Here is a 288,358-nt window from a genome sequence, read left to right as displayed (position 1 = left end):
CTTTTAGTCATAATTATAAAATATTATGATGAACTTGGTATGATAAATGTTCATACAAGTCGTTAATTTCTTTCGTGAACTGGAGAAATATGCTTACGTTCACGCTATGAATTTCTGTCGTCCAATGATGCTGTAGACAACTGGAAGATAAATGATCAGTAGAATAGCCAAAAGGTAATTAGTTCCTTCTCGTGCTCCGTTGTGGCAGCAAAACTTCTACATAAAGTTTGGGGCCTGCTTTTCACTGGTGGTCTAAACCTTGTCGCTAAAGGCAGATATTTTAATGTGATTGCCTCTAGTTTGCTTGACTTCAGTAAACCACACAGGAAATACAATTAATTGAGTTGGCTAGTCTACTGTCAGGCCCTAAGGAAGTTGTCAACACCTACGTGCTGTTTAAACCCCAAGAGGTTGTTCCTATCGATTCACCACAGTTAACCACAAGAGCAGCAGTCTTAACATCTCACCATATATCAGTTATTCTAATGCCATGAATCTCAAGAAAAGCGCCAAACTTTGATGGCTTGACTCTACAAAGAGCTCTAGGTATTTCATTACACGTGGAGACCTTTTGTTCCAGCACAACTGTAACTGAAGACCAATTTAACATTCACAAGCCACATATTTACGTACCACTATTACACAAAGTTTTCACGATTTGACAAGGCACGTCAGTTTTCTTCACTGTAATTTTATTCCTTGCGGTAAGTTACTAGAAATCGAAATCTGCAAGTAATACAGAACGATTTTAAGAAAGCAGTAATTCATTACGGTTTATTTTGTTTGTTTTGAATTTCGCGCAAAGTTACCCGAGGGCTATCTGCGCTAGCCGTTTCTAATTTAGCAGTGTAAAACTACATGTAAGGCAGCTAGTCATCACCAACCACCGCCAACTCTTGGGCTACTCTTTAACCAACAAATAGTAGGATTGACCGTTACATTAGAACGCCCACACGGCTGAAAGGACGAGCATGTTTGGTGCAATGGGAATTCGAACCCGCGATCCTCATCAGATTACAAGTCGAACTCCCTAACCACCTGGCCATAAAAAAATATGCACAAAATAATGTTCTAACCTCGATGTTTAATATAGTGGATAATAAGTGAATCATGTTTAATATATCACATTATTAATTAATTAATAATTACTAAATACTACATGCACATATATGTATAACTGCAGATAGTTACGATGATTTCAAATTACGGACGCTAGGTGCCATACTACCCACATTCGCAATGAAAAACGTGCTGAGAAAGGATTCCATAACTAAATGAAGGAGAGTCTGTGCTAATAAAAAACCTCCTCCATAGTTTAATGAGCTTAATATGTCTCTGAGTCATTGCTCATTTCAAAAATAACAAGTAAAAGGTTTGGTACATTATGCTATTCCTCTAGCACAAAACTGCCTATTGTGAGTTATATTCTTCAAAGAACGTTACATCAGTTACAACTGGTTGATCTTATAGTAATATTTGATGTGAACGAAAATAATAATGATGCGTGTGACATTCAAAGGATCTCCATGGTTGACAGAGAAAAGGTAACCTATTGTTTAACTTTACAGTAAAACAAGAAATCAAATAAACATAAACATACTGAAGAATTAAACATATCATCCTAAGCGTCAATAATAATGTTGTATTCAACAATATGTAACAACATGCGAAAAATAAACAACATGAAAGATGTCAAACGAAGATTTTTATGTGTATGTTACAAGTGTCTATAAAGTAGAACAAAGTGAGCACAACGTGTATCAGTAGTTTTGAGAACTTAAAGAATGAACAGCTGCATCAAAATATGATTAAGACATTATGTAAACTTGTACAATATATATAAACATATTTAATGCATAATCTATTCAAATTTAATTTATGTGTTACTTCAAGTTACCATTGTTGTTTCTTTGGTAACGTTAAAAACACAGAATACAGTTGCAAATGATTAGATCTTTGATCTGAAGTGTGAGCTCCCTCTACAAAAAAATATAACAATCTGGATGATGGATCAGTGTCATTCACCTAATGTGTTTGTTAACCAAGCAATGTAGTACACGTTAAAGCTACAGTGTATTCTTTACAAAGACATACCAGGGTCATCAGCAATTGAACACTGCAGACGAAAATCTTTATCTGCACCCATTGGTCAATGTGTTTCTTTCTGTCCACTTGGATCTTCTATATGGTCTAAAAAAATTACACATGAGGTGTTACTATTGTTACAACCTGCAAAAATTACTTTAAATGTATATATATATAATATTCATTTACACATCATATGTGAGAACAAAGCAGAAAAGTATTCAAACACAAAACAAAGTAAAAAAATTCGCATAATTCGCTGTCTGTCTCACAAAAGAGGATTCATCAGGACTGAGCTTCTGACTGTTTTATGAGAGGATTCATCAGGACAGCTTCTTACTGTTTTATGAGAGGATTCATCAGGACTGAGCTTCTGACTGTTTTATGAAAGGATTCATCAGGACTGAGCTTCTTACTGGTTTATGAGAGAATTCATCAGGACTGAGCTTCTTACTGTTTTATGACAGGATTCATCAGGACTGAGCTTCTTACTGATTTATAAGAGGATTCATCAGGACTGAGCTTCTTACTGATTTGTGACAGGATTTTTCAGGACTGAGCTTCTTACTGATTTATGAGAGGATTCGTTAGGAATGAAGTTCTTACTGATTTATGACAGGATTCATCAGGAATGAGCTTCTTACTGTTTTATGAGAGGATTCATCAGGACTGAGCTTCTTACTGATTTATAAGAGGATTCATCAGGACTGAGCTTCTTACTGATTTATGACAGGATTTATCAGGACTGAGCTTCTTACTGATTTATGACAGGATTTATCAGGACTGAGCTTCTGACTGTTTTATGAAAGGATTCATCAGGACTGAGCTTCTTACTGATTTATGAAAGGATTCATCAGGACTGAGCTTCTTACTGATTTATGAGAGGATTCGTTAGGAATGAAGTTCTTACTGATTTATGACAGGATTCATCAGGACTGAGCTTCTTACTGATTTATGAAATTTCGTTTTTCCCCTAACCAGAATGGAAATATTTGTGCAGCAAAACATAAGAAAACAATACAATAAACCTGCCCCTACGTGTATATAATGTTGCTCTTTAGTTACTTATTTATTTATTGTGACATTCAAGAGTATTTGAAAACAACAACTTGTTAGACCAGACGCTCATGTGTGAGCGAGATATTTCCTTGGATTTATCTCGATAACAACCGGGTTCCGATATCCGCGATAAGCAGAGCACAAAGAGCCCTTTGTGTAGTTTTGCGCATAATAAGAAATAAACAAACTAAACAAAAATCTAAAACTTGTAATGTCTGTGTAAGAAGTGCTAACTTTACGTATCGCTGGCCAAAAATTAAAGTGTGCTTTCATTCTAACTTAATTAAAGTCCCCTACTGATTACTTATCTTTTTCTTTATTTTAAAATACGCAAAGCACCATTCTGTAAGATAAAATAAGTTATGTTATTGACTTCTTTATTGCTAATTTTATACATCTTTGGTGACAAATCTAAAAATCCATTAATTGCTAAAAATCGTATGGATACATTAAATAACCTACATTGTCCAGTAGAAATTAAAATAAAACTTAGCGAAAACTAGCTGCGAATATAGTCAACAGAATGCTCGTGTACACGTGAATACAGCCTTCATACATTCCGTTAAGAATCAAACCGATTGCTTTATTTTTACTATTCAATTATGCAAATGATCAAGGTAAGGGCTGTTGGTCTTGTTGGTAGATTAGGCTTAAGTGATTGAAAACACACAGAAACAGACTCACTCGTATGCATGCAATACTTCGCTTTACTATCTTTTTACGAGATTAGATGTGATGTTATGAAATATTTAAGAAGACGCGTAATTTACTTAGCAGTTACTAAAATATACGGCAATGAATAGTTTATTAATAATTGAAGAAAGGCATTTACTGTTGGAAAAAAATTAAAAACTTTCAACAAATAAAACACCATGAAAAATACAGTTTTCAAAATAACAAACAAATGAATGTAAACTACCAATAATATACATTCTTGTGTGCAGTGTTCCTCAGTTCTATTATTTAGTTTTTATTCATTTTTCTTTATTTTTCCACAGTTGAAATTGTTATATAATTGTCGTCTTCAGCTATTCAACAACAACAAATTATAACTAAAAAACACGTGTTGCGTCATTAAAGCTGAACGTTATCGAACCATGAATTCTAACAAGCTAAAAAACAGTATGATGAACCAGCCTAGCGAAGATTAATAATAAACATTTGACATTTTGTATTCCTCGACATCCTAGGCAGTATAGTGCATTAATAACATTTCAAGTGCTCTTTGTTAGTTATGGATTACAAACTCATCCTAATTGGAACGCGATTTGAAACAATCCTAAGGCATTATATATCATATACATTAAGGGAGCATATGCTGCATTGTTGAAAAGGCTCTTAAACCTTGATCACCTGGCGGAGAAAACTATAACTAAAATTATTTGGTTTTGTTTAATCTCGTGCAAAACTATGTGATGGTTATCTGGGGCTAAGACAGCTTGTCATCAACACAGCTAAGTTTTTTTGCTGCTCTTTTGCTAACGATTAGTAGGACTGGCCGAAACTTTATAACGCCCCCACTGTATGTAACTAAAATATAGTTACCTTCTTTAACGATGGCCTGTTAGCAACATCTTGATCACAGAAAGACGGATGTGTTAACATACATTACAAAATTGCATGCTGTTTAAGTTCAGAGAATGGTACATTTTTGACATATTTATAAGAATTTTTAAATTAGAAATAATTTAAAAGTTTAGGACTTAAGATAAATGTTGTAACCACATTTATCAGAGACCTTGTTATTGCGTTACTCATGAAAAGCGCTAAGCGTAACTCATTTAAAGGGGAACCTACAACATATGATGGGGGGAGTTTGTTTGTTTATTTTAAATTTCGTGCAAAGCTACACAAGGGCTATCTGCGCTATTCGTCCCTAATTTAGCAGTGTAAGACTAGATGGAAGGCACCACCAACTCTTGGGCTACTCTTTTGCCAACGAATGGTGAGACTGACCGTCACATTAAAAGGGCTGAAAGGGCGAGGATGTTTGATGCGACGGGGATTCGAACCCGCGCCCCTCGGATCACGAGTCGAAGTCCTTAACCCACTTGGTCATGCTGGGCCGAAGGGGGGAGAAAAGCACGCTTTTTGATAAATTTAACCACATGCCTTCACTTAAAACATACCCCAAAGTTTGACTTTTCCAGTCATTTAATTTTTAGTCATCAAAATAAAAACAGATAATAGAACAAAAAAAAGACTTTTCAATCTAAAATAAAAAATTATAAATAGCCAAATTTATAGAATAAAAATATGTTATAAATAATGCTTTGAAGTGCACCATTATTATTTGCATAACCTAAAACAGTTACTTGCACAGTGTTAAGTTAATTTTGTATCAAAAATCAAAGTACTAATTACAGTTTCATTTTTTATTTTTGTAGTTAAGCGCAAAATTACCAAATGGGCTATCAATGTTGTGCCTGCCATAAATATCGAAACTGTTTGCTTTTAACGTTACAAGCCTTCAAACTTATCACTGAGCGACTGGAGAAGAAGTGTTTTGTTAGTTCAATATACTAGAGGGCAAAATCCAAAGTGTCTTGGAAAATGTTAATTTGTCAAAAGTTACTTTTACAAAGAGATTTAAAAAAAACTTATTTTTATATATTATCTAAACAAAACATTCAATTTGTAAGATATTTTCGGGTAGTTTGAATAAGTCTGATAATCAGTTGTTGTAATAAAATTGATATAGTTTAAGCATTGTCTGGTGGTTAAGGCGATCGACTCCCTATCTGCGGATCACGGGTTCGAATCCTACTCACCACACATGTTCGCTTTTTATCTGTAGAAATGTGACAGTCATTCTCAGTATTTGTTGTTTTAAAAAAGTAGTCAAACAGTTGGCGGTGGATGGGGTTGAATAGCTGCCTTCCATCTTGCCTATTACTGCTAAATTAGGGACGGTTGGCGCAGATAGGCTTTGAGAGAAATTCAAATCGAACTAATGGAGTTTAATTCTAATATTGCGTACACGTCTCATTCTAGCGACACCTGGTGTTTGAGTTTGGTAGGATGATATAAATTAATGATTTAGTTATTTCTTAATACTCTTCCCATATCGCTTCAAGACGAATCGAGCATAATTCCGCTAAAACTCTAAACCGCTAAATATTCAGGTGATCTTTGCAGAAAATATTTACAAATGAGAATAGTTTGCACAATCTAGGTATTGAAATAATAAAAGTATACTAACAAGGAAATATTTAAAAATAAACCTTCCTCTATTCCGTTAAAACGTATACATTATTAACCACCTGAAATATCATGTATTTGCTTTTCTAAAATGTTTATCCTACAGTAGCGAGCAGTTCAGTAATTATAGTTTACACATACACAAAGAAAATACTAAGTTATGTCAGTACTGTATATCCTTTCGAAAAAACCTTGTAAGTTTTAATTAATTCTTACTACTTGTGTAGATTTACGTAGAAATGGATTGTTAGTGGCTTTCAACGAGCGTCAGTGGACTTGTCAGTAACGTGCGGTCTTAGTTCATCGTACAACAAAACATTATTGTCTGAGCATTCAAAAAAACCGCTTTTGTCAGGCGAATATCTGATGTGTAAATTACGACTGAACAGCACACGATTCTTTTTATCTATTACATCATAAAACAAATGGCGTTTAAAGTTCCGTGAGATCTTTTGTTTGCAATGACACAAGAAAGCGTTAGGCTAATGGAGTTCCTGTTGTGAGATTTAAAGTTACATATTTTGCATTTAACATTATCTCAGTTTTAGTAGCTAGTCAAAGCTACTATAAAGTTTTGTTGACTGTTAAAAACTAAATACATATATATACCTTAAAAATTAAAAACATCGATAATATTAATACCTGTTCACGGTTTTAAAAAAAAACCTTTTACTATCGTAGGTAGTGAACGCAGAATTGTTTATTTTTGAATTTCGCGCAAAGCTACATAAGGGCTAACTGCGCTAGCTGTTCCTAAATTAGCGGAGTAAGACAAGAGGAAAAGCAGCTAGTCATCACCACCCACCGCCAGCTATTGGGCTACTCTTTTACCAACGAATAGTGAGTTTGACATGTTTGGTGTCATAGGGATTGGAACCCGCGACCCTCGGATTACAATCGAGTGCCTTAACCACCTGGCCATGCCGGGCCAACTACAAGTGAAATATCTCACTCATCTTAGTTCACCCGATCGCACCAAACATGCTTGCTCTTTCAGCCGTGGGGACGTTATAATGGGGTGGTTAATCCCACTATTCGTTGGTAAAAGAGTAGCCCAAGAGTTGGCGGTGGGTGGTGATGACTAGCTGCCCTTCTCTCTAGTCTTACACCGATAAATTATGGACGGCTAGCGTAGATAGCCCTCGAGTAGCTTTGCGCGAAATTAAAAAACAAAACAAGCAAACCAATGTCATGTAATTTCGCCCAATACCAGGAACATATTTAGCAGAGTGGATACTTCAAACGTTGCAGTGGTTGAGGCACTAGTTCTATTTGCATATCCCTTGAAAACACCTATTAAGCAATAAAGATGTGTTGTTGTTTTTCAAAAATTGCGTATTCGATTCAGAAGAATTTCTTATTGCAGAATGTTATATAAAACTGAGGAGAATATTATTAAAAATATGAGATCATAACTTCATTCTCTCAATAATACTTTATTTAGAAGTTACAGGTCTGGGACCCCTTCAAAGTACTCTCCTCCCCAACGCACACACTTATCCCAACGGTGTTTCCACTTGTTGAAACAGTCCTGGTACGTTTCTTTTGTAATGTCCTCCAGCTCCTTCGTCGCATTTGCCTTAATCTCGGGAATCGTCTCAAATCTTCTTCCTTTCAAGGGTCTTTTGTGTTTAGGGAACAAGAAAAAATCGCAAGGAGCAAGGTCAGGTGAGTAGGGGGGGTGGGGAAGAACAGTGATCGAGTGTTTGGCCAAAAAGTCACGAGTTCTGAGGCACAAATTCCGCAGCAACGCGGTGCATCTTCAATTTTTCGGTCAAAATCTCGTAACAAGATCCAACTGATATCCCACACTCTTTAGCAAGCTTCCTGACAGTCAGACGTCGATTTGCCCGCACCAGGGTGTTGATTTTGTCGACGTGTGGGTCGTCAGTTGACGTGGAAGGACGTCCAGAACGCTCATCATCTTCAATGGACTGTCGACCATCCTAAAAATGTTCATGCCACTTGAAACATGCCGTACGCTTCATAGCAACATCACCGTAAGCCGTGTTAAGCATAGCAAAAATTTCAGTCGCAGATTTTCCAAGTTTAACACAAAATTTCACACAAGTCGTTGCTCCTTCAGGTCATTCATTCTGAAATCTGTCAAACGAAAAAATCGCACTTCACTTAAAACCGCGTAGCTAATACACAAATAAAGATATCTGCAATCGGGAAATGGCGTCGTAATCAGCTGATCTGTGCGAACCCTGCGACACCAAGCGGATTCCCTGGAACCAACTGGAGCCGCGCAATTCAAACTGTCCGTGTATTTTTTGAACAGACCTCGTATGTTCCCTGGTGTGACAGTGGTAAGTTTACAGACTTATAGCGCTAAAACTCTGGGTTCGATTCCTTCCCATGGACACCATATATAGAAATCAATATGGCTTTGCTCTAAAACAAACACTGAGAAGAATATTAATCAACTAAATTCTAAGTTATTTTACTTACAAAGTTAATGAAAATAATTTTACACCTAATACAATACCCACAACTTTAACCTCTAAGAAATGGTTGAAATAAAACACACGATTTAACTTTTATAAGAAATAATTGAAATAAAAGACACTAATTAAGTTTTTATAAAAAATGGTTGGAATAAAACACACGATTTAACTCTTTATAAGAAATGGTTGAAATAAAACACACGATTCAACCTTTTATAATAAATAGTTGAAATAAAATACACGAATTAACTTTTTATAAGAAACAGTTGAAATTATACACACGACTTAAGTTTTTATAAGAAACAGTTGAAATAAAATACACGATTTCAGTTTTTATAAGAAATAGTTGAAATAAAACCCACGATTTAACCTTTTATGAGTCAACAGGCTTCCACTCAAAACTCTTTGTATACTCTAAACTAGTTATCTTAAACTCCATTAAGATTTCATATAGAAATGGAACTCGTGAATTGCTGATGTAGGTTAAAAAATTGATAAATGATCAATCCAACAAAGTTTTGCGCGTATCGGATTAAATGTAACAATAACATATTGAGAGTATTGTATCTCATGTTACAGCTTTTACAATAAGGAACATTATTGTTAGAACGTTTCGATCACTGGTGCGATCATTCTCAAGAACAAAAGTTTTAACGGTGAAGATAATTTTAGTAACAAGCGGTTTAGATTCAGTTTAGGTTTAAATCACAAAACTCTCTTTACCTTTAAAACTTGGGTAATTGAGAATTATTTTACCAGTGATTGATTGTTTGTTTTGAATTTCGCGCAAAGCAAGTCGAGGGCTATCTGTGCTAGCCGTCCCTAATTTAGTAGTGTAAGACTAGAGGGAAGGCAGCTAGTCATCACCACTCACCGTCAACTCTTGGGCTACTCTTTTACCAACGAATAGTGGGATTGACCGTCACATTATAACGCCCCCACAGCTGAAAGGGCGAGCATGTTTGGCGCAACGAGGACGCAAACCCGCGACCCTCAGATTACGAGTCGCACGCCTTAACACGCTTGGCCATGCCGGGCCCACCAGTGATCGAAACGTCGGATTACTTATTCTAAACTATATTCTTTCTCACTGTAATATCTGTAACTTATAATAAAATGACACTTATAATCAGTAAATAAAGTCAAAATAAAACTATTAATAAACATTTGGATGAATTTATTGACCACGTGGATGTTTAAAAGGTAATATTATAGTCGCACGTCACGAACACGAGCTTAACAACATGAACATTAATTGCTCATAACATCTTACGACAAAACTGCTTTATTTACGCTACGATCACTCAATCAAACATCAATGGAACAAATATTATACAATACGTATAAATACCCCTCATCGATTAGGTGTCAACTGAATTTCATAAATTGGTAAAATAAAATAATAGTTAGCTAACAATAACACCAGGTGTCACGTCGAGTCGCAGTAAAATTTCAATCTGTCGGCTTTCTCATTCTATACTGTTTTAAAGCATGTAGTTAAATCAACAACATATCTAAATTTTTAATAACCTATTAGACGATAATATTGTTTACATGATAGTAAATAGAATAAAAATGAGCAAAAAGGATGGCCATTGAAGATGCAACTCTAATATATTTGATTATCTGTTATGGTTATCCTGGACCTTGTTATTTTAATTCGCTACAGGAAAAAGCAAACTCATAACAACTAGTTTTAAAAAAAGTAAAACTCGTAAGAATAAACAGTTTCTATAATGAATCGTTCCAAGCTAGATTCAGTTTATTGTAGCGTTTTCATTGTCCGAAATTACAACTCTAACGAAGCAAAGTGACTCAAACGCCCCCTGTAACATATGGGAATAACGTTCAGTTAACTTTATTGTCAGCATCATCAACCATTGGAAGATTACTCCTTTTTCGAAACCCCCAAGACGAGACGCTAGTGTTCACGGGCCTACCAGTTCTACACCTATAGTTAACGAGTTGCAACATAGAACGTGAAAACACACATTTAAAACGTGGGTTTAAGTGGGTTGTAAGTCCGCAGACACCGCTGAGCCACTGGGGGGCCGTAACTTGGAATCACAAAAACTGTAAAGAAAGAGAATAGCTATTTAAAATATTGTTCTTTCGATACACCTCAAATCGCTCGAGAATATAATTCTGATCTGCAAAGTGAAGATTATGGTTAGAACAAAAACCCTCTAGCCCAGATGGAAAGTGAGACATCTTCTGGTGAGATTAACGAAATGATGTAGGAGAATTTGAAATTAATCAACCAAAAATCTCACAAGCTACGCCCAGGTCTCGAAATCAACAGTGGTTTTCATGGATGAAGGAAATGAACTCACAGCAATACCTTTAACCACGTCTCCAATGGACGTTTGGGCTAAGACGTGGTCTTGAAAGTTAATATACACACACAGCAGTAAATGTGTTGAAATCTTACCAAAACGTGTGATCTAAGATATATTAAATTACCGATTTGTTTTCATTACTTTGTCTCTTGAGTATTCAAGGAAACTATTCGTTGAAGTTAACTTTGGTTTGTAACACAGTTTTGTAAACTTACAAACAAATCTGTTCTTTTCAGGTAACTTCATAAACGATATTAAGAGGTTAATATATTCAAGATCTCCAGCATCAAGATGGTATTCGTACGTACGTTATTTTGTGTTCGTTTTGCGTAAATCAATAACTCTAGCATTTTACTTTTGGCTAAATTTTATGTTTTAAAATATAATAAACTTAAACTGAAACAAAGGTGAACCACAAACCTGCTACTTCAATGTTATAATTATAAACTCATGTTATTTTTCTTCGATATGGGCCTGGCATGGCCTAGCGCGTTAAGGCGTGCACTTCGTAATCTGAGGGTCGCGGGTTCGCGATAAACATGCTCGCCCTCCCAGCCGTGGGGGCGTTATAATGTGACGGTCAATCCCACTTTTCGTTGGTAAAAGAGTAGCCCAAGAGTTGACGGTGGGTGGTGATGACTAGCTGCCTTCCCTTTAGTCTTACGCTGCTAAATTAGGGACGGCTAGCACAAATAGCCCTCGAATAGCTTTGTGCGAAATTCCAAAACAAACAAACAAATTCTTCGATATATATATATATAATGAAGAATAACGTATGAAAAGCGCTTTTCTATCACATTCATTAGTTGTAATTCATATTTTATAATGCTTCATATTTGCCTAGAGGCGGAAGTTTGTTTATTGGGAGTTAATCACAAAGCTACATAATGGGCTATCGATGCTCTGTCCACCAAAGGTATCGAAACCCGATCTTTAGCTTTCTAAGACCGCAGACATGTCCCTATTCAACTGGTTAAATATGAAAGATAAAACTTTAATAACATTACTAGGCAGCACCTAAAATAAGGAACAGTCCTTTGAGAAGTCTCAACCAGTTGGTTTGTTTATTTGTTTTTTTCGCGCAAAACTACTCAAGGGCTATCTGCATCAGCTGTCCCTAATTTTATAGTATAAGACTAGATGGAAAGTAGCTAGTAATCGTCACCCACCGCCGACTCTGTATTCACTGTGAAACAACAAATTATTCGAAAACGTTTCACATCCATTGAGTTGCCCACGCAGTAACACCTCGATAGTAATCGTCACCCACCGCCCAATCTTGGGCTACTCTTTTACCAACGAATAGTGGGATTTACCATCCCGTTATAGCGCCCCCACAGCTGAAAGGGCGAGCATGTTTTGTGTAACGGGGACTCAAACCCGTGATCCTCAGATTACGAGTCAGGCGCCTTAACCATCTGGCCATGCCGGGACCAATCAATTATTATCAAAACGTTATAACACAGAAAGTAAAGAGAAAACATAGTTCAAAAGGCTTTAAGAGAAAGGGGTATTTTTTTCACTTAACTCTCTACCTAAGAATCTAGAAGGAAAAAGAAAAAACATTAGTAACTTTAAACAATCTCTATGAGAACCTGACAAGGTGTGGTGTTGTAGACAGCAAATGAGATCGGTGTCCAAATCAGATCTCTGACATGTTTGATAAATAGCCATACAGCTAGCCCTTGCCTGTTGTACAATGATAAATCATCTAAGAGTTGCGGTCAAAACTTTGTTCAAATCTGTGATTACTTTTAGGTGCTGTTCATTGTTTTTAATTGATGGGGCTATTTTTGAAACCCTTCTTATTTACATATGTATTAGAAAAATAATCTAAAGTGATAGAAGAAGGAAAATATATTAATGAAGATCTTAATAGACAAACGTGACTGTTTAGGATTTAATCAAAGCATTGGTATATAAAATAGGAACTTTGTTTTATTTAAGCTCGTTTAGTAGGTCTGTATATCAAATTTTTTGCCTATATGACACTTTATTATATACATTAGCACTGATCACCCACTGATACAACGGCAAAGCTATGGATTTACTACGTTAAAATCAGGGGTTCGATTCCCGTTGGTGAACTCAGCAGATAGTCTGATGTCGCTTTGCTATACGAAAAACATAGACTTTTGTACTGTCTTTCCAAAATAGTTGTCTCCCGTTGGAATGGAGGAAGGTTTAAAGACTTACAACGTTAAAATCAGGGGTTCGATTCCCCCGCGATAGAACAAGAGATGGCTAACTCTGACTTTGCTGTGAAACAACAAACTATTCGAAAATGTTTCACACCCATTGAGTTGTCCACGCAGTAACACCTCAATAATTGTATTATTGCAACAAACAAAAATCATCAAATGTTAATTGTCTATTAAGGTAGAGTATGTGAAACTTGCTGTGACATCTGATTATCCCATTTTATGTGTGATAGCTTAGAAACAGAAGAGGGTTTTCTATAAATCTGCCTGTACAATTCTGTACTTGAAAATAGGATCTATAAACTGAACTAAACTACGTAAATAATATTATGCTACCAAGTGATTTTAAACCCAATAACATATACAGAACTTTTATTAAATTTCGAGGCCGTAAAAAGTTTATAATAATCCAAGACTTTCCTTAATCAACAAAAAGAAATGCCAAAAATCATTTTATTTTTGTGTCCGAAGCTACGACTCCAATAGCTCGTTCATTTGGTAGCTTAAAAACTGAGGTGATGTTTAAACCTTGACATAAAATAAATGTTTATTATGTAAAACGAAACAAGGACCGATGACCCGACAAAGACAAGGTATACGTGATATTTATGTGAATGTCGTAGGAAACTATATCCAAAACCTCTCATTTATTTGATATAAGAAACAAAGGACGTCAAGACTAAATGTCTAGAGGAGACTTAGAAATCAGCCCTAATGTGTCATAAATTTGGGATAAAAATGTCTCACCTGTATCAACCCAGAAATGAAAACACAACGCAATTGTTTAAAAACTATAGGAATAATAAAATCGGTTGATTCAGCCTTAAACTCTGGAAGAAGTTCTGACTAATTTAACATTCAATGGCACAGCGATAAGCCTGAGGGCCGAATATCGGATTTCGATACCTGCGGTGAGCAGAGCGCATTCCCTCTGGCCCATTGTGTAACTTTGTGTTTAATGATAAACAAATCACGCTTGAACAACCCTCATAATTTCGTTAATTTACCATTTTTCAAGGTTCCACGTGACGACAGTCCACAGATCTATAAATCTATAAAACTAACGTATCCTTAGTTTGTACATTAACTCTTGTATACTTAGTTTTCTGTCGTACCTGAAGAAAACAGGCCAAGGTTCTATCGACATAATTACCATGCTCTCTAAAACAAATATAATTGAGCTTACTAATCGTTATTTGCTAATTTACTACCATGGTAACGTATCACTATCTCCTCTCCCCCTTAATAAATACAAATATCTAATATACACTCGAAGCATCTGTCGAGAAAAGTTTATTGTGGTTCGATGTATTAAGATACAAATTAAATGCCTATTACTTAATTCTATTAATAGACGATTTAACTTATTTACATAATTATAATTTGTTTAGTTTTCAAACATTCCATTCCTAACTAACAGTTCAATTATTGTTTAACCCTAACAATCTGAGGTCGATACCAAAGAAGCTCGTATGACTACAATGAATACGCTCTTCCTTCTTTCAACTGCATGATGAATAAGTAAAATGGTGTAATATCTAGTAGTTTCAAACAAAGATACATACAAGAACAACAATTTCTGGTATGTTTGTGTTTTGAAATAGGTGCAAAGCTACACGAGGGCTATCTGCGCTAGCAGTCCCTCATTTCGCAGTGTAAGACTAGAGGGAAGGTAGCTAGTCATCACCACCTACCGCCAAGTCTTGGGCTACTCTTTTACCAACGAATAATGAGATTGACCGTCACATTATAATACTCTTACGGCTGAAAGGGCGAGCATGTTCGGTGGGACGGGTACTCGAACCCCCGACCCTCGAATTACGAGTCCAGTGCCTTAACCACCTGGCCATACCGGGTCATGGCTGGCATAACTTACAATTAGGAACATAGTTCATTTTGACTTTAAAGATATAATTTTTGTGACGATACACGTTGCATGGATATCACCTTGTTTCCATCAACTGTAAGTTAATTTACCAGAGTATGCTTTAAAATAAAGCAGATTTTTTTTTTCCAGTTTACATTAGAATAACCATATAAAAAAGTTTGTAGTTTAAACAAATATTCATATTACTGGTTTAAGGCTTATATGTATGTGATATACTTCAATAATAAATAATTGTTTGTTTTTTTCTTTTAGTCTAGTGGTTTCCGCTAAGGTAATACTGAGGGTTCGTAAGCTATTTTCTTTAATCAAATAATGCACGTAATGATATATAATGGGATCCGTGGGGAGGGATAATAACAATAAAAGGAATTCTTGTTTGGTGAGAAGTTTGAGGACCACCGGTTTAGTCTATTTCTGTCCAGATTAGATAGGCCTAAGAACACATTTTAACCGTCTCGTTGTATTTATCTCAGTATCTTTATTTTTCTCAATAGTAATTATTTTTTCCAATGAAATACTGTAGCAGTTTTGTTCATTAATGTAAAGAAAAGAGACAATAGCAGAAACGCATTTTTACTGGATGATACTTATAGTTTCTAGCATAGGAATGAATTGCGAGAATGGTCCAAGAAGATACTTTATTCCAAATAAAGAAATCTGGGTTTCTTGTTAATATGGAGTCTTGATATTTTTTGAGTTCTATCTGTTTCGACCTTTTTGGTTGTTCTCTGCTTTATTAATAAAAGTGTTAATACCCATATCAGCCGTCCTGAGATAAATTTTTACTTCAAGTGGGTTTCTCGTCATCACGAACTAATCCAGCGAGTCTGTGATGTTGAAATAAGAACGAAACGTTGTAGCGAAAATGAAATCCAGAACCTCTAGACTTTACAAAAGCGTTTACCCACTTTCGTGGATAAACACTTTTGCCGAATTAGGAATTCCTATTACACTAAATTAGATTAACGTTTTCCAGAAGCAGATTTGTTTCTCATGTTTATTTTGATGTATAGGAACATGTCTGACACTCCCATTGTTCTATAGAATGTAATAAACAGTTTTTGTGTGTGACTATATAAGTAGCTTCAATACTAGTAATTACATTAGTTGTTAATAAACGACAAAAATCCAGCATCATAAAATAAATAATAAACTAAAGATGAAACAGGCATCATGAAATCTTTATGAGAATCCATTGTTAGTCCCAGTCATCACCTTAAAGTCATAATGGATCATGCCTGTGAAAATAGATCCTAAATGCTAAATCCCATCTACCATACAAAATCCAAAAGCTGATGTTAAAGTAGCTAGTAACCCTAGATAATCCATTGAGGGTATGGAGTTAAGTGCTTATACCACCAACTTCTCAACTCCTACTGACTTTCAGTGTCTGTACCAGTTATTGAAAGAGAGTTGAATGCTTACACCACCAACTTCTCAACTTCTATTGCCTTTCACTGTTTGTACTAGTTATTGAAAGGCAGTTGCCTTTGAAAGATTTTATAATTCTTAAATTAAGGAAGAAACCACCATAAGATATCTACTATGTACAAGTCCCAACTCCGCCCTTCCTTAATATTTTAACTCATCTCACATCCCTATCCACCTCTCTTGTTTCTTTTCTACCTTTATACATATATGTTGATCAAACAGGCGCTTCGAATATTCAATTACAGATAACTGTGTAATGTTTACAATACAGAATTGCAAGATGATTTGTTTGAAAATTGAAAATCTGGTGTTTTAAAGGTTAGCCTTGAGATTAAAATTCGGACTTCAAATTTTGCAGTGAGTACAGTGTACATGTGAATCGTTGTTTAGCTTTGTGCCCAAACATAATTAAACTTTATGTTACTGCATCATTCAAATACTTATTAACTAAAGTTATTGGAACGTTTGCAAAGAAACCAAAATAACTAAATTAGATAAAGTACAAATTCATTCACAAATCTCAAAATATACATCGTTGTTTCTAACTTTCTAGATACGTTCCCCTAATAATAAATCCACATTTAGAATTCGATGACAAATTATTATTTCAGTTAATTTATCGAACGCTCTTTTCCACATTCAGCGCTACATCATAATAAATTATTATTAGTATAACTGAAACTGCCTCTTTTTACAGCACCCACCTATGTGTTCTATACGGTAAGGTAAGCTCTAGCTGTTTTAATCTTGTTCTCTCAAGAACCCCTCTGGCACAGTGGTTAGTTTGTAGGCTTAAAACACTAAAACCCCCGTTTAGATACCCATGATGGGAAGGAAACTGACAATCCTTTGTGTAGATTATGCTTAACGAACAAACGTTATTTCAATGTGATTTTTTTTCTGTCATAAGAAGGAAAAAACGCTGTCACGTTCTGTCAGGTTGCCCAAAAATAAATGTCGGAATTCTTACGATGACATTGAGAAGCTGAATATTGAGTAACTTATTGTTGGTTTAATCCAACGCTTGTCGCTTAGAAAATGTCTCTATTGTCTACTGTTTCAACTCTACTCAGAGTAAGTTTTGCAACCCCCAAGGCAGCATGGACAAGAAGGACTTTCGTCTGATTTTCCTCTACAACTTCAAACTTTGACGAAAAGCTACAGAAACTACACGAAACATCAACCAGGCATTCGGCCATGGATCTGTTACTGAACGTACAGTTCAGCGTTGGTTCCAAAGGTTTCAACATGAAAATGAAGGTCTTGAAGACCACGAAGGTCGTGGGAGGAAGCCGTCCTTAGATGAAAACACATTAAGGGAAGCAGTTGAGACAGACCCTTGCACAACAGTACGTGAGCTTGCTGAAAAACTAAACACAAGCAAATCAAGCATTGCTAACCACCTGAGTGCAATTGTAAAGACGAAAAAATTGGATAAGTGGGTTTTTGCATGAGCTGACTGAAGATCAACAAAATCGACGTTATGAGACCTGTCAATGATGACGCTCCAAACATTTAATGAATTGAGAATCGAGGTTCTGCCTTATCCACCTTATTCTTCAGAACTTTCTCCTACAGAATTTAATTTTTTCAAGCACTTTGACAATTTTTTGAACAATAAACGCTTTTGAAACCAGGCAGCTGCAGAAGAAGCTTTCAGGGAGATCATTGACCATAGAAACTGTGACTTCTACACCAGGAGCACAAACATCATCATTTCATGTTGGCAAAAATGTGTTAAAGCAAATGGTTCATACTTTGATTAAAGCATGGTTTACAACACTGGTTTATACTTTTGCAAACTTCACAGTTCAAAAACGACATTTATTTCCAGACAACCTAACGCAAAGATGGCGTGTCTCAAAGCGGTATTTTAAGGTGTGCACATACATCCACATAAATTTGTTAAATGGCAGCTATCCACTTCTTAACCACTATCTGAAACACTTGTGCGTGTGTGTGTGTGTTTAAGTATAAAAGGTGTCATCTTCCACAAACTCATTTAATTCGATATTCTAACGTTTCTCAAAAAAAACTGAAAACATTGGAACAGTGTAAAATACAAAAAAAAAAAAAAAAAAGTGTTTTGTTACCCTTGGATAAATATAAAAAAAATAACTTTTACCACAACACGACTCCCGCTAGTACAGCGGTATGTCTCTGGATTTACAACGCTAAAATCAGGGGTTCGATTCCCCGCGGTGGGCTGAGTAGATGGCCCTTTGAGGCTTTGCTATACGAAAAACACACACCAGAGGAGACGTAGCTTTCAATATTTATTTGTTAATAGTTCATTTCTTTTATTTCTTCCACATTAGATAGCAATCAAACATTTTGCAATAGAAGAAAGAATTTTCTAAATTACAATTTAATTTGCACTTTGTTGAATACAACTTTCCCATTCCTCGTGGAATCTAAAGACTCCTGTGTATTGGATTAGTTTGAAAGACACGTGGGATCGAACCTGCCAAGTTGAAGAGCTCAATTCTTAATCAATCAACTCTTCTCTTTTCTCCCGACTCTGGGAGCTGAGAGCTATTCTATCCTCTTAATATTTCTTCCCATCTTCTATCCCTCGAACGAAAAAAAAGGCGAACAATAACTACCGCTAGAGATTAATATAAATACAGGTCAAAACAAGACTTAATAGAACGATCTAAATTAAAAGTAGTAAAACCAATTAAAAAAGCCTTATGAGTTGGCCAGGTGGTTAAGGCACTCGACTCGTAATCTAAGGATCGAGGGTTCGCATCCCCGTCGCGCCGAACATGCTCACCCTTTCAGCCATTATAATGTGACGGTTAATCCCACTATTCATTAGTAAAAGAGCAACCCAAGAGTTGGCAGTTGGAGATGATGACTACGTACCTTCCCTTTTGTCTTATACTGCTAAATTACGGCCAGCTAACGCAGATAGCCCTCGTGTAGCTTTGCGCAAAATTCAAAACAAAAAACGTCTTATTACTCAAAATCTAATCCTTGTAGTCAGAATTTAAACAGATAGAGAACTTTAATATATATATATACTGAATAGAGCAAATTGGCATGTTATAAAATATAATACTGAGGTAAATCCAACAGCAGCGTTAAACATTTAAAACGGAAACTTGCTCCACTTGGATTGTTTCGTTTCATGGAATTAGTTAAAGTTAGAATAACCTAAAACGCAATTTCAAATTGAGCCCAAATAAATATTTAGAAAAAAAAACAAAATAAACCTGCAAAATACAACAGCAAATCCATCTTTGATTAGACATACAGAGGTCTTCGAAATATTCTAGAAGGCCACATTTAATGTCTTTAATCTATTATACATATATATATATATACGAGAGCTATTCAACAAATACATGGACTGTTTGAATTGCGCGGCTCCAGTTGGTTCCAGGGGAATCCGCTTGGTGTCGCTAGGTTTGCACAGATCAGCTGATTACGACGTCATTTCCCGATTGCATTGATGAGCGTCCTGGACGTCCTTCCACGTCAACTGACGACCCACACGTCGACAAAATCAACACCCTGGTGCGGGCAAATCGACGTCTGACTGTCAGGAAGCTTGCTGAAGAGTGTGGGATATCAATTGGATCTTGTTACGAGATTTTGACCGAAATATTGAAGATGCACCGCGTTGCTGCGAAATTTGTGCCTCAGAACTCGTGAGTTTTTGGCCAAACACTCGATCACTGTTCTTCCCCACCCCCCAACCCCTACTCACCTGACCTTGCTCCTTGCGATTTTTTCTTGTTCCCTAAACACAAAAGACCCTTGAAAGGAAGAAGATTTGAGACGATTCCCGAGATTAAGGCAAATGCGACGAAGGAGCTGGAGGACATTACAAAAGAAGCGTACCAGGACTGTTTCAACAAGTGGAAACACCGTTGGGATAAGTGTGTGCGTTGGGGAGCCACAGCTCTACGGACTTGCACCGTTAACATCTTGGGTTCAAATCCATGTGGTGGACACAGCATGTAGTCTAATGTGGCTTTGCTATAAAGCAAATAAACCGGGTTGAACTAAATTCGTGTTTCAGTGTCATTTGCTAAAATTTGAAATAAATTTGTCTTAATATAGTATCACTTTATATATATGCAGGGCTCACTTATAAGACATTCTTCCCACATAAAGATTTATAAAAATCCCTCGAACGTTAATTGTACAGTTTTTATCTCTGAGTTACAGAAAAATGGAGAAAATAGGTTTGTGTTCAACGTTGGTCCCGGTGGATAGAACGCTCGACTCGTAATCTGAGGGTTGCTGGTTTGAATCCCCGTCACATACTCGACCTTTCAATCGTGGATGTGTTATAATCTGACTGCCAATCTCACTATTCGTGGGTAAAATAACAGCTCAAGAAGTAGCGATGGGTGGTGATGACTAACTGCTTTACTTCCAGTTTTACACTGTTAAATTAGAGACGACTAGTACAGATAGCCCTCGTATCGCTTTGCGTGAAATTCAAAAACAAACATAAACAAACAATACTCCACGTAATTTTCTATTTCCTCTAAAACTAAGTAGTAGCAACACTAACTAAAACATACGTGAAAGGATTCAAGGTTCTCTGTCCTGGGTCGTCTGTGAACATAGAACTGTGTTAATACTTACATGATTAATGAAAGGTTATCTTAACATGTGAAAAGTAGTTTCCTTTATATACTATTAAAAAAAAACACCCATAAAAACAGCAAAACACAAAATGTAAAACCGTAAATTTCAATATATCTCCTTATGAACCCAACAAACCTTCACGCCAGATTTGGTGAATACCCATCAACAGGGGTGAAATAGTGGTAAAAAAAACTCAAAAACACTCGTAAAATCCACAAAATGCAAAATTGAAAATTGTGTATATTTCCTTATGGACCTAATGAACTTCCATACCAATTTTGATGAAGATTCATCCACACCCTGCGACGTATTTACATTGACAAATAACATACAGTACTATTATATTTGGCCTGGCATGGCCTAGCGCGTTAAGGCGTGCGCTTCGTAATCTGAGGGTCGCGGGTTCGCGCCCAAGTCGCGCCAAACATGCTCGCCCTCCCAGCCGTGGGGGCGTTATAATGTGACGGTCAATCCCACTTTTCGTTGGTAAAAGAGTAGCCCAAGAGTTGGCGGTGGGTGGTGATGACTAGTTGCCTTCCCTCTAGTCTTACACTGCTAAATTAGGGACGGCTAGCACAGATAGCCCTCGAGTAGCTTTGTGCGAAATTCCAAAAAAAACAACAAACAAACAAACTATTATATTTATATAGATGGCTCCAGTGAATTAGATCTGTGTGTAATGTCTTCATGACGTCACATCTGCACCCTGAGAATGGAGACAGGAAACGGAGACGAAACGGGAAAATCGTGACCCCTATTGCAAATCGACATGCACACAGGATACAAATTTCGCGAAGTTGGGGGTTGCACATCGCGTAATAATTTTTGTTCCAGTACAATTCAAGCAAGGGTACCTTTATAGCACGATTTGCGTCAATAAGACCCGCGAACAGCCCGGAAAAACTGGCCAACGATCTATTGATTTACTCAGAAAAACTTTCATACGGAATTTAAATACATTTCTTCTATAAGAATAGGACACTTACAACAGACTTTCCAGTCTGAAGGAGTAACAAAAACACCACTTTCAATAAACATTGCAATCATGGTCAAGATAAACCATGAAACTGAAGCCATACTTACCACACCATAAGCCTGATGAATCATTCTCTGGCATCTGACTTATATGAGCGTTAAACTGCCATTGAGGTATCTATGTTCTATTCATCTCAGGAATCGAACTTTCAGCCTTATAAGATTTTAAATTTACTGGCTAAATTACATAAGATGTAACGCCAGTCAAAAACAACGTAGGAGCAAAATCAAAGAGACATCGTTTACTAGGGCCCCGCATGGCCAGGTGGGTTAAGACGTTCGAACCGTAATCCAAGGGTCGCGGTTTCGAATCCCCGTCGCACCAAATATGCTCGCTTTTTCAACCGTGGGTCGTTATAACGTTGCGGTCAATCCCACTATTCGTTGGTAAAAGAGTAGCCCAAGAGTTGGCGGTGGGTGGTGATGAGTAGCTGCCTTCCCTTTAGTCCTACACTGCTAAATTAGGAACGGCTAGAGCAGATAGCCCTCGTTTAGCTTTGCGCTACACTGCTAAATTAGGAACGGCTAAAGCAGATAGCCCTCGTTTAGCTTTGCGCGAAATTTAAAACAAACAAACATCGTTTACTATTAAGTGGGACTTTGATATCTCACGCGTCTCTAATAGAAGCGCAAACCAATGTCAAAGTGGTGACTAAATGAATCTGGTTTCGTGGAGTTGGTGGTTGTTGTGTTTGTCATAAAAATAGGATGTTGCCGTTCAAGTTTGCGCTAAGAAAACAACAACCTTAAAATGGAAATTATGTGATCCTAACTTTGTTTATACTGTATATACTAACATTTTGTTTAATTTTGTAGTATACTGCTTTACTTGACTTCATGTCAGAAAATTGTGTATAGTAATGTCGAGTTAATGTTCCAGACTAAAATCATGTAATTAATCTTAACAATCTTGTGGATACTTTCTCCCATTTAAACATTAAATGTGTTCATTTATTTGTGCAATTGTTCTACGTTTCACAACAATCAGCTCCCCAAATGGCTCAGCAGTAAACCTTTTCTCCACCTGTGATAATAGTTTAGTTATAATTGTTTCTTAACACAAAACAACACAAAGGACTACTTGAGAAAAGTCTTCTGCGCGGACTCAAACCCAGGATTTTGACATTGTAAGTCTGTAAACTTACCCATAAACCACTGGAACACATTTAACGAAAAACATACCAACGACTAACGTATGAAAAATTACAGTAACTTTAAACTTAATAAACATCCAGTCTGTTGGATTTGAGGACATTAATACCTGTTGAGTGAAAAATAGGACGACGTTTCAGCTTCTGTATACTAAGGCCTTTTACAGGTCATTGCAAGAACATTGAAAAGGCTAATTAAAGCTAGACAAAAAAGTAGTTAATAATAAAGCGATAGTTTGTTCGATTGTTTTATAATTTTATCACCAAAGTGCACAAGACCTATCAGTGCTAGACTAGAGGGTTTGGTTTGTTTGGGCCGCCAACTCTTGGGCTACTCTTTTACCAACGAATAATGAGATTGACCGTCACATTATAACGCCCCAACGGCTGAAATGGCGAGCATGTTTGGTGTGACAGGGATTCGAACCCTCAACCCTCAGCTTACGAGTAGAGCGCCCTAACTATCTGGTCGTCACAACTCTCGTCTTACACTGCTAAATTACGGACGACTATCGCAGGTAGCCCTCGAATAGCTTTGCTCGAAATTCAAAGCAAAACAAACCATAACTGTATCTCTTAGCAACGTTATTTGATAACATGATTATATGTTAGTTTAACAAGTATAATAAATAAAAATGTTTGAATTTTATAAAGACAAGTATGGATCGATATATGCGCAAGCTAACTAGTTATAGTAGTATAGAAAGTTTTATTGCTGCAAAAAGCATCGAAAGAAGAAAGTCAAAAATACAAAAAGTTAGTTAATTAAACATAAAATATTTTATCCCTACTTTGGCGAATCACAGTAATCATGTTAGTCTGAGCCAAAGTAGAGATTTGTTTTGTTCTTTAATTAGCTCAGTTTGTGTAGTTTTGATTTTCTTGTTTCAGTACAATTTGTAACATTCAAACTTTTTACATTACTATAACTAGCTAGGTTGTGTAATATTGATCCATAGTTGTCTTTATAAAATTTAAAAAAATATGTATTATACTTATTCTTTTTTATTAGATATATTTTTGTGCACCTGCAGAACCAAGTAGGGGGCGCGCTTGCACCTGAATCGATTTTATTACTCATCAGGATCTCTACCAACGTACCTTCAAATCTAATTATAAGCCCAAAGTAACGCCTCATTTAATATATACATACGTTCGTTTAATATATATAAGTTCATATACATATTAGCATCATTTTCGGTACAAGTAAAGAATCATTGAGACCCCAGACGGAAGAGTTCTATGAAAGATTTAGAGAAAAAAATATTCATTTTTTTCTGTACGATTATTTGAAAAACTCACCAACTTACCGCAAGGTATGGCTAAGAGATTAAGGCACTCGACTTCTAATCCGAGAGTCGCGGGTTTGAATCCCTGTCTCACCAAACAAATCTTGGGGGCGTTATAATGTTATGGTAAATCCCACTATTCGTAGGTAAAAGAGTAGCCCAAGAATTGACGATGTGTGGTAGTTGCCTTCCCTCTAGCCTTACATTATTAAATTAGGAACGACTGACACGGATAGCCCTCGAGTAGTTTCGCGCGAAATTCAAAACTAACCAAAACACTTACTTAGATGACAATTAATTCAAATACTGAATTTTTTATTCACTCCATAAACACATATATAGTGATATATGTATCTTAAAAGTACACTGAGCTTTAATTTTGCTCCGCCAATACCGTAAAATAGCTATTGTTAATATTCAGACATTTTAAAGGTAGTTTTAAACGTGTGATTTTTTTTTATGGTCGTCGTTTTGTTTCATTACGACTTTTACTCGGTGTTTAAGCTTTAAGCCTTATGACTTATAACATTAAAAATAGAGGGTATTCGATTAATGCAGTGAGCACAGAACATATTGCCCATGGTGCAGCTGTATGCTTAATAATGGGCACTGATAGCTAAAATAAATTAAACGCATGTAGTTATTATAGTTATAGTTTTACTTATTTTAACAGCGACCAAAATAAATGCTTAAAGTAACTGGTGAAAAATTGAAAATTAAAATAAAAAATTACAAAAGTATTTTGTTTTTGAATTTCGCGCAAAGCTACTCGAGGGCTATCTGCGCTAGCCGTCCCTAATTTAGCAGTGTAAGACTAGAGGTAAGACAGTTAGTCATCACCACCCACCGCCAATTCTTGAGCTACTCTTTTACCAAAGAATAGTGGGATTGACCGTCACATTATAACGCCCCCACGGCTGAAAAAGCGAGCATGTTTGATGCGACCGAGATTCGAACCCGCGGATTACGAGTCTAAGGCCTTAACGCGCTTGGCCATTACAAAAGTAATAATAATTGATATTTCAATCGCAATGCATAAATTTAAGATTTCAAACTGTAAATTTAAGTTATATTAGCTTATTTATTTATTTACTTCGATAATAGTTTAAAAATTAAAAAAGTGAAAGAAAAACATTTAATGTATTTTTTCCATGGTTTTCAAATATAACGATTGAATAAAATTTTAATTGTAAATTAAATGTGCCATAAACAAAAAAAAAAAGTTATATGATCAGCAACCATCCAGGTCACAAGCAGCTCAGTTATCCTTGTTGGTCAAAACATATTTTGTACCTCACTATACGACCCGTCCATCTCTGGGACAGTGGAAAGTCTATGGATTTACAATGCTAAAATCAGCGGTTCGATTCCTTTCGGTGGACACAGCAGATAGCCCATATTTCTTGTCGTACTTCATTTGGAAACACTTTGATTTACTATGTAGTTAAAGTGGCTTACCATACCCCACTGTAAAATGATCCAGTTGAATAAGTAACTTCTAGACACTGCATTTTTTAATCCAATATTTCTGTCGTATTTAGTCGGGAAACACTTTGGTTTACTTTTTAAAGTAACTTACAATTATTTTTGTTCCATTTTTGCAAGTGCAATATTAAATCTCACCGTTTTACAGTATGCCAAGATATTGGAAAGCCAATTATTTTTATTGGTCAAATAAGACACTTTTTAATTCAGGTTAAATCATAGCGGCACGTATGTTTGATATTCTTGTATATAGTCGAACGAGGAATTTTTATTTAAAATTTGTTCTTCGGTCCTATATCTATAATTTATTAATCATGGAAAGTGAACAGAAAAAAACAACAAAAAACGAGTGTAATTTGTTCCGTTTCTTACGCATTATTAATGGACGTTCTCCGCTGGAGATATGCAAGCGTGTAATTCATCAAGCGTGTGGCTGGAAACCATTAAGGACCCCACTCAAGATATTTTAGTTTGAAGTTATCTGCTGTTTCCTTGCTGTTGTTCCGTTAACTTGCGTAGCTAAACACTCATTCCTGAAGCACCCACCGGTCCCTCTTGAGCACCCTGCAGCTTTATCTCCATATTTCTTCAACTTTACGGTCGAATTCGAAGAAGCAGAGAACACACCGAAAGGAATAAGCTCAATAACCAGTACTATAGAGAAGCAGATTTATTGATTGACTGACAGATACAATGATTAATAGATATATTTAGGTATGAAATATTTCATATATTTAAAGCGGATTCCTCATTTCTCCAATCCTTATCCTCGAACCAGAGATAAACATGTAAAGCAAAAACTTTATAAGATGTAAATATTTTAAATATGTTATATATATGTACACGTGTGCAAATTGTTTTATGTAAGTGGATGCAGGTGTGGGATTTTTCCAGCATTTTTTGGAAATTTTATTTCCAAACAAACAGAAAATAGGTGGATCAACAACTAATTACTGAACGCATAAATTTATTAAGTCTTTCTCAAGTGTGTACCGTAATGAGACTGGAAAAAGGTGAAATAAAATGACATCAGTCTTTATTATGAAACGGACAAACAAAATAGGTTGTGTACTTACTTGCGTTCCCGAAAAGCTAGTCGCTGCAACTAGGCTGCCCTTCGCCTCGCATGTTTCTCTTTCTCCTGATCAACTCCTGCCAAAATAAACACGATGATCTTAAAAATAAGAGTTTAGACGTCGAGCTTCTAGTAACGCTACTCGGAAAAGTGCACCGGAATTCAACAGGTCAACTCGCTTTCTTTGTCCAGTCGACAGCGTCACAGCATTGGTTGGTTGTTACATTTAGCTATCGTCAAATTCAGGTATCAATGGATATTAGAATGTTAATTCTTTAAACTGAATTCTGTATATTACTCTAATATCCTCTCTGACAGAAAAGACAGCACCTACTTTACAGAACAAAGAAACAAAGCAGCTAGAACAGAGAAGTCTTAACACCTTTTGGACTGTTTTGCCGTTATTACATCTCAGAGTCTAGATAAAAGCCGAATTTTTTTAAAGTTGTTATATCACTAAAGTAGGTAGAAATCCAACGATATGCCTTTATAGAATTATATGAGCGCGATCCAACAAGGCTACAATTAATTTTGCATCAAAAAAGAAATAGTCACTCGTGGACAATCAAGTTAAAAATACAGAATGCAAGAACTAAAGCAGAATTAAAGTGACTGTATAAGTTAGACATAAATCACGTGCATGATTGGCTGGATGTTGTGTGCAAATGTTCGTTACGAATATAAAATAAATGTTAATTCTGTAAACGAACTTGGTCCCAGAAAAGCTTCTATAGATATGGTAGAACTTGAATATCAAATACCTGGCTTTTAAGGTATGAGTGAATGGATTCTAAATATATTAGGCTATACCGGGCAAAAATAACATGTAGATTTCTTTTATTTATAAATTTTATTAGTAAAGTTACGAAATATATTTACATTTAACCTCTGTCATTAAAACGCAAATTGATTTCACCGAAGGTAGAACTGTTTAATGACTTTCATAATAATAATAACGACAACAAAGCGAAATCATGTACAGCCACGGCACTTGAACTCATGTACAGCCACGGCACTTGAAATCATGTACAGCCACGGCACTTGAAATTCTTTTGGCAGAATTAGAATAAATTAATGTATGTCACCTTCGTTTCCCTTTGGGCCCGGTATGGCCAAGCGTGTTAAGGCGTTCGACTCGTAATCTGAGGGTTGCGGGTTCGAATCCCGGTCGCACAAAACATACTCAACCCTTTCAGCCGTGGGGACGTTATAATGTGACGGTCAATCCCACTATTCGTTGGTAAAAGAGTAGCCCAAGAGTTGGCGATGGGTGGTGATGTATAGTTGCCTTCCCTCTAGTCTTACACTGCAAAATTAGGGACAGCTAGCGCAGATAGCCCTCAAGTAGCTTTGCGCAAAATTAAAAAAAAAAAACTATCGCTACTTGTGCTTTAGAAGAATGCGCATTTTGAATTTTGCACTTCAAGTAAAAACACTGGAACAAATGAATATTTAACTTACTATCCAGAATGTGTGTTCGTAATTACGACCAAAGCTACACCGTAGGTTAAATGTAATCTGCCCATCAGAAGGATCGAAACCCAGTTTCTAGCGTTGACTACAAACTTTCCGCTGTGCAACTGGGGGTGGAGGCTCACAGTCCTACTTTATCATTTAAGAATCTTTTACTCATTCTTAGCGAGAAAAGCATTATGTACCACTCAATAATATTCATCTACGTGACAAACTTCACGTTTCGAAACTTATAGTGAGTTTTCTGTGTTAATATATTGTTCTTACAAACTGTAACTGGTCTTTGTTTGTTTTGTAGGTTTTCACTTTCATTTATATATATAAGAAAACAATATCACTTTTAACGATCAGTGTTAAAGAGAATGCAGTGTCTTCTGCAAGTGATTTATTCGATCTTGTTGCATGGCCAAGCGCGTTAAGGCGTGCGACTCGTAATCTGAGGGTCGCGGGTTCGCATCCCCATCGCGCCAAACATGCTCGCCCTTTCAGCCGTGGGGGTGTTAAAATGTGACGGTCAATCCCACTATTCGTTAGTAAAAGAGTAGCCCAAGAGTTGGCGGTGGGTGGTGATGACTAGCTACCTTCCCTCTAGTCTTACACTGCTAAATTAGGGACGGCTAGCACAGATAGCCTTCGAGTAGCTTTACGCGAAATTCAAAAACAAACAAATCATATCTCTTTTCTATTAGCTAAATTTTCGAGCTCCAGCAATACCAAACATAGAACACGTGTATACTCGATTCACTTTTACTACTCATCAGGATCTCTACCACACTACCTTCAAACTAAATTTTTTTTTTTTTTGGTGTAATTACTAAGACTATATTTCGGCTTTTTCTTGAGATCCAGGGATTAAAAAAAGAAGAAAAACATTATTAGTGAAGAAACCGAAACGCTGCACTTGAATTTCGCGCAAAGCTACTCAAGGGCTATCTATGCTTGCCGTCCCTAATTTTGCAATATAAGACTAGAGGGAAGGCAGCTAGTCATCAACACTTACCGCCAACTCTTGGGCTACTCTTTTACAAATGAATAGTGGGTTAGAACGTAACATTATAACGCCCCTAAAGCTGAAAAGGTGAGCATGTTTGGCGCGATGGGGATGCAAACCCGTGACCCTCAGGTTTCGAGTCGAGTGCCATACCAGTTGTAGTTCGTTATTTTCTATCGAAATTAGTTCTTCTAGGTAGTTTCAGTTAGCGCTCATTGAGTTTTCTAGATAGTTTCAGTTAGCGCTCATTCTCGAGAAGTGAAGGATGTGAAGAATATACACAATATAAATTTTATTTTCCTGGTTTTAAATTTACTAATTTCAGGGACTATTAAATTAAGTTCTATTTAATTAATCTTGATCTTAAATCTTTTTAAAAATCTATGCAATTTTATTACCGTTATTTTAGGAATCATTAAATGTTAACGTTTATAAAAGTGTCGCAATTTAGTTTCTAGATTTGAAGCCCCCCAGTAACTCAGCGGTATGTCTGCGGACTTATAACGCTAAAATGCGGGTTTCGATACCTGTGGTGGGCAAAGCACAGAAAGCCCATTATATAGCTTTATGCTTAATTCAAAACAACAACAACTTCTAGATTTGAAATAATTTACAAAAATATTAGTTCTCCTGAGAGTTAGTTAGCTTAAATAATTTCATTCTCTTTCATAGCGTCATCTAGATTTTAAAACACCATCTTGTATTGGACAAAACTTTAATAGTCATCTTGCATATATTTTTCTTTCACCATATAATAAATGATTTTTTAGAAACTTTGTTTTGTTTGTTTTTTAATTTCGCGCAAAACTACACGAGGGCTATCTGCGCTAGACGTCCCTAATTTAGCAGTGTAAGACTAGAGGGAAGGCAGCTAGTCATCACCACCCACTGCCATCTCTTAGACTACTCTTTTACCAAAGAATAGTGGGATTAACCGTCACATTATAACGCCCCCATGGCTGAAAAGGTGAGCAGTTTTGGTGTGACGGGGATTCGAACCTGCAACCCTCGGATTACGAGTCGAGTGCCTTAACCACCTGGCCATGCCGGGCATTTTGAGAAATAGAGAAACAAAATACATCGGAAAGTATTCGATATTTCCATTTTATAGAAGTACGTTGTACATATGTTTTTAATAAACTAAATGTTACGCACCTTTGTTTTCGTTTACATATAGCACAGTATCCTCCTTATAACCTCTAGTATAAGGTTTATATTTACTCTTTATGGCCTGTTCTTTAAACTTTCCAAATGTGTTTTATCCTGCGTCAAAGAAGTTTAAAGAAAAAACTGAAGAAAGACTTAGAAAATTTCCCACTTATATGCATCACTATCTTGGCAAAACGCACAGGTTTTATCACAATCTCGAGATTTGACCAGGTTGGAAAAGATTTTTAACCTCATAAATCACCATAAACGAAAGTAATTTATTTGAAATTGATCTACTTAGCTTGGTATACCTAAACAGTTTTCAATCTATAGCGATTCTCACTCTTGCGAGAAACAGAAAATGAAATATGTTATTTATTATTCTCTTTTAGGTTTAATTTTGTTTTAAAATAATAAATAAACAAAATAATTTTAACTTACGAGTATCAGAAGCTTAGTACAGATTTATTTATGTATATGTCAATCTAGAATAAGTTTTCAATTTTCTAATCTTTTTTTGCTGGAATGCATTTTGTATTTCGTTAATAATTAAGAATATAACTAAATATAACTAAAAGCTTATATTGTTAAATTACTAGGTATACTTCAGCCAACTGAAACGCCAAAATCATTCCACAATATTAGTGAAGCTCACGTGAGACATCTACACTGTCAGTGTAATTAATATGAACAATTAATTAAAGTCGGAAGTACTTTTAAAATATTTACAGAGAAACCCAACACCACTTAGGGGAGAGTTTCAGCCAAAATAAAATTGCTGAAAATACTTTGCTGCTAAAGAGAATCCGAAGATACATGAAAGAGAAGCTGACTGGAGACATTGTTAGCTCCAACTTTTACAAACACCCCATAAGTTTTGAACACCAAGAAAGATCATCTTGGCAAAGTAATATTATTATTTTTTTCAGTTTCTTTTCTGTTTAATTTCTGAGAACTTGTAGTAGCAAAATCAAAATATTAGAATATAATTATTTTTACTTCTATATGTATATAATATGTAAATAAAATTACTGAGTTAAAGACCGACACGGCTTGGTAGTTAAAACGTTCGACTTTTAATCTAAGGGTCTCGGGTTTGAATCTCCGTCACACCAAACATATTCGGCCTTTCAGCCGTGGGGGCGTTATAATGTGATAGTCAATCCTACTAGTCGTTGGTAAAAGAGTACCCCAAGAGTTGGCGGTGGGTGGTGATGACTAGCTGTCTTCCCTTTAGTCTTACAATGCTAAATTAGGGACGACTAACACAGATAGCCCTTGAGTAGCTTTGCGCAAAATTCAAACTACACAAAATTATCGTCGTGAAATGTTGATGTCTTAATGTTTTCAACTGTGATGCTGGGCAGAGTGAAAACAAACAATGTTCTAATTTTTTAATACCTGCTACGTGTTCACAAAATTAATGTTCCGAAACTGCTTTATCAATTATATAATTTTATTTATAATTTTTCTGTTGATCGTTTTAAAACACAAAGCTACATAATGGGCTATCTAGTACCTACCACCAGTATCAAAACCAAGATCTTGCAAAATAAGCCCTAATATTCACCGCTGAGCCACTGGTGGCTTATTTAGCACAATATTAAAACCATGTAATAATGGTTGCTCCCAATTGGCACGGCGATGTATCTGCGGGCTTAGAACGCTGAAATCTGGTTTCGATACCCGTGGTTGACATATCACAGATAGCCCATTGTGTGACTTTGTGCTTCATTACAAGCAAACAAAATTGTTCAGAATTTGAGGGCTAATAATTCATGAATCCCTTATTTAGATATATCGCAGATAAATTATGATAGAGCTTTTCACTTAATAACAACAGACAAAAACCGATATATTTCATACAAAAATAATATATATAGAATGTTTCGTAATATTTTTACTTTTTAATCAGATACAACTGCATTCGTTGCGTAAAACCTACAACGAACCTAAAATCTATATTGATTTCATGGCTTGGCAAGTCATTCGTAAAGCGGATGACCTGCCACCTCGTGTCAGTTACTTGAACTACTTCTTTTATCTACCTATATAAATTCTAGATTATATATTTTAAAAAGCAGATTGTTCTTTTTTCTTCTAACGGTGTTTTAACGAATACAATTAAGGATCAGTAACACAATGCAAAGAATGCGGTTATATTTCTGTAAAATACTGAAATTCTTTGGACTCTTCAGGAAGAAAATAAAAACACAAGTAACTTTTTAAAAAATCTTCACTAGTTACTGGTTGTTTTTCAATTTAATAAAGGTAATAACAGCTGAGTACTCAAAATGCATGTTTAAATAAGTTTTATTGTACTTTTTACATTTAGATTCAATAAAAGGGCTGGCGTAAATAGCTAGACAAAACTATACTTAATTTAGAACTACTAACAAAGTGGAAGACAACCAGTTAGCAGCCTTAACCATTACTCTTACACGTGTATCCGTTTGAAGCTCGAATACAAAAGGGCAAATATGCAATGGATATTTAGCATGGTTTGGCATCAAGAGAACTAAAAAAAAAAAATACATCGAACCTTCAGCTTCTGTCCTGTTGTGTATGAACAGAATTATTAGTTTAGTATCGGTAACAACATTCTTTAACTGAACTTGTACTTAGTTATCTGAAAGTTTGTATGGTTGCAAACTCAACGCTTAAAGGATAGTTTCTTGTAATTAATAATATTCCTGTAGCTTAGTTTGCACTGATTATAGTTAGTTTGATATCAAAATCCTGTTCTATATCAGATGAACAAGTACAATCAGTGCAGGTTCAGTTATAGGATAAGATTAACAATAAGAAATTAAGTGCAATTAGTCCAAGTTCGTTATAGGATAAGATTACTAATTAGAAATTAAGTACTATCAGTGTTAGCTCAATTATAGGATAAGATTACTAATTATAAATTAAGTACAATCAGTGTTAGCTCAGTTATAGGATAAGATTACTAATTCGAAATTAAGTACAATCAGCGAAAGCTCAGTTATAGGATAAGATTACTAATTAGAAATTAAGTACTATCAGTGTTAGCTCAGTTATAGATTATTATTACTGATAATAAAATATTACTTCCGTTCTTGCATAACAGGACAAAAGCTACAACTTTTATGTGTGTAGTTTTAACTAATATGCTAAATATCCACTTGCGTAAATGATAATTTGTTGTCATTAATTCTTTTCCTATAACTGTATTTGCTTAATGCTTGTTTGTTTTGTTGGTTGTTTGAAATTTTGTGCAAACAAAAAGGGGGAAAACTGCGCCAGCTGTACCTAATTCAGCAGTGGAATAATAGAGGAAAGGCAACTAGTCATCACCACCCGCCGCCAACTTTTGGCCTACTCTTTTACCAAAGAACAGTGGAAATGACCGTCACTTACACTGAAAGAGTGAGCAAGTTTGACGGATGGTGAATTAGAACCTGCGACCCTCAGACTGCCAATCAATCGCCCTAACCACCTAACCATGCTAAGTCTTGTTTAATACAATACACACTCACATACAAATAATTGCGGGAACTATTTATGCTCATGAATCCCAAAGTTGTATCTCCACATATCTACCAGACATAAAAGAAGGAAAACTCCAGTATATTAATCCACAAAATACATTCTATTTTCACAAGTTGAAAGGTAAATATAGAACACGTGGAGTTACAAAAACTTTCATGTACATTTCCAAATGCTCAAGTACTTTTTCACAGTACATGGGAACACACATATTGTCACTCTGTGTAATACTGAAAAATATTTGTCATTTCATACGCATGTGATAAAATTTCCTAAACATTCGGCAAACGAAAGTACAGACCATGTTTATAACAATTGTCGAAAGGGTGGTTTTTACATTATTCGAAACACATAACTTAAATGAAGAACTGTTGAATCTTAATTTAAAATAACTTAATATTGAAACATACTTGTGAAAAACGAATAAATTACATGAAGCAACCCGTTAGTATATAACTGCCAAAACATCCAGACGAACGTAACATTCCTTGTTCGAAATACAAATTATATAGATCAGTAAATGCCAGTTCGTATTTAGTTAAACTTCCAAAATCGACAACTCGGGCTGGGATGTAAGATGGATATCATAAGACTCGTTTTGCTTTTCCAATTTTAATTTATGCCAACATTAGGTATCGAACACATATTTTTCCGAAGAGTGTTTTTGATCGTGGCGTCGTCTGTAGACAGTCCATGTCTGTCTGAAGAATTAAAACTGATTAATGAGCGTGGTAAAACCATTATTCCCTGAGGCCAGGTGTTCTCTCTATTCATTTCATCGTATGGATTTTTATGATAATACCCGCACGCGCTTCAAAGTTTGTGTGTGTGTATACGTTCTGAAAGAAAGCAAAAAAAAACCTAGAAACTAGATAATTATTTTCACACTGAGCATTTGTTCTAACTGTGTGTTTTTTTCACTTGGAGAGAGTTCTAAATGTCTTAAAAAGTAGTTCAGTTCTCGTACAGTTAAGGATTAGAGATCTTAATTAAAATCGAAAAATTAAAACACGAGAAGCTATAAATTATAAATAAAATAATTACTGAAAGAAGTAGAATTTAAAGTAATTAGGTAGGGAATGTGTCTGAATAATCTTTTTTCTGATGTTTTGTAATAATCACAAAAAGCAGATGTTCTCTCTAATAAAGGGATTTATAGCTTTGGAAGAAAGGAAGGACTAATGGCATATAAGAATGAGAAAAACCTATGAAGTAATGTCAAAGAAAAATGTGTAACTAATGGTTCGCATAGGAGGAAACATTTAGTAAAAAGATAATCCATTTCAATGTTAATTTTCATTAATATCACGTGTACATAAAATACGGTATTTAAAAGTAAATCCGAATTATATCTTTTAAAAATATAGTAATCTCAGAATGGTGAACAATGTAAAAGGTTTGTTTGTTTTTGAATTTCGCGCAAAGCTACACCAGGACTATCTGCGCTTGCCGTCCCTAATTTAGCAGTGTAAGACTAGATGGAAGGCAGCTAGTCATCACCACCCACCGCCAACTCTTGAGCTTCTCTTTTACCAACGAATAGTAGGATTGATCGTCAAATTATAACTCTCTCACGCCTGACAGGGCGAGCATATTTGATGTGACGGATATTCGAACCCGCGACCCTCGGATTACGAGTCGAGTGCCTTAACCACCTGGCCATGCTGGACCATTCAGGAATGACCACACTCAACATCTATACTAGTATATATGTTTTGAAAGATTCTTCTTTGGAGTTGATTTTTTTTTTTTCAATTTCAAACTTGGGTTGCTGTGATGTATAATATTTTATGTCCACCTATTATAGACTGTAATATAATATATTTGTATATGTATAATATTAAATAGGTAATTGATTCACTAATTTCATCATGAAAGGCCCGGCATGGCCAGATGGGTTGAGGCGTGCGACTCATAATCTGAGGGTCGCGAGTTCGACACACATGCTCATCCTTTCAACCGGGAGGACGTTATAATGTAACAGTCAATCCCACTATTCGCTGGTAAAAGAATAGCCCAAGATCTGGCGGTGGGTGGTGATCACCAGCTGCTTTCCCTCTAGTCTGATACTAATAATTTTGTAGCTTTGTGCGAAATTCAAAACAAACAAATCTACATGTGCAAAAACAAAATTTTCGAACTTGTAAGGATTGCTCACAGTTAGAGCATACCAAAAAATAGAGGCTTGTTTCAACTTCAAAGTACTGCACAGCGTGATAACACCGTAACTCGCCTGTTTCTTCTTCTTGTTTTATTCCATCTCAGTTACAAGCCTCGTCTTTAATAAATTAACCTATAACCACAAAACAATGGCTCCGTATTATACGGACTTTTCAGTAATTATCGGTCATCACAAGGGGCGTTAACGTTATTCTGTTGTTTAACAGAACGTTGTTTAGGATGATAAAATAACAATAAAGGAAACAGTTTCATACGAGAAACCTTAGCAAAAGACAGAGGTATTAATGTCCACTTTTATTTTTGCTTATCAATCATACTTTGAAAGTGTTGTTTCTGTATAAACTATATATATATATATGATAGCTAAATATTTCATCTCATTAACTAAACGGCGAGGGTGTATGGAGTACTCGTGTTTGATCCTCAGATGTTCTTGTAGAGTTTGATTAGCCATCCATTAAAGGTACTTTTAGCAGAACATTAAAGATTAAAATCGTTTTATTACATTAATGCATTATGAGGAGGGCAATGAACACTCAGCTTTTAGAACGCCTAATTAGTAACATATAATACATTTAAAACTTTAATGTAGTGTTTACTATTATTGGTGTTATACAACTTACAACTTCTGGGGTTGTTTGTTTCTACATTATGCAGTATTTGGCTCTGTTAAATGTGTTATTTCAAAGACCAAACCCACTTCTTCAATGTGTTGCTATCCACCTAGCTAACGCGTTATTTTATATTAGTAGCAGTGTATTAGCAGCTCCTTTGTAGTTACCAATCAGCGTGTTTTCATATTCCAATTAATCAGTTCGCAAAATACTAGAGAGCTGTGTCTCGACATATTAAGCAATCTAAGCCGGCAAGTTTTAGAATTATAATTAATCCGGTTTCAACATACCACTTGGTTGATTTTAATAACTCCAACAAACAATTGTACACAAGAACAAAAATCATATTAACACACCATGAGATACATTTTTACTTCAAGTGGGTTTTTCGTCATCAAAGTAACAAGCAAGTTACATTTGTAGTTATCTGACAAACAAAGCTCATAAGTACTAACCTTGACGTTGATTGAACAAAGTAAAGTTTATTATTAAATATTTTTATTAATAAAAAAACAACCTATACATCCAAAATTTGGCTTTATTAGCTCAGTATTTTGCAATTACAACTTCGTTAGGAGCTACCGATAACCTGTAAATTCACCAATCCATTTCCTGACTTAACCTATACTATACATCTTCGCATGGAGTGACAAGAACAGCCATTTCATCCTTCAAGTGCTTCAGAAATGCGACGTTTGAACGGATATAAGTCGTGTAATAAATTTGCATATACGTGACTTGTGTCTCTGCCAGGCGGAGGTCTTTTTTGATTACATTGTTTACTGTTGCCTGAGGCAGGCGAACGTCGTTTGCCACTGCAGTTCGTGGATTCTCTCTCACCTGTTAAAAGACCCCTCATTGTCCTCGTCATGGATTTTGTGCGACTTGTTACTGATCTCTTTCTGGATTAGCCCCCTGCTAGTACAGCGGTAAGTCTACGAATTTACAACCCTGAAATCAGGGGTTCGATTCCCCTCGGTGGATTCAGCAGATTTGGCTTTGCTATAAGAAAACACACACTTTCTGGATTATTCTCGTACTTCAAGTTGGTCAAGTATTTCTTTGTTTCCAAAAGGTACAAGGGATACCTCCGTTTCGAAAAACTAAATACCCCATTTAAACGCACCTTTATAATCTGAGTCTATGAATATTTTGCGCAAAAATAGCTGGTATTTGTCTTTTCCAAGTAGATCAGTTTTCGATGGAAATAATACCACCTTCAAAACGTCGAGAAATGTCAACCTATAGCTGTTATACATCTGTTCCATTGCTACTTTATATAGGTTGCAATTGTCACGTGGCTTGTTGATAGACATAGTCAAAATAGTTTTAATATGATCTGCTACTCATGACATAATATAACCAGTCGTGTCATATGCATACAAGTTAAGCATTCATATGCTAATCATTCCTATCACATATATATATGTACCAACCAGCCATTCATATTTTAAAAAGTCCCATCATGTATATACCAACCAATCAATATGCAGACCAATCCGATCTTCATGGAATAACATAAAAAGTAAAGTAAGTAGCATTTCAAGCAGTCATTCCTGTGCTAACCTGTCACATAATGCGCATACCAACCAGTTGTTCTCATGCTAACCCTTAACGTCAGGTGCATGAAAATAGAGACTTATGATTTATCATAGCTCGTCGTACTACGAATATGCCAACTACTTACTCAGTTTTTGACAAAAAATGTTGCGCTGTGTACTTACCAACAATGCCCCCCCCCGCGCTAGTACAGTGATATGTCTACGGATTTACAACACTAAAATCAGATATTCGATTCCCCTCGGTGGGCTCAGCAGATAGTCCCATGTGGCTTTGCTATAAAAAAAACACACACTTATCAACAAGTTACTCGTTTTCTAAAGTAAATTGTTGGGTCATTTATAACACTATGTAACAAAGTTTTTACCTTTACTTGTTGCTAGACAGAAAGTGTTATTTCCCAATTTTTTATGCCTAAAATAAATGCAAAAGACCTATTTTTCTTTTCAAACTTTGCTTTTGTGACCTGGGACCGTATAACGAAAACATGATGGGAGACTATATTTGGAGGCTGATACGTGAAAGTGATTTACATTACAGTCGTAAATCTCGAAAACTAATCACTTGTAAACATTTTTGTATAACTTTAGTATAAATACACGTAAATCTTGATTCATATGTTGTTTTATTCAGATCTTATGTAAACGAAAATGTGCAAATTTGCCCGTTTTTACATAGAAAATAGGTTAATTTCTATATTTCATTATCCAGGACACAAAAGCAAAGTTTGAAGGGAATAATGGCCATTTTCTGTACCTTTACAACACAAGCAATTAAGAAATTATAACACGTACTATCCAGGAACAAAATTTGTGTTAAATAGTGTAATTTAATCATAAATAATGCTTTAACATTGTTAAGTTACAAACATACCGACCAGTATCAATAGATCAATCACCTGTCAACATTAAACGTCAAAAATTAGGTGTATCCACGAGTTATTCATGTTTTAAAATCCATGTAATTCTTGAGTTTCGTACACACTAACCAGTTAATAACGTTTAAGTAGAAACCGCAGAGTCACTTATAAGCCAACCTGTCAATGTTGTTTTAACATAATTAAACATATAATTTTAATTCCAATCGACGTAATTTCAATAGCAAACTAACAGTGTTGCCCGCGTTTTCAAAAAGACAAACTACTGTTTTCGCGTTCCATATTTCCATAGGTACAAAATTTTTGTTTGTTTAGGAATTTCGCACAAAGCTACTCGAGGGCTATCTGTGCTAGCCGTCCCTAATTTAGCAGTGTAAGACTAGAAGGAAGGCAGCTAGTCATCACCACCCACCGCCAACTCTTGGGCTACTCTTTTACCAACGAATAGTGGGATTGACCGTGACATTATAACGCCCCCACGGCTGAAAGGGCGAGCATGTTTGGCGCGACTGGGATGCGAACCCGCGACCTTCGGATTACGAGTCGCACGCCTTAACACGCTTGGCCATGCCGGGCCTAGGTTAAAAAAAATACTTGTGAAATTATGAATAAGTAAAAATAGCCAACAATTTTGATTTTTGAAAATAAACTACGAACCTGTTTTAAATCAGGACTTCCTTATGAACCACGTTTTTTTTGTTTCTCCTTCACTGGCAAAGATAAATAGGCCCTTATGAGGAACATATAGATTATCTTATGCACGTATCAGTGAGTACCTGTTCTTATGAACAGGATAACCCTGGCGCTATTATCCCGTTCCTCATTATCCATTTTAAACATAAGTGTGTGTGTGTAATATTATGTTGAATTTGCTCTTATATGAATTTAATATATTTTTATGAATGTGATACGGCATTCAAATAATCACATTCACGTATGAAATATACTAAAACCAAATTAGAATACCAAACTTCATAAGAAAAAAAAATTTCAGATATGGAACCACCAGGAGAAAAAAAAAAGCATAATAAAATACATTTGTTGACTTAATATAATTTTACACAATAAGTAATGTAGCGTAGGCCTTACGTTTTTCACGTTGCTTATTTTATGGTAAACAGGATTTGTTTGTTTGTTTTGAATTTCGCGCTACTCGAGGGCTATCTGCGCTAGCCGTCCCTAATTTAGCAGTGTAAGACTAGAGCAGTGGTTCCCAAACAAGGGTGCGAGATAACATTTGTTTTGGCCACCTTCACCTTTATTCTTAAATAAATAATTACTCTGAGGGGTGCGAGAACATATTAAAATTTTTTAGGGGTGCGGGGCATAAAAATGTTGGGAACCACTGGACTAGAGGGAAGGCAGCTAGTCATCACCACCCACCGCCAACTCTTAGGCTACTCTTTTACCAACGAATAGTGGGATTGACCGTCACGTTATAACGTCCCACGAATGAAAGGGCGAGCATGTTTGGTGCGACCGGGAGTCGAACGCCTTAACACGCTTGGCCATGCCGGGCTAACATGGTAAACAGAATAACTTTATTTTATAGGCTAGGCCAACTGTTTGCTTTTCCACCCATAACATTCTCTTTGTGTATACGTGAGGTTAAATGTACGATATGTTACTAGAACAATAATTTATCATTTACAACTAAATAGGCCTGTTTATTTTAATGGTAATAAAAGTATACAAATTCCAGGTTCGAACATTTTCCACCTGCAAGAACTCGACCTATTTCTACAGACTTGACTTTAATCTCAGTGTACGGAATAAGTACTATAACTTAAGCCTCGCTTCTTTCTTGTAGTCTCTTTTGTGGCAGACGGCCTACTGTTTGTTTTTTCACACACACGAGATTTTAATTATGCATATATTTCTTAGGTGCCCGAGGTTAAATATATGATATATTAGTTTATGTATTGTTAATGATCTATAACTAAATAAGCCTATATATTAGCTATATTCTGAATTAAGTGTTAACTCAAACTTACCAAAAACAAATTTAAAATCTGTGTAAAATTTATTCTTGTGATGTACATGTTAACGACAAAATTATCGGTTCAATTAGCAGACGACAGACGAGTATATCAACGAAAAGTTGCCGTTTTGCGCACCTCCACGTGAAGGAAGTGTCACATGCGCAGTGAATGTGGCAAACAAACAATCAAGCAGACAGAGAGTTTGAGTTTTACATATAGATACGAACACACGTTCTTTTTCAAGTAACTTTAGTTTTTTCATTACTTCGTATTTTGTTTCTCGATTTCTTCAAGGTTTTTCAAATCTAAAGATACATTACCCAAAACTGTAGTTGAATGATACATCATAAAAATATCTTTTGTATGTATGTGTGTGTGCCTTTAAAAATTTGTTGTGCACATTTGATGAAATAGTTAAGACAAAAAAATTTATACTCTAGCTAATTATAAAAAAACGTTTTCTTTTATTCTTAGATCAACATCTCGCCTTTGTACGTACAAACTCTGATGAAGCCGCAGAGGCGAAACGTTTTTACCAAATATATTATTGAAATAGTAGTCAAGTATGTGTCACTGTAGAAACTGGCCCAGCATGGCCAGGTGAGTTAAGGCGTGCGACTCTTAATCTGGGAGTCGCGCGTTCGCATTCCCGTCGCGCCAAACACGCTCGCCCTTTCAGCCGTGGGGCATTATAATGTGACGGTCAATCCCACTATTCGTTGGCAAAAGAGTAGCCCAAGAGTTGACGGTTGGTGGTCATATAACTAGCTGCCTTCCCTCTAGTCTTATACTGCTAAATTAGGGACGCAGATAGCCCTCGAGTAGCTCTGCGCGAAATTCAAAACAAAAAAAAAACTATAGAAATTAGATAATAAAGCAATTCTAAACATATCAGAAAGTTATGTTTTATAATATATGTTAATTTCGAGAAATATGTGTTGTAATATTTAATTAATTAAAAAGTAGGAATCACTCATCAACCAATGGTGAAAATTAGAACATTTTTAATATAGCATGAAATACTCTTTGAAACGTATTGTTCCCTGGTTGTTTATAGTCGGCCAGGCTCTTTCCTTTCATAGTTTTTGTACTGTTATAAATGTTAAAACCACGTTCAATAGAAATTCTTATAAGTAGACGTATCTAGCTTCTAATGTGTGGTAATGGGATTTTTTATTTTTATCTGCTACCATATATCTTTATCATCTGGTCTTTGTGGTGATGAAGGTCCTTTTGTTCTTAACAGAATAGCAAAATAAGAGATCCAAGACCAGCAAGTTTTCCTCTTCTTTTTTTTTTCCGTGACAGGAAACGGCTCCCAAGCCTAGTTTTAGATCTATTCATCAGTGTCACTCACAAAGGATATACCCTCTAAAGGTAATTATCGCCGCTTTGTTGTTTTCCTTTTCAGTGCTACTTGTATTCTCTGTACCTCAAAAAGGAGACAAATGTATAAGCCAGATTTTTGGTGTCTCAAAAAAAAATTTCTTTCTTTGCTTGTGCCTTTAGTATGAAAATATTTTTATCGATATAAAGAGACGGAGATATGCTCATCTTGTCGTACGATGTTCAAACATGGCTAAACTTATATTATATATATATTATATATTATGTGACGTTTTACGGTGTAGTAAATTAAACGAAGATAACCCTAAAATGCATCAAAAACTAAGTTATTATGTCATATTGCTCCATTCAACCCTTTGAAATTTGAAAAGCAAAAGAGATTTTTGTTCTTTATGGAGTCTTCGTATCAAGAAATTTCATTTAAAAAAGGAAAAATCCAAGGTTATAATAATATATTTAAAACTAAAACAAGTTAAAGAGAAGATTATATACTTTTATTGACGGAGTAGAACAAGATATTTTAAATAAATCTTCGAGAACTATCCATGAGTTTATAAAGTTCTGAAACGTCTTGAATGGGTAATGGAAAACATTATTATAAAGGCTGAACTTTGTAATAAAATTTTCTTCATTATCCTTTCAAGCCATCTCAGAACTTTATTATCTATAATTAGTTCCACATCAACAAATTTCTACAAATTCGATGAAGCAAAGGTTACGATTAAGACGACACGCATTATGTCGAAATCAAGCAAAATGGCGCTTGTTTAATAAAATTTATATGTCATAATTTAGGTTTAGTATCAGAGGGACGTTAGAAACTTACTGGATTTCAAGATTTTATTAGCTGCATCAGCTTAAATTATTATAATACTGTAATCATAAAAATTTCATATTCTTACTATAATAGCTTCATATGTCAATGGCCCGCATCCCCGTCGCACCAAACATGCTCGCCCTTTCAGAATTTGGGGCGTTATAATGTGACGGTCAATCCCACTATTCGTTGGTAAACGAGTAGCTCAAGAGCTGGCGGTGGGTGGTGATGACTAGCTGCCTTCCATCTAGTCTTACACTGCTGAATTAGGGACAGCTGGCGCACATAGCTGTCGTATAGCTTTACGCGAAATTCCAAAACAAATTCATGTGCCAATGAGGAAAAGTAAAAAAAAGTTGTTTATGTTCTTATTTTAAGCCTACAATTTGATAAAACAGCATTTTAAACTTTGATAACTTGTTGCATTGAAGAAGTTGAGGTACGTGCAAATAGTTTATCAATCGACAGTTTGTTTCTCTGCCCATGTTTAGTTTTCACCAGCTTCACTTCTGTAAAGTGTTATTTAAGCGAGCTCACGCGTTATTTAAAATGGGTGACTAGACAAACAGTCACATCGGATGTTTTCACCCATGATTCAGCAGATGCTAAAGGTTTGTGGCTGACGTTTTAAATATAAAAATACAGAATTTGTATTTATCATATGTTCTGTGTTTATCCGGCAGATGGCACTTGTTTTCATTTATTCTCAAAATCCTTCTCAGTTTTGTCAAACAGTTTCTTTGAACAAAATATCTCTCACGTTTGCTGTTTACTGGATAGCAGAAGGAAATTTGTTATCAGTTACATGTTCCTTCATTGGGTCAACTGAAGATGGTTGATAAGACGAAAATAACAGAGAAGTAACCTGAAACGTCTTCCTGTCGTAATTGTATTTGAAAATTTAGTAGAGAAATAACAGAAGCATTACTGGTTTCCAGTTGGTAAATACATTTTGTAGACAGTAACACAATGGTAAATTACTAAGATAAATATATGGAACTCTTAATATATATATATATATATATATAATTCGTTGTTTCTCTAAACAAGTCATTCTACTCGTAATTTTCACGTACAATGACATCTTTCCCGGTTATGAATAAAATAATTTATTTTTAAAAGCTATAACTGATACCATAGATACCTTTAGAAGATAAAGGTATTAAACAAAACAAAATTGTATACATCCGGGAAACTAAAAATATTGTTATGTTTGTGCTACATTTTTTACATCAAAAATAGTTTAGATGTTTAGGGACTTTACAAAAAAAAAAAAAAACCTTTATCATACTAATACATACATAAATATTCGTTAATCCAGCTGTAAAAGTGCTCCACCACAAGCAAAGTGTTTTATCGGGTACCGACAGAAACTTACGTTACTTTTTTAAGCCTTAAACAGAATCTCAAGAGACATGTATAATGTGCTTCACCCAAGTTGTCTGTTTTATCCAAATACGAATCAGCGAGCCTTGAACATGTGCACGAAGATGGAGATACAGCCTTGGTATTGGCTTGGTTTCTTTAGATTACGTTTTCTTCTGGAACATGCCTTGAGATTCAAATGAACTCATGTTGAATCAAACTTTCCATTTTCTGGATCGATAATTTCGTACGAGTAAAAGCATTTGTGAAAGGCTTTGTTGGTTTTAGCCCCCTCGTATGTACTGAAGTCACGCATATAAGAAATCACCAAGAAATTTAACTCCCCCCCAAAAAAAAAAAGTATAAAAGATTAGGGATCGACTCAACTTCACACACACACAGCATAACGAAATTTTGTTTTGTAATTATCATAAACACAATTCACTTATTTCCGCAACTAGCTACCGGCCACTGTCGAATTCTAAAGCCAATTAATGTGTTGGTGTAACGGATAAAATAATATATGTCAGTAAAGGGCATTTCCGCTTTGTTTTACTAAACACACGCACAACATATATAAGGCGTATGTGTCTGTATTAATTCTTTTATCTCCCATGACAGTGTTGCAATTGTATTTTTAATTTATATTGTCTATCTGTGCAAGTAGCCCATAATTTCATATAATATTAAGAAATTAATGGAATACTTTATTACAATTTACAGCTTTCGTTTGTTTTGTGTTTTTTTACATTTCGCGCAAAGCTACGCGAGGGCTATCTGCGTTAGCCGTCCCTAATATAGCAGTGTAAGACTAAAGGGAAGGCAGCTAGTCATCACCATCCACCGCCATCTCTAGGGCTACTCTTTTACAAAGAATAGTGGGATTGGCCATCATATTATAACACCCACATGGCTGAAAGGGCGAGCATATTTGACGTGACAGGTATTCGAATCCGCGACCCTCGGATTACGAGTCGAGTGCCTTAACAACCTGGCCATGCCGGGTCATTATTAATAAATAAAATTAACTTCCGGTCAGATCAGATTTCCCACTTATCGCACTTCCGAGTATCCTGATCATTGTAGAGTTGCGTTTTCTGGTTGTGAACAACAACGTCACTTCCCGTCATTGTTGTTATTATAAATCTTATGTATAAAACTTGCACCAGGATACTGTTTACACAAAATAAAATATTTATTTAAGCAATCTCTAGTAATGAATAGTTTTTACACATAAATGAAGGTCAATGATCTTTGCAAAACGTATTCAATATTTGTTCTTCGTTAGGGCTCACAAACTTTACGTAATATAGAAAACATTCACCAATACATTCAAATAACGTTTCACTTTATGGTATCGATCAAATCACTTTGTCTTTCAAAATATAAGTATCAAAACTACTCTTGCTCTTTCCAACCATGAATACATCTTGAACTATGATGAAGTTTTAAACATTTTTATCCCGATAAACATCGCTTTGTGTTCAAATAGAACTCCATGGCTTCACAGTTAGCTTGACTCATAAAAGCTCAACTAATTATAAGTGCCTTGGAAATGAGAACCACAGTTGTTATTGTTTAATAAGTTGTTGTTTATTTTCAGGTAACCTAGGATTATGAAGAAATAAATGTGCAAAATATGAATTTTGGATCGCTGATTAAGTCAACTGGCGGAGTGCAAATATCCCATTGTGTAACTTTGTGATTAAAAAAAATACAAGAACTAAACAAGCCATTCTGTTTACATAAGAAAATGACTATCAAGCATATTGTACGCACTCCAACAAATCAAGGACTCTTTTTCAGCTTAAGTGACGCCAAACAAGTGATAACAATCCACATTCACATATTTACGCATGCTTAATTATGCATCGTATTCGTTGCCGAAATTGCTAATCTTGGGAATAATTTCTAATACGTTATTTTCTACGGTAATTCGTTATCCAAACATAGCGTTATCAAGGTTTGTAGAAACTTGGAAATTAGTGTTCTTTTTATCGGAAATAAAAAACGAAAACAGGGGGTGAAAGTGGCAAATTTAATGGTTTGTTTGTTTGTCTTTGAATTTCGCACAAAGCTACTCGAGGACTATCTGTGCTAGGCCGTTTCTAATTTAGCAGTGTAAGACTAGAGGGAAGGCGGTGAGTCATCACCACCCACCGCCAAATCTTGGGCTACTCTTTTACCAACGAACAGTGGCATTGACCGTCACATTATAACGTCCCCACGGCTGAAAGGGCGAACATGTTTGACGCGATGGGGATGCGAACCCGCGACCTTGGGATTACGAGTCGCACACCTTAACACGCTTGGCCACGCAAATTTAATGGCAAAAACGCAAAAATAGGAGTTATCCCACGAAAGATCTGGGTTACTCCCTGATGAGTCTGAAAGAGTTAATCCAAGTAGCAAATGTGATGAACAACTTAATTAACAGTTTGCATCGATTTTCTGGTTCGATTGCAAATGGCCGCAAAGGGCAATACAGCCTTGCACTAATTGATAATAATTTATGATAATTATCATTGGTTGGTATCATCTGATTATGAACACATAATTCAATAATTCTCGTAAATTTGTTTTTACAACGTTACAGTAACTATAAAACAGACAGCTTTACATTAGAAACGTTTATTGCTAGCTGAAGATTGTAAGCAAACTAATGTTTCAAAAATAATTTACAAATGGCCACCGAGAGGAATCGAACTCCTAATTTTAACGATGTAAATCTGTAGACTTACGGGGAGACCAAATGTTGAAAAACTGAATCAAAGCGCCAGGTTGTGTTATGTATTAAGTGCCACCAAATTGTAGCGAAATGTTAATAAAGTAAGGCTAGTAAAAACTTACCTATAAAAAAATTGCGTAACAGTCTGAGTACATTCGTGTAGCTTCGTTTTCCCAAGACAAGATATGTTTAAAAAACGTATAACGTTAGCTACAAAATAAAAGTACGAGCTAATAACGACTCAAGAACCTACAATCGAGAAGAAATGGAACGTTACTTAAAAATACATAAGCAAAATATGATAACCACGTATATTTGGAAAAACTGGAAACACCAAACAACACATTGCATTTCAACCAACAGATGGCAATATAAATTGTATGCAAAAAGCTTTACAATGAGCTATCTGTGCTCCGCCCACCAAGATTATCGAAACCATAAGTCAAGTAGTGAGTCCTCAAATATACAGTTCGCTGCGCCACTAGGGGACTCTAAAAATTGGTTGAACATAAAATGAATAATAAAAATTTACACCTATGTAAGTTATACCCCCACCAAAAAAAAAAAAATGGATCCGACCACCAAGGTCACAAAAATGAAAAACATTCTTCACTTTCGGGTTTTTTAACATGAGTTCGATTGTTGTTAACAAGTACATAAATTTGAAAAAGTGTATACTTTTAAATATTAGACGGATCAAAAATGTAATTTTGACTTGGATACATTAAACTTTAACCTCATTACAATAGGAATTTTCATAGCTATCAACGTCTTAACTTTACATGTCCAAAACTTTAAGAACTAATAAGGGATCTATAAAAAGGCGAAACTAAAATATTATTTTAAAATACTTAAAGTTACTTTTGTAACTCGGGTGTTCGTTTTAGCTAAAAATTAACCTATACGCTATCTGCTTTCTGTTCATCGTGGGAATTCGAAGCCCAAATTTTAACCCAAATCTTTACTTTGACTCTCAAAAATATTACAACTTTTAGACATGGAGTCAAAACAAGGATTTATAGTTTGAGGAAATAATGTCGACACTATGTCTCAAACTCCCCAGTTGCACAAGGTTTCGATAACCTTGGTGGGCAAAGCACAGATAGCCCATTGTGTAGATTTGTGCTTCATTCCAAACAAACAGTGTCTCAAACCTTAAACCTTCAGCGTAATAAGCCCTCAGATCTACTGCTAAGCACCCACGGCATTAATACACGTATCTTTACTTTGGGATATTTTTATAAAAATACTTAAGCCTGACTTGTTTTTCGCAATCGTCATAAAACAGCAAAAGTATGTACTACATCTGCTCGTTGTCATCACTTTCTATAGAAAACGCCACGCAAAAATATATACAAAACATTTCTAACACATTTATTATATACTCACAAGTAGCCTCTTGTCTTTTATTTCTTCTTTAACAAAGTAGCAGAACATAAGCCTAAACATAGACGTAATCCTCAAATGCATGAAGATGTCAGTTTCAGGTAATCTTCAACGATAATATGGACAGCAATATATTTCGTTGGTACAGAGTTTTACAATGGGTTTTTTTTTCCGTAATAGAACAGTTTGCATATTCAACAGAGTAAAAAAAATCTCAAAAGCCGTCTTTGTTGTTGTTAATATTTTTTGATACACAAATACAGAAAAAAATAAACTGGCTTTCATGCCGTTATATGCCCAGAATAAATCGAAAAACTCGATAATATCTAACGAGAGGAAATCCGTCGCGGGTGGCCTTCCATCCAAATGCGAAAGTAATGTTTCCTTTCAAGCGACGAATGAAAATCAAAAGATTTCACGTAAGGTCTCTAAATATGCCAAAGTCTACCACATATCTCGCACACAAAAAATTCATGACTTTTAGAAACAATACAACGTTCTCTTCTTTAGTATTCTACCTTTCCGTTGTAACAAACCAAAGGAATAGAACGTGAAAATATAATAATATTTATTTACACACAGCTTACCCGGAAGCTTCGTCTTTTTCGCGATAAACAGCCTGTATATATAAACACAAGCCCCCCCCCGCTAGTACAGCGGTATGTCTCCGGACTTACAACGCTAAAATCAGGTGTTCGATTCTCCTCGGTGGGCTGAGCAGATAGCTATATGTGGCTTTGCTATAAAAAAAACACACACACACACATAAACACAAGTATAATTATTAATTAGTAGCTACTTCCTACGCTGGCCCGGAGTGGCCAGGTGAGTTAAGGCGTTCGACTCGCAATCTGAGGGTGGCGGGTTCGACTCCCCGTCGCACCAAAACATGCTCGCCTTTTCAGCCGTGGGGGCGTTATAATGTGACGGTCAATTCCACTATTCGTTGGTAAAAGAGCAGCCCAAGAGTTGGCGATGGGTGGTGATGTATAGTTGCCTTCCCTCTAGTCTTACACTGCAAAATTAGGGACAGCTAGCGCAGATAGCCCTCAAGTAGCTTTGCGCAAAATTAAAAAAAAAAAACTATCGCTAGTTGTGCTTTAGAAGAATGCGCATTTTGAATTTTGCACTTCAAGTAAAAACACTGGAACAAATGAATATTTAACTTACTATCCCGTATGTGTGTTCGTAATTACGACCAAAGCTACACCGTAGGTTAAATGTAATCTGCCCATCAGAAGGATCGAAACCCAGTTTCTAGCGTTGACTACAGACTTTCCGCTGTGCAACTGGGGGTGGAGGCTCAGAGTCCTAACTTTATCATTTAAGAATCTTTTACTCATTCTTAGCGAGAAAAGCATTATGTATCACTCAATAATATTCATCTACGTGACAAACTTCACGTTTCGAAACTTATAGTGAGTTTTTCTGTGTTAATATATTGTTCTTACAAACTGTAACTGGTCTGTTTGTTTTGTAGGTTTTCACTTTCATTTATATATATAAGAAAACAATATCACTTTTAACGATTAGTGTTAAAGAGAATGCAGTGTCTTTTGCAAGTGATTTATTCGATCTTGTTGCATGGCCAAGCGCGTTAAGGCGTGCGACTCGTAATCTGAGGGTCGCGGGTTCGCATCCCCATCGCGCCAAACATGCTCGCCCTTTCAGCCGTGGGGGTGTTATAATGTGACGGTCAATCCCACTATTCGTTGGTAAAAGAGTAGCCCAAGAGTTGGCGGTGGTTGGTGATGACTAGCTGCCTTCCCTCTAGTCTTACACTGCTAAATTAGGGACGGCTAGCACAGATAGCCCTCGAGTAGCTTTGTGCGAAATTCCAAAACAAACAAACAAAGCTACAAGTACTTCGACTCAAATTTAGCCTTATGTTAATAATTGCCATCCTTGAAGATAGGGGTGTTCATTATAAATAACAACCAATTTGTTTTTCTTATTATTCTGTCTTCACTACACAAAAACTCCACTGAAAAGGAATTTGCTCTGGTGTTTGTTTCTATTCCCGATCCGATAGGATTAAACAATTCAAGGCCCTGCATAGCTAGATGCTCAGTACAGTTAACTCGCAAACGTACTCGCCCTTTCAGCTGTGGGGGCGTTATAATGTTACGTTCAATCACACTGTTCATTGGTAAAGAGTATTCCACATGTTGGCGGTGGGTGGTGATAAGTAGAGGTTTTCTCTCTGGTATTTTACTGTTAAATTAACTTTGAGCTAAACTTAAAACAATTCAAAAGCGCTATTTTCAAACATGTTACAAATCAAAGTTACAAATTTACGATAAGTAAATATCTAGTCACTTAAGTGTCTTAACTTATAGATTTTAATATATTACTGAAAAGACAGAACTATTATTTGTGAAAAAAAAAACTATTGATGTATATATTACATACATAAATACATAACTGATTAAAGATGTTGGATTGGGTAAGAGAGGTGTACACGCATAAAATACAAACGTATAATTTATTTCATGTATTTCGTTTGCCCACTCTAACATCTTAGCCTTCGAGTTGCTTTACGCTATCTGCGCTAGCCGTCCCTAATTTAGCAGTGTAAGACTAGAGGGAAGGCAGCGAGTCATCACCACCCACTGCCAACTCTTGGACTAAACTTTTTCCAACGAATAGTAGGACTGACCGCAACATTATAACGCCCCCACGGCTGAAAGAACGAGCATGTTTGGTGAGACGGGGATTCGAGCCCGCGACTCTCGGATAATTATAGTTTAAATTGTAACTATAAATATTCCACTTTCAGTTTACTTGCTCTGCGAAATCGTCAATCTTACGTGAACATTAAACTGACGTAGAATACACCACTCCCACAAGTGTCGCTGTCATCTTAGTAACATTCAACTTTTACGTATATAACATGATTATGGTACATTCATCAGAGTCGTGCTTTAAATAATGTCATATCAGTTGAAACACAGTAAATGTTGCCCTCAAATGTTGTTCTAACAGAATACAAATTTAACAGGGAAACAAACAAGGAGTTTCACTTAAATAACATTCAAGTTCATCACAAATTTCGTGTTTATAAGAGGTAAACTACTATTTCTCAGACGTTATATACCATACTAAGCATGTTTCTGTATACTAACTAATTACAGAAACGCAATTAGGAGATACTAATGATCTGGTTTAAACTATGGTAAGGTCGTACGTATATAAAACACCTTATTTTTCAACTTCCTGTTGCTCATTCTTATAATTTAAAGAGTATATACTTTCTCAAGTAATATATTATAATTATCTAAGACGGAGATTGTAATTCATAATGTCATTAAACTATAAATCAAATTTTAGGTAATAAATATTAATTATTTCATATAATTATCTATAATGACAATAAATATTAATCATATAATAAGTCCGCTATGCCGTAACGGGTTCAATGCCAGAAGACAACACCACACACTTATAGTATTCAATATGGCTGCATCTCATCTGTCAATCAAGTAAACTTAATATGAGGTGTTTTCTTACTCCCACATTCATTACATTTCTTATTGTTAAAGCACTCTCCATGGGTTTACACACGTTCGTGTTGAAACCTGATCTTTATAATTTATTAGGAATAATTGCACAGAATTCTGAGGACAACACTTTATAACTAAATCGCTCAGCTTGTTTGATTGAACTGTGATCTCAGAGTGTTAATAACATTATTTATTTTATTACTCTGAGACTGAGTTCACACAGGCCTCAGGTAAGATTAAAACAATCTCAATAAACAATACACCATACTCGCGTGTTCCAGTACATTCAAACTAACAAGAGTTTTGGTATATGCAAGTTGTATGCAAGAGTTGCCCTTTCTAATGGTAATATTCTGCCTTTGCATTCATAATACACTGTTTATAAAAATATTACAGTTTAAAAAATTCACTGACTTTTTTCTAATTATCATGTACTATCCAATTTTATCCTATTAGTGGATAAAACAGTTTAGTCTTAATAAAGTACTAATAGTATCATATTCCTATGACAAATTCATAAAGATCTAGGTGGCGTCACAAGTACAATATCAAAAACATTTTTCTCAAATAACACTAGTGGCACAGCGGTATGTCTTAGAGTTTACATAACTAGAATCCCGGTTTCAATACCCGTGGTGGGTAGAGCAACCTTTGCACTTAACAACAGTGTGAACCTCGAAGTTGTATGAATTCCCTACTCCCAGGGGCACAGCGGTATGTGTGCGAACTTACAACGAGTAGCTTTGCGCGAAAATTCAAAACAAAACAAACAAATAGTTGATTCTGTTTCCGTATACTTTCCCGGATGTTTTTGCTCGCCACGGAACAAAAGTGTAGGATATCTTCCATTTTCTACACATCATTTGTTTGACGAACCCTATTTCTTTTAACCATGAAGGATAGCAAAGTTACGCCTTATTGTAATACACGATATTAGTAACCTCCTACCCTTATCCTACCCTGGTGAGATCAGGGCTCTTTACTTTTTGATGCGCTTGAATCTATGTTGAAAATGGTTAGTGTTATATCATCTTTTCTTTTTGCTTGTGCAGTTTTTATTTTTTATTCAATCCCAAGTATTTCCGGCGCTTCACGCTGTTTTTTGTTTTGGGACCCCACATTGCTGTAGTTTTAAGCTTCGAATATCATACGCTTGCCATAATATGTAACATTCTTTTTTTCAGTTTCAACACCAGCAACGTTGCATATTTGTGTAGAAAACGTACCGGTTATCCAACAAAAAATGGAGGTTTGGAATTCACAGTTCAATCTAACATTTTTTGACACATTTTTTTCATTTTTGTCGGTCCTGTGCAGTCCGAAAATCTCTACACTTGAAAAAGTAGTGGAATAAGAATTTGGTTATATTAAGAAAGACAAAAACAAACAATATACAACACGTTTTACAACACCAATGAATTATATAACACGTTTTGAGTAACCAATGAATTATATAACACGTTTTATTAAACCAATGAGCCATTCTTAATAAATTGTAAAGGTTAAAGCGAATACAAGGAGTCTCACGCAAAGATACGCGAGGATTATTTTAGTCAGCCGTCCTTAATATAGCAGTGAAAGACAGCTACTCATCACCGCCAACTCTTGGGTTACTCTTTTACCATCGACTAGTGGAATTGATCGTGAAATTTCAACGCCCCCATAGCAGAAAGGGCGAGCATGTTTGGTGTGACGGAGATTCAAACCCGCGACCCTCAGATTACGACTCGAGCGACCTAACCACCTCGCCATGCCGAGACAAAAACAATAAATCAATAAAATATGTTTTGTTATAAATTTACTTTGTGTTTCACAATTAACTTGTTTTTAACCAATGCTTGAGTACAATAAAACGAAATAAGATGAAAAGCTTTAATCAGTGTTTTGACCTCTCTTATCCTTCTTTCCTGACTTTATTATAATGCGACAAATTTTCAAAAAGTTGAAATATGAAAATTGAATATATATACACTGCTGGCCAAAATCTTAAGACCAAAGAGCATAAAGACAAAATACGCATTTTGCGTTGTTACACTCAACCACTTATTTGAGTAGAGCTTCGAAAGACGAAAATAAGAAAAGGGAAAATAAAAATTAAAAACTTTTCTAGCATTTAATAGGGAAAATGTGAACACTATGAAATTAGTCTAAATGCTAGCTGGTCAAAAGTTTAAGACCGCAATAAAACGAAGCGTTAATCGGTAAACACCTAACAATATTTAGTCATTTGTGTTCAAGCATTGGTGTTGTCATCATTTCCCACTGACATCTTCTGTGTTACATTGGGTAAAACATGGCAAAGGCTAAAAAGTTGACAGAGTTTGAACGTGGCAGAATTGTCGAGCTGCAAAAGCAAGGTTTCTCTCAACGTGCCATCACTGGTGTGATTGGGCGTAGTAAAACTGCTGTTGCAAATTTCTTAAAAGACCCTGAGTGAGATGTAACGAGAATTTCAAGTGGTTCGCCCAAGAAAATTTTGCCGGCGTTGGGCAGGAGAATTCTATGTGTTGTCCAGCAAGACACCAGCCGATCGTCGAACCAGAGTAAGACCCTCACGGAAGAAGAATGCAGCTTAAGAACAATAAGACGTCATCTACGTGAGATATGCTTTAAAAAACGTAAGCGTCTTCAAAAGCCACACCTCCTTCCAAACCACGAAACAGCTCAGTTAAACTTTGCTGAGAAGCACCAAACATGGGACGTAGAAAAGTGGACGAAGAGTTTGTTCTCTGATGAGAAAAAATTTAACCTAGATGGTCCAGATGGCTTCCAATGTTACTGGCACGATAAGGATATCCCACGGGAGACATTTTCTACATGACACAGTAGAGGAGGTTCCATCACGATCTGGGGTGCTTTCTCCTTCCATGGAACAATGGAGCAACAGAAACGTCAAACAGCAACTGGCTACATTGTCATGCTGGAGAGAGCATCCTTATTGACTGAAGGCCCTCGCTTGTGTGGAAATGACTGGATCTTTCAGCAGGACAACACTGCAGTCCACAATGCCAGCAGGACAAAGGACTTTTTTCCTGGCGAATAACGTGATTCTTTTGAACCATCCAGCGTGGTCGCCCGAACTGAACCCCATTGAAAATGTCTGGGGCTGGATGGCAAGGGAAGTCTATAGAAATGGATGTCAATTCCAAACAGTACATGATCTTCGTGAAGCCATCTTCACCACTTGAAATAACATTCCAGCCAGCCTTCTGCAAACGCTTATATCGACCATGCCAAAGCGAACGTTTGCAGTTATTCGCAATGACAGGCGTGCAACTCACTACTGAGACCTCTTGTTGGGCATTTCCTACCCTGTTTAGGACTTCTTTTTGGTATGGTCTTAAACTTTTGACCAGCTTGTATTTAGGCTAATTGCATAGTGTTCACATTTTCCCTATTAAACGCTAAACAAGTTTTTTTTTCCCCCTTTTCTTATTTTCATCTTTCGAAGCTCAACTCAAATAAGTGGTTGAGTCTAACAACGCAAAATGCATATTTTTGCCTTAAGATTTTGGCCAGCAGTGTATTTCAAACTGGATATTAACTTACATCTATAAAAATATGTTGTTTTAACAAATACTTATTTTACTAAACGGCCCCAGCATGTCTAAGTGGTTAGGGCGCTCGACCAGCAATCGGAGAGTCGTGAATTCGAATCTCTGTCCCTCTGAACATGTCGGCCTTTTCATCCGTGGAGAACATTACATGTGATGGTCAATCCACTATTCGTTGGTAAAAAGAGTACACCAAGGGTTGGCATTGGGTAGTGATGACTAGCTGCCTTCCCTTTAGTTTTACACTGCTAGATTAAAGGCGGCTATAGCAGACAGACCTCAGGTAGCTTCGCGTGAATTTTCAATCAAACAAAATCAAATTTGAAATCTATGAAATCACTGTTTTAGGCCTAAAAACACGAAACAAAAAACCAAAACTAATAAGAAACGATACACTTTCCGCTTAAACTTTCTGGACTTTTAGTGAAGTGAAATCTCGAATTATTTCCTTCAAAGCTAGTGATTTCGCTGATTGCTCTATGTAATAAAATAACAACAAAATAGTTCTTTTAGTGATAACGAGAAAACCCACTTGTAGAGAAATATATATGTAAAACGGCTGGTTTGGGTTGAGAAAATCCACCGAAAAATCACCCATAATGGACTATACATTCCTTGGGTCTCAGTACATGAAACAAAACAAAAACTCAACTTACTAAGAAACCAAATAAACACAACCATAAAACTACGCTCACCAGATAAAATTAACGACGAATTAGATAAAAATAAAACAATACTTGATCAATATAAATAAGTTTCCTCCACAAACCGTAGAAAACATTATACGCACACACCTAGACAAAAAGCAAAATCAACCAACAAAAGTAAATACATCTCATGAATCAAAAAATCACGAAACCATATACTGCTGCATAATATATATTCCCGACATCAGCAGAAAAATAACCAACATTTGGCAAAAACTAGAAAAAAATATGACATTCCAGTTAATACCAAATTTATTCAAAAACCAGGCACAAAACTGAGGTCTATACCATGTAAAAACTACACTGACAAACACCACACCAACATTATTTGTGAAATACAATGCGATAACTGCCACGACTTCTGTATTGGAGAAACAAGCAGAGAAATAAAAACCAGATTCAAAGAACACAAAAAGTCACCTTCACACGTTTATGAACACTGCAAATCAAATAAACACAACATTACCATAGAAAATACCCAAATACTGAATAAAGAAACAAACATAAACAAACGCAAAATTAAAAAGCCTTACTTAAACAGCAACTCAAGCCCAAAATAAACCAATATAAAGGAACAAAGGTATACCTATATTAATAAATATAATCAAACATCTAAGCACGCCCTCTACATTCCGACACTCAGTTACACAACCCTCTTCAAACATGTGATCAGCTATCGGTCAGTTACCTCTTTCTTTCTTTGTGAACCTGACGATGGCCGGAAGAAGTCAAAACGTTGTTCGCTCCTCTACATTTTCTCAACCCAAACCAGCCGTTTTTACATATATAAAATAGTTCTTTGTTATTGTAGACCCCGGCATGGCCAAGTGGTTAGAGCGCTCGACTAGCGATTAATCTGAGGTTTGCAGGTTTGAATCCCCTTCTCATCAAACAGCTCGCCCTTTTAGCCATGGCGGCGTTACAGTGTTATGACCAATCCCACTATTCGTTAGTAAAAGAGTAACCCAAGAGTCGGCGGTGGGTAGTGAAGACTAGATGCCTTCCCTTTAGTACTTTGCTGATATAATAGGGATGAGTAGCGCAGATTACCTTCGTATAGCTTTGCGCGAAATTGAAAACAAATCAAACCTTTCAGTAAAACGTGAGTGGATTTATGCAGCTCGTATGCTTAGCTTTTTTCTTAGCTCTTATGTTCGTTACAAAATTACTATAATAATCAATCCGTACAATGTTTAATTCAGCAGTAAGCGTGATGGCTTATGACGCTAGTAAAATTAGAGTTCGATCCCTACAGTTTCACAGCATAGGTGCACAGAAAAGAAGGTTTCTGTGCAGCTTCGTGATGAAGAAGGAAGCCGCATGTTGTTCGACTTCTCACATTTAAATTTTCCGTGCCATATTAAAGGATTTTTGCTGTTCCCAAAATGACGGATTGCTTCACCAGCGCAACCTAGCTGTAAACCTGCTGTACTTCGAATCTGATAATCACTGTTTCATGTCACACTACCACACAAATTCGCGCTTCACACTTGAGGGCGTCGCAACAGAATAAGTAAAATCCTAATGTGTGTGTTTGTGTGTTTTTCCTTTTAGCAAAGCCACAAAGGCTATTTACTCAGCCCACCGAGGGGAATCGAACCCCTGATTTTAGCGTTGTAAATCCGGAGACATACCGCTGTACTAGCGGGGGGCAAAATCCTAATATTCGATTAGAGAAGATAAGAATTTTCAGTTCGTGTTGTTAATAACTCATTATCTTCCCTCTAGTCCAGTCTATCAGTTCAAATTTAGGGATGGCTTGTGCAGGTAGCCATTGTGTAACTTTACGCGAGCATGTAAAACAAGCAAGTTGTACTTATTAGAGATAAACTATTTCAAGTCGCTGATGAAGTCCCAAAATGCGTTTTCCTGCTGTAAAAATCAAATGCTGATTAACTATTTTTGCTCATTTCTTTACAGGTAGGGAAATACGGAAGAAAACGATGGTTTTTGGTCTTTTGCGATTTTGAACTGCTTCCTTAAAGTGTCTAATACATAATTTCATATGATTGTTCATGGCCTATTCGATGGGTTTTTCTTTGTTGTTCTTTCCTTGCATCAGTAACTCCCGATTCTAATAACTTAGATTTGCTTCACACTCATTGATAAATGATAACTTTAAGCTAAAATGACACCCAGCTTTGAATCTCGTGGAGCATCACTATTAACATTCCAACTGTTACGTCACAAACGAACAACTGAAGGCTCACAAAAGTATTTTTGGAATAACAAAATAAATAAATGTATTAAATTTATATTTGTTTTTTAAATGCGTAAAGTATTAAAGCTTCCTAGTTTCTAAGGCTGAAAACTCGATCTTATGCATCGCAGACAATCAACACTGACACATAATATTACTAAAAAAAATTTCAATCATTAATTAAGTATGTGAATCTCTAATACGACGTTATGCAACGGCCCGGCATGGCCAGATGAATTAAAGCGTTCGACTAGTAATCTGAGGGTCGCGGGTTCGAGTCCCCTTGGCACCACAACATGCTCGCCCTCCCAGCCGTGGGGGCGTTATAATGTACGGTCAATCCCACTATTCGTTGGTAAAAGAGTAGCCCAAGAGTTGACGGTGGGTGGTGATGACTAGCTGCCTTCCCTCTAGTCTTACACTGCTAAATTAGGGACGGCTAGCACAGATAGCCCTCGAATAGCTTTGTGCGAAATTCCAAAACAAACAAACAAATTCTTCGATATATATATGTATAATGAAGAATAACGTATGAAAAAGCGCTTTTCTATCACATTCATTAGTTGTAATTCATATTTTATAATGCTTCATATTTGCCTAGAGGCGGAAGTTTGTTTATTGGGAGTTAATCACAAAGCTACATAATGGGCTATCGATGCTTTGTGCGAAATTCCAAAAAACAAACAAACAAACAATAAAAAAATCAACTTTATGGCTTCGTTAGTTCTGTAAACACCAAATGAAAGTATATTCTCTCGTAAAAGCAAATGAATTTTGTATCTTCAAAACACCCATCTATCTATATATATCGACTGAAGAAGGTTTTTTTTTTGACCCATAAGGTTTTTGAGTAGCAAAGCAAGCAACTGAATCTCACGATAAACTGATTCGCCCGCCTAATGACTCGGAAAGAAATCACGCCACATTTAGATTACAGTTTCTCTCATTTAATTTTGTTCTGTTTGATTTGTTACTGTTTATATATATATATATACACCCCAAATATAGTGAACCTTCTGCCATAAAATAAAATAAAATATTCGGGTAAATGGAAGAGTTCTGGAGACTTTCCTAATTAGACGGAAATCTTGTCTAGGCCAATGTGCCCTTTATTCTCCGTATACACGTATACTTACGTATAAGTGCACGAACTAAATCAAACGACATAAGCATATGAGATATACGTTTTCATGCGCGTCTCAGGGGTTCGCCAAATTATCCCATTAATCATCTTATCTGCAGCCCGTGAACTTTAATAAGACAGCTAACTTGATGAAGAATATTTGTTAAGTAGAACCTCTAACTTCTCTCAATTAACGTTCCTTTTATTTTCATTGATTCCTCAATAACAGAGTTATATATCACGAGGCCTTTGATTTTTAGGCACAGTATGCGATTTAACACACGGTTTCTGCCTTCCGCTATTCATTAACTAAGCTCGTTACGCAAGGAAAAACAACAGTTTCGATTATCTGTTTAACTACCCTTGCGAATTCATATTTATACCCTATTATATTTTGTAAGTGCACTATCAATAGTACAGCAAATACATGTGAGCATACTTCTTACGAATAGAAAAATATTTTTGAACGTAAATAAACTAGCCTACAAATCTATGGCCATCTTATGGTGGAAGTTAAAAACACGACAAACACGCCGAGCGCATAACCGATAACGATTTTACTGCCTTCATGAATATTTCTTAAACACGACAATTATTCGCCATAAAGATTACCTCTGGCTCTAAATTTGAAGCGACCAGTGATTTTAGTAAATAAATTCCCTCAGTAAAAGTAGTACTGCTTTAATTCATAGTTTTTAAGTGTTCGTTTTTTAGTAGTTAATCGATCACATTTATACGATGTTTGTTAAAAAGACATGTGAGATCGAGAAAGATGAAGTAAATTTCGAAAATACTGAAGTTGACGAAAATGCACGCGCAATGCTCAGTTCTTTGCTTTGACTCTAACAACTTCTACTCGCCACACAAGAAACGTTACTTTTTAGGCTACGAGTACATTTTCGATGTGCTCAATAACTAAAGTGTGTGGGTAAAAACACGATAAAATGAAGAGTGTATTTAAATGTCCTCCCCACAGTGAAACAACGGAATGTATGCGGACTTACAACGCCAGAATCCAGGTTTTAATGCTCGCTGTGGTCAGAGCACAGATGACCCATTGTGTTACTTTATCAAACAACAATCATGTACATAATGACATTAAAGATGTAAAAAAGGAAGAAATAGGTGTTAAGGGCGTTCCTTTCAAAGCCCCCAGTAGCACAGTGGAGTGTCTGCAGACCTACAACGCCAGAATTCGAGTGTCGATACCTGTGGTGGGCAAAGCACAAATAGCCCATTGTGTGGCATTGTGCTTAATTTCAAAATAACGTATGTTTTGAATAAAATTCAACCTTGTAGACATACTCTGCTCTATAGTGGGACATAGCTATGTAAAAATTAATTTAAAACGTAGCTATAATAACCGTACGAAGGCGGTGGAAACTTTGACATTTTCTTTGCTATAAAACATACTTCATCAACAGTTTGTTTTTACTGTGCCGGTAAAAAAAAAAAAAGACAACTTGTGAGGTGTTTAAAAGTTTTATTAAGTTTAATTGTGATACAGTATCACATCTGTTATCCTTTAGTGACATAGTATCACATTTGTTATCCTTTAGTGACATAGTATCACATCCGTTATCCTTTAGTGACATAGTATCACATTTGTTATCCTTTAGTGACATAGTATCACATCCGTTATCCTTTAGTGACATAGTATATCGTTATCCTTTAGTGACATAGTATCACATCCGTTATCCTTTAGTGACATAGTATCACATCCGTTATCCTTTAGTGACATAGTATCCCATCTGTTATCCTTTAGTGACACATTTTCACATCCGTTATCCTTTAGTGACACATTTTCACATCCGTTATCCTTTAGTGACACATTTTCACATCCGTTATCCTTTAGTGACATAGTATCACATCCGTTATCCTTTAGTGACACATTTTCACATCCGTTATCCTTTAGTGACATAGTATCACATCCGTTATCCTTTAGTGACACATTTTCACATCCGTTATCCTTTAGTGACATAGTATCACATCCGTTATCCTTTAGTGACATAGTATCACATCCGTTATCCTTTAGTGACACATTTTCACATCCGTTATCCTTTAGTGACATAGTATCACATCCGTTATCCTTTAGTGACATAGTATCACATTTGTTATCCTTTAGTGACATAGTATCACATCTGTTATCCTTTAGTGACATAGTATCACATCCGTTATCCTTTAGTGACATAGTATCACATCCGTTATCCTTTAGTGACATAGTATCACATCCGTTATCCTTTAGTGACATAGTATCACATCTGTTATCCTTTAGTGACACATTTTCACATCCGTTATCCTTTAGTGACACATTTTCACATCCGTTATCCTTTAGTGACATAGTATCACATCCGTTATCCTTTAGTGACATAGTATCACATCCGTTATCCTTTAGTGACACATTTTCACATCCGTTATCCTTTAGTGACATAGTATCACATCTGTTATCCTTCAAGAGATCATGCTTCGCCAACAAGAGAACTGAAACACATACTCAAATACAATAAACTGTGCTTGTTGGCCACCGTAGGTATCAAACCTTGGTTTCTAGCGTCACACTTACTGCTTAGCCCCCGTGAAGGTGGCAGTATTTAGTATTAGTACTCTAAAACTTGCTATGTTTAATCATATAGACACTCTACTAGCACAATGGTATGTCTGGGTTTCTACTGCTAAAACGAGGTTTCGGTTCCTGTGGTGGATAAACCCTCGATGCCTTTCTGTGTAGTTTTGTAATTAACAACAAACAACGACTATTTTCCTTTCTTTATCAATTTTATTTGTAAGTTCACCAGTCTGGGCAAATTAACATATTTACCTCATCTGCTTACTACTATACTAAATATATAGTTGAAGATTACATATATTTATCAATTACTTGTTTCGTTTCCTCTCGGTAGACTCAGCCCGATGTGGCTTTCCTATAAGAAAACACACACACACGCAATTACTAGTATTTTATTGTACAATATTCTAGTTTTGTATAGAAAATCACTTCGAATAGAAGTTTTTTCAGACAAAATAATCAGCTTGTAACATCATGAAGTGGTACATGGGTTATATGTACGACTAATTCTCTCAACATTGTTGTAAGTAAAAAAATAAAACCATGTTACTGGAGTTATCGTCAGAAAAACAACAAAAAAGTGTTATTGGAGTTAACGGCAGAAACAACAACGAACAAAAAATTGTGTTACTGGAATTATCAGCAAAATAACAACAGCAACAAAAACATCTCACTGCAATTATCTAGTAAAGCCACAGGGGCTATCTGCTGTATCCATCTAGTGGAATCGAACCCCTGATTTTAGCGTTTTAAATCTGTAGGCTTACCGCTGTCCCAGCGGAGGAGCTGTACAAGAGTTTGAATTAATGTCATTATAATAAAACAATGTAAAAATATTTCAAAGCGACTTTCATAATGTTACCTTATTGTCTTAATGTTTTTTGGAAGCTGATAACGACAAAATAATTTTCTTACAAACATGTGATTTTTCTTGATGTTCGAAAGTTAGTGGGATTTTTTTTACAGCATGTCAGAACTAAGGATGATAAAGTACCCTGACAAAATACGAAGACACAGCAAAGAAAGAAGGCGTCAAATGTGAATTACTTATTAACATTATGAATATCTAAGCTAAGTTTTACTAACTGATTTGGTTTGTTTTGAATTTCGCGCAAAGCTACACGAGGGCTATCTGCGCTAGTCGTCCCTAATTTTGCAGTGTAAGACTAGAGGGAACGTAGCTAGTCATCACCACCCACCGCCAACTCTTGGCTCTTGGGCTACTCTTTTACCAACAAATAGTGGGATTGACCGTAACATTATAACGCCCCCACGGCTGAAAGGGCGAGCACGTTTGGTGTGAGGGAAATTCGAACCCGCCACCCTCAGATTACGAGTCGAGTGTCTTAACCACCTAATCATGCCGGACCTTTACGAATTAAAATATGTGTAAATATTTACAAGCGATAGGAATTGCACGATAAACAAAATTTATGTAATTCAAGCAGAAATAAATTTAAGCTACACTGATCAATATTTAGATTAACCAAGGGTTTATTATTGTAGTAAACACTTTTTATCTGCACGTCTTTTGACATCCCACACCCTCAACTGGCACAGCGACAAGTCTGAATGCTACAGGGTGTTCGGAAAGTCACTGTGCACTTATATATTTATTAGGCCCGGCATGGCCAAGCGTGTTAAGGCGTGCGATTCGTAATCTGAGAGTCACGGGTTCGCATCCCCGTCGCGCCAAACATGCTCGCCCTTTCAGCCGTGGGGGCGTTGTAATGTTTCGGTTAATCCTACTCTTCGTTGGTAAAAGAGTAGCCCAAGAGTTGGCGGTGGGTGGTGATGACTAGCTGCCTTCCCTCTAGTCTTGCACTGCTAAATTAGGGACGGCTAGCACAGATAGCCCTCGAGTAGCTTTGTGCGAAATTCAAAAACAAACAAATATATTTATTAACAGATAAAACTGCACAGTGACTTTCCGACAAATATATTTATTAACAGACAAAACTGCACAGTGACTTTCCGAACACCCTGTGCAATAGGAACTTTATTCCTTGTGTTCTTCTATAGATATTACTCTGTAATCCTGAACTGTACAGAAGTTGTATACCTGAGTGTTTTGCAACTCAGTACAATCGTATTGTATGATTGTAAATATTGTGAATTAGGTGATATTACAGAAAACAATATAATGTCTGAAGCGCTTAATGTTTTTGTTTCTTTGTTGTAAAACATAAAGCTGCACAATGGATTATCTGTGTTCTGCCCACGCGGATATCGAAACTCGATTTTTTGCGTTATAAGCCCGCTGACTTAACCCTGAGTCAATTTTTATTTCATTTTCGTCGTGTAAAGCTGTCGTACCTTATAAAACAAATAATAACTTTAAGAATAAGCTGTAAAAACTACAACAAATTATACCCATATCAAAAAACGAATCCGGACTATTATTAATTAGATTTTATTTTAATAAATTAGGTAAATGTAAAGAAATTGGAAAAAAAATGTATCTACAAGTTAACGTTAAATATATATATATATATTAAAGTTAAGAGTCGTTGAGTGTTATAACACTGTATACAGACGAGTCCGAATGTATCCGTATAGTTAAGCCATAACCTCGGAACTTCTACTGAAAAGATAGAAGACACACCAGAAAACGTTTTCATCCATTTTATTGGATTGTTAAAACTCGTATCAGAGTTGTTATCTCTCAACAAACGCTTTATAAAACGTCCTGTCAGCCCCACTGTTCCCCTCATACATACACACACACACTTCGATTTAATTTCAGCAAAAAAGTCCATTCTAAAATAGTTATGTGTATTTATAAAGAGTTACAGTTTTAAAACTCTCTGAACACCGTGGCTCAGCGGCGAGTGCAAAGGCTCATAACACTACAAATAGGGTTTTGGTATTCATGGTGGGTATAACACAGACAGCCCACTGTGTAGTTTTGTGCATCATCAACAACCCAATAAGACTAAAATCTATCTATCTCCAGGCGGTGCATTGCTTTCTACAGACTGGATCAGAATAACACGGTTGCAAGAGATGCATATGTTTGTTTTTAGTTTGATTACTATTACACTGTTGTTTCAACACATAATGGAATATTTATTTCAACTTTTGACCTATAAGGTATTCTTTTAACCATTTTGATAAACACCAAGACACACTTAACCTGGTTAAAGCATTCAGATACAGTCTTGACAAGCCCCTCCCCCCAGTAACACAGCAGTGTGTCTGTGGACTTACAGAGCTAGAATTCGGGTTTCGATATCCACGGTGGACAGAGCACAGATAGCCCATTGTGTAGGTTTGTGCTTAACGTTAAACAGAAATGTACTCTTGGCCAAACTTACACAGTGTTGTTTTAACATTACAATATCGGAATTTGAGGTGGACACAAAACATTGCGGATAAACCTGTTCATTGACACTTTTTAATCATTTATTAATGTTTTCATTCGTCACTAAATATATATTTATAATTAAATCAAAAATCTTTTCAGTTAGCAGGTTAATTTTCACATACAAGCTATACACGTAGGTTCGGCCCGGCATGGCCAAGTGATTAAGGCACTCGACTCGTAACTGGCGGGTCCCAGGTTCGAATCCCCATCACACCAAAATGCTTGTCCTTTCAGCTGTAGGAGCGTTATAATGTTAAGGTCAATCCCACCATTTGTTGGTGAAAGCGTAGTTCAAGAGTCTGACACTTCTAAATTAGGGACAGCTACCGCAGATATCCCTCGAATATCTTTGTGCAAAATTCGAAACAAACCAAACCAACCATCCACGTGTGTGTTTTATAACCCGTTTCACCATGCTCCTAAATACTACTGTTTATCAAAAAAGTACTGATACAAAATTAAATTTAATTTTTACATGTGACTTTTAACCTTTCCTAGTATTTTGACTCTAATATAATATTTATGATTACAAATAAAATGACAAATAACCTTATATATTTATACATGTTTGTGCATGTTATCTCATGTTTTTAAATATAATGATTATAATTATATTTAAATTTAAAAAAATCAAAACAGTTAATACAATATTCTAGCTTTCTCCTCTGAACAGACACCTAATAAAATTATCGCTTCTAATGAAGGCAAAATCTCGTAGCAATCGGATGCGCTTTGGTAAGTAAACTTTATACGTGATTACGTGTAGAAAACAAACGGAGAAAAGAAAACACGATACCAAAGTAATATTTCAATTAGTATCTTTTCACAAGTGCTCTATAAACAATCTAAAAACCGCATTAAAATGTCAGGAAATGTATTACAGCTATTTTAAAATTTGTTTTTTTGGGGGTGTTGTTTTTTGTTTTCGTTTTTTGTAGAGAAATAATCCATTTGATTGACAGACGAAAATTGTATAGAATTGTTAGCCGCGAGATGTATCTTTATTTCTCACTTTCATGAGTTCACGACGAAAGTTTAACCATGCAGTACAAAAAATGTATTCTCCCCTATCTTTATACATGCTTTACTTTTCCAAGCGTTACTGATGACTAGTTCTATCTGGATGAGCATTTGTGATCGTTACATTACAAAGTTATTATTATGGTAGCTAGTAATTTAAGTTTTGCCACTAGATGGCAGCAGCCACAAGTATATTAGATTCTCTGTTATAGATTTGTGTCCCGTCTGGTATTAGTGTCTAACGTTCAAGCATTCTTTAGCCTAATCATGTCGAATATCTTGATCTTACTCAACCCTCAGATAGTAGCGAGAGATTAATCGTTCCAAGATATTTAGAGACTCTAATTTTATGGATCATATTTACTCTATTACTAAAAAGAAAGTCGAAAATCGTAAACAGTGTGCTTTAATAATTGTTTACTGTTATTTAATTAGACGACGACAAAAATTAGCTTTAACGTAGCGATGTAATTTTGGAAGACTTTTTGTGGATAATACGTAATGAATAATAATACGATACCTAAAATAGCCAGGGTACCTTTTCTTCACTTAGAAACCACGTTTCTTCAAATATCAGTAATACAATATTTAAAAGACTTGCCTTTAAAATTAGTACTTAGAATACAAATAAAACATTGTTTTTCTCATAACAGTTACGCAAAAACTGACACTAAATTTTTATTTAAAAAGTGAATACATAACTAACGCCCCTGTTCCTTCACAGAATGATGAAAATATTAACAAAAAGTCTTCTATGTGTTTTTGTTTTGCTTTGTTATTTTAATACAAAGGTGGAAACGGCTAATTTTCTTCATACACTTCTAAAAACCTATTTCCTCAAATAGTGACAAAAAACGAACGTAATGAACTGGAACCCTGTTTTTGTCCTTCAATACCAACGAAACTTATTCTTTCATATAACGAATATAAAATGTGGAAATCATATTTTTTCAAGCAATATTTGATGTAAGTTAAAAATCAATTTCAGGATTAATTTAACATTTTAAATAAATAAAGATATCTAAACTAAATATTAACGAATAGTTTGATGTGCTCTTTGTTTTGTTTTGTTTCTATTGATCATTGGTAAACCTTTGCTTTCTTTCTGGCTTGTCTCTTGGTCGCTAGCTTCTACTGATATAACACAGCCATTAGTCCTCTGTTATTAAACAGCTAAATAAATAATTCGAAAATTTCAAAATATTGAATGCTTAGATTTGCTAAATTTCGCGCAAGGCTAAACGAAAGGTTTCTGGTTTTCCTAATTTTGAAGTGTCAAACAAAATGAAAGACAACTTGTCAATACCACCCACCGCCCACTCTTCAATAGACTACTTATGTAAAATGAAAACAAAGTGAAATTCTAGTATGGCTATTATAACGCACCCACGACTCCATTATGTGAAACAGTTTCTTAGCATTAAGAGAGCACGAAGCAAGGAGCCTCACATTCAGAATCTGGCACGTTTTGTCTATTGTTTTTTTGTTTGTTTGTCTTTATTAATCCGCCCTCGTGGAGGGGGTATAAATAAAAATTCATCAATCTATCAAACTTATCATGCTAATCACTGTACTTTTCTGGATTATAATGAAGCGTTAATGAAAAATAATTACTTAAGATACGTATAAAGAAAATTAATAGTAACAAAAACAAAAAAAATATTACCAAACTTATAAATAATAAAATGAGCTAAAACAAACTGAAAATCAATAAAAATCAAACGAAATTATCATTCCAAATTACTGTATAATACATAACCCTCCCTTACTAAATGCCCAGAGTCGCGATAAATACTATAGAAATCTGACAGTTTAATGCGTAACCAAAACCGTGAGAACTCGAAATAAGTAAGTATTAGCTTTAAATTGAGATTTAAAAATATTAACAAAATGAATACCAACACGACGTGACACAACCTCACTGTGGGCTGAATATATCACAAACTTAGCTATACCCGTACATAAACGTAACAACTTGAAGGCCCGACATAGCCAGCTGGGTTAAGGCGTTCGACTCATAATCTGAGGGTCGCGGGTTCCAATCTTCGTCGCACCAAACATGCTCGCTCTTTCAGTCGCGGGGGCTTTATAATGTGACGGTCAATCCCATTATTTGTTGGTAAAAAAGTAGCCCAAGAGTTGGCTGTGAGTGATGATGACTAGCTGCATTCCCTCTAGTCTTACACTGCTAAAGTAGGGACGGTTAGCGCAGATAGTCCTCGAGTAGCTTTACGCGAAACTAAAAAAAAAATAATCTGAAATGATTAGAATTCAGCTGAAGTAAAAATCCACCTGTCGTTTTTTTATGATCCTTTAACTCACGGTCTAGAAACAGTCTTCAACAAAGTAAAACCTAAAATCCGCCTCTCCTGTATTCTGGAACATTGGAAAAACAAATGAGCAATGGTTACCCTAGCAACAGCTCGTTGGATAATGAAATATATATCCAGCTTAATACTGGTAGTCAACGCACGATGCCTGATAAGATAATCGAAATTACAATATCGATAGCCGATAAAAGAATCCAAACAAACTTTCGAAATAGATAGCCAGTCAGTAGCAGGTACGACACTTTTCTAAAACTGATTCGTGACATGGGGTGAACATTATCCTATAAAACAATAGATATCTTACAAGGAAAAACTCTGAAATAAACTAAAATTCAAATCATTATAACTTGAAAAGTACAAAACCCGTGTGGGAGAGCATTCACCTGAAGATAAACTAAGAGTAAATAAAGATAACCAGCCGTGGGGAAGATCCTCATAGAAAAACAGAAACGTTTACAACAAACTTCTTCGTGAGTTCGTTACTAATGGACAACATCATCTCAGTAATTGTTTATTCTCGGAGCACGTTAAGTTTGTTTGTTTTGTTTGTTTGTTTGTTTTTGAATTTCGCACAAAGCTACTCGAGGGCTATCTGTGCTAGCCGTCCCTAATTTAGCAATGTAAGACTAGAGGGAAGGCAGCTAGTCATCACCACCCACCGCCAACTCTTGGGCTACTCTTTTACCAACGAATAGTGGGATTGACCGTCACATTATAACGCTCCCACGGCTGAAAGGGCGAGCATGTTTGGTGCGACCGAGATTCGAACCTGCGACCCACAGATTACGAGTCGAACGCCTTATCCCACCTGGCCATGCCGGGCCAACACGTTAAGTATTGGACCTCGCTCAATTTCAATACTTTGAAACGATTTTAGTGTATATAGCAGTACATACAAATGTAAAACCTCCAGAAAACCAGACACAAAAATACAGTTTAAACTAAAAATCTATTATTTATACAATATCTACTGCACATAATTTTACTCAAACTATAAGCATGCATATTTTACATTTAAAGCTTTTGAAGTATCCTATAAATTTAGGCTTTTAATTTTTGTTTTATTTATGTATCTTAATAGTTACTCAGGAAGATAAACTTTTTCGTTCCATTTATTTGTTTGTTACATTTTGCACAAAGCTAAACAAGAGCTAAACTGTATATAGGTTTCCCAAATTTAAGTGATAGGCTAGAGAGAAAGTGCTAGTTAACACCTTCTATAGCCAACTCTTTGGCAAAAGTAGAAAATGTAGAAACCATCATAGCAAATGACCTCTCACTAAACCGTAATAGCTCCAGCAACATCGACCGTATTTTACAAGGGCTATTGATCATTCATGCACTTTATAAGACTTGACCTTTATACAGAACCGTGACACCTACTGACATAATTTCCATAACGTTTAATCCTTATGTCTTTTGTCTTTGTTATTATACATTTAAACCCTGTACAGATCGTACCTAAATGAAAGAGTCCAATGTTCTATTGAAACATGTTGTATGTTCAACCATCGATAATATTCTTCATTATGCTTATAAATTGTCATTTGTCCATATAATATTATATCAACATAATGTGCTTCCTTACTCAAATATCTATCTATTATTAATACACGATAGAAAAGGCAGTAAGACAACAGCATCCACGGCCAGCCTTTTGACTGTTTTTTTTTTTCTGAGCGAATCTTGACATTTGACCATAACACTTAGAGGCCATGCACAACCCTATGTCGCCAAAATTAATCGTGGAATGTGCTACCTACAGAACTATGTACTATCATAAAACCAATGCTTCAGCTTCGAATGAAACCCTCTCCATGAGGTATATCCCTCTAACACATTGCTTTGGGTTATATATGTAGTTAATTGTCTTAACATTAAATTAATTTAACTCTAGAAATTCCTAGTTTTAATAAAAACTGTTGCAGCAAAAAGTAGTAATAAATTCCTGGAAAATGGAATACCTACCAAAATTGGAAAAATGAAAACGAAAGAAAATGATTAAGACTCACTAGAGATAGGAAGTTAGTCTATAAGTACACGAGAGCAAGAATATATCATTTAAACCAGGGGTGTGCAACATTTTTCGTCGGTGGGCCATATAACCAACTTCATCAATCAAGCGGGGCCACTTAAAAAACAAGCTTATTCGTGTACATGCACAATAAATTAAAAAAAAATTCTCAAAATGCAAGCAATAATATTTTATATTTTTGCATGAGTGATCATTTTAGTGCGACACTTGAAATTTAGAGTCCTTGCAGAGCTTGTCAATATCAGCTTTGACAGAAGTGGTTGCCACTCTTAACTGACTGGTCAAATGTTCATCAGTCAGCTGACTTCTACATTTGGTTTTGATGAGCTTCATTTTGGAGAAAAATTGCTCACAGCAGTAGATGTTACCAAAAAGGGAGGCAATTCTTTGTACATGACGGGACAAATTGGGAAACTTTTCACGTACACAGAGTTTGTAAAAGTCTAGCAAACTGTTTTCAGAGAATTTCCTTTTAGTGTCCATGTCAGCCTGCAGTTCAATGAGTTCCATTTGGCAATCATCAGGACTGTCTTCCACTGCCAAATCAAAAGGTTGAGCGAACAATTTCAATCTAATTTCAGTTTGTCTGAAATCTGGAAATCTGTTTGCAAACTCATCACGCAGCTTTTGTACACTGGTTCCATATTTGGTGCAATCCAGATTAGGAAATTCCAGTTTCCTGGTTGCAAGACATGTAAAATGGGTCAATATGGCTCTTCTCAACTGAACCTGGAAAAGTTCCAATTTCTTCTCAAAAGCACAAATATGCTCAAACAACTTATTCACAAGTTGACTTTTCCCTTGTAGTTTTAAGTTTAAATCAGACAGATGCTGTGTAATGTCTGTGAGGAATGCTAAGTCATTCAGCCAGTTCTCATTGCTCAAGAAGTCCACATTCTGACGTTTGCTCTCCATGAAGAACTTAATCTCCTCTCGCAGATTCCAGAATCTCTTCAAAGTAGCAGCTCTACTAAGCCAACGTACAGCAGAGAAGTACAAAACATCTGAATACTCACTGTCCAGCTCATCTAAAAAAAGTTTTAAATTGTCGATGATTTAATCCTCGTGTTCGAATATAATTTACGCATTGGACGACATTTTTCATGACTTCTGCAAAATCCAGAACTTTGGTGCACAAGCTCTCTTGGTGAATAATGCAATGGCTTACAACTACGTCTTGTGCTCCAATTGCAGTTAGAAATTTCTTGGTGAATCCATTTGTCCTACCTGTCATGGAAGGAGCACCATCTGTTGTAACACCACATAATTTATAAGGATTCAGTTCAAACTTTTCTACAACCTTAAGCACTTGTTCACAAATATCCTGTCCTGTGGTTGTGGAGGAAAGGCTTGCCATATCTAAAAACTCTTCGAAAACATCAAAGCCTGCAGTAACAGCTCTGATGAAAATGACAAGTTGGGATGTGTCATTGATATCAGTGCTTTCATCCAAAGCCAGACTAAAAGCTTCACACGAATTCAATCTCTCTTTCAAAGTTTCTTTGATGTCCTCTGAAAGATCTTTTGTCCTGCGTGAGACAGTAAAGCGGGAAAGGCAAGTTTGCTCCACCAAATATTTTTTTCTCTGGACATGCATATTCTGTGAATATTGTTAAACAATTTTAATAAATTCTCCATCACTGAAAGGCTTTCCTTTTCTGCCATACATTCAAAAAAAGCTTAAAACTCAGTTTTGTCACCAGTTCTGAATTTTTCTTGAAAGTGGTAAAAACACCTTGTTGCTTTTCAATGGATGTTTTAAATGTTCAATTTTGTCCTTTCGTGCCTGACCAACAATTTCATCAAACTGGGAGGAGTGCTTAGTTGCGTAATGTCGCTTAATAATGTACTCTTTCATGACTGCAATTGTAGTTTGACAGACGAGGCAGACAACACCTTGATTATGTGGGACAACAAGATATTTTGTGCACCATTCACTGTTGAATAACCTTCCCTCATCATCAATTTTTCGTTTCTTAACTGCTGACATTTTACTAGCCCTGAAATCAAAACAAAAATTATTCTCACGAAAATAGCAAAGTAGAAAAAAACATAGAATTTATTTACACATGGAACCTCTTATGGACAGAAACACATGTTTCTAAATTGGCATCCCGATCATAGCCTTCCGGTACTTAAATTAATTGAGAATAGCAAAATACAGTGTGACCTCGCCTATTCGCGGTTCGCCATTCGCGGCCCCGCATATTCGCGGGTTATGCGCGAACTGCGTTTTGTAGGTCACAGAGACTGAAAGGGCTTTTCGAGGAGATTTCTGTTGTATTTACTCAATCAAGCCGTTTTTATCAATTGTCGTCTTCACCAAACAAGATTGGACTGCTATTGGCTGACTGCCTCAGCTTCCCCAACAACGCAAACGGCAAAGCACAGCCCGGTAACGCACGGTACAATTTAGTGAAATACATAACAGTATGCAATATTGCTACATTATTACTGCATCAATGAGTATAAGTATCATTAGTGTTTGGGAAGCATTTCATATAGTATATAATCGCATACATATACGTTTTAAAACTGCGTCCAATATTCGCGGTTTTCGCTATTCGCGGGAGGGTAAAGAACGTAACCCCCGCGAATAACGAGGTCACACTGTACATAGAATCAGATGCATCTGAAAGCAAAAATTTTAATAAATTCACAACAATATGCTAAATAATAATCAATTTACCTTCAATCTCTTGTAGTAACTGTAAAAGGTAATAAAATTTTCACCAATAATGAATGACGGACAGCAGAGGTTAGGGAAAATTGTCGCCAGCGGGCGAAGGCGAGGTTCAGGACATGACGTTGAGTCGTAGACAATAGTGCTAGTGCACGTCACCTATTCATGCCCTAAGGAGGCCGACCAATCGAATTCGGCCTGCTCCTCTCTAACAAAGATAATTTTAGAAGTTTGTCGAGTCGAAGCCTGGGAATCCCGTAGGATCGATGCTTTTAAAAATATTCCATTTGCGTTGGATTACAGATCAGGCCACATGGTTAGATTACAACAACTAGGGCCACACTAAATGGCTTGGCGGGCCGGGTTGTGGCCCGCGGGCCGCCTGTTGCACACCCCTGATTTAAACAGTCTAGCCAAAAGAAAAATACCCAAATCAAACCAAAAGCTAGAAAAAAACATTCTTTCAATAGTCCATGTAATTAATAGTTTTTTTTTCTGAATATATTCTTAATATTACTGATCAAAATCGGCGCCACCTGTTTCTTCTTACTCTTCATTCTGAGGGATAGTAATAAGTCTACAGACTTATAACGCTAACATCTGAAGTTCAATTACCTGCGGAGGACATAGACCACTGTGGCTTTGGCTTTGCTATGAAACAAACAAAACTCTTTAATCTTAAAAATTGTCTTATAAAAATAAAAAAAATATTGATTTATCCTCATGAACATGTTTAGTCATTACTGTTACGAAATACCATTAATACTTAAAGTAAATAAACTAGTTTATATAAATATGTGTACCGCTATTTTAAAGTAGAGGTTAAATGGCACCAAAAATGATATATTGTATCTACACCTTAATCCAAGAGATTTGTATTTACCTGACATAACATGAATAACTGTCATTTTGATACTCCGTAATATTATGAATGTAAAACATACTTAGCTGCTAAATGCCTGTTGTGCCCGTTTGATAGTAGCTAATTAAACATACATTAACACTGATTCGAAATGTAAGCATATCAGTAGCAAAATATTTCTATCTCATCCTTCCCGACAAATATATATCTTAAGTCCTTCATTCTTAGAAACCGACAGATTAAAACATGAATTATTTTTAAAAAATCTAATTCAGTATAATTAGTAGCAAATTTGTCGCGTATCCACATCTGCAGTGGAAAATTATTTAATTGGGTGTAAGTTCGAATCCCCATCCCACCAAACATGCTCACTTTTTCAGCTGTAGGGACGTTACAATATGACAGTCAATCCCACTATTCGTTGGTAAAAGAGTGGTCCAAGAGTTGGCGGTGGATGGTGATTACTAGCTGCCTTCCCTCTAGTTTTACACTACTAAATTAGGGATGGCTAGCGTAGATACTCCTTGTGAAGCTTTGCACGAAATTCAAAACAAAGTTTTTCCGTTTTTACGTTAAAACAAACAAAATAGTAAGAGACATTAAAAGAGGAATCACTGACCGTTGTGTTTATTTACAGGTGTGAAACTATACTTGTTGTGACCTGTTGATTGTTAATATAAATTTTAACTTTCATGTTGTATTTCAGTGGAAAAATACATTTTGCCGAAAAAGTTACAGATGTTTATCTAATGTTGTATTGATAAACAAATATATCTGATGTTATGTGTGATTTTTTTAAATTGTTCTTACATTCATAATCTACATCAATTTACATTTAATCATTTACAAGCGTTAAACTTAATATTTGCATACCCTTCATTTCAGAAGTAGCGTTAGTATAAATTCGTACCAACAGCTTTGACATTATATTTTATTAAGTTTTGCAAATATCAGGTCTATTAGTTTTCAATGCTATGCTACCTTTAAGCTTTGAAAGTTGTAAACTTTTCAATAATATCTTTTTTATATTTCGCACAAAATGTTTTTCATAAAAAATGGAAAAATATATATATATATATATTTAACTTTATTTTAAATATAACAGATAGCGCTTCTATTTTGCTTGACTACTTTGTGTTACGCTACAGTTGCTCGTTGCTATGGTGTGTGTTGTTGTCGGAAAGTGTGTCCGATAATCCGATATTAACGTTAGGTTTCTTAAAATAAAACTAATTTTATGGATTTTTTTTACTGAAACACATATTTAAATATTATATTAATAAGCAAACTTACTTTTGAAGTTATTTAACTTAAGTTAGTATCTAATGTTCTATATTAATCTCATAAATTCTAAACGTTTTATTTATATTAAAATTAATATTTTTACAATGTTTTCGCGCGAATCGAGTTTAACTTGAAGGTGAGTTCGTCTTGTATCTAAAGCTACTGGAACGATGTTTCTAACATTTATTTAGTTGTAACTTACAATAGATTAGGCTATTCAAATGTTTTTTTGTTGTTGCTGTACAAACGCAGCAACAGTCATTTTCATTTTTCATGTTTATTGTCAATAACCTTGATTATTAATAGTATTAGGACGAATGGTAGAGCACTGTTCTAAGGCAAAAGTATTAATGCTTGTTTTAACCAAGAGTTATTATAGTATAACTCGTAGGCTAGCTTATAATATTACTGGGAAATAGATGAGGGTCAGGAAAGTGAGTGGTGAACCTAATATAGATAAACATTTTTATTAAAATTGTATTAAGAAAGAAATATTCATAAGCAAAACCAGTTTATCAGTAGTTAGACCCATTCTTCAAATATTGAATTAAAAATACGGTTCTTAATTTTTAATGAATCTTTGGTACAACTTAGTTCAACTTCAGAGTTTGAACAAATAATTTGGAGAGAAAGAGGTTTAATGTTAGGTTGTAAAGTTTCTTTAAATTAAAGACTGTTGAGATTACTCAAAGTTGCTAGATTCTGAAAGACATATATTAAGTATTAATAAGTATCTGCTGTGTATTTTTTATGTTTGTTTTTCATATTTTAATGGTGTATTGACAATGTCACTTTTCTTACTATAACAATTATAAATAATACCGATAGTAATAGCCTGTAGAATTGAGCTTCATATATTGAAGCAATATCTATAGTTTCTTGTTTTCAGATATTTGTACTTGTCATTTTATATTCAAGCCTTAATGTTTTAAATAAAACACATCTAATTTGTGACATTGATCAATAGAAGTTAATTAGTCCAGATCAGAGGTTCCCAGGTTGTAGTCCAATGGCCACTGGTGGTTCAGGAGTACCATTCAAGTGAGTTTACAGATAGCTTTCATAATTACAGAAAGGTTTGTAAATACAGTGATAAACCTGATGCCTAGGACTTCAAAGTTTAACTATATAAACAAGAACAGTATGTATAAATTAAGTGGAAAAGCCTAAACTATTCTTATGGCCTTTCAGTTAAAGTGGGAAAATATATTCATTATATAAAATAATAAAATGCTTGCTGGTTTTTCTACAAAAGAAAGAGAGCACTTGTTGGAACTTTTTTGTTAAGAAGCATTAAAGTCAGAGTTTAAAAGAAACTCACTGTTAAAGTTGAAAACTTGGAGAACTGGGGAGTATCCAGAACTTACAGACAAAGCATTGTTTTTCTGCTGTCATTTTTCACCACCTACCTGTGTGAGATGAGGCTAATGTTGTTGATTTTTATGCTAGAAATTTTTATGTTAAATCATTCTGTTATTATGCAGTCTACTTAGTGTACACTCTCTTCAAGTTCGGGTTGTCATCGACATAAGTTTGGAATACACCAGTCTAGATCAGAATAATTTACGTGAATACACTAATTTAACTGTTTTGAAAATATACCATCAAGCATAAATAAGATATCACTTTATCTCTTGAGTTTTTTGTTTTACTTTTGTATTTTGGAAGTTAAATAGTTTAGTACTTACATATGAAATTTGAGTTATGTAGACTATGTGAGGTGAGTGCTGTGTTTATATTATGAATCTTTGTTGTTATATGAAAAGGTAATTCAAGAAACTAAGATTTCTAGTAGGTCGTTTTGGAACTAAAACAAGGCTTTAACATAAACAATAAATGTAAATATTCCTCAAAACAACCACAAAAGCCATAGGGAAAAAAAACAAAAACATTTTGTGTTGTTTAAATCATGTAGTTTTGATTCTTTTACATGCATTTTACAAATAGTTTCAGTGCTTGCTTTAATAGTATATCATGTTTAACACTAAATATTTATTAAAAACTACTCATAAGACTCATTTAACAAATATTAGTGGAATTCTCACTTAATTAACTCCATTTTAAAAATAGTTCTAATATTTTTGAAGTATTAGTCTTTGTAATAATATCTGGAACTGAGGGACTTGGTTGTTGATTGCATCTTGAGATGCAGTTCATATTACTGACTGTGTATTAGTTAAGTGTGTGATTGTGCATCTTAAGGTTTCCAAGTATTCAGTCGTATTAGTTGTTGCTTTTTTATAATGCTTATCATAGATTAGTACCTTTATAAGAAAAATAAATAATTAAAGTACAAGGTTTAATTGCATGTAATTGTAAGATGTTTATTAAAGCTATCAATAGGCGCTATCTAAAATACACCAAGTGTTTCAACATGTCTGTATCATTTTCCTCAAAATTTGTGATGCTTAGGTAAAAAGTAAATGAAGTTTTAGTTTCTACCTGCCATTTAGAGAAAGTCTGTTTAGAAGCCATGAAACCAGATTTTTATTGTTAGTGAATTAGGAAATTAAATGGAAAGCTGGTGTGGAACATATTAGTGACATTTTTTAAGATTACTTGCTTTTATTTCAAGATAAGAGTTTCTATAAATAGGTAAAGGATAATACAGAATATCAAACCTAGTTGGCCTACTAAATACATGAAGAAGAAAATGAAAGAATAAATGAAATAAATTTAATATGAAATTTAAATTTACAGATAGGATTGGAAGATTCACAGAACTGTAGAAAAGCTAGGAATTTGTTTCTAAAATACAACAGGAAATCTAGAAAGGCTTATGAGAAACAGCTGTCTTATAATGTTAAAATTAACAGCAATGATATTTTTACATATTTTAAAAGCAAATAAAGTGTTAAAATGTACACTAAGTTGTTAAAGGATACTGAAGGTATGTGTTTTAAAAACAATGACATGATTTAACTTGTATGTGTTATCTGTTGTTTTCACATAAAAGGGCAGGGGATGTTGACAGTATTCCTAAATGTTTTCTGTTTTTTTATGAGAGAAAGATGGATATTGTAAATGTTCTGTTCTGTTTTTATGAGAGAGAAGAGAATGCTAACAATATCCTGTTTTATGAGAGAGAAGAGAATGCTAACAATATCCGTAAATGTTTTCTGTTTTTTTTATGAGAGAAAGATGGATATTGTGAACATTCTGTTCTGTTTTTATGAGAGAGAAGAGAATGTTAACAATATCTGTAAATGTTTTCTGTTTTTTTTTATGAGAGAAAGATGGATATTGGAGATGTTCTGTTTTTACAAAAGAGAAGAGAATGTTAACAATATCCATAAATGTTTTCTGCTTTTTTATGAGAGAAAGATGGATATTGTAAATGTTCTGTTCTGTTTTTATGAGAGAGAAGAGAATGCTAACAATATCCGTAAATGTTTTCTGTTTTTTTTATGAGAGAAAGATGGATATTGTGAACATTCTGTTCTGTTTTTATGAGAGAGAAGAGAATGTTAACAATATCTGTAAATGTTTTCTGTTTTTTTTTATGAGAGAAAGATGGATATTGGAGATGTTCTGTTTTTACAAAAGAGAAGAGAATGTTAACAATATCCATAAATGTTTTCTGCTTTTTTATGAGAGAAAGATGGATATTGTGAACATTCTGTTCTGTTTTTATGAGAGAGAAGAGAATGTTAACAATATCCATAAATGTTTTCTGCTTTTTTTTGAGAGAAAGATGGATATTGTGAACATTCTGTTCTGTTTTTATGAGAGAGAAGAGAATGTTAACAATATCCATAAATGTTTTCTGTTTTTTTATGAGAGAAAGATGGATATTGTAAATGTTCTGTTCTGTTTTTACAAAAGAGAAGAGAATGTTAACAATATCCATAAATGTTTTCTGCTTTTTTATGAGAGAAAGATGGATATTGTGAACATTCTGTTCTGTTTTACAAGAGAGGGAAGAATGTTGAAAATATTCATTATCACAAGAATTATATAGGAAATATTCAGATTGACCTGATACCTTCAGATACTAATCTGTTGGTTAAAAAATCAAGACAATGTTCTGTTACTCATATCACAGCTAAGTGATTTTTAGAGTATATTTATAAGCAAGTTGTTTACAAATAAAAAAAAGGTAACTCTCTCTTTATACAAACCATCATTTGGACTTCACTTAGAACACAGTGGAAGTTGTTAAGAGGATAGCTACTAGGAAGATTTCTGAGATGGAAAGGTTGTTGTCATGGAAATAAGATAGGATCTTTTATTTTTATTTTTTTGAGAAAAGAAGGATCGTTTTCAAGCTTATATGATTATCTGGGAAATGAGAAGAAACAAATTGAAGATTTTATAAAGACAGGCTATACTCCAGTTAAGATTATTTTATTCTTCTAACAGAGTGAGTGCTTTATGGAATGAGTTTCTGTCAACAGTAGTGGGAGCCAGCACTTTACAGGAGAAAGTAACAGGGAAAATATTTATCTTCTATTGATAGTTTAGCATCTTCTTACCTAGATGTAAGCTTCTGGTTTTAGAATGAATCCATTTCTTCCAATTCCAGTAGCTTCAACTGATTAGAACTTCATTTTTTTTATTTACATGTTCTATATTTTAGTTAGTATTCCAACCTTTCTTCATTTTTCTATTGCACAATCTATAAAAGGTTAGTATTCATAACTTCTCATTACCTCCTCTTACATAAGTAGCTATCCTTACTCAGTGCTGTCCTCTGTACTCAGCTTTCACATGCCACATACCTTGAAGTTCCTTGGTATCTTTGAACTGACTGATTCAAATGTGTTTCACACGTGAATCATCGTGGGACAACCCTCCACCAATAACAGTGCAACACACTCTCTTAATGCATTTTGTTTATGTTTTTTTATATTCTTTGTGTCAATTTCTCCAATTGTTTACTATTTATTATGAAATAATGGGACTTGAAACTTGTTGAGTTAGTCCAAAGTGGAATTATTTTATATTTTTTACCCAGCTATGGAACCTATTACTGCATTCCAACAACTTTTTATTTATTTCTGCTAACACAACGATGTTTGGTTATGCATTTTGAATTTTGAATTCTGTTACTTTGGAGGCTATACACACAAGCTCCAGAAGGCAGTATTTATCAGCTTAATGTTATCAGGAGATTGATCATCCAGTGAAATGATTTTCATTGAAGCTCACCTCAAGAAATACAGTCTGCCAACTTTGGATATATAAGACATTTTACTGTTCAGGTTTTTAAATAATATTATTATCTGAAGTTATTTGGGTTCCATAACATAAGTTTTGTTGGATTGGTCAATACTCATAGACAAGTTCGGGTTAGCAATTAGTTTTCTCTTTTCTTCTTTACTATTCACTTTGGTTTACTATGATCTTTGTTATTTTAGGATTACCTGTAATTCATCTTACTGATATATCAATCATTAGTTTAACTGTATTGTTTTTCTTCGAAACATCATTTCAAAAATATGTGTTACTGTTACTACACACTTACTTAATTTTATATAATCATGTATGTTTCATTTTCTTTATTATTTGTCATTTCTCCTTCCTTCGATTCACTTGTTTTCTTTCGAACCCTTGTGCCAGACACAAACTTCTCCCAGTATTGTACATATTTATTGTTAGGTTAAGATTTTTATTTTAATGCTTAGTGATATCATTTGTTCTGTACTGTGTGATTTGGCTTAACATGTCACTGGCATATTCAGAGAGTGGTGGCTTGGCATTCCTCTTATTATAATGTTTTAAGAACGAAGTGACAATTTTTTTAAAGAATATAAAAAGGGGGAAGCCTAGCCACATGCACTCTAAATTTGCCAGTGAAAGTATTTGTTATTTTTGGTTTTCTTCTAGTTCTATTTCCAGGTTTATTAATTATTAGGTTAAATATTTTGTTTGATTAGGCTTTACATGTGTCTGTTATTTTAGGTTTACTTGTGGTTCTTTTCATGGAGTAATTGATAATTAGATTGAATATCTTATCTTCAACACACAACATCACATACATGTGTTTATTACACTATACAATTTCTTAACTTTTTTTCCTATGTCAACTATTTCATTTTTGTCTTTCCTTCTAGTTTATACTCCTGACCATCAATTTCATTTGTACTAGCCCCTAGAGTATGGGGTCAATCCTACTTGCTCCCAATATTGTTTGCCTTCCTCCTGTAATGGCTAAATCTGATTCCAGATGACCTGGATTACGTCAGTTTTCCTCCACCCTATCATAATTACCTTCTAGGCCTCTACTTTAGAATATCATAAGCCTATCTCAGTTGTTTTTTTGTTTTGTTTTCATGAGGTACGTTTCACAGTAATGTTCCCTTTCACATGAAATTGTTTCATAATTATGGATACTTGTAAGCCTTGCCCTAGACAGACTTTAATTCTATTTTGCTTTAGCTTACCATAGGGCAGATTTTCTTCCTGATTTCATGTCACATGTCTGTTAATCCTATACATTTTTCCCTACCTAGTTCTTTTAGCATTAATTTACCCTATTGACTCTCCTACAATTAATGTTTACCTTCCAACTCCTTTTCTAGGTATTTCAGTTAAATTCAGGTATCTTTGTGGGATACACTTTTCTTCTTTCCTCCATATTGGAGTGTTTACCATCTTTGGTTCTTCTCTCCACATGTGGCTTCTTTCCTTTTAAGGTCTTCTAGGGTGGAATGTTGTTATTTGTTTACCATCCACTGCTAATAGGGACTTATGGCAGTTTTTTTTCTCCATTTGTTCATTTTTTGGGGCTGCTTTTATACATTTAACATTACATGGGATATCTTAAATGCTACATGAATTTTTTTATTAGTTTCTCTTTTGTTTCATTATGAGATATCATCATCTTTATTCATTTTATGTATTTTATCTTCTTCATTCGTCTTATATACTTGACGCTGATTGAGGTTATGGACCAGTCAGTTCTACTTCAATAACTTTTAGTGTTAGTGTCTTTCACATTTTAATATGTAGTATTTGACCATGTCTGGGTATGCTGTTTCTGTATGACTGAAGATCCCTCTGGTACACCTTCGTCTTATCAATTTTTTCTGGGTGATTAGGTACCAATTTTGTGTATCGACCTTTGAACTTGTTTTGGTTCCATATGTCTTTTGTGGAGTGGTCTACTTCCAAATTTTTTGGAAAATTTAACTATACCACTCATTGGAAGTCTAGCTTTAGTTAGTTCCTTCCAAAAGGGGTAGTCTTAACATACTCATCTCCTCCTTCCAAAGTCAGCTTGGGTAGTTGGATAAGTTTTCCTGTTGCATACCTTACATTCTAGTCTCTTTGGGGTGTGTCTTTTTAAACACCCCTACTATCAAGACTATCCATTCTCCTTCTTTAATGCAGTTTAAGGAGTTTTCTGTTATCCAAGCCTTTACTTTGGGTTTTCTTCATTGTCATCCTTCCTTCATCTATTGACAGTTGAACATATCCCCAATGATATTGGGTTTATCATCCCTCCCTTCTGGATTGTTTCTTTTCTCTGATGCTTACTTTTAAAGGTGAGGGGAGTGGTTCAATCAGTAGGAAGCTTCAAGACAATGGTCTAAAGGTGAAAAGTCTTATGCCCTTCACTTTTACCATTCCATGATGTGTTAATTCATTCTCTTCCTCTTGTTCAGATTTGGCCAATCTTGTTTCATTTAAACTTTTTTAACAGTGGTGGCTTATATCATTTGTCAAGAGGACACTCATTCTTTTATTTGTGTGTGTGGTAAACAGAGGACTTCCTTTTTTGAATGCACACACTTTACATACTTCTACTGGAGGGCCATTTCCAGGACACTTTGCTAATAGAGTTTTCAGTCCCAAAACATTTTCTTCCAAAGAGTGACCTCTTGATCCTTCCAATTTTTGGTAACTCTGCTTCCTTTGGAATACATCTTCACATGAAGTTTTTGTGTCTTTTATCACTTTCCAGTTTGTTACCTCTTTTTTTTTTGGTCTCTGGTTCATCATCTACTTGCCCTGGCTGTTATAAAACTCAGACAGGTTTATATTTATTTTATAATGTTAATTTTCTTCTTATTCCATCCATCAGTCTTCCTCCCCAAATTTTTGTTTATCCATGTCACTCTGGTTCAGGTCTTTCTGATCTATCTTTCCTAGCTAGTATTGTTTTGGTTTTCTCAGCTGTTTTGGCTTGATTTGTTTCTTTTGTTCTGTATCAGTTTTATTATCTTATTTTAGTGACTCATGTGGTATATTTCTTTTGACTTTTTCAATTCTTGCCATCTCTCACATTCCTTCTTGGTGGAATCCAAATGACACTCTCTGTCCAGTACATGCTGTAAATTTCTTCATTGTTTTTAAGGATTTTTTCTAGGAAATGATTTCATTTCCTGTGGTTTCCTTCCCTTATTTCACTTTTTTATCTGTGATTTTCTTTTACTCTTCCCCTTACCCATTGGGTTTGGATTGTGATTCAGTTGGCCTTTTATTCCTTGTCTCCTTCTACCTGTCATCACATCCTAGTGTCTTCACTCTGGCCATGCACCTTCTCTTTTCCATGCATGTCTATCCTGACATCTGTTGGAGGTACTTCCTCTGACAACCACTAGGACTACATCTCATACATTTATCTCCCATTCTCTGCTTTGGGTAGCTTTTTTTTCTTCCTTGTCGGGGTACCATCATTCATCTCTTGCCATCCTTCACTCTTGGTGAGGCTGTGACAGCATAAATTATCTGCTAGTATATGTACCTCTTATTTTTCAAAGAGTTCCTCTTTTTAATTCTGGATCACACTTGTCCAGATATACTTAAACTAGTCATATTTGTGCTGTAAGGCCATGTCAACTTACATACTATGATTTCTACAGACACAAATTGCACACTACTGAAATAGGGTGCTCCACAAGATTGTCTGTAGGTTTATCCCCACAATATGTTTGCTTTATTAGTTTGCCCACTCTAGAATGTACTCACCCATTGACTATGTAGGTTAAGCAGAATGGGATAGCTCTTCATCCTGCCATGCCTTATACTGAATAAATTGGTACGGTCTGCATTTTAAAATAGGAATTTGTGGCCATCCATTGCACGATCTCAGGTGTTGTCATTCCTCCAGACTGTCCACCATGCTTTAGCCTTTCCCTTTTCTTCTAGTGGAGTTTAGGAGTCTTTACTATTTTCCAGTTCCAAACTGCTGGGGTGGTGGACTGTGGAGGCATCTTCTTGAAGAATGTGCTAATGAAATACAAATAATATATTTAGATATATAAATGATTACAAAATCATTAAGTTGAGAATAGGGCAGTGGTGTTCATTTGGGATCCCTCTTCCTACCCTCACATGGATGTCAGTTCACAGTGACTGGGTTTTTGATTTAGAGCTGAGCCAATTAACATAAGTCCTCACACATGTTTTATTGGTGTCTCTATTCCCTCACTTATTTATACTCTTGTTACTCGATCCATGTTGCAAGTTACAATGGAGGTACTTACACACTACTATAGTTCTTTCCCTTCTACTATCACATGATGTTCTTATTATTCTGAGAATGTTTGAGAGAGATGGTTTACATACCACAGACATTTTTTTCATGCCTGATGTTGAGTTCTTGGATTGATCAGCCAATTTTTCATGCTGTAATCATGTGCCTCATTCATGGGTTAGGAGTTGCAAGATTTTATCTGGTTTCGTGAACTTGAGGTAAGGCAGTATAATCCTCTTTTGTACCCCACCAGAGGGCTGGGTTCTAGATTGTAGTTGAAGTGCTGATAGTACAATCCTCTCTCTCATCCCTACATGTATTTCGGTTCCCAACAGAGTGTCTAGATCTGACGTAATGTCTTTTAATGTGGGATTCTAGATGTTTATGTGAACAATAGTAATGTACCATATCAGAAGCTATAATGTTTCTGTACAGAAGATTTATTTCCATTGGGTGCTTACCTCATCTCACACTTCCCACCTTTTCTCCACTCTGAAAAACAGTGCCTCCATTTTCTAGCAAAACTCAAAGGCATTTTAGAGAAAAATGGAAACTTAAACCCACACTTTATTTTTTTAGAAAATTGTTGATTGTGGCTTTAAATAAAAACTTTTCCACAGAAGCATTTCTAAGGCTAAAAAAGATTTTAAAGACAAGGTTGCATTTCTAATGAAATGATTAAATGGCTTGAAAATTACATTGTTAGCACTTTCCAATGTCTAACACCTGATAATTTTATTACTATACATGACTACAGATTGTTGTTTTATATAAGAGATCATGTTGAGACATTCTCATTATAATGTGATGGGCTGATATCCTATCCAGGGGAAATGTGATATTTTGTTATGGAAAGGATTTGATCTTGATTGAATAACCATATATTTTGATTTTTTTGTACACTATTTCCTAAACACTTATAAGATATTAATGGTGAAAACAGTAGGACTAGGGATCATAAATATACATTTTTGCAAGGTAGAAGTCATCTTCAGTTTAGACAGTTTTTTTCTTAACACAGTGGTTTGCATCTGGAATGGGTTGCCTTCAAATATTGCAGGTCCCCTGCTAGAACAGCAATAAGTCTTCAGATTTCTAATGGTAAAATCAGGGGTTTGGTTCCTCTCAGTGGACACAGGAGATAGCCTAGTGTGGCTTTACTTTAAGAAAACAAACAAACAGATGTTGTGGAGGCAGCAAATTGAGTTTAAGAGAGAGATTGATACCATACAAATGATAAGATCTGGCTTTAAGATTATGGCTTATTATGATTTGGTACTTCTTTTCACTCACAAGATTAGCTGTTCTTATTCATTGCTACCCTCAGTATGTTAAAGATGCAACAAGCTTTCCATAAACCCTCCATTGGAATCAAATGATTCCAGTGTGTCTTTCATGCAAATCATCATGTGTCACTTCTCCATCAAAAGAACATTCATGTGATGCATGCGACTCCCTCTGTGGGCATCTTCTGAACCATTACTTTGCATGTGGTACCTTTTGCACTTGAACTTCTTCCTTTTTTTCATCTTGATTTGTGTTTGAGATTGACTTAGTTTTAGAATTGGTTTAACTTCAAATACTCAGTTATTCAAAATATTTAGGTTCAATTATCCTTATTCTCATCACATGTATTTGTTACTTCAAATGCTTTTGTCGACTGACACAATATGAATTTCGAAGTTAATGTCACCACTTTGGGTGTCTCACGTTCATCAGGTGCTTTATCACAGACTTCTGGTACTGGTGACCCTTCAAGAGATTTGTACACATTTATTCACAACATGAATAGATTGAACATGTATGTCCTGGGATTGTCTTTCCTGCTTGGTCAAGACTTACTGAAGGATTGGCCCCTTCATTACATTTTCTGGTGGCTTGGAAATTTGTGGGTTTTTTTCCCATTAATGCATTTGCCACCACACTCAATCAAAAGTTATTCTTCTTTTGGTATCCAGCACCTCATTTTCAGGCTATGGCTATAAATGCCTTCAGCCAAGATTGGTCACATAGATTCTTATATGTTCATCCTCCTATCCAGTTGCTTCCCTAGATAGTTTCCTTTGTCCATACCACTACATGCTGGGTCCTTCTGATCACTCCCTACTGGTTGTTTCAGCCATGGATTCCTCATGTACTCCAACCACAATTATTCCATTCTGTACCACTTCCTCTATTACCTGACTCCTTTGTCAACTCCAGTCAACAGTTCTGCATCCCACACTTCATGTTCTCCATCTTTATGTCTGTTTTTTCCATTCTCCAGTTCTTGGGTTTGAGGTGAATATGGTATGATCCTCATGCTACCCTTTCATGGATGTTGGTACCCCGTGAGGGGGTTTGAATGTAATTTACTTATTGAGGATGGTCTGCTGCACTTTAGCTGTTCTACTTCATGAGACATTTTCATTTACCCTCTTCTTTTATTGTGGGATTGAGGTACTCTATCTTTCTCCAATTAGGATCACATTTCTACCACATTCTCTCCCATTTGGATGTGCTCTTCTCCTTTCCTTCCATAATTTATTACACCTTTCACAAATGGGCAAAAAGTATACTTTTATCAGCTCTGACTCTTTCAACTACAGAGGTATCCTTCATACACATTTGGAGGGTACATCTGCTCTTCCCTTGCACCAGTTCCTCTTCTCTTCCTGACCAATGTGAGATTCTATCTAATCTTATGAGTGGAGGGAAGTACCATATTTGAAGTTATAACTTTCTTACACTAAAAATGTATTTCCAATAGTTACTTCCCACTGTTCCTCCCCACTCACTTCTGATGCTTTCGTCATCTGCTAAACATCAATGTGATAGTTTGGTAGAAGCACAAATAGATAGGCACTTGCATCATGTTAGTGCACTATACTCCTGTTAGTGAAGAGGTGAAGAAGTGACACATAATGATCAACATGAAAGACACATGAAATCATTTGGTTCCAGTACAGAGATGCAGAAGACTTATGACATGCATGACAAAATCATTTGCATATAGAAGGCAGCAATGAACAAGAGTAGTTAATCCTGTATATATTGATACACATTTTCAATGTAGAAAAATTATGACTTTTTGTTTTTTTTTTAATGCTTAATTTAGAGGATGAGACAAGCAGTGTGGACCAGTAGGTCCCTTGTTGTCCCTGAACATTATTATTTTATATTAATGTATTTTTCCACACCATTTATATATATATACATGTAATTCAGGAAGCACATTTTATAGCATTATTTCAAGCTTTGATTGTAACACATTAAGTTAGGTATCAAAAGTTGTGATGCTAAAAATCTCTTTAAAAGACATTTACAGGTTACATGGTAATGAAAAACATATATGTATAAATTCAGTTTAAAAAATACCTTACTCTATTGCTATGGCAAGTATGTGTTTTTGAAAAATTTTGTAATTTTATTTGAGTAGAATTTGGTTGTGTGTGTTTAGTCACTATACTATTTTTAAATTCTATGACTTAGCAGAGAACTCAGAGAAAAGTTATATATGATATTTTCCAAATAGAACAATGATATGAAATTACTTTGCCTTTCATACTCATCTGTAGCAACATGCATGCTCTGTTATTGAAATATATGGTATTAACATAATGTTCAAGAAATAATTTTATGACTACTTGCAGCAAATTGTATGCTATGTGTTACAATATATTGTGATACTGTAAAATACAGTAAATACTTTTTTAATGAATTAATCCTATGTATACAAGTGGGAGTCAAAGAGCACATACCACAACCTTTTACAGGTGCCATTCAACCTGGTATTATGTATTTGATGAAAGTGTCATGAACATTGCATGCTGATGTGACTGTATATGGTCATGGAGAATAGATACCAGGCGCAATATAAAAGGACACTGAAAAACAACTGTAAGAATGCATTTTGGAGGTTCTAAAGATTATGCAATGGACAAAAGTATTTTTATTCTTCTTATGAATATAAATGAACTTCCACCATGACTTGTTAAAGTCTGAGTGAAACTGACATTACCAATTCACAAGTATAATTTGAATACAAATATGCTTTTAATGCATTTACATTTTACTAAAAGTGTGCTTCCTTTTGAATATACACATGTAATAAGTTTGGAATCATGGTTAACATTTGTTGTCCAGTTGACCAAGTCCATGTACATTTGGAGAGCATGATTTTAATTAATCATTGTAAGTATAATGAATGCAATGGTGACAGTGTTATCCAGTTTTGTCTTGTATCACTTAATGAATTAGTGCTACACTCAATTTATCTTCCAAGTATTTAAATACACAAGTATATATATGTATTAATATACAGTTATGTTGTAAAAATATGACTATTCTTGATACATTCTTTTCAGTAGTAATAGTTCACATGATATCTAGTTAAAAGATATTTTCAAGAAAAAAAAGTGTATAAATGATATTAACTCAGTGAAGTATTAATTAATATGAAATTAGAACAGATGAATATGTGAAGTATTAATTAATATGAAATTAGAACAGATGAATATGTGAAGTATTAATTAATATGAAATTAGAACAGATGAATATGTGAAGTATTAATTGATATGAAATTGGAACAGATGAATATGTGAAGTATTAATTAATATGAAATTAGAACAGATGAATATGTGAAGTATTAATTAATATGAAATTAGAACAGATGAATATGTGAAGTATTAATTAATATGAAATTAGAACAGATGAATATGTGAAGTATTAATTAATATGAAATTAGAACAGATGAATATGTGAAGTATTAATTGATATGAAATTGGAACAGATGAATATGTGAAGTATTAATTAATATGAAATTAGAACAGATGAATATGTGAAGTATTAATTAATATGAAATTAGAACAGATGAATATGTGAAGTATTAATTAATATGAAATTAGAACAGATGAATATGTGAAGTATTAATTAATATGAAATTAGAACAGATGAATATGTGAAGTATTAATTAATATGAAATTAGAACAGATGAATGTGTGAAGTATTAATTAATATGAAATTAGAACAGATGAATATGTGAAGTATTAATTAATATGAAATTAGAACAGATGAATATGTGAAGTATTAATTAATATGAAATTAGAACAGATGAATATGTTTCTTTTATGGTAACATCTCATTCAGTCATTTTTTTATTTCAGTGTAAAATACATTTTAACAGTCTGTTAAAAAAGAAAAGGAAAAATTACGAAAATGGCTGAAGCAGTGAAGGTTATCGTGAGATGTCGTCCTTTAAACCAGCGAGAAAAGGGCTTAAATTGCAAGGTATGTATTTCTACATTCATTAGATGAGTTGGAAACAGTAACCACCAAAATTGAAATTGCTAAATTATTTCCTTATTTAAAATACAGGAATCTATTATATAGAATGGTTTATACATAAGGCTGTTTTATGACATATCTTCCTTCCATAATGAATTTTCATCATGTAGTTTAGTCATTAGCTAAATATGTTATATGATATTTGTCTACTTCAGTATGTATATATACATTTATTCCATGTTTTATTTTTTCTCATACCTTATTATGCTTTTAAAATTATGGAACATTATAATTTAGATAATCCTAAAAATGGATTCAAGTTGTGGACAGTGTTCAATCATCAACCCAGCTGATGAAAGTGGTCTGCCAAAGGTTTTCACCTTCGATGGAGCTTACTTTATGGAATCTACCACTGAACAATTGTATAGCGATATTGTATTCCCTATTGTTGATGTAAGAATATTTAATGTATTTAATGAAGGACTAAAATAAATATAGTCTTTCTTTGTAAATCAGTCATAACGTAAAATAAATATTAGTACTACGATGGGAGTTAAGTTGTTGAAAGCACACAGGAAAAAACTCTTTTCAAAACTTCTGTTAAACTTTTTCATTGTTTCTAAAACTAGAAGATTTGACCTGAACACTGAAGGAGGTAGCCCATAGGTGCTTTAATAAGAACAATGTGGTATAATAGTGGTTGATATTACATATAACAAGGCCTGAGATAATTACTGCAGTATATTATAAAATCTAATTGCATAAGTTAGATAAATTATGGTTAAAATGTGACTTACCAATGAAACTCAGCAAAAACTCTTAACTAGTACTCTACTGTGTACCATTACTGGTTTTGATGCTTTTAGCTGGTTTTAGCAATTTTATTGAATATATTTTAAGTTAATTCAATGTTGCTGCGAGTTACTTACATTACACATGTATATATATATCAAGCAGTACATGTAAATTGTATAGTTTAAAATCAGTAAGTTAGAAAATTATCTGGTGAAATATATGTATTGTACTGATAGAAAACAATATTATTTTAAGTTAATGCTTTTTATTATTGTTGCATTATTAATTTTTTATTACTGTCTTATTAATTAAGTCTGTCTTATTTTACTCATTTCTGTATAATTGCGAGGTTTTTGAATCCTAAAATTTAGAATGAAAATTTATTTGATGTGTTATAAATTTCAGAGTGTTACAGAAGGATACAATGGAACAGTCTTTGCCTATGGACAAACTGGTTGTGGCAAATCTTTCACCATGCAAGGAATTTCCAGTCCTCCTACTCAACAAGGAATAATTCCAAGAGCTTTTGAACACATTTTTGAAGCAATAGCAGCAGCAGAAAATACAAAGTATCTGGTTCATGCTTCTTTCTTAGAAATTTATAACGAAGAAATTAGGGATTTGTTATCAAAAGATCATAAGAAGAAACTGGAACTTAAGGAACACCCTGAGAAAGGAGTTTATGTTCCAGGTTAGTTTTGCTATCTTTATTATCTATAGATATAAATATTGACCAATCCACAGTTTAAAAAGATATTGCTCAAAAACTTGCAAACTTCCAATATGGTACATTACTTTCTCTTACATAAATATCCATTCTCAATCAATACTGCTCTTTATATGCAAAAACGTCTTTTACTCATGCCAAAAGCCTTTTATCTCCCTTGTTGGAATTGACTGATTCCATTGTGTCTCTTATAAAAATCATCATTCATCAACCCTCCACCTGTAAGAGAGTGACATACTTTCATGACTTAGGTGACTCCCTCTATTTAATTCTACTGAACTGCCAATTCTCGTTTGACAGTACATGTGTCCTAACATTTAATTTCTGCTTGTTATTGTGCTTGGGTTGGTTCCAGGCATTTTCACTTTTCAGGGAGTTAATCTATATTATGTAGACATATTTTTGATACTGGATGTTGAGTTCTTAAATCAATATATCACTTTATATTAATAACAAGTGCCCTTTTAGTCTTTTGAATTTGAAATAAAGATAGTATGAACCTCTTTCCTACCCCCACATGGATAAGAATACTCAGTAGCCAGTTTTTGGATTGTAGTTGACTTACCAATAGTCCAAACCAAATCCCAAACCAACACAGGTCTCAGTTCCCAGCATCATGGGTTTTTGATGTAGTTGGCTTGCCATGTGTAGTCCTTCACACCCTAGCTACTCTACACCTAGGAGTACATCCATTTCTTTCACCCACTTTTATATTTTATTAGATTGAGTTTCATGAATATTGCATGGTTCAAATCACTCTCCAACCATAGTTCTCTTCCAGTTGTATGTGATTCTGTGTTTTTCCTCCCATTTATGCAACATCTTTCTACAATTGGTGAAGAGTATTCCTGGTTCAGTAGTGGTATGGCCTCCCACATTAGATCTTCAAATCTGACTATCTCATCTTAGTGAATGTTCTTCTTGTTCGATATGGGACTCTAGCTATTTATGTGAGTAGAAGCAATGTACCATATCAGAAGTTATGATTTTCCTATGCTGAAAATGTATTTCCAATAGGTACTTACCTCCTCTCACATTTTCCACATTTCCTTCTCACTGAAAACTGGTGCTTCCTTTTTTTTACCTAAACTTGAAGAGGTAGTTCAGTATAATTGAATAGAAGGAGTCATGTGCATCTGGGAAGTATGTCACACTTTTATTGGTTAAAGGTTGTTGTATGAGAGATGCATTGGAATCAGCCAGTTCCAAATGAGGAGAGATAGGTTTGTGGCATGCATAAAAAGAATCAGCCAGTTCCAAATGAGGAGAGATAGGTTTGTGGCATGCATAAAAAATTTTGCATACAGAAGGGCAGCAACAACAACAATGACACCATGTGGCACTAATTTAGGTTAAAGTTTATTTCATTTCTCTTCAGGAAATGAAATATAACCAGGGGTGATCAGAAACATCTGTTTCTCTTCACTTTGCATAGAGGGACAGCACTGAACAATAATAGCTATTTATGTAAATAGAGGTAAGTACATATTGAAAATACATTTTCAGTCTAGGGAAATTATAACTTTCACTCCAATGACTAAAATCATGTCTTCACAAAAAGTTTTTTTTTTTTCATCTTGTACTTTATTATTTTTCAGTTAAATAAGTTATCTCTGAAATATCAAAAGCTTTGTTGAGCTCAACCTTATGATGTACATAATAATCTGACTTTATGTTCTGAAGTCCTTTGTACAATATAGAACATGTATCAATTTATCTAGAGTTCTCCACTCTCCCATTTTCTACATGACTTATTGTGCACACTTTAGGAGAATGTGCATTGCACTACTTTCACATTAGAATCCATATTTTTTGTTGATAGTGATGCTGTTGTCTTCTCTCACTGTGACTTCTGAAGTTAGTCTTAAATCTGATGCAAATGCTTCTATTAATATGGGAAATTCTAAAACATCGTTTGAGACCTATCTTATGCAATCCACCTTTAGAGGGCAAGGTCAATTCGTTGCTGCATTTTCAACCATTATTTATCAATGTATTTGGGTTGTTAGTGCCAAATTGTCTGTCAATATTTCTGTTGGGTGTCACACAATCTTGTGGATGCTCAAGTCATGTGACAAGGGCCTTTTTATCATCATGTTAAACAAGATTGATGTTTTGCTCAGGCCAATCCACTTTCGTTATTTGTAGAGCAAAGGTAGTCTAATCCCAAAGAATCTTATATTTTGTTTATTTACAACTTTCATCTAGTACTTGGATTATTGATGATATAGAGTCATCTTCCACTACGCATTTTATTTCTCAAGTTCTTTACACTTATATAGATTATTATGTGGGGGGGGGGTGAAGCATGCCAGCAGAAGCTCATTAAACTTTTAGCATCTCACATACTTCTGGTGATTGTTCATTTTTGTGAGATGCCTAGCAAATAATGTGCCTCTTTCGTATTTTACGTAGTCAACATTGGTTACTTGTGTTTGTTCCTTTTGACCCTAGCAAGTGGCAAAACACTGATGTGAGTCTTCTCAGCCTACTCATTGGCTCTCTTCTGTTCCAGATGAATCTTCTATATTGACTATTGGGGGAAGACATTTCACATAATTTTCTCATTTGTGGGGTTCTTGGGCTCAACAGATCCTTCAATCCATTTAGTACCTTCACTTATGTCACAGTCTTTTTGTTAAACCTGTGGTATTTTTCTTTTACAAATTCTGGATCAGGAAATCTCATATCTTCTTTAAAAAGGAGCAATCAAAATAATTTATCATGATTATCCCTTTCAAGTTTTTAATTCTGTGTCTTTGTCATTCTAAAGAAATTGAAAAATTGGAAACCTGTGATATAATTGTCTCAACTCAGTTTTTACTTGGAAACACCTCTCATTGCAAAAGTGAAAATATTAAGGCCATGGGTATGATGAAGATGGATATATTGAATTTTTGTCTTCAGATCCCTATTCTCCCATAATTTTCTTTTCCCGCAATTATCATCAGGAAGGGGGAAGAGTTTTTCAATTAACTGCTCTTCCCTACAGCTTCTTATGATTTTTTTCAAGTATTTGAAACATTTTCTGGTCATAACCATTCACTCTTGCATGAACTAAAGGTTTATTCTGTTCCTGTTATCCACTTAGTCTCTTACACAAACTCAGATGACCACCCAACTAGCTATGTCTGTTGAGTAGATCATTAAAAATGCCAAATGTCACTTAGCATCAAAACAGTATTTGGTAGATCTGGGATTTTTGAATTAGTGGTGTTGCAAGCACTGGAGTCTCATGTGCATACACTTCTGACTTCCATAGCTACTACTAAAGATATACTTTCTGCTTTGGAAATGATGGTTTCACTTTATGTGATACCTTCAATGGCACCTTATTTTTCAATTATATCTGACTTGTTGCAAATCATAACTATTTCTCCTGTCACTCCAGTTTTGATTGAATTGAAAGCATATAACAGACAATATTCCTTTTCTTCCTCATCCTATAGACCTAAATATTTTTAAATATCCCTCTATCATGGATTGGACATGCTTTATTGAGAAATCAGCATCATTCTTGTTCTTGGACTTCTAACCCTGAAGTGGAGCAACCTCCATTCTTTGGTTTCTCAACAGCTATGATGGCCAATATATTGACTCCTTCAAATGGTCATCTTCTTTCACTCTGCTAGTGTGCAATTCCACACCCAAATCATCTGGCATTTGCTGCCCTATTGTAGTCATGGTAGAAACTTTTCATTTATATCTTTTCTCCATCTTCTTTCCTGGATACTTGTCAAGATCAATTACTCAAAATACTGGGTTCTCCTTATTTCAATTTGATCACTTAACCATGATTTCCTCTAATATATGGACTTCCACACAGAGAACCGATCTCATTACTATGTAAACATCTTCTGCATCAATCTCAAATATATATTTCTTCACAGTGACATTCAACATATACAACTTCATTGCTGGCTCTTTTGTTTAGTTCTTTGTATAAGAAGCTGGATTTCCTTCCTGAATGCTTGCTGATTCTCTCTGATGCTCTTCCCCAGCTGTCTGTCAGTCTCAGTAGGCTTCTTTTGGAGTTGGTGCAGTTGATGTAGCATGTCTTGTTTGCTCCAATTTCTCCATGAATCATTTATTTACTTATTTACTTCTTTCATGATAGCAGCTTATTGACTTTTTACATTGTTGGTTATAGATCTGTTTTATATGCCACCTTTAGATAACATGTAAACCATCAATTTTTTTGTCCCCATTTTTCAAAGACATTTTCTAATTTTCATCTTCAATATTAAAGTACCAAATATTGTCTCACATAGGGTTTAGTTTAGTATTCTTGGCTTCTTCCCCTACTGTACCTAATTATGGTGCTTTAATCACAATCTGCATGTTGCAATATAAAAACCTATTGTTCTTTAGTAAAGAGTAGTGCAAGAATTGGTAGTAAATGATGTTGACTATCTGCCTTCCCTCTATTCTATCACTTCAAAATTAGAGACAACTCATGCAAATAGCCCATGTGAAAATTCAATAAAGAAACTCCCCCCTGCTGAACCTTTGGTGACTAATTCACCTTGTTATTTTTCCCTAAAATAGTATATATTTTACTTCTTGCATAGATATCCATACTCTTTATGTTTTACTTACTTTATTTTTTCGGAATGCCTTATATCCCAGATCATTCCTTCGTACATCAAATTCCAACTGCAAGAGAAAATAACCACTGTCTCTTATGTCTTTTGTCTGTTGTGTTATAGCTTCCAAGACTGATCCTGATTCCCATTTAAAGGGAAAATTATGATGTTTTGTAATGAATGATCATTATTCTCCAGCAAGTATGGAATTTTTTAGGAGTCTCACCAAAGTTTGTTTACGAGGTCTGTTCAAAAAATACGCGGACTGTTTGAATTGTGCGGCTCCAGTTGGTTCCAAGGGAATCCGCTTGGTGTCGCTAGGTTCGCACAGATCAGCTGATTACGACGCCATTTCCCTATTGCAGATATCTTCATTTGTGTATTAGCTACGCGGTTTTAAGTGAAGTGCGATTTTTTCATTTGGCGGATTTCAGAATGAATGACCTGAAGGAGCAACGACATACTGGGAAATTTTGTGTTAAACTTGGAAAATCTGCAACTGAAACTTTTGCTATGCTTAACACAGCTTACGGTGATGTTGCTATGAAGCGTACGGCATGTTTCAGGTGGCATGAACGTTTTAAGGATGGTCGACAGTCCATTGAAGCTGATGAGCATCCTGGACATCCTTCCACGTCAACTGACGACCCACACGTCGACAAAATCAACACCCTTGTGCGAGCAAATCGACGTCTGACTGTCAGGAAGCTTGCTGAAGAGTTTGGGATATCAGTTGGATCTTGTTACGAGATTTTGACCGAAAAATTGAAGATGCACCACGTTGCTGCGAAATTTGTGCCTCAGAACTTGTGAGTTTTTGGCCAAACACTCGATCACTGTTCTTCCCCTCCCCCCCTACTCACCTGACCTTTCTCCTTGCGATTTTTTCTTGTTCCCCAAACTCAAAAGACCCTTGAAAGGAAGAAGATTTGAGACGATTCCCGAGTTTAAGGCAAATGCGACGAAGGAGCTGGAGGACATTACAAAAGAAGCGTACCAGGACTGTTTCAACAAGTGGAAACACCGTTGGGATTAGTGTGTGTGTTGGGGAGGAGAGTACTTTGAAGGGGTCCCAGACCTGTAACTTCTAAATAAGGTACATTTTGTTTTATGACGTCAGTCCGCGTATTTTTTTAACAGCCCTCGTATATCCTACAAGGAATCACACTTTTCAGGTCTTGTTCTAGCTACATTAATAAGTTGGCTTTTACAGTTGATCTCTATTGTTTACTCTGGTGTTTCCAAACATCTGAAACAAAGGTTTTGGGTTACATCTCACCAAATTCTACATTTCTTGTTTTTTGGCATCCTGGCTGTAGTACCCTTTAGAGAATATTCTATAAGCTGGTATGTGGACAAATTTGAATACAATCTCAAAATTTCACTTACTGTTGTCTCTTCACCAGAATTACATTTACCTTTAGTTTGAATATTCAATCCAGGTACAAATCCCTAACACATAAGTTGTTCTTTGTTACCCACTTAACTGACACCCTTGCTAACACAGATATATACAAATCACCCAACAACGTTTTTAACAATTCAGAAGCAAATGGAGTGAAACAGTTATTCAATAAAAGAAGAAATCAATCAAGATTTCTCCTTTATAAGACTTCATCTTTGAATGGATTCATCCAGTTGAGACTCTTCCATGAAGCATATGCTTTCATGTACATCTGCAGTTGTTCTAAACAAAAATCTACCATTTTTGCTAGTAATTTATCAGTTGTTAATGCCTTTTCTAAGTGGATATAAGAATGTCATCTGGTGGCTGATACCTTGACTAGTACCTTTCTCATATCTGCATGCAAATCTTGCATAATGTTTGAAACATTAGAGACAAGAAGACCATTCTTCATGTAATATGTCATGGCTCCAACCAGGATGGTGAATACTTTGTTGCTATATATGATCATTTCTTAGCCTTGATGTTCTTATTGCACTGTTTTTAAGTTGTTAAGACCATTGTATGGGCTGCCTAGGTTTTGCTGCAATTTTTTCTTGATGCCTACTGACTAAGCTAGTTTCATGACTTGACTAGCCTTTTCAGATGAGAATGAAAGAAACCTTACCCCAGGAGTTATTACTTGTCTCTCTCTTTCTGAGAACCTCCCACTATAGACACAGAAAAGTATGATCTTGAATACCTGTTACACCACTACATCTGACCACACCTGAGACTGTGCATGGCTTCACAGATATATACATGTTTCTTGGCCCCTTTACCTCCTTTATATATTACTTTAGGGGTGATGAGCATGATCAGGTGTCTTGCTGAGAAAAATGCCTTTATTTATGATGATGTCCACTTTTATGTCCAGTTTCTTTAAAGGTTGATCTACTCCACTAGTTCAATGAATACGGTCAAGTGACTTTGACTGTGGTTCTTAATGCCATTCAGTCTCTGCTTGATAACATTTTTTGTTTCTAGTGGTCTAGGTTGTTATATTGCTGGCTGTGATTCCTTTTGGTCCTTATAATAATTCTTTATTTACCTCATTCATCTCAGTGAGCCTACCTGATTCCAAATCTTCAATATGTCATTATTATTGACAACATGAGAGGTTCTTAACAATGAAAGGCTTTTTGTTGGTATTATTATTTCCAGAAGTAAGTACCTGTTTAAAATTTATTTTAATTCTAAAAAATATAACACTTTTTTCAATAAAGTGAATATTTTCACAGAATTGAGGAAACACATGATAATTTTACATTTCGCAAATACATCATTTATTTACTACTATGGTTTTGCCAATGAAGGTATCATTGAGCAAGACTGTTGTTATGAATAAATGATATATCTGTGAAACAAATGTGTTTTTCTTCAATTTTGTAATTATAGAGATTTACCAAATACTGACATTTCCAATTATAAATTATATGACTATATTTATTTTTCAGTTCATGATTATGTTTCACTTTTTCAGAACATTTTTAATACTAAAGGACTATTAAGATTTCCTACACTTAGGAAACTCAGTTCAACACTTCCAAAAAACTGATGATTCTTAGTTTTTCAATCCAATATACATAATATCAGGTCATCCCATAAGTAATGTCTGAAAATTTAATACAGAAAGTGCATCATCATTTCTGTCTCTGTAGAAGGTTTTAATGCCAAAAATATGTAGTAGGAGATGTATAAAAATGTTCAGACAAATAAAGTAAACTAATCAAACTATGGAGATGGATGTGTCTGAGGAGCACATTAGACATATGACCACCCAGCTAGCTAAATCTGTTGAGTAGATCATTAAAAATGCCAAATGTCACTTTGCATCAACACAGTATTTGGTAGATCTGGGATTTTTGAATCAGTGGTGAATTATGATTTTAATAAAGGCAATAGTACAGCAGAAACTACATGAAACATTGAAGGTGTTTTTGTTGTGGAGTTTCTCAATGAAAGAAAATGTTGAAAGTGACTACAGCTTGAGTGATGTGCCACATTCAGATCGTCTTGTTGAGTTTAATGATGACTTGCTGCTGGCTGCACTTGATGAAGATTGTGCTGTAACAGTTGGAGAAATAGCACAGATACTTAATTCAACCCATTTAACAGTTCACCATCATCTGCAACAGCTTGGAAAGATGTCAAAACTTGGAAATTTGGTCCCCCGTGATTTGACAGAAGTCAACCTTAGAACAAGAGTACACATTTGCACTTCTCTGCACTCTCGTGAATGTAACTCACCTTTTTTGGACAAGTTAGTGACTGGAAATGAAAAATGAATATATTATAAAAATATTAAGTGCTGCAGACAATGGCTCAGTGCAGGTAAACTGGCTAAAGCACAGCCCAAAATGGATCTCCACCCTAGGAAAGTTTTGTTAAGCATTTGGTGGGATATTGTTGGTGTGATCCATTTTGAGTTGCTGCCACTCAATGTAACGATTACATCAGATTTCTACTGTAGTGCTTGAATGTTGCACTGAAAGAAAAAAGGTGTTGTGTTACACCTTCAGCAAGGATCACATCTATGGGAAAACTTCCACATCCTCCTTATTCTCTAGACCTTGCCCCATCTGATTATCATCTATTCCGAAGTTTGCAGAACTATCTTGATAGAAAAGAGCTTGGAACACATGAAGATGTCCAAACTAACCTCTACATTCTTTTCCTCCAAACCCCAAGAATTTTAAAGAAATGACATTCAGAAGGTTGTGAATCATTGGCAGGAAGTAATTAATAATAATGGAACATACATTATTGATTAAATAACATTAAAAGCATTTGAAATCCATTCTATTTTTCTGAACCTAAAATCAGACATTACTTAAGAGATGACCTCTTCATAATAATTGATGAAGTAAAAATTTTGAGTTCCTAAATATTGAATCTTCTTGGGTCATTTGGTTAAAACATCTGTCCAGTGTTCAGAGTTAGTGGTTCAAATTATGCCCAGTTTCAGTTTTCATGTTTTCAGAGTTATATCAATATCACCAGGTGATGTACCAGTCATAATCTTTTCTGTTGCTATTTTTCTACTGCTTTATATGATTCACTGCTATGAAAAAAACATTGATCTGAATGTCACAAAAGGGAGATAGACTGAGGGTAGTTGAGTGCTTGCAGTGTTATAATGTAGAACTGTTTCAGCATGGCTATATGAACCTGTAACTGTATATGTAAAAAGAAATGTTTATATTTAGTAACTTTACCTGAAATATTGTGTGATCAATTTCTTCAAGAAAAGTTGACTTTGTGTGATTAAAATTATGATGCAGGTTCAATCCAATTATGTTTTGATTATACTATAAAAGTACTACTAACTGGGCAAGTAGCTCAGTTATAGTCACACCTCTGATATGGTTTTATTTGTTTCATTTACGAGAATTTTATAAGGTAAATTAAAATTTTAAATTTAATGTCCATACCATTAAATATCTTATGAGTTGAGCCAAACAAGACTTGGTGATAAGCATGCTAGACAGTGGAGCTGATGGTTCATGGTTTCTGTCCCATTGTTGCAAAATTTCTCTCCATGCTTTATGGTTGTGGATGTATTATAAGAGTAACAGTTAGAGCAGATAATTTTGTGTGTAGCTTTCACAAACATTTGTAATAAACAAATAATTGTATGACATTTCTTACAGGACTTTCCCTTCATCCTGTACATAATGTACGAGAATGTGAGTTAGTGATGGAACAAGGCTGGAAAAATCGATCAGTAGGAGCCACTCTGATGAATGCAGACTCATCTCGTAGTCATTCTATCTTCACTATCCACTTAGAGATGATGGACACTGAGGTAGAAGGTGATCAGCAAATTCGTCAAGGAAAACTCAACTTGGTAGATTTGGCAGGAAGTGAACGGCAAAGTAAAACAGGTAAATTTATTTGCTTTTGGGTAATAAATTGTAAACTTAAATTTCTCCTTATTTTCATCAAGGTGATAAAATGTAATTATTTAAAATTTTATTTGCAATAACGAACTCATTTAATTTGTTACAGTGTTGGTGTCATTATGATATGTTAAAATGTATGTGATTTAGCTGCTTATGAAATATGAATGTGAAATATTTTATTTATTACTAAATAAAGGTGATACTTGTTTTAGGCTTTTAGAAACATTTTATTATTAATATTAACATAAATTAGATAAAGCAGCAGGATGTCTATAACATTGATAGACTTATAGGTGTAGTGTATTATAATATGACAAGTTTGGTTTAAATGTAACTATATATAACTTTTTCAATATTTCCAAGCCTGGGTGATTGAATTAGGAGCGAAACAACACAAGATATTTTGGAAACTTCTCTTACTATTCCTATATGTTGTTTTGTTTCATTCATAACCATTAAAAGTATGAATACTTTGTGCTTAGCTGCACTCATCATATTCTTGAAAACGGTTGTCATACAAGAGTCAAATAGATTACTAGTATTACCTCTTTGCATGTTATATTTTCAAAACTAATTTGACAAACTGACATCTCGTTACCCTCCTCAGTGAGGCTGAATCATTTCACATAGCTGATTTTATATTCTTTTTTACAATAACATTAGGCTAACCATTACTGTTTTTCAACATGTTTGTTTTGATTCGTAAATAAGTCACAAGAATATTCTCAATCTTATAAGGTGAAAACCAAAATGAAAATGTCTGGCTTATTGTTAAATTACATTCACAAAGAACCAAAATCTAGTATAGTATCAGTACTGTAATATTATGGTGATAACTTTTAAAGATGCTCATCTTGCTGTGAATATCTAAACTCAGACGTTATTAAAATATCAATAATCAGCAAAACCTTAACCACCAACTTATGATTCTGTACACAGGAGCTACTGGAGATCGGTTAAAGGAAGCTACCAAAATTAATCTTTCACTGTCAGCACTGGGAAATGTTATTTCAGCTCTGGTAGATGGCAAGTCTAAACACATCCCTTATAGAGATTCGAAGCTAACCAGGCTTTTACAAGACTCTTTGGGAGGAAATACTAAAACCTTAATGGTTGCCTGTCTGTCACCTGCAGACAATAACTATGATGAAACTCTAAGTACTCTAAGATATGCTAACAGAGCTAAAAGCATCAAAAACAAACCAAAAATTAATGAAGACCCTAAAGATGCTTTGTTACGAGAATGTCAGGAAGAGATTCAGCGACTGAAGGCTCTACTCAGTGGACAACCTCTTCCTATTGTATCAGCTGGTGAGTTTTTGAAATTTAAAATTTCTTATTTGTTAAAATAAGATGTTTCTAGTTTAAGTTAAAGTAATTTTACTTCTGAATCTTCATGAATATTTTCATTATGTTTTACTGACATATGCCTACTAGGTTTGTGGTTAAACTTCTGATTTGTATATTTATTTCCATTAAATCATTAATAGTGTATATAACACATTATTGTAAATAAATATGTCTTTTTTTTTTGTGTGTGCTAGAAGTATCCACAGATTAAGTTGATTATGGCCAGGTGTTGTCAGTAAGTGTTCAAAGCAGCTATTAGACATAAAAGATTTAAATGTTTATCTAGGCTTATGACTTTACATACACTGATACAAAAGTGAAATGTTCAGCTCATTTACATATAAAAAGATAAAGAGTGCATATAGTTTTTTTAAGTGTCACAATATGCAGTACTCATTAATGGACAAATAATATAAAATTAACAAAAGCAGTGAAGATGTAATTTGTTGCCATCACTTAACTCACCACTTCAATATCAACTATCTGTATAGCACATCTCATATCAGACTGAATAACTTAATTTTACTTGCATGCATCTCATCAAGTAATTTTAGAACATCCAAGCTAAATAGGACACTCTGAAACAGCTTTTAGCTTCTGATCACTGAACTTTAAGTTTGAGCTCTGATCATACAAAATGAGGAAAGAAGCTAATGTGTATCACAAGACAATAAACCATGGCATGGAAAGCATTATCTTAATAAACCATGGCATGGAAAGCATTATCTTTTCTATTAAGAGGCAGGCAGTTTCCTATAACTTTCGTTCAAAATGATTACCTTAATTTCCACTTATAAACCTATAAACAAAATAAACGTATCTCAGTGAGATCATATTAAGACTCTGTTTTAAAATCAATATTTTTAGCACTATGAACTAAATTCATCTGTACGACAAACAATTCTTAAACTTTATTTTTTTTTGATACAGTACACCACCTCTTCTCACATGAATAGTTATTCTCATTTAGTGCTGCCCTCTATAAGCAGAAATTTTACCTGTGCCACAAGCTTTTTATTTCCTTTGTATTGGAACTGATGATTTGTGTGTTTGTTTTGTTTTTGAATTTCATGCAAAGCTACACAATGGCTAGCTGTGCTGGCTGCCCTAATTTAGCAGAACAAGACTATCAGGAAGGCAGCTAGTGATCACCATCCACAGCTAACTCTTGAACTGCTCTTTTACCAATGAATAGTGAGATTGACCTTCACTTTATTATGCCCCCACAGCTGAAAGGTCGAGCATATTTGGTATGACAGGGATTCGAACTCACAACTCTCAGATTGCAAATTGAGCTCCCTAACCATCTGTCTATGTCAAACCTGAAACTAACAGATTCCAATATGTCTCTCCTGTAAATCATTATGCATAAACCCTCCACTAATAGGAGTGCAACATATTCTCATGATGTATTTGTCTTCCTCCATTTCATTCTGACACTTCTCATTTGGTAGTACTTGTGTTCAGGCACATTTGCTTTCAGTGCTTGTCATGTGCTTTGTACTCATATATTTAACAGTTTCAATTCTAAAATGGGGTTTCTTCATTAATTTTTTTAATATATCGAAGATGTCTCTTACTTTAACTTAATTTTCCAGTCATTATATTTTTTATTTCACATTTGCATTTGTCTATCAAACATTTTTGATTGATTCGTATTTCTGAATTTCTTGTTACCACTTCATTATTCATATCTTGTACAAGTGCACTTTCACATGCTTCTGGTGGGGATTAGTTTTCATTATATTTATCTGTCAAGAGACTGATCATTATGTTGATAAATCATCTTCTGAAGAAGCTAAACATGTTCAGGTTTATAAATGTTTTGATTGTCTTTTTCCACTACCAGACTTAGCCATGTCTTCCTGTGCTTAACCTTCAGAATCAGCTATGCCTAATACAGCATTTTCAGACATGATTTCTTAGGTGTGTGATGTTTCTCTAATTTCATATTATTCTCATCCTTATTTGTTGTATGACAGTTCTTTCTTTCATTATTTAGTTTTCCCATCCTCCACACATATTAAGATTCATGCTGAGCAATTTGCTTCACAATTGGTTGAGGTTGCTAGCATTCCTCACCCACCATAGGTTATGGGTTAGTTTTCTTTGGTGTACCATCAAGTTGACTTCCATTTCTCAGCTCTCAGCAGTTGGGATCTACCACTGTGATGGGCAATCCCTGATTTTCCTGTGCATTTAACCTATGTCCAGTGTTCTCGCCTTTGACTCACACTTATTTCACTTCTGTGGTATTTATCTACCATTCACCTCCTTTTCATTGAGATACACTGAGATCCTGAGAATGTTTTGAAAATAAACAAAACAATGGCAAGTATTTAGTTTTGAGGAAAGGTATTCCACTTTCCCAACTGAGGTGTTCAAGGATATAGGTTATCCCTCTTTGCCCCACTTGCAAATAAATTTTTTAAAAAGTCAAGAAATTTCTTCTTTTGGAGTCAGTAAAAAGTTCAATTGATGCCTATTGCAAGATTTGGTAAATGTCTGGAAGGCATCAGCACAGCAAAAGCCCAGGCCTTCAGTGATAGAGGTGGTGACAAAGATGTTGACAGAGTTGTAAAGAAAAAAGGCAAGTCGGCAGGATCTTGATGAACCATTAACTTAAATGATTAATGGACCTTTACTTGGGCCACTCAGGGGTCTATAAATTCAATGCCTTGGCTAGGATGAACAAAACGAGCCAGAGAATTAGATGTGGGGGGAAACAGGAGATCCCCAAGAAAAATCTATGGGCCTTGCTCCCCCTCTTTATCAGCTTTCGAGGGCCCACCAGTTTATCTCTAAGCTTTTTTGAGGGATTGCCTCTCCCTTTTTACCTCCATATTGACTTGTTTGTCGTCATCGGCTCTTTCTTTACATACATGTAGCTTCTCTGTTGCTGGGATCTTCTGGATCACGATACAGCTATGTCCTGAGTTAGTTTGCTGCCCATATATCTTTTTCTTTCACCATATGTTTTCAATTAAGTACCTTTGAGTTTCGAATTACGTGTGTATTCTGTGTATCAACACTCTGCCCTTTTCTCTTTAGTAGCTTCTTTATTGCAGTCAGAACTGTGACAAGCCCCTATTCCTGTTTTCTATTCCAGTCTTTTTTAACCCTCAGTTGTTTATCACTCCAGGTATTCCTCGTCATTTCATTTTATTTGACGTAGATGTGAGCAATGCTAACAGTATTAGTGACTGCTCAGTGGGAACTCAGTTGTGCAAATTTGTTCCACTTTAGCAATCTTTTACCACAGTTTGGTGGGTTATTCAGGTTTTATCAGAGGAACTTATCCTCCAGTTTCTTCCTCCCTCCTTAATCTTGAGCACCTATTTCCTTCCTTATGCCTTGGAATCCTATCACCTGCTAACATTTGTTAGAGACAGTATAAGACAACATTTTGTCTCAACAAACCATTGAACCTGTTTATCATTTTTTCCAAGCTTTTATTCTAGGCTGTTTCTTGTCCCCAAGAAGACTGGCACCTTAGTTTACATCATTTTACCACGGAATTGTTTCTCACCCTCAGATGAGCTTTATTTCCAGGTTTGTGGATGACTGAGAGTGATGTTATAAATGATTATTTCCACATGGTAATATCTTATCAGTTGCAACCATATCTTCATTTTATTCATTACAAGGTGGCTTATCAGTCTTTCACACGATCTTCAAGCTTGCATTGGTCCTGTATGTTTTTTGTCAAGTGGTCAGAGCATTTGTTCATCACCTACATGGTTTCAGGTTGTGCTTTCATCACTATATAGACAACTGGCTACTATTAGCTTATCCCAAACATGAGTCCTCCATCATACTCATTAGCTGCTTCTGGAGGTAGTTCCAATAGGCTGTTTAATCAAATTGAATAAGTCTTTCCTTTAACATACTCAATATCTTGTTTATTTTGGTGGTCCCCCTGGAGGACAACATTGAAACTTTGGATTTACAGTGCAAAAATCAGTGGATCAATTCCCCTTGGTAGACACAGCAGATAGCCCAGTGTGGTTTTGCTATAAGAAAACACACATAATTTGGATATTTTTCAATACACATCTCAATTGGGCCTGATCTTCACCTCTTTGGCATCATTTTATGGAGCTATCAGTTCTCCATGCTCTTAATGCTCTCTCTATTACATGTTGTGAAGCTCTATTAATTTTAAGGATGTGGTCTTTCATGGCAACACTTATTGCCTTAGTAAGTTATTTTTATTATTTTTTATTTTATTTTCAGAATTCTTATTTTTCTGTTTATTATAATCACTCATTGTTTGGATCCTGCTCTGTGATAAATAGCACCTGACCAGGTATTCTTTAACTTTTGAAATCTACACTGTTGAGCAATGTGGATTAGTGTTTTATAATTCCATGACCACTCAATGCACAGTGCAGAGATGGGGTGTTTCAGAAGATTAGTTGTTAGTTTATTCTTGTGATGGATTTGCTTCATAAATTTTTCCATCCCAGACTGTACCCACGCATGGACTGCATGGGTAGAACAGAAAGGGATAGTTGCCCATCCATGCTATGCCTTGTATTGAATAAATCTATATGGCCTGCTTTTAACAATAGGATTTTGTAATCATTCATTGCATTGTCTCAAGTGTTGTTTTTTTGCTGAACTCTCTATCATATTTTTAAGTTATTGTGGATTGTTATGATTCTTTCCCTTCTGTTATTTTTTAATGGCTTTTCTTTTCAGGATGTTAATGCACTTGGGGTGGTTCTGGTCAATTTCACTTTCAAAGGAGATGGTTTACCTTATGTAGACATTTTTATACCAAATGTCGAGTTCCTGAATCGATCTATCATTTTATCACATTCGCCTTGTTCATGAGTCAGGTGTACTAGATTCCCTCTGGTCTCATAAACTAAGGGTGAAAATGGTATAATTCTTTTTCCCACCTCTGCCAGATGGCTGGGTTTTGGTTTGTAGTTGACTTGCCACTGGTATGATCCTCCTTTCTAAACTCACATGAACATTGGCATCCAGCAGCTGGATTTTGGAGCATCATCAACATGCTGATGATATGATTCTCATCCTACCCTCATGTTGATGTCAGTTCTCAGTGGCATGGGTTTTGGATATAGTTAACCTACTGTATATGGTTTATCGTGTCCTAGCCATTCTACACCTAGGGGCACATCCTTTAAATTTTACTCATTTTTATACTTTCTGGGATTGAGTTTCATAAATATTGCATGGTTTGGATCATGTTATGACCATAGTTCTCTCCCACTTGGTTGTGCTTCTCTGTTTTCCACTTGTTTATGTGACATCTCTCTGTGATGGATGAAGAGTTTATCTGGTTCAGAAATGGTGCAGTTCCTTCAAATCTGACTGTCTTATTTTCAGGAATATCCTTTGGATGCTTCTTTTTTTCTCTCACACCAGTCCCTCCACTTATTCAGTGTGGGATTCTAGCTATTTATGTAAGAAGAGGTACTGTACCATATTGGAAGTTATAATATTCCTCCAAAATGTACTTATTTCCATTCTCATCCTTTCTCCTCACATAAAACTGGTTCTTCTATCTTCTGCCAAAACTCAAAGTGAGAGTTAGGTGGAATGAAATATAGGAGTTGCATGCATCACGAGAGTGTCTCACACCCATTTGTGGAGGATTGATGTATACTGATTTCCATGAGAGAAGCATTGGAATTAGTCATTCCCAATTAAAGAAAACTAAAAGGCTTGTAGCATGCATAAAAATTGTTTTTGCATATAGAGGACAGCACTGAATAAGAACAGATATTTATGTGAGTATAGGTTAGTACCTTTAAGAAATACATTTTCAGTGTAGGAAAGTTATAGCTTCCAACCACCAATGCTGATTGTTTTATAGATATTAAATGTATTCTCTTTGCTTTGAGGTTACAAAACATAATACTTTTTTTTTTTTCGAACCATAAAATCTGTGAAATTAGGAGTTCATAGCATAGGTGACTATACCACCATACAGATTGTACCAAAAGATCTGATTTCCATATAATAAAGTATTACTGTATTTCTTTAAATACAGCTTTTGCAGTAACAAAAAATTAGGTGGATAGATAGATACATTAATAAAGACAATCCTGCATGCTAAACTAAAAATGCTTCCTGTAGTAAATCAATACACAAAGAAATTCAAATCTGTAATCATTGAATTGCATTAATTATCAATTGGGTATCTATGCTGTTGACATCTTTTTAACTATCTTGAATGGTAGTGACTGATTACCATACCATATTTATGTCATTTGCTCAATTTTATGAACGAATTTTTATATATGTTGTCTAATGGTGATGAAAGTATTTTCTATGCCATGTTTTCTTGCCTTATGGTATTCCCATCCTACAATTGTTTGTTTGTTTCTGAAATTCATGGCTATCCGAACTTGCCCTACCTAATTTTGAAGTGACAAACTAGTGAGAAGGCACATAGTCAACAACCTCTCCTTCTAATTTTTGGGTTTCATTTGCAAATGAAATGTTCTTAAATTCTAAAAAAATAAATTTTCACTTTCTCTTTGTATTTAATTTAATATATTCTAATACCATTTTCTAGGAGAAGATGGTGAGGAAGAGAAATTTATTTCTGAAAAACTTCGAAAGGTGGGATATCTGTAGCAGTTTAATAGTGTATTTGGGAATATATCAGGTTCTCTAAAGCCATTCCATAAATATTATTACTTTTTTGGTATATTACAGTCATGTGATTCAATCAGTAAGGTGCATGATTGTTGAGGTTTTTGCATGTGAATGAGTTTTGATACTTGTGTTTGTAAATGTCAGTTAAATTTTGTTTTATTAATACAAAATATAAAGGAAAATGTTTTTTTATTTGCCTTTTAGCGAAGTATAAAAGCAACATTTTTTTCGAAACTGCATTATTAATATAATTACTTTTATTAAAATTTTCAACTAAATTGTTCTCTGACCAAATGTTCTCATTTAGGATATAATTTAGAAATATATTTTGTTCCTCTAATTCTATTAAAATCCAATTTCAGACTTTGACGAAAGGGATATTTCTTATTTAAAATAGTTTGTCATAATTTGTGCATTACTAATGTTAACTTGTGATCAGAGAAAGCTAGCTACTTAGAACAAAACTGAAAAATAATGTTGAAATTAATATAACTAGTAAATATACTTTTCTCATGTTGTTTGTTACAAAGATTAGAATGCATTGGTTTGGTACCCAAGCTGTTAATCATAATTTTGGCAATAAACCATTATGAATGCACTCTGTTCTGCATAGGATAAAGCTTGCTTTGATTATACCTACAAACAGTCAAACAGATTTTATTTTTGAACAATTAAATCGTCTTAGGAGCACAATAAGATTAGTATGTGTCTGTTGAAACTGATGCCTTTCTACAACATAACCAAAACTTGTAGTGTTTAACTCAATATATTTTATAACTGAAGCTCTATAGCATTGGTCCAGTTGATCCTTGACGAACATGAAATCTCAACTGACCTAAACACAGCATTTGATGCTGTACAATTCACTCTGGAAGTAAAGTGTAAGTTCATTCACTGTTGAGCCTCACTGAAGAAGCTGGTTTCTTACTTTATGTTGCAAATAATTATTCCATTTGCTGCCCTAAAGCCCATATTGAATTTTTAAGGAGTATGTTTGGCAGCTCAGTTTTTGTTGGTCATATTGTGTAGATAGTGGGCAATATGTGATATATTTAATATTCAAACTTGACTAAGATGTCAGTGTACATATCAGTTGTCTGATAACATGTCCAGAACCTTTTTCTACAAATCTGAATTTGCTAAAATGAACTACCACTTATCCTTCTGTTTCTCAAGGTTTCAGCATTTGAACAGTTTTACCAAACTGTATGCCAGTCAAAACATTCTCTTGCTAATAAGAAGTAACAGTGATACAGAAACAATAACCAAGATTTAAATAACTAAAAAGCAAATAATTAAAACTGACTTAATTTGGGATTGTTGTTATTTAAGTGCAAGAAGTTTACACAAAATATGCACAGTCAGTCATGTATTCTCACAATAAATAAAAACATACTGGTTATTTTAACAGTTAGAAGAATATTAAAACTAACATTTCTGCATAGTTCTAAGGAGTCTTACCTATTAGAAGTTTTACTGCTCACCCTAAAGTAAAGGATTTTATATACTAATAAACTATCACCCATTGAAAACAATTTAATCAAGTCTTATTTTCCTTCTAATTCTCTTTCTCAACCTAATTATTTATTATTATTATGGGTCTCTATCCCCATCACATGACGAAAATGCTTTGAAAATACCTATAGGCAGACTTTAATTGCTACTGGATAGTCCACATTATAAGCTATTTACATTAATATAAATAGTAGCATGAAAAGTGGTTTATGGCTCCATGAGAAAGTGATTAGATGTAGCTACTATCAATGTAACTTAGCAGGAGTTTCAGAAAGGAACAAACCACAGATCTGGAAATGTTTTTATAGTTTCTTTAGACCTGCTGCACAGAGCCTCCCAAACCCTATGTCTGAGCAATTCCAACATAAAACTTCCATCATCTTCAGGAAGGCCAAGAAACCAAAACTGAACATCACTAAACATGAATGCAGCACACTGAACCACTTAAAATGAGACAACATAAAGATTCTACCAGCAGACACAGGAAACAGTATAGTCATCCTTTACGTCAATGATTATGACATGAAGATCAAACAGTTACTAAACAAACACCAATATAAAATGAACACCAATGATCATGTAGAAATGACAGAGAGACACATCAATAGAACACTGATCAAACTAAAGAAACAAGGTTTAATCAACGGAAAACTAGCCAAAGATCCAACAAAAATTTCCCTCCTCAGTTCTACAGACTACCTAAGGTACATAAACCTAATATACCTTTAAGGCCTATCATCATTGCTAAAACCTCACCTTCCCATCAACTGACTATCTTTCTAGTATCTATCTTATCTCCACTACAAAGAAACACTGAACTTCATAGTAAAAATTTGACAAATTTCATAGGACTACTCAGAAAGATACACATCAAATCCCAGGATATTGTGGTCAGTTTTGATGTCACAGAACTATTTACCAATGTTTCAACCTCAGAAACCTTTCACATCACTGGACAACGAATGCTGAATGACAACTCTCTACCACACAGAACAGATATGAAAATAGATGCCATAATGAAAGTAACAACCTATTTTCAATACACTGAGGAATTCTATGAACAAACAGATGGTCTAGCCATGGGATCACCACTCTTTCCAATCCTAGATGGTCTAGCCATGGGATCACCACTCTTTCCAATCCTAGATGGTCTAGCCATGGGATCACCACTCTTTCCAATCCTAGATGGTCTAGCCATGGGATCACCACTCTTTCCAATCCTAGATGGTCTAGCCATGGGATCACCACTCTTTCCAATCCTAGATGGTCTAGCCATGGGATCACCACTCTTTCCAATCCTAGCAGACATTTTCATGAAAGACTATGAAGAAAGAGCCCTTTAGTCCACACTGATAAAACCAAGTTTCCACAGACGGTATGTTGACAACATCTTTGTTATTTGTCTCTACAGTCATGAAAACTTACCAGCCTTCTTAGAACATCTCAGTTCCATAGACAAAAGAATTCACTTCACTATGGAAATAGAGGAACAAAACAGTCTATTGTTTTTGACATACTCATCAGCAAACGAGCAAGACAAATTAAATTACCACACGAACAGATGCTTGAACTTCCAATCCTATCATCCAACCTCAATAAAACATGGTATAATCCATTGCCTAAACAAGAGAGCAAAAAACTTTTGTGATAAGACATCCATCAAAGCAGAATGCCAAAAGATCGTACAGGGTTTTATACAGAATGGTTACACCTCCTCCTTCATCAAAAACTTTTTAAAGAAGACCACAACAGAAAGAAAAGATGAAAAAGTCACTACCATTACCATCATTTACCTACCATACCTGCAAAATTTCAGTGAAAATCTCAAATACATAGCCAAGAAATTCAACATAGAAGGCCAGTTGAAATCCTATAATACCTTCAGATCCATTCTGGTAAAATCACAAACAGTGACCTACCAAAGAGAATCTCAAAAATGCCATCTATGAAATTCTGTGTTCCTGTAACAATACATACATTGGAGAAACAGGAAGAAAACTCACAACAAGAATAAAAGAACATATAGATAGTACAAAACTCTTGAAAACACAAAATTCAGCCATTGCAAAGCATGCCACGTCAACTGGACACTGAACAAACTGGGAGAAAACTAGAATCATTTACACATACAAATTCTGGACGACAAGAAAAATCAAATAACCATTTTATATTAACACTATTAAACCTTCACTAAACAGAGATTCCAGATTAGAGGTGAGTAACCTGTGACTACCATTGGTTGAATCTACCAGAAATCTATCCTCCTATCAGAAACAGTGTTAATCCAACCAATCATAACACACAATCCACCAGGATACTATAAAAGACTGACAACACCTTACACACACACTGACGTGAAGACAAGAGGCAGAAGACTTTTGAAAGGTTGTCCTGTACTCTTGTGTCTCCTCAACAGCCAGTTTCCATCCATTCTACAAAGTTTCATGATTCTTTAGACCTTCTTTTCATTCCTGAGAATGTTTCCAAGTTGAATTATATCTGTTTGAAACTTATGTCAATTCTCTTCTATAACAAGAGCTCTATAATAGTGGAAAAATATTCTGATGACTAATTCCTTTTTGTTTTCATGAATATTACTGTTAATTTTATGATTTTTCAAACAATTTATATTAACAAAAGAACTGGTAATTTATTTGGAACAAATTATATTAACTATAAATTAATTTTGACAAAGAAAATTGTTAGCAAAAATAACGTTACCTAGTTTGGCCTAACACAATTTTTAATAGGTCAGCTCTAAGTTTTAGCTGTGAACTGTTAACAACTACATTTGGTAAAATAGTTCCAAAATAAATAAGTTTATAAAAATCAGGCAAGTCAAAACTGACTAAATATGTGAAATAGAATGCTGATAAAAACAAATAAATTCTAAGATCAAAGGAAGTATTTTAATACTTTTATAAAAAAATAAGTGTCTTATAACAAAAAATTTGAAATTTGGCATCTTAAAAATCATTAGAAACTAAGTCAAATTATTTTTTGAGACAAAACTTAATACTGTTTGATATGTTTATCCTATGTTTCATGCAATTTGATTAAGTATTTCCACTGTGAAGAGAAAAAAATCAGTCACAGACAGTCCTGTCTAGAAAGATTTAAAACGTTTTTCAAGAGATACAAAGTAAACTATGGGTTTAAAGTGAATCTGGCTATGAATGTGTAAAATAAATAACACTTGTACAAACTTAGGAAAAATATATAAATATATAATATTTTGTTTTCATACAAAACAGGAGTACGATGAAAAAATGAAAGATCTTCAGGACAAATATAAAAAAGAACAGGAATCTAAAGTAAAACTACAGGATGACATGACTCGTCTTAAAATGTACTATGAAGAAGAACTGCTAAAAGTGAAACAGAATAAACATGAAGGTAGTGCTCCAGTAAAGATAGAAGATGCTACTGTGGTAAGAATAAATGTTCTGAGTGTATATAATTAATTTTAATAAGATACTGACTTCCTCTTATTAGTTATTCTCAGTTGCTGCTGCCCACTTTGAGTGTTACAACTGTGACTTACATTTTTCTTGTGCCTCAGGTGTGAACAACCTAACGATAAATTTATAAGCTTTTTTCATCTGGTCCAACTTTATCCCCAGACTTTGCTGAGGTTCCTGCTGAAGTTGGTGAGCCTTTGCTGTTTAACAAGGACTTTGATTGTCCTTTTTCCACCTCCAGGGTTTGCCAGTCGTTCCTGTTCTTGAACTGCGGAGTCTCCTTGGCCTAATTCGATCTTCATGGACTTTATATCTCAGGTTTATGATGTTTCTTTCCCTTCTCCTATTTCTTATTCACCACATCCTTTCTTATTACATTAACAATCTTCCCAATCTTTCAATTTTTTTATCTCTTCCCTGAAATTCCAGTTCTTGCTGATCCATTGATCTCACAGTTACATCAAAGGATTGGCATGTCATCCCCCTCTGAGGGCTTTTTTTTTTCTAACAATATGCTGTCTAGTTAGTTTTAGATCAAAAGTTGTTAGGTTATTTTTTATCCATTTGGGCACTGACTCCTGAATCCTATGTCTATTCATATGTCCAATATCCTTGGTTGCTTCTTACCCTTACCTGCTTCTTTCTGTGTCCTTTCTACATACACCTTCTTCTAAGGCTGTCTACAGAAATACTGTGGTGTTTCTTAATATATTCTGTTCTCCTCCATTTCAGCCAGCATCTTGTCCTCAGCTCTGGCATTTACTACATGCTCTCTTATTGTTGAGACCTTAATGTATGTGTTACCATATTGACTTGGGTCTGTTTACTCTTAACTTATCTTAGAAATTTACATATGGCCTAAGTTCTGGAATGTTATATATTGATACTGTCTTAAATATTATCAAGGCTTGATTGACTTCATTCTACTAACATTCCACCTCTCCAAATATTGTAGCTCATTTGTTTCCATCAAAATTATATATGCTTCCAAATATCATTGCTTTTCCCACATTTTATTTCTCTTCTTTTAGTGTTCTTTTCTTATCCTCAAGATCCCATGACATATCAACATCTGTCAGAAAGGGTTCAGGTGTTGCTCTTGCAGCAGGTAATTGTATCTGTTTCCTGTGTTTAAAGGGGTTTTTATTACAGCGTATTTCATTATCTTCAAGAAAAGTGGGATTTGGTGGCTGGAAATCAATTTCTCTCACTTTCACTATTTCAGTTCACCCTAGAGTCAGCTCATGGATTGGATGACATTAAGGTATGTCTCCAACATTTGCCTAAATATATAGCTATCACTTCAATTTCATCCTCATATTTAGGTTGTCCATCCAGGGATGGCTTAACAACTTTGAGCCATTCCCTTCAGATTATTTTCAGCACCTTTTGTTGATTTGTCTGGGCTTTTGCATGGCAATTCCATACTCAGGGACAGCAATTTCATTATTACATGTAGTCTTCCATGAATTCAATGGTCCTTCTCTGTCATGTCCATATGAATCTTTTCAAGGAGGTGCCTCACAAACAATGTAACCTTGCTAGGGATCCTCTTTCTAACCCCAATTTCCTTCCTCCTTCCATATGAAACAGTTTGCATTGATGGCTGGCATACTGCTTCTTTCCATGTGTCTAGGCCTACATCTTTTTATGATTGCACTGTCCTTTATGGATGGTGAGTATGGGTCAATCCTCAGGAAACTTTACACCATTTATCTGCAGACAAAAGTGATTTGCTTATCACTGTTCTGATGCTTCTCTACTGGTTGGGTCTTGCATCCTTCTCACCCTACATTGTATGGAGATAATTCCCTTGAACATTTCTATGGTTATGGCACTTATCACCCATCTAGGAGACACATGATCCAAAAATCTAGGTTTCTGAACGTTGGACATCTTATTCTGGAATAAAGCACAACACATATGCCTTATTGTATATCACAATCTGTTTCTTTGTTTCTGGATTTCGTGCAAAGCTATACAAAGAGTATCTGCACTAGCCATCCCTAATTTAGCCATGTAAAACTGGAGGGAAGGCAGCTAGTCATCACCACCCACTGCCAACTCTTGGGCTACTCTTTTACTGACAGATACTTGGTTTGACCATCACATTATAATGCTCCCATGGCTGACAGGGTGAGCATGTTTAGTGTGACTGGGATTTGAACCTGCGATTCTGAGATTACAAGTCGAGCAACCTAACTACCTGGCTATGTCAGGCCACTTTCAGTCTGTTCATAGATCATTTTTCTAACCTCAACCAGATATATCCCAAGAAGTGGACATTATATCCCCTCACATTTGTTTTGTTTTTTCTATTGGTTGGGTTTTCCTCCTTTGCTACATATCTCAATACTAAGGTACCTCTATTTGGATCACTTGTAACTTTTTCACTGTCTCTGGCAGTCAATGCTTTCAATCTGGATTAGTCACACACACACTTCTTTATATGTACCCATCCATCCTATTACTTCATTGGATGATTTCTCTTGTCCACTCCATTCATTTTTTAGTCTGCCCGATTGCTTCCTTTTGGCCACTTCAGCCTCAGTTTTCAAGGTTGCAACAACTGCTCCTACATCACTCATCCCTTGTCCTCTTCTTCCTCTCTTCTTTGTCAACCTCTATAACATGTCCCACATCCTTACCTTCACGTTCTGCTTCTTATAACATGTCCCACATCCTCACCTTCACATCCTGCTTCTTAACACTTGGCCTTCATCACTTTCTTGTTGGCTAGTTCCATCCATGCATCTTTGGTGGAAGTTTACCCAATCAACGAGGACTTATTCTGTTGCTGGTCTGCTACCAAGGGGATTCTCCACTGACAAGCCTAACATGACTCACGTGGAAGTCATTCTTACACAGCTCATCAACTGTAAATCTTTGGTCTTCTAGTTTTCTAGATATCAAACAGCAATATATCCAATACCTTTCATTTTTCAGTGCTGTAAGGTTTGTTTTCCCTTCCACTATGCTTTCCCTGCTTGTATGTTCCTTGCAGATATCTCTTCCTCCCTGGTGTCCAACCCTTCTGTATTGGGTCATTCATATGGTTCAACATTTTTTTGATTTACCTTTGTTTGTGTTCCATGCTTCATTTTATCCATAAAGTGTATTTCCTTCTCTTAACCAGTGGAAATCAAATGTTTTTTTTTATTTTATATTCACACTGGTTTAACATAATTACAAAACCACATATTAGTCTGATTAACATTGTATAAAACATTAATCTGATAACAAAGTATCAATTTATTGGAATTTATACCATAGCATTTACAGGTAATATCATTTCTCAAAAGATGTTTAGATACTTAAAATATATAAACTATTACTAGTTAGTTACAATGTAACATGTATTTGTTTTAAACATTGTATCTATTTATACTCTTATTACTCAGATATTTTTTTATCATTCAGTGGTGATATTCATTTTAAAAGTAATTAATTTTCATAGTTCACACCTTGTTTGTTGTTTCTAACTGTTATAAATTTCTGACTGAAAAGTAATGTTTAGTAGAAACTGTGTAATATTTGAACTTTACAGCAGATTGCTCAAGTTATATCAGGACCAGTAGCTACATTGGATCAAAATGGACATTTAGGCACTTCACAAACCTCACCAGTTTCACCATATGGCAGTGTAACAGGGAAAAGGTGAGGATATTGAAAAATATATTTTATTAATGACAGTTTTACACTATGAGTGATAACTTTTCTTCACACCTCCCTTATTCAATCATTGCACTTCTGTTTATGCTCTAAGTTTATTGAAGTGTTAGTGAAAAGATTGAAAAATCAGTCATAGCACAAATCTAAAGAAATATTTGTTCGTATCTAATGATGAAATCTAATGTTCTAAATAACATGGTCTATTACTCATTTCCATTATTATGTTAATGTAACATACTCTTTAAATGTCCAAAAATTCCACAATTTATTTTGAAGTTATTTTCACAGTTTTCCTTGGTTCAAAATAATTCTTCACATCCCATCAAAGTCTGGACCAATTATTAGGAGCATTTGGTCACGTTTCCAGAAGTTATCATGAAGCTGATACTTTTGTTGTTTTTTATAATATACAAATTTGCCATGGTGATAATTTTGCACAACATGTGCCAAAATATGTCTTTGTACCTATTTCAATGTATTTTCATACAAAAATAGATATTTTTTCTAGGTAACGCTGTGTAAGGTGTATATTCTACTTTAAATAAAATATAATATAACAGAATATACTACAAATACATTTTAGTTTGTAGATGTCATTCTCAGTAAATAATTATAGTTTGTAGAAAATTAGAACACCCTTCTTACAATCAGTTTACTAAAGTCTGAATGTCACAAACTTAGCTATTATTCTTAGAGAAACCATTATTATGATAATATGCAAAACAGTTTTTATTAAATGTTATTATATATATTAATTGAAATATTAAAATGCTTCTAATTTGAACTAGATTGGTTAATTATCATTTTTTATCTCTTTTAGAAAATCTGTGGCTGATATACAAGCACAAGCTTTCGAAAGGTGAAATGTTATGTATTAGTTTACCTGAACCTAATTTATTTATATTTATAACTTACATTGTAATTATGCTATTTTGAAATGTCATAAAATTCATATATATGTGTGATTTGTGTACGGGGGTATAAAGAAAACTTAAGATTATTGCCTTTCTTGTTGGCATGTATATTATTTCTTTCCAATTTGTTATCAACCTAAGTTATGATGTATTTTTCCTGACACTTTGTATACATTTTATTACCCTTAAGATTGCTGAAAGAGACAAGATTCATTGTTAAATATTTATTATAATGGATTTGTTTCTTTTAAGTTTTTTTAATAACAGAACTACTGAAAGTAGGTGAAAATATTTAAAACTAATGGCTCTGGTGATGGTACAAATAGAATAACTGATTACAAGCCTCCTACATATTAACAGATTCTTTCTTTTATCTTTATATTAGCAGGCTTGCAACTGCTATACAGCAGCCATTTCGTGTAAACCATTCAAAAGTTTGCCAAAATAAAAATAAAAAGATATATTAAATTAGAGGAAATCTCTAGCTATATGTTTTACTACTATTACAAGTAGCTTTACTAAAAAAAGCCTTGTATATCAACAAGTCATCAAATCAGTCATAACTTTACAATGTAATTAAAAAAATAATTGATTTCCAAGGTCGAAGAAACTGTTATAGAAAGTGTATTTTAAACACTTGTCACATCGTAGATCAAATGCTGCAAAGCCATGTTTCTCAACTTTTCAGTATCAGGAACCAGCTTGCTGTCTCCATTTTCTCACAAATCTCTAAAATTTAAATACAATAACAGATGCACAATTTAACTATGAATATTTTGTCAGTTTTTGTTTCTCTAACGTTTTTATAAACCCCAGGAGGCAGCAAAATGGCTGTGATAGACCGGTACTAGCCTGCAGACAACTGATTCAGAAACGTTGAAATAGAGGGCTTTAAATTTTTTTGAGCTGGAATGTACTTTGAAATTGTTTTTCTGTGTTATTAAGTTTATATGACTGTTAGTCAGTAATAGCTGTTGTAAATACTGTTTCTCATCAGGTAAATATGTTCGCATTCTAAAAATATTGCTGAAAAGTTTAAAACTACAAGAAAGTTATAATTTAAAAAATTCTAAAACTGTTTGTAAAAGCTAGTTGTTTCTAATGGGTTTCTTCTTTATTATGTTTCAGTCTGAACTTAATACATGTATAATATTACTTTTTAATATATAATATATATATATATATATATTAAATTATAAGATATTGCATAAAATAAAGTTGAAGATTGTTATTAATTGGTTAGTTTCTACTACTTTGAAGTAGATAATATTTTAGTTTAGATTTTATTTTATAAAATACGTGGAAATTAAATTTGTAGACACAGTAGAATTGCATTATAATAATCATTTAATGATATTCTACAACTTCAGACATTTTTTTATTCTGAAAATAATTGGCTAGTTACATGTGCTGTTTTTATAAAACTAACTTTCAGTGTTATTCATAGAGCTGTGAGCTTACACTGTGTTTTATTTATATTTATAGCTAAAATATCTTGGTGTTTATGACATTTCTGATGTTTGGTAGATAACATATACTCTTCAAAAAAAGAAACGCAAAAGGGATATTTTTGTTATTTTAAAGAGAAATATATGTAATAACGTTACAAGCTCAGAGTGTGATGTTACACGTGTTAAGGCAATGATTGTCAGAACAAAATGACAATAAAAGTTGTGCACTTTGAAAACGGAGGAAAACATCAGATTTTTCGCCAAAACGCATGCTTGTCCAATAAATTTGTTTGAGAAATATGCATGTTCTGCAAGTGCAACATGTGCAAAATCCCTATTAAAGTGACGGATTCTCGGTTTCTATGGCTCAGTGTTAAGCCACCAACACGCAATACAGTTACGCCAAGACTGACTGAAGCACAATGCAACAATGCCATTGGTTGCTTGGAAGCAGGCGAATCTCGATCAGATGTTGCCAGAGCTGTGAATGTCCACCCAAGCACCATCACAAGGCTATGGAATTGTCACCAACAACATGGATCAACTCGTGACCGTCCACGATCTGGCAGACCTCGTGTGACCACGCCCACACAAGATCGCTACATCCGGTTATGTCACACTTCAAGATAGGACCGCCACTGTGATGTCTACTGCCTCAACCATACCAGGACTGTGTAGGATTTCCGATCAGACCGTACACAACCGTCAACGAGATTCTTAGGCCTCATGTGCAACCCATCATGGTGAACGTTAACAACGTTTTTCAACATGACAGCGCCCGTCCTCACACAGCCCGACTCACCACTGTCTTCTTGAGACACCACAACATCAACGTTCCTCCCTGGCCCTCCAGATCACCAGATTTAAACCCCATCAAACGTCTTTGGGACGAATTGGACCGACGTCTGCGACGGCAACAACCTCAACCGCAGACTCTACCTCAGCTTGCAGCAGCTTTACAGGCTGAGTGGACAGCCATTCCACAGGATATGATTCGTCATCTCATCACTTCCATGGGCAGGAGATGCCAAGCAGTTATTGATGTTCACGGGGAGCATACTCGTTATTGACGTTGAGTGACGTTAAACGTCAACTAGTGAGCGTGGACTTCGCCTTTGCAGACTTTGGATGTTCAGCAGTGAATGTGCAAAGTTTCACACATGTCATACAGAACTACCCAGAATAAACTTGTTAACAATATGTCTCAAATTTTGCCTTTTGCATTTCTTTTTTTGAAGAGTATATGTTTGTATAGTATAGTGTACATGTATATTTGCATATTCAGGTCAGTCAGTTCAGTTTTTAGAAAGTTGTTTTAGTAACAAAAGAAATAAAGTTAATCAATTTGAAACCTTCACCAAATTGCTCTATTTTTTTTTAATTTTTATTTTAATTAATTCTGTTATCAGGCTACGTGAATTGCAGGCTCAAATGGTTGGTGGAGAAAGAGCTAATGACAAAGCACTAAAGGAGAAGCGAGTAAAAAAAAGAAATTATGCTGAAAAACAAATTAATCGTATTAAAGGTTATCACAATTTATGTGTTATTTATAAATAAAACATGTTTCATAAATTTCAAAGATATAATTATTAATTAATGTTTCATGTAATGACTAACATATTATTTCATTAAAGGATTGCAGTTTGGAAATACAATCTGAAGTAATCCCATAAACAAATTAATTGTATTAAAGGTTATCATAATTTATGTGTTATTTATAAATAAAACATGTTTCATAAATTTCAAAGATATAATTATTAATTAATGTTTCATGTAATGACTAACATATTATTTCATTAAAGGATTGCAGTTTGGAAATACAATCTGAAGTAATCCCATAAACAAATTAATCGTATTAAAACATGTTTCATAAATTTCAAAGATATAATTATTAATTAATGTTTCATGTAATGACTAACATATTATTTCATTAAAGGATTGCAGTTTGGAAATACAATCTGAAGTAATCCCATAAACAAATTAATTGTATTAAAGGTTATCATAATTTATGTGTTATTTATAAATAAAACATGTTTCATAAATTTCAAAGATATAATTATTAATTAATGTTTCATGTAATGACTAACATATTATTTCATTAAAGAATTGCAGTTTGGAAATACAATATGAAGTAATCCCACTAAGATACAATAAACTTACAGCTTAACGGTTCATTGTAGTAATTTTGAAATAAAATATTAGCTGTCCTTAAAATTATTTATGTGTTGTAATTTTTACATTAGCTTCACAAAAACATATATCTGCAGAGAACTTTTTAACTTGTATACATTGTTTTTAATCAATTGAGAAGTTTCCAGTGTCGGATTTGGATGGAACGGTTAGCCACCCCCAATTTTTATACTGTTTTAAAAAATGTGGCATACATTTTTTAAACAATGTAAAAAGGAGAGTAGTTAGCCACCATCCCTAAATCTTCCACTATTATATTTCAGAAGATTGTATTACTTGAGCTCATTTTAGAAACATTTTTCTTGTACAACTACATTGTAATAAAGAAACTAATATACACACATCATGTTCAGTTGAATATGTACAAGATTTTGTCACAGACTGAAATATATATTATGGTTTTTCTTCTTTGTCTTCCAGAGGCCTTATCCAACTTAGATGATGATGGTATCATGTTGAAAGTATATGATGACATTCATGTTGAACTAAAAGCAAAGACAGCTCTTGTCAAGAAAGCAAAGAAAAAAGTAATTTTCTTTCTTATTATAAGTTAGTGATATTACTTTATTTCTGTAGTGTGTGGATACGTACTTAAAGGTAAATGGACCAGTTTATATAGATTTTGCAGATCAGAAGTAACAGTAGTTTCCAGAAAATATAGTGATAGTATTGACCTACAGTGTAATAATGATGTTTATAGTATTTTTCCAGAAACAGTTAAATTACTTTTTACTGCAAGAAATGGCCATCTTACCATCAAGAATTTAAGTAGCAATGGTGTCTATACCATGTGGTCCTCTTTGTTTTTCAAAATATTCATTACCTTCATTTGTAGCAAAGTTTCATAGATTTACCTTAGGTAATATTTTATATGTTTCAGTTATGAAAAAAAATATGTTTTTGAGACACAAAAAAATTACTTGTGCCTGATTGAAAATAAAATATATAAAAAATAAGTTACAGCGTTAAGTGTAATGATTTTGTTTAGTGTTAGTGAGTTGTATATTGGAAAAAAAAAACTATAAATTTTTATTACTTATGTACATTTTATGGATAACTGATTTGTGTTGCTGTCTGGGAAACATAGATACAAGTTCTTGAAAGAGAGATCAATGATTTGTACAGCGAGTTTGAAGAAGATCGTACAGACTACTTAGAAACTATTAGAAAGCAAGATCAGCAAGTGAAACTTCTGCAGCAGATCCTAGACAAAGTTCGGCCTTGCATTCGGCAGGACTGCAACTACTCAAACTTAGACAAGATTAAGTTGGACAGTTTATGGGATGAAGACCTGCAAAAGTGGCGCATTCCTGAGTTGGTTATTGAGAAAACCCGACTTCCTCCTGCTGGTAACTGCCTGATTTTTTTCAGTATAAATTTAAGAGCCTTTTATCTTTTACTTTATTATTACTTTAAGATTAAATAAAGTACTTTTACCAAGATTGCACAAAACGTTATTTTATTTTGACTTTATAAGTAGTGGAATTGCAATGAGAGTTAGAATTATGCATTTCGAAATTTATAAATGTTGCTTATAGTAGACGAATATCACATACCAGAGATTTCAATGCCAAAGACTGTAATTAATACTCTAAAACAATTTTAAATAAGATCAGTTTTCACACCAAGAAAATAATAAAATCATGTTCACATTATACATAAAAGTATTTAGTTTAGCTACAATATTTCAACAATTGTAAAGTTACATATTGAAATGTATTGTATACTGATGATGTTAAAATTTACTTGATTGTCTAAAAAATACTGTATTATGTACATTTTAATGAATTGGAACACGATCTTTATTGATATAAACAATGTTGTAGTAACATTACCAGTATTGGTTTATTTTTTTTTAATAACGTGACATGCACGTTATTTTTTAGAATTATGTATTTTATTCAAAATGGATTGATAGTTGTAGTCTCAAAAATAAAGAAAATAGTCTCCAAGCACAACGTTGTTTGAATTAATACTTTATTTTGCTTAGGGATGGAAAATGAGGAAACCAGGTTACACTTAAAACTACAAAGCCTAAAATGAAAGGAAGTTAGAAGTAACCTAGGATCTAATAATGATTGATTTTCAATAATACGATGTACTGTAAAAATATTTTTTATAATAATTTTTTATAATTAATTTAAGAAATGTTAGTGCCCTTCTGATACACATTTAAAACATTTAATGGACAGAAAATTTAATCTCATGCTAGGAAGAGAGAGAGGATGAATATGGTTTAGAGAATATGAAATATTCTAAGTGAAAGAAAATTGTAGTGAGAAACTTACTTGAAAACATTTTTGATAAGAAATGTAGTGTTAACACAGAACGATTTATTTAAGTGGCCTTTTGTTTTTGTACTGTTGGTAAAAAAGACAAAACACTTTAAAACTGGGTTTGAGTTTTTGCTAAACTCCAGGTTTTTAATGGCATATATACAGTAGAGTTACATTTTAGCAAGGTCACCCAAAGTTCTTTGTAATTACCACTTGTGTAGATACAATCTTATGTACTTTGAGTGGCTTCAAAATAATGTTAATATACATTTCTGTAGAATATTTTTTAAATGGAACTTCAGAGTTAAGCTTCATTTTAATATCTTCTAGGTATAGAATGGAGAATTAAACATTTCTAATTAATAAAATATTTAATTTTATGTACCTAATGATTTAGATATGGTAAATTTTATGAGATTTTGATATCTATTTATGTGTATGTTGCTTTCTTTTCTTAAAGTTTTATCAAAATAGCACTAGACTGTTATTTTACAAGTTTAATCTACATACACCAAAGAAAAATGCATTACAACTTGTTCTTTCTTCAAAATTTCTTGTAAAAATCCATAGAAATGTTTCTTACACATACAGGCATTCAACCTGGTCTATACATGCCTCAACCGAGTGCTCGTTCTGCTCCTACTCCTATGGATTCAAACTACTTCAAGGAATCTTCTAATGACAAATTTTTAATGGTATATTTACAAATACTTGTGTATCACAGACAAGCTTTTAAAATACTTCAGAAGCTTTCAGCTTCTGCCACATTTAGAATTATTTTAAAATGAGTGTTATATTTCAGTGTTTTAATTTCTGCAACTGTTACATTGCTTACTTTGGCACTAAAAAGAGACATATTACTTTTCTTATTTTCATAATAAATTGTGCAACTGTTTAATACTCCTTAATTCACGTGTATTACTTTTGTGTTTTGTTTTACCAACTATCAAGGTAAAGTCTTAACTACCTAGATTTTTAGTTGAAAACATTCCTATTTGTACTCAGTTTAAAACTTAATGTCAACAATATTTTCATACACTGTTCCGATATGCCATGTATAGAAACTACAGCGAGGAGAACAAGAAGATATTGCTGGTTCGTATTTTAAACCTAAAAGACAGGAACAGTTGCTCAGTAAATTTCAGAAAGATGCTAATCGAGTGTTCCGTAAGTTGGATCGATTTGTGTTTTCATATACAGTAATTATGTTACTAGTTCATGTTTGATACAGTGTTTTCCACTTCTTTGTTTATGCTTCATATGTTTACAGGTACTGTTTGTGCTGTACCTATCTCAAATTAGCAAATTTCAAAAATATGTTTCTGTTTTACTCTTTTAACTTTGTGGTCTAACTTGAAACCTGTGTGATACAATTTATCAATGGACTTTTAATGATGAACAGAAAAATGTATGACATTAGTAGTATTTAGGCATCATTCTTAAAGAACATGGTTGTTTACTTGCCCTTTAGAAATATTGACACTTCAATTGAAGCAGCTGACTTATTACTAATAAATTATTGTAACTGTTCCAAAGAGTTATAATTCCAATACCATATGTTACATGAATGGCTTGTCTCTTTCAGTGCTGCCCTCTATACGCAAAAACTTTTTAATGCTAAACGCGTTCTGCCTCACCTCTATTGTAAGTGACTCATTCCAATGTGTGTCTCATGCAAATTATCATTCAACAACCCTCCACCAGCGAGAGTGACACACACATTCTTGTTATGCACAAGAATCCTTCTGTTCAGTTTTACCAGACTATCATGTTCTATGGAAGATCTTGTGTTTAAACATTTAAAATTTTGATTTAGTAAGCTTTGTCTTTATAATTTAAATAGTTACAATGATGCCTTTATTTTTAATTCACTTTCTAGTCCTTTTTTTCTTTTCTTTTCTCGCATGTCAGTATTCACCTGTCAAACAATTTGTTTGATTTCTTAATCACCACAAATTCCAAGGTTGATATTACCACTTTAGATATCACAACTTCTACAATAACTTTTACACTGACAACAGGCAAGGTGACCTATTTTTGGATTTATCTTATTTTTTATATGGGTCAACCATCTTCTCAAGTATTTAATGTTTTATCCCTTTTTTCTGATTTCTTATGATCCACATATTTTGTTGCATCTAGCTCTTCTTCTCCTTATCACATTTTCTGGATATTAGGGTTCATGCTGAATATTCTGGTTCCCAATTGGTTGAAGGTGCCAGCATGCCTTGACACCCACAAGCTGCAGATCAATTTGCCTTATCATACCATCAAGTTGTTTGTCCACTTATAGACTTGCAGTAGTTGAGATCTCTGTTTTACTGGTTTGGGGGTACTTGCTGATTTTCTAGTGCATTTAACCAATGCCCTGTTTCATGCCTTCATTTTACCTTTACTCTCTCTACATCTATAGTATTTATATACTATACCTCACCTTTCCTATGCTATGCATCAAAATCCTAAGAGTCTTTCTAGGAACAACCTCTTCCTTATTACCTCCACATTGTTTCTTTGTCATTCTTATCTCTCACCTTATACACATGTTTTCTATATTGTTGGGATCTTTGGGGTTGCAGTGTGGCCTTGTTCCAGGTTTGTTTGCTGCCCATTTATCTCAAGGAATTATGTATAGCCCCCTTTCTTTAGTGGAATGTATTCAACCAAGTTTCTGACACTTTGGAATCGTGTGGAATCCCTGCATCAAACTTTGCCATTTCTTCTTTGGTAGCTCGTTGTTGCAGTCAGAAGCATGACAAGAGCCCCTCTTACCATTTTCCATTGTAGTCCTTCTCAATTCTTACCTGTTCCTTCTTTCAGCAGTTCCTCATCTTGTCATTTTCTTTGATGTACATTGGAACAATGCCAACAGTACTGATGGATTCCAGTTTGGTGGGAACTCAATTATCCAAAATTGTTCCCCTTTGATGATCTTTCATTACAGATCAGTGGGTCACTTGGTTTCTATCAGATAAACCTGTCGTATAATTCCTTTCCCTACATCCTTGGTCACAAATACCCATTTTCTTCCCTCTGCTTCAGGATTCCATGACCAACCAGTGCCTGTCAGAAACAATTCTAGGTACTGTAGAAGGGAAAAGTTGCCCATCCCTGCCATGCCTTACATTGAATAAATCAGTATGGTCTGCTTTTATAAATATGGTTTTATGATCACTCATTACACTGTCTCAGACTTTCCTCCAGACCCTCTGCATTTCACCCACATTTTCACTTAGAGGAGTTTGGCAGTCCTTACCACTTTCCAGTTCCAATCTTCTGGGGTGGTGAACCATGGAGGCATCCTCCAGAATAGTTTAATGAAGTAAAACATTAATACAAAAATACTATTCAAGGCAAATTAGAGCAACAGTGTTCTACTGGTCAGATAACATGATATACTCCACTGTAAAGCATACAAAAACTAAAGGAGTGAGATGTTAAATCACAATTCACCTATTAGATTGGGATTACTCATCCTACCCCAGAAAGTTGGATTCCAGTAGCTGGGTTTTGGATTTAGTTTAAAACCAGTCAACAAATATAAGTCCTCATACATGTATTTCAGAGGTCTATCTTCCTTCGTCAGTTATATTCCATTTGTGTTGTGAATGATGGTGGAGGTACTTGAGATTGTTATGATTCTTTCTCTTCTGCACTCTCTCGGTGTATCTTATTCTAAGGATTTTATTGCACCTGAGTTAGATCTGGTCAGTTTCATTATTGAGGACGTTGATTTTTTTATATGGTAAACATCTTTTTGATACTGGATATCAGGTTCCTAGATCAATACATCATTATGTATTTTTAAGACGTGCCCTGTTTCAGAGCCAGAGGTCAGTTCTCAGCAACAATGGTTTCAGAATGTGGTGATTTGTGACTCACAAGTGTGTTCCATCACACCCTAACCACTAGACCTAGGGGCACTTTTTTTTCCCCACACCACTTGAATCTGCTTTTTTTTTGTTATATGTGTCACACCTGAGCAAAGAGTATACCAGTTCAGATGTAGTGCAGTTTCCTACATTTGATCTTTGAATCTATCTCTCTAATCTCAAAGTGTGTCCTTTGGATGCTTTCAAAGAATGTATTTCTTCCCATGCACCACTCATCCCCCCTCCTATTCAATCTGGAACTCTAGCTATTTATGTGAATGATGGTAATACATTCACACTTCCCACCCTTCCTCCTTATTAAAAACCAATGCTTCCATTTTCTGTTAAAACTTGAAGTGATAGTTCAGTAGAATTGAACAGAGGGCATCACATGCATCAAGAGATTATTTCACATTCTAATTGGTGGAGGGTTGTAGCATGATGATTTGCAAGAGAAACACATTGGAATGAGTCATTCTAATGGAGGGAAAGCAAAAGGTTTATGGCATATGTGAAAAACATTGCATATAGAGGGCAGCACTGAATAAGAATAACTATAAGAGTGAAAGTAAGTACCCATCAAAAATACATTTTTAGTATAGGAAAATTTTAACTCTCACGCGTTTTTAAGAATGGTGAATTATTATTACTGTTATTTCATTGTTAATTCGAATTTATATACTTAATATATGCTATATATAATTTTGCCTTTTATTAGTGTTGTATGCACTATTTTTCATTCTATAGTTTATCAAGAAATCTCACATTGAGAAAAAAAGGGCAAAGTATTTTCTTTCAAATTTTTAAAATTTCAACAAAAAGAATTATTCTATAATACACTGTATTGATTAATAATAGGTTATTATTTCAGAAGTTACTTAACAGTCAAAATACTACTATTTTGGGGACTTTTCGATACAGAAGCTTGCGTTAATTTGTTGTAGATGAACGTTAGATAATAATGTAATGAAGTACAAATTCCAGGTGAATTCAACTAATATATAAGATTGATTTTAATGCCTAAATATAAATATGTTTTTACTTTTTTATTCTTAAATATTTTCTGTACATGTAATAATTTAAATGAGTATAAGAAAATTGAGAGCAACAAATATGGATGGGCCTAATCTTTTACTGACCACTTTCTCAAAGATTTGACATTTTATTTTAGAAGTCAAGTAATGTTTAAAATGGTTAGGGTTATTAGTGTAAAAAAAACTAAGTTTTATCACTATACAATTAAAAATTAAAAATTTTTATATTTAAAAATGGGAGAATTACTAGTTTGTTTACATTGTCAAGTTTTAGTAGCATCTTCAAGTCTAATGATTATTTAGTAACTCATTTTTTTATAATTTTCCTTCTTTTTTTCAGCTACTAGAGAAACTGGCTCTAATTTTCTAAATTCAAACTCAAGCAAAGAAGCCTTTGGAGGTTTTCAGTTCTCTAAACTTAACAGCAATCTGTCCAACTCATTACCATCCATTTGTTTATCAGAATCTGTGGGCCCTGAAGTCCGAAAACCTACACGTCTAAATGCTCTCCCTGTCACCCTTGAATTGGAGAAAAAAGCAAGTAGAAGGTTAAACAAATCAAATGATGATATTCTGGACTGGACCATTTGACAATTTCCTATCTCCAGTGAGTTTAGGAGGCTCAGTACTTTGCCTCCAATACCTTCAAGTAAATGTGAAGGCACAAATAAATCAGGTGATACTACTGATAATATTATAAATCAGCCATAAATAATATATCAAGTTAGAGACATTTTAAGTTTATTCTCATGTCAAGCCTTCTTTTTACCTTAGGGTTTCTTATTGTTAATGGCCAGTTTAGGCTATGACATGAGATAATGTAATTTTATTTTGTTTATTATGTAAAAATAAACAACAAACAAACAAAAGCAAGGAGATGCAAGACATCTAGGAAACCCACTTGTATTATATTTGCCTTTTTGACTGTGATATATGCATCTATAATTATATATTTATAAAGCAAATAATATGTTATTAGATTTACAAAACCATTACCTTAATAATGTATACTTAAATCCTTTAATTCACATACAGTATAGTTTCTATTTTTCATGCTGATGGTGGTGATTGTAGATAATTCATTACAGAATCTACCTTTACTCATGTTTCTTATCAATCTTGCTTGATAAGACCACAAGTTTTACAGGTAAATCACCATAACGTATTGGAGAGTTCAAAGTTCAAACAGTTTAAAAGTGATAGAATTCTGTTGTCCATATACAAACATAGTAACATTGAGGAATAATAACAGATATATATTTTGCTTTAAACTAGAACTCTTATCTGCAGGAACTTATTTGAAGTCAGTTCTCTTACCTAAAATATAATACCCTCATTGCATGATAATAACATTGGAGTACAATAAACAGTAATCATTTTATATTGTAATCCAATTTCCTTATATCGGCAAAACTGGTAATTTTATTCCTGAAATCTTTTATGATAGCATATTAATCTTTGAGAGAAGTTCCATCACAGTATTACTGCAGTTTATTGGTTGATTTTCAGTATTTTGTAAAGGACGTACAACATCTTGAAGTAGTCATAATAAACAGCATACATCCCTCTTGAAGGAGCCATTGATCCTCAAAACTAGTAACCACAGCTCTGCTTGAGGTTAAGTCTGTTGTGTCAGATGCTTATTCCTATCAGTACTTAACCTTGAACTGTTTTGGTGACATTTCAGTATGTGTGAACTATCTTTCTGAAAATGTACTGTAAATTAACTTTTCTATTCCAGATTTCTGCTTTCAATCAGTTGTGCTCCTTGCGTTTTGAAATGTATTTTTCAGTTCTAGTCATTTCAAAGCATTTTTTTTACATGAAATTTCATTGACATTCTAGTTAATTCATGTTTTTAATATTAAATTTTTCCTATTGTAATTCATCAAGAAATGTTTAGCATTCCTTTAGGAGTATTCCAGTCATATCTTGTTCAAGGTGGATCCTGTTTTCATTTATTCAATAAGTTGTTGCTCTCTAAAATATGACTTGTCCTTTGTGGAATTTATCAATAGTTTTACCGAAATATAATTTTGAAGGTGACATGTCAGTGTTCTTTGCAGCTCTATTGTACACATTGCATAAAAGGTTAACTTGAATCTGTTATTTACTCTTTAAAAAGAGAAGGGATTACTAACTTTTGACCACAGTATCCTGATCCAAGACATGTCCAGTTATTTGTTGTGAACAATATCTGTTCAGTGGGAATTCTAGTCGAACCCTTAATGAGAGCTCACTCTATTGAATCTCATTTCTGTTGAGGTTATTTATGTATATAGATGAATAGATAAATATTTATATATGTTCAAAAATACAAATAATTATGGATTGTTAAGTCACACACACACACATATATATATTTATGTAAATTACAATTATTAATAGTTCAGTTATAAGTTGATGTATTTCTATACATCTCTAACTGTGATATTTCGGAGAGTTCTGTATTCAACAAGCAAGGCTTAACTAACTCTACTGCACACATAGACCTTATAAGTAACGAAATTTATCTACAGTACATCAAGAAGAATATTTTAGAAATATATAATTTTGTATTAATATTAAAGGTGTTGCTCTATCTTGCTACTTACATATTCTTCTCTGTAAAATTTGCATGATAGATCAGTCTCCTTATAAATAATTAAAGTAAACAAGAGTGGTTAGTCAAGAACATCAAAACATTGATTTCATCCCATTATATTTTGCTCTGTACCAAAGAAGTCTACCCTCGTTCTTGATTGGTTTTTAATAATACAAGTGAGGCAGGTACACTGTAAATTATTATTTTGTAGATCTAAGATGCAAATATACAAATCTACCTAACTGTATACATGTCTTTATGTGTTGTTTAAGAACTGATCCCATTATTTTTATCTTTTTATAGTTTCCAAGAGCAACATGTGATTCAATCTGTATATACATTCCAGAATTTTAAGTGTATTCTAATGTTGTTTCATTTGAATTTAAAAAAAAAATTAAAATTAATATTTTTCGGTATGTAAATTGGAAAGGTTATAATTAAACGTGTCATTATTTGAAAAACAAAAATTGTAATTGTGACAACTGACTATTTATCACTTTCGTTTTGATGACACCTGAAGTGTTGTTTCAACGTGTTTTACTCAAACAAAGTCATATAAAGTGTTGTGTGTATACACTGTATTTTATGATAAGAGAAGCTGTGTTCATGTTTCTGTTTACTTTTCTTGTTATTTTTTAAAATGCACATGGAGGTAGAGTGACAGTTTCTAAGACTGTGAAAAATAACCATCTGATATGTGCAAAAAAACAATTGAAATCTCGTTCAACTTTAAAATGCACGACTACTACTGACACAATATCTCAACTAAGTTGTTTTTATCAACTCTGTCTTCTGTTTAATTTTTTATTCTCAAGCTCATAATTTTAATTTTATGTTATATTTGTATTGTTGTTTTTCCCAAAAATGAAACAAAATTGTTTATATGTAGAGGTCAATCATTATTCCAATTTAATTTTTTTAATAAAAGTTATTCATTTAACTTTCTTATTAATATAAATCCCAGTATTATACAAATGATGACAATGTACAAAAATAATGTTATTTTGTGCTGCAAATAATTTTTTAATAATTTACTGAAATGCTATTTTCTGAAACATCCCATAACTTTCATAGATGTTGATACTATCAGTTAATATGCTTTCTTAAAAGCTTGTAAGCCAAGCATGCTTGTAGTGTAGCAGTTAAACTATATTATGAGAGAATTATTGTTTCTAAGTATAGATAAATTTCTTTTCCATGTTAATTTATTTTTAAGTGATATTAGTTGAGTGTATATAAACGTATTGTCAGTATTCACTTTACATAAAGTAACAATCACCAACAGAAAAGAAAATACACTATCATAAAGACAGTTGAAGTAGGATATATCTCACTTAACATGATATCATTTTAATGTAATATATTTTTAATACATTTCTCCAACAAATGGGGAAAAAATCTTTACCCTCTAATCAAATGACACAACTGTCTTGAGTTGTTGCAACATACACTATTATTTTCAAGCAAATCCAATATATTATAAACACAGTAGAAGATAGGCATAGGAATAGTCTGTAAATAGTGAGTTATAGTTTAACTAAATTATTTTTTTTACACCAAATGTATTTATTTCTTAATTTTGTAACTTTTCACATTGAAGAGTTACGTGTACCGTTTTTCATTGTGGTTTTACTGTCATGAAAGTGTATTCACTTGTACATTTGAACATTCTAGATTCATCTGTAAAAGAAATGTATACTTTGACAAGTTTCAAAGTTAATAGATGTATGGACAAACACTTTAGCATCTTATTAACTGTTGCATGGCCTTACTAGTGTAAATACTTAAACTGTTAAATCACCTGAACGTTTTAAAGATCTATATTCCATTTGTCATGCCAGTAACCATGTACTATTTATGTTTCAAACTGAACTACAAATCACCCAGTGATTATATTTTTACAACTCTGAAACTCTGGTGTTTTAGAATAGGTGATATCTATATAGTGAGCATTCAATACAATGTAGAACTTGGACGTACGCAAAGGCCTTTTAAATTGTTTCAAAATGGTTTGTCACTAACAATTTCTTTGTAATTAGGCTTGTGAACTGGAATTGTTAATTGGATCTTTAATTATTAATCTGTAATCGTCCATAAAGTTTCCAAAAGATGAAAGTATTAAAGTTGTTGTAATGTACTGATATTTGTATTCATGTTATTGAAGAAATGTGTGCATACTCCAATAGGCAAGCATTTCATTTACCAATCACACATACTTTTGCAATACCATCTAGGACTGGATTATCTCTTTATTATATACTAACAGTATTACCCACTGTTGCTGCCCAGTATGGCCAGATGGTTAAGGCACTCAATTCATAATCCGAGAGTCACGGGTTCTAATCCCTGTTGCACCAAATATATTCGCCCTTTCAGCCGTGGGGACATTATAATTGGACGGTCAGTCCCACTATTCGTTAGTAAAAGAGTAACCCTCTAGTTTTACACTGCTAAATTAGGGACGATTAGCCCTCTACGCGGAATTCAAAACAAACAAGGAAGATCAATTGAAAATGGCTGAATGGATTTGGACGAAAGTTGGTATACATTTGGAATATGACTCAACCTAGTAGTGATTAGTTTTTAAATTGTCAAATTCACTAAAATGGAAAAGAAATCTTTATCTGTTAATAGAAGGATGGTTTTTTTCACACAGTTTTTGCTCTATAATTAAGATAAGTTTAATAAGATTTTGATGAACCTGCATAATAATCTACATTTAGATTATTATTTAGAACTAGGATGCGTGATTGTAAGTTAAGCGATAAAGAGTGTATAGTGGCGATTTTTAAAGTGAGATTATCACAAACTGTATTGTAATAACAGAGCAAGGAAGAATAATTGTATTATCAATTGTGTTCAAAAGTACTTGAACCAGACTCTATAGACTTTGATGAAAAAGAGACAATTATTTAAAGTTCTGGATACCACTCTGATAACCAGTGGTGTAACGTAAACTTGGATATACAAGTTATTAAACTTGTTGAATAATTAGATATTAAAAAACTTGAAATACTCAGTTGAGCTTTTGTGGAATTTGGGATAGTCGGTCATTACAGAATTTGAACTCAGTGTTGAAAGTAGACAAAATCGTCTCCATGCAGCCATATGTCAACGCCATTTTCAAAATTCACGTGATGTGATAAGGCAGTATTTCAATTCATTGAATTGCCTTTAATGTGTTGTTTGTTTGGCTAAGGGAATATCTTGTGACATCTGAGCATGCTCACATATCAGTAATTATAGTTATTTTGCTTAATAAGCAATCGTATAACCCGTATTATATTTATTAACATTAGCCAAATCACAGGAAAAGCACAGGCTCTGGAAATGAGAACAGTGGACGTTAATGACTGTTTTCATCACGAATTATTTACCTTCATAGCCTTAGTAGAAATAAAAACACGCTATCAGGTCAACCTCAACTGACGGATACTGCACATGGTTTGGTTTTGAATTTCGCGCAGCTACTCAAGAGCTATCTGCACTAGCCGTCCCTAATTTATCAGTGTGAGACAAGAGGGAAAAGGCAGCTAGTCACCACCCACCGTCAACTCTTGGGTTACCCTTTACGAACGAATAGTGGGATTGACCATTACATTATAACGTCCCCACAGCTGAAAGTTGCGACGGGGATTCGAACCCGCGACTCTCAGATTACGAGTCGAACGTCTTAACCTACTTGGCCATGCCGGACCACACTACACATGGAAATACACAGAAAGCCGAAGCTATTCCAATGTAACTATTCCTGGGCAAGGCTGCTACATGCGATTTACAGGATGTTTTCTTCTGTGACACGTCATACACCTTGTTAAAAACAATAAACAGCTAGTGTAAGCCGTTTTAAATTACAATATTTTTTAAGTGTATATGAATGAAAACTAATACTTTGTTCGATGAGACGGATAAAAATAAAATCTTTCAATAAACGTGTATTTATATTAACTTGCCATAATTAATAACATACAGTATATGGAGTGTGAATACCGAAAAGGAACAAAAACTTAATTTTTATTTCGAAACAAAACACGTTTGTAAATTCCGTATTGGTATTTGCATACAAAACTACCAAACCAGAATTTTACGGAAAAGCATTAAGTAATAATTACACACCTCTTTTTCATGAGATTACTCCAGATCTAGTTCGGATACAAACAGTCAAATTATCATGTTCGCTGACAAATAATAAACGTTAAAAAATTCACGTCAGGTTTCCATTACGTTACCCTCCGAGTCTGAATACAGTTTCGAACATGAAGTCTTGACAAGAAAAATTAACTTGCGTTATCGATGTAGTATATCATATATATTATGAAGTAACATTTTCTTTTATATATTTAAGTGAACAAATGTGTAATCTATATGGCGAAATCAAATATAAAAAGGAAGCTAAACAACAACAAAAGCAGGTAACTTATAAAGTATTAAATTCAGGTGCAATATTTACTTAGTTGTTTGCAACTTTCCTTTAGCTTACGACAGTCGTACATTTCGAGTTTTTGCAACGAAATGGTTTGGTTTGAATTTCGCACAAAGCTACACGAGGGCTATCTGCGCTAGCCGTCCCTAATTTAGCAGTGTAAGACTAGAGGGAAGGCACTTAGTCATAACCATCAACAGCCAAACCTTGGGCTAATCTTTTACCAACAAATAGTGGGATTGACTGTCACTATATAACGTCCCCACGGCTGAAAGAGCGAGGAAGTTTGGTGTAATAGGGATTCGAACCCGTGACCCTCAGATTTCGAGTCGAGTACCTCAACCACCTGGCCATGCTGGTCCTGCAACGAAACGAAACGAATGAAAAAAATAGTCATATTGGCTTCTCAATAATCAATACGTAACTCGGTCTAATCAATCAGTCCAATTCAGTCAAAAGTATTTTTGTTTTTTCCTTACCAAGTTCATCAACTGATTATTATACACATCTCTCAGACATCAGATTTTATTTGTAACTCAGCACAAAACTGGAGTATCGAAAGCCGGTTTTAAATGACGGTCCAAATATTGGCGTTACATTTATTGTTCGAGTCTTTGTTGTTCTTGTAATTTAAGCGTAAAACTGCACAAAGAAGCTTTCCCATTACAGGGATCGAATTCCATATTTTAGCCTTACAAACCCCCACGCCACCATAGAAAGGGAACTTCCTGTGTAATTAAAGTAAGAATCTATAATTAGGGTCAAATAATAACTTGTCACGAGACTTAACACATTTATTACGGACGGACCTAAATACAACAGGAAACATCAGTGGATTAATTAGAGTATTATCCTGCCACTCAGTCTATATCTGGTGAAACGAGGTGATCCAGTTAGCGATATCCTACAAGCTGTGAACAAGAGAAAATAATGAACGAATTAATCCTCGGATTACACTGCTGCTTAGATTATCCCGTATCACGTGATTCGGACTAAGTTAATAAACGTAGCTCTATCCAACAAGTTAACACCACCAAAATGTGGTGAATTAAGGATTTCTTTGAAAATATAGGAGAATATTTAATTTGAGTTTTTAAATATGTATGTATAATCATATATTGTATTACCCGTGTGCCAAAAATAGGGTAGTCAAGCATCAATAAACCAAGCCTCTATAATCTGTTGTCAGCTTGTCAACTCGAATAGAAACCTCACAAATATAGTAATTTTAAACATTAAACACCTCAAAAGCTGAGGTTAGCGTAACTCAAAGGCGAAAACTGTTCATAGTATAAACCCAATAAGAAATATGCTAAAAATATATGTCTATATAAAGAACCATTATCTTGTAATCGAAATGAGTTTTGGGCAAAGCCGCAACAATTGGCCATCTTCACTCTGTTCACTGCGAAGAATTGAATCCAGGATCTTATCATTTACTCCATAAACTTGCCACTGATCTCCGAGGGCCATCATCCAAACCATAACTACAAATATGAAACTAAGATAGGGCTCAATCTCCTTACACAACTCAAGAAGTAAAAGAGCTTGAAAAGCCTCATTAAGGACTTGAAGATTCACACGTAGTTCTGTTTTAGTGCGTATAAATATTTAAAAATTAATCACGAAGATTCATTGTAAATAAGCAAACACACAGATATAAGTTATGATAGGACACACATACAAATGTTGAATTTGTTAAAAAATACAAACAATTTTTAATAGCTGGAAACAAAATGTACTATTTTGTACCAGATACTTAGCTTTAAAGCAACTACACTATAAAACAGTGTTGCTTTTACTAATACTTTTATTATTGGTTAATAACTGAAACAATGAGAAATTGTTATTATTCAGCATTCTTTATTTAGTCTAAAACAACAAAGACTAAGAAATGGATGTCACAAGGTCATTTTTATACTATATATATATATATGCATGTATATAAAGGACTATATACAATCTCGGAAGTTCGCTACAATTAATTACATTGTTTCTGATATGTAATGCTGATATGTTATACTATTTTACTTAATTCTAGAGTGTTGTGAAAAAATCTAACATCAATAATCACTTTGAATCTCAACAAGCTTCATTAGAACATCTGATGTCAAAAATCGTTTCATTTCTTCAGTAAAACAACTTTTCAAAGTAAACATCCACTGAAGAAGTTAAAATATTTTCCAATTACATGATTATCTTTAGAAACAAATGAAACTTTGAATATTTATTACAATGCAAAAGCAATTTTCTTTCTTTTTCATAGTAGTTACAACCATGGCAATGTTTTCAACAAGAAAAAGGCACATTAAAGTCCACAGGAAAATAAAGGATATATTTTCTCTGGATTTAAGCTTAAATCTAGACTAGCAAAAATATAAATACAATTTATTTTTCTATAAACAATACATACCAAAAGAACTTCTATTAAAATAGAAGAAAAACACAAGTAACAGATCTCAATTTCCTATTAAAAAGCAGTAAAGAGCAGTTTTGATTTAATAAGAGACAAATATAATGCACATAATAATTTCGATGAGCATTGAAAACGGCAGAAAATATTTAAAAAAAATAAAGAAATTAATATTAAGCATGTTTCAACAATACAAATAATCAATACATGTCGATTATCATGATAACTGAACAACCAACCACTCATTACTCCACTGGCTTTCACATGTGAACCACACAATTACACGCCCTATTACACCAAGATAAAGTATCACAATTTACACTGAACACACACAACGGAAGCTGCAGAATAATAAACGTTATACTATTATTTAATTGTTGCTTTACTCATTTGGTCCCACCTTATTTTTTAAACTTTTAGTTCTTTCATTATCACATTTCACAATTCTGTATTTCTTACTGTTTTTTAACATTTCAGAACTTTTTATTGTTCTCTTGGTTATGCTCTAATCATATCCATCTTCCATATTACGTTCTAGTTACATCTCGTAATTTTCATATCTATCTCTGCAAGTTAACATTATGCAAATAACATTGATAACATGAACTGTAATTGTAACTGTTCATGGACAGAGACAACACCAACCACCACTTGTTCTTTCATTTGTACAATAACATAAACAACAATGATTGATTGTATGTGCTCATGGACAGAGACAACATCAACAACACTGACTGTTCTTTCATCTATACAAGTAACGTCAATAATGGTCATTGTGAGCAACTGTAAATGGTCATGGACAGAGAACAATGCTCGGTGTTTTTTGTATCAGTAACATCAACAACAATGACCGGGTATGCATGAACAGAAGCCAAAAATAATGACTTGTTTTATTTGTTTATGAACACAGAAGAATCACTGGCATATATCAGTAGTTCTGTTTATTAAGTCAGATGAATTTCAACTCAAGTTCGTGGTTTAGATGGTTACAATAAAAATAAAATAAACTGAAAATATCAGTAATTTTACTTTAAATATCCATCTGACCACCAATGTATTTAAAATCACACAATAATTACCAGCTTGTCTAATAGATACTTAAACCTTAAGAGAGTTGTTACATACAAAAATGAATAATTTTGTTTATCTGGCATCAAGTAACATGCTTTTGTCAATAACTGTGGTAGACAAACAAACAACAAAACAAGTAGGGGTTTTTTTCTCACTAGAAACACATATTTGATCTGTTAAGAAACATGTTTAAAAAACTTCATATGTACACCTACTATATGAGAGATACACATCTGTTTACTGTTTGTCTTATAGAACCTGTTTTAACCCTTTGAAATTATCAATTACTTTGAATAAACAAAGCTGATTAATTTCCTTTTTATACTAGTGATTTTAGTAGCTCAGAAGCATAATCTGTATTTCTATGAAGAAATGAAGTTAGGCTTAGCAGAGCTTTCTTCATGCATTACATAAAATGCAAAGAATAAAATCCAATTAATTGCTATACGAGACAATCACCACTAAGAACCTAAAATGACCAACCATGTCACAAAAACAACACGATGATTTGAAAATATCATTTCAATAGTATAGAAACTTGTGCTGAAAAATGCTCAAAAGTTGTATTTTAATACTTATGGCATAGGGATGACAACACAATCTGATTTGGAATGGTATTCCATACAGGGCAGAACATATACTTAGAGGATAAAGTTGTGTACATCAAGATAAAAGATGGAAAGTTTCAATCAATGTGGCAGAGAGTATTTAGTCTTTTCAAATTTCAAATGTGCAAAACATGTGAAAATAAGAAACTATGGAAGAAACACAATGTCAAGTATTTTCACATTTAAATTCACATACAGACACTTTCCAAAGAATAGCTGTCCTTGTTGGCGAGATACATGTCTACATAAAGAAGTAATACGAATTTTCTAAACAGAAGCTTTGATGGTCATAAATACAAATACAGGCCTTTGATGAAGCCAACAATAGTTGTGATTATAGCTGGTTACTTCATTAGGCATCTTGCCGATGGTGATAACAATGATGCCTTCACCTTAAAAATATTTGATAAAGCCTTAAACTTGTAAGTTGCCTTTTAAAAGGTTAATTAGTTTTTGTTGATTGGAATTTCTCTGTCAGATAATTCTTAAAAAGCAACAACCAACAATGGAACTAAACCATTTCATAATGGTGAGCAACAAAACTCAGATGGCTTGTTGAGTCTGTAAAAAATTCAAAAACCAAGAATCTTTGATAAAATCATGCTTCATTTACACACCTCTTACACTAGAGGATTATTACAAATTGTGAAGGACACGCAACTAGAGAAAGAGACTTGTGCAGAATTAATTGTCACCGTCATTGCAATCAAATCAGCTGCAAGAGAGTTGAGCAACAGTAGCTTGCTCGCAGCAAGTTACGTAGCAACAAACAACAATGGTCGACATTTATCAGTTTAAAGACAAAGTTATACACACTTAAACAGCTACAGATTCCAACACTTATAACTGCATCAAGTTTAATTGCATGAGACAACAGTATGGAGCTAATACTGCCAACAGGAGGATATAGAACTGTTGTGTTCATGTTGCATCTGTTTTATGGCACACAGACTTTCACCACCACCACCAAGACACATCTGTTTAAATATTCATGCACTCTTACAACAGTGTCTGATGCTGGTGACTTTAGGCACTTACTAACTAACACCCCTCTTGTTTGCTACCTAATTAAAGTCAAAATTTTAAATTAAACTTTAACATAGTGGAGCATACTTATGAAAATTAAACACATTTTTATGTAAACAGATATGAAACTGACAAAATGAAATGAAATTTCATGAGTAATTTTTGAATTATAATAAAAAAAATTAAAACTTAAAGTTAAAAATACTCACAAGTAAGATAAAAATTAAAAAGTTAAAGAGTATTTACAGGGTACAAAACAAGTGTTCCAGTATAGTTCCCAATTCAAGAGTTAAAAAGATCAAGTTATCACTCTCTTCTTCGACAATATCCCTAAGACACGTCTTAAAGTTCAGTAATGAGATAAGGTCTTCAGAAGTTACAAAATGACAGTAAAGAAAATCTTACATGTTTTGCACATGTTTACATTTCTATTGACCAAAGAATATACTTAACCCTTTAGAGCAGTGGTTCCCAATCTTTTTTATGCCCTGCACCCCTAAAAAATTTAAATATGTTCTTGCACCCCTCACAGTAATTATTTATTTAAGAATAAAGATGAAGGTAGCCAAAACAAGATTTTGGTCTGCGCTGGTGATGGTAGAAACGATAGTTTATCGTTACAAGGTAAAAAGCTACATCTGTAACAAGAAAAATAAGAAATAGAAATTGAATGTAATTTTTGAATATATAAATATATATATATATATATATATATAAAAAAAAAAAAAACCTGAAATTTTATCTCGCACCTCCTGGAAAGTTATCTTGCACCCCTGGTTGGGAACCACTGCCTTAGAGTTAACCGTTCTACCTAACACACTTGATGCAGATGATCAACTTAAGTTTAAGAACACAGCAGTTACGTTAGTATTTCATCTATTCAATACAATGTCAGTGATCTTGCTGAAGCCAGAATAACTAAATATTTGAAATCTACAAAAAATTCTCAGTTGGTTCATGAATGAATAAAAGGACTTATGACAAATAGAAAATAATAATTATCTACTTTTAAAATATATACATTTCAGTTTAGTCAACAAAGTAATTCAGTAGATTATGTGCTTTTACGTATTGCTTTTAAATTCTATCACAGCAGAAAATTAATGTAAGAATGGAAATAACTGTTTGCTATGAGTAAGGTCATACTCTTAATCTATTTATGTGGGATGCATGAAAACTGCGTAAATGAACAGACTGAACTCTAAGACAAACCTACAGCATAAAAAAAGAACAGAACCAGTATATACATTAGTATGCATGCAAAACAAAGGAGAAACTACCAAAAAAGAAATATTAAAACATGTATACAGATTAGAGTCCATATTAAAACATGTATACAGATTAGAGTCCATGAGTGAAAATTGTTCAATTACTTCTCTACTGTATGTTTTTGTTGTAATCTGACTTCTTACCCTGATTAGTCCTGGTAGTTTTCATTGTTAATTGTTCCAAGTCTCATAACCAAATAGTAACAACTCTAACGAGTCCTGACAAACCAAGTTCAAAGACAGAATAATAAGAGAAGTTGTCTTAGTTCAAAATCTAAGTCTAAAATAACGTAATATGAACAAACAGTGTTGTCTTGTATTCTTACAAATCTTCTATGGTTTATGCAAGGTTTAAAAAAAAAATTTAAAAAAAATTTGAAGTATTTCACACCTAGTGACCAACAGACAACCAAAAATGGCAATGTAAGTATCAAACTTTCTCGTCTAAATCGCGAGAGTGAGTAACATTTCACCAATCAAATCATGAAAACAAAAATATGATGAAAAGATTCTTCTTTCAAATTTGTAACATATCATGATAAAAAAATAAAGATAATTAATGAATAAGAATGTTTCTCAGGCCTAATACATTCTTCTCTTCTCTTTCATATTCACTAAATAAGTAACGAGTTGAAGGTTTGACAAAGTGGGTCCACAGGACTTGGCTACTTCAAAAATAAATCCTTGACTGGACATGCAGTATTTTCTTAAATGGGTTAAGGGGTCATTCAAAAGGTTTCTTCATATAATGCTGTAAAATAAAACAGTTCTTGCTTAAGTATTATATGTCCTAGCAACAATTAAAAATATTTAATAAATCAATCTTTCTGATCACTAGCAGAATAACTTTTAAATCCAGCAGCTCAGAAAACCAGTAAACTGGTACAACTAGTCAAAACTCATGTAGCATATCTTTAGAAATTCATATCTAGTTTTATGTTTACTTTATAAATTAAACTTTCATTAGAAAAACAATCACCATAAAATTTTTTCCTCTCATTCAAACTTATATTTATGAACATTTGCAATACATATTTATGCACAACTTACAGAAGTAATCTACTGTACATCTAGTTAAAGAAGTTTAAAAGAAGCTTAATGTATTCTTTACATATAAAACTGTATCTAACTCTGCAATCAGCACTTAGAACTTTTATACCATAGGTGGCTATAAATATATCTAAATATATATATACAGATATCATGAGGTTTTTATTTTAATATATTTTCACAAACATTTAGTGCTAATGTATGGAAGTGGTGAGAGAACAAAGTCCATAAAAATAGTCTTGGTTACACAGTTAAATGATTTAATTTTAAGAAGAAAATTGTTCATATCACATACAATTTGTCAGTTGAAAATGATGTGTCATTCATATTAACAAAAGTTGCCCATATGGATGGCACAACATGCTGGCAAAGGATGAATTATTTTCCGATTTGTTTGAGAAAATGTAACTTGCAAAATAACATACTTTTGAGTACAGTGATCTGAACTATATACTATGTATATTCCAAATAGTGGAATTAGATCGTATATAAGTCAGGGTGCCGTGACAGGAGTGAAAATGTGCAACTGACTATATTATGGAAGAAATAAAGGACAATCATTTATTTTTAGCCCTTTAATTGTCCTGTATTTTGGCTAAAATGCTTGGCCACACAGTTTTACTCCACGCACACACACCTTGGCATAAAAGCTCCATTTTAGGTTTTCCAAGTATTTGTTTTTCCTAATTCCACCACTGCATATTCCTACTGTACATTTGTAAAAACTACTATCCGTAAACTTGTTATCACCAAGTCAAAACTATTAAAAGAGACACTGTGAATCAGATGGTGATGTAATACCTATCAATAAATTTGTTAAAAATGCATGACATATGAACAAATGTCAATAAATATCCCTTTTAAAAACTTAACTGAGTATCTGATATCAACAATAGTATGTAAATATTCATGGATCAGATTTCTTCTAAAAACATTGTGTTACTATGAAATAATAAACCTGTAAATCAATATTTTTTAACCATTGCTCTACCATCCAATAATTATAATGTTCGTCCTTATCAGGCTAATATCAGAGAAAATAAAACTTAAGCTGCATAAATGTACTTAACATATTCTCTGTATCTATTCTTCAACTAACACTTAAAATGAAACAAAAACACAAACCTTCTTCTGTTTCTGCATCATTATATAATTCTTCACTATCAAAAACAGAAAAAAATTGTATTAATTTAACCATGAAATGAATATACAGATAAAGTGAGAAATTTGTACTTTAACATTCAAATAACTACCCACCCACCCTCTGAGTATCAAAATATCAAACATCCACTATTCCCATCACCTTATGGCATGATTTCAAGAACGTTTCCCTCAATGATGGTCACTAAAAGGTTGTGATACCAAGTAAACATATGCATCTAATGTTTATACAAACACCAACTCCTCAAGAGAAATGAATTCACAGAATTTCAAAGTTTTCTCAATGTCACTGAAAAAGTAAGTTGCCAATTTTGACTACCCTCAAAACATCCTCACGTAATGTTTTTTTTTTTGTAATGTTGTTTACCATAAATGGGGGAAGGAACAGCAAGTACTCAAAATTTTAGTATGCCCATGTGATAATGAAAAACTAACTTTCACATGTCTGAAGTGTAAAATTAGGTGAGGGTTCAACCCCACCTTACACCAAAATGTCCAGTTTTCTACTTAGTCATTTAAGTGACTTCTGTTTTCAGAAGGTTTAATTTTAATATTTTAGAAAATTTCTTTTATAGTTTCACTTGTCACTAAAAGAAAATTATCTTCCTGCTGAAATGCAGCTTTAATTTCTTATGCTACTACAACTTTTAATTGGTATTCCAGTTCAATAGGAGTACAAGGAACAGAGGGGTCCAGACCCACTTTTTTTTCAAAGCAGAAAAAAGAATCAATGAAAAAATCAATGCATTAAATGTATATAAAAAGAAATGCAACTTTGAAAGGTTACTTATTCACCTTTATTGGACCACATATACTCATATTCCTTTAACAAGTCAAAGATGAGCAAAATACACTTTCCATATTAGGCCAAACAGTAACAGGCTACTGATATTTCATATAGAGTATATGTTTGTTGGCTAAAGTTATAAATACAATGGTTAAGACTAGTGTAGAAGTTAAGCATTCACAGTTTGTTAGGTGTAATGAGTACAATGAGTGAGTTTTATTTGGGAACTTGAGACTGGCATAAGCTTTTAAGGAACTTAGCAGTGAAGGTGTGAATGCAATTTTTGTTTGGAGGTTGGAGGAGAAGTTGGAAGTTATCATAATAAAAACAGAGGTAATAGATAAATAGTAGTATAGACTGCAAGATACATGAGCAGGATTTCAGGAGAAACTTAAGCTTTTATGTTCCAGGAATACATCTGCTAACAATGCCTTTCAGAAAGTTGAAAAGAGTACTATTAGGATAAAAAGTAGTGAATTTAGTTGTAATGAGTATATCCCTGGTGAGTAACAAATTTCAGCCCTTGGCTTCTGCAGAGGAGGTACTATTGGAGAGAAGGAAAACAAAAGGGCCACAGAAGGATATGGATAATAAGGAGGTGTTATAGTCACAGGTAATCCCTTGACAAGGCATCTGGAGAGAATAGTCTGTGAGGTAAATAAAGAAAAAAAGAATCAGATTATGCTAAGGAGCACAGGTGGATGATTAACTGACAAAAAAGGAGATATAATAAAGGAGACTAGCAGAAATGCAGTTTTTTTAAAGTGCATGTAGGAGCTAATGATACAGGGAAAGGTAAATCACAGGAACTAATCAATAAGTATAAGCGGTTGATAAAGGCATTTAAAAAAACAAAGCTATAACTTAATTTTGTAAGGGCTACTTCCCATAATTAACTGTGGGGATGAAGTTACAAGTAGGTCACTGGGGTTAAATGTTAAGCTTAGGTAAATATGAAAGGGTGAGCAGATTGGCTGGTTGGACTTAAGAGATTAGTTCTGAGGAAGAAGGGAGCTTTTGGAATGGATGGTTCAAATTTAAATAGGGTAGTGTCTGGCCTGTTTACCAAGTCTATTAACTCAGCTGTAAAGGAAGTTTTAAACTAAGTCTAGACAGCAGAGACAGTTATTACAAATTTTATTGTTGTTTGTATATTAAAATGTATTTGTGTTAAGAAAGAAATTTGTGGGTATGAATCTTGTTTGCTTTCTAAGTTAAAAATAAAATTTCTGGCTATTTGAAATCATAATACATAATTGTATGTAACACAATAGATCAGAGAATCGTTTGAAGTAAATTATAATAACACTCATAACCAACTTTGCACTAAACTTAATGACTTGACTGCATGAAATGTAGTCATACATGAAGAACTGCAACTTGCAAGATATACGTCACAATAGATACTTTAATAAGTTGGAAAATGCAAACTATACAGAACCAAGAAGGTCAACATTCCCACCCTGTGTTGTCATAAATGTGAAAGACTGTGATGTGTAATGGTGCGAGCTGCTAAACAACACTGCATATTAAAACTGTAGCCTAAAATGTCTGAATGTCTACATTCTAATCATGGATGACAAATGAATTCATTTCAGCAGGCCTATATGTTATACTAATAAAAAAAACACTTCCCATAAAGCATATGAAATGCATCTTTAGTTTCAAGGCAGCAATTTAAACATTTTGGCAAATCTCATGCAGAGCCCACAACTAACCCCATGGACCATATTTACGGAGAATTTCAAGCCAGTCAGATCAAGCCCTGTGCCCTTTTCAAACTCACTATTCAAATTTAGGGACAACAATGAAAATATACCACACTAGATATCTAGTTGTGAGCATTCCTCAGAGATTAACAGTAGTTATTTAATATAAAGGGCACTTTATCTGAACAGTGGTTACCAAGACCAATCACATAAGATGAAAAATAAGAAAACAACACAAAAACATATGTCCCACACCTTAAACTATTTAACAAAATATTATTCAATAACTTAAATATGTTTCATACCAAGTGATACCATCACTACAATCACAGGAGTCAAACACTATTATAACTTCTATTATCTGCTAAAGATGTCTTTATAAACATGCAATTAAGCTTGCCTTGATCATACAAAAATGAAACCAACATCTAAGAATTAAAATTACACAAACATAAGTATGCATTACATTTTCTTAAGATATATTCAGTAATTCAATAACTTAAATATGTTTCATACCAAGTGATACCATCACTACAATCACAGGAGTCAAACACTATTATAACTTCTATTATCTGCTAAAGATGTCTTTATAAACATGCAATTAAGCTTGCCTTGATCATACAAAAATGAAACCAACATCTAAGAATTAAAATTACACAAACATAAGCATGCATTACATTTTCTTGAGATATATTCAGTAATTCAATAACTTAAATATGTTTCATACCAAGTGATACCATCACTACAATCACAGGAGTCAAACACTATTATAACTTCTATTATCTGCTAAAGATGTCTTTATAAACATGCAATTAAGCTTGCCTTGATCATACAAAAATAAAACCAACATCTAAGAATTAAAATTACACAAACATGAGTATGCATTACATTTTCTTGAGATATATTCAGTACCAATGCATCCTTTCACTTATACCAATTATTTTAATTTTTTCCTTTTAAATAAAAACTAATATCTGAACCAGGAACTAGTTTAATGTTTCAAGAAAATAATTAATATTTCTTTATACTTTCTTGTTTTATTTTTCTAGAATGAGTCGAACAATCAACTTAAAGTATCAGTTATCTAATATACTGTATACTTCATACTCTAAGTTGGTTGTTCGACTCATTCTAGAAAAATAAAACAAAAAAAGCATAAACAAATATTAACCATTTTCTTGAAACATTAAACATGTATAGTTTAAAATCCAAAATTAAAACTGTTAAAGTTAAAGCCACTGAGGAAAACATTGGAGTTAAAATCAATGGCATATTTGGGTAAATTGGTTTTAAGTTAGTTTCTTGATGTTTCAATAAAATGATTAAAGGGATTTAACCAGGCTTTTAACAATTGATAAAACGAATGTTAACATTATGAATAGGTAAATATAAAAAAAAAACTCTTACACCAAATTCTGCATGGATGCTCTTGTCACCATTACCTAAAATAATTCAAGAACAATAACAAAATTATGGATGAACCAACAAAACAAACTAAAAACAGTTTACATCTAAGTGAGCCATACTCTGCCATTAGCAAGCCACTTCAGTTTGTTACTCTCATCATAAACTAAGATTATACATTCTTTGATCCCATTAAGAAAATTATGAAATCAATAACAGAAGGAATATTTAAACCTAAAATCACGCTCACTTTACAGAACCTGAACGTTAAACACTTCATTAAAAAGGTTTCCAATATCAAATACTTTACCAGTGTCTAACTTAATAAGTTTTGTCTTAGATAATTACTTACCTGGCAAGAGGTGGTAGAAGATAAATTTGGACTGTGTTCCTACAGACTGATTGGGTTTTTTGTAGTTTACTTACTTATGCAATTTATTTTTTTTTTGCACACCACATGATAACTTATTCACATTTATATGTTATTATAAATGTATGGTCAATTACTCTCAACCACTAAAATTTTACTGATGTCATAATGTTTGTTTATGGTCTTTCAAGATGTGAAATGGTGCTTTACTTTTGATTTAGATTTAGAGACAACGATTTATACTCAGTATGAGATGGAAGACAATACTTTATACATGATGTGAGATGCTATAAGAGAATGCTTTTATCTTAGATTGATGCTGTAAAAAAGCACATCATTCTTCAAGATGTTTATTCTTGAACTGCAAGATTTATGATTCTTACACTTTTCAAAACCAACACACAAACTGAATCAAGTTTGCCAATGACAAATTATCCCAATAAAGATAACACTAAATACAAATATTAGCTGCTGCACTCTGTTACTTTTCAAATGACTTAAATGAAAATAATAACAAAAGAAATACTATTGCTACATCTTCAATCAACAATAAGTTCTTTACAGGAACACTTTACACATGAGCAGCCTTTCACATATTTATTTAAACATCTCACATTTCAATGCTATTATATCACCATGAATTCATTGTAAAACAAGCCATATTTAACATCAAGATTTCAATAATAAGAGTATTCAGACAGGTACTAAGTTGAGTACTATGAAACATCTTACCACCAATGATGAATGGTATTTTGTTTTAGCAGTTCCTGCTAAACTTGCACAATCTGCTATGTGTAATACACATTGTGGAAATTGTTTGATTTCTAAGATGATAATACATCATGTGTTTAACCTTTACTGTTAATCTAACATTCAATGTCTTAGAGAGTGTATGTAATGCAGTATGAAAGAAACACAGCTCATGAAATCATATTTACATGCAAGATGAACACCATTCTCTTTCAATAAATTAAGAATTTTCAGGATGACTTACAAATTATACTAAAAACAAATTACTACCAATCACATACTAGGAACAAACATAATTTACATGCATATACACAATAAAGACAAACATGAACACAAATAATTATAATTTTCATGCATTCACTTGTATCATACACAAAATTAGCCACAAATTAAAACTGATATATGCTCTGAGCATCACTTTAACATACCTTAAACTTTCAGTTGGCAAACAAGCAAAATAAAAAAACAGGAGGTGCAATTTGCACATTATTTATTTTGTATACCAAAGTAATCTGCTACATATAATAACATGTGAAAATTATTTAAATTTTAAGATAACATGCCATGCTTTGAATATGTTTACTGTTAAACTAACATTTAGTTAACAAGTTCATAAAGTCTTGTTATTCAAACAAAGCAATCATCAGTTGTAGCAGTTCATACTTAAACCTAAAAATATGTTTCACAAGATATCAACAATACCTTGTACATAACTTATAAAATACATAAATTGGTAACAATGCAGGTTTTGTCAGCCATTAGTCAACCTCTTATCTACATTATACTAGCAACACTTTGCAAAAAGCACAGATGCTACCACAATAGATAAAAGCAAGCATTAATACACCTCACAAAAATCATAATACAGATACAGTGTATTTCATAACATTTTCACTAGATTAAGCTTAGTAGGCTTAGCTTTCCAGAATCTGATACTCCCAGTCTTAACTGCTTCATACATGTTTAAATAGTAAGAATACTGAAAAAAAAAACATTTTAATTACATTTAATATACTTTATATTAAACTACATCTGTATGTAACTCTCAACACAGTATATATATATATTTATGATCATTATAGAATTAGCATAGTTCAACCAGTTTCTCCAGTTACAAAATATATGTACATTCTTGACAAATTAGCAACTAACACTTATTTAGCAAATACAACAATTGCAAATCCAATTACTACAGCTAAAAAAAAAAAAAAAAAAAAAATTTCTCTGAGTAAAATATTGGACAGGCAAATCACAAAAATATAAAACAATTAAAATTCAAGTACACAATAATAAAATTATCTGTTTCATGCAATACAAGCTGGGAAGTTGAAGACTTCATGCGACTACATTCATGTATTAATCGGCAGGCAGACTGAATAACAACAACAAAATATAACTAGGTGGTTGAAGAAAAGCAACGGTTTTAGATAAAAACATCAAACTACTGGGTGTTCGGAGTGTCACTGTGCAGTTTTGAAAGCAGCGATAACAGCATTTATTCAGTCTATTTCAAGTCAGCAACTGATAGCGGTGTTTAGAAACAAAATAAGAAGGATCCAGGCTTGTATTGATAACAAAATAAGAAGGATCCAAGCCTGTATTGATGACAACGGGGGTCACTTTCAACATTGTTTATAATTGTCATTCATATTTACCTCCTGTATTCTCTATTGAAACATGTCTGTTAATAACTATATAAGTGCACAGTGACTTTCCGAACACCCTGTATAATCAAACTGAGGTTCTAAGAAGATTTTATTAAATTAAGAAGGAGTAAAAAAATACTGTTCAGATCATGCTAATTCTATCAAGAAATTCTCACTGCTGAGGTTATATCTTGATATCACTGCCAAAATTATTTAAATACATAACAATTTACTGTTCTTATATCACATAAAAAAATTAACTGGCATTCTTTTAATATTCCTAAAGATTTCTGCCTCTAAGGTGATGAATTGTCCAACTCATGAATTATACAATTTTAAGATGAATAGGCACTTTAGTGTTAACTGAACTTGAAGTTGGAATTGTGACTGTGTAGTCGGTTGATACGTGTTATCTAAGCTAATCTGAATTGTGTTTCGACTCTTTACAAGAATTATTGTGTTCTTCGTCAGATATTTCCAAGTATTAGTAAGCTCAACAAGTATGAATATTACCTCAATATTTTGAAGAATAGTCTAAACTGTACGTAAAAAACAAAAAATATTAAAACTTTAAGTTCATTTATAACTCTCTCAAAAGTTGTACAACAAAATAATTTTTTTCTAGACATGAGAATGTGTAAAAAAAAAAAACTCTTCCTAATAAACTGCCAACAAAGATTTACTCAGATTAAATCATTATACCTACCCACTTAATTATGCAACAAGATCAGTACTTGGAATAAAGTCCATGAAAGTAAGTTACCATAATAAAACATGCTAAATTAGTGAACTGTAATCATTTGAAACCACTAAGTATTTGTACTATTTAGAAATTATAATTCACTTTTGTTTTTCATTAGAAAAATGCAAAATTAACAGTTTGGGAAATAACTAACTTTTAAAAAATTACAAAACAGTAAATATGATTTCATTTCATTACCTAGGTAAACACAGTTAGGATTTGAGTGAGAAATAATTTTAAAATACTCAGGGAAATAGCCCAGAAGTCAAACTCTGGGTAAACTTAAGTAAATTAGACTAAGCATTTACTATTTATCAAACTATAGCTTGGAAGAGTAACAATGAAAAAAAAACAAAACTGGTGGATAATAGCACATGCAGAAGGCAGTATAAAGTATATCTGGTTAAAAAAAATGTATTTTATGAAAAACAATTTACGTTATATGCCAGAAAATAATTAATGTAGTATTATCTTTATTATTATTATGATAAATTGACAATAAGGAAAAGAAATTAGCACAGAAGTATCCTTACATGCTTCGTAATATTAATCATTGTTCAAGCATGCTAACATGAAACAGATTTCACGAGTGTGTTACAGCTATTTCTGAAACCAGTTAAGATTCATTTCATATGTTAGCATGCACTAAATCAGTTACTTTTCCAGGCAGAAACCACTTGCCTCACACAGGCAGTTAACTTAGCCAACCATGTTTGGGCTCTCTCACTTGCAAGATCAACCAGAGGGTGGACAGTTGACGCCTTTGTTCTCGATGGGAGAGAATCCTAACATCGTCCAGTATACAATAACTTCATTGTTAATAAACAAAGTATTAGTTGTTAAACAAGAATCCATGAAACGTGTTTCCGTTTAGTTAATATATTTCTTTTTTTAGTGTTAGTTATACATATAAAATAGAAATATTGAGAAATACATTTAAATCATAAACTCCAGTAAAATTATTCTACTATTGTTTCTAACAAGTGTAACTTTTATATTGACATACACACACGTGCAGTAAGTTCCAGTTCACTTAATTTTATATTAATGCACTGAAAAATAGCTTACCACCTTGTAAAATAAGACATACAAATGAAACTTCCTTTATTCAGGTTAAAAATAAAATATTACACATCATTCTTCCACAGTAATCCCGAGAAACCTTCAATAACGGAATGTTGCAATCAACCATCCTCATGAAAATATGGTACAGAATGAACTTTAATCTTTTCAATGGTTTTTCAACAATAATATTGTTAAAGTAGTTTCTCTCCAGCCATGACTGGTTCCAGTCTTTATTACTGCTAAATAATATATTTTCTAAATGCATGTTCATCAGATGTCTTCAACACAACCTAAATAGAGTCATAAATATACTTGCCAAAACACTGAATGTATTGATTAGATACCATTTACATAAGTTAGAAAATGAAATCAGTACATTATTGACAAATCTATACGAAACAAATCTATAAGCATGTCTGCAATATATTTGACATAATAAATTAAGATTTTTGGTTTTTCAGTGACACATTAGCTGTTTTACAAAAGTGTATGAATCAAATCTTTATATGATGGCCTAATAAAAAAAAAATGTTTTTCAAAGTTAAGTTTTAATCAGTTTTCAATCAGTCTTAATACCAGTAAAATTCAAGGATTTTACAGAATAAAAGTACCCTAATGATACGTTCTTAAGTGTACACTAATTTAACAGTTCACAAAATATAGTTAAATTTGTTTTACTTTCTAATAAATAACTGTTCCCAACCCCACTGTGCCATAGTAAACAACTTGGTATTAAAGATATATCAGAAACTACTGAAGAAAGAATGTTGCAGCATTATTTACCCTAATGTTGACACTGCCATTAAAATGTCCGTGCACACACCTGCAATGAATTGTTCTGCAGAGCTTTCTTTCTCTGTGTTGAAATGCATAAAGAATTACCTATGGTCAAAAATGCTGGAAACACAGCACTGACTATTGAAAAAAAAAAGATATGACAAATTCTACAAATCATAGTGAGATTATTAATAAACTTACTTCCCATAGAGCACAGCACAATGGAGCAATCTTAAATTCAATCAAAATCTATGAATATTACTTCATATAATATATACATACAATGAAGATTTTACACAACTTTACTGAACACAAATCACTTTATAACTCCTCCATGAAAGTAAACACCAAACTTAAACATTTTAAAATCAAGCTGAACTCTCTTCTTTCTAGATTAAAATGTGATCGTTTTCTAACTTTACTCTTATCACCCTATGCTTATATCTTCACTTACATGTATATTAGCACTGTGATATTTATAGCTGTTCATTAACACTGTGCCCTCTCCAGAACAGCACTTCCAAAACGGTTTACTGATGACAAAATCATTAATACTTTGAATCATATCACCAGCAGCTTTATCTCTTTTCATCCTGTAATTATCTGTATCCAACGTTTCTATACTCATACATCGATCACATTGCCAGCTTCTTGACGTCGAACTTACACATACTGCCAATCATTTTCTTCAAATTCACCTATTATTCCACCTGATTTTTTTCTGACCAGTTCAATTGTGTAAAAACAAATTAGGTCATGTCCATGTAACGAAAATGCAAAGATTCTTAACATAAAAATATTTTTCATTTAATCTCATTGAAAGTTAATATATCGGGAAGTTAAGATCTTGCTGTTAAAAACTGTGAATGAATAAAGAACTGAAGTAAAATTGTCCCAACTATACATCAGTGGTGAGAGAAATATGTCATAATTAGTGGGTATTTCATTATAACCAATCAGAGTGAACATTTTTTTCTAGCTTTACAAGTAAACTGAATTCTTTGTACCCTATTTGGCACACACTTTTGTACTAATGCCATTTACTTACACAAAAAATAAACTAATATTTTAAACCAAATGTCAAAACAAAAGTTAAATCTACACAGACATATCTGACAAGTTTTAATCAATTATTAGGACTTCGTGTTAGTTTATCGATCTAACAACGCTTGTTTTTCGTGGAACCTGAAAAACCCTTGAAGACATGAAGGGTTTGTCTTTAAAAAACACAAAGTTTCTAATATCTTTATGAACCAAATGACAAAAAAAACAATATTATTCTAATTTATTCAAGTTATTCAAGATTCTTCTGGTGGAGACAACTGAACATAGTTTAAAGGCAATCTACCCTACTAATATAAAGTGTATACACAGAAAGTAACGATTAACCTGTAAAGAAACAGTTACTCAAACGTTTTGCTTTTAAAACCTTGTAGAAACTGCTGAGGAAATTTGTAGTACTTCACCAGCTGTTTTCATGTCACTTCACAAGCATTTTAAGTATGGCAACACAAACACACAGATCTTATTACATTTGTAGTTTTTGTTAAAAACACTCTCTGATCTCATTAAAATTAAATTTATATTTTTAAAACTTGTTACGAACTTTATAGCTAATCATTTAACAGGACTGGAAATGTTGTATCTCTATAATGAATAAATTTAAAATAATCTAATAACATCACAATAATAACACACACACACATGCACATAATTTTATAAAATCTAGCATAACTCTGAAATTGTACCTTAATTATTATAAGAAATGCATCATTTTTAATGAAACAAAACTATAACTTTCTTTCACTTCTCGGGTATTTTATCTTAGTTGTCTAAATTTCAGACATCAAAGGACAAAACTGAAAATAATTATTATGTTTCTTGAAGCATAAGTGTAACTTCTTTAATAAAAATCAATAGCTTGTTTCAGAAAATATTATGAGAAACAGTGATTTTTGTTTTACATCTCCTTCAAATAATAAAAATGAATGTAAATAATATACAACACATGATAGTAGTAACTACTACCATCAAGTCTCCAAACTACAAGGACCAATAAAGAGAAAGAAAACAATTAAAAATGTATTACTGGTAAGCATAATATACAGATGTCCCTCACTGTGTAATCCGAGTGTCAACTTCGTTTTTTTCTGATGTCAGTTTTTGTTTCATACAGCACATGTCAAAATATGGAATCACAGTATCTTTGTAGTTTGGATGTTTTTTTAATACTTAAAAAATGTTTCCGATTGGACTAACTTCAACACTAAACAATTATTTAACTATAGGACAATTCTTCATCTTAATACAATGTTACCCCACACAATCAGTACTAAACAATTATTTAACTACAGTACAATGTTATCTCCACACAATCACAAGGTCTTTATTTTTATTGACCAGCACAGATTGAAATAACATATATATCTAATTGATTTTATTGTTACTTTATAGTAGAATAGCAGTATATGGTTATTTTTAACCTAGACTTTGCCATACTCCAAAATTTTTATGTGCATCGCTAACCAAAGAAATCTCGAGTTCCCAAACAATTACACTAAAATGCTTGTTCATAAACCTTGAGAGATGTTCTATAGAGCAAATTCAAGAAATAATATTCAAAAATTAGCAAAATTTACATATACCCTTGGTTTAAATAAAATATATTTTAAAATAAAGCTGTGTATATGAATGTATGAGTAGTATTTGTAACAGAAGTTTTCTTTCATAATTCTTTCTATGAGATGAGGACATAGGTGATTTTATGTGGTGATTGTACATTTATGTACACTATCTACTTGTATTCCCCAAAACATTTACAAGTGTGTCTAAAATACTACATTTTTGAGGCACACAGATATTTGACACCAAAAGCTGTTGACAAATAAAACCTTCAAACTTACAAAACATTTTACGTGTGAAGGAAGAACCAAGTTTATGAGAAAACGTTCCCTCCTGCCTGAAAGATACCTCCTGATGTAGGGTTAGCAAAAATGGATGTATTAAAATGAACCATGAGTTAATCTCTAAACTCAACATTTAAAACTGAATAACTTCTATAAACAACGGAATCTGATACACGACCAAACATTTAACACTGATATCTACTCTCTCTTTTGTGTTCATCTAAATAACATATTTAACTTCATATCAAAAATAAACAAATAATAAACACATGCCAAAAAAAATTGTGTTAAACAAGACAATTATTGAAAATTACCATATGTACTTCATAAGCTGACTGTACAAAAATAAACAGTATTTGAAAACAGATGTAGTTGTAATGGGACAACAACCTTCATCCAACCCCACCACATTTTTTTCTTCCTGTAATTTCTTTTTATAAATTACTCCCACAAGTCATACTTAATGCTGGGAATACTACACCAAGTAATTGATTCCATGTTTATAATTTCTATTATTTCACATTTATACTGACATGACTGCACTTTAAAAAAAACATGTTAAAGGCACTGTACTGCCTTTGGAGCTTGGAATTACTTCCTTCATCATGTTCAGTTTGACGATCCTGATCATGTAAAGTTCTCAGACATTACAATTTCCATTCTAACAGTTTTCTATAGGACAGAATGATCCAAGTTATTATATTAGACATCTTGACAGATTTTCTGCAGACCTTCCACTAAACACAGACATTGGCTTCAAAATTGCAATGAGGAAGATCAAAATTTCAAATCATTCATGTCTTTATCTGATGACTGATAAGTAATTGAATCATACCAGTTGCTTAGTAATAATTTTCTTGAAAACAGCCTCTGATGTTAAGATGTGGCTGTAAAAGCTTATAAACTTAAAAGCCTTATTTACTACCTTATTAACAACACCATAAAACACACCCAAAATTATTGCAAATGGTTTCTGAGTTGAAAGGTTTTCTTTCAAGGGTGCTGAGTGGATTATGATGTTCAGAAATGTCTAAGATGTGGATTTCAAGTCCAGTAGTATCCTAAACATTCTACAAATTTTCCCACTTCTATCTTGAATACTGAAAATTTCTGTCATAAAAAATGTTTTGTCCTTGGGCTCTATGTCTATCTTGAGGTATGAAAATTTCTCTTTGGAAAGACATTTTTTTTATAATCATCTAGCTGTAAGCCTCTACACAACAACAATGTATTGATGAATGCTAGGAACATCCTGCAAACTAAATACATGCTAAGCATATTACCCGAAATGCTGTAGGCGACAGCTGCGGCAAAACATCAGTGTTCTTTGTCAAGAAAACCATTCTATTTAAACTTTCTTTGTAGATCTGAAATAAAAACTGCTTTTCAAATGAGACCCAAAACATGAGTGCTTTTGAATACTTCACCATACTTCTTGAGAAGAAAACAGTGAGATATTCAAAAGTTCAGGTCTTGATTGAAGACCATTACAACTTTTGTACATGATACTGTGAGCTAACTCCTTAATCTAAGCTTAATAAATATTGTCACATAAATAGCAAGATGATGATGTAGCAACATTAGTAAAGAAACAAATATCTCTGAAAACCTTTAAAAAGTAACTCATTAAAATAGTTCTAATGCAATATGGAAAAACATTTTTTAATTTCAAACATACTTATCACACACATCAGATAATGAGCATTTTCAACACCAAAAATAAACTTACAGATTTTATTGAGTTGGCATCAACTTGGATGTTTGTCAGTTCCACGTAACCAACTGAAAGTAGTTAAAAACTTGTTCATCATACAATCAAAATTATGGAACAAACATTAATGATAGTTAATGTGAGAGCAATAAAAATATTATGTAAATTCATTACTCAATAAATCTAAAACTTAATAAAAGGCATTTTTAACATGGATTTTTAAATTATTTAATAGAATTCTATGCAAAATATATCAAATGTTGATATTTGATATGGTTTTAGCTTCAAATACTATCGCAACATTTTTTCAGTACAACAGTCATATAAAAAGTTTTAAACTGTGTGCTCACATATGGTGCAATAACTGTTTTTAACTTCTTAACTCATTTATTCTGATGAGAAAATAATAGAAGTCACATTATAATAGACTCTGAGTCAGAGAAAAGCTAGCATATATGTACAGAAGGGACCATATAACTTATGCTTGAAAAAAAAATGAATAATTAAACATTGTCACTTTATTCAGCAGGTAAAGACTCAAAACTCTGGTACATATACATAAAATTCCTAACTAACAAATTTCTGTAGTCTAATTTGCTTTCTCTTTCTGAAACAATATTAAACTATTACTTTGATTCAAAGGTCACTATTCCAGAAAGTAGTTACAAAATGTGTTTGTAACTCTATGGTTAATTATACTTAAGTATTTCTTCAGTAAATTTTCTTTCTGGGTCTGAAAGTTGAAGTTGAGATCTTAAATAACTATCCTGATCTCTAATTTTCCACCGTACCACTAACTTATCCTTAACTCCTAAAGAAGGTTTTGCATTGAAACACTTTTCTGATGATAAAACTCTGTAGTTGTTCTATTATAAAGTTGTTCCAACAAAACTTGTTGTCCACACAGATACAAAAGGCTTCAAAAACATTTGTTAAATCTTTACAAATCTCTATATTATACAGCATAAACTTCTAAATTTTTTCCATTTTCCTCATAAAGACAATCTCCATGATAAAGAACTAATGAGTCACATGAATTTTCAATGAAAACAAATGTAGGTATGTTCAAAAAGCGACTCGTCACTGAAGATCTAAATGTTATTCTGAATGTAGTTTAAAATTGATGGTAAAATAGGTATTTTGTAAAACAGCAACTTGTTGCTGTCATTTTACGAATACTTTCATCTTACAAGTTTTAAATTGCATTACTTTTTATGATAACTATCATAAATTGATACTAAGTATTATTAGTTTCTCAGTAAATAATTTACAAATCACAAATTAATCCAGTTGTAATATCAGTACATAACAATGTGGATCAGCAATGAAGTTGATAGTGATATATGGCTACAGGTCAAATATTTGTATTACAAATTAGAGTATTCTGTAAACCTTACTCCAATGTTTGAAATATCATTAAAGATAACAAACTGATGTAACCAAGAGGTATGAGAACCTAATAAATGCAAGAATGTCAGAGTATACATAGGGCTACTTTGAAAAATACATGTATCAAAACAATAGAAAATTGTGGAATTCTGTTTTAAAAAATAAATATACAGAAATAAGTCATACAAAAATTGCACATTAGGCTATAGTTGACTAAGCATGAAAAATGTCAGAAAATGAAATGACTGAGCATGCAGAATTAATATTCTGTTATGAATAATTCTACTGAAGACATTGATACAAGTCTTACAGACTAATTATGACTGTAAATAAGAAAACACTGATTGAGGATTATATCCTAACATTATTTTAATCTTAATAGCTCGAAAGAGTGGAATAGGAGGAATGAAAGTATTAATAATAATCAGTTAGATTAATTAGTTGTACTTGAGGTCAAAGTTCATATGAAAAGAATACACAATTCCATGAATATGCCATGATATATATTAATGATAATGGATTTAAGTGTCACAACTAAAAGATAGAAAATTTTTCTAAAATAGAAAGCATAAAAAAGAAATAACAGCACTTGCAAGTGGAAATAAAGCAAAATAAAAAATTGCCCCTCGGTGTTAGTTAAAATACAAACATGTGCAAAAAACAGTTCAAACACACGGCAGGATACTCAAAACTTTTTATATGGTTACTACAGACTCATCACGTTTTGACAATATTAGTTTAGTCAACTTTTAACTAGCTTTCAAGTATGTGAAGTTTCAAATTCCTAATGCAAATCTTCATTGTTTTTCAAGATCATTCCACCTCAAATACTGAATTTATGCTGTTTCATAATCAAATCAAACTGAACACAAAAAATATTTCACAGATCCCTCTTCAATCAGGACAAAACAGATTTACCTTTTTATTGGAAAATTATTTTAAGTGAAAGTAAATGCACACATTTTCACTCGGTATTGAAACCCGGTTTTTAGTGTGCAAGTCTGCAGACGTACTGACCAAAATGAGATAATTATTTCTATACAAGTAGCTGATTGTTACTCCTGGTGAAATGACCTTCAGCAAAATATTTTATGGTATCATATAAATTGCAATATTTCCAGATGTTCTCATTTATGAAGTAACTACCCAATACCAAAGTCTAATTAGAAGCCTTGTATGTAAAAATATTGCTATAATAAAAGACTCAGTATCAATTTCACCAAGTTTTCCTACTTTTTGCTCGGTCATTTCGTACGAGCCACTTTCCTGAGGGATTGTTTTCCATGCGTAATATTTCCAGTATATCACCTTTTTTAACCGCTAAGTCTAACCGTCCTCCTCTACTGTCACACTTGACCACCCCAGTATCCACTGGTAATTCATCACCAGTTATCTAAGTAAAAATAAAAATATACACATAAACAAAGAGAAATTTTCCATGCAAAAAATAACTATTATTAGGTTCTAAGGACAATAAAGAATGAAATAGGGAAAGTTTCCAAACTGACAAACATAAAAATTGTTAACCTAAATGTTATCCTTATGGCTATATTAAAAATTGTTTCATGTCAATTAACTAGTTATAAAAAATGAAAATTACATTACACTTATTTCTAGACGACACCTACCTAACAAAGTATATTTTACATAAAATCCAGAAGGTGGGTACATTTCATATAATAACGCCATGATAATGTATTAACAGCTATGAAATTTCTATGCACTGAAATAACTGTTTAATATTAGTACAAATGCATGTGAATTGAAGTTTATAAATATACTCTACACATAATTGTCTAAATGTTAAGAATGTACAACATACAAACAAACATGAAATTTATTCACAGTTTTTTCACATTAACCCTAATTCTTATTTTTATCACATTAAAGCACAGTAGTGTACAAGTAAATATGTTTTCTTATATTGTAACAAATTAATTCTTCCAGGATTGGACTTATTGTAAAATATTAATTTTCTTCTGGATAGTTAACATCATGGTTTATCAAGTTACTCAAATTCAATAAAAGAGCAGTACACAATTTTTGTTTTATTTTGAATTTCTTGCAAAGCTACACGAGGGCTATTTGAGCTAGCTGTCCCTAATTTAGTAGTGTAAGACTAGAGGGAAGGCAGCTAGTCATTACCACCAACTACCAACTCTTGGGGTACTCTTTTACCAACAAATAGTGGGATTGAAAGTAACATTACAACATCCCCATGGTTGAAAGGGCGAGCATATTTAGTGTGATGGGGATTCAAACCCGCAATTCTCAGATTACGAGTCGAATGCCTTAACCTCACACATATCACACCCAATATCTCTAACATTTTACATCAAATATGTTCACAAACATCCAACACAAGTGTGAGAAAAACTGCTGGAGTTATATTCTATCATTTATTACATTTCAATTGATCATTTCAGCAACAGATATCTTCATAATGTTATTATGTGGGCTTTGCTGATACTTAATAAACTGTTGTATTGGCAAAAGGTGTGCACTAATAAACTGAAAATAATCAGTCTTTGTTCACTCATTACTTTTGGAACATGATATTTTCTCTCGGTTAGGACTTTCACTGAGTGACTAAAGTCATGAAAATATCATAAAGGAGAGATTGAATTTTTGAGACTCGATTAAAACTAGTTAATAATCCCGCCTGGTAATTAATAATACAAATTTAATAAGGTTTCCACTAACCTATAATAGACTTTAAACAGTTACTGAAGTTACTATTTAAAAACTTAGGTGTGTGTCTTTCTCCATTACTTCAAAACTCGTTGGTATCAGTAATTTGTTATAATATATGATAAATTTCACCAGATATTTCTTCCTAAGTTTTTCCAGTTCTCTGTCCTTCTTTTCTTTTTCTTTCTGTTCTTTTCGCCTCTGTTTCTCTTCTTCTTTCTTAAATCGTAACTCTTCCTTCCGATTACTGTACATAGGCCCATTTGCTTCATCGCTAAATAGAACAGAAGAGAGCAATAAAATATTTTCAAAATATAACAAGATTATGGTAAACTAAACAGGAAATTAATTTTAGAAGAAATCTCTTGAATACATTATTTATAAACACACAAGTTTTTCACTAAAAAAGTGTAATTTTGCCTACATGTTTAGTTTTTCTTCTAGAGCTGTATCTAACATTGTATATTTGCCTTACAGTAATGTATATATATATGCCTTAGTCATTTCAAACACGCACCCTATCAAAAGAGGAATCATACCAGTGGAACAAGTTTGTTTAATTTTGTAAAGAATACTTTTTCTTCCACACACTTGATCATGCAGCTTAACTAATATAAAAACTGCAATACCAATAATACACGTCTTTGATGTGGTCAAGTTTGTTTAATTTTGTAAAGAATACTTTTTCTTCCACACACTTGATCATACAGCTTAACTAATATAAAAACTGCAATACCAATAATACACGTCTTTGATGTGGTGATTTTGTAATAATACAGGGGATGATTCCTACAACCGATTTTGTAAACCCGCCCCAAATTTAAAAACTGTTATAACTCAACACACCTTTTGTTTAATACATCACACAGCTCATAATGTTACCATATCTGAAGTACTGGCATGTTTCAGATGGTATATGAACTCATCATGTAAATATAATTTATTTGCATAACCAAAAAGTTTCATAAAATCACAGATATAAAAGTTCATGAAGGTTGCATTGGATCACTGAATGTCTTAACGGCAAGCTGCAAACCTCCAAATTCCAAAATAATAGGACATTATCATACATACCTCTATGAAATATGTCATAAACATGCTGAATATATGTCCCACACATTAGCTTTACATAAAGTAGCATACAATAATCTCCATTCTGTATGACAAATATACATATATATTTTTGTACGACTTCAAAATTTGTCACAGGCAGCATCTCATATGAACTGGAATGTGGAGGTAATACATATTCAAATGAATTTGAGAAAAACAATTATCTGTACTCATTACTGGAATTGTTTTTAGTTTTGCTGTTAGCAGGGAGATTGCTGTAACTGAAAGTTATTATTAATATTTACTTCTGGAAATCATATATACTACTGTAATTTTATTTATATTAGGAAACACATTTAGATTGTCATAATTACACACCAACTGACTTCCCTAAAATAAGTGGCTAGTTACTGCTCAACATCAAAATGTTTTGTGCAATAACAAGACCTAATTCTTTGATCAGTTCAACTTTGCTTTCATCACGAATTTTTCTATAGAAGATTATTTAAGGAAAAGAAAACCTGAAGATGTGGTCCTTGTTCTGGAAGAAGTAACTGTTGACTTGTTCACATAGCTACACATACTATGTTTTTGTCTTTAAATGAACAAATATTGTGTTATTAGTGTCTTACACTTTGCATACAGTCCTTTTATCCCTAGATTTAAGTTCAACCAATATACCTTCAGCACTTCATCATAATAATCTAGATCATTGAATTTCCAGCACAACAGACTTATCCAATACATTGAGTTACTTTAGTTCACCAAAATATATCACACCAGCACAAAAAGTGGCTAAGTTTTAAACTAAACCACAGAGAAACTACATCTAAGTTGTTGTGGTATCACAACAAAGTACCACGTTAGATTTTGAATTGCCTAACTGGCCTTGCATTCTTTTCAATATAACTTAACATTGTTTATGAACACCTAAACAATTCAAAATCTAACTTGTTGTTTTATTGTGATACCACAACTTTAAGGTACTGTAGTTCTTGCTTATTCTCCAGCTTGGCTACCTTTCTTTTCCTACATTATGTTTTGTTCTGGTTATAATTACTTTAGATATCTTAAATTAATTCAATGGAGTGTACTTCTTAAAATTCATAGACTGTATATCTAAATATTTACAGATCCTGTTAGTGCATAAGATCTTACTTTGAAATTGTATCAGCAGGCATCTCTTCATAAAGGTCTTCTTCAAGTGGGTTCTGCTACGGTGAAGTCAAGAAAAATGAAAAGTGACAACAAATTCATGTAAGTAATGTTTATTTTAGCATGACATTAGACCAAGAAAACCTAAAAGGGAAGGATGAAATAAATAAATAATAATCTTTGAAAATAAAAGTTGTTGTTTTTCACTGGATGTGAAAGTTTCTTTAAATTTAAAAAAATTATATTAATTTTAAACAATCCATTGAATTCTTAAGCCAATTAATTGAAGATTTTACCTGAAGTTAAAACTTTTAAAAACATTCATGTAAAAAGTACATTGTGAAACATTAACTTCTGTCTGTTGTCACTAATATACACAAATATTAGGGATTTTGAATAAAGGTTTATTTAATTTATGAGCTGATTTTTGTTAGAAAATGTTACATTATGTTAGATTTAAATTATATCAGTCTTAGCTCTTCCTTCATGACTCTTTTACTAAGTTTTTGCCAATTGTGAAACATCCAAGACAAAAGTTTTTGTATTGCCACTAAAATATACATTTTTCTAAAATAATCCAACTAAAAAAATCTTAAATATAATTGACACATTGACAAAAATAAAAATTCCATCACCTTTAAGGAACACTTTCCATTTTCAGATTGTCCTTAAAAGAAATCACACCATGCAAACTGTTAATCTATTAACCAACAAAGTGTAAACTGAGACTTGTGGTTTCAAGACCTAGTATTATGACTGACTAAAGCATTTCCCTTGCAAAAAAAACGAGAATTTGTATCCACTCAACTTTCAGTTTCTTCGGAAATTTTTAATTTCATGGGTCATGAGATAATGTGTGACCTATAGGCATACCCAAGTGTATGAGCATTTATAATTAATTCTGATACTAATTTATAGCTTGCAGACCAAGATATTAGTCATTCAATTGCTGTCATTCATTTTCTTACTTTTTTAACACAACCTACTACTCAACTAACCTTCCTGATACTCTATTAAGAAATAAAAAAACAACTAATTATTCAGCACTTGTGGACTCACAAACATATACTTTATCTCCAACTGATATTAAAATTATGTTTTTAGCTCTTATTAGTTTGGGGCTTAAAAAACATGTATATATAATTTCATTTGGATTTTCTATCAATTTTTATATCAAGAAATTTAAAAATATTTTAAAGACAATTTTTGAAGAAAACATTAAAATACTTTTGCCATTGCTACTGTACCTTCTAAACCTAATAAGGCTTACCTGATATTTTGAGAAAACTTCCATAAACTATCACACAGATATAAATTAAATTTTTTTCAGAATCAAAAAGGGCATCTAAAGAAACTACATAAAATTCCCAGGCATGTGATTTGTCCTTAAAGTGTTTAAACTTCTCAACTCTTTAGTACTTTTCTGCACAAATTAGGCCTTGTCACTGTTCCAGAAAACTAGATATCATTTCTTACACCACTTTATTCACTCTACATTGATGTAAACAGTTTATAAACTGGCTTTATCCACAGGTGTTCTAACCTTATTTGCAGTAAGAACTGGGTAATTAGTGATATTTCTTAATTTATTTTCTCGTTAATAAATAAAATTTGATCAATTGGTAAGCAATTAGTACAGTGTTCGACAGACCATGGTACCTACAAGCAATAAAAAATGTTGGCAGGAAGTACTGCTAGACATTTGTCTTTCCTCAACTACTAGTCAGAATTTAAATAAAAACAACACAAAAACAAAAAAAAGGTTCATGACAGGTGATACAAAACAAGTGCCTTCTCTCTCGTTAGCAGATAAAAATTGCTGGAAGTCGCGGATAGCCTAAACAGCAACTTTGGTAGTAATATTTCAATTACCTGGAGAGTTAATATAATCAAAAACAGTAATAATTAAAGATCCTAATTTTGATTACTTGGTTATTTTTATGACATTTGATATAATCAGAAAAATATTAATTTCAATCCATCAATTAGTACACATTACACCAATATAAATAATTATTGCTCATAGGTGACCAATTAAATTATCAAAGATGAGAACTGAAAGACTGTTTTCTTATAGCAAAACCACATTAGACTATCTGCCGAGTACACCGAGGGGAATGGAACCCCTAATTTTAGTGTTGTAAATCAGTAAACTTACAGCTGTACCAGCAGGGGACACCGAAAGACTGTACTAATAATATTCACACAGAGACAGATAAAATTATATCAAAGACAAAGCCTAGAGAATTATATATCATTAAGGGTTGACAGTTTCATAATAAGCTTACATCTATGCTTAGGAATTAGTAATAAATATAAAATTAACAAGTTCACCGTAGAGAAAAAAAAGTTTTGGGTTTTGTTTTGTTTTTTTGGCAAATTACATTAACATTACAAAACAACAAATACCAATTCTAAAATATTTCTGAGTTAAGAAATACTAAAATACAAGATAGAAGTCTAATTTCAAGTGTGTTTTTAAACATGAAATAAGCTAATCAGCCTAGAGAAGATTAATCCAACTTCATTCTTTTATAAAAGGATATAAAAATGTTTAAAATAAATTGTTAGCATGCCACTTTTATCAAGAAAAATTACCTTTTATAATACAATTTACAGAATGTAAAACTTTGTCCCAAAAATGTTTTCAAGAAAAAACAAAAAACGTTAAAAATATATATATTTATGTAACATACCATATCACTTGGAAGTATTTTTTATTACATACACACTGTGCACTACATTAAAAAGTATCACACTGCTTTACAATAACGTAGAAAATAAGATTTATTGGTAATAAAACGTATACTTACATCCATAGCATCTTGGTAGAGTTCCTCTATTGAGAACAAAAATATAAGAATTAGGGTCACCTACACTATGTAATTAGGTACATATCTGTTGATATCACATGTGAATTAAAAACAACTACAATATCTTTAATTCATAAAGACTACTCTGTAAATCATCACACATTATATTTCTATACTTTCTGAAGTATCGTTACTTTCTATAGCTTACAAGTCTCTCTCTCTTGCACATCAGCTATTTTTTATTACTTAATTAAATTTTATACACAGAAATGTATGATATTTATAAATTTCAAATGTGGGCATAACCTAATCAATTCCATTACCTTTTTATATATATGCTTCTCAAATTTAACCTGTTGACTGCCAAGTATTTCAGATGCTTCGGCAGCTCCAATGCCGGGATTTTTCAGCAAAATTTAGTAATTTTTAAAAGAAAGGAAATAAGCAACAAATATATTTTTCTCTAAGCCAAACTTATAGTAGTACACAAAATGTAGAAATTTATACAAAACATGAAATGAATTAACTCGTCCATGGCACTGTGCTACCGATTGGTTTGGACGAGTTATCTCATCTACAGCACTGAACAGGTTAAAACATGGTAAAAATGTTCATTTTTATTTGATCCTACCATCTAAAGTACAAAACCTACCTCCCAAGGTATTATCAATACCAATACTGCCTGAAGGAGGTGGTGGTGGTGGTGGTGCATACTTTGGCCTGGAAGGGGGTGGTTGGCTAGGAAGTGGAGGGGGTTCCATGTCTGTATCATCGTACAATTCATCTTCTGCTTCTTGTTCATCGGTATATTCTGGACTGTCAGAATAACATAATAAATCAGGAATTTAACTTTTTTTTTTACAATTATTTGTGTGATGAGTTCAGACATTAGTGTACAAAATGAAGCTTATTATGTGATGGACAAACCCAATAAACAACCGGAAATACTGTATTATTAGCATTCTTTAGTTCTTCATGTATTATTCTACTTTGTACAGATAGATACCAGTATTTTACAATATAAAAATGTCAAAGAACACTACTTTAAAATGACTATTAGTAGATCAAGATCTAACCTGTAAGACATCTAAACAGATACACAAACATGTGTACATATACATAAACCATGCCAATCACTTATGTGTGCACACGTATATATTATTAGTATGTTTTAAGGCTATGTACATATATTTTTATTTTTTAAAATCAAGACATATGAACCAAAATTTACTGGTTCTTCCATTTCTCAATAAAATTCATGGCTGACAATAAAAAAGTATGTGATGATTCCAAGTGAGAAATAGGTTGTAATAGATTTTTTGTACTTTGTAATTTTCCCTTTATTTCAAGGTTACATTTATTAACTAATTTTGGGGAGCATTTCTGTAAAATAGTTATTATTTGAATGTGGTTTAGCTACTTCTCTAATTGCTGAACCACTGTGACAGTCTTGCTGAATGTAAAGAAAAACCTTTTCGTGACCAAAACACGTAACAGGTAGAGAAAAGATTTAATAACTGAGGAACACATTTTGAAATTATATCTGAAACAAACTATTAAAAGATACTGAACTATCAATTTATTTTTAATGAAACTGCCTCCACAGTTGTGATTAAAACAATGCATAAGCACAGTAAGTGATCACTGGTTCAAGATATAAATATCTAAAAATTGAAAATTTAATTCACTACTTATGGGAATTGAACAAACATTGTCCACAAGGTATAAACCTATTCCTAGTGTGTAAATGCTTTAGTGTTTGAACAAAAGTGGGAATTGTTATATAGTTTAAGGAACTTTTTTTTTTTGCAAACATTCTTCTCAGTGAACTGCTGAACTAAGAACTCACATTGTTGGTTCTGAATTTTCATTAACAATTGTATCTTCATACAGTTCTTCTGCAGAGTTAGATTCACTGTCTGGAACCACTGGCAGTTTTTTCCTCCTTATTGCAGGAACAGGATGTGGCTGTGATGTAACAGGATGAGTTGATTCTAATACTGGTGGACGAGGAGGGAGTCTTTTTGGTCGCTGAGGAAGTTCTAAAAGCAAAAATGTATTTATTCTCTGTGACTATCAAGTGGCTATTGACTGGAATAAGTCAGTTTCACAAAGATTTACAATTCCTCAAACAAGAAAGTGAATAGTGATGAGAAAGTTAGTAAGGGATGGTGGTACTAAAATGAACAATTATATTTATATATACAGGACTGAAAATTTACCATATTATGCTTATGTTGAAAAAGAATACTACCTGACACAAGTAAAGTGAGATATCAACTTGCTCTGTGCACAAGTCCTATAACTAACATATTTCACAAATCCATAAAAATGATCAATACATTGTTGCCAAGTTGCAAAATTGGATATTACAATAAGCAATACATGGACTATGAAGGGCTACTTTTGATTATTAAATACTCGCACAACCATATCTCATGTGGCTGAACTCACATTCACATTTGCAGTTTGTGCAGTCATGCACATGACAAAGGAATCAGCATTTTTTTTTTAATAGCAGATGAGTTGCAATGTCAAAACAACATAAAGAGCTTGAATTTTTTTCAACTGTTCAAAAGAGGAGATAAATAAATAGAGCTGACTAGTAAATTCATAATAAAATGAACCTAATACCTGGACCCATATACATGTATTATAAAAGTTGTTCTTCCTTGCACCTAATCTTTTGCATTCATATGTGTGTGTGTGCACACATTTATATACTATTATTAACTTTCAAGGCTATGTTTATTTAACCAGAAATAAGAATGAGGCAAACAAGGGTAAGGTAAATGTGATTGGTGAAAGGTATGAAGTCATAAACTAACATTTCTTGTTGATCACCGACTGTTGATTTCTGCCTCAATTCCTATCTTCCCTTCACTCTTTCACTATGGGCTCAGTGTAATACACACAAGTTGTCTACACATTTGTACACATTGATTATTTGCATTATACTCTGACACTGCTTGTGTATCTTTACAAAATTTAGTAGACTTTTAGTAAAGACTGATTTTTTTAATCAAAATACTTGTAATTGTTTTAATAAAATATTTCTTCTAAAAATTTGTTTGTGAAAATTGTCTGTTTTGCTACTAGTCTGAGTACAAAGAAATTTCATGTCATGATTAAAAAAATTCTCTGTCCTGAAAATCTCAAATATTAGCTGTGTAATCTCTAAAGCCTCCTAATTACATTTCAAACATTTGTTTTCAGTAAGACTTTATATTTTATGTTATTTTCTATACTTTAACTATGTTGGGTTGTCACTTCACCAACCTCACAAACATCATAAAAAAAGTGAAATATAAATTATGCTTTTTTGGTGGTAGAATGACATAACATGAAAATACAAATGTTTAGTCTGAGTACTGTAAGTCTCATAATGCTATATATTTACATTTATATTTATTATTCTTTATTGACTTACCAGTCATACCTAGCTAATATTATACAACTTGCACTAACACAGTGCACATGCACTCGTTACAAACCCAATAATATAAGGCTGACCTTTAGTCCTCTCTGCCTTGGCTGTGATTTAGTGGACTGGTATTTTGTAATATACATTAATATTTCAATTATTATACATTATATATATGTACATAGATTATTACTATTTAGAAATAAATTAAGATTACTTTTATTAGAATACAGAACAATAAATCAAGAAGTAAAGAAAACAATTAACTCTTCTCACTCTGACCTTTGTACTCAGTTGCTGCTTGACAGAGATTAAGCCTTTTAAAATTTTGCAAATCGAGGATATTAAACAATTTTTTTTAGATTTTATATATAAAGTTGATTAACCAAAAACATTATAAATAACTACACTGATACCATAGAATTCCACTACAATTTATTAAGCTTAATAAGTAAGATGTATTTAGATTTTAAAAAGTGTAAGACTTCAAGTAAACTAAAGACACAACCTAACTGATTGAAATCTGGGATTGAATGAATGTGGTAGCCTTTTCTAAAATTAAAATAGCCAAAAAAAAAACACACTGTGAACATCAAGCTGTTGATTGATTATTCACACATTATATATTGAAGTAAGTGTATGAAACCATTTTCCAAAAATGGAAGAAGATGAACAGGGCCACTGTGTTTTTTTTTGAGATATGACTTGTATACTAAATCAAAGTTCTTATTTTACGTTCTTGCTTGATAATATTAATAATTTGAATTCTTAAATTGTACAAAACTATAGACTTAGTATTTTGATATCACAAATGCCTAATTTTAAACAATGCTGTATTCAACATATCCCGTAACTCACTAAAATCTATATTTGGATGCATTCTTTTAATACTTACTTAGAAATTAAGAAATTAAATTACCTTGTATATAATATAAAGTTTGAATTACAATATACAATTTGATTCCTAACTTAGTGACAAATTCATAAAATAGTTCAATAACATTTTGAATGCAGGTCAACAAACATGACCAGTTGAAAAAGGGTTAATACATGCATACTGAATTTCATAGCAAACAAAGTTAGGCCTAAATTTGCATTGTAGTTTATTGCTCACTGCAGAATCTTTCTGTAACTTCAAAAATTGTGTAAAATTTGTCACTTAAAATAATCTACTTCTGTATGCACTTCTTTGTCTCTAAAAAATTAAATAGTATTTTTCTCCATTTTTACGTAGGCTGTTATGAATTTTTTACAGATTACAAAACTTAAAATGAACTTTTGGTATGCACAAAAAATAAAAAACCACCAAACGTACCAGTGAACACAATGCAACAGGTACATAAATAGAAAGAAACGTACCAGTGAACACAATGCAACAGGTACATAAATAGAAAGAATACTGGTAAGCATTGTACTGACACCTGAAAAACTCCATTTTGCATGAAGTTAATAACTCAGAAAACATATTAAAACTGTGGTTGTTGTTTGTTTTACTAATGTTTTATCTTAATTAAACTCATGTTTAAATACAAAAACTACTTAATATAAAGGTGAGTATGGCTTAGCTGTTAGCATGTCATTACCAAAATATAAAAAAAAAAGTTTCACTTAGCAATTTATGACCACAACTGCCTTATAAGAGTGACTATCAAAGCCTATTATTTGGTCTGACTAGTAGCCCAAGAGATGAAAATGAATAGATAACTAGCTGCCACCACTTTAACTTATATCACTTCAAATTAGCATTGGTTATGGCAAATGGATATTAAATTTATACAAAGAGAATACTGCAATTCTGCATTAATTAAAAGTTTGTAATTGTGTCTTTTTTTTTTATTCACCAAATGTTCTTTGTAATGAATTAACTATGTCTTCATGATATGGTTCTCTGTTTAATTTGTATGATAGACCGACCTCAATGCTTGTGCAACTAATTTTTATAAAGTTTCGTCCTAAATCCAATTTTCTTTAGACACAATTTAAAAATATATAATTTGCTTTCTAACAATTCAGACAAAAGAAAATGGTAAGTGGTCATGGACCTAATACTCACATAAATTATAAGCTATGGAGGTAGATCATTTTTTTTTTCTAACATGACATAAATGTAACATATAATAACCCTGTGAGGGAGGGAAGAATGTCTTGTTTTTATCTGAAAACATTAACAATATCTCAAAAGTTTATCACTCATAGTTAACAAATTGTTTCAAGAAATGTTTTTTTCTGCATAGAACTACTCGTGATAAGAAGTTAAACACCACTTCAAGAAATATTTTTATCTAATTAGCATGAAATTGTCGTTAAGTATAAAATGCCAGTTTGTCAAATCACCATTTTAACACCCAACACACTAACAGCACTGGGTGAGACAGAATGAAAGGTCTACTCCCAAAATATCTTTATGTTATCTTTAAGACAGCCTTTTGCAATTTTTTTTCCCCCTACCTTCTTCCCTTTTACAGACAAATAACGTTACCTGGCTACAAAGCATTAATAAATATACTCCATCAAAGGCTGCTTTTTGTGGACTGAGAGACATCTGCAAGTTTCTTTAAACTTTAGAAAATATTTGTATACTTTTAATTTGCAGAAGACTTTTTTCTGATATCAATATACTATTTTAAATAAAACTCAACTGAAACAAATGTTCATAAATAATGCAGTATAATTGGAAAAATTGTAACATACCACAAATAAACATTAGATGAAAAAAACAATACATTTTAAAAGGATTATGTTTTGACCCAAGTAATGGCTCAAATTGTTATAAAAAAATATCAAATTATAAACAAATTTAAATGGCAGTAAGAGAATAAAGAAATGCAACATAAGCATCCCACTGTCTGTACATTAACTGTAGGAAAATGGTGTGTAGATGAAATTTACAACATAATAAAATAATAAGTTGTCCCAATATATTACCTAAGTTACATAAATAACAGTGAAAGAAAGTACATCATGGTCATTTGAAGTAGGAAAAATAAATGCAATAAATATTTTTAGAAGCCTTAAACTACTGCAGAGTAACAGAGATTTTGTCTTTCAGGTCTAAATCTTTGCATCATCTCAAAGGACTACTTGTTCTCTATGTTACTTACCTCTACCAAACCTTGTGGCAGTTCCAATACTAATGACCTTCCCATAATTCTAAGAATGCATCAGTAAAAGCACAGGTGAATACAGTATGATCTATAACACATGTTGCATCTGTATCTCAGAACAGCTGGTATGGGTATTAACACTTTTATTGATAAGAGGAAAACAACGTTTTGACCTTTCTAGGTCTGAAGATGACCTAGGAAGTTTGAAACGTTGTTCTCTCCTTACCAATAAAAGTGTTAATACCCATACCAGCCATTCTGAGATACATTTTCATTTTAAGTTGGTTTCTTATCATCAAGACATATTGCATCTGCAACCTTCAATATCACACTTTTGACATCACAGGAAATGACACAGACTGACATTTAGGCAATCTTTTCCCTCCCATGTATATTCAACTGGTGTGTAAACAACATACATTCAACCTACTTTTAATATTTCACTGTGCTGTGTTTAACTATGACTGAAGGTATATCTAATAATACAAGATTTGTCAACGTAAATTTTTTCCCACCCATAATTTTTTGTCCACAATACAGCATGATACAAATGAATTACAAAGGTTATCCTTTGATACACATAATGTGAGCTAACAAAATCAGTAAAGGTTTCTCCACATTAATGATTAAGTTTGTAAAAAGCTTCTGAATGCTACAACGCAGCTGTTTTCAGTGTTCAAGGGCAGTTGCAGTAAAGTAGCTAAGAATCTGGACAAAATTAAACTTCTTTCACACACACAGAAGCATATATTTAATATATATTAATATTAATATATATGTTACATATACATCTGTACAATATATTTAATTACATAACATGAACCTTCAGGCAGCATTTCATAAGCAAGTTTGTTGATGTTTTTGGGTTTTTTTCCTTTTCAAAAAGATTAGTTGAAATGATATTGAACAGAAAAGTCATTTAGAATATTATTAGACTTCTGAGCACATTAGAAATTGCACATATGCAAACACACTTACTACATGAATTATTTTAAAGCTTAGCGTAACTAATTATACAATTATTTAAAAAGTATAAAATAAATCAATGTATTAGTATAATGCATTTCTTTTCGAAAGCCTTTTAAATGCAAAGTAGATAAAATACAAGTTTATCAAATAATCAGATAGCTCATAATTTTCAGATTAACTAATAATGCACAATTAGAAGCATTTCAGATAATTTAGTCTTAATCATAAATGTGTGAAATATCTGGTCTTGAACCAAGTGGTAAAAATATACTTCAAGTTTTGTAATGAAGTTACGCAAATATCCTGATGCATACACTTCTCAAAAAATTCATGTACACGTATCTACATCTAGTTATAGTACTTTATTGGACAGTATGTGTGTGGTTTTTTATTCAGGCACTGAAAAATGCCACTACTTTGTCTTTATAGTTTCATTTCCTGTTTCCTCATTGTATTCTGCATTAACATTCTCAACCATTTTTCAAAGAGTTAACACTAAAACTTCATTAAAGGCTGGTGTAACTTGAACACTTCATAGATGCATAGCCCATAGATTATATAAATACATATTAACAAAAATATTTTTTAAACCAAACCTGGACTTATTAAAAATTGTGAATTTTTGTGTAAGAATTTAAATAATAATCCTCATAAATAGCAATTCACAAACAGACTAACCAATCTAGTTATTTATGGTTCAACAGTGTTAAGAATTGATATTAAGGTGTTTAGATTCCAGAATTGAATGATGTAAACATATGGATAATTTCTAAAGTAACATGTTGCACTTCTAACTCTGAAATTCATAAGATAGGTTTAATATGTTTGGATGTCAAGACATCTATGGAGTCTCAACATTTATCCCTGGAAACAGAAAGATCATTCTGTAAAACATACTTTTCAGTAAGAATTTTTACCAGCTGAAAGTCAGTTAAACAGAAACTGGTATATGTTAATATGTATGTTTTATATACAACTTAAAAACATAATTTGTACAAAATATTTAATTATATAACTGAGTAAATAAACATTTGTACAAAATAGTTATATAATTCCCTTTGTACACGTGTTCTATATCAAATACCACTCTTCCTAAAGAAAACCTTATTTAAAACTATACAACATGTGTATTCCTATAAAGTGGCATGATACTAAACCAATCATACTAACAATATGAACAAAATAGCAATTATGCAACATGTGTATTCCTATAAAGTGGCATGATACTAAACCAATCATACTAACAATATGAACAAAATAGCAATTATGCAACATGTGTAATCCTATAAAGTGGCATGATACTAACAATATGAACAAAATAGCAATTATGCAACATGTGTATTCCTATAAAGTGGCATGATACTAAACCAATCATACTAACAATATGAACAAAATAGCAATTATGCAACATGTGTAATCCTATAAAGAACAAAATAGCAATTATACATGTGTAATCCTATAAAGTCGCATGATACTAACCCAATCATACTAACAATATGAACAAAATAGCATAAGAGAATAATTTTGTATTAGAATATCATACCTTTAGTAAATCTAATTATATTGGATAACTTCAACAGATATGTAACATTTAACAAAACAAATCAGTAAAGGAACAAAAGTCAATAATTTATTAAGTCAGATAACTACTGCTTTATGACTAAGTCCACATATTTGTCAATGTTTTTTTTATATGATGCTAACTAAAAAGAGCTTAAACCACAATGAAACAAAACAAATTAAAACAAAAAGAAAACATCAACATTAACAAAGAACATCTAAATGTCAATAGCCGTTTACGGATCAATTATCCAAGACTTCTTATCCGTTTGTAATATGTAGTGATACTGGAATTCATAAACTAATCAATGTTCTCACTGTATGTTAAAATCATGTTACCAACACAAAGTACTTTATTTCATTATAAGGCCAGAACTCAAGTGTCTAGCATTCTGCAACTGTGATAAGTAATAAACCTCAAGGAATAAAATCTCCAATTATAAACCATGTGTATGCTGCTCCCTGGCTCAAGCAGTTTAAGTTATGTTTTTCACATATTTTAGTATCCTTTTCAGCCTCTGCATATCCTTAAAACAATATCTTTGTACATTTTATTCTTTCTGAAAGCAGTAACATGTTTATCAAGTTTCCCATGTGATTTATTTTTTATCCTTAAGGAAAAACTGTTGTTAAAGTTTATTTTAAAGATAATTAATGATACATATAACTAAGAATATTTCAATAATTTGTATTCATACTGGTTTTTCTGAACAATTGCCTTAAGCTAAATTAAAAACTAATAAAAAATACAACTTTTTTGCTTCTGCTCAACTAAAATGCTACTCTATGAAAACTATATGCTGTGAGTAAAAGTTATCTAAATGTATTTCAAATTTTTATCTGTTTTTCACAAAATATGCTCATTATATAAAAACAATAGCAAACCAATGTTTATAGTTAGGCCTAACACTGATAGGGGGGGTCAGCAAAATAATTACAATATAGTTCAAGCAAGTCATCTAATAGTGTGTGTGTATGTGTACAATTATTATGCTAACGTTTATAAATTTATAAGATTGTAAAAAATGACAATTTTCCAAACAAACACTATAAAATGTTATTTCATCCACACAGCCTACATTTCTAGTACTTTTATTCTCAATACTATTCACTTTGCTTTTTTTGTTACCTCTACAAAACAAGTTACTAACCTGGTACATTGTTTTGCACAGGTGACAGAACTGTCCTTGATGGAAGAGGGGGTGCAGTTCCTTTATTTCTAAGTGTGAACTTATCTGGAGTGGGAAGAATGATGTTCAAAGGTTTTGGTGCTTTCAATGGAGGATTTCCTAGTTTTTCTACTGGAGGTAAAAGTTTCCTTCGATAACGTAAGTTTGCTTTACATATATAGTTTTCCGAATTAATTACACTAGAAGAGTCAAAATGTTTAAGAACGCTCTTGGGCGATACATTTGAGACATTTTCACTTTGTTTAACACCATCTGTATTTTTTTCATAAGGTAATTTCACTGTAAATGATACAATAGATGGATTACCAACAGACTGAAAACTAGAATCCACTGATTCAGTAATAGTTTCAGAAGCGTTATTAAAGTTTTTCTGTTCGTCCACCTCTTCTGTATTACCTGAAGCAATGCTGTCTGTTGACCGACTATTTAACGAACTGCTGCTTCTTGATATACTGTTAGTAGCCTTACCAGAACTAATGTTCCCAACCGAGGATGACGACAGCGATTTCACAGGTTTAACGGGAATTGTTGGCTTTGGTCCCAGAATTGGTTTAGGTTTGCTAGAAGCTGTAGGACTAGACTCTGAGGTTGAGCCACTGGATGCTACAGATGCTGAAATCTGTTGAACTGGTAATGTATTTGTTTTAGTAAACAGATTTGACTTTGCCGTAAGTATAGAGCTAGTGGATACAGACTTTCCCATAGGATAACCAACTTTAGATTTCACACTGGAAGTTTCGTTAACCAACGGCTTGGTAATTTTTGCTTCAGAATGTTTTTCATATGAAGAATTCCGAGTAGAAGTTAATCGTGAGCCTGCTTGCATTATTCCCATTACAGGGTCATTTCTTTGGGCAAACAATGCCCTAAGAGCTTGAACATTTGCTTGAGGTGTGGAATCTACCATTTCTGTACAACTCCCTTTGTAATCAGTTGGTTCCTAGCAGAAGAAATAGTAGTTCTGTAGAGCAAATCAAATTTCTTGCATTACATGAACTTCCAAAAATAATATCTGCAAACTATGTTAAAATGCAAGTGCATTTGGTAATAGATACTTATACATCGACCTCATCAAATAATTCACAATATATGAACATAAATAAAAGCAAAATATGGCACTAAATATTCCACACAGGTTGTCTGCAAGAATTAATTTTGATTAATTCATTATTTTCACAAGTCATTACACAAATAGGTTAAACTAAACAACCTTGAACTGACAATTGAGAAATCATAATAGTAATATTTTGATTTATATAGTTTAAAAAATTTAAAACAGCAATAATCATAAACATTAATTTTGATTAGCTGATTATTTTAATGACATTAATTAAGTTAATCATATTTTTGATTAATCTATTATTCCATATGACTCACAATTAATATTCATAGGTAATCAATTATATACATTGAGTTAATTATCCAGCTCTACCCTACTACCTTAAACTTTGTTAAACTACAGTTGGAGAAGATGGTTTTGTCACCTTAAGGTTTTTGTGTTGTTGTTTTTTTTATGTTCTTGCTAATCATAGATGTGCACATACAAAGTTTTGTTGTTGACAAACTTGTATATGCATAAAAATATAGATCATATTCATATTTATATGTATCACTGAATGTTTCTGCCTTTCTCTGAAATTCACATGTTACTTGTTTATTTATTACAAACCGTATAGTCAAAAAATACATATTTATGACACTGAGTTAGCAGGTAACAGATTCATATTACACTTTTTCCTAAAATATTTAAATTTTGCAAATAAAAGCATTTCCAGGTAATACATTAAGGACATTAAGTTCTCTCTCTTTATGCACAAAAAAAGAGTAGCATGTAATAACTACCCTTAGAATTAACTACTTAAATCTGAATAAAGATAACAATTGTTCCCTCACTTAAGCAATTTACTGCCAAATTTCTACCAGCAGGAGTAAAGTTTTGTTGTCTATGTTAAACGTACCTTACTGATGTTCTTTTATTCAACATTTTCTTTATTTTTAGCTAAACACTCATAAAATGACTTGACTGCAAAATAGATACGACACAGACAATGGTTGCTTATTGTCTATTTGAAGTAGAACAAAATTCTGTCCTCAAGACACCAACTTTTGAGCAAACAAAAAATACCACTGTGAATGCACTAATCAAAACAGCACGGCAACTTCCGTTATCCATTATGAAGAGGTTCTAAATTAGAGACAACTTTATACATTAGCAGGGTACAAGGTAAGCATTCTCACAGAGGTAAAGAAATTGAATCCTTATATTAGGTTTCTATGCTAAACAAGTATTTTTGATCAAATCGTAAAATCAGAAGCAGACCAAGCTAAACCACAGACAAACTGTTTAAATATACCACCCAAAATCACATTTACACCATATAATTCCAGGAAAATACAGTGAAATGGTACCAGAAGCTGTTTTCAAACATTAATATTCTTCATTCATCAAATAATTGCAAACAATCTCATCTCTTCTATTTGCTCTCTGCAAAGAAGCATCTAATGTAATAAACTCTACTATACTCTGTTAATAATACTAAACTGTGCAATAATCAAATAAACAGATCACACTACACATGCTTCAACAGCATGTTAATTCTGGTTTTAACACACATTTTGAATGTTTTTAAATACTTCTTTTAACAAAGATAAAATATAACTCTACAATCATCAATACTGACTATTAATACATTAATGTCATACATACATTCCTGTATTTTATACTTTACTGCCCATATTCTAATTTGTTGCCTGGTTTCAGCCTGTCAACAAACTTGTGCTACCACGAAAAAAAAAAATGAAAGTTGCTTTTTACAAATACCAAATACACACATATTGTGTAATTAACAAAAGTGCTGCATTTTAGCTCTATAACTTGTTTTTATAATGTCCGTTGTAAAAACAAAGCCTGCACTTACAAGATTAAGTTTGTTTTTGAATTTTGTGCAAAGCTACACGAGAGCTATCTGCACTAGCCGTCCCTAATTTAGTAGTGCAAGACTAGAGGAAAGGCAGCTAATCATCACCACCCACCGTCAACTCTTATGCTACTCTTTCACCAACGAATAGTGAAATTGACTGTAACATTATAATGCACCCACGGCTGAAAGGGCAAGCATATTTGGTGTGATGGGGATTTGAATACAAGACCAAGAAAAGTATAAGCAGTATTTACTAACTACATGTACATATACTTTACACTTGACAGTCTTTATTGCTCAGTTATATTTATTTGTTATATTTCCATTTTTTTATAATATCAAACACCTATAGTCTTACCCCAGGAGCTCTTCATGCTGATAAGTGCATGTTTTTCTTATAGCAAAGCCACATCGGGCTATCTGCTCAGCCCAGTGAGGGGAATCGAACCCCTTCATGCTGATAAGACATTTTCATGAATTAACCCATACAATAACCTATAATTGGTTACTAATTAGCTACTTTTTTATTAGATATTATTTGGTTTATATTCTATGTTTAGCTGTTAATTTGATCTTTTTTTTAGGATACTTCTGAAAAGATGTGTGTAGTATGAGGAGCCAGGATTCAATTCTAGATCTTTATGATATAACAACAAATTTGTGATCAACTCAGATGGGTCCTTAATATTAGTAAACGATCGACATAAGTAACATATGGTTAACTTTTTTTGGAGATATTGGTACTTAGAAAAACATTTGGTAAAAGTTAGTCCTAGTCCCATCCTTTTTATCCCTAAAACTTTTAACATCAAAATAATATTAATAACAATTAAGTTTATTCTTGAATCCATTAACTTACTGTTAAACCAAAATCTAAGTTTAACAAAACTGTCATTTAATTTGCTCTGCTGAGTATCTTTAAGTTTCCCACTTCCAATCTCCTTTTTAGCACAGCTATAGTGTTGTTTATTCCCAGTTAATAAGTTCCCTAACCATTGTATAACTTGTAGTTGTAAGTTAATTACTCAGGATTTAGAATGCATGTTCATATTATAAACAATATATACGTATAATTCACACATTTTATATAATTCATCATAATAATGATTTTTATTTTGGTCTGATTTACTTGTAATACCTACACATTAATAAATGTATAAAATTACTTTAATATCTACAGATTAATACGTTATAAGTATAGAATTACTTGTAATATCTACAGATTAATACGTTATAAGTATAACCTATCATCATATTCGCTGCTCATTTTGCAGAAGTAACTTGAAACAGTATTAAATTTAACTCGTACAATATTCATTTACTCAAAATGCACTGCAAGTTGTAAGACAGCAACTAGCCCTGCCACAGTCGCAGAACTAACCCTATTAAATAATTACCCATATTCTACATAACAAATTAAAATAATAATAAGATGAAATAAGTTAAATGATCAGCTTACATATATTGCACTAAATTACACATTCATCACTTCCTTAACAAAAGTTCAGGAATGACGCATAGTCTAAAAAAATCCAAGCAACAGTTAACATTTCTCTTTACAGCAACATACACGAACAGTAACGCCATCTCTATTGAATAAACTATAATTTATATCAGTCCTGTAAAATTGGACAGTAATTATTCATTCATAATTGCATATCTATAGTCTGGTCAGATGTTCTTTACGAATTCCACGAGTTTCTTTGTTTTGAATTTCGCTCTAAGCTACTCGAGGGCTATCTGCGCTAGCTGTCCCTAAATGAGCAGTGTAAGACTAGAGGGAAGGTAGCTAGTTATCACCCCCCACAGCCAACTCTTGGACTATCCTTTTACCAACGAATTGTGGGATTGACCGTAACATTATAACTCTCCCACGGCTGAAAGGGCGAGCATGTTTGGTACGACAGGGATTCGAACCCGCGATCCTTAGATTACGAGTCGAACGCCTTAACCCACCTGGTCATGCAGGGCAATTCCAAGAGTTAATGAACCATTTTAGATAATGCCCGATATATAAAACTATACAAGTATCAATATGTCTATTATACTGTCCTGTTAAAGAATACCCATACAGCAGAAATAGAAATGATTACAACGATAAACAAAGCCAGCACTATTAATTAGAACCGATGGAAAGAATGCATTTTTTATTGTTTTAGTGCATTTATGTGTCTAAAATTTAATATTAGCAATTTAAATCCGAAAGTTGAATTTAGGTAGTTTACTTTCAGTAAACGAAGTTAACTTAGTTGTTTATTAGTTGTTCAGCACAAAGTTGTAGAATGAGCTATTTGTAGTGTGTCCTCTGTAGGAACTGAGCCTCGAATTTTATCATCATAAGCTCTGTAGTTTACTTCCCTCGGTAGAGCAAATGACATTATAAGTGTAACTATTTTTATTCAATAGAATGTTATTACTTACTTCATAACAAATAAAATAAAATAAAATAATTTTAACCACATTAAACATTAAATGTTCCCATTTATTTTGGTAGTTATTTTCTCTAATCTAACAATGCTCGACATTTTTAAGCATTATAAATATATGTGTATGCGGATATGTCCACGTGCATCTATCTATCCACTTAGTCACCATTTTAGAAAAATAACAGCTGTAGAATATAAAATTACTTAGGATTACGTGTTCAGCTAGGAACCTCTCAACTTCCCACAACTACTTGTGTCAGAAACCCACAGATAGTATGTTACCCCCACGAGCAATCATAACGACCATCTAATAATGCACTTTCTTTTCTGTCGTATTCCTTCTTATATTGGGGTAACACAACATAAATCATCAATATTTTATTTTGTACATAATGTGCTACCATATACTATTCGCGGCATTTTTTTATTATTTTATATTAATTTGTGTGTGGGTTCTTGTTGCTTTCCACGTCAACAAGTTTAGCTTGCTTCTTTCGAGATTGGAACTTTTAACCAAATTCTTTATCACCATTTGCACTGGATGAAGTGGCCGTGAATTATATCCGACAATCAAAACATTTGGAAAATACTTTTTTATTGAAGTATTGAATATTACTAAAGAATGTATTACGTATTCAGTTTAAATTTTAACAAAATGGATCAATTTATACCGTTTCTTATGTTCGTTTGGTTCAATAACTTCTTTTAATATATACTAGTGTCAATAACCGTAAGCATACGAGATTCTTTCACGCCTAGAAACAACTATCTTGTTGCATAAAAGGTGTTTTTGGAAGAAAGTAACATAGGTTTAACTAGTCTCATTATCTGTCGAAGACAGTAACTCGTGGAATATGATGCACCGTATAATAACAATTTTATTTTCTCTTTCAAATTATATTATTATTAATATTTTGAATTTTTTATCAATAAAGAATCGCACACACAGAAATAAAAATATCTCCCAAATTTTTTTTATTGTATTTCCTTCATATATGATGACTGTTGTATACGTGTAGTGATCATTAATATCCACATAAACTTTTTAGTTTAAGAGAAAATTAGATCCAGCGCGACTTAGTTTTGTGTGTAATCTGTCATATCACACTATATCATTAATTAATCCAGTGAGATACAAGAATCTTGCAATTTATGTAAAAAGAATGCATTTCTAAATTCACTAGAACGAGCATTGAAATATAAATGATTCTAATAAAGTTTACTTTATGTTGAACACATTCAATAAATAAAAAGTCGTACAAACATTAATAAATGTAAAATTACAACTTTTTTTTCTACATGAGCATTTCTTAAACTGTATGGTTATACTTGAGAATGTACAATAAAACCTTTCACAACTGCATCCGTTCTTGAAACAAATAATTTACGAGACCATCTCCCCTCTTCTGTCTTTTCGAAACATCTACAACAAAGTACAGCAGGAAGCAAATCAAATCCAATTTAAAATCATTTCTCAGATACGTGAATAAAATAACAAACAAAGAACTAACCAAACGATAGAAGCGGACTGCAGAATGCAAACCTAATTATAAAAATAAAATTCGTGTCTCATCCGATCATTGTGTCTCGTACTTCAGCCATTTTGAATCATTTAACAAAGAAGGTATCATGAGCCATGTTCCAAAGTAATTGTTGTTGTTGTTTTGAATTAAGCACAAAGCTACACAATGGGCTATCTGTGCTCTGCCCACCACGGGTATCGAAACCCGGATTTTAGCGTGTAAGTCCGCAGATATACCGCTGAGCCACTGGGGTGCTGTTCCAAAGTATACTGCCAAGGAACGTACAGAAAACCAGATAATGTTTTCTAAGTACAAGCATCAATATTCCACTTGAAGATAAACATATCAAAGGCAGTTAATTAGAAATCAACAAGGGGACAAAAGCAACTACAAGAGAAAAACTAGCAAATTTAATGAATTTTTTTAAAATAAAATTGTCTACAAGTCTTTCCTCTTCCATTTTTGTAACTTAGGTTGTTAGGAAATATGGATTATACATGTCCTATTCTGTAAATGGATGTCCACAAGACAAACCTACTCAAGATTTTGTAAAATTAAATAACGAAGAGTTTAGCATATCACAATTGATGCTAAGCCTACAACCCAAAAGCGTACGTATCACCATGGTAGTTATTACCATAATTAATTTTACAACCTTACGCTAGGCCTTCTTGGCTCATCACACAGCCTGCACATACACACATGTAGCGAGTGTATTATGCACATACTACCAAAACCACAGCTACAATTCAAAAGTAGCTAACTGATCAACGTTAAATGCCAATAATGAGCAATAAACGGTACCGAAATTACTTTTAACTAGGGGACCTACAACATGCTATATACGTTACTGTTACAACCACCAACTGATAACATCTTTGGAACCGGTAAATAATCTGCGCAGATAAAACTGTTTAATTGGTAACGCTCATAAAAATGAGAATCCACCTTACGGAATATATTTCGTAAGGGAACATAGTTGTATTTAAATTACTCTCAAACAGTGGGATGAAAGAATTACTTGTCGATCGCTTCACGTATGACAACTTTCAAAGACTGGATTTAAGAAAACCGCTAATAACTTAAATCTAATATGTTTTAAAAGTTCAATATGCATTTCATCTTTTGTACTAATTTAATCAAAATTTATCGTCACTGTTTGTGATAAGCACACTTACACATGTTACAACACATTACAAGGTCAAAATTATGATTTTTATAACATCACCTTTACAACTTTGTAACAGAACGAATTATTTGGATCTTTATAATTCATTATATGTTAACTATTCAAAATAAATCTCATTTGTTGTTACTTCTAGCAAATTACGAAGTTTGTTGAAATAAATTTTCATTTTAAAGGTTACAGAATGGAAAAAAATAAAACAAAGGTACCAAAATTCGTAAAATATTATTATGCATAAGCTATACATGTACAAAAAAGTTTTACATGGAAAGAGGGTCTAATTTTCTTAAAATAACCTTAAGTACATAATGTGATTACTTCATTTAATTCTGGTAAAGAAAGATTTTCGGTTTTAAATTTTCATAATCTTAGATCTGAACTATGTAGTTCAACTTGTTTCCCCTTAGTATACTGTATACTGGTGTACATTTATGGAGTATAATATATATATATACGTATATATATATAACTATTTTAAATTTCTATATTAACATACGTTTATTTTAGTGCATAAGTTTGTTTTAGCATTTTGTTTTGCATGTGACGTATGTTGTTGGATGAGTATTGCGCAAATCCTGCCTGTTCTCTAAATTTGTACAAAAATCAACAATATTTGTTTTGCGAAAACGCTAGTGTGTTTTCCAACAGTGTTGATCATTTGAAAATTTCGCCCTAAACTGTACAAAACCGACACGCCGAGAGACAGTTGTTATTATTAGTCAGTTACGATCAGTATGCTATAGGCCTTGGAAACTATAATTTTGATTGACATTTATTAATCGCCACAGAATTTGACCAGTAACGTTTGTAGATTTCGAACATTACAAACCGTTTAACGTCAGTGAATTACTTCGGAGATTATAATTTCTCCGATGACATTAAATATCTTCCTCGGTAAGAAGTGAACTTATAACTGGTGTGACGCCAGACAAGAAAAGACAGCGTTAGGGTAAGAGAAGTGTAGCAGTATCAACTCAGAATTGATCTTCTCGTCGTGGACCGGGATCGATGATAAACTATTCAGTTGTATATCAGATATAAAACTTAGTATTGTTAGTAGGTGTGCAAAACTGTTCTATGTAAATTATTATTTGTAATAACCATTATTATAAATTGTATCGTTGTTTGTATATTAGAATATATTTATGTTAAGAAAGAAAATTGTTTGTGTGTCAGTCTTGTTGGCAAATATCGTAAATTTGATGCACATGAACATTTAATTAACTACTAAACCAAAATTAAAATGTCCGGTTATTTGAAATAATGATGTGTAATATACGTAATATAATAAATCGGAGACTCGTTCGAGATAAATTATAATACGTAACAACAGACAGATTGATTGTTTGTTTGTTTGTTTTGGGAATTTCACACAAAGCTACTCGAGGGCTATCTGTGCTAGCCGTCCCTAATTTAGCAGTGTAAGAATAGAGGGAAGGCAGCTAGTCATCACCACCCACCGCCAACTCTTGGGCTACTCTTTACCAACGAATAGTGGGATTGACCGTCACATTATACGGCTGGGAGGGCGAGCATCAGCGCGACGCGGGCGCGAACCCGCGACCCTCGGATTACGAGTCGCACGCCTTACGCGCTAGGACATGCCGGGCCGACAGATTGATATACATAGATAATGAATACTAACGTTTATGCTGGAGCTTGAGATTTGTTGATATGATCGAGACACACAGTAATGTGTCGTGCGACCAAAAAAAACTTGCAGGATACACTGTGTGATAGTTTTGCGACTTTTCACTTTCTGTAGCTCGGACTGTGGTAGTCCATACAATCACATATTTTCAATGGATATGATCTACTGAACTGTTACTTCATATACCAAATTTCAAGACAACCCATTACTAAGAAATACACGATATATTAATTCTCCAATTTAGATTGAAAAGTTTTCTTCGCACCGAAAGTACAAAAATATATTCGATAATTTTTTTTTAACTTTTATGGATTTTTCAAATTTCGTACACTGCTACGCCTACCTTAATAACCTACAGTTAGGTGTCAAATTTGGTCTAAATTTTAGTTAGTGAGTTATCACCATTAGATTCCATTTAGAAACATAGGGCCGCAATCGCTTGCGGATTCTTCAACAAGTATGGAGTATAATATATATATATATATAGGTGAGTAGGTTGTTAGCCCACTGCACCGAGCCGTCCCTAATTTAGCAGTGTAAGACTAGAGGGAAGGCAGCCAACTCTTGGGCTACTCTTTTACCAACGAATAGTTGGATTAATCGAAACATTACAACGCCCCCACGGCTGGGAGGGCGAGCATGTTTGGCGCGACGCGGGCGCGAACCCCGACCCTCGGATTACGAGTCGCACGCCTTACGCGCTTGGCCATGCCAGGCCCGGTTTAAATTTTAGTCATGTGCAAAGTTATTCAATAAAACATATAAAAGTAAAAATGGACCACTTTTCGTCATTACAATTAAAGAAAGTTGATTCAGAGCAGCAGAACTATAGGATGAAAAAACGTGCAAATACATAATTATTAGTTAGACTGAGGAAATTAGAATAACAGTTCTTAGCTCAACTTTTCAAAAGAATCAAACAGGTGGGCAATTATTATTAATTATTTACTGCGAAATTCCAAGTATAAATTTGTTACATTTTATGGACTTATCATGACTTTAGCGTTTAGCGTCATGTGATATTAGCTTATGTAATTAGCGAAAATAATTATGCTTGATACGGCTATATCTAGTGCATGCAAGTGATGACAGAAAACTGTTAATCCAGATTCCACAGCGTTACTACAAAGGAAGTTATTTTTCAAATTTCGTACACTGATAGACCTTAATAACCTATATTTTATGAAATTATCATGACTTTAGCGTTTAGCGTCACATGATATTAGCTTATGTAATTAGCGAAAATAATTATGCTTGATACGGCTATACCGAGTGCATACAGGTGATGACAGAAAACTGTTAATCTAGATTCCACAGCGTTACTGCAAAGAAAGTTATTTTTAAAATTTCGTACACTGATAGACCTTAATAACATACAGTTCGGTGTCAAATTTGGTCTAAATTTTAGTCATGTGCAAAGCTATTCATTAAAACATATAAAAGTAAATATGGACCGAAGTTATTAATTAATAATGTTTTAGAGAGGAGAGTTTGTTTGCTTCTTTGAAGTTAAGCACAATGTTACACAAGAGGTTATCTGTGCCACGCCTACCACGGGTATCGAAACCCTGTTTCTGGCGTTGTAACTCCGTAGACTTACTGCCGTGCCACTGGAGAGCAGAGAGAATAGACCATCACCACATATTTTAAAGCATCTGATTGGTTCTGTAAAATATAAGTCTATTGGGAATAATAGAATTGCTAAAATAAGTCACTGTCTCACTTGCTGTGGTTTGTTGATGTGTATTGATAAAAGTAATGATGTTTAATGAAAAATACCTCAGGTATGAAAAAACGAAAACAAAATTGCGATCAAAAAAAGGCTTGAACTTAAAGGAATGAATTCAAAATTGGCGACCAAACTAGTAATTACATTTATATCATTAATAAGAAATTTTGAAGCAAGTATTCATTAATTAGTTAGCCAGACTGTTGTATTTTGTTCAACGTGGGACGTGGTGTTGGGTAAAACACTCCAGCATTCATAAAATCTAATCAAACGATAAGTAAATTAATCTATGAGAAATTTTTTTCCTTTTCATTCGCTACATTTTCTTCTGAACTAGCAATACCAAACGTGGAGAGCGCGTATATCCGAATAGATTTTATCACTCATCAAGATCTCTACCAGCCTACCCTCAAATTGGAAATAACGTAAATTAATCTATGAGCCCCTTGGCGTGACCTCCTGAGTTCAAAACTGTAATTAGATCTCGAATACGTCAAGAGATGACGAAGCTACGAGCTAAAAGTTTGCACTTGGGAAAAAACAAAGCAACTTTGAGCTATTTCGCCACTGTGAGTCGCTGTGCCCCGGCTAAAACAAATTTAGCTGTATAAGTTTATATTAAGCTGTTTGATTGTTGCTGAACGCAAAGCTACAGAATGGACTGGTTTTACAGGGCCCACCGGGGGTATCGAAACTCGTTTTTTTTGCCTCATTAACCTACGCAACTTAGGACATTTACATTTTAAGTTCTTCAACTGTGCCTTCAAATGCACTGTGATTTATTCATTTCAGGTAAAAGCAATAAACACGTTAAATTCTTAAACTTTAAGGAGGTAAAAATGAAGTGTATGTCTGATAGTATATTCAGTTATTTATAACTCAACAACGTTTTAGTTCGTTTGTGACAACATATTATTCATGGATTTGAATGGAGATTAGCTTAAATATTTTTCCTACATTGCACTTAAATCCTATAGTTTGTTTGTTTATTTAATTTCACGCAAAGCTACACGAGGGAATCTGTCCCTAATTTAGCAGTATATGACTAGAGGAAAGACAGTTTTCGCCCCCCACCGCCAACTCTTGGGCTACTCTTTTAACAACGAATAGTGAGATTGATCGTACCATTATAACGCCCCCCCATGACTGAAAGGGCGAGTGTGTTTGGTGTGACGGGGATTCGAACCCGCAACCCTCAGACTGCAAGTCGAGAGCCCCGAACGACCTATCCATGCCGGGCCGAATCCTATAGTAACTATAAATTCTGATTTTTAAAAGTAAATTAGTAATACAGATTAATAAAGCCTCCTAGGTTATATGAATAACTGACTACAACTAGTAGTAGTAATAACTGATAGATAATACGACGAGATAATTTATATTCTGATTGAATAATGTTGGGAGTATTATGACAAGTAAGCCCTTGTTAAAATAATATTTTTATTTTTTAGAATTCATTTTCAACTTTCTTCTGCCATTTTTTTTTTCACAAAATGAACACATATCGATAATTCATAAGGCCTTCAATCATTTTACCAATACCAATACTTTATCTCATTTTAATTTATGTTTTTACAATTAAATTTTGATTATCGATTATTTGAAACATAGCAGCTACCAATCTATCAGTTGTTCTTAAATATCTCACATATCACACGGTCCGGCATGGCTAGGTGGTTAAGGCACTCGACTTGGAATCTGAGGGTCGTGGGTTCGAATCGCGTCACATCAAATACATTCACTATTTCAGCCGTGGGGGCATTATAATGTTTCGATCAATTTCACTATTCGTTGGTAAAAGAATAGCCCAAGCGGTGGGTGGTTATGAATAGTTGCCTTCCATCTAGTCTTAAACTGCTAAATTAGGGACAGCTGGTGCAAATAGCCCTCGAGTAGCTTTGCGCGAAATTCAAAATAAATTAAACCACATATCACGTGAGTTAGTTGTATTAATTCTTCGTTGAAAATATAACACAGATAATTATTACCTGGGATTCCATCAGGAACAATCAGTTAAGTAAGAAAATTCTTTACTCAATGAAGTTGAATCTTCAGTTCCAACTATTTTGGAGTTGTTGTTTTTTCTTTGCAGATTTAATCTTCTGGTACAAAATAAGTGCGTTCCTCAATCTCTTGATAAAACGTATATTAACACTTAGTACGTTATTTCTGTGATCCTGATAGTAAAAAACTGTTTCATACTGAATATTCGACGGTATACATTAGTTATGTAACTATATGTACAATTTCTTCCAAAGAAGTTAATTTAATTACACAGACGTATAGACACATTAATGTGTCATATGCCTCGAAGTCAATGTACACCCATTTTCTTGGAAATGCAAAAAATACAGTAATAGACATCACCGCGCTTGTAAAACCCGTGTAAACTTCAAACGCTGGTAAGTAACATATTACACCAGCAAGGCCTGGTTTGTTTCTGTTCGTATAGCAGCAGTGATGACGATTTACTGAGTGGGTTGTATAGTTAATGACTGCTAGCTAGGGGACAAAGGAAGTGTCGTGGTATTTAAATATATGCAGCTTACCTCCAGGAGCTGTAAACTGTAGACCCAAACATAAAGCAGTATTGTTTGTCCAAGCTGGTACACAACAATAACACCTGGTATTTTTCTGTTGTATAATTTTTTAATCGTATTTGGAAAAACGATAAATTTCCTCAGACGCTTCGCATCTTATGGCAAATATGTTTGATACTGTTGTGACTTATTCTGTTGTTTGGCGGGTTATTTTTGGATTACTTGGTAAAAAATAATGCCACGTTCAAGTCCGTGTAACGATAACCAATTAATCTATTTCTTCAATAACGGTAGGTGCATGTTACTTGTGTTTGTAGACGAACTTCAAACACGACTCAGGTGGGTTAAGGCGTTGGACACGTAATTTGAGGGTCGCGGGTTCGAATCCCGGTCGCACCAAACATGCTCGCCCTTTCAGCCATGGGAGCGTTATAATGTTACGGTCAATCCCACTATTCGTTGGTAAAAGAGTAGCCCAAGAGTTGGCAGTGGGTGGTGATGACTAGCTGCCTTCTCTCTAGTCTTACACTACTAAATTAGGGACAGCTAGCGCAGATAGCCCTCGAGTAGCTTTGCGCGAAATTCAAATCAAACACGACTTCCAAACAATTAAGGGAAACTTAATACACAAATACGAAAACGTCGTAGAAAAATTTTAATCACAGAGGCAATAAATCTCGCTATCGAACTGTAACTACATTTCAGACGCATTAACTCATACCCTGAAACTAGGACTGAACTAACTACGCAGTTTTTCAGTACTGACCGTAGCGTGCAACCGATGTAGTGGGAGTTTCCATGTTTTTACTGGGACCCATGCCGTTTCTTTTGTGGGCTTTTTTTACTTACAGTATAGTTCATATAACTTACTCCTTTGCTCTATAGACACTTGAAAGTGAACCCAGTAAAAGTACTTTCTTATTATCTTCCAACAATTGGAAGGATATGTAGATGATGGATTGATTCGGAATGTAAAGTACAAACTGTAAGCCTCGTTTCTTTCAAGTTCCAACATACTAAACCCTTTGTAAAGTCTGTGATAGTACAAACTGTAAGCCTCGTTTCTTTCAAGTTCCAAGATACTAAACCCTTTGTAAAGTCTGTGATAGTACAAACTGTAAGCCTCGTTTCTTTCAAGTTCCAAGATACTAAACCCTTTGTAAAGCCTGTGATAGTACAAACTGTAAGCCTCGTTTCTTTCAAGTTCCAACATACTAAACCCTTTGTAAAGTCTGTGATAGTACAAACTGTAAGCCTCGTTTCTTTCAAGTTCCAACATACTAAACCATTTGTAAAGTCTGTGATAGTACATACTGTAAGCCTCGTTTCTTTCAAGTTCCAACATACTAAACCATTTGTAAAGTCTGTGATAGTACAAACTGTAAGCCTCGTTTCTTTCAAGTTCCAAGATACTAAACCATTTGTAAAGTCTGTGATAGTACAAACTGTAAGCCTCGTTTCTTTCAAGTTCCAACATACTAAACCCTTTGTAAAGTCTGTGAAAATACAAACTGTAAGCCTCGTTTCTTTCAAGTTCCAACATACTAAACCATTTATAAAGCCTGTGATAGAACAAACTGTAAGCCTCGTTTCTTTCAAGTTCCAACATACTAAACCATTTGTAAAGTCTGTGATAGTACAAACTGTAAGCCTCGTTTCTTTCAAGTTCCAACATACTAAACCCTTTGTAAAGTCTGTGAAAGTACAAACTGTAAGCCTCGTTTCTTTCAAGTTCCAACATACTAAACCATTTTTCATTAGTTATTCATCATTAATTACAGATGTCACACCAAATATCACATTCTGTTGAACCTTAAATTCACATTCTTCATTAAAACAGTCTTCAGATTGTTTGTTTGTTTGAATTTTGCGCAAAGCTACTCGAGGGCTATCTGCGCTAGCCGTCCCTAATTTAGCAGTGTAAGACAAGAGGGAAGGCAGCTAGTCATCACCACCCACCGCCAACTCTTAGGCAACTCTTTTACCAACGAATAGTGGGATTGACCGTCACATTATATAGCTCCCACGGCTAAAAGGGCGAGCATGTGTGTGCGACATGATTCTCGCAACGTTGGCGGTGGGTGATGATGACTGGCTGCCTTCCCTCTAGTCTTACACTGCTAAATTAGGGACGACTAGCGCAGATAGCCCTCGAGTAGCTTTGCGCGAAATTCAAAACAAACAAACAAACTATTCCAATAATTTCGCATCCGTGGCTTAAATTTCTTAGAATATTTGAGTATTCTAGTTGAAGTTATAAATCTCAATAGAACGTCCTTGAAATCTTAATATTTTAGGTTCATTACTCGGTGAAATGGAGATAAAACAGGTTAGCACTGAAATATTTAACATGTTGCTTATTATTAGAATTAAATACTTGTTTAAAAATATTTTCAAATGTTAGACAGTAGTAATGATTTCTACGCTGTACGTTTGAGTTAAGAAGGGATACATCATGACCTAATAAGTTGTAACAAAACTAGACGTTTGAATGTCGTTAAGGATACTGTTTATTAACAATTATTGCCATGACATATCACGTGACTGGGTTTGTTGGACAAGTTAACGCAATTAAGTTGTAGTGCGTCACGTCTGCACTCATCCAAGCCTTGTCGCATGAGACTCGGATAATAACTGCACGGTCTTAACAACCTAAAGAACTCATCCATAAGACAAAGTGGACAAATTTTTATGTATTACATAGAAAGAAGCTAAAGATTCGTCTCCTTGTTAACTAAAAATGTTACAAGGTCGATTAAATTACACATGAGAAACGCACATAAAATAGTTTTCATAGAGAAACGAAAAAGACAAAAAGAAATAAAAATAATCCTTTTACAACAATCGTTATTAATGGCTGTGTAGGGCCTGGCATGGCCAAGCGCGTAAGGCGTGCGACTCGTAATCCGAGGGTCGCGGGTTCGCGCCCGCGTCGCGCTAAACATGCTCGCCCTCCCAGCCGTGGGGGTGTATAATGTTACGATCAATCCCACTATTCGTTGGTAAAAGAGTAGCCCAAGAGTTGGCGGTGGGTGGTGATGACTAGCTGCCTTCCCTCTAGTCTTACACTGCTAAATTAGGGACGGCTAGCACAGATAGCCCTCGAGTAGCTTTGTGCGAAATTCCAAAAAACAAACAAAAACAAAACAAACAATGGCTGTGTATCCTGATCGTTAATTGAAAGGAAAGTTGTTTATATGATAATTAAACATTAAACAGAACATCCTCTTTAACTTTTAAATGAGCTTACCGTGACGTTTTTGCATTATCGTCTGTCCTTATTCATAAAGGTATTTGTACTGTGCATAATTTCAACAGCAGTTATTCACTAAATGTTAAATAATTTGAAAGAGATATCTCAGGGTGTTTACTTGTCTCACAAAGCGTGACAAATGAGTTGAAATCATGCTATCTTTGCGTGACACTATTTTGGATCATTGGGTGTAAAACCTTTCTCGGTTCCACAGGTTAAATACCAAGACAGAAAGTGCAAATACTTTAGAGTATTGTGGTATCCGGAATAATTATCTCATTCTTTGCTGCGAGGAATTTATAACTCGTCTCTGGAAAGATAGTTTTTGGATTCTCGGTAAAAAAGGAAGATGGAAAATCAGATAAAAAGCACACACGATATTATATGTGGCACAAGTGTTCTCAGGTCCTTCATGGTGTTTTAAAGTAATGTTTTCCAAACCTTCTTAACGGTCCCTACTAGTACAGCGGTAAGATATACGGATTTACAACGCTAAAATCAGGGGTTCGATTCCCCTCGGTGGGCTCAGCAGATAGCTCGATGTTACTTTGCTAAAATAACACACACACATATCTTCTTAATCAAATTAGTCATTACGTAAAGGGGGTATGTACCGTGTTGTTCGTTTAGTTTAACTACCAAGTGTTATGTACTTCGTTAACAACACTTCACGTTAATGACTCAGCATGACAGTTACATGAATGATAGTTGTAAAATTCGATTTTTTACTCACACTGAAGGTTTACCGCAAAGGGAATATGAAGTGTTCCTGCACTGATGTCATCATGACGTAAGGAGGTCTAAACGTTAGCGGTCAGATAAAGGTTCGGTCTTTTACAAAACAGAGTATCGATATTTTTTGTCCTATTTTTTTTGTCGAAAATAAATAAACAAAAAAGGATTTTAAAAGTGTAATTTTATGGCCCTAAAGTTTTAAAACCGCTAACACTCAAATCCTAAATCGAACTTGAAAGTCTGCCACCTGGTGAAGTTTTCTTACAGACATTTGTACCATTTAGCTTTGCACATAAAATTCTTTGCAGAAAAGGTTTTGGTTTCAGTTCATGTGAATCAGTATCTACAAGTTCACATCAGATAACAAAACTTGTGAGAGTCAACAGAGGGCTGTAACGTCAAGGAGTGTTTCTCTGTTAACTTGAATAGATAACATTCAACGGACAAAGTACGTTGGTGTAGTTTTAATAAACACTTAGTACCATACTCTAAAGTAAACCCTCTGTCATGTTTCTCTTTTTCATTTCTTATAATAGGTTGTAATTACTAGGCCGATAAGTTGCTACGACTCCTTCAATTTACCAACATTTTAACTTGTCAATTAAGTTTGTATTCTGACTCTTGGTTTGAAGTTCGCACAAAGCTACACGAATGTTATTTGAGCTAGCTATCCTTAAACTCTAAACTCAAGGAAAGCCAAGTAGTCATCCTCCCCCCGTCAACTCTTAGGCTACTCGTTTACTAACGAATAGTGGGATTCACTTGACTTTATAACTCCCCCACGGCTGAAAGGATTAACATGTTTGGTGGAACAGGGATTCGAATCCGCAACCCTCAGATTATGTGTCAAGTGCCCTAAAACCCCGGCCATAACGCACCCCCAAGAAGGACATACAACAAAGAAGAAGCGACTAAACCGTTTTGATTTTTTTGAAGACCTGTATATAAAAAAAGAATTTCCATTTAAAATAATATAATGGTTGTTTTGTAGAGACATTTGAAGGTCCTTAAGACGCGCTAATGAGATGAATAGAACCAAAATGTTGTTTTGTCTATGAAGTAATTCCACAAAAATTTTAACATTTGGTATGGAGGATAAAATTCTACAGATTTTAATTGTTTATCTTCAGTTCTTTTTAAAACCAAATCGCTTTAAATAGAGGACACTGTGATACTTATTTTGATTCATCAGGATTCATAGAGTTGATTTTCGTTGTTAAGCCAGAGCCACCTGTACTATTCCAACTGTTACGTTGAACTATAGTAGCCATACAGCTGGCACAATGTATCTAATGGTACACGATGGATATTACAATTACCTAGCGCTCAGGATTCCAAGAAAATCGTTTATATTAGACCAGGTCATTGCAAAAAGTCTGAAGATGTAATTAGAATCTTAAACCAAACAGGAAAATCACCTACAGTTCATTCACTCCAATAATTAGTTTGAATTAACGATGGATCCTCTGTGTCATTCGATTCTATACTATTGGTACTACTTGGATTTGATATTAATTTTATGATATCAGAGCCCACAATTATTCAGTGTCCTGTTAACGTGCACGGCAGGTTTTATTCACTCTGTGTTTACCCAAGTGCTGTGGGATCTAGTATTGTTGATGAGGTATAAATCGTTCAAGTTCACAGAAACATTCACAAATCCCCATTACAGACCTGTTTCTGAACAAAGTTTTGAGGGTATTGAAACTGATTTAAAGGATGCCACACATCGACCTGTTCCATTTGAACAAGAGAAAGTTGTCGTAACACTTCATTTTTGTTGTGTGTGGACACTGTGAGAGTAGTTTACTATCGTAAACCAGCGGAAATGAATTGTGAATTGTAATCAACAGTTAGAAAGCGGTTTCTCTTATTTTGCTGGGTTCCAGTAGCAATGGGTTCATGGATTAGGAGACGTATTGAGTAATCTGTTCTTTTCAGCTATACCTCTTTCTGAAAATAATAGGGGAGAAAGAAGAGATTAGCCTTAGGAAAACAAGCTATTCAGTCAAACATAAATTTACTATCGCATATCATGTAAGAAAAATCTCTCTCTCTCGGGGTTTGGATGTGATATTATGTACCCTGGAGGGTCAGGTTCTCTTTGACCTCTTCCTCCTTTCTGTACTTGTGTGGTCATGCAGTGTTTGATGGTGGTAATTACTGCTTTTTAATGGATTTCTCCGACTCTTTTCAGGGCAATGTCCATGTATTAATATACATGTACAGATATTGGTTTCCCCTATCTGTAATATATCTAGTTTGTTGGTGGCACTTTTTTAAAATTTTATTTATTTATATATACATATATATATATTTCATTTATTTATTTTATTTTTTATTTTTTATGTTTAAAATATATATTGATAGGGAAGAGATGTTTAGGACTAACTTCATCATGTATGAGGTACCTGTCTAGTTCGCATAGTAATTTGTTTTTCATCCAGTTTCTATCAAAGGACGTTATTGTACGGCCCAGCGTGGCCAAGCGTGTTAAGGCGTGCGACTCGTAATCTGAGGGTCGTGGGTTTGCATCCTCGTCGCGCCAAACATGCTCGCCCCTTCAGCCGTGGGGGGCGTTATAATGTTACGGTCAATCCCACTATTCGTAGGTAAAAAAGTAGCCCAAGAGTTGGCGGTGGGTGGTGATGACTAGCTGCCTTCCCTCTAGTCTTACACTGCTAAATTAGGGACGGCTAGCAGAGATAGCCCTCGAGTAGCTTTGTGCGAAATTAAAAAACAAACAAACAAACAAAAACAAACGTTATTGTATTATATAGGAGTCTATCTGGTATGGTTGGTATGTTAGAATATTTATGTATAAATTGAGATGATGTTGTTCTGGGAACTCTATATGCTATTGTGAGGTGTGTGTTTTGGATTGTTTGTAGCTTGGTTTTAATTGTTTTGTCACTTACAGTTATCCATGCTGGAGCTGTATAGTCGATTACTGGTCTAATGTATGTTTTGTAAATTTTTGTATATTGTCTATTGATACTTCACTACTCTTGCCAGTTAGACTCCTAGCATAGTTGGTTCTTTGCCAGACTTTTGTTTTAATTTCGTTCACATGATTGATCCATGTTAGTTTTGAATCATAAGTCAGACCTAAAAATTTTGCCGATGAGGCAATCTGGAGTAGTGTGCCATTCATATATAATTCTGGCTGTTGTTTTTTGTGTTTTGTCAATTTCGTAAAGACTACGAATTGTGTTTTTGCTGTGTTTATTTTTATTCTATATTTTTGACATTATTCACTTATTCTATTTTGCTGCGGTTGTATGTTAGTGGCTTCTATCGTGGGTGTTGCGGCACTTTTCCAGACTGTCACATCATCCGCGAACTGTGAAGAGGATCCATGATTTGGATCCCTCAGTGGCATATTGTTTACATACATGATGAAGAGTATAGGGCTAACCACCTCTTCCTGAGAGGCACCGGCTTCTGGAGTAAAGTACTCAGAAAAGGTACCCTCTACATTTATTCCACATTTTCCATTTTCCAAAAAGTTAGATAACCAGCGAATAATTCCATACGGTAGTCCTATTTCATTCATTCGGAACCTTAGACCATTGTGCCATACAGTGTCGAATGCTTTCTCGATATCAAGGAAGCAAGCGACAGTGCATTATTTTTATTGAAGTCATTTATTATAGTTTCGGTTAATCTGATTAAATGATCTGTCGTTTGTCTAAATTTCCTGAATCCATTTTGTTCTTTTGGTAATTTTGATGTTATCTCCAAGAATGTGGAGAGTCTATTACTGATTATTCTTTCAAGAATTTTGCGTACACAGCTGGTCAGGCTGATTGGTAGGTAGCTATTAGGTTTATTTGCTGGCTTTCCTTCTTTATGGAACATTAATATATTAGTATGCTTCCAAAAAACTGGAATGTATCCTGAGGATAGAGACAGATGACAGATTAAAAAGTGTTTTTAGGTGGTCAAACAATTTCTACGTGCCCTTTTTTAGAAGGATAACTTGTACTTGCTCTACACCCGAAGAATGTTTTTTGTGTTTTTTTATTGCTACATGAAGTTCATGTTTGGATATATCTTTCATTAGTATCGTGTCTTCATAGTTTGTGATGTGTCTTGTATTTGTATCAGATATACTCATTGGGAAAATTGGTTCAAATTGTTTTTTATTGTTTAGTATACAGATGGTGACTTTGTTGTAGAAATATGTATTCATATCTGGATCAGAATGAGTTTTAAATGTATTTTGTAGTTAAGCTTTGAAAGCTTCGACTTTTTCTTTATATGTGTGTGCTATTGTATTATTGTGTTCAAGTGCAGAGTATTCCATTGTGACTGAATTATCGTTGGTGAGTCGCTTAAGGTGTGTCCAGAATTTTTTCGGGTCAGTTTTATCGTTTAGTTTTGAGATTTATCTTGTTTTTGTTGCTTTATTTGTGCTCTGATATGGTTTATTGTATTGTTTATTTGTGTTTCAGTTTCTCTGTCTCTCGTTATCATGAACTGTCTTCTTAATTGTCTTCGTTTATTAATTAGGGTAATTATTTGGGTGTTTGGTTCCCATGTGTTATTTGTTGTTTTATGGTGTTGTTTTTGCCGCTTTTTGAAGGCACTCCGTCATTGTTTGACAGTAGTTATCCAATTCAGTATGGGTTTTTACTTCTTTTATAACGTTATTAGGTAATTAATTGTCTAATTCCTGTTTATAGTTTTGCCAATTTGTTTTACTATAATTAAATTTTTCTTTTCTGTAGGTTGTATTTTTATGGGGAGCGAGATCGAAGATATTGTTGTGTAATACTATGTCCAGTTGCTTATGCGGTGAGCAGTATATTCCTGCTACTGCTACTTTTGTTTTGTGTATTTGTAGGATATCCACAGTAACATGTTTGTTGTTACTGCTCAAACTGATTTCCGTAGCTGACAGTTTTGTTCTGTATAGCATCATAATGCCTCTATTTTCATCATTTTTGTTTATTCTGTCTTTCCTTATTGATGTGTAATTAGATATCTTAAATCTATTGTTATTGTATATTAAAGTTGGGGTTAGTATAAGGTCCTCGATTTCGTGTTTCTTGGAAGCTATTGCACCTTGGATGTTGATATATACCACTGTGAACATTATGTTGTATCTGGTAAGTGTTGTTATTATGTGTGGTACATGAAGTGTAATGTGTTTTTTTCAGGATGTTGATTATCAGATCAATACAGTTGGTTGTTTTGTGTATTCTATTATAAATTCTGTGATTACATTTGTGATTATGGTAGTCAGTAGGCTTGTTTTATCAGGTATGTTAGCATTTGTATCTGCGAGTGTGATGTTGTTTTCTTCTGATTTTTGTGTTTGTGTTAAGGTGTTGTTTTATTGTGTAATATTATTTTGTTCTTGCTGTTTTTGTGGTTTGTTACCTTTTAACATTTGTGCATACGTGATTTCAGTTGTTTTGTTAACTTCTGTTGTTGTAAGGAAAAATATCTTTTTTTTTTTTTTTGTGTTTGAATTTCGCGCAAAGCTGCACGAGGGCTAACTGTGCTAGCCGTTCTTAATTTAGTAGTGTACGACTAGAGGGAAGTCATCACCACCCACCGCCAACTCTTGGGTCATTCTTTTACCAACGAATAGTGGGATTGACCATTAAATTATAACGCCTCCACGGCTGAAAGAGCGAGCGTGTTTGGTGCGACAGAGACTCGAACCCGCAACCCTCAGATTACGAGTCGAACGTCTTAACCCACCTGGCCATCTCTTTTTGACGTTGAAAAATAAGCAATATAAGGAACTGAGAACTTCTCTTGATATAAGGAACTGAGAACTTCTCTTGATATAAGGAACTGAGAACTTCTCTTAATATAAGGAACTGAGAACTTCTCTTGATATAAGGAACTGAGAACTTCTCTTAATATAAGGAACTGAGAACTTCTCTTGATATAAGGAACTGAGAACTTCTCTTAATATAAGGAACTGAGAACTTCTCTCACACGTATTGCTTTACGTAATGAAACAAATAAAGAAATAGAAAGGTTCGGTGTTCCTAATCGCTAAAAAACAAAAGGTGAATGATATCAGCCGCGAATTTTTTCGGCGATTAATCACTCCCCTACATCACACAAAAAGTCCTGACAGAGTGCAAAGTCTGTGTTAGTCTTATTTTCTCTCCCACCCACGCAACTTGTGGGCGAGGAGGGTCAGTGGACTGAACGTTACCTTCTGTCATCAGTGACTGACAAAACACAACAATATCGAATTGTTTATATCAGGTCCGAGAGACGAATAACTGTATCTGACAGAATCATATTTTTACGTTAAGGCAAACGTTATCAAACCTGATGGAACCGATATATGTATATATAAAGAATATGTATTTTAGGTCCAGTACCTACACATCTTGTTATAAGAAGTTGTTCATAATGATGTATTTAACGGATCTTGGAAGCAAAATCCATACAATTTCAAACATTGCAATAAAAATTTCGTGGCAATCAACGTGGATGGAAAATAGATCCTTGCTCGACTTTTACAACCTGATTTTGATGTTGAACTGTAGGCACGAAGCTATGAAACATTATTTAGTTTCGTGATCAGCGAGCTAATATAGGATAAGACAAATACTTGGGAGGCTATACATTTTCGCCTTTGACATAACATCTGATCTATCCGCTAGGAGTTCGCACTTTAACTTGTTGAAACAGAGATAATTACGATTTTTTTTGATTTTTTTTTTAATTTTCGCACAAAGATACTCGAGGGCTATCTGTGCTAGCCGTCCCTAATTTAGCAGTGTAAGACTAGAGGGAAGGTAGCTAGTCATCACCACCCACCGCCAACTCTTGGGCTACTCTTTTACTAACGAATAGTGGGATTGACCGTCACATTATAACGCCCCCACGGCTGAAAAGGCGAGCATGTTTGGCGCAATGGGGATGCGAACCCGCGACCCTCAGATTACGAGTCGCACGCCTTAACACGCTTGGCCATGCTGGGCCCGGAAATTTACGAATCGAGATGATTATTCGTAGTTCTAGTATATGCTGAACTTTAGTTATTTTAGAAATTGGTCACTCCAAAAACACCATAACTGACATGTGAGAAGCTATGAACACAATAAACATTTGATTCGCTCAAAATCAGTATAGTTTACATGTACATGTCTGATTCTCTCAAAATCAGTATAGTTTACATGTACATGTCTGATTTAGTTACAGGTAACGATTTTTTTTGTTGCTGAAGTTTCCTTGGTGCCCGGTTTGATGTTGCATATGGATATCACCTTGTTCATTCTACATCATAATATCGTATAAAAGGCACTACAATAGATATATTATTTTATTTTGGAATAAATTATGTATATGTTGTTTTAAACATACTTACAGCGTAATTTAGTAGCCCAGTGTGAAAATTCCCCAATCCAGTCAGACGGTAGTGTATCGTGCAGCCAGAACAACCTGATGCAGGTTGATGTGTGTTATCTATCAACAGCAGTGTTAGTTCAGTAGTCTTTCACTTTCTGCATCTCGAACTGTGGTAACCGAAACGATCACATACGTTCAGCTGACGTGCTCTACTGGACATACCTCTCAAGAACGTGCTCTACTGGACATATCTCTCAAGGACGTGCTCTACTGGACATATCTCTCAAGGACGTGCTCTACTGGACATACCTCTCAAGAACGTGCTCTACTGAACATATCTCTCAAGAACGTGCTCTACTGGACATACCTCTCAAGAACGTGCTCTACTGGACATATCTCTCAAGGACGTGCTCTACTGGACATATCTCTCAAGGACGTGCTCTACTGGACATATCTCTCAAGGACGTGCTCTACTGGACATATCTCTCAAGGACGTGCTCTACTGGACATGCCTCTCAAGGACGTGCTCTACTGGACATGCCTCTCAAGGACGTGCTCTACTGGACATATCTTTCAAGGACGTGCTCTACTGGACATACCTCTCAAGGACGTGCTCTACTGGACATGCCTCTCAAGGACGTGCTCTACTGAATATATCTCTCAAGGACATGCTCTACTGGACATGCCTCTCAATGGCACAGTGGTATGAATGTGGACTCACATTGTTGCAAACTGGGTTTCGATACCCGTTGTGAACAGAGCACAGATTATGTAGCTTTGTGTTTAATTAAAAGTTCCAATTAAGAAATGCCTGAGATATAACATCTTTAATTTTGATTGGGTTTCTTCTTTCATTGTGTTTAATTACAAACAATAAACCACTTCTTTACCTTTGCCTTAAAAATACGAAAGATTTATTTGATAGAATTACACACTTAACTTTTATGGATTTTTTTTCTTTTCATATTTCGTACACTGATTGATCTTTTTAGCCTACAATTAGAAATCTCATTTAATGTAATTATGAGTTAAATGTGTAAGGTTACTCAACAAAAACCGCTTTAATTTTACTAAAATTTGTTCTCACGCTTACTCACTGTTCTCACTGTATTAAATCAACTTTGGAACTATACCACTTCGTTACAGTGCGTGTCGTCACTTCCAACTATATTCTATCTGATAAACATGCATCTTGAAATAGTTCTGTAGTATAGTTTCCGTTGCACATGGCTCTGTCGTAATGTTTCATGTCGAAAGCACAATACTCCTCCTTCCAAGCTTTTCATAATTCAACTTGTATACGGAGATACTCGTTTTAACTGTATAATTGCACAGAAGTCCACAGTTGCATCATTCAACAATCTGAAGCATGCTTGAGATGTGTAACGGCTGAACAGGAGGAATGACTGAAAGCTTTATCTTGGTGACTCTATGCTAAATTTACAACATTTCTAGACAGATATCTTCCTTGTTTATGTTGTGCACTGTTGCAATGGATGCATAGAAGGTTTTTACCATTGACCTTTACGTTCGTAGAGTCTAATCTGTTACAAGATGTTGCATTTTGCTGACCTCTGGCGAAGTACGATTATTTTAAGGTTAGGTCTTTTTCTCAATGGTCCAGGTTACCTAAGTTAATCCATATTTCCATGTTTTCGAATGCCAGTAAGTACAAGAGATATCGCTGTCCTGGAAATTATAAATTCTCGACTCGAGCAGAGTTGTATAATCTGATCTACTGCGATTTTATGTCGGCTGTGATTTGCTGATCTGCACATTCAAAATCTTTTTCATGTAACGTATTCAACCCTATATCAGAAAAAGAGTGCAGGCTAGAACATTGCACTTAAAATATGTGTCCACAGCTTAATATGGAATTTTGTAGATATTGTGTTTCAGGACTGGAAATAAACAAAAGCTAAAAATTAACGCAATTACTTAGTAGCCCATAATTTGAGTAAATGTTCAGTTATTTGATAATAAGAAAGTAAACTGAGTGAAAAAACATTTCAAGAGAAATTAATCTTTGTACACGACATTTTGACTGGTTTTCAAAGGAGATACTTTTTTGTTTATAACTAAGCCTGATATTTTTTATCTATCCAACCTTTTTGGTTTGTGTATGGATGATGAAGGTTTGGTTTAGTTGTTCTTCAGCACAAAGCTACACAATGTGCACTTCGCAACACGAGCATCAAAACCCGAATTTTAACGTCGTAAATCTACATCTTGCCGCTGAGCCGCCTGGAGATTTGAATGATAAATGTTAAATACAAAAACAAAATACGTCTGGTAATTAAAGAAACAATGATGAAAGTTTATCATAATCTCTTTAATTTTGGCCAGGTTTAGTGACTATTGGTATATGTGTAGTAAATGCTAAGAAAATGTAATATCTGGTATGTCTTTATGTATAGTTTTGGTATGTATCTGGTGAGATCGGGTAGGATCTAAAAACATCTCTTAAATTTTAGCTATTTAGAAAAATCCTAATTTTACGAAAAGTTGTGTCACCCTTAAATTTCTGTGTACTTGTATCTTTTTGTATACGAGTTGTAAATGTTTGTGTCGTTATTGGTATTTTTTGACAATCGGGTAAGAATAATATATATGATTTCTGGTAAGGAATTACTATTGCATAGCCAATAAATTATTTGCCGCGGCATATCAGCTCATAGAATATCCTCGAGCATTTTTTTTTTTTTTTTACTTTCAAGCACAAACGTTTAGCTCACAGCTCCGTTATCTCTTAACCGTTTTCAGATCTAACTACAGTTTATGGACTCTGGGGGGTTAAACACTTCCGACTGATGTATCTGATCACGCCAAAGGTCTCATAGATACGTTTATTTTAATCCTGTCTAAAAAATTTCAATTTTATTACAGGCAATTAGAGATGCTGGTGAGTAATAAAATTGATTCCGATATACACACGGCCCATATTTGGTATTGCTGGCGCACAAAAGTATAGCTCATAAAAATAGGAAAAAAGTGTTGTACATTAATCTCATTTTAATCGTGCCTAAATGAATTTCAAGTGCCGCGGCTATTGAGAATTCCCTCTTGTTTTATATATTCTTATATTAATATTTTACAAATTATTTTTTTTTAGGAAACCGAAAAAATACATTATAATTGAAGTTCTACTTAAATTATCTGTCCGTCATGAGTTAACACTTTATCTCCGTACAATTCAGGTTAAGAATTATCTTTAACCTGTTTCCTCGAAGTCAGAAATACTTGTTCTTATTTTATTTGTTGGTTGTTGTTTAATTAATTTGTTTGTTTGTTTTTCTAGTAAGACATAGACTTTAGCATTTCTTATAAACAGGACTGGCATGGCCAGGTGTGTTAAGGCGTTTGACTCCTAATCTGTGGGTCGCGGGTTTGAATCCCCGTCGCACCAAACATGCTCGCCCTTTCAGCCGTATTATGCGTTATAATGTTATTGTCAATCCCACTATTCGTTGGTAAAAGAGTAGCCCAAGAGTTGACGGTAGGTGGTGATGACTAACTGCCTTCCCTCTAGTCTTACACTACTAAATTAGGGATGGCTAGTGCAGACAACCCTTGTGTAGCTTTGCGAGAAATTCAACAAACAAACCTTATAATCAAATACAAGTTAGTGAATTTTCATAATAAAATACTTATTCATGTAGGGTTAGACTGGATTCTAAAATTTTACCGGGGGACAAAAAGCTAGAAGGAGCCCACAACTTTTTTAAGAGGGCACACCAGGATTTTTCCATGTGTCGCATTAGGCTAGTCCGCGCTTGCATTTATAAGAGACCAGGAATTTCGTCTTTACAGTTCTGTTTAAACGAAACTGTTCCTTCTTTTAGGGGCAAATTTTTCTCCCTAGTAGAACCCCTGCCCCTTAAATATTCTCTTTGTATTGCAGCAAATTAATATTTCGATACAGAGCAAAATATAAATTCCATTTTCTAAACTGAAATAACCAGCATACTCCATAATATCAGCAAAGAAAGCTCTAAGTAAGAAGTTTACAAGGAAGTGCAGACCTCCACCCACCATGGCCCACGTGATATTCGTCTTTGGCAGGTCAAAGTCATTTCAGTTAACTTCGAAACCCAGCTTAAACGCCTAGTTCCGCCAGTGGGCTTTGTAATAAATTGCAAAATTGTATGTATCCGGTTATTGATATTCGTTGTTACTTAAGCCTATAAGATACTAGGACTAAAATCAGTTCGGCTTGTATTCACTTTTCTCTGGATCTTTTGTCTAAAGTCAGAGTTCAACTAAATTCAATGAAGAAATGACGAGTTGGATTCTGGATCCTGTATTCGATAAATTGGATGAATGAATGAACATTATCGTCTTGTTCGTTGAGTAACCTTCCAAAGCAACTTTAACATGAAGGCAGGCCCTTAAATACAACTGACGCAGGCGAGACGATTTCCTTGTCTGAAAGTTTACCGAGAATATCCTTAAGTTTTTACTTCTTGTGTCTTTGTGTGTTTTAGTGTTTTTTTCGTTAACAGAAAAACTTATTTTCTCTGGAACTGTTTTCCAAAATGTCCACATTAGAATTCTATTTTATGAATGATGTATAACTACACGTCTATTCCGAATGTAGCTTGTAGCATCTGTTACACTACCAGCTTATAATAGTAAACAGAGACTGAAGTCGCAGATTATAATTTTACACCAAAATGTTTTTTTGCGAGTCTGCAAAAACAATGATTTCCTGTTATGTGATGTTGTAAAACACATCAGAATAGTTTAAAACAAATTACGTTTTGTGAAGTTTCTTTGGTAATTTTCCATAATAAATTAGGGTTACCAGCAATATTAAATCGGTTTAGATTTTCAAACAATTCATCGACGTTATGATCAAAAACTTCGAAACGACTTAAAATAATTTTCCTAAAATGACAAAGAGTCGTAAACAATGCTAACCATAGCGTACTTAACTTCCTAGAGGTTGATTGTACTTAACGTTAACTTACCTTACCAGTATTAGTTAGTTATTACCATTAGATTCCATCAAGGAACATAGGGCCGCAATCGCTTGCGGATTCTTCAACAGGTATTTAAGTGAGTAGGTTGTTAACCCGCTGTACCGAGCCGTCCCTAATTTAGCAGTGTAAGACTAGAGAGAAGGCAGCTAGTCATCACCACCCACCGCCAACTCTTGGGCTACTCTTTTACCAACGAATAGTGGGATTGACCGTCACATTATAACGCTCCCACGGCTGGGAGGGGGAGCATGTTTAGCGTGACGCCTTACGCGCTAGGCCATGCCAGGCCTTACCAGTATTACATATTCATAAACAGTATTAATTGTTACACGTATAGCCTCCCAGAGTTTTATGCGGCTACGAACAATGCTAATTGTCGTATATTTATCAACTTACAAAGTTTAAGTAAAAGTAATACTTTAAATGTCCTGAAGCTAGAAAACAATACAACTCATTTTAACTACTGTGTTATTTGATTTCCATAAGTTACATTTGAGTAACATCTGTAAGTTTTAGGAACGCTGTTATTTTTAGTTTGTTTTTAAGACTATCTGTTTGTTTCCAGCTCGGTTTTAGAAACCTGGTTTTTAGCGTTTTAAGTCTTCAAATTAACCACTGAGCTACTAGGAGATGCACAATTTTTATTTTATGTAATTTAATTTCTTTGTGTTTGGAAAGTTGTTTAACCACATATTAGAAGAAGCGTTCTTGAGTTTTTAGCACAATGCTACATAAATGGGCCATGTGCGCTCTGTTTACGGCAGGGAAACGAACCCCGTATTTTAACACTGCAACTGTTAAAACTTTCCGATGAACCACTGAGAGACAAAACATTGTTTCTTTGTGTTTAAACACGAGTATTACACAGCAAGTTATATTTATCCGCGTTTTCCCCACCATTAGCATCGAAACTACATTTTTAGCGTCTAAGGCCTTAAAATACCGCTGAGGGGTGGGTGTGGGAAACAAGCGAGTTCGTGTAAATTACTCATCTTCAGTAACTTACAGAAATGAAAAACAATCATGAGCACTTCTCAGAAGGGAGACAGGAAGTTGTAATATGAATCATTTGAAGATTATTTAACAATAACACCTAAAAAATACTTTAGGGAAAAAATTTCTTTTCACTTGTTGAAAAGTGAAACTTCAGGGTATTGGCTGCTATGGAAAAATAAGTAATTAACCCAATACACTTTTTTTGCTTTTGAAAGATAGAAAACTGCACTTAACTTGATCTTGGTTTGGTTTTAGTTTTGAATTTCGCGCAAAGCTACACGAGAGCTATTTGTGCTAGCCGTCCCTAATTTAACAGTGTGTGACTAGAGGGAAAGTAGTTAGTCATCACCACCCACCGCCAACTCTTGGGCTACTCTTTTACAAACGAATAGTGGGATTTACCGTAACATTATAACGCGCCCACGGCTGAAAGGATGAGCATGTTTGGTGCGACGGGGATTCGAACCCGCAACCCTCAGATTACGAGTCGTACGCCTTAACCCACCTGGTCATGCCGGGCCTACGATAGGGAAGGTAGCTAGCTATTCATCACCACCCACTGACAACTCTTGGGCTACTCTTTCACCAACGAATAGTGGGATTGACCGTAACTTTATAACGCGCCCACGGCTGAAAGGACGAGCATGTTTGGTGCGACGGGGATTCGAACCCGCAACCCTCAGATTACGAGTCGTACGCCTTAACCCACCTGGCCATGCCGGGCCTACGATAGGGAAGGTAGCTAGCTATTCATCACCACCCACTGACAACTCTTGGACTACTCTTTTACCAACGAATAGTGGGATTGACCGTGACTATAACATCCCATTAAGTTGACTACGTGAATTTTGAATAAAAATAAAACTTCTTTATTAGAAATGTTGATTTGGTTGATAGTTTATATTGGGTGATAGGTAAATCGCTTGACGTGCGAAATATCAAAAAATGTCAAACCAGCTTTGCATAAACACAAAAACTCGTATGTCCGTCACGCCAATAAATCTGCCGTTGAGGTACCATAGATCGACACGCAATCTACACGAAACGATGGCGCTCTGTACCGCGACAAGCAAGTTCGTCTTTTTAAAATTCTTACACTCACGTTCGCACATAAAACGTATGATGCACTAATTTGGTCACATAATTAACTTTGAGGGTAGGTGGCACATACCCTGATGAATAATGAAATCGAATCAGGTTCAGGTGTGCGCCACCCCACGTTTGGTATTAGTGGTGCACAAAAGTCATGAATCATTGACTAAAATTCCCAATTGCATTTGTTCGTTCTTAAATTTCGCGCAAAGCTAAGCGAGGGATATCTGCGTTAGCCATCCCTAATTTAGCAGTGTAAAAATAGAGGGAAACAGCTAGTTATCACCATCCCACAGCCAATGCTTGGACTACTTGGAATAGTGGGATTAACTGTCACGTAATAACGCTCCCACGGCTGAAAGGGCAAACATGTTTGGTGCGACGGGATTCAAACCCGCTGCCGTCAAAATTGAAAAGAGATAATCAACTATACATTAAAAATATATATCGTTTTCATGAACTATTAAAAATAGGATAGTCGTTCTTCATACATGTATTGCTACTAGATTTTATTAATTTTCAGAAAATATGCTAACAAAACATTTATACAGAAGAATAATTAATAATTATATCCCATCATTCAGATTGTTCTATATAATAGTAATATTACCCTAATTTGACCTCGTTATGATATATTACACCAGAGAATAATAGGTGAACAATAATACGTCTTGTACCATTTGGACAATCTAATTTTAACTGAAAGATAAATCATTTTATTAACCAAAAAATGGGTACAAGTTTAGCAAGGGTTTAAACATCCACAAATTCGTAAACTGTTATACCTGCTATTGTTTCTTATTTCATTATTAGGATCTTGGTCTTTATAGACCAAGGATGGTCAGGCTCACTTGGACCTCTTCCTCCCGTGCTGTTATATATAAAGACTTATTTGTTTTGAATTTCACGAAAAGGGCTATCTGCTCCTAATATAGAAATAAAGAACTGGAGAGAAGGCAGCTGGTCATCATCAACAACTCTTGGGCAACCGTTTTACCAACCAATACTGGGATTGATCGTCGCATTATAATGCATCCCATGGGTGAAAGGACGAACATGTTTGGTGGATTGCGAGTCAAACGCCTTGACAACCTGGCCATTTTAGGCCCCATGGACAGGTGGGTAGGACGCTCGACTCGCAATCTGCAGGTCGCGGGCTCAAATCCCTGTCCCACCAAACATGCTCGCCCCTTTCAGCCGTATGGGAGTTATAATGTGAGGGTCAATCTCATTATTTGTTGGTAAAAGAGTTGCCCAAGAGTTGGTGGTGAGTGTGATGACTAGCTGCCTTCCCTCTTGTCTTACACTGCTAAGTTAGGGGCGGCTAGCATAGATTAGATAGCTCTCGTGTAGCTTTACGCGAAATTAAAAAAACAAACAAACAAATGGTAAAGGAGGGGGATGAAGTGCCCACCCTTGCAAACGACCGTGCTTGAAATGGGGATAAAGTGAACTAATATTAATAATAAAACAATTTACTGTTAATATGAATGAATAAGTTGTGTTAATAAAATTATAAACCTAACTCTGATGTATCATAACTTAAATATAACTGATAAAAATGAGAATTCCTCAAATTAATCTAGTTCGCACCAAAAGAGTTGTTGGTCAAGTGCACTGATGGTGAAATTAGCATCTCGACCGCTACAACGTCAATCTGATCTTAACTTGCATGATGACTTCTGGTATTGAGTGAAAAGCACCGCCGACACGGGATATAGCAGGTATGGTTGAACATGTAGTTGTATATTGTTCTCGAGTCCCGATAATTGTAAAGCATCTACACAGAGAATTATGTGTATAGTACAGCTATCGAAATCCGGATCGTCAATACTGCATGGAAATAAAACCAGAGTTTTGTAAGTTCGTAAGAACTAGATTTATTACGCATATACACGTACGGGTCTCACACTCAACGCGCATAGTTATGCGGACGAAACTAAATTTATGATGTAACACTATTAGCACTATGATCCACATGCTACTTTACCCTGGTAGGTGTGTTGTTTTTTTTAATAGCAAAGCCACATCCGGCTATCTGCTGAGCCCACCGAGGGGAATCGAATCCCTAATTTTAGCGTTGTAAACTAGTAGACTTATCGCTGTACTAGCGGGAGGAGGGCCTGGTAGGGAACAGGGAAAAGGAAATATTAGTTAAGCGTTGTTACGTGAACACACTAGTCAGTGACTCAAACACGAGCTTCAGTTAACGAGAACGTTTTTTTTTTTTAATATATTAAAATGATCGGTAAATAAATTAATTACTATTCAGTATGGAGTTGTTGTCGTTTTATATTTTTGCATTGCGTAAGCAAATGTATACCTGTATTCTAGCGGAAAGTTCATCTATGTATACCCACAGGCTAGTCGGTCGTATATTAAACCTTGCATTTAATAGCACGCGACCTTGAAGAAGGTAAATCACCTTTCGTTAGAAGAGATACTGTTGATGCTTTAATATGACACATGAATGTTCTAGCACTGGCGTTCACGGTTCGAGGCCCTAAAATTTCGTTTGGGAACAGGGGAAGAAGTGTGCACTCTAGCTACAAAGGATTTGTGTAAGTACCATTTTCTAACACGTGGAATTCTGTACTTATTTAACAAATTGTCTTTCGTTAAAAATAAAATAATAATCAAGTGTGCGTAAAAAACAAAACACCCAAAGTCTGTATTAGCAAAAAAGTGTCTTACTTACGTGTTGGTAGAGAGATCTCGGATTCGAGTCCAAGCCAAGAAAAATAATTCAAAGTGAAATCACCTCAGGATTTTTCGTTATCTTCCGATAATCAAATCAAAACGAAGATGATTTGTACATGTACAAGGTCCAATCAAAAAGTTCTAACACTTCTGTTACAGGTGCCAGTACAGAGGCAGTGAGCTTCACTGAGCTGTGCACAAAGTACAAATAGTGATCTACCCCAAGAACAAACCATTTCTCCAGACCTTATATACCCGTGCTGCGATAAACGTGTTCAAAGACAGACGTATCTCTTGTCGTAATAAAAATGGACATAAAAGAAGAGCAACGTGTTTGTATCAAGTTTTGTGTGAAGAAACGTTAAGAACTGCCGTTGGTGATAACTGTTTACGTGAGGCTGTCGTTTATCAGTGGATAAAACGCTTCCAAGATGGCCAGAAATTGATCAAAGTTGACCCACGTTATGGGCGATAGTCGACATCGTACACTGATGAAACGGTCGCTGAGGTTAAAGACACACACATAATTCTGACAGTTGTTTTGGAATAAGGTTAATATAGAAATATTAACCCCCAAGGGCGCTCAAAGACTAAACAGTCCTCCTTCACCCCGCACTTGGTAGAAGTTGAGAATTTTGGCAACGCGGCTGTTGATAATTTTGGGCTGGAAGGGCTGATGAGTTTAGCATGAATCTTGGGTGAGTCCGGCAGCTGACAAAGTGGAGGCAAAGGCAACATTCGATTAAAGAAGCAAGTTGTCGGCAGACTGGACGAAATATCAACTCAAAGGACACGATTTAGTTGCCTGGGCGGGGATCTAGATATCCAATGCCTTGGAGTTAGGTGTGAGAGAAAACGGAAGTGTCCCGAGAAAACCCACTTTCACGGTTTGGGCGCCGAATAATCTACCCAGACCGTGCCCGGGAGTAGCTGTGGGGAAAGAAAATCGAGGTTGATAATGCACACAGGATTGAAACCTATGAGGCTTAAGGCGGAACTGTAGAAGTAGCTGATTTGTTGGTGGCTTGAATGAACCACTTGCACTTCGCTTGTATACCCTCGAGGAAATTCAGTTTGGATTTGGGTTCAGAGATGCAGAGACGTGGTGAAGGTGAACACGAGTTCTATGGTTGTACTCCTTGGATGTGTTGTTCTTTAGTGGTCTGGATTGATTTGTGTCTTCTTGCAGTCTTAGTTTGTGACTTCTGAGTGTTTGTAATCTTGAAGTCTGTCTGAACTGATGCGTCTGTAGTCTCAATACGCTTGGTTCGTGTCTGGTTCAACGTTATAGTACCTGAAATTGAAGCTGTGGTCTGGCAGGATTTGAAAAGACAGTTGACCAGGCCTTTTATAAAGAGGTCTTAATCCGCTTGAGGGAGAAAGGTAGATTAAACCGCCACGAGCTGTGGGAGAATGGTCACTGGTTTCTTCACCATAACAACGAGCCTTCACACACTGCTGTGGTTTCTTTATGATGGCGCCTTCACACACTGCTGTGGTTTCTTTATCATGACGCCTTCACACACTGCCGTGTGTGTTCAAGAATTTTGGGCAGAAAAAAAAAACATTCCTTTGATACCACACCCTCCATGTTCTCCCTATCTTTCCCTGTGCGATATTTTTTTCTGTTCCCAAAAATCAAAACTAAGTTGAAAGTGATAAGTTTATAGATTTACAACGCTAAAATCAAGGGTTCTATTCCTCTTGATGGACTCAGCAGATAATCCGATGTGATTTTGCTACAGGTTTTTGTTTGTTTGTTTGGGAATTTCGCACAAAGCTACTCGAGGGCTATCTGTGCTAGCCGTCCCTAATTTAGCAGTGTAAGACTAGAGGGAAGGCAGCTAGTCATCACCACCCACCGCCAACTCTTGGGCTACTCTTTTTACCAACGAATAGTGGGATTGACCGTCACATTATACACCCCCACGGCTGGGAGGGCGAGCATGTTTAGCGCGACGCGGGCGCGAACCCGCGACCCTCGGACTACGAGTCGCACGCCTTGCGCGCTAGGCCATGCCGGGCCTTTTTGCTACAGGAGAACAGGTACTTAAAATGTTGACAATCACTGGCTCCAGATTTCTCTAGACCAACCGCGACGTGAGAGTCTTATCTATCTTTCTAGAATCCAAACATAATAATGGAAATGTTCATTTTAGTGAACGAAATAATAATTTGATCAAAGTAAGAGTTTTTTTCTCTCCATTAAAAAAAATCCTTACGTTATAAAAATAAAAGAATTTCATTTTCAAAATCTGCATAGTTGAGTTAGGAAGAAATCCATTATTAAAACTAAATTTATAAAATTTTTATAAAGTTTAAATTCGCAGGCTTTATGATTTGACATTGAAAGAAGTGTGTTTATCCTCTCTACACTGCTAGGCTTTTGCATTTGGTCTGACCATATACGATTTAATCAACTGGGGGTGATTCGGGATGGTTTGATTTGTTTTGAATTTCGCGCAAAGCTACACGAGGGCTAACTGCGCTAGCCGTCCCTAATTTAGTAGTGTAAGACTAGAGGGAAGGCAGCTAGTCATCACCACCCACCGCCAACTTTTAGGCGGCCCTTTTACCAACTAATAGTGAGATTGACCGTAACATTATTACGCCCCAACGGCTGAAAGGGCAAGCATGTTTGGTGTGACGGGGGTTCGAACTCGCGACCCTCAGATTACGAGTCGAGTGCCTGAACCACCTGGCCATGCCTGGCCGATTCGGGATGTGTAGAGAAGTTATTGAATAGATAGGTTTCATAGTTTCAATGATGAGGGCGGCCACTTGGGTGGCCCGGCATGGCCTAGCGCGTAAGGCGTGCGACTCGTAATCCGAGGGTCGCGGGTTCGCGCCCGCGTCGCGCTAAACATGCTCGCCCTCCCAGCCGTGGGGGTGTATAATGTGACGGTCAATCCCACTATTCGTTGGTAAAAGAGTAGCCCAAGAGTTGGCGGTGGGTGGTGATGACTAGCTGCCTTCCCTCTAGTCTTACACTACTAAATTAGGGACGGCTAGCACAGATAGCCCTCGAGTAGCTTTGTGCGAAATTTCCAAACAAACAAACAAACAAAAAAAGCGGCCACTGGGAGTGGTGACGATGGGATTTCTCCAGTTTTATCTTTCATTACAGGTAGTATACATACAGTCTATGCATATTGAATCCTGACTAGCATCTTAAGGACAAAAATCGAAGATATTTATATTCATAACTGATAAAACATTAATTCTTCATTTGTTATAAAATTAATAAACGAATCATATAAATGAGTTGTTAACTTTTTAGAAACATGTCGCCGTGCTTTGCATGCGTATATTTACCAGTGTTCTTTAATGACCCTTCAGTGCGATCTTTAATAAGTCTAATTTTATTTATTTTACGGCCAGTATTATGGGAAGACAAAAATATCTCTATACATTGGTTAGTGTATCTTAACGGTCCCCACGGTAAGTTCACGAGCTTCCAATTCTAAAATCCGGGATTCAATTCCCGCGGTGAACAATACGCAGATGGCCCGATATGGCCAGGTGGTTAAGGCACTCGACTCGTAATCCGAGGATCACGGGTTCGATTTCCCGTCACCACAAACATGCTCGCTCTTTCAGCCGTGGTGGCGTTATAATGTAACGGTCAATCTTACTATTCGTTGGTAATAGAGTTACCCAAGAATTGGCGGTGGGTGGTGATGAGTAGCTGCCTTCCCTCTAGTCTTACACTGCTAAATTAGTGACGGCTAGTGCAGATAGCCCTCGTGTAGCCTTGCGCGAAATTCAAAACAAACCAGACCACACCCACAGAAGTTAAACTAACACGAGCAATTCAACAAAACAAGGGCATTTAAATCATTAAAGTGATCACGTACATAATATTAAAAGAAGAGGTTTATTCTAACTGTGATTTATCTGTCTGTTGCACATAAACAATATATATATAAATATGTGTGTGTGTATGTGTTTAGCACGCTTTCCCATTAGCGGTCGACTTTAAATTCCTGTGCATGCCCTTGTGGAGTACATATTGTAAATATAAAAAGTCCCTCATTTACCTATAGACTACAGTGTACAAGAAACATAACAACAGTGATAGATATCACACAGCAAATATACACATAAAGATTTTGACACCATATTAATCTAGAATTCCTTACTTGAAGGAAGACAGGCCCGGCTATTTAACAAGAAAACTGTTTTACGATGTCGTGGTTTTGAAATCATAAATGTACTAATAATTTGTTTACAACCATAATAAGTGGTAACTTTCAAACCTTTTGTCAACTTGTTAGCCACACTTGAGTCTGAATATTTTTAGTATCTTCTTGTATTCAGTAATAAAGTGATAAAACGGACGTAAAAAGAAAAGCGCTTTTGTCTTTTTTATTTTTATATGGAACTAATTATGTTTAATGTTCACAAAATAATACTCCTAAAGTACTATAATCGTCCATCTGTGGCTATCTAAAAGTATTAGCATCAGGAGTAATATTTTGAGAACATACTTGTGCTCCTAAAGTACTGAAATATATGCTTTCTGTCAACATATTTCACAGTTTTATGTGTCATAAAAGCGCTCCAAGAAAGATTACTCTCAGGTTAGAAACAGTAAAAATATTAGAGAATAAAAAATTTACACTTCCAATTGTAAAAATAAAATGTATAGGATGTTAGTATGTGTTCTATAAATTATAGTCTGAGAAGGATGGAAACACAGGTTTCAAGAAGATGTAAGAAATCGACTATTATTTAGTATTTAGTTCGACAAAAGAGGTGTTTGTAATCTTACCTGAAAACAGTAAGTAAAAATCCAGTCACAAGGTATGTGAGTATATCGAATTAATTTGTTATTAGTGGTTCCAGCATTTACTTGTTCACTTAGTAGAAATAACGTTACCTCTATATAAGCACAAACAACCCGTTAACACCGTTTATCAGGAAACACCAAGACCTGAGACAGCAAACCGGTTTCTCACTAGTGTCTCCGCAGACTGCACTGTTCCCCCTAAGAGATGCGGAATAGTTTTTATATTCACTTAATAAGTAAACCCTTATCTGAACAGATCTGGTTGTGTGGACTTTCTGATGTCTGACGTCACAGTAGTCTAACGCTCCGCCCATGTGATCGACACAAACCAGTATATTTATGTGTAAGTGTTTACCACGTACTACGGAGCAGGACACACTATAATAACATAGAGCGTAAACTGGGTCAAATATTTTCTTTCTTTCTGGCATGTTTCACACATTTCGACATACAAATTAATATTAGTTCAGTTGAATTTCACTGGACTGTTCGTTGATAGAAACTCGCCTGTCTGTAATTAAATATGTATCGTGTTTGTAATTAATGTTTCGTTCGAGTCTGTTTCGACGTCTCACAAAACAAACTGCAGAGCAACCAAATACTGGTAACCCCTTTTCCAAAATTTATTTAACATTTAGTTTAAACTATCAAAATTTCTCAGGTTTCTTGGTGTTTTATACTTTTTTTCAACTACATATATTAAAGAAAGTCGACTTGAGAAATACAAAATACGTCATCTATTTAAAGTCGACTACGTATAATTAATTATCTTGTGGTTGTATTTCTTTTCTTCATAACTCTAGGTAGTTTGATGTAGCAGTGTAAGTTTCTCTTACTCTACATCTAATTACGTAGAATAGTTTTTATACCTACTTGTTCCCCATAGCCATCGGCGTAGGTATGGCGTTCAGTGCCCTCTTGGCTCTTTGTATACTCTAGAAAAGGAATGTGAAAGGCTGGGTAATTTTTCATTGGCACAGTCTAACAGAAGAATGATTTTAATATGTGTTTCTTAAAGACTTCTGAACTATATACCACACAATACGGTATAGTTATATAAAGACGTTAACCTACATAAGTGTCCCTGAAGGCCAGGTAATAAAGTCACGGTCGATCCCACTGTTTGTTAGTAAAAGAGAAGCCCAAGAGTTGGCGGTGGGTGGGTGATGACTAACTGCCTTCCCTCTAGTCATACACTGTTAAATTAGGGACGTCGAGCGCAGATAGCCCTCGAGTAGCTTTGCGCGGAATTAAAAAAAAAAAAAGTGTCCTTGTTATATACGTATATACCATTCTACATTTACAAAATACCGCCACCTATACAAATAACACAAATAGTGAAACACGTACACATACGAATGAATGTACAGTATTTTGAGTATATTACTTGAGACTCCACTTCAGGTAACTAATGATGTATTCCTAGCTCTAACAAATACCACTAGCCTTATCAGACAAACAAATGAAACTGATATGAAACAAGTGGTAACCTTGATCATGCACACTTTCCAACATTGATACAGAAATCTGTGGGTGTTTGTGTGCGTGTTTTTCTTATAGCAAAGCCACAAAGGGCTATCTGCTCAGCCCACCGAGGGGAATCGAACCCCTGATTTTAGCGTTGTAAATCAGGAGACATACCGCTGTACTAGCGAGGGGCCGTACAGAAAGTTAATTTTTACTGGAGCGTTAAAGCTTAACTTGTTGGTTGGAGTTACAAATTTTCTATTCGGTAAACCCATGCCTTAATCTGAGGTTGCCCCTAGTGGTACATTGGTATGTTTGCGAATTTATGCCACTAGAAACCGGGTTTCAATATTCGTGAGAGTAAATCACAGATAGCCCATTGTGGAGCTTTGGGCTTAATTCCAAACAAACGATATTTGACAAGCAACAAAAATGGAAATTTTCAGGAATATAATAATTTACTGTGTCCCCACAGAGAGACATACTGTTTTTCTATTTCTTCCAAACATTTTTCACTCGACCAGCGTTTATTCATTTTTTGGTTGATTGACTTGAAACTTGGTTAACCTCTTCGGGTCTTTGTTAACCTGAATAAGACCAAAGAAGGTCAAAATTTTGTTCGTTTTTTTGTTTTTGAATTTCGCACAAAGCTACACGGGGGATATCAACGCCTGCCGTTCCTAATTTAACAGTGTAAGACAAGAGGGAAGGCAGCTAACCGTTACTATCCACCACCAACTCTTGGGCTATTCTTTTAGCAATGAATAGGGGGGATTGATTGTGACTTTATAATGCCCCCATGGCTCAAAAAAGAGCGGACATATTTGGCGTGACGTGGATTCGAACCCGCGACTTTCATATTACGAGTCGAGTGCTTAAACCGCCTGGCCATGCCGAGCCGAAAAGTTGGCTTGTACTTTATTTCATTTTAAGGTTTGATTTCCATACCAGCCGTCTTTAGAATATATTTTTCTCATGTGGGTTTTTCGTCATCATGAAAACAAACGCTTTGTTTATTATTGCTACTGGTCCGGCATGGCCAAGCGTGTTAAGGCGTGCGACTCGTAATCTGAGGGTCGCGGGTTCGCATCCCCATCGCGCCAAACGTGGGGGGCGTTATAATGTTACACTCAATCCCACTATTCGTTGGTAAATGAGTAGCCCAAGAGTTGGCGGTTGGTGGTGATGACTAGCTGCCTTCCCTCTAGTCTTACACTGTTTAATTAGGGACGGCTAGCACAGATAGCCCTCGAGTAGCTTTGTGCGAAATTCCAAAACAAACAAATTACTGCAACTGAAGTGAAATTATAAAGTGGAAAGTTAACAATAACGATGATGCAGAAACTATTATTATGTTAAGAACTAAAGAGATTGAAATAATAAATAATTTTCGTAATTTAATGCTTATAATATAAATGTAGACTTTGATTATTTATGTTAATACTGAATGAGAGTTATCAACCTAGATTGCATACTAATTAATGTGCAATGATGACCTCATCATTCACCCCTAGGGAGATACTTTGGAACCATCTATCCTGTATTTAAAAAAAATTGAAATTATCTGCCTTCGTACCTGCCCACCCCTAGTGGCACTTCATGAAACTATCTGCATTCTGTTGTCATTAGGTAGAACTACGAGTACATGTAACCTTCTCAACTTCAAGCGATACCAGTTCCCACTAGGTGGCACTCTTTGATCTATTTCCCTTCCTCGTCAACTCACTAATGTTTATACATCCTATCAACATAGATCGGGAAATGCCGACAAGGTATTGTACTACACATTATATAGTTGTTATACCTACAAATAAGCTGCTTTGAATTCCCACTTAATTCAGTTTTGTTTTGGAAATGCTAAACATTACACTTTCAAATATGTATGTCTTACTCTTCCCCTCAGTGGTTCAGTTGTAAGCATGTAAGCTTACTCCACTAAGCACCATATTTCGATACCCGTAGTGGGTATAACACAGATAGCTTTTTCAGTAGCTTTGTGCGTAATAACAAATGACCATTTTAAATATGTCCACTGGTGGGTCTGTGATATGGTTACGGACTTATATTGCTAAAATGAATTATTCGATGTCCTACAGAAGATATAACTTAGATGGTTCATTGTGTATCTTTTCACTAAAGTAACGACAAATGTGTTTTCTTTTTAGTACGAAAGAAACAGTTTGGTCACTTGTGATGGTACCACAGGAGTTAACGAAAACAGTGCATTGTAAGTGGTATGTTCCAGAGTGTGGTTGAAAACAGAGACCATGTAGTCCAGTACTAACTGACAAAATCGTAATGTGCTTTTAGTATAAAATTTCGTGGCACCATCTCTACAGAAGAATAGATAATGGTTTAATTCTGCTATATTTTTAGCCGCGGCATAATGGCTCATAAAACAGCTCTGAGATTTGTTTGTTTTTTACTGTTTTTTTAGGTACAAACCTTTACCTCACAGCTCCGTCATCTTGGCTGATTTAACATATAATTAAAGTTTTGATCTCAGGTAGCCAAACCCTTGCAATTGATGTATTTGACCACGTTCACGATCTCGTAGATTAATTTACACCAATTCTACCTAAAATAATTTCAAGTGCTGCATCTATCGAGGATTCCCTCATGTTCCATGTTGTCTTGATCAAGTAAGGAATTATTTCGGTATCCTTCCAGATATGAACACCCATTTGTTGTTATTGTCTTATAAGGCACGTGCAGAGGTTAACCACAATTTGAAGGAGAGAAATGTCATTTCACATTAAGTACCGTTTTATTCAATTATTCAGTTTAAATACAAATGAATGAAAAGAAGAAATTCTAATCCTGAAAGCCTAATACACTTGAATGTGCATGAGTACTTTTAACATACATGTATTACTTTTAGCTGCAATACCAAGTTCTCCTGTCCACAAAGATAAAAAATTACAAAAATTTGAAAGTTTTCATATAATTTAGTTATGCCTAATCATAAGCTATACCAGTATAAAATTTTCAGGCCCGGCATGGCCAGGTGGTTAAGGCCATGCCGTAATCTGAGAATCGCGGGTTCGAATCCCCGTCATACCAAACATGCTCGTCCTTTAGGCCGTGGGGGCATTGCAGTGTGACGATCAATTCCACTATTCGTTGATAAAAGAGTAGCCCAAGAGTTGGCGGTGGGTGGTGATGACTAGCTGCCTTCCCTCTAGTCCTACATTGTTAAATTAAAGACGGCTAGCGCAGATAGCCCTTGTGTATCTTTGCGCGAAATTCAAAAAACAAACAATAAAAGGTTCAATATCACTTCTCTCTTCCCTTTATCTTAATAGCCCCCCTCCAGTGGCACAATGGTATGTCTGCGAACTCACATCGCTGAAACTGGGTTTCGATACCCTTGGGGGGCAGAGCACATATAGCCCATTGTGTAGCTTGGTGCTTAATTCTAAACAAACAACTCGTTTTAATATTACTGTTTTGTAATTAATATGAATTTCTGATCAACGCAAGCTACTTAAACATAACTGTATAACAAGAGTTAACAACTGAGAAAACTTTTTATGGCACATGTTGATGTTTAATTACAAAGACTGGTAGCAGAAAAGTACAGAAATTTAATCGAAAACTAATTTTCCTGAATATAAAACATAAAATTAATAACAAATATCAAAATCGTACAATAAAGAGTACAGATATTTATAGACTAATTAAAATAATCAAAATAAACGTGATAAGAAGAAAAATAATTTAATTACTGTACTATGAAGTATGTCGAACACATTAAATCTTTTAACTCACCATTGTAACTGTACAACACACATCTGGAGAAATTTGAAGTAAGAAACAAAACTAAATCCTACGCACTAAACTAAATTTATATAAAAATATCCAAGAATGATAATGGAGATGATATGATAAGGCATAAGTAAAGATGTAACAACAATGGTAAATATGACAATTGAAATAATTAACAGCAATTATTTAACTAAATTAATGGAATAATGTTGTATTAAATAGGGAACTGTTTACTAGAAGGAATTAAAACTGAAAATTGCAGTGGCTTATTATTAACCGTGAAAAAGTAAATAAGAAGTTAATTGTAAACGATGTTTTTTTGTTTTGAATTTCGTGCAAAGCTACTCGAGGGCTATCTGCACTAGCCGTCCCTAATTTAGCAGTGTAAGACTAGAGGGAAGACAGCTAGTCATCACCACCCACCGTCAACTCTTGGGCTACTCTTTTACCAACGAATAGTGGGATTGACTATAACATCATAACGCCCCTACGGCTGAAAGGGCAAGCATGTTTGAGGCGACCGGGATTCGAACCCGCGACCCTTAACACGCTTGGCAAGAAGTTAAGGGGCAGACGTGTTAGTTTTGAAAAGGCCTTATTATTTCATAGTCCGATTCATTGGTAGCAAAACAATTGTTAAATTTCCTGTAAAAACGAACAGATCCTGTGTTCAAAATACGAAAGGAAACAAGAAACTAGTAATATAGTATAATTTTAAAAGCCATATCTCAGTCTCATTATGTAAAGTGTCTCTAATTATCATGGAGCATTTCATGATTACAATCAGCTTTGAGCAATATCCAGAATGTACTGAAGAAATCTGGAAGAATAATTGGTTTCCAAACAGAGAGTTGACGAGACATATTTCTCACAATTTGTTCACATGTAAACCCAAATACTGCCATCTATATCTGTTCTAACAGCAGTAATGGACACACATAGAGCCTAAAATACTTGTTAATGTGATTTATAGCATCTGAGTTATGTATTTCACTGATAAAAGAATATACACATAGATAAAATATAGGTACTACAGTGCGTATGCTGTGAATCATGGAAACTTAAATGAATAAAAGACTTGAAAACAGTGATGGCTTGAACCAGGCAAAGCTAACTGTACAAGTCCGCGTGGTCAACACAGAAGCTTAGTTTGGATGTTTCTGAGTGTGAAGCTACACAAGAGATGTCAAAATCCGAACTTTAGTTTTTAAGGCACACAGACTTACTGTTGAATCACTGTTTATTTTTTATGCCATCATCGGTATCGAAACGTGATTTTTATCATTATAACTCTTTATAATTACCGCTGAACTACAAGCACATTAAAAGTAAAACAAAACCAGAATACGATACAAAATACCAAACGAGGCTTATATTGATGAATAGATATGATGGGCATAGTGTTGTTAAAATACTATTTTACATTTTGCTTCTTCTTAAAATATAGGGTTAAAATACAATAAGTCTAATACATATGTCTAACAGTAAATACAAATACTCTTAGTGTTAATATTATTATGTTTTTGTTTTGCATTTCATGCATGTCTGAGACTTATTTATTTTTTTCTTACACATAATGTACACAATGGGCTATCTTTCTCTCTCTTTTTTTTGCTCATAATCGCTATAAAAATTCGATTTTTAGCGTTATAAGTCCTCAGACTTACCTCTAAGCCACCTAAAGAAAAGAAAGCTAAGGCTGAGACGATAATCATTTAATATGTTGCTGTATTTTCGTGATAGACTTTTATTATATTTTTAACTGTCTTGGAATACTGCCATCTGAAACAAGTGTCAAATAATCAACTCACCTCTTATACTTTGTTAAAAATATAAAATTTAAAATTTCAACAGGATGTCTGAGTATGATATTAGCAGTAATGTTACATAAGTATAATTTTATTATATTTTGTATCAAACTATTGATGTACGTTTACTTCAACATTTTCTATAGCATTATTACAATAAAAATAAAATCTGCTCGTAATCGTATTTTAATCAGTTATATTTCTAACAGTTATAAGAACATATAAATTTATTACTTGCAAAAGCCTACAGGTGGCAGCTGTAGAACCAATGAGAGAGCAGCCAGAAGATTAAAATTCAAAATCAGGCGGTGTTCGTTTAAATAGCTTGAAGTCTAACACGTTGTAAGTAAAACATAGTTTTTTGTTTTTAGGCAGTTAGTAGTAAAATACTTTTTTGATAAAATGTTATGTATTGATTTACATGTGTATTAGAATATTTTAATTACTAAAGTGTAAAGAATTTCACAATGTAAATCATTAAGTTTGTACTGTAGAGTAGGGTACACTACATAGCTATATATTTTAAATTTAAATATCAGAGTTTTGAAAGAAGTAAAACATGATAATAAGTTATCGTGCTTAATATAATAATACGGATTCACGTATATATATTCAGTGTTGTAATTGTAACTGGTATTATATGTAGTTGTAAGACTAAATCTGTAAATGGCACGCCATGTGTCGATCAATTGTGAGTTTGAGAATTCTCGGTTAGTAGAGTATGTTGTGTCATTGTCTGTACGTGTGATTTTTATGCTATTGTTTCTGTTAGAGGCTGTAACAGTTTAAGATTTATATGAATGACTTTTGTTCAAGTCATTGTAAAAGTTGAGGTTTCTAACTTTTGTAGAGCACAAAGGTGCATGGAACTTAAATGGAAATGTAACTTTAAGCAGCAGTAATATTATTTTTGTGTGTAGACATTTGATGTTAAATTTAATTTTCTTTTATATAATATCACTATTGATGGGGGAAACATTTTGAACAAGGTATTTTGTGTGTTCTGAAACTATCAATATGTCTGCTATTACTGCTAATGATGTTTGGTATTTATATGCTGAATTAAATGTATGTGTGGCTGGGAAATAATACTATTTCTCTTGTTAAGTACCAAATGGAAGTGATTGGCTGCAAAAACTTGAAGTAAGCCATGGCTGATTTGGACATGCTATATTGTTGATTGTAGTGTTTTGTGCAACAGTGCTACAAGTTTCTCAATTATTGTTAATATGCCAGTTGGCTATTGTGCTGTAAGTTGTGCAAACGTATTAAGAAGTATAGGGGGAAGAAATGTTTCTATCTATATTCTCAAAAAAAAAAAAAGAGAGAGAGAGAGAGGATAAAGCAGATAAATGCCACTAGGAGAAAGAACTGATCTCATTTTAACACAAGGAAGTGCAGATGGCCCTCAAGTAGGTTTATGCAAAATTCAAAACAAAATGCAAGGATCAGTAATGATAATTTGATTGAAGGTAAGATTTTTATATGTATAGGAGACTGCAGAAAACCTATTGTAAGTTTATAATTCATTGTAAGTTGTTATTATGATCCAGCTGATAAAAACAGAATAAGCTTAAAAGCTTTTTTATTTGGGACAAAACAATATATGACATTAATTAACAATAAGAAGATAAAACTTTTTTCAAGCCTTCATTATTTGAACTTCAAGTATTCCAAAAAATCTGTAAAATATAAAGTAATTGATTCTTCAAGTATATTGTGTTGTATGTTATACACATACATACAGATATTAACCTAACAATGTTTAGGGACAATGGAGGACCTATTGGTCAATCTTGGCTGTCCCATGCTCTATGCCAAACTAAAACTAATAAAAAATAACTTTAAATTGGCTCTTATCATTCGTATATCTATTGAGCTTTTTTTTTTTTTTTTGTTTAAGACTCTATTGCTTTCACAATACCAGAAAGCAACCTACCATATTAAAAAAAAAACACAAAAAAACATTGTCTTAGCTGAAGACTGCTTATACCTTTCCTAAATCTATATTTGCATCCCCTTAGTTTTATAATTCTTCTTAAGTATGGAGTTTTTTCTATTGGACAAAATTTTATTTTGGTGTGGTCATCAGATTACCATCATCCAGACTAGGTTTCTGCCATATTTAGTTACTGTACCCTAAGTAGTTCTAAACTTTCTTCAAAGAAAAGCCATTATGCAAAGGCCATAAATTGAAAAGGCTTAATTGACTAAAACAGAGAACAAAACAAATGTTGAATTCAGAATATGTTAAAGTATTGTTAGAATTATTCTTGTAGATCTCACTATTTAGATATAAAGAAATAAGTTTATGGTTGTAGATCATAAAACAATGGATATAAAAACATATTCTTTGATATATTTATTATAAATAATAATAAAAAAACTGGCATCTGTTCAATATACATAAGTTATGTTTAAACATAATACTAGTACTTAATCTGTGGTTGCACTGTATAACATATGTAACTGATGAAATTTTGCAGAGCTTAATTAATGTTTTGATGTAATTGAAATAATGGATTTTTTATTTTTTTTTACAGGAGTAAACCCAGACAATGACCCATTATTGACAGCATTTGAGGTCTTATAAGTTTAAACTTTGAGACATTACATTGACTTACAAATGCTTTAACAGGAGAATAATAAGTTTAACAAATTTGTGAACTTTTGCCTTTTTTTTATTTACTGATGTCACCTCTTGTAATGTTTTCAACTGAACGTTGAAGTTAGTGAGGGATTTCATCACCCTAGTTAAGGGTGTTACTTTAGAAAACTAGGTTTTAGTACTTTTAATGAAGTTAGACTTGAGTTGCTGTCATCAAGACTTAGTTTGACCATTTAGACCTACAGAATAAGCTGAGTGATCTAATTCAAAATGGTCTTTCAGTGTTGGTAAAATGACCTTGAACTTTTGATACAATGACCAGAATGAGAAAACCCGTACAAAAAAACCTCTATTTAAATATGCCTTCTATGGTGCCGAGTCATCATTGACCCTTCAGGATTTGTTTTTATTGAAAGACAATGAAATTTAACAAGGGCTCTAACAGAGTACCTGTACCTATAAGCACCACAAGAAAATGAAAGTGTTAATGGAGAATGTTACTCCAACCTGTGCTGTTTGTAATCTATTAAGGTGAAGAAATAGTGTTGAACAAATTGGTGACACAATAGTGTTGGTTTCTCAATGGATTAGAATTTAGAGACCAAGTCTTAGCTGACAGGACTTTTAATAGCAACGTTGTTAATGCAGGGACATAATTTCTTTCTTTGGTAAAGGCAAGAAACAACTGTTGCATAAAGAAACAAATTTGTAGAAACATTTGTACAGTTTGAATGCATGTTGAAAGGGCAATTAGGAGAATAAAGTTTTTTAAAATTTTGAGTGAAGTTTTTCTAATAGCTTTTCAAATGTGCTGCAACAACATTGTTAAATGTGTACAGCTTGAAAAACTTGTGTGAATCTGGTAAACTAGTATAGAGACATACAGTTTCTTTTGATATTGTGTAAGCCCATTATATGATACTCATTTTATGAGAATTATGTGTTTGATTGTGTTTTTTAATACTAAAGGACATCCCAAAGTGCAAAAAACAGTAACTGTTGGAACGATATATTTATTGTATGAAAGGCCCAGCATGGCCAGGTGGTTAAGGTACTCTGCTCGTAATGTGAGGGTCGCAGGTTCGAATCCCTGTTGCACCAAACATGCTTGCCCTTTCAACTGTTAGGCATTATAATGTGATGGTTTGTCCCACTATTTATTATTAAATGACTAGTCCAACAGGTGGTGGTGGGTGGTGCAAGTGTTTTATACACTAGACTGTTGTCTGGTTTGCTTTTGAGCAACTCTAATACATGCATAATGAAACTTCTTTCTAGAACATGTATTGTTTTATGATCTTGTATTTTGCTACAGAAGCAAATACCATGTTTTTTAGGATGTACAATCCTGTGAGTGAAGTGCATTTAACCTCTGTCATTACATTTTTTATCATAATGTGTACATTTTGGAATACCATCAGGTGATGCACCCAACTATGATTTTTTTTTTTTTAGACTGAACACCAGCTAACATCAGCATCACTCATTTTGACAAAATACGTGGATGGTTACATAAATCAGAATTTTGGCATTAGCTTTCGGTCAATATTAGTTCCATATTAGCTTCTTGTCAATAGCCTATGATTATAAATTGGAGCTGTTAGTTTGTAAGAAAAGAGCAAACAATTTCTTTTATCACTGACATTTGAGCATAATAACTACTGGACTGTTCAGATTTCATGCCTTTAAATTGACCATTGCACATGCAATAACTGAATTTTTTACTTGTACATTGTTCAACTACATTGTGTCAATCTTGCAAGCTGTGCATGTCATCCAAATATCATTAACTAATCACATAACTAATGTGATAGGATATTGCTAGTTGTTGATGCTGTTATTGTGTGCACACAAATTTTATTTGAATAAAACCACTATTTGAGTTCTTAGATTATATGCTGTTTTTCAATAAACATTATTCCATGGTTTGGCAGCTTCTGTACATGAACTGTGGATATCCATACAAATACATGCTTCAACTTTGAATAACATTGCAGTGACATGGGAACACGTTTTTCCATGCCTGAAATGTATTGAAATAATCTTAATGAAATGGTCTTTTCTGTGGAAGTGATGAACAAAGGTCAAATGGATCAGTACATTAACAAAGCTTTATAATACTGAAATATCTTTTTACAAATAACCAAGAAGAATGCATTAAAAATTCACAATACCATGTTAAATTTAATTACAACAACATAGATGCTTACTCTGTCATACAATATATGTACAATGTGCTGAGCAAATCATCTGATATTTCTTTACAATTATCAATGATTCTCTTGAGGGTGCCTGTCATACTTTGTGAAGGAATAACCTTTGTCTTTAGGACTTCTACAGGTCCACTGGAAGATTCATGATATAAGATGAACTGAAATATATCCAGCTTGATAAAATGCACAAGTATCAAGGTTTTTGTAGGATTTCATGGTATCCTTTGTGTATAAGCCTTAACTGTCAATAAGATGTGTTGCTATATTCCACCTTTGGTCTTTTTTTTTTTTTTTTTACATCTGTCTTGCAGAGTATAAGAACAACTAACATTATAGCCAAATATAAACAGATGTGTTTTTTTTTTCCATATCTTTTTCCAGAAAATACTACAAATGTTGGGCTTATTTAGCCCCTCTGGACAGAGTGCTAGTATATGGAATATTTATCTTGGTCATATCAAATTGGGTAAAAATGTATGAATAAAACAGGAGACATCAAACCAAAGTAGATCTTTTCCTCCATCAGATAAAACCTGCCTACATAAATATATATAGCTAACCCAGCTGTATGGAACTTTACTATCTACCAAACAGATCGAGGTGCTGGTCCAAATTTGGTTTGTTGCCGAACTTGTAGCCATGAGTTGTAACAGTAAAATTTCTTGCTATTTAATTATATGTGAATGATAAAAATGCGATGGCCAAGATGTCTGTTTCGTATCCTGAGATGAGGAATTCAAGTTTTTTTGTTTTTTTTGTTAGTTATTAAGGAAGACTTAAATTTGAAGTTCTATAACTTCTAGGCTCTTGTATGTATTAATAAGGTTAATTTTATGTTGTTGACAATGGTGTAGAATTGTTTCAGAACCAATGAGGTTGTGATATAATTTGAAATAAATGAAAATGCTTAACATAGTAATAACTTTCTCTAGGTGTTCTGTCAAAGAATGATTGAAATATGTTTATATTTTTGTGGTATATTTGTGAAGTTCATTCTGATGTTTGTATAAATTAAGGGAACTGTTACTGGTTATACAACTTATTTTCTTAGTACTCTACTGTTAGGTTTAAATGTTTGTCAGTTAACTAGTAATGGTGGTATTAAGTGTTATTTGGTGCAAGCTTTTTGTTAATGTTTTTTTGTTTTTTTAGCTCTTAATTGTGTTATGTACCTTTTACTGTTCTGGGCATTATGCATTCTTATTGATTTTTATCTTCTAAATATTGCACATTGACACATTTCTGTCAAGTCTGTTGTTGACCAGGTTAGTTAAGGCATTCGACTCGTAATCTAAGGGTCGAGGGTTTGAATTCCTGTCGCACCAAACATGCTCACCCTTTCAGTTTTGGAGGCATTATAATGTAATGGTTAATCATTGGTAAAAGAGTAGCCCAAGAGTTGGCGGTGGGTGGTGATGACTAGCTGCCTTCCCTCTAGTCTTGCACTGGTAAATTAGGGACAGCTAGTGCAGATAGCCCTCGTGTAGCTTTGAACAAAATGCAAAAAACAAACAAATAGTAGTTGATCAACTTATTATTAAGGTATTAAACAAATGTATATTCCCAAGACAAGCTATATCTTTTGTAATTAATTTAAGTTGAATATGTATGATATAAAAACTGTCCTCGCATACAAATTTTAATTCTTATAAGGCTTTGCATCAAAATGTACCAATTTTGATAACCAAAAGAGCTACATTTCTAACTGCAGATTAAGTTGAATCATAGTGTTTAGTAATGCACATTTTTGAGTATGTAGCATGTGGATTAATTTAAAATATAACTTTTTTTTTTTTAATGTTAATATTAACCCCAATTACCTTAAAGGTAAATTAATATGATCATTTCCAAAACAGAAACTTAAGTTTCGTAAAATGTACTAAAATTTGTTATATAAAAAGTGAATTATCTGAGATTGCACTAAGTTGGACTATATTAGCATTCATATTTTGATTTTGTTAGTTTAATCAAAATTAATATTTAATATTAATTTAATATTAATTTTCACAAACATTCTCTTTGTACAATATTTTTATAGCAATAGAACCTTAATTTAGTTGTATATGCTCTTTTTCCACTTCATTTATCTAGATAAATTATAAGATAAACTGCTCCATAACTTTTTATCCTGTTAAATGTTTTTTTGTTTCAAAACATATATTTAATATTCAAGTTTATATTTCTAGTCTTGTTTATCATCTTTTGAGGAAATCATATTTAAGAATGGCTGGTATGGGTAGAAAAAGCACTAAAAGAGGAGCAAACAATGTTTTGACCTTCTTTGGTCATCATCAGGTTCACAAAGAAAAAAAGGAATACTGACCACATGTTTGAAGGTGGTTGCATAATTGAGTGTAGAAATGTAGAGGGCATGTATAGATGTTGAATATGTATATTAATATAGGTATAAAGGTGTTCCTTTGTATTGGTTTATTTTGGGCTTGAATTGTTGTATAAGAAAGGCTTCATTAATACCTTTACCTGTATTAATAAATATATCCAACATCTAAGCACGCCCTCTACATTTTTACGCTCAGTTATGCAACCACCTTCAAACATGTGGTAAGCTACTGGTCAGTAACCCTTTCTTTCTTTGTGAACCTGACGATGACCGAAGAAGGTGAAAACGTTGTTCATTCCTCTATTAGTGCTTTCTCTACCCATACCAGCTGTTTTTAAATATATACTTTTCTCTACAAGTGGGTTTTCTCATCATCATGGATTTTGAGGAAATTGTTTACCAAATTCTTAATTGTAATTATGAGAATTATAAATTTTTCACTGAATGTGTAAAGTGTTAACTGGAATGTACTTATTTTACACAAGTTAAAATGAGACAATTTTGAATAAGATGCTAGAGAGGTGTAGTTTCACATGTAGTATATTCTACATAATTTGGGGGGGGTGTATTGAAAATACAATGGGTTTCATAATGGAGAGTTGATCCACTATGCAGATTTGGACATGTTAATTGCTGCTGCACTAACTCCTACATTAATTTGTTATTCAGACTTTTTCACTTGTGCAGAATACTCCCATACTTCAACTAGTTACATAGTTGACCTCTGTGCAGAATACACTAATATTTTAACTTGTTATACACTAAATATCCATTATTGGTGAAAAAAAAATGTACAAAATGCAAATTAATTGGAGAAGTATATGACTCCTATACATTTTGTGAAATAGCACATTCCATATTAACTTGTAATTTAACATTGGTCTGAATGGCATAAATCCTTGACAACTATCCTCAGTCTGAATTAGTCAAAAATGCATGTTGATGTAACCTGGATAAGCTACATAGTTTTTTTTTTGTCATTGTCCTTGCTTTTGTTTTATTTCATTCATTTATGGTTGGATAAGAAACAAATTATATCTTTTCAATGCACATTAACAAACAGGGAATTCTGTTCTAGAAGGCAACAATTTTAGCACTTAATAGGTAAATAATTTGACTTTCAAATAATCTTGAGTCTTTGGAAGCAAATCTTATGAACATGACCTTTGATCTTCATCACTATCAGTCTTATCAGATTGCAGGCAAGCTAATGGATATCGTAATGAAATGTTAAAACTTAAAAACAAATTACAACACCTATGATTCTTAGCTAATGCAAAAACATGCACAAGTATTCTGACCTTTCACTATGACAAATTAAAGTTGGCAAGAATCTGTCTAATGTTCCTGTAAGTTGAAGTATTTCTCCTTATAAGAGAGAAATTTAAAGTTGCTTCAAAAGTGATCATATGAGCTCTTTTGTAATAAGTTGCAAGATATCTAAACCAGGCCCGAGTTCTTGTAAAAAGTTAGATATTTTGCCAATATACATTTCCTTTAAAATCTTTTAAAAAATGAAATATTAAGAATTGCAAATCTATCACCAGTGCCTAGTATAGATACTCTGTTACAGGAAGCTTTATTTAGGAGCATTGTTTTCGGTACCTTTATTCATTTTTTACGTAAGGCATTGTATTAAATTTTTCACCTGTAAAGAAGTTGGAAGAATACAACTTGTACAAAATGGTATTATTAGCTTTATTCTGCATCAACAGAACAAAATCTGTTTCTTTTGAAGGATGGAGATTTTAAAAAAATGTATTAAAAACTGTAAAATCTCTTTGTAAAACACACAAAGCAAACAACAGTCATAATACCTCAAATGAGTGAAGGAAGATGAAATATAACACTAATTGGTTCTTTTGTCTTAGTTTTATTCTTTTTTTTGTATGAACCTTTAGTTTTAACATAAGCTGCTGTTACTATTTGTCAAATTTGTATCTATATCTCATTCTTACAGACAGTTGATAATGTTGGATATTATTATGTGCTTTAGTTATATTGCTAATAAGAATTTTTTCTTTTTCCCACAAACATAGCTTGCTGTCTGATTTACAACTACAAATGTCACATTTTACTTTGGAAAAAGATATAAATAATGCTTTACGGATGGATGGACCTATAACTGTAGGCCCGGTACCTCGGTGGCAGCGTAAGGCCCTGGAGAATTCAACAACAAGTGTCAACAATTCTCTGAATGCTTCCCAGAGTCTTACATCTAGTTTATCACAGTCTACACTGAACATTTCTTCAAATCAGAATTCAAACAATAACAACAAAACCCCCAAAAAAACACCAGGTTAGCTTTGTTTCTCTTTTGTTTGTTCTTGATGGATGAGAGATGTACATGTTCTCATTACATGTGTAGGTTGACTGTGGTGTGCTCATTTCGTATTCTTCTATTATTATTATAATTAGCTAAAGTTGAAACAGTATTCTTTTAATTTAATTTTTTTGTATAATATCTTGAAGAACATTTGGTGGAGTTCTGGTCCTTTATCTTAATGTATTTGCTTAGTCTTGCTATCGATAAAGGTTGTGATTAATCAACATTAATTGATCATCTGTGACCATCAACTCGTGTAATGTGAAACAGTTGGTTCATGGGAATTAGAATTAAATCAACTAACAAGAAGAAAATAATCAACTAATCAAAATTAGTATTTCCAATTTATTCCAACTATTAAATAATCAAAATATTAGCATAATTTATTATTATTTTTAGTTAATTAAAGGTTGTTCATCTTATTCAACTAGTTTCATGTGAAAGCTTCTTGTGGGGATAATTGATTAAGTGTAATAAACTAATAGACCATTTCTAGCTATCATATTTCTTTTAGGTTTATGAATTTTAATACATTCCATGTAGAATTAGGTTTCTGAGGCTCTTTTTCAACCTGAATGTACATGATGATGGAAATAACTTATTTAGGCCCACTAATGAATTTGTTGTTTCATGGATTTTCACGAAGTATTTCTTTAAATTTTAATTACATGTATAATTTCTGTGACTGACGGTAAAAGCCTTGGAAAGTAAACAAATTTTATTGGGTGATTTATTTTTTTTTCTTTTCTGCTCTTAGTGGCTGATTTGTTTACTAAGTATAATAGAACATATGAATGTTAAGTGATTTTGTGCATAACAGGTCAATAGTTAAATTGGGATGCACTAAAACACTGAGCCAGAGTTCAACTACAAGTAGATTGATACACAGGTTTCTGTGAACATTTCTGTGCAGACCTATGCTTACATGTAATTACATAAGATTAGCTTAGACTTTTATGCTATGTATACATCAAGATAATTGTAAAATATAGTACATTCTGTACAGTAAGAGGTCATAAGTGTATCTAAAAGTGTTGTAAACAAATTACAAATGTGAAAAAATAAAATAAAAAAATAAATGAAACCCAGTCATTACTTCCAAGCTTTGTGCTTTTGCCTTTGTAGTACTCCATGGTGGGTGGGGTTGGTGGACTCAAATTTTCTCTTCTTCTCATGGATTCTCAAACCTCTAACCCACCCACTGCTAAGGTTAAATAACCTTTGATCAGTAAGCAACCACACTTGGAGAGCTTGTACATGTCGCCATTTTTCATTCAGAAAGCATTGGAAGTGCTTGCTATTCTTGCAAAACATTTGTATGAAAACTTGTCTGGAAATGTTATGGTTCAAACATCAAAACCAGAACTTGCTAAACTCCTTGAAGCTTAAGACTTCAGGGGATTTGACTATTCAGGATGCTCATCATGCTACCCTGAATACATCCCAAGGAGTTACTGCTGAGAGGGATCTCACTGTCCCAAAGTCAGATATTTTCAGTTTTTTCCTGCCAAGAAGTTTTGGTTAAGTGACATTTCTACACTTGCAAAGATTAAGTATTGTGGCCTTACCTCCCTTCCCATTTTGATGTTTCCAACTCCATGTCCCTTTTGTCTTCAAAGATAGTTACTTACATTATAAGGTTTGGCCCCATATCCTTAGTCTTCCCCTCGATGTGGATTCCTGTACATGGTGAGGGGACCTCCCAGAGAATGGTTCTGTACTTTCAGTTTACCTCCTCTGGGATCTAAACATCCACCATGTGTTTGCCATGCTTGGTCATCTGGGAAGGGGAGGAGAGGATCCTAGTGGTTGAGGAGTCCAACCATAACACACCACTTCGTCCTTGAATTTCTGTAGACAGGCAGTCAGCTAGTCTATTTGGGCCAGGGTCAACTGAGTGCCAGCGTAAGATGTCCTCAACAGGTGTAGTGGATTGTGTCTGATACTAGTGTTTAGGTATAGTGCTCATGAAACCTTGGTGTTGCTGCAGTGACCTCGTATGGCAGTGTAGTGCATCACTTAGCAGGGCTTCATGGTGGGTGGGGTCAGTGGGCAGTGAAATATTCTCTTTTTTTATTATAGATACCCCTCAAATAAAATAAAGTAAGCATGACAGCATAGAGAAAAATCTGACTACTGGCAAACCACTGCACACTGATTCTGTACAGTCAAACTTGCAGCTTGAATATGTTCTGTAATTTTTAATTATACATTCTTTATTTTCTTGGTAAAAAAAAAAAATTATGGTCTGGGACATTTCAGTGGAAACAGCTTCATCACAACATTTCAACTTCCTCTGGAAGTTGAAGGCCATTAGGAATATATCCATTGAGGTTACTTTTCCTTTTACTTTGAATTCTTCCAGAGGAGTTATAATTGAGAGGGATTTAAAGACCATTCAAGAGTCAACTGTGTTAACTGTAATGGTCCACATCCTTCCTGTTTTACTTTCTTGCCCTAAATGGGTGAAAGAGAAAGAAGTACAATGTCTCAAGACAAATCATAATATTACTTATTCAGAGGCTCAGAAATTACTATTCCCAATACCATCTTGGACTTATGCTGCTGTAATCCATTCCACTACTACAGTAGTAGTCCAGACAGACTTTTCTGTGCCTCCTACAGAATTATTAACAGCACATCTTAATCTAGTACCCTCTGAAGTCAACAAAGTTAACAAATCAGTATTTACTTCTATCTCTGTCTCTACCACATCATCCATTCATTGTCCAACTTCATCTTGTTCAAGCCCAGGTATTTCCATGGGGTCTTTCTCTCTTGACACTCCAAATATTAAACAACCCATTCATTCACATTCTCAGTCACTGGAACATGTGTCTACAAACTCTGAACTATCCTACTTGATCCAGAACAGGATCACTAAAGAGTGACTGACCCACATACAGTAAAGAAAAAAAAGTGCAGTCACAAGCAGAAGGTCTTCATGCCATATTCTCCTCCAAAATAGACAAATGGCCATGCTAATCCAATGGAACTGTCAAGGTTTTCAATCAAATTTGAATGACATCAAGGATTTGATTGACTTTTATCATCTCAAATGTCTTTCTTTACAGGAAACATTTTTTAAAACCTACTAATACAGTCAAAATTCGACTATACTCCTTATACCGAAATGACAGGTCATGTGTATGACAAGGACATGGAGTAGCACTGCTGGTTGATCAACATGTGCCCACCTGGTCCTTGTCATTGAATATGCCCTTGGAGGCTGTAGCCATCCATATCTCCTTGGTCATACCATTACTGTTTGCTCTCTGTACCTTACCCCTAGAAAAATTATCCCTCAGACCTTGATGCCCTCATTGAGCAACTGCAAACCCCTTTTTTAATTCTGGGTGATCTTAATAGGCATAATCCCCTCTTGGGTGATTCTAGTATTGATGTGAGGGGTCATGCCATAAAGCATATGCTTCTGAATCACAACCTGTGTCACTTCAATTCTGGTTTTGCTTTTTATTTGCTTTTCTTGGGAGGTTGACATCAATCCCTGGACTAGTGATCATTTTTCTATCATATTAAGAAAAGTGGGCCGTAGTCAGTGCCACCTGACCCATGTGCCTCAGTGGAAGTTGGACCAAGGCAACTGGTCCTCTTTCACTGCTCCCTCGAACTTGATCCTGCCATCTTATGTACATCATTGATAGATGATTGTGTAGCAGCAGCAACTAACTGTACTGTCCAAGCAGCTGCTGAGTGCATCCCCAAAACCTCGACATCTTTCCCATGGCATCCCTGCCCTTGGTGGAATTCTGCTTATCCTAGAACACGAAAAGCTTAGAAACTTTCTTGGAATAAATTTCATAGACATCCCACACTTACAAACTGCATTGCATTTCAGCAAGCCCATGCACAGGCTCGGTGATTTAGATGTCAAAGCCAGAAGGAATTTTGGATTAAATTTACCTCCAGCATTTCTTCAACCACCAGTTCAAAAGTCATAGGACAAGATCTGGGAGGTGAGTGAACAGTATACTTCTGCCTCCCTCTCTATCTTAATATTCAACAGCCATGAAGTTGCTGATGCTCAGAACACTGCCAATACTTTTGGTGAATGTTTCTCTTGTGTATCTACCTCTTCAAACTTATCCCCTTCCTTCTTAGCTATTAAAACACAAGTTGAAGATCTGCCTCTTTCCTTTTCAACTGATCATCCCTATGACTACAATTTCCCTCTTACACTGGTGGATCTTAAACTTGCACTTCATCAGTCTGGTAATACATCAGTTAAACCTGATAATATACATTATGAGATGCTACACCACCTTTCTCCTGCCTCTTACCATTCTCCTGGCTGTCTTTAACCAGATATGGCAGGAGAATGTCTTTGCTTGGCACCAAGCTATTGCACTCCCTATTCTTTAATCTGGGAGGGATCCAAAGATTCCTTTGAATTATTGTCCAATTGCTTTGAGTTGTCTCAGTAAGACCTTAGAGAGGATGATTAATGCTTGTTTTGTTTGGTTCCTTGAATCAAACAACCTTCTCTCACCCACTCAGTGTAGGTTCCGAAGACAACGCTCCATGATAGACCACTTAATTTGCCTTGAAACATCCGTTAGAGAAGCCTTTTTGAAGTGACAATGTCTTGTTTCCATTTTATTTAGAGAAAGCTTATGATACAACATGGAGATATGGCATCTTGTGAGACCTTCACTCATATTGATTGGGTGGCAATTTGCCACTTTTTATTAAGCATTATTTAATGAACCACCAATCCAAGCTCAGTGTGGGCTCAACACTTCCTGTTTTTTCCCACAGGAACTTGGAGTCCTTCAGGGCTGTGTTCTGAGTTTCACACTTTTCATTATAAAGATTAATACCATCAGTGAACAACTACCCTGTACAGTTGCAAATGGTCTTTTGTTGATGACTTTCACATCTCCTATCAGTCAACAAATATTAGGTTTATTGAGTGGCTGCTTCAAACTGCAATCAATCATATACTTAAGTGGACCACAGCAAATCGTTTTCAACTTTCTCTCTCTAAAACTGTTTATGTACATTTCTGACACCAATGGGTTATTCATTTAGATCCAGAACTTCGTGTTGATGATGCTGTACTTCCTGTTGTCCCTGAGGCAAAGTTCTTAGGTCTTATAATTGGCTGTAAATCAAACTTTATTTCCCATATCAAGCAACTTCATGTCAAATGTAGAAGAGCACTGAACATCCTCCATGTCCTCTCTTACACCTCATGGGGAGCAGATCGATACTCCATGCTTAAAATTTATCATGTCCTTATCTGATCCAAATGTGACTATGGGTCTATGGTTTATGGTTCTGCCAGAACCTCAGAACTGAAAATGATGAATCTTATCCACCATCAGGGGCTTCGGCTTTGCACTGGAGCCTTTTGTACTTCTCCAGTCTAAAGTTTGTATGTGGAGTCCCATGAACCCCCTCTGTATATTTGCCATTTGCAACTGTCTCTTATGTATGCTTCCAAATTTTGCTCTTTACCACAGCATCCCACTTGGGGTTATGTTTTCCATCCTCAGGGGGCCACACGTTTCTATAACAGAAAATCTGCCATTGTTCCTTTCAGCCTTCGTATTTGGGCACAATCAGAAAATTGGATATATCTTTTGAATAGCATAGCAGTACCAACAGTCTGGCCTCTTCCACCATGGCGAATTACTATCCCCAACTGTGACCTATCTTTGAGTCGTCTGAGGAAGGTCAATTCTCCGATTGGAAATATCGCTCTTTATTTGCTGAACATCTTTCAAACAATCTATTCATTCCCATATATAAAGATGGTTCAAAATCAGGTGATTCTGTCGGTTCTGCCATGGTTTGTTATAGTTCGGTTGTAGCACACAGAATCCCCTCTACAGTTTGTGTTCACTGCTGAATTGTATGCCATTTCTTTTGCCCTGAATCATATTGAATCTATGCAATATATGAATTGTATGATCTATACTGATTCACTCGACTGTATTGGTCCTGACATCATTCCATGTTAGTTACCATCCTATTCTTATCAATATCCAAAACAAACTGGCCCATCTCTTTCTATCATCTGTCTGTCCAGTTTTTTTTTTTTTGAATACCATGTCATGTTGATATTCATGGGAATGAGCCATCTGACAGAGCGGCAAAGTCCATCTGCTCTGGCTCTATCACCATTGTCCCTGTTTCATACCTGGATTATGGTCCAGTTATCAAAACCCGACTATACACCAGTTGGCAGTCAACCTGGAGTGAGCAACGAAAGAATAAGCTTTTTGAAGTCAAGCTGTTTTTTTTAGCTCTTTGGCAATCTTGTTTCTGTAAAGATTGAAGGGAGGAAGTGATCTTGGCTTGGCTACGCATTGGTCACAGTTTAACTCACCACTTCCGTTTTATCTGGTATTTATGTATCAGTGTGTGGTCTCTGTGACACTGAAGTCACAATCATACATATTGTATTACCATGTGATCTTTACAACCAAGAACAACGATGCCATTTTAAACATATTTTTAAGGTAGGTTTGCCCTTGATATCAGCCAAAGTCATAGGTGATACTGGCTGCCTCACACATGTTTTTACATTTTTAAGAGCCATTGGTCTTTTTAACTTAATTTAAGGTTTTTATTTGATTTATATACTGTTTTTAGCATGATTTCTTTTACACATTTTCATTTTATATTGACCTGAATTCAGGACTGGAAAGGCCAACTTTAAGTGACTGACAGAAAGTTTGAACTTAATAATTCAATCTTCCTGGCAGGTCTTAATTTTACATATTTTATGTATTTTTACCTTCATTTCCATATACCATTATAATATACTACATCTTGTTTGGCACAGATAGCAAAGTAGTTTTGTGCCAATAAACATGAAATACCTACCTACCTTAATCCTCTCTGGTGTTTCCAATACCAGCAGTTTGGGCACTATAAGGCCTCTTGCTGTGTTCCTTTGTGCTGCCCCTCGGTGTGGATTCTTGTAAGTGATGAGGGGTCCTCCCAAAGAAGTTTGTTCTTTCAGTTTACCTCCTCTGGGATCTAAACATCCACCCACATGTTTGCCATACGTGGCGACCCGTGAAGGGGAGGAGAGGATCCTGGTGGTTGAGGGGTCCAACCCTAACACACCACTTTGGCCTTGAATTCCTGTAGACAGACGGTCTTTGGGTGGCCCCCCCTTGGATCAATCGGCTGGTCCATTTGGGCTAGAGTCAACCACGTACCAGTGTTGGAATTCTCAATGGGTGTTGTGGACATTGTGTCTGATGCTGGTGTTTGGGTATAGTGCTCACGAAACCGTGGCATTGCTGCAATGTCCTTGCATGACATTGTAGTGCGTTCCCTCATAGGGCTCCATGGTGGGTGGGGTCAGTGGATACCAAAATTTTCCTTTTTTCCTATGGATCCTCCAATAAAAAATTTAAATAAAATAGTGAAAAAACAGTCAATAGGTAAACAGCCACGTCTTGAAGACTCTGAGCAGCAATCTTCAACATCTGTAACACCTGTACCCCATTTTCTTATATTACATTCTCTTTCATAAAAATCTTTAGGGCAAATGTCCCCCTTTTTTATTCAGAAGGGACTAGAGGGACTTGCTGGCTCTCCAAAGTAAGTAAAGAAACTTCGATTTGGAGACATTGATTGAAACATCCACATCCCAACACAGTGAACTCCTCTTGAATTCAAAGGCAATTGGGGATGTACCTATTGAGGTTACCCCTCATGTTACCTTGAATTCATCACGAGGAGTTATTGTTGAGAGGGATTTGAAGAACGTCCTCGAGTCAGAGATTCTCGCTGGTCTCTCCACTCGAGTTTCTGCAGTGAGGTGCATCTCCACTTCCAAAGATGGAGTTACACTGCCGACAGATATCCTCGTTTTGACATTTACATCACCACGTGCACCTGCCACCATCAAGGCAGGTTATCTAATTTGCAGGGTACGGCCGTACATTTCAAACACTCTTTGATGTTTCCAATGTCAGAGGTTCGGCCACCCAAACACGTCCTGTCGTGGTTCCCTGACGTCATCGTTGTGGTGGCAAGGGCCACGATGCCTATGAGTGTCACACAGACCCACATTGTGTCAACTGCAATGGTTGGAGGAAAAAGAGGTGCAGCATTTGAAAACGACCCATAACATTAGTTATCCTGAGGCTCTGAAATTGCTGTCCGCCAATCCATCTTGGACATGCTGCTGCACTTTGTTCCACAACTACAGAGGGAGTGCAGACAGATCTCTCTGTACCTCCAAGAGAGTCATTTTCAAAACAGATGAAAAGCCTTTTGACCTCCATGGTTAAAAATATTGATGACTTGTACACCCATCTCTGTTCCTCCCATACAGTGCAACAAATCTCAAGTTCCACATCCTTCAGTTTCAAATGCAGGCATTTCTTCTGATACATCTTTTTCTCCAACTCCACAATGCAAAATAATCATTCGTTCTCGTCCTTAGTCACTGGAATCCCCTTCCACCAACAAAGACCTACCCAATCGATCCAGGACAGGATCCATGGAGGTCGATGGATCTCCTCCGAATAAGGACAGTAAGGAAAAAAGATGTGGTCATAAACAGAAGGGTTCTCCAGCCACTTTGCCTACCCATCATTAAAAATGGCCATCTTGATACAATGGAACTGTCGATGCTTACCTTCTAATCTGGGTGAAATCAAATACTGATTGCTTCCTACCATCCTGTATGTCTTTCCTTACAAGAAACATTTCTGAACCCTGCTGATACAGTCACCATTCGGCAGTTTTCTCTGTACAGAAATGGCAGGCTGTATGATGGACGAGTACATGGATGGGTGGCACTATCAGCCTGTGCCAACCATGTCTTTGTCACTCAACACACCCTTGGAGGCTGTAGCCATCTGTGTTTCCTTGGGTCATACCACCACTGTTTGTTTTCTCTACCTGTCCCCTGGAGAGACATATGATCAATCAGACCTTGATGCTCTTGTTGAACAGTTGCCATCTCCATTTCTAATCCTGGGGGACTTTAATGGACATCATCCCCTCTGGGGAAGTGCTGTTATTGATAGGAGGGGTCGCTCTGTAGAGCGTATGCTCTATGATCACAATCTTTCTCTTTTCAATACTGGTTTTTTCACTTATTTTGATGCACCTAGTCAGTCCTTTTCTGCTGTTGATCTCTTGGTTTGCTCCCCTTCATTATTTTCCCATTATCCATGGAGGGTTGACAGTAATCCACTAGGCAGTGATCATTTTCCTATACTTTTGAGAGAGACTGGCCGTGGTCGATGCCACCCTACCCCCGTGCCCTGGTGGAAGCTGGACCAGGCAGACTGGTCCACTTTCACTGCTCTCGCAGAACTTGATCCTACCATCGTGAATAAGCCATCAATAGACTGTGTGTCAGTCGTCAAACATGAGATATATTAAGCGGCAACTACAAGCTGCCCTCAATTGTGTACGGAAATGGACTCTAGCGAATGGCTTTAATTTCTCTGTCTCCAAAACTGTATGCATGCACTTTTGCCGTCGACGGGGTATTCACCCTGATCCTGAACTTCATATTGGTGAAGTTTTGCTGCCAGTGGTCCCGGAGACCAAGTTCTTGGGGCTTATCTTTGATCGTAAACTGACCTTTATACCACACTTAAAGCAGCTTCGGGTCAAATGCACAAGAGCACTGAACATCCTCCGTGTCCTCTCTACCACCAGTTGGAGAGCGATTGATGTTATATGCTAAAGACATATCGTGCTCTTATTTGATCCAAACTCGATTATGGATCAATGGTCTATGGCTCTGCCAGACCCTCGGCCTTAAAGATGCTGGACCCCATTCATCACCAAGGACTTCGACTCTGCACTGGGGCTTTCCGCACCTCTCCAGTTCAAAGTATATACATTGAATCTCATGAACCTTCTCTACACCTTTGCCGTTTGCAACTATCTTTACAATATGCTTCGAAACTTCATTCCTTACCAAAGCATCCCACCTGGAAATGTGTTTTCCTTCCTCGGTGGGCAGTACTTTTTCAGAACAGACGATCTGTCATTGCTCCACTTGGCCTTCGCATCCGAGCGCAATTGGATGAATTGGGTCTGTCCTTGGATAACATTGCAGATTCCACAGGTTGGCCCATTGCACCATGGCTTATTACAGCCCCCAAATGTGACCTTTCTTTCAGTCACCTAAAAAAGGCAGATACTTCAGATTGGAAGTACCGTCTTTTATTCAATGAATATCTTTCAAACAATCATTCAGTTCCCATTTATACAGATGGTTCCAAATCAGGTAATTCAGTGGGCTCTGCTATGGTTTGCTATGTGTCAGTAGTTGTGTGCAGAATCCCTTCTACAGCTTCTGTGTTCACTGCTGAACTGTATGCCATATCTCTTGCCCTGTATCATATTGCAGCTGAGCAGTACTCCAACTGCACTATTTATACTGATTCACTTAGTTCTATACTTGCCTTGGAATCTCTACACGTTAGCTCACATCCTATTCTCGCTGATATTCGAAACCGACTGGCCCATTTCTCATTAGCAGCTACTTCAATCCAGTTTTTCTGGATACCAGGCCATGTTGGTATTCGCGGGAATGAGCTTGCAGACATGGCAGCTAAATATGTCTGCTTCAGCACCATCACTCCTATGCCTATTCCGTACATGGACTATGGTGTTGTCTTCAAGACTCGGCTCCGTGCCAGCTGGCAGTCCACTTGGAGTGAGCAACGTGACAACAAACTTTTTCAAATCAAACCCAAAATTGGACTTTGGCCATCAAGCTTCCGTAAAGTTCGGAAGGAGGAAGTTGTTCGCACTAGGCTACGCATTGGTCACAGTTTTTTAACTCATCATTTTCTTTTATCTGGAACTGATGCACCAATGTGTAGTTTGTGTAACGCTCAAATCACCATCAGCCACGTTTTACTTTCTTGCCATCGTTACAATTCTCAACGACGGCAATATTTTAAACATATTTTTTCCCAGGGTCAGTCTGGACAGAGTTATTGGTGATGGTGACTCTGTCCACCTTGATAATGTTTTTAATTTTTTAATGGCCATTAATCTTTTTAATCTCATTTAAGTGTTGCATATTTATTCATTACACCTTTTTAATTGTGGTTCCTTTTTTACAGTTTTAATTTCTTTCCTTCAATTTGACATTGGACAATGGCCAGAACATTAAATAACTCGACACCAGGACTGGAAAGGCCAAGTTCAGGTGATTGACAGTGGTTCTTGAACTTACCTGTTAGTCTTCCTGGCGGGTTATGATCATTACCATTTTTGCAAGAGTAAATATTTTACAACTTTGAAGACTGGATGTTACCATTGGTTTTTACACCATTTTCTGTTTTAATTGCTGTTTTGTTTTTACCTTCATTTACTTTTACAAATTTTACTCCATTTACTTGACTTTATCTTTTTACTGGACATTTGGCTACACATTGTTACAATTTTGCTATGTATCTTTTAAAACTTCTATTCTTTTACATTTTGATACTGGTTGCTATGACACATAACCCGGGAACCAGGACTGGAAGACCAACTTCAGGTGACTGACGGTGGTTTTTGAACTTACCTGTTAGTCTTTCTGGCGGGTTATGATCATTACCATTTTGCTAGAGTAAATACCTTACAACTTCTTATACTCTGCCTTCTATCTTAACATTGTAGACTAGGTGTCAACATTGGTTTTATACTTTTTTGTTTTACCTTCATTTCCATTTATGTCTATTACTACATTTATTTATTTATTTTTTTTTACATTTTTACGGAATGTCTGGCACAGATAGCCTCACTGCTTTGTGCCATAAAACACTAAATCAGTCAATCAATGTACTATCATGAGATCAAAACTCAATTATGGGTTTAGGGTTTGGCCAGGCCCTCATTAATTGGGATGCTGTGCCCTGTTTGTCATCAGAGTTCTGATTTTGCTTGGGTGCATTCTACACATTTCTCCAGTCCAGAGTTTGTACACCAAGTCCCATGAACCACTTCCAACTCTTGTAGTATATTGCTAAACTATGTTCCTTGTCACAGCACCCACTTGGGATTGTGTTTCATGCCCTCCGTGGAATGCTTTATTCAGTAATAGTTATTTCACCTTTTGTTTTCCAGGCACACACGACCGACTCGGGTCTGGCACTGGATGACGTTTCAAAGTCATATGCTCGATCCATTCCTCTGTGGCATGTTAACATTTCCACATGTGATCATTCTTAGAGTTGCACTACTTTTGTGTATAACTGTAAAAAATGGTCAGAATTTGGTGGAACATGGTAACATGTGGAACGTTATTTTCTCATTGCCTTTTCGTGGTGAAGTTATGCATTCTAATACATGCTTCTATAGTGGGAATTCTGGACAGAAATATAGTTCATGCCAAAGTTATCCAACTGATGAAATAACATATTTTAATCTTTAAGTAATAACATGAGAAAAGTGCATTGTATTAAATATTCTTATTACCAGATTGACTTTCTTGTTTCTATTCTAAGAAGGTAGTTTGATCTTATTGGAAAATATTAAAGAACTGTTTCATCGTTAATACAAAGAGATAAACTGCAGATAGTAACAATTTTCTGGTACTTAATGAAAAGCAGTGTTTGTTTGTAAAACTGAAGCCTTAATCTAGTAAGTGTAGAAATTTCTCAAACTTTGACATTTTCTATTGTACATTCATCATTGTGATCTTATAGTTGATGATTGGCTGTCTGAGGTTAACTCCTGCTTCAGCTAGAAAAGATTTTCAACAAATGAGTTGGGCCCAGCATGGCTAGGTGGGTTAAGGCAATTGACTTGTAATGTGAGGGTTGAGGGTTCGAATCCCTGTCACACCAAACATGCTCACTCTTTCAGCCATGGGGGCATTATAATGTGATGGTCAGTTTCACTAATCATTGGTGAAAGAGTTGTCCAAGGGTTGGTGGTGGGTGGTGATCATTAGCTGCCATCCCTCTAGTCTTACATTCCCAAATTAGGAACAGCTAGTGCAGATAGCCTGTGTAGCTTTGCACAAAATTAAAACAAAAAAAAAGTTTACTTAGTTAATTAAACATTACCTTTTTTATTAGTTTTACACATTGAAATTTATTAAATGACAGTAAATCTAGAACAGTTAATTGAGTTTTCTTTTCTTGAAAACACAAATGAAATTATCTGAATCTTTGCTTCCACATTAGCAGAATGAGAAATTGGTAAGCTTTACTAATTCACTTTGATTGTAATTTTAAAACTTCCATTTTGAAGGTAAATCAAAATCAACCCCAGGAAGAACCAAAACACCAAAGACACCAGGAAACAGTGGAGACCGGTTTATACCAAATCGCAGTGGAATGCAGTTTGAAATTGGTCATTATATGGTATGTCTTTTAAGTGATTTAAGATTATACTAAATTTAAAATGAGGGAAAATTGTTGAGCGTGAAAGGAAAGGTAATGAGTTTCATAGAACATGTGGTCAGTTTAAGTCCTGTTTTATAACAAGCTAAGCATATTTCTTTATACTAGTACTACTACTTCTTTGGGTATCTGCAGTCAATTGTCAGAATTGGAGGTTTTTGTTTGTTAAAGATCTGAAATATTACCCAGTTTTTGTAAAGAGAAAATTAGGAATATGTGGCTTTAAAAGAATGAAATGAAAAAAACATGGAGGGGGAGATATTTTGTAAATAATGTCTATCATAAGACCAATATTATGAAGGTAAAAATTCTAATGATTTATTAGTTGAATTGCCTAAAAAAGATGCTTTTTGACAATCTTCAGGCACTCTGATCAGATTGTCTATTGGTTTGTGTACTGGTTTATTATTTACCCTGCTGGTAAACCTTACGTTTTATTGCATAAGGTGAATTTTAAGACTGGTGGTATTATTTTTTAATCATGTCAACATGTGTATTTTTGAAGAGTGAAGTTGTAACATGCAAGTTCTCTGAATGTCATTCATTATATTTGTTTCAAATATCAACTGAACACGAGAAAAAGATGAACGTCATACACCCTTATTTGTTACACTTCCACTTAGTTTTGACCTATCGGTGCTTCAAAAACAAACTTGCTGCTTTCCACAAGTCTTTCCAATGGCTGTTTAATTAAAACAAACTCAATTAGGCCAACTGTTCTTTACTTTTATAACTCCTCATGTAATATTCAAATACTACAGTATATATTTTTTACGAAACACAAATTCTTATTTTTCTAACTTCAAGTTTCAAAATGCTAAATAAAGTTGAGATTGTGCACAATATTTCAGTTAGAGGTATTAATTATGGTACCTTGAACAGTCAAGGAACATGCCTACTGTATTGTGAGGTAGTTGCATTATGTCTTTCTTCACCCTGTATCTGAGGGATATATTGCAGCTGTTGCCCTTTTCTGATTGGTTAACTACAAGGAGAATGTTTAATGTGAAGTTTTGATTCTTTGAGATTGATCTCTGATTCTGAAGGAGTTGAGACATTGTTTAAATTTTGTACTGTTTCACAACTATTCAGACTTCTGATAATTGGTTTAATTTATTTTATTTCATTATTTCTGCTTAAACATAGTCTACTTTTAAATTAAGTTATTTAATTATACCTTCCTTGTCTTATCTCTGTCTTTCCACTTGAGGATAAATTTATTTTTAACTTTTCCATTTTATCTGATTCGAAAAATAACGTTTACATTTTATTTTATCCTGATTTCAACACGGTGTATTGTCTCTTCCACTTGTTGCAAATCATTGTTGCAGAGATCATGTGACTATGTGCAAGTCTAACCATGAATCACCACAATAAGAAATAATTTTGCTAGCTCCAGTTGGAGTTCTGACTTTTAGTGCGCTTATGATTCACATTCCTTAAGTTATCATCCTATCACCTAGTTGGTTCACAGACAGATTATTTAAGACTCTATTTAAAGTATTGTCTTTCAGTTGCATCATTCTTCAGTTAGGCTTAAAAACTGGAACAAATTAAAACTGGTTTAAAACTACCAAGTGATGTGTCATCCAATTTTTAAGGAAGTAAATGTTCAGAAGTTGAGAAGTTTTTTCTTTTAAATTTTTAAAAAAATGTAATGAAACGTTTTTATGATAAGTTAATGAGGTTTATTATTTTAAATATTTCTAAGGGTTTATTGATTTGCAGTAGTCAAAAGTTGAATATGTTCTGAATAGTCGGGTGTACTCATAATTTTAACAGTTAACCCGAGATCATAACTCTGAAGATGAGAAACTGAGTCCAAATAAACAGGAATATCAGAAATCAATGAGTGAAAACATAGCTGGTGATCTCTCAAATTTTCGCATTTTGTCTTATCAGAACAAGGCACCACCAGCCCCTGAAGGTACTGTATTTTATATTACCAATATAAATGAACTGGTACAAACTTAATGTTTACAGTATTTTTAAGTGACACTTCGATTTCAAGGAACTTCTGATCTTTTTGTTTTTAATTTGTATTTTTATTTAGCAATTCCTTAAAATTCTTGAATTAAACTGCTAAAAAAACAACTCCTAAGTTGCTTTCCAGGATAAAACAAAATGCACACTCAACTGTACAGTTCCTAACTTCAGTTGATATACTTTAATAGTAGAGTAGTTTTGAATTTTTCTTAGAAGGTAACTAATGAGTCAGCAGACTGACAAGTTATAACTTAAAATTCTCTATTAGCTCAGTTGCAGATCTGTAAACTTCAACAGTTTTTATTTTTCCCATAAATTGCAGTATAGTTGAAATTGTTTGGTTAGAAACTTTGGCTGTGATTAGTTGTTTAATAATTTCTATAAAAAAATAGGTCAAACAGTTAAAGTGAGAAAATTGTGAGTTTCCTTTATTTTTTAATCTGTACTTATATTTGTGCAGAAACCATGCTACTTAAATATTTCATGTATTCAAATAATTTAAGCATTTTTATTTATAATAGAACATTTGTTTTGTCTACAGTCGTGTAAATTATTTTGTTGTTTTGGAAATAATTTTCTTAACATTGCAATGTGATTCATGTTTTGGAGTTTTCATTACCCTTTATAATAAGATTACATAATAAGGTAATATTATTAATTGGATAGAAATGTAAGGAAATGTGTTTAGGTGTGGAAAGGTAAAATTAATTGTGATACTGGGTCATAACTCATTCTTTAGTCAGACTGGCTGTTCTCTCTTCTGTGGCCCCTTGGTGTGGATTCCTGTTCGTGGTGAGGGGCTTCCCAGGGAAGGTTCTGTTCTTTCAGTTTACCTCCTCTGGGATCTAAACATCCACCCACATGTTTGCCGTGCATGGCGACCCGTGAAGGGGAGGAGAGGATCCTGATGGTTGAGGGGTCCAACCCTAACATACCACTTTGACCTTGAATTCCTGTAGACAGGCGGCCTTTGGGTGGCTCCATTTGGGTCAATCGGCTGGTCCACTTGGGCTAGTCAACCACGTACCAGTGTTGGAATTCTCAACGGGTGTTGTGGACATTGTGTCTGATGCTGGTGTTTGGGTATAGTGCTCACGAAACCGTGGCATTGCTGCAATGTCCTTGCATAACATTGTAGTGCGTCCCCTCGTAGGGCTCCATGGTGGGTGGGGTCAGTGGGTACCAAAATTTTCCTTTTTTTCTATGGATCCTCCAATAAAAATTTAAATAAAATAGTGAAAAACAGTCAATAGGTAAACGGCCACGTCTTGAAGACTCTGAGCAGCAATCTTCAACATCTGTAACACCTGTACCACATTTTCTTATATTACATTCTCTTTCATAAAAATCTTTAGGGCAAATGTTCCCTTTTTTTTATTCAGAAGGGACTAGAGGGATTTGCTGGCTCTCTAAATACAGTAAAGAAGCTTTGATCTGGAGACATATTGGTTGAAACATCCACATCCCAACACAGTGAACTTCTCTTGAATCCAAAGGCAATTGGGGATGTACCTATTGAGGTTACCCCTCATGCTACCTTGAATTCATCACGAGGAGTTATTGTTGAGAGGGATTTGAAGAACGTCCCCGAGTCAGAGATTCTCGCTGGTCTTTCCACTCAAGGAGTTTCTGCAATGAGGCACATCTCCACTCGCAAAATGGAATTACACTGTCGACAAATATCCTTGTTTTGACATTTACATTACCACGTGCACCTGCCACTATCAAGGTAGGTTATCTAATTTGGAGGGTACAGCTGTACATTCCAAACCCTCTTCAATGTTTCCAATGTCAGAGGTTCAGCCACTCAAACACATCCTGTCGTGGTTCCCTGACGTGCTCGTGGTGCAAGGACCAAGATGCCTATGAGTGTCACACAGACCCACATTGTGTCAACTGCAATGGTTCCCACCCTTCCTACTTTCTTTCTTGCCCAAAGTGGTTGGAGGAAAAAGAGGTGCAGCATTTGAAAACGACCCATAACATTAGTTATCTTGAGGCTCTGAAATTGCTGTCCACCAATCCATCTCGGACATATGCTGCTGCACTTCGTTCCACAATTACAGTGGGACTGCAGACAGATCTCTCTGTGCCTCCAAGAGAATCATTTTCAAAACAGATGAAAAGCCTTTTGACCACCATGGTTAAAAAGGTTGATGACTTCTACACCCATCTCTGTTCCTCCCATACAGTGCAACAAATCTCAAGATCCACATCCTTCAGTTTCAAATACAGGCATTTCTTCTGATACATCTTTTTCTCCAACTCCACAATGCAAAATAATCATTCGTTCTCGTCCTTAGTCACTGGAATCCCCTTCCACCAACAAAGACCTACCCAATCGATCCAGGACAGGATCCATGGAGGTCGATGGATCTCCTCCGAATAAGGACAGTAAGGAAAAAAGATGTGGTCATAAACAGAAGGGTTCTCCAGCCACTTCGCCTACCCATCATTAAAAATGACCATCTTGATACAATGGAACTCTCGAGGTTTACGTTCTAATCTGGGTGATATCAAAATACTGATTGCTTCCTACCATCCTGTATGTCTTTTCTTACAAGAAACACTTCTAAAACCTACTGATACAGTCACCATTCAGCAGTTTTCTCTGTACAGAAATGACAGGCTGTGTGATGGACGAGTACATGGATGGGTGGCATTATTGGTTAATCAGCATGTGCCCACCCATCCGTGTTTCCTTGGGTCATACCACTACTGTTTGTTTTCTCTACCTTTCCCCTGGAGAGATATATGATCAATCAGACCTTGATGCTCTCATTTAACAGTTGCTGTCTCCATTTCTAATCCTGGGGGACTTTAATGGACAACATCCCCTCTGGGGAAGTGCTGTTAGTGATAGGAGGGGTCGCTCTGTAGAGCGTATGCTCTATGATCACAATCTTTCTCTTTTCAATACTGGTTCTTTCACTTATTTTCATGCACCTTGTCAGTCCTTTTCCACTATTGATCTCTCAGTTTGCTCCCCTTCATTATTTTCCCATTTTTCATGGAGGGTTGACAGTAATCCACTAGGCAGTGATCATTTTCCTATACTTTTGAGAGAGACTGGCCGTGGTCGATGCCACCCTACCCGCGTGCCCCGGTGAAAGCTGGACCAGGCAGACTAGTCCACTTTCACTGCTCTTGCAGAACTTGATCCTACCATTGTGAATAAGCCATCAATAGACTGTGTGGTAGTGGGAACTGACTGTATTATACAAGCAGCTGCTCAGTGTATTCCCAAAACCTCGACATGTTTTCCATGATATTCTCGTTCGTGGTGGAATTCTGGTTGCCACTTGGCACAGAAGGCTCAAAAACGGGCCTGGGATACTTTCTGTAGATATCCCACACTTTTGAACAGCATCGCTTTCCAACAAGCCCATGCACATGCTAGGTGGGTAAGACGTCAAAGCCAGAAGGAATCTTGGATAAAGTTCACAACTAGCATACCTTCTACCACAATTCCAAGGTCATATTGGACAGGATTCGAAAGGTCAGTGGGCACTATAATTCTGTCCCCCCTCTCCATCTTGCTCTCTGAAAACCAAGAGGTAGCTGATGTCCGGAGCATCACCGATACTCTAGGTGAAAGCTTTGTCGGGTACCTAGTACTTCTGATTGTTCCTCCACCTTCTTGGCCATCAAGACTCGGGCAGAGCATTCACCTCTTTCCTTTTGTACTGACTGTCTTTTTTACTATAATTGTCCCTTTACACTGGTGGAACTGAAAATGGCCCTTCATTGGTCTGGCAGTACATCTGTTGGACCTGATGATGTACACTATGACATGCTGCACTATCTCTCTCCTGCTTCTCTTGATATTCTTCTAATTGTTTTTAACTGGATCTGGCAGGACAATGTTTTTCCTGATGCCTGGTGCCAGGCTTTCATCTAACCTTTCTCTAAACCTGGGAAAGATCCCAAGATTCCTTCACACTACCGTCTAATTGCTTTGACAAGCTGTCTCTGTAAGACCTTAGAGAGGATGGTTAATGCTCGTCTTGTTTGGTTCTTCGAATCAAACAACCTCCTCTCACCCACCCAGTGTGGGTTTTGACAACAGCACTCCACCACAGACCACCTAATTCAACTTGAAACGTCAATCAGAGAAGCCTTTCTCAAATGCCAACATCTTGTTTCAATATTCTTTGACATTGAGAAGGCTTATGACACAACATGGAGGTATGGCATTTTGTGAGACCTCTACATATGGGTTACGTGGCCATTTACCTATGTTTATTAAAAATTTTAAAAACTATGGATCAATGGTCTATGGCTCTGCCTGACCCTCGGCCTTAAAGATGCTGGACTCCATTTCATCATCAAGGACTTCGACTCTGCACTGGGGCTTTCTGCACCTCCCAGTTTAGAGCTTATATGTGGAATCTCACAAACCTTCTCTGGACCTTTGCCGTTTGCAACTGTCTTTACTGTATACTTCGAAACTTTGCTCCTTACCAAAGCATCCCACTTGAGGATGTGTTTTCCTTCCTCAGTTGGCCATACTTTTTCAAAACAGACTATGTGCTATTGCTCCTTTTGGCCTTTGCATCCAGGCACAATTGGATGAATTGGGTTTGTCCTTGGAAAACATTGCAGACTCCTCTGGTTAGCCCATCCCCCCATGGCTTATTTCAGCCCCCAAATGTAACCTTTCATTAATTCATCTGAAAAAGGCAGATACTCCCGATTGGAAGTACCGTGTTTTATTTACTGAACATCTTTCGAACACCCTTTCTATTCCAATTTATACGGATGGTTCAAAATCAGGTGACTCTGTGGGCTATGCCATGGTTTGTTGCAGTTCGATGGTTGTGCGCAGAATTCCCTCTACAGCTTCTGTGTTCACTGCTGAACTGTACGCCATATCTCTTGCCATGGATCATATTGACGCTGAGCAGTACTCCAGCTGCACTATTTATACTGACTCGCTTAGTTCTCTGCTAGCCTTGGAATCGCTTCACGTTAGCTCACACCCTGTTCTCGCTGATATTCAAAACTGACTGGCCCATTTCATATTAACATCTACTTCTATCCAGTTTTTCTGGATACCAGGCCACGTTGGTATTTGCAGAAATGTGCTTGCAGACATGACAGTAAAATCTATCTGTTCTGGCATTATCACCACTGTGCCTATTCCGTATATGGACTATGGTCCTGTATTCAGGGCTCGGCTTCGTGCCAGCTGGCAGTCAACTTGGAGTGAGGAACTTGACAACAAGCTTTTTCAAATAAAACCCTTTATTGGGCTTTGGCCATCTAGCTTCTGTAAGATTTGGAAGTAGGAAATTGTTCTAACTAGACTACTCATTGGTTACAGTTTTTTGACTCATTGTTTTCTTTTGTCTGGAACTGATGCACCAGTGTGTAGTTTGTGTAACACTCAAATCATTGTAAGCCACATTTTACTTTCCTGCCATTGTTACGACTCTCAACGACGGCACTATTTTAAACATGTTCTGTCCCAGGGTTTGTCTGTAACATTGGACAGTGTTATTGGTGATGGTGACACTGTCCACCTTGATAAAGTTTTAGTTTTTAATGGCCTTTAATCTTTTTAACCTCATTTAAGTGTTTTGATGTTTATTCATTACGCCTTTTTTAATTGTGGTTTCTTTTTCAGAGTCTCAATCTCTCTAGTTCAATTTGACCTTGTAAAATGGCCAGAACATTAAATAACTTGACACCAGGACTGGAAAGGCTAACTTCAGGTGATTAACGCTGCTGTCTGAACTACCCATTAGTCGTCCTGGCGAGTTGTTATTACACTTTTGCTGCATGTCATTTAACCCTTTTATTGCTTTTCCTTTAAGTACTGGCCATAATGACACATAACCTGGAACCAGGACTGGAAAGACCAACTTTAGTTAGTCTTCCTTGCAGGTTATGATCATTACCATTATGCTACAGGAAGTCCTTTACAACTTTGTAGACTGGATGTCAACATTGGTTTTATGCCATTTTCTGTTTTTATTGCTGTTTTGTTTATACCTTTCTTTCCTTTTATGAATTTTACTACATTTACTTTACTTTTACCTTTTTACAGGACATTGGCTAATTTTTATTACAATTTTGTTATGTCTTTTAATACTTTTCTTATTTTACCTTTTGATAATGGCTGTTATGACACATAACCTGGAACCACGACTGGAAAGGCCAACTTCAGGTGACTGACAGTGATTCTTGTACTTACCTGTTAGTCTTCTTGGCAGGTTATGATCATTACCATTTTCCTAGAGAAAGTCCGCTACAACTTCTCTTACTCTGCTTTCTGTCTTAACATTGTAGACTAGGTGTCAACATTGGTTTTATGTTTTCTGTTTTTCAATGATGTTTTGTTTTACCTTCATTCCCTTTTATGTATTTTACTACATTCAATTTATTTTTACCTTTTTTTTACGGACGTTTGGTGCAGATAGCCTAGCTGCTTTGTGCCATAAAACACTAAATCAATCAATCAACTCTGCTGTGAACTACAGTTTTTTTTCTGTTTGTCAGCATAGCTTGGGTCTGCAAATACCAAAGAAATTGATTTAGGTCTGTGAATAATATAATTATGCATAATACATGTTTATAGATTTAATTGTTTATAAGATTGTGATTTAAACAAAGGATGACTAACACATTTGAATCTTTTTTTGCTTTATCTCTGTGTGTGTGTGTTGTTAGAGTTTTGAGGTTAAATCTACAAGTGACTAAAACATGTTAGAAGAATTTAGTTCATCAAAAGTTAGTTATTTTTACATTAAATACAATTTGTTTTGGTCATTTTAAAGATTTTCGAAAATATTTTCCTATTATAGGTCATGCCAACAATCTTAGGGTTATCTATAGTTCAAGTTTGGCTCCAACATCTACAAGAAAGACTGCACGCTACATTCCACAAGTTCCAGAAAGAATTTTGGATGCACCAGAGATTGTAGATGATTATTGTAAGTTTTCTGAATTTTTATATGAAAGGTGATTGATTATGATTGATTTTACCATTTAACATTTTTCTTCACAACTGATCTTTGTGTATGCACATGATTACAAAATAACAAGTTGCTATTGACTTTAGACCTGAATCTTATTGATTGGAGTGCACATAACCATCTTGCTGTTTCGCTTGCTGGCCATGTTTATCTGTGGAATGCAGGATCAGGAGAAATCCAACAGTTGTTGGAGATGGAGGAATCTAATGAGTATATCACATCAGTGTCTTGGATCAAAGAAGGCAACTACCTAGCAGTTGGTACGAGTACATCTGAGGTGCAGCTGTGGGACGTGGAAGTTCCGAAACGGGTGCGGATTATGAGAAGTCACAGTGCCCGTGTTGGATCTTTATCATGGAATTCTTATATTCTCTCAAGGTTAGTCTACTTCAGGGTAAAAGAAGAAAAAGGTAAAAGCAAGTTTACGTGGGTGTTATTAAATATCATAATTTTTAGTTGTTTGTACTTTAAGGCTTAACATTTTTTTACAGTACTTACATTGTGCAGAATATCAATGACCCTTGTTTTTGGTTGGTACAGCATTACCATTTCAAAGAGATTGAGGATATTCAACTATATTTATAGACACAAATATTGAAATTAACATTTTCCCTATTATTTTTTTTATACTTAAAGAATAAATTGTGGATAAGGACATTTAAATTGTTTATATATTTGTTAATTAACTTATTTTCATCTCTTTAGGATTAACCTTCTGTGAATATGTAAGCATGTATAGAGAAAAATCGGTTGTGGACAGTGTTTGTTATCACAACTGTATATATTGGATTAGACCTATGTATATATCCTCAGTATTCCAAAGTTATATTTTGAGTTTTGTTAAAACATTAACGTGCTCTAATTTTTATATTTAATACTTTGCTTTAAAAAAAGGGGCAGCGTTGTAATACATTAACGAGGCTTTTATTTTCCTGTTTCGGGTTTTTGTTTTTTTACAATTAACTTCAACATTGTACGTATATTAAACAAAAAAAAAAAAAAGTACATTTCTGAAAATAAAATGAATAACTTTCTTTTGTTGTTAAAATTTCTTTTAGTGGTTCCAGTACAGTAAAATAGATTTACTTAACTTTTTCTGTTACTTCAGTGGTTGCAGAAGTGGTAGCATCCATCATCACGATGTACGCGTAGCAGAACATCACGTTGGTACGTTATCGAATCACTGCCAAGAGGTGTGTGGTTTGAAGTGGTCACCAGATGGTCGATATCTAGCCAGTGGAGGTAATGACAATATTCTGAATGTGTGGCCGGCTACTATTGGTCAGTCAGAAACTCAACCTATTTACTCTTTTATAGAACATCAAGCAGCTGTGAAGGTGAATTTCTTGTTTTAAAACCTTCTGTTGAAAACTAAATTTTGTGGCAAATGTGATTTATACTGAAAGACTTAACTGGCATTAACTACTTGTTTTATCTTATTTGGAGATATTTTGATCCACTATCATAGTCTATCAAAGTTTATTTTGTGGATTTTGACACCTTCTTTGTAAGAACTTTTAAATTAGCAACCAAAAAAAAGTTATTTGTTTACCTGCCTGCGAATATTTTTTTAATGTGAAGAATTTAACTTGAAGAGAGATGTTCTAGTTTTATCAGTAATTTAAATATTATTTAAGGGGCGTGTATATTGTTTGTTGCTTCTTGTGTTGTATAATATATGTTTAATATCATTTATTATACACTAAACTTGTTTTAAAATATTAATTGTAAAGGATATAAAATCAAATTTTAAGATTTTTTTTGGGTTGATGGTATCAGTATAGTTGCCATGACCTACCCTTCAACTGAGCAGTTTTATCAATATTTCTTAGAGCCAAACAAAATGTGAGAAGTTTTCCTTGTTTTGGTTATATCTTGAACATGTCTTTTTCATTACAGTCTTTAATGTCATGTCTGTCTCTCTCTCTCTCTGTGTATGTGTTTAAACAATTAAATGGAAGAGGTACTAAATAAAAAGATTTGCACCCTTGCCTTCCTTGTGGAAAAATGAACTGTATCACATATTCACAATTTACACTGTCTGTTATCTAACCAACTGGCAGAGACTTGCAGTAAAGTCAGACATGCTAAACAACTAGATGGTAAATGCTTTTGTCTCTTAGGACAAAAGTGGGGATACAAATGGGTAGAAAACAAAATTATGGTTGAAGGCTGCTTCATGTGACAGATTGATGCAAATGTTTGTTTCAAGAAGAAACTGAAAAACAAAAAGCACACACAAAAAGAGGCAGTAATAGAACCAGTGGGGTAGAAAGTCCAAATTCTGCAAAAATAATGTTGAGTAACTTGCAGAATACTGTTTTAGATGATACAAGGCACTAGATAAGATCTGGTATTCCACAAGCCTGTGTTACGTGCATCAAACAATGATCTATATGCAAACTTAAGCCACTTTTACCCTTTTAATAGGCTACTTTCTAAGATATCTGTACAAATACTAACATATAATAACTTGATAATTAATAGCAAAGGTTGCAATATGTAACCTTTACCTGCATGAGAGGATTAATTTTTTTTTTGAAAGAAGTTTGAGACGTCTGGTCAATGAAAATGTCTTGCCTACATGTATGACAATCTAGAAAACTGAGTGTACATATATAAGATATATTTTACATATTTGTGGACCACACTGAGACCGACTATTCAATACTGGTTGTGGAAGGAATATATTGAAATTTCAACTGTTACATATTTAGTAAAGAAACTATACAAGGTTAATATACATGCACAAAATTATACTTTTTTTTTTGGCAAAGAAATTTGAATTAAGTGAAGGACATTACACAGAATTGAAACTTTTTACCTGTTCAAATATAACAAAATTGCTCACAACTTTATTCACTAGATAATTCAATCATCTTGTACTCGTAGTGTCTAAGATCAGTTTTTTTCAGAGAATAATGGTCTGTTTGTGATGATACTAAAGTAGAATGTGACTGTATCCTTTTTCTTGCTGTTGTTTCAATGAGTTATTCCTAGAAAAATATCAGTCAAATTGGTCTATCTATGCAGTTATTGGAAAGTAACTTACACTAGCTATGTCAGTTATTGACATTTGTAGATAGATAGTCAAATTTAGTGAAGACCTATAGTAATTTTCTTATCATGAAAGTTGTAGATCATTATATATTGGAAAAATTATATTTGAGCATTGTTTTCTTTGACATATTTGAAGCAGTATTCACTTTCTGTATGATTATAAACTGTTTTGTTTACACAATTTTAAGATCCAATTCTCAAATACTCAAAGTGGCACATCTCCTATTTACAAAGATATTTTATTTACAATTAATTTGATGTCTTAACTACAGGCTGTTTCCTGGTGCCCATGGCAACCTCATATTTTAGCAAGTGGAGGGGGTACTGCAGACAGGAGCATAAGATTCTGGAACTCTAATCTAGGAAGCTGTTTGAGCACAGTGGATACAAAGTCTCAGGTAATTTTAAGTAACTTTTTGCTAAAGAAATCCTAGGTGTGTCCTCAATATCTTAAGGTAGAATTCTCACCTGTTATGCTGTATACTGATAACTGTTGTCATCCACAAGTAAAAAAAGAAAAGTTTCCCTGACAAGTTTTTTTTCTTCAGACTAACTATTTCGTTTGCTAGGTTTATAATCTTTCTTTTGTAACATAAAATTTTATTGTTTTTAAATATTATTAACTGAAATATAATACATAAACTTTATTTCAATCATTAGTATGTGAAATTACATATTAAATTTGATTCATTTTTGTTTTGTAAACTACAAGATGTTGCAAAGTGTAGATTGAATGTGTTTCGTTTTGTGCCTAGAGAATGAACTAAAGCTGTACTTTGTACATGAGTGTAGAAACTTTGTAGAACTATGAGAGTCCAGTACATTTAACAAGAAGTGTTCAGTTTATCCATAATGACTAGCACTAACCACATTTGGTTTCTCAAAGTGCTTTACAACTGATAGTTATGGGTTAACTTAGTAGAATGCTTGTCTGTCCTGCGAGGTCCCAGGTTTGATTCTGAGCCCACGAGATGATAAGAAAAAATTGGATTATATCACATGCAATGCCCTCAATAAATATTTCAATTATTATTTAATATTTGGTACCTGGTGAACTTAACCTTTCTATCATGAAATGCATTTTAATTTCTTGAACTAATGAATACACATGTGTTGTGATACAGAACAGCACCTTATGTTTTCTCCCTATTTATTGTGCACATTTAAATGTTTCTTTTCACTTCAAATATTGGTTTCAAATAAACAAGTTCTCACTCAAGTTTTGCATGGAGTAAAAGTTATTCATTAGCAATATTTTCTGCAGGAAATATGGTTGCAACTTCACTCAAGATGTCCTGAAACTTAACTTTTTTTTTTTTCTCAAGTAATTTTTTCTGTGAAGTCCACCCTTGTTCAAAATAAAGTGGCTTGAAGGTTATAGGTGTGAATCCTGAGCAGCCTGGCTTTATTTTGAATATATAAGGCCAAACTCTCGTATAAGAAAAGTTTATTTAGAGAAGAATTAGATTTACATTTTAAGGTTCTAAAAGTAGCAAAATGTCCAAAGATTTATTTACCTGTCATTTTGACTTTATTTTTATTTTAGGTGAGCTCACACTGAACTAGTTTTAAAAAACAACCAATAAAGATCTTTTTATATAAGAGTTTCATAACACTTGTGTTCAGTTAACTTTGTTGAATTGTCAAAGTTTACATACAGTCTCTCTTTATCTTTCTCTCTGAGAGATTTCATCATAGTCCAAGACAGATAAACCTCTGAACTCAAGTGGATATGTTTTGTGTGTCCCAGCAGTTACTGTGAAAGAAGTGATGAACCTGAAAATACCATAAAGTGAATGAAAAGGCAATTTTTATTAATAGTTGGAATATAGGAAGGAGCATCAGACCGAGTTATAGAAACTTTAGCTTGTTTGACTATATATGCAGTTCATGTTATCACAACACTAGTAGTAATATTTTGTCAGTTTTAGTCTGGATGGTAGAAGTTTGAGGATTCAAGGGTTATTAAAACTATCTTGTCCAATAGGTGTGCTCCATTCTTTGGTCCAGTCATTACAAGGAGATTATTTCGGGCCATGGTTATGCAAACAATGAACTCATTATTTGGAAGTACCCAAACATGGCAAAAGTGGCCGAACTTACGGGTATGTTTGCATCTTACTATGACAATTACACTTAAAGAATGTACTTTTATTTTGTATCACCAGGAATATACAAAAAAATTAGAATTTAATTTTCTTTTTGGTCATTATTGTTCTTGGAAGTTTGAAAAGTTGTGGAAGAATTAGTAAAATATTTATAGGGTCAGTGTAAAAAATGTGGAACTTAAGGTATGCATATATCATTGTATATCTTTTAATTTCATAATAATTACTTTAAAAAAACAAACCTTTTGTAGGCCATACTGCACGTGTTCTCCATCTTTCCATGAGTCCTGATGGAACAACAGTTGTGTCAGCTGGTGCTGATGAAACCCTTAGGTTCTGGAAATGTTTTGCTGTTGATGGCAATACAAAGAAAAAGGACACAAGCAGTGGACAAAGATCAACTGGACCTATGCTCCGTAGCATAAGATAGCTTATTTGTATTTTTAAAAAAAATTACTTTTTGATAGTGTGAAATGTTTTTAAGTATTGTGACATGCAGGTGTAACTGTAAATTTAGTTTTTATTCAGTTTAAGAACATCATGATAAAAGGCATATACACATTTTCTAACACTTTTAACCTTTTCCAAAGAGCTATGACGTATCCTACTTGATTTTAAATCATTAACTTCAGCATTTCATTCAGGATGATTATTGGAAAACTGTTCCTACCTTTCATGTAATTACTTCAGTAGCAAATTTTTGAGCTGTGGTTCATGTTTTGTATGAATGGCTATTTTCAATTAAAAGAAATTTTGTATGATACAACTGTTGTATTTTTAGAATGAAAAGTAATCTTTGACATTTTTAAACCTTGATTTTCAAGAGACATTTTCATGTAAAAACTTCCATTATAAAATATACAGATTTATTTGTTATTACTGGTACAGTTGTTTTAATTCAAACATAGTTAAGGAGCAGAAATGAACAAACAAATGATTCATCGTGTGTGAGGATCGTCATTAATGTCTGTTAAATATAATTTTTTCAAGTATAATAAATGCATGCATGCATGTTAAGTTTTATGCAGGTAGTTTCAACTTTGGAATGTTTGTTTTTATTAAGAAAATTATGTGCAAGTGTGTGTGGATGGGGCAATAAGTACCCATTTCTGTGGTAAGTTTACAGACTTACAATGCTAAAATCTGTGGCTTGATTGTCCACAGGGAACACGATGAAGATAGTCTTGCATGATGAAAAGTAATGTTAAAAAAATTGGTTGAATTTGTAGACTTAATGAAGAAACACAGGGTTAGTGTGTGATGACAGTAATTACAAGTGGCAGTTAGAGAGAAATATTTTAATCGTAAATAACGCAAGTATGGGTTGGATGTATAGTGAATTGTAAAATATAATCATAGGTTGAAACATTGAGAATGAATTAAAATATTGTATGAATTTTTACATGTTTAAGAAAACAACGTAATGAAAGTTACATAAGAATAGTGTATAACAGGTAAATATACATCAGAAATATTTGGTATTATAGTTCACTCCTTTTCTTTAATTATATAATAAGATGGTCTATATGTTCTATATTATATGTATTTAGTATTTTTGAACATAGTTGAGTCATTTCTTGCCAGAACAAGTACCTAAGTCTTCATTGACATACAACTTTTCTTCAAGGTGTAATGGAGTTTTATACAGAGTGAAAGTATTAACACACACTTGTTTTCAAATTTATCTTTGCAATACCTAAATAGGCTGGATAAGGCTTGTTGGTTACACTCCCAAATTGAATTTGAAGATGCATGGTTTGGACCCTGTTGTCAAAAGAATGTCCTACACACACTGAGGTTGTGGGTGAACTATAATAGTGATGAAAACAATTCATTCTTCATTCAGATAAAAGAATTTCAAGAAATGGTACTATTGACTAGACTGTTATTCTAGTGTCAGTTTGGAGTAAGGGATGACTAGCACAAAAGAATTGTAACTTTTTATGAACATGTAAAACAAGCTATATATTTTTCCATCCTTCTACATCTTGTATTGTCTGTTTTGTAAACATCTTAATTATATAAATGAAAGTAAATCCCTTCTGTGGGTTTCTTCTGGAAACTAAACTGTAACTTCTATTCAACAATTCTTTAATATTTTAAAAAGAATACTTTTCTAGTACATGACATGAAGAAACATCTGGGGATTTCTCTTGTGAATAATGTAGCTGGAAGGCAGCACCTATTATAAAACATTTCATTTTTCTTCTTCTGTGTATTTTTTGAAGCTGAAAAGTGGATTCTACTCTCTCTCTCTCTTTTTGGTATGAAGTTTTAATACGAGTTTTAATGTGTGTAGTTAAATCACTTGTTACTGAAATGTATACAAGATTATCTTAAAATGACTTCTAATTTTACCCTTTCAAAACTAGTGTAAAACACATTTTTATTTGGACATGTTTAATTTTTTAACTTTCAATGTAGATGTTCTTGTAGTCGTAACATCGTTCTGAACTTGTATACACGTCATAAATATACAATTAAACTCTTGCTGTCTGATAAATAGTATACCAACTTGAAAGAATGGATTAATAAAACAAATGAGTTGATAGTTAACATAATACCCTGCTTTGTGGATAGCAATAACTGATTTACTGATTATGTATTTATGTCTTAAAATTCAGTGTCAGGAGACAATATAAAAAAACAACAATGTGTCCTAATTCAAAGTTCTTTCTTTTCGCTTCTTTTGACAAAAAATATAAAATAAAATATTCCATGTACACTGTAAGACATTTTCCACTAACCACACAGAACATTATTGTAATCGAACCAGCCAACACTGGGTGATGCAGACAAAAAGGGTAAAACAAAATTTAAATATGTTCTATTTCAAGGTTGTTTTTTCCATTACTATTCTCAGACAAAAATACCAAAGAACAGTGGCACTTGTACACCATCGAATGCCCAGCATGGGCAGATGGTTAGGGGTTAGGAGACTCGACTCGTTATCTGAGGGTTGCGGGTTTGAATCCCGTCGCACCAAATATACTAATCCTTTCAGCTGTGGGGGAGTTATGTCACGGTCAAACCCACTGTTCGTTGATAAAAGAATAGCCCAAGAGTTGACGGTGCCACCTACACTGCGGTACAAGTAAGCATTACATAACACGTTCTAAAACTTTAATATTAATCTGCCGTTTATAATGCACGTTCTAACTTAAGAACATTTGTCACTTTATGACCTATTAACGGTGATTATGAAATTTAATTAATCTTAAGTTACGTTACAAAATGATTAGCCCTTTTGTTAATATAACACTGTCACAGATGTTCTTTTTGCACACCTAAACTGAAAGTATTTTACTTAGTACTTATAAAGAGAGTGAGTCCAGGTGGTATCTTCAGCTAAGTAAACAGTTAACGAGAACCTCCATACCTGTATGGAACAAAGGAAAGGGAACAAGGAGGACTATTTGTTTTTAATTTCGCGCAAAGCTACTCGAGAGCTATCTGCGCTAGCCGTCCGTAATTTAGCAATGTGAGACAAGAGGGAAGGCAGCTATCACTACCACCCACCGCCACCTCCTGGGCTACTCTTTTTACCAACGAATAGTGGGATTCACAGTCACATTATAATGCCCCCACGGCTGAAAGGGCGAATATGTTTGGTGAGATAGGGATTCGAACCCGCGACCCTCAGATCACGAATCAAACGCCTTAACCCACATGGCCCGGCATGGCCAGGTGTGGTTTGTCTCATAAAAATTAGTACAGGCTTAATAATGTGTTGTGCTGGACAATAGACTTTTTCTAATGTTTGTCAAGAGGAACGACATAGTAAGTAGGCACTAAACCTTCTCTCTAAGCACCAGATCCCTACTGTTTTTCAAGAGGAACAACCCAGTAAGTAGGCACTAAACCTTCTCTCTAAGCACCAGATCCCTGATGTTTTTCAAGAGGAACGACACAATAAGTAGGCACTAAACCTTCTCTCTAAGCACCAGATCCCTGATGTTTTTCAAGAGGAACGACACAATAAGTAGGCACTAAACCTTCTCTCTAAGCACCAGATCCCTAATGTTTTTCAAGAGGAACGACACAGTATGCAGACACTAAACCTTCTCTCTAAGCACCCGATCCCTAATGTTTTTCAAGAGGAACGACACAGTAAGCAGACACTAAACCTTCTCTCTAAGCACCCGATCCCTAATGTTTTTCAAGAGGAACGACACAGTAAGTAGGCACTAAACCTTCTCTCTAAGCACCAGATCCCTGATGTTTTTCAAGAGGAACGACACAGTAAGTAGCCACTAAACCTTCTCTCTAAGCACCAGATCCCTAATGTTTTTCAAGAGGAACGACACAGTAAGTAGGCACTAAACTTTCTCTCTAAGCACCAGATCCCTAATGTTTTTCAAGAGGAACGACACAGTAAGCAGACACTAAACTTCTCTCTAAGCACCAGATCCCTAATGTTTTCAAGAGGAACGGCACAGTAAGTAGGCACTAAACCTTCTCTCTAAGCACCAGATCCCTACTGTTTTTCAAGAGGAACGGCACAGTAAGTAGGCACTAAACCTTCTCTCTAAGCACCAGATTCCTAATGTTTTTCAAGAGGAACGACACAGTAAGTAGCCACTAAACCTTCTCTCTAAGCACCAGATCCCTAATGTTTTTCAAGAGGAACGACACAGTAAGCAGACACTAAACCTTCTCTCTAAGCACCAGATCCCTAATGTTTTTCAAGAGGAACGGCACAGTAAGTAGGCACTAAACCTTCTCTCTAAGCACCAGATCCCTACTGTTTTTCAAGAGGAACGGCACAGTAAGTAGGCACTAAACCTTCTCTCTAAGCACCAGATCCCTACTGTTTTTCAAGAGGAACGACACAGTAAGTAGTCACTAAACCTCTCTAAGCACCAGATCCCTAATGTTTTTCAAGAGGAACGACACAGTAAGTAGGCACTAAACCTTCTCTCTGAGCACCAGACTCCCACTTTAACCACCGGTTTCACTGGAGAATAAACAAAATATCGTAAAGAACAGAATAATAAAATACAGAGACCTAGAACGATGGCTTCGACGACGTTCTGGATAATACTAGGTCTTGTTCGAATAAATTCTGGGAGAAAATGGATATCTCAGGAAACGTAAAACGAAGATAATCATATTACATACCAAATATCACTACTGTCACTCACTGTGAAAATTCTAAAACGTGACCAAAAATTATTTTATCTTAAAACTATTACTTAAAAGTAAACCGTGTTGTATTACGTATTAGTGCATTTTGATTAGAACATAGTCCAAACTCACAATAATCAACCACTGTTTCCCGCTACTTTATATAGCATCAATGGTGTTTCGGCGGTAAGTTTACGTGTCAGGTGTATGCTGCTAAAATCCTTGGTTCGATTCCCCGTGAAGGAGAGAGCACGGATAGCCTACCGCGTAGCTTCATATTAAAAATAATTATTATGGGATGGCGAAACCAAGTATAAAAACACTCGAATTCACAGTTTTAAATGATTATTATATTTCTACGAAATATTTAAAAGTGTTTGGACTGCGGACGATTTACTAACTTTTCTCCCTCTCTCTTGAAACTTAGAAACCGCTAAAAAAGTCTCACGAATTAATCATAGAAATGAATGTCGTCGGTGTTTGGATAATAGAAGTTCATACCCTGGAGGGTCAGGTTCTCTATGACCTCTTCCTCCTCCCCGTACTTTCGTTCTTGACGAATTTTATAACTGTGAAACTGAATATTATTTTTTTTGGTCCTTTTCAGGGCAATGTCCATGTATTGTGGCTCGAAAACCAAAGTAACAATTGGTTCTCTTACCTTGAAACTTGGTTTATTCTTCGCCAACATATATATTTTCTGAATATGTGTCAACTCTTTTATTGGCAGTTAAAGAAAACATTTTGTTCAAATACATGAGGCCCGGCATAGCCAAGTGGTTAAGACACTCGACTTGTAATCTGAAGATCACGGGTACGAATTCCCGTCACACCAAACATGCACCCTTTCAGCCGTGGGTACGTTATAACGTAACGAGTCAATCACACTGTTCGTTAATAAAAGAGCAACACAACAGATAGCGGTGGGTGGTGATGACTAGCTGCCTTCCCTCTAGTCTTACACTGTTCAATTGGGGACGGCTAGTACAGATAGCCCTCGAGTTGCTTTGTGCGAAATTAAAAAAACAACAACAAACAATCTAATGAATTTCTTTTGTTTACAAAAGTAACTGTAGCAGGAATATACTGCTCACCTAATAAACAACTAGATACAGCATTATTCAGCAACATGTTTTCCCACAACCAAAACTCCATAGTTATGGGTGACTTAAATAGTAAAAATGTTACCTTTGGATGCCGGAGCTCAAACTACAATGGTAGAAGTCTGTTACAATTCATAGATGATAACAATATAGTTTTATTAAATGATACCACCCCTACACATACAGCGTATGCCACTAACTCCAGTGACATACTAGACCTGTGTATGTGTACATATAATCTGAGCCAAAAAATAATAAAATTTCAGGTGGGAAAAGATGTTGACAGTAATCACCTTCCAATATATTGTGTCTTTGATCTCGCCCCCCATAAAAATATAACGTTTAGGAAAGAAAAATTTAATTACAGAAAAGCAGATTGGCAAAATTACAAACAGGAATTAGACAACCTATTACCTAATAAAGTTATAAAAGAAGTTAAAACCCATATTGAAATGGATAACCACTGTCAAACAATTACAGATGCCTTCAGAAAGCAGCCAAGTTAACAATACCAAAACAACACATGGAAACCCACCACAGAAATAATCAATCTAATCAAAAAACGAAGACAATTAAGAAGACAGTACATGATAACAAGAGACAGAGAAACCAAAACACAAATAAACAACATTAGAAATCACATCAGAACACAAATAAAACAACAAAAACAAGATAAATGGGACAAATACTGCTCAAAACTAAATGATAAAACTGACCCGAAAAAATTCTGGTCACATCTTAAAAGACTCACCAATGAAAATACAGACACAAAGAAATATCCTTCACTTGAACATAATAATACTATAGCACACACAAATAAAGAAATAGCCGAAGCTTTCAAAGATCAACTTCAAAATACTTTTAAAACTCACACGGATCCATATATGAATATATATTTCTACACTAAAGTCACTAATCACACATTAAACAATAGACATCAATTTGAACCAATTTTTCCAATAAACATAACTGATACAAATACAAGTTCCGACACATATCATGCAAGCACGTTACTAACAAATGAAATATCCCTTCAAGAAGTACTCGAAGCAATAAAAAACACAAAAAACAAAGCACCAGGTGAAGATGAAAAACAAGCTATCCTTCTCAAAAAGGGCACTCCGAAATTCACTTTTTTAACCTACCTCTATCCTCAAAATACATCCCAGTTTCTTGGAAGCTTGCAAATATATTAATGTTCCATAAGGAAGGAAAGCCAGCAAATAAACCTAATAGCTACCAACCAATCAGCCTGACCAGCTGTATAGGCAACATTCTTGAAAGAATAATCAGTAATAGACTCTCCACATTCTTGGAGATAACATCAAAATTACCAAAAGAACAAAATGGATTCAGGAAATTTAGACAAACGACAGACCACCTAATCAGATTAACCGAAACCATAATAGATTGCTTCAATAAAAAAGAATGTTCTGTCGCTTGCTTCCTTGATATAGAGAAAGCATTCGACACTGTATGGCACGATGGTCTAAGGTTCCGAATGAATGAAATGGAACTACCGCGAGGAATTATTCGCTGGTTATCTAACTTTTTGGAAAATAGAAAATGTAGAGTAAATGTTGAAGGAACATTTTCTGAATACTTTACTCCTGAAGCTGGTGTCCCTCAGGGAGGGTGGTTAGCCCTATAATCTTCATCATGTATGTAAACAATATGCCACTGAGGGATCCAAATCATGGATTCTCTTCACAGTTCGCAGATGATGTGGGAGTCTGGAAAAGTGCCGCAACACCCACGATAGCAGTCACTAACATACAACCGCAGCAAAATAGAATAAGTGAATACTGTCAAAAATATAGAATAAAAATAAACACAGCAAAAACACAATTCGTAGTCTTTACGAAATTGACAAAACACAAAAAACAACAGCCAGAATTATATATGAATGGCACACTACTCCAGATTGCCTCATCGGCAAAATTTTTAGGGCTGACTTATGATTCAAAACTAACATGGATCAATCATGTGAACGAAATTAAAACAAAAGTCTGGCAAAGAACTAACTATGCTAGGAGTCTAACTGGTAAAAACAGTGGAGCATCTATAGATAACATACTAAAAATCTATAAAACATATATTAGACCTGTAATGGATTATACAGCTCCAGCATGGATAACTGTAAGCAATAAAATAATTAAAACCAAACTACAAACAATCCAAAACACACTTCTCACAACTGCATACAGAACTCTATCATCTCAGTTCATTCACAAATACTCGAACATACCAACCATACCAGATAGACTCCTACATAGTACAATAATGTACTTTAATGAGAATTGGATGAAAAACGAATTACAATGCGAACTAGACAGGTACCTTATACTTGATGAAGCTAGTCCTAAATATCTTTCCCCAGTTAACTTATATTTTAAATATAAAAATAAATAAATAAAAATATATATATTTTAAATAAAAAAAATAATAAAAATATATATACATATATATATGTATTAAACAATAAAAAAATTCCACCAACAAACTTGATATTCTGTTGATAGAATAAAATAATCACTATATATGATCCACAATACATGTACATTGCCCTGAAAAGGATCAAAATAATATTCAGTTCTACAATTATAAATACCAATCCGTCAAGAACGTAACTATAGGGAGGAGGAAGAGGTCAGAGAACCTGACCCTCCAGGGTATGAACTTTTCTTACCCAAACACCGACAGAGATTTCGAATGAATTTCTTCAGCATTTGTTTTTCACAATATTTCCTAAATTCCACCTGGGAACCCCAAAAACTTTGAAACCAGATAAAAAGATTGTTTTGTCTTATAATTTGGCATTTTTAAAGAAAAATATGAACAGTAAAATTCTTCTGCGTCACATGAATTTATCATCTCCAATTACTTAGCACGTACAAAATGTTGAAGGTGGTACTTCATGTACACTTCATCATGAAAGGCCCGGCATCGCCAGGTGGGTTAAGGCATGCGACTTGTAATCTGAGGTTCGCGGGTTCGCATCCCCGTTTCGCCAAAGATGCTTGCCATCCCAGCCGTGGGGGCGTTATAATGTAACGGTCAATCCCACTATTCGTTGATAAAAGAGTAGTCCAAGAGTTGGCGGTGGGTGGTGATGACTAGCTGCTTTCCCTCTAGTCTTACACTACTAAATTAGGGACGGCTAGCACAGATAGCCCTCGAGCAGCTTTGTGCGAAATTAAAAAAAAACAACAACAAACAATTCTTCGCAGCTTGGTTAAATATTATAATAGTTTTGATTACTGGAGACTTCGCAAAGCATTTTAAATAAATAAACAAAACATCTTATGTGCAGCGACTTTTGAGAGACTTATTTCTACACTCCCTCCCTTTTTCCTGTTATTAAAAATAATTTAATCAAAAATATGAGGGGCTAACAGTCACTTTGTTTCTGGGAAGTTTTGGCTGGGTGGTTAGGGTACTTCACTCGTAATATTAGGGTGGTAGATTCGAATCCCCGTCCCACCAAACGTACTTGTCCTTTCAGCTGTGGGGGCGTTATAAAGTAACTTTCAATCTCACTCTTCGTTGCTAAAAGATTTTCACTGCTAAGTTAGGGACGCTTATCGTAAATATTCTTCGTGTAGCTTTGCAAGAAATTCAAGCCAAACGAACTAGGAAGTTTTATTAAATAAATGATGCGAATGTAACAAGAAATTGGAAAATCTCGCAACAAGTACATTTCACGTACGTTCTCGTAAGGATAAAACATCCCTAAGTACTTGGAAAAAAAAAAAGAGACCGTAAAACTGAAAAATGACAATCATATCAAGTTAGGAATCTTAACATAATTTCATATCTTACATTTCCAATCTGTTTCTACACGGTATTTCATAATTACATTACATCGGGGTGAAAGCTTTAACGTGCAAAAGTGATTAATTTAGTATGTGTACTTGTTACTCATTTACGCCAGCTTCGAAAAAATGGCGTGTTTGTTAGTATTGCAATTACAATTTATTTACTAAATAAAGTGATTTCAGTAAGTCAAACTGCACTCTACTGAGAAAATGGCATAAGGTAATTTTGGCAATACGTTTTGATTTATCTTACATAAATATATAGTAAAAATACTTCTGTGTTTTTTTTATGGCATAGCTTCTAAGCCTATTTTCTACCGCCCCTCATCTTGGATTGACAGAAGGTAGGAAACCAAATAGCAGCATTTGCCGCTGGTTCTTAGGCTTCTCCTTTTACCAACGAATAGAGGGATTGACCGTAACATTACTATGCTCTCATGGTTGACAGGATGAGTATTTTTGGCGCTGGATTTCTAACTGTCAACCTGTAGGTTATAAGTGCTCTAACTACTAGGTATGAAAGAATTTTATAACCTGCCAATCTATCTTTGGTTCGATAGTTTTTGTCAAAACATCGATCACGTTTAATTCATATTTTCATATTCTTGTTTAATGAAGTTGCAAATTTATTACCCATAAAATATAATTTTTATAATGATGTCAAGAGAACGAGTAGGTTAATAAAATCAATAAAAAACAAAGAAACATTGCAAACAGACGGTTTGAGAGGTTACACCTTTCTTCGTCATTTTGCTCCTGATGAAGTTTCTTCTACTTTTTAAATACCCATTTCTTTTGCCCCTTCTGTGGATCAGCGGAAAGTGTGAGGGCTTATAACGCTAAAAATCGGAGTTCGATACCCCATTGTGGGTAAAGCACAGATGTAGCTTTGTGCTTAACAACAAACCAAATCCTCTCTCCGTTCAGTTTAGTTTTGTATTGCACTGGATCATTGCTGTATTTAAAAGCTAAGGATAAAGTAGCCAATGTTGATATAGTAGCTTAAACACGAATTATAGAGTAACTGTGGTACTGTTTACCTTAATTAAGGATTTGGATGGCGAGATAAAACTTACTCGGGTTGTGAAAGTTTTTTGGTTTTTTATCTAACTGCTCTCAAAAACTATTGAAGTACTGAACAATAATAGTTTTTTTCTAGCAAACGATAAATTAAATCATGGCGTTAAGTATTTTTTCTTAAAAATATTAAAGACTATGAGAGCCTTAATTGTATCAGGTCATCCATTAAATAATGTCTGATTTTTGATTTAGAAAAAGAAAAAGGATTTCAAATTCTTTTAATGTTATTTAATCAATAATGTATGTTCCATTATTATTAATTACTTTTTGCCAACGATTCACAAGCTTCTGAATGTCACTTCTATAAAATTCTTGGGGTTTTGAGGGAAAAAATGTAGAGGGTAATTTTGACATCTTCATGTGTTCCAAGCTCTTTTCCATCAAGATAGTTCTGCAAACTTCGGAATAGATAATAATCAGATGGGGCAAAGTCTAGAGAATAAGGATGATGTCGAAGTTTTTCCCAGTCTATCTCTTCAATCTTTGCATGTGTAATCCTTGCTGTATGGGGCCGTGCATTACCCTGGTGTAATACAACACCTTTACTACTGATCAAAGCAGGCCTCTTTTCTTTCAGTGCAACATTCAAGCACTCTAACTGTTGACAGTAGAAGTCTGATGAAATCGTTACCTTGAGTGAAAGCTACTCAAAGTGGATCACACCAACAATATCCCAACAACCGCTTAACAAGACTTTCCTAAGGTGGAGGTCCATTTTGGACTGTGCTTTAGCCAGTTTACCTGCACTAAGCCATTGTCTGCGGCGCTTAACATTTTTATAATATATCCATTTTTCATCTCCAGTCACTAACCTGTCCAAAAAGGTGAGTTACGTTCACGAAAGTGCAGAGAAGTGCAAATGTCCAATGATGTGTGAATATTTTGATTATTGCACTCTGAAAAAGAGTTTCTAATGAAAGCATGAAGTAAATCGGCTTGTTGCACCAAACAGCTATAAATATCAAGTCGGATAAAGTAAGGCCCCTAAATATTGCTGAAAGTTATAAAATATTCCTTCAGTCAATCTTTCCAGTAACTGAAATAATGCGACACTACCTTTGTAGTATTACACTATTAGGCATGATCAGGTTACTAGGATGGCAAAAATTTATTGATTCAGGCGTTGCGTTGTATGGTGAATAAAACTGTCTTTTTCTTTAGGTAAACCCATCAGAGGAAGTTATACAGGATGTTTTTATCGAGGTTGTTAGAATTATGGTAGTATTTTCACATCATTTAAGGTTTCTTCAAAAATCTGCTAGGACTCTTCAGTGACTGACTCAAGTGGTTGCTTCTTTACTTTCTATTGGACAGAAATTTGAACTGAATTTACAGGCTATAAATTATCCAAAGGCAGTTTTACAACATATTGTACTAAACAAAGAAAGTGATAATATGATAGTCAAAGGGAAAAAAGAAATGACAGTGTGGAAACCATGGCAGATGTAAAAATGTCTTGGAAAATAAGTGACAGTATTGTTTTTGTTTTATCATAAAATGTCATTAAATATTGTCAAGTTTAATAATGTCTTTTACCACTAAAACTATGTCTTCACATTCTAAAGATATGTGAAAAAAAAATGTTGATTGAGAATCTGGAACAGTGTTGCATAATAAATGAAAATAACACTTTGTATCTCTTATGTCAACATTTCCAATAAAGAAAAACCTAAATCTGTTTTACAGAATGAAACTTTATTGTGTAGTTTGTGATTTTTCTCCCGATGGTGCCATGTTAACATTGTAAATGCTGTGATATATTTCATTCTGAAAAAATATCACATTTTAATTATTTTAATTTGTTAGAATATGAGCAAGTATCGAAAATATTTTGTGACTGGTATATTTTTATTTACATTCACAGATATTTTCAAGATATGCAATAATAATTATTAGTGTTTCTGTGTTTTTTAACCATATAGGCTCAAAAGGTGAAATTGTGCATTAGAAACATATGAATGAATAGTCCTAGTTTTATTATTTAACCTTTATTTAACCCTTTCCTGAAAGATTCATACTAAAGACAACTTACTCCTATCATGACTGTTCAACTGGGCAGGTGGTTAAGACATTCAACTCCTACTTCAAAGGTCGCGGGTTCGAATTCCCATCACACCGAATAGGCTACTTCGTCCGTGGGGCGTTATAATGTTACGGTTAATCCCACTATTTGTTGATAAAAGAGTAGCCCAAGAGTTGGTGGTGGGTGATGATGACTACCTGCCTTCCCTCTAGTCTAACACTGCAAAATTAGAAACGTTTAGCGCAGATAGACTTTATGCAGCTTTGCATGAAATTCAAAACAAGCCAAATCACTGTTGAACTAAGAAGAGATACAGGATAAAGTTTAACCTTTTCAGTTTGTAGACAGGTGCTAAAAATATCTAATTTCTAATAAGTTTATACAAAAAACTATGCCCAAGTTACTAACTATACTTTGTTTTGTAATTGTATTTGTTCAATTTATTCTGTAGATAATACTGGTAGTTCTGAAAAAAAACAAAAAACATTTGCATGGTCAGGTTACTGGATTTTCAAATACAATTTTTTTTTCTAGAAAAAGTTTGCCCGCTTTGTTATGTAGAGTTTACTATATGGCAGTTTGATATTATGTGTTTAATTTTGTGTTGTTTTATTAATGTCATGTCTGCTTTAGAAAAATACATTAATTTCTATTTTTATAATTTCTTATCCTCTTTATTTTTAAGCATGTGAAACATTAATTAATTTTGAGTAGGGTTTTGTTAAGAATTTGGTTTAATCCTGGTTCAAGATACATTTTACGATAAGTTTTTAAAATGACTCATAAAGCAGGGTTAAATCCAAATTTATGGCCTAATGTGTGTGTGTTTTCTTATAGCAAAGCCACATCGGATTATCTGCTGAGCCCACCGAGGGGAATCGAACCCCTGATTTTAGCGTTGTACATCCTTAGACATACTGCTGTGCTAGCGGGGGGGATTTTGGCCAAACCCCTACTTTATTTTTATCCATTTCTCGTGGATCAAACTTAAGATTTACAGTTTCATTTATTTCTTATATTATTATATAACTAAGTTTTATTTAATAATATGACCAAGTGGCATAATCATTGTATTTTGTTACGTAAGATTTTGTCACAATACGTATATGTTTATCAGTTTATTTTATCTCCTCTGACAGGTAAAATTATTCAATTAAACAGTATTTCAGATTCTGTCTATATAGAACTAAAGTCGCATTGTTAGTAAATCAGGAAAAGTTTGTTTGTTTTTGAATTTCGCACAAAGCTACTCGAGGGCTATCTGTGCTAGCCGTCCCTAATTTAGCAGTGTAAGACTAGAGGGAGTGTGTTTGTGTGTATTTTCTTATAGCAAAGCCACAAAGAGCTATCTGCTCAGCTCACCGAGGGGAATCGAACCCCTGATTTTTGCGTTGTAAATCCGGAGACATACCGCTGTACTAGCGGGGGGCGACTAGAGGGAAGGCAGCTAATCATCTCCACCCACCTCCAACTCTTGGGCTACTCTTTTACCAACGAATAGTGGGATTGACCGTCACATTATAACGCCCCAGGCTGAAAGGGCGAGCATGTTCGGCGCGACGGGGATGCGAACCCGCGACCCTCAGATTACGAGTCGCACGCCATAACGCGCTTGGCCATGCCGGGCCTAAATCAGGAAAAGGCTTAGTCCCTAAGCGTTACTTTTGGGACGCAAATGATAAAACCTGGATAATGGTTGGTGTTGAAACATCAAGTGTCACAAGAGATATGGTGTCATACAGTTCTAGTCGTCTTACTACATTCACCGTCGTAGTAAGTAGCTCACTGTGTAATTGAAAGTTACTCATGTTTCTAATTTTTAGAAAGAGGAGGAAGTGTTACAACAAGAAATTTTAGAAAATAAACATTTTATAACTGTTTCTCAAGTATTTCGTAACATTATTATTATGTTAGATGTATTTTGGAATACTTTTTTCTGTGACTTGCATATGGATCTATCAACTTTGAATTGCACATTCATTAATATCTATGGATTTGTTTCATTACACTAATTACGTGAAATTATTTTCTAATTCTTTTGTTTCATCTCTCACAAATTTTTAACTAATTATAAATAAGTGTTTGTGTGTTTTTCATATAGCAAAGCCACATCGGGTTATCTGCTCAGCCCACCGAGGGGAATCGAACCGCTGATTTTAGCGTTGTAAATCCGGAGACATACCGCTGTACTAGCGGGGGGCAATTATAAATAAAATATTTATAAACTGGATGCCCCCCACTGGTACAGTGGTAAGTCTATGGACTTATAACGCTAAAATCAGGGGTTCGATTACTTTCGGTGGACTCAGCAGATAGTCCGATGTATCTTTGCTATAAGAAAACACACACACACACACAAATAAACTGGGTATAATTTTTTGTCTTGGGTCTTAATACAACGGCTGTAGCAGGTGTTGTTGTTGCTTCCATAATAATACTTTTGATTCTTGGAGCCATGGCTACTATATTTATATATAATAAACATAAAAACATTAGAAATGAACAATGTCATCAGTGAAATAAGACTAGTTATAACTTTACAGTTTATTTATTACTTTAATAAAATATTAATCTGTCTCCATATATTCCAGATTTTGCAGGACTACATATCAAATTTTTCGTTGTCAAAATATTTAAAACTGTTATGTCCTTAACACATTTTAGTGAAGGCTAACAATTATAATTATTCAGTAAATCGTGCTCTTTTGCTTATGTATATTGATTTGTAAATATTTGTAATTTTTTTGTAAATATTTTCACTAGAAAAATGAATTTTTTATTCTGAAATTTAGAAACTATATCCTAAAAGTTAGGATTAAAATATTTTATCTAGAGTTTTATTGACTTTATGTTTATATAACAATTAAACATTTAGTACTTGTGTGCATATAATCAAGTGATTTTTTAAAATCAGAAAGTACTGATTCAATGCTGTCCCTAAACTGTGTAGAAAGCTTTTAAAGGCAGACTTATGTCACATTGCTTACTAAAAACTTATAAAAGAATGCTTAGAATAATTAATTTTTTATATTGTTTGTTGTATAGTGTAATATATTTATTGAGTACATCAAACATACTATATTTAAAAACTAAAATTAATGATTAGAAACAAGTTTGGAAATTTCTTAGTGATGTTTTTTTCTGCAGTTAATAAAATAATAACTTTATCTTTTCCACATTTATGATTATGCAAATATAGTTTATTGGTGGTATAAAAGTATTTTATGAAGATTTTTCTGGCAGTTAAAAGAGAACTTGTATTAAGTTGAGGTAATTTTGTTATTTTAAATACATTTTAAATACTTATAAAAGTATTACGTTTGTCTTAATGTCAGATACTTCAGTATTTACCACATATCTTCTTAAGTGATAAATCTTACACTATCCTTTATTGTGAATAAAATGGTTTCATAATTATGTTTATTTTTCTTTTCTAAGATTAATAAATATTTAAACATCAAGTACGCTGTCATATGTCTCAGTTTTATTGCTGTGCATGGAGATTTATGGTTATGATTTTGCTTGAATACTAGAAATAGGGCTATGAAATTGTGATATGTTTTCATTTTATGATAACTGTTAAAATGTAATGACATGAGAAATATGTATAATGTATGTTAAAATTCATAAATGTAGTTATATCATACAATAAACATGTTAATGAACAAATATTCTTTAACATGTTACTTCATTTGCTACATGTAAAGGATAAATGTGAGACTAGGAAGAAAACATATTTTATTATCTTTTCCAATATGGTGTTAGATAAGATAACATTATTACTTCCTCACTTATCAATTTCAAATAAGTGAAGTAATGCAGGCTTCTATTGGCTCCTTGAATTGAAACATACAAATATATTAACCTAAACATTCTATACAAATATGTTGATACATCAACATAAATGATTCCAAACATTTCAAACAATTTATTTAGTACATTCTTAAATATAATTTTACATGAATAATTGTAAACATTTTGACTAATCACTGGAATGTTTCTAATTCATTAGGTAGAACAGTTGTAATTTTTTCAGTATTCTCTGGTGAAATAATGAATGTTTTAATAATACTTGTTGTGTTTCCTGCACCAGATATTGAAATCATAATTTGTAGATGGCCTACAATCTGGCATATTGACAGGCTATAATATATTTTTCAGAAATGTAATAACAATGCTTAGGTATCATATAAATATAAAAATATTGGTACAACTTAGAGTTTAGTGGCTGTATCTTTCATTTTTCAGTGAATTGCCTTCTTCAAATTTAAATAACCATGACTGAGTCAGGGGTATTTTGCAAAATATATTGTACCTATTCCAAAAATCATGGTTACTTTGCTAAATTTGGACATCTTTAGTCATATTTATTATCCTGCATTATAGTTTCTAAGAAATGTTTATGCCATAAACCAATAGTTATACCATAGGTATGTGAGAACTTCAATATTTAAAAGTTACCTTTCATTAATGTGTACAACATTGAAGACCTAAAGTGTGGAAAATTTTGGATCTAAGATTTGTACAATGGAGCGATGAAAATATTTATTCTAAAATATTGTCCCAACAGTATTTATAAAATAGTTAAGATTTTAAATATTTTCTTTATTATCATTACTTATTGTGTTTTGGTAAGTGCATTGAACGTTTTCAAAACTGATTAATTTTTTGAACCAGTTATTTATTTTAATTTTTGTTTTATCTTGCCTGTGTAATTCAAACACATTTTTTGATCAAACTAAATCTAATTAAATATTCACACAACTTTATTCTATTGGTATGTCCAACTACAGAAGTAACCTGGTTTTCTTGTTGTTTAATTGCAGTAACAAGTGGATGTTTTTAAGCTTTCGAAAACTTTACAGATGTACCATTTTTATCTTTATGGCTAATCTTGACTTACGAAATTTTACACTAATTGTATCAGGTAAATATAATGAACCACTTTCATCATTTTTATTCCCCGTATTCAAAAACTTCAATAACATTAACACTGTACAGTGATTTCCCGTTTGCCCCCTATTCTAATAAATAAAGAGATATAATAATTGTTATGAAATGTAATTTCATTATATTTTTCGTTTACAATGTATCAGCATCTTTTTGCTTTACATTTATTTTGTGTGGTAATGAAACTTGTTTTTTTAAAGGAAGAAATAACAATTCATAATAATTAGATTGACAGCATGGTAAGTTTAATGCATTGTGGAAAATATCCCAAGATGCCCTCTTGTAGTTCACATGCACGCTTCTGAAGTCATGAACTATAGTAGATAGGTTTGTTTGTTTTGAATTTCGCGCAAAGCTACATGAGAGCTACCTACGCTAGCCGTCCTTAATTTTGCGGTGTACGACTGGAGGGAAGGCAGCTAGTCATAACCATCCACCGCCAACTCTTGGACTACTCTTTTACCAATGAATAGTGTGATTGACTCGTTACGTTATAACGCCCCACGGCTGAAAGGGTGCATGTTTGGTGTGACGGGGATTCGTACCGTGATCTTCAGATTACAAGTCGAGTGTCTTAACCACTTGGCTATGCCGGGCCTCGTGTATTTGAACAAAATGTTTTCTTTAACCGCCAATAAAAGAGTTGATACATATTCAGAAAATATATATGTTGGCGATGAATAAACCAAGTTTCAAGGAAAGAGAACCAATTTTACTTTGTAAGATTAATTCTTTGAGACTGTTTTAGCGGTATCTCAGTTCCAAAAGAGAGGGAGAAAAGTTAGTAAATCGTCCGCTGTCCAAACACTTTTAAATATTTCGTAGAAATATAATAATAATTTAAAACTGTGAATTCGAGTGTTTTTATACTTGGTTTCGCCATCCCATAATAATCATTTTTAATGTAAAGCTATACGGTAGGCTATCCGTGCTCTGTCCTTCACGGGGAATTGAACCAAGGATTGTAGCAGTATACACCTGACACGTAGACTTACCGCCGACACATCATTGATGCTATATAAAGTAGCGGGAAACAGTGGTTGATTATTGTGAGTTTGGACTAACTATGTTCTAATCAGAATGCACTAATACGTAATACAACACGGTTTATTTTTAAGTAATAATTTTCAGATAAAATAGTTTTTGGTCACGTTTTAGAATTTTCACAATGAGTGATAGTAGTGATATTTGGTATGTAATATGATTATCTTCGTTTTACGTTTCCTTTTTTTTCCAGTGGCTTTTTTTCTGTTTTCTTATTTTAATTTTATCTTTAAGTTCAGAATTTATTCGAACAAGACCTAGTATTATCCAGAACGTCGTCGAAGCTATCGTTCTAGGTCTCTGTATTTTATTATTCTGTCCTTTACGATTTTCTGTTTATTCTCCCGTGAAACCAGTGGAAAGTGGGAGTCTGGTGCTCATAGAGAAGGTTTAGTGCCTACTTACTATGTCGTTCCTCTTGGAAGACATTAAAAAAAAAAAAAAAAGTCAACTATCCAGCATAACACATTATTAAACCTGTACTAGTTTTTCTGAGACAAACCACACTTGGCATGGCATGGCCAGGTGGGTTAAGGTGTTCGAATCCCCGTCACACCAAACATGCTTGCCCTTTCAGCCGTGATGGCGTTATAATGTGACGGTCAATCCCACTATTCGTTGGTAAAAGAGTAGCCCAAGAGTTGGCAGTGGGTAGTGATGACTAGCTGCCTTCCCTCTAGTCTTATACTGGTAAATTATGGACGTCTAGCGCAGATAACCCTCGTGTAGCTTTGCGCGAAATTAAAACAAACAAACAGTCCTCCTTGTTCCCTTTCCTTTGTTCCATACAGGTATGGAGGTTCTCGTTAACAGTTTACTTAGCTGAGGATACCACCTGGACTCACTCTCTTTATAAGTACTAAGTAAAATACTTTCAGTTTAGGTGTGCAAAAAGAACATCTGTGACAGTGTTATATTAACAAAAGGGCTAATCATTTTGTACATAACTTAAGATTAATTAAATTTTATAATCACCGTTAATAGGTCATAAGTGACAAATGTTCTTAAGTTAGAACGTGCATTATAAACGGCAGATTAATATTAACGTTTCAGAACGTGTCATGTAATGCTTACTTATACCGCAGTGTAGGTGGCACCGTCAACTCTTGGACTATTCTTTTATCAACGAACAGTGGGTTTGACCGTAACATAATAACTCCCCCACAGCTGAAAGGATTAGTATATTTGGTGCGACGAGGATTCAAACCCGTAACCCTCAGATTACGAGTCGAGTCTCCTAACCCCTAACCATTTGCCCATGCTGGGCATTCGATGGTGTACAAGTGCCACGGTTCTTTGGTATTTTTGTCTGAGAATAGTAATGGAAAAAACAACCTTGAAATAGAACATATTTAAATTTTGTTATACACGTTTTGTCTGCATCACCCAGTGTTGGTGGTTTCGATTACAATAACTGTCTCCATCACCCAGTGTTGGCTGGTTCGATTACAAAAATTGTCTGCATCACCCAGTGTTAGTTGATTCGATTTCAAAAATTGTCTGCATCGCCCAATGTTGGCTTGTTCGACAACAATAATTGTATGCATCATACAGTGTTGGCTGGTTCGATTACAATAACTGTCTGCATCACCCAGTGTTGGCTGGTTCGATTACAAAAATTGTCTGCATCACCCAGTGTTAGTTGATTCGATTTCAAAAATTGTCTGCATCGCCCAGTGTTAGCTTGTTCGATAACAATAACTGTATGCATCATACAGTGTTGGCTGGTTCGATTACAATAACTATCTGCATTACCCAGTGTTGGCTGGTTCGATTACAAAAATTGTCTACATCACCCAGTGTTAAATGGTTCAATTATAATAACTGTCTGCATCACCCAGTATTGGTTGATTCGATTACAATAACTGTCTGCATCACCCAGTATTGGTTGATTCGATTACAATAACTGTCTGCATCACCCAGTGTTGGTTGATTCGATTACAATAACTGTCTGCATCAACCAGTTTTGGCTGGTTCGATTACAATAATTGTCTGCATCACCCATTGTTGGCTGGTTCGATTACAGTAACTGTATGCATTACTCAGTGTTGGCTGGTTGGATTACAGTAACCGTCTTCATCACCCAGTGTTGGCTGGTTCGATTACAATAACCGTCTCCATCACCGAGTGTTGGCTGGTTCCATTATAATAACTGTCTGCATCAACCAGTTTTGGCTGGTTCGATTACAATAATTGTCTGCATCACCCATTGTTGGCTGGTTCGATTACAGTAACTGTATGCATCACCGAGTGTTGGCTGGTTCGATTACAATAATTGTGTGCACCACCCAGTGTTGGCTGGTTCGATTACAGTAACTGTATGCATCACTCAGTGTTGGCTGGTTCGATTACAGTAACCGTCTTCATCACCTAGTGTTGGCTGGTTCGATTACAATAATTTTCTGTGTGGTAGGTGGAAATTGTCTGACAGTGTACATGGAATATTTTATTTTATATTTTTTGTCCTAGAAAGAGAAAAGAAAGCACTTTGAATTAGGACACATTGTTGTTTTTTTATATTGTCTCCTAACGCTGAATTTTAAGACAAATACATAATAAGCGAGTCAGTTATTGCTATCCGCAAAGCAGGGTATGCAATTATGAGATCATTATGGATTTGGTTACAAAATAACAAAAGAAGGTGAACATAATTTAAGATTAATCTTTTCACACTTTTGGATTTCTTGATGGGCACCTTTTTCTGGTAAGTATTCAAACTTCACGAACATGAAAAATGCTGGATCATCAAGGTAATCCATTTCAGTTGCTGTCTCATGGTCATATGGTTAAAGCACCCGCATCGTAATCCGAGGGTCGCGGGTTCGAATCCCCGTTATATCAAATACGCTCGCCCTTTTAGCCGTGAAGGCGTTATAATGTTAGGGTCAATCCAAGTATTCGTTGGTAAAAGAGTAGCCCAAGAGTTAGCGGTGGATGGTGATGACTGGCTGCCTTCCCTCTACTCTTACACTACCAAATTAGGGACAGCTAGCGCAGATAACCCTCGTGTGGCTGTGTACGAAATTCAAAACAAACAAACAAACAGTGCTACCCCCCCTTCCCCTTCCTTTATTGTTCCATACAAGTATGGAGGTTCTCGTTAACTGTTTACTTAGCTGAGGATACCACCTGGACTCACTCTCTTTGTAAGCACTAAGTAAAATACTTTCAGTTTAGATGTGCAAAAAGAACGTCTGTGACAGTTAATAGATCATAAGTGACAAATGTTTTTGAGTTAGAACTTGCATTATAAAAGGTAGATTCATATTAAAGTTTTAGAACGTGTTATGTAATGCTTACTTGTACCGCAGTGTAGGTGGCACCGTCAACTCTTGGACTATTCTTTTATCAACGAACAGTGGGTTTGACCGTAACATAATAACTCCCCCACAGCTGAAAGGGTTAGTATGTTTGGTGCGACGGGGATTCGAACCCGCAACCTTCAGATTACGAGTCGAGTCTCCTAATCACCTGCCCATGCTGGGCATTCGATGGTGTACAAGTGCCACTGTTCTTTGGTATTTTTGTCTGAGAATAGTAATGGAAAAAACAACCTTGAAATAGAACATATTTAAATTTTGTTATACACGTTTTGTCTGCATCAACCAGTGTTGGCTGCTTCGATTACAATAATTGTCTGCGTCACTCAGTGTTGGCTGATTCGATTACAAAAATTGTCTGCATCACTCAGCGTTGGTTGTTTCTATTACAATAATTGTATTCATCACCTAGTGTTGGCTGGTTCGATTACAGTAACTGTATGCATCACCCAGTGTTGGCTGGTTCGATTACAATAACTGTCTGCTAGCGCAGATAGCCCTCGTGTAAATTTGCGCGAAATTCAAAATAAACAAACAAACAAGCACAGAAGTTATAAGCTAGTATTTGAGAAACAATACCTTGTGAAGAAATAAATGAGGTACTGTGATAGTATCAGTTGTTGAGAAATAAATGAGGTACTGTGATAGTATCAGTTGTTGAGAAATAAATGAGGTACTGTGATAGTATCAGTTGTTGAGAAATAAATGAGGTACTGTGATAGTATCAGTTGTTGAGAAATAAATGAGGTACTGTGATAGTATCAGTTGTTGAGAAATAAATGAGGTACTGTGATAGTATCAGTTGTTGTCTATGAAAGAAAACTTCCAAAAAAACACCTAAAAATTAAGATTCTAACAACAAATCAGACATTGTCATATCAAATTAAAAAACATAAAATCCAAATAGAAATAATCTGACGGTCAATCCCACTATTTGTTGGCAAGAAATAATACAAGAGTTGGCGGTGTGTGGCGTTCATCACCTGCTTTTTGTCTAGATTATCACTTCAAAATTAGGGACAGCTCGCGCAAACAGAACCTCGACTAGTTGTGTGTGGAATTAAAAAAAACAACAAAAGTAGAACGAATCATTTGCCCGAAGTTAAAAAAACAAACAAATTTGGAGCATATTATTACATCAAAGCTAATCCTTAGAAATAATTTTTTTTTTGTTTATTTGGTGTGTTTTTTTTTAAATTTCGCGCAAAGCTACACGAGAGCTATCTGCGCTAGCCGTCCCTAATTTAGCAGTGCAAGACTAGAGGGAAGGCAGCTAGTCATCACCACCCACCGCCAACTCTAGGGCAACTTTTTTACTAACGAATAGTGGGATTGACTGTCACATTATAATGCCCCCACGGCTAAAAGAGCGAGCATGTTTGGCACGACGGGGATGCGAACCCGCGAACCTCAGATTACGAGTCGAATGTCTTAACCACCTCTCCATGCCGGACCTGTGTTGTTTTCGAATTAAGAGTGAAGCTACACAATGAGCTATCTATGTACTGCCCACCACTGGTATCGAACCCCATTTTTTGAGCTGTGAATCCGCAGACATGGCACTGTGCCACTGAAGGGCAAAAATAGATTTAAAAAAGGAAGGTTTCATATAAATTTTAAGTTATAAAAGGCTTTGCTTCGTGTACTTGTGAAATATCAACATAATATACTAAAAATTAATTCTACCAATGTATACGTTTTACATGTATATACGGTCTGACGTTCATTATCATATTATGAAATGATATGCTGTTAGCTTCTCTAATTACCATGGCCTAGCGGTTATAAAATAAAATTTTAAAAGAAAATCTGCTTTTGGTATTACTTTACAAAGAATAACTAGATGTGTGTGAAATATGCAACAATTTCATAATGATACGTCAGGATTTCTGAAAGGATGTTTGTCAAATATACTATAAAAAGTTTCGTTTTGAGGAAAACAGTTTGCATTTGATAGAGAAAATACGATACAGTTTAAACAGTTTGCATTTGATAGAGAAAATACGATACAGTTTAAACAGTTTGGCACAAGTAAGTGAAAAGTGATTGTTTTGTGGCTTTTTAACTGGGAAATGAAACTTCAAGTAAAACTCTAGAATAATATTATATTGTTTACAATGCACAATAGTAGAATAGTATTTTATGTACGGTACAAGTTAAAACAT

At 34.4% G+C, this 288,358-nt stretch overlaps 3 protein-coding genes across 18 annotated transcripts; 2 read left to right on the top strand and 1 right to left on the bottom strand.

Moving 5' to 3' along the window:
• Positions 1-76,380: 76,380 nt before the first annotated feature.
• LOC143229661 (osmotic avoidance abnormal protein 3-like) lies at positions 76,381-135,722 on the top strand. 4 transcript variants are annotated; one of them, XR_013015992.1, is made up of 17 exons: positions 76,658-77,555; positions 91,083-91,206; positions 91,501-91,656; positions 92,404-92,689; positions 102,409-102,642; positions 103,600-103,971; positions 110,564-110,610; positions 115,416-115,592; positions 119,170-119,279; positions 120,115-120,153; positions 123,069-123,184; positions 124,270-124,376; positions 124,937-125,198; positions 126,717-126,820; positions 127,187-127,292; positions 131,369-131,704; positions 133,916-135,722. XR_013015992.1 is itself a non-coding variant. In XM_076462307.1 (16 exons), the coding sequence occupies exons 2-16, from the start codon at positions 91,135-91,137 to the stop codon at positions 131,617-131,619; spliced, it is 2,436 nt and encodes an 811-aa protein (XP_076318422.1). In that variant the 5' UTR covers positions 76,381-76,650; positions 91,083-91,134; the 3' UTR covers positions 131,620-135,722. The 4 variants fall into 4 exon arrangements, 3 of the variants coding, with proteins under 3 accessions (XP_076318422.1, XP_076318407.1, XP_076318398.1); XM_076462307.1 differs by lacking the exon at positions 76,658-77,555 and adding an exon at positions 76,381-76,650 and having other exon boundaries at positions 119,173-119,279; positions 131,369-135,722; XM_076462292.1 differs by lacking the exon at positions 76,658-77,555 and adding an exon at positions 76,382-76,650 and having other exon boundaries at positions 131,369-135,722.
• Positions 135,723-139,878: 4,156 nt separating this feature from the next.
• On the bottom strand, positions 139,879-219,904 carry LOC143229632 (uncharacterized). Of its 11 annotated transcripts, XR_013015973.1 has the most exons (14): positions 184,228-184,329; positions 182,555-182,626; positions 179,809-180,787; positions 171,450-171,642; positions 170,253-170,416; positions 169,601-169,626; positions 166,791-166,846; positions 164,712-164,853; positions 163,122-163,281; positions 160,518-160,570; positions 154,722-154,825; positions 150,536-150,570; positions 146,597-146,631; positions 139,879-145,172 (listed from the first exon to the last, which is right to left on the bottom strand). XR_013015973.1 is itself a non-coding variant. In XM_076462239.1 (12 exons), the coding sequence occupies exons 1-12, from the start codon at positions 193,281-193,283 to the stop codon at positions 145,150-145,152; spliced, it is 1,878 nt and encodes a 625-aa protein (XP_076318354.1). In that variant the 5' UTR covers positions 193,284-193,413; the 3' UTR covers positions 139,879-145,149. The 11 variants fall into 11 exon arrangements, 2 of the variants coding, with proteins under 2 accessions (XP_076318354.1, XP_076318387.1); XR_013015971.1 differs by lacking the exons at positions 182,555-182,626; positions 184,228-184,329 and adding an exon at positions 219,685-219,904; XR_013015980.1 differs by lacking the exons at positions 182,555-182,626; positions 184,228-184,329 and adding an exon at positions 219,685-219,904 and having other exon boundaries at positions 166,791-166,843.
• A 7,063-nt stretch (positions 219,905-226,967) lies between these two features.
• Positions 226,968-264,494, top strand: fzy (cell division cycle 20 protein fzy). 3 transcript variants are annotated; one of them, XM_076462209.1, is made up of 10 exons: positions 226,968-227,087; positions 235,947-236,206; positions 249,443-249,555; positions 251,377-251,521; positions 258,390-258,518; positions 258,647-258,938; positions 259,669-259,897; positions 261,893-262,018; positions 263,608-263,725; positions 263,980-264,494. In XM_076462209.1, the coding sequence occupies exons 2-10, from the start codon at positions 235,972-235,974 to the stop codon at positions 264,156-264,158; spliced, it is 1,566 nt and encodes a 521-aa protein (XP_076318324.1). In that variant the 5' UTR covers positions 226,968-227,087; positions 235,947-235,971; the 3' UTR covers positions 264,159-264,494. The 3 variants fall into 3 exon arrangements, with proteins under 3 accessions (XP_076318324.1, XP_076318333.1, XP_076318314.1); XM_076462218.1 differs by lacking the exon at positions 226,968-227,087 and adding an exon at positions 227,103-227,119; XM_076462199.1 differs by lacking the exon at positions 226,968-227,087 and adding an exon at positions 227,332-227,455.
• Positions 264,495-288,358: the final 23,864 nt, after the last annotated feature.

Source organism: Tachypleus tridentatus, chromosome 1, assembly GCF_004210375.1.
Source record: "Tachypleus tridentatus isolate NWPU-2018 chromosome 1, ASM421037v1, whole genome shotgun sequence".
NCBI classification, from domain to species: Eukaryota; Metazoa; Arthropoda; class Merostomata; order Xiphosura; family Limulidae; genus Tachypleus; species Tachypleus tridentatus.
This window is presented reverse-complemented; position numbering and strand designations above follow the sequence as displayed.

What these genes read in the sequence shown, in the direction of transcription:
- LOC143229661 (XM_076462292.1), top strand. Translation starts at nt 91,135, where the DNA reads ATGGCTGAAGCAGTGAAGGTTATCGTGAGATGTCGTCCTTTAAACCAG. An exon ending in TGAACGGCAAAGTAAAACAG is followed by an intron (nt 102,643 to 103,599) that starts GTAAATTTATTT and finishes TTCTGTACACAG; the next exon opens with GAGCTACTGGAGATCGGTTA. An exon ending in CAAGCACAAGCTTTCGAAAG is followed by an intron (nt 120,154 to 123,068) that starts GTGAAATGTTAT and finishes TTCTGTTATCAG; the next exon opens with GCTACGTGAATTGCAGGCTC.
- LOC143229632 (XM_076462239.1), bottom strand. An exon ending in AACTTAGGAAGAAATATCTG is followed by an intron (nt 163,282 to 164,711) that starts GTGAAATTTATC and finishes ATTTTTACTTAG; the next exon opens with ATAACTGGTGATGAATTACC. An exon ending in TGATGCAGAAACAGAAGAAG is followed by an intron (nt 145,173 to 146,596) that starts GTTTGTGTTTTT and finishes TTTATTTTACAG; the next exon opens with CATTATATGAAGAAACCTTT.
- fzy (XM_076462199.1), top strand. Translation starts at nt 227,412, where the DNA reads ATGGCACGCCATGTGTCGATCAATTGTGAGTTTGAGAATTCTCG. An exon ending in AGAGATTGTAGATGATTATT is followed by an intron (nt 258,519 to 258,646) that starts GTAAGTTTTCTG and finishes TATTGACTTTAG; the next exon opens with ACCTGAATCTTATTGATTGG. An exon ending in AACATCAAGCAGCTGTGAAG is followed by an intron (nt 259,898 to 261,892) that starts GTGAATTTCTTG and finishes TCTTAACTACAG; the next exon opens with GCTGTTTCCTGGTGCCCATG.